The sequence below is a fragment of the Teleopsis dalmanni genome, chromosome 1 (genome assembly GCF_002237135.1).
Source record: "Teleopsis dalmanni isolate 2A chromosome 1, ASM223713v2, whole genome shotgun sequence".
Classification (NCBI taxonomy): Eukaryota; Metazoa; Arthropoda; class Insecta; order Diptera; family Diopsidae; genus Teleopsis; species Teleopsis dalmanni.
In genome coordinates, this window is record NC_051846.1 from 155,741,537 (window position 1) to 155,995,344 (window position 253,808).

The window sequence follows — 253,808 nt, forward strand, 5'->3', positions numbered from 1 at the left end:
TGATTATTGTTTCTAATTTCAGATTAAGATATTTGCAAAGAAAATAACTTATGTATTTTTTATTTGAACATATTAACCTCGATAAAGATTAATACGAAAATGCCTCAAACAAAAAAAGAAAATGTAAATCTTGAATTAATCTAAAGCTGAAGTGTTTAATCTATGACATTATAAACTTAAATATATACAGATTTTTAAAATAGTGTTAAGTTACCCTAGGTTATACCGGCGATCTTAAGGATCCACTTAGGTCTATTGGCACATTGTGTTATAGTATCGTAAGACACTTAGATAATTAAAAATAACCTTAAACCTTTGGCAAAGCTCAAAGGAGTTATACCTAAACCGATTTTTGAGTTCACAAACGTAAATATATTCGAAATTTAAAAGTGAGTTTCTGTGTTATGGCTTTTAAAATTTTTGAAATATTCTCTTAGCTAGCACTCTTTCTAGGAAAATTTGTTTGGAAAATGGAGAGCACTCTTTATTACATCACACTTTATAATTGTATGTTCAAATGTATATATTATACATATATGCAGAATATTTTTATGATAAATATGTGTTGTACAATAGCATATCATTTTCTTAACGTTATTTAGCTTTTGTCAGCATGAGATAGCTTCATTATTTGCAAAAGGGTTTTATCATAATTTTACATAGCTGAAATTTATGATTTAGTGTATATTGTTTTAGTTTAAAATTAAAGACGTTGATAGTCCATTATGAATTTTGTTCCATCGTTGATTGTTATCAACAAACCTTCACCATATCCCAATTTTTCAACACAAATGACATGAAGATAATTATATTTGTAGTTGGATACTGAAGTGTAGTGCTTCGGAGTTTTTTTCTATTCGACAATATAATAAGTGTGATTTTCAAAGAATTATGCATTTCTATTTCATAAATTATGATTATCTTTTTTTTGTTATTTATATGAAAGCAATTTTTGAACCTGTTATAGAATTATCTTCCTATGATAATTAATTACTTACTTACTTAAATGACAAGATCAATCCATTACTGGGTTTCGAAATAACGCAGCACTGCTCTGAAGGCACCTCTGCTGCGTGTGGGCCTTATCCAGTCTTGTATATCAATTGCGATTTGTGTTTCTTCAAATTAATCATTCCACCGAAAACGCGGTCTACCTCTACACCTTTTTCCTCTAGCTACTGCTTAAAATACCTATTTCGTTGGAGCATCGTCATCCATTTTTACGGCATGACCAAACCAGAGAAGCAGCTGCATATTAATTCGCTGAACTATGTATATCAATGTCGTCAGAAAGCATAACATAATAATATCTATTGTGGAGTTAATATGTTAGATAATTTTGTATTTAGTTATTCTTTCATAAATGACTACAGACTATTATTGCTTATTTTATTGGCTTACTAATAGCCATAAATTTATAACAATATTTTAATAAAAGAGAATTTTACGTTTTAAAAATAATTTTTTATTTGTTTCATACTAGTAAATGTTTTTCTTCTGTTTTTGTTAATGTTTGTTTAATGTCTCTGTTGACACTTTGGCACGACGCAAAAATAAAAAAAAAATAAACTAAGTAAATATTTATTTTTTCACAAGCTTGCAAATGTTGCCAATATTTAACACACAAATCATTGATCATACGTGTCTGTCCCTTTTATTTTGGTATTGCACCAAAATATCCCAAATCTTAAGGATTTCTTTTTGTGTATTTGTGCGTATAAAATTTCCTGCTACAAAATTGGCAACCCAGAAAATTATTCTTTACATCAAAATATTTCATATCGTTTACACACAACGCCACAACGTCACAACGCCACTGCTTACAAAACAGCAACAAAGAACGAATTATTTTACTACTTATTCAAGTGTGTTTATGTTGCTCGTGCATTGAGTCATGCTGAGTCATCATAAATGCGACGCCTCTAAACGAGCATAACCGACCCCTGAAAGAACAGCAACGAGAAACGAGAAAATTCGACTACATTTGAAGCACTGAGTAGCATTAAAATATCCACGAAAAAAATAAACAAAAAAAAATATCGAAACTTATTTTTATACTACTGAAAAAAAAAAAAGAAAAAAAATTACCACAACAAATCATACTCATAAGTCAAGTAATGGTGCAGAGCTGCTTGTGCCTCTTTACTGTTCTTGTTGGTGTTGTTGACGCTGTTGTTGTTGTTTTTATTTTCATTGGTGTTGCTCGCTTATTGTATGCCATTTTGTTATGCTTGTCTGCTTTTTACATGAACAGCATATTTTAGCAAAACTTTTTTTTGTTTTTACAACTACCATATTCTTAAATTTCGTTTTTTGTTTTTGTTTTTTTTTCTTCTTTTTTTTTGTATATATATTTTTTTTTTGCTTTTCTATTTATGGTTTTATATGTTGCGGCATGCAACGTAGCATTAAATTTTCGTTTGCATACTTTTGGCGTTACTTATTCGTATTCGCAGTTGTTGTTGTTTGTGTTAGTGTCAGTGTTCGTTGTAGTAGAGGAAGAGAGAGCATTTTACTGCAATTTTAGTAGGAGCCAAGCATTAGTTCGCAATAAATTAAAATGTCATAAATTTTAGTTAATTACGGTCTAACAAACATTATCATAATTATATTATGCCAGCAGTAAATTCTATGAATACGAACTTACATTATGTTTATATGTATGAAAAGATTTTAGTTAAGTGATACCATGAAATGATAACAAAAAACAAGAACAAGAACAAAAAAAAAATACAACAATCATAAATTATTTTATTTAGTGCGCACGAATCATAGATTATATTTAAAGGATTTACCAATTTTCATAAATTAGTGATCTGGAATCGGTGTTCTTTGTTTAAGTGTTTTCTAATAAATAATGGAAAATGGAATTGTAATAAAAAAAAATTTGGACATAAATTTGTTTTTGAGCTTATAAGGATAAAAGAAGATAAACGCAAAAGAAAAGATACTGAATAAGGATTCTTTTTAGTTCATACAACATACAATACAATTTTTTTATTTTTGGCTAGATGGAATAAATATAAATATAAACAAGATAGAACCTTTATCTATCTATCTAGCTGTACGATAGAGGAGTTCATTAGCTATATAACTCAAATTTAAAAGTTTCAAAGCAATCTATGATCTATGATCGAAAAAATCATTTGGTTAAATTAGTTTAAATGCACCATTTTTTTTTTCGATAGATGAAATAAATATAAATATAAACAAGATAGAACCTTTATCTATCTATCTATCTAGCTGTACGATAGAGGAGTTCATTATCTATACCATATAACTCAAATTAAAAAGCTTCAAAGAAATCTATGATCTATGATCGAAAAAATTATTTCATTAAATCAGTTTAAATGTAGAAAACAATATTTCTAATGGCGCTTGATGAATTCTGCAGATAAAAATTCATATATATGACACCTCTGCTTTTTTATTTTTTGTTTATTTTTAAGCTATTTGAGTTAAGAAAGGATGAGTTAAGTATGTGGAATCTTCAAAAGATACTGATAGCCGTGCTACCAGTATGCACGATTCGCAATCAAGTTTTACTCTTTGGTTTGATTTGTGCCTACGTACTAAACCCGATCCATACATCACTCGGGAACCACATTTAAGTATTACATCGGAGGGTGGTTATTTAGAGATTGCTTGCATCTAGTTCTGCTAATCTAGCTCTTTCTACTGCTTTTTGTTTTCTATGATTTCTTTCGTAAATATCAGGTTCCAGTTTTCTGTTGACATCAACATAAGGTGGATACTGTTGTCAGGTCTAACCTGTTCTCTGGCTGCTCTTACCAAAGAGCTGCAATGGTTCTCGTATCTCGGACATTTGAATTAGATACACTGGGCACTCTGGTTGCTTGTGTGAATGTGTATGTGTGTAGAAAAGCAAAAGGGACATTTTAAGAAGTTATTTAATATATATTTTCGTATTCACAAATTACATATAAATTTTTTCTTTTCAACAACATCAAAGCATAAGTAAAATTTCAATTCACTAAATGCAGTAAACTGTACGAAAACTGTTATAAAAACTAGTGTTAATCCTCAATAATTATTATCCATTACTTCTTATTACTATTAATACTATTAGAACCGACTCCTGTTGTATTTATTTGTACTTACAGCAAAATTGCTTCATTATAAAATAATTTCGTGTACCAAAAAAACCTTTTTTATACATATTCCATCACATTTTCATTTGTTTTGTACTTAAAGCCTTAATATACTTGTGTTTAATTAAAATAAAAATTTACGATGATAAACTTGGCATACTACTTCACACTTTTTACGATTCACTTTAAGTTTATCAAAATGCCATTTAACTTTGTCTTACTTTATGAAATGATTGTAGTTATTATGATTTTTCATGATTTTTAAATTCGATTTTATAACTGAAAATGAATTTTCTTTTCCATTTATCTGTCGTAAATGTATGCATCAACTTTTGATTGATCATCCCACTTTTTACGTTTTGAAATCTTTAATTTATGGCATATAACTTTTATGTTATGTGTAAAATATTTGATATATACAAAGCCGTATATTGTATAAATTGTATGAAAATGATATATAAATTCGCGTTGAAAAGCTTGAAGCTTGGCAATAAAATGCGAATGCATGCAGACATCCATAAACGTGAGTAAAATGCAATAAATCCCATAAAATATTGAATAAAAAATTTCACAAAAATACCAAAAAATAAATCTAGAAGTAGAGAACTGCAAAATTTGGGTAACAAGAAGTGAGTCATCTGCTATAACATTTGTTGTATAAAATAACAAAAAAAAAAAAAAATATTACAAAAAAATACAAAATACTATGTTATCACAAAAACTTAAAAAAAATTTAACAAAAATGCATATAAATAAATAAAAATGTTGAAAATAGAAGCCAAAATTGACGCATATGTAACAAAGTTCGTTACAAATTTTTTAAATTTAAACATTTTTAAAAAAATAAAACAAAATACAAAAATAGTAAAAAATCAACAAAAGAAATAATGACAAAAAAGCAAAGCAACTGAAGCAGTGCAATCAATTGTAAAAAAACTTAATCGTACTAAAATCCCTTACACATTTATGTGAACACATCTCCGACTTAATACAATACACATATACAGGGTATATGCGCTTTTAGCAAACTCACAATATTTCAATGAAATTGTTTGCCTTTAACTACGTACACTGCAAATGATAGCAGTGTTGCAAAGTTAAATAAAAAGATGCAATGAATGCGTGTGCCATAAAATCACTATTCATACACTTAAATAATTGCATAATAGCAAACGAGACAGAGAGGGGTGTAAGTGTGGCAAGGTTTTTGAAATTAGAACTTTGCCGCCTTTAGGGGTTTTACTGTGCGGCGAATTGTACACTGTAAAGAGGCAAGAACATAGCAACATTCATGATAATTAAATGACAAAAGCGTGCACACATCATGCAAATGCGTTGACATACAAAATTGCATTAGTGTGGCTGACGGAGTGACGGAGGCATAGGTGTCCAGTGTGGTAGTCGTAATGAAGTACTAGTGGTGCATACAATGCAGTTAAAACTAAAGTCAGTTTAAGATAGTCGGTATTTAATTTTGATCCAAGATCCTTAAAATACTGTTAACTATTTTTGTAATAAGTTTTGTTAAATGACGGGTTTTGACAAATAATTTCTTTACTTGCCTTTAGTGCCTCTGAAGATCAATTAACACGGAATTAGGTAACTTGCTTACTTAATTAGTAAGTTAGTCAGTTTTAGCTGCAACCAGTAGCCTCCTTTAGACTGCCCGATGAGTAACTTGCTGTCTCTAATCGTTAGTTCCACTGCATTTATATCATTAGTCACATGGTTCTTCTACGAAAGAAGCAGACATCTACAGCGGGTACCAATTCAAACACTTATCTAGCCATTGTAGTTTCTTATATTCGCACAACATAATTAAGCCAGTGAAATCGGTAAATTTTTGGGCACCTGGTGCTTGCACCGAAGATGCGGATGTTCTCTACCGCATTTCCACGTTTCTAGTCGAACCACTTCTTCCATTCGTAAGGCATTAATTTTTGTGCTATTAATTATTTTTTTTTTTTGCGTTAGGTAGAAAGTATCGAAAGTCACAGTGTGAGACTTGAAACTAAAACCAAATCTTAGTAAACAACGGAGAAGATTTCCACAGCAATATGGAAACTTTATTTCACTAATCAAGGGAGAGAGATGTGAGCAGATAGTTTTAATAGCTAGCAGACTAGGTTTATCTAACTATCGTCAATGTCGCGAAAAAGCTCGTTTAGCTCATCATTCCTTTTAATTAGATACTCGTTGCCAACGATGGCAAAAGTGATTCTTCATTGAATCTCTAGGCTGATGTCATATTTGATGGTTACACAGATTCGCAAAACAACAAGTATCATGGTTTTCATGAGAGAGTACCAATATAATCTAGTTGAATATATAGGCTCGCATAACAAAGGGAAATTTTAATTAACAGAAGTTATTTATAAACTTTTGCTAGTCTCATAACCTCAGCAATACCATATGTATTATTTTATGCTATACTTTCTGTTAATTTCTGTTCCTGTTAGTTTTCTGTTAGTAAAATGTTCAAAAATTTATTATAAAAACTTAGTTTATTATTCTTAGATGTTATTAAAATTATTATTTTAAAATATTTACTATTTTTTATTAGAGATCATTAAAAACTTGTGAAGTTATATGAAGACAGCAATTTAATTGCCTGCATTAGTATGAATATCATTATTTATTAAGCAATCAAAATACTAAATGAGGCTTCAACCCACTAAAATTACTCCGATGGCCTACGATTAGCCCTCTTGGGATCCAGGATTGAGATTTCATTCTATGTGTTTTCATATGTCATCTTTTCAATTGTGTTAGTAAAATTAGTAATTGATTGGAATCATCATTTCTTTATAGAAAATAGCATCTACCGTTTGCATATAATCTTACTGAATAGTAATGATATTACTTTTTCTGTTTTTTCTGTTATTTATGCAGCAACACTTTTTATACAAATTTGTGTCCTTAAAAAGTTCGTCACGTTGCTCATCATATAGTGGCATTCATACAGAGAGTTCAAGGAAACATCACACGCTCGTGTATTGCATAATTCCATTTATAAATGAAAAAATGAAAGTAATAAATGAAATAATCTCATATAAACAGAAATGATATAACAAAATCTTAACAATTGTTTTTCAATGCATTTTTAATGACTCAACAGACACAACTGGACAGACGGAATATGACAGATTTTTTATCTTACAACAGAAACACATTCACACTTGTTTATTAGTGTATGACTTTTTTCCTATGTATTTGTGCAATCGAGAAAATCACTCGAAAATGTTGAAAATGTGTGGAAATGTCGCATGTCCTTCCTCGATGAGTGCAAATGACTTCAGGCATATTGTTGTGAGGTTTGTGAAGGGTATGAGTCTGTATAATGCACAGCGGAACAAAAGCACGAAATGGGCAAGAGGTAGAAACTACTAGTAACCAGAATGCTAGGTGGAAGAAGATGTGTCATGCTACATGCAGTGGTTGTGTAGAAGTGCATATTTGGTGCTCGACTCACTAGAAGCTTCCAACAATTTCTCATAAGTGCATGAATTGTTCGATTTTTAAGTGTTCAACAGGATATTGACTTTTGTCAACGAGGACAACTACAATGACGACAATGATGTTTGGTGTCACTGCTGTTGATGTTTGTGATATTGTTGATGTTTCTCAGTGTATATGTGTTAGCTCTAAGCGAAAATGACGGCAATGACGACAAAATACATTAGTTGGCGACAGAAAACACATAACGTTTACATTCCCCGTCATACACAATCATTTCCCGGAACAGTTTTCATGCACAAATATGCACAAATATTGGCTTGAGGATATCCTCCCCATTTTTTGTTTTTTGAAATTTTCGTCCTGTTCGTATATCTGCACTTAATACTTACACTTTGCTTACAGTGGTAAGGACATATGTGTAATTATGATTATCACAGTTCCATACTTAATAATCTCAGGGCTGAAAGAATGATTTGAAGTTAGGAAGTTTTTCGAAAGAATTTGAATTTATTTAAATTTTTTTAACAGAAATAGAAAACTTTCAAACAAATAAATTTGATTTAATTAAGATACTTTATTACTATTTTAGTTTTGTATTATATAAAATTGCCCACTGTATGACTTGGTTTGTCTTGTGAAATATTGTCAATGTAAAATCTGAACAAAAATATTCAAAGGAACTTAATTACATTAAAATGACAAGGAACTCTGCAGTAAACAAATTTTAACTTAATTACAGCATAAATTTAAGCAAATACGAGTAACAGAAACTGAAGGGAAGGAAAGCGAAGAGAAGGAACCAGCAGAGTGCAAATTTGTAGTCGATGTTTTGCTTTTGTTTTTATATCTTTGCTCTTTGGAAAATAAATTAAGTGCAATTTACTATGGGCGTGGCAGAAGAGGGTGTTGATTAAAAGTTTATTTAGCGCAACGATTATCGTTTTAACTGAAATTTGCAAGCGCAATGTAAAGTAAAGTAAAGTAAAGAATAATATATATTTTTTAATTATCTTCGAGATAAAAAGTCTTATATTAACTTAAATCAAAAAAAAAAAAAACAATTTTAAACTGCAAGAAAAAGATAAGTTATATTAATGAATGTGAACACTCATAAAAAAACACAATACTAATGCCTTGATAAATTCCTTTCATAAAAATAATTTAGTTGATTCCATATAAGGTTTAAAAAATAATTGGTAAATTACTAAACTTCGATGATGATGATGTGGTTAAATATAAAGCCTTTATTACTAATTAAAATCTCACTTAGTTATAAACGAAAGCTAAGAGAAACACAACAATTTCTTTATATTTTTTAACTTATGTTCAGTTCTGATAATTTCTTTCAATTATTTATCCAGACATGTCATTGATTACATATCGTCCATTTCAACGCATGTTAATCGCATAGAAGTAAGAGATGCAACGCCATTTCCACTTCTCATGATTTTCTTACATATTTGTTACTGGTTATTGCCCAAACTTAGCATACAGCAGTAGGACAAGCAAGAATAGTAGTCAAGAAAGAGCTATATTTGTCAATTGTCTACTTATCCCGAAGTAGAGAAATCGTAACGTCTAATAGCAAGAGTCATTTTCCGTAGAATCTTTAAGCTAACTTCACTTTTGGTGTTAACGCTGGTTTCCAAATAAACAAAATCTTTTACAACTTCGTACTTGTAAATGTACACAGTGACATGGATTCTAAGAGAAATATTAAATTTGTTGTTGTTTTTTTTTACCTCGTTTACCACAAAAGAAAACTATTACACTTACAAGAAACCTTACAGGAGAACCGTTAGTTAAAAATATCAATGGTTGTTGAACCAATTTGTCGATATTACAAATTGTAGTAGCCTACTATAAAAAAAGGCTGGTAACAATCTTCTGAATATATGTAAACTAATATTAATCTAACAAAGTCCTGTTAAGGCATCTTATAGTTTTTGCTGCCGTGGCCCGTATGTATCTATAAAGCAGAAACATGATAGAAATTATAAACACGAATACAGAGAAGGGGATGTATGAGATTGGATTGGGGGATGAATAGGGTTTGAATTAAAGTCAACCGGGATGAAGACGGAAAAATCGAGTCACTTTCAAGCATGTCGTCCAATTAGGCAGTGTTCTATGATGTAATATGTTAAAATAAAAACATATCTTTTTGTAATGTAAGAAAACTCGTAAATTTTAGGTCAAATTTTCACAAAAGCAATGGAATCAAGTAACATATCGGTACTCATTTCTACTTCATTCAACTCAATTCAACTTAGTAATAAAGAAAAAAAACTGTTTTTTTATTTTATATATCATAGAGCATAACTATCCTTAATTATCCTAAACATCAGCTTTTCAACAAGTATCATAATAACTAGAATTCATAATGTAGATATTTAATGTTAAAGATAAAGTTTTTAATCCTCTAGTTCCCTTTTTTTTTTGTTTAAAAAATTACTGAAAATAATTTGAAATTAAATAAGCATTATTGAAGTTTGTAAATAAAGATCATCAAATTCAGCATCATATATTTCAAATTTATGGATTTCGCTAGATATTATCGTGTATTTTTAATCATTATAGACACTATCGCAGTAGTTTAATTGTAGGCCGCCTTAAGACATTCTTAATAACTGGAGACTTAAACTACATTTTTGATAGGTGCTAATCTAATTCTTGAAAATTAATGCAAATCAGTACTCAAGCAGGAAATAGCAGCTTCATTCATATTGATATTAAGAAAATCTCACAAAGCTTAGATAATAACGAATAACGAATCAGTCACTGAGAAGTAATTTACACTTTTTGCAATTGAAATCATACTTTTTCCTTCTGCATGCATTCTCATAAACTCAAATTGTGTTCACTGACAAGATAGTGTCCTCGTTTGTGCAATTGTGTTTGCATTTCAGCGCTGCTGTTTCTTTATTAACAGAAAGTTCTTCAGTTGTTTTTTCCACCCAAAAACTTCGTTCAACTCTAGTCATGCACGCAAAAAGTAACGAAAAATAAAGATGCAAAAAGTAACTGCAAACAAACATTAATAAATCTGTAGCTCATTAGTAGCTAAAGTAACAGAAGCAGGGAGCGCATCAACGCAAATGTAGGCCAAGCCAAAACTCCAACGAATGGAAAACAGTAAACTGAAAACAGCATGTGTTCGGCTTAAAGCTGCCTGACGTGCACGTAATCTCTTATGGATCCGCTGTTATTTGTTAATGCGTATCTGCGTGTGTCCGCCACAAGTGCTCCTGAAATGGATACATTACACGCAGTATCAACTAATCAGTGGCAATTGATAGCTGAAACTGATATTCAAGTGCAAATTAAAAAAATAATGGGAAAAAATGTTTGCACCAATAACGATAAAGCAACAAAATCAGTTGGTTGATTAGTAGCTAATAATCATGATTAAGTGCTTTCTAATGCGCAGCAGGTGGGCGGGCGGTACTTAAAGCGAATATAATGTGTGCATAAATTATGTATAAAGTTTAATGGACGATTTCTGTTACTCATACGCTGCGGTGTACCAACAAAATTAATATGTTAAGTAGAAAATAGTTACAAAAATGTTTACATATATGTGTATATTGTGTATATATCGTGTTTCACATACAATTTTAAATATTTAATTATGCTTATGTTGTGTATTAACTTAGAACACTTTCGAAAAGTGTGTCGACTATGTGAGAATCCTTGAAACTTTCAGCACTTCAACGTTCAAAAACAAAAAAAAAAAACAAAAAACAACTTGAGAAACAATTCGAAGATGATTACAATCAGTTTTATTGTTACCACATAAGAGGCCGCTTAAAAATACTTAAGTATTTTTTGCTTTATTTCATTACGACCGAAGAGCCTTAACTCCCCTTCCTCTGTGCCAATTTCTTGTATTTATGCCAACAATATGCTGCCATTATGGATTTTGTGCTATGTAAAAAATGCTAGAAATTGTGAAAAATGTGAAAATATTTCTTCATCTTCATCATCATCCACATTCACATCCACAACCCCATCAGCTTCTTCTTCTGCTTCTGCTTCTGCTCTTGTTCAAATATTTATTATTAATTTTTTTTTCTTACCCTTTGTTTTTAATTTTTAAAATGTGTGTACAGTAGGATTTGCGCCCGTTTATTGTTATCAAATGAGGCGAAATTCCCAAAGCACTAGAAACTGCTTAAGTTGAAGTGCTTGTAGCTCGTAAGTTGTGTGCAAATAAGAATGTTGTAGATTATTCATATACTCAACTCATACTCATACAAAAACTATATTTATTTACACATACGACTATATAGCTACATATGTACATACGGAGCATTAAAATATTTTATTATTGCGGTATTGGTTTTATTTGCTTTTCTACTTAAGAAAATGCGTTGATATCTGCACTTAAATGCCATTTAAAATATTGTATTGTTCAGATACTTAAATCTGTTTTTTCATTATTAACATATAGTGCTTGTGCTATTATGCAGAAAGTAGCGTTAAAAGTGTAAATTATTATTAACAATGGGTGTACCAAAAAGTGGTATTTCTATTATATACTTTGTTAAGAGAATAACACCTTAAAACTTTTCTACACCAATGCCAAATGTAAAATAACTTTTCAACATATTCGAGGTTAACAGTGTATATTAACTTTAAGTTATTACAGATCATTGTAATGTTATTTCTACAAGGACAGCTGAAATTAACTTTTACTGATTGAAAATGTACAATACATTCGAACACCTTTACTTTTTTCAAATATTAAATAAATAAAAGATTTTTATTGTTATTTTATAGTGAATTGTAGAATGTGAAAAAATAGATAACAATTAGCACCTTTACTTCTTCCTTTTAGTGCGTCTCAGTTGATCTGTACATGAGACAGATTATGCTGGGATAGTAAAGATATTAGCAATTCTTCTTTTATGAGAAATCGCTTAGAAAAATTTCTTTGAATTCTTCGCTTAAATAAAAAGCTAAGAAATTGTTGGTATCAACATTTTTTTCGATAAATAAATTCGATGCTCTAACCCTAATGCACTTGATAATGGTATCAATAGTAAAATCTCTTTGAATATCAAAGTTTCTAACGTGCCACGGAATTTTAAATATATTATTTTGAATGATGATATTAAATTTTTAGTTATAGTAGGTTAAGTTGATGACTTTATTTAAAAAAAGTAATTTTTGTTAAAAAGTACTTTAAAATATATATAGTTTATCGTACACTATTACGGCATGTTATTATGGAATGTAGAAAATAAGTATATTATCACTATAACGACTTTCTCACCATCACATATTCCATCTTAGCAGACAATGTTATAACAGTAAATAGACTATTTGTCTATTTTACACATAATAATAAAGTTCAAACAATAAAAAGCACTGCGTATATATCACTGTGTATATATTTATTTTTGGAATTACAGAATGCATCACTCTATAGTTCCAACAAATTTTATAAAACCTGTAATGAAGACAGATCTGAAAAAGAACTAAAAACAAAACATATATTATTATTTATATTAATAATAAGTTTAATAAGTAATATTTATACACATTATTTTCTTACTTACTTAGTTAGCCATTACAGACATGCATCGTCCTTAGCCGCATTCAATAGCCCCACTAAAGCCAAAGAATCTATAGTACAAAGAAGTGCCACGCTCATACAAACGAAATACCCACTTAATTTTGCTGGTGGATTTATAATAAATCCACCCAACCTCATGCAACAATGTTCGATCGAGTCACAACTGGTATGATGTTCAGTTCAAACTCATTGCAACCCACAATTGTTTTTACACGCCTGTTTCTTTTGCCTTTCTTGTTTTAATTTGTCTATTCAATTAATATACATGGATTAGTAACGAAGTGAATGGTAAAGAAATCCCTCAAACAATTCTTCCATATACTTTGTTGCTTTATTTGCTTATACTAAAAAGGCCCATATCATAGGAGTAAAGAGTAATAGAATATATTTTTTTTATTGCAAAAAATGATGCACTACAAAAACCATTATGTATGTACAAATGTGATATTGGAGACATTAAGTCTGCAGTACATAAATAGGTATGTTTTTATTGCACATTTGTGCATATATTTTACCTCAAAAGGAACTACTTCTTAATAGTTTGAATTTTTGGTGATTTTTTGTGATTATTTTAAAAAATATTTTTAAGATTCATATAAAAGTGTTTGAAAAGTATTTTAAAGAAAATATAAATATTAGAAAAGTAAGAAAAATTATATTGAAAAAATGTATAGAAGTCACTAAAACCACTAATAATGCTTCCTGGTTTGAGGAAACGCATGAATGCTATTTACACCGGATTGAAATGTTAAAATTGGTGTTTACGATATTGCTTCCAAAACATTGCGCATGGACAACATTTAAAAATAAAGCTTCATAAAATGGAAAAAATCAGATTTGAGACATAAATAAATTTGTAATATGTTTTTACACTACAATTCATACCAATAGCAAACAGGGAATTTCGTTTTTGTTTTATACTATTAAATTAAAAAAATTATCAAATGTACACAATTTTGATTTCGTCACTGAAATGCTGTTTGATCGCTTAAACATTTTACAGCGAACAAACATACAAACATGCGTATAATGTAATACAGAGGGTTGTATGTATGATTGAATACGTATGCAGTCGGGCTTTTGTCAGCCTTACTTGACTCACATATTGGTTTGAACTGAACATCATACCAGTTGTGGCTCGATCGAACATTGTTGCATGAGGTTGGGTGGATTTATTATAAATCCACCAGCAAAATAAAGTGGGTATTTCGTTTGTATGAGCGTGGCACTTCTTTGTACTATAGATTCTTTGCTAAAGCTTACCTGATTAGTACTGATTACTGTCGCCAGTTAGTAGTACCAAGTGCATTTATATCTGTAGCCACCTCGTTCTTCCACTGCAAATGCAGACGTCCTCTATCACCTAGCTCCTTGCTAGCTTGAGCATTTTCTTCCATTCGCTCGTTATATACATACAGTAATATGTGTATGTTACATGTATACATACTTATCTTTGCATATTTAAAAGTTATTAAAATGTATTAAAAAGCATACTTTAATTCAACATTATGAATATTTAGGTTTCGTTCATATTTTTTCATTCATTTTTATTTAATTTAACTTTTTCTTTCTTAAGTGGGAAACAATAAAAATGTTGATGAAGAAGTGAATAAGTTAAGTAGAAAAGTGGGTTAGACAGAAAGTACAATGCACTTCGGTATGCGAGTGTGTTTCAGCATTGCATTACGCCTGAAGGAATATTTGTGCACTTAAGTATGTTAAGCATTAGCAGTGGCAACAGCAGCATAACAGCAATCCAGCATCAACATCACATCAGCAGCTGTAGCAATTGCAACAGCTGCAACATTCGTAACTTAAGTAGTGGATGCATTCATTTCAATTGAAGAAAATTCTACAAAACGTTTATGAAAATAAAGTATTAAATTAATTTGTATAAACTTTTGTTCTCAAGATATCTTCATTATTTACTGTGTTCTAAAAATATTTAAAATATAGAATATATTTCTAATTTGCTATTTAAAGTATATTTATTAGCTAAAAAATTGTTAAAATTGTACTCAAATATGTGTAAAAATGTTTTTAAAGTTAACATAGGATAACCTAAACGGCAATCCTAACTAAGATTAAGACTTGTTGGCCCATTGTCTTATCGTATAACAAATTCAGGGGTTGGAAAACCACCTCGTACCTTTGGTAAAGTTTAATATGCCTTTTAGAGGGAGGTCCTGATACTGTAGTTCGTTAAGGTCCTTAAAAATAGAAAATCGTACACAAAAAGCTTATCAATATTTATTAAATATTAATTTTATTTGCTTTATTTAATATATACAAAATTTTAAGTTAAAATTTATATTTTTTTTTGAATTATTTATGAAATGATAATTTACTTTTGTATATTATATATTAAAAGCCGATGTTTTTAATAAGAAGTAAATATAAAAGTTTTTTAATAAAAGCATTGAGGTGAATATATAAATATAAGAGCATTACTCTAGAGAGAAAAACAAAAAATGACTTATTATTCCACTCCTTACAATATGTATGGAATTTATTTAAAACTTCTTATGACAACCTACGGCATTTTGTTAAAAACATTATAAAAATTAAATTCTCTTCAGATTTGTGGAAGCAAATTTAAAATTTAAAGTAATCACACGCACTGCTAACTCGAAACCTTAATTTTTATGATATGAAATTTAGTCATCCTTGTGGAATAAAATTGAAATAAAATAAAGCAAATAAGACATGAAAATATGTCTTCTTTATGTCATTTAAATGTCATACAGTTTGGCGTTTACAGTTTGGTATACTTAAGCCCATTTTCCTTCCTTTTCATAGCTTCATAGCTCCTATGATTTTTTCTTTGTAATTTATTTTCTGTATTTCACATTTTTGTAGTTGAATAGTCAGTCTCAGTCCTGCTGCTGCCAAGCAATGCTTGTGGCACAAATATTAAATTTTTAATCCTTTAACTCAATTTCTTACTTATGCCGTATTAATAATTCGTCGTTTCTGATTTTTTCTTTTTTTAATTCTCCTTAACTTTGCATTTTGCAGGCTGCTTCACCACGCTGGGAACCACAAATTGCTGTACTTTGCGAAGCCGGTCAAGTTTTCCAACCACAATATCTATCTGAAGAGGGACGTTGGGTAACGGATTTGAATAAGAAGACATCGGGCGCAACATGCTTGCGTGATAAAATGGATTTGTTGGATTATTGTAAGAAGGTACGTACACATCCACATACACCCTTATCTCGACACTTAGCTCGACAGTCGAATGTTGAATGCTGAATACTGAATATTAGAAAAGTAAAAGAAATAATCTCAATTTTGCTTAGCTTATGTTACCAATTTAGGATCGGTAAATATTATATGCAATACGTTGCATACAAATACAAAAAAAAAAAAAAATACGAGTATATCAGAAAAGAAAATTTTAAAAAAATGAAGAAATGCTATAAAAGTAAGGATAAAATCGCCAAAGTGATTTTTCTTGTAGTTTAACGGCTTAAATCAAAGTTGATTCAAAATTTGCGGCAATTACTGAAAATGCAACGAGAAGCTGCAATTGAAGTGCTTAACAGGATTAAGTGGCAGCTTTTTAAAGCAAAATGGGAAAGTAGTTTAGTGTTTTCACAGGATTTGTTTTGCGGCTTTACGAATTGATTTTGCAATACACAATAAAAGATTTATAAAAAATAACTAAAAAAAATATATAGCATTTGAATCAACTTGACATATAAGTGATGGTAATTGAGAATGTTATCGGAGCTTTTTTCATGTCACGAGAACAAAGTAAATTTAAAAAAAAAATTAAAGTTCATGTCAAATGCAGAAGTGCTTGCATTACAAATTTTTATTTTACAATATATGATATAAAAAAAAAAAATTGATAACGGAATTATATTGAAAATGGAAAATTAGTTTTGGTTTTTTCACAGTTTAAAGCATGATTTTGCTACTCAATTTAAAATATTAATTACTATTCATATAAACATGAAAAAATGCAAAATTTTATTTATTATTTATTTTACACTTAAATAATTGTATATCTCCTTACTTAAAATATTGATAACTATTGAAATATTGATCCATATAAACGTATAGCAAATTTAAAAAAAAAATTTTAATATAATAATATACTAATATATTAATACATAGATAACAAACACTTAAAATTGTATATGGAATCTCTTCCATCTGTCTACTTGATTTTTTTTTCTTTGATACGATAGTATAATATAAAATTATGTATTACAAACATATATTAACTATATAATACCGATATCAAAAACATGGGAACACATATGTGATTGGTTGTTTGATTACAGTGCAATAGATAACTTTCCGCTCAATTGCTTGCAAGTAACACGAAGATATAAAAAGACAAAAACTAAACCCACACCGTCGAATTTTGATTTTTTAAAAGATCTTTCGTTTGATAACCTGTTCAAAACATATAAAAGCTAAAAGGTAAAAAAATATTTTCTTAAAAAACTTTTTCTTCTGTAGATAATTTCTTTTTCTTGTAAGTTTCGTTCCACAACTTCTACAATAAAAATTAAAAAGAGCACGCAAGTTCTCCGCGTAGTTTCCTGTACACAAGTGACCAGTTTGAACTGCAGTAAGCCTTGTAGTAGTCACACTGTCCCTTTTAATCAGTTCTTTAGATCTGGTCTTGTTATATGAGGGCCTTTTTAACCAAGAAGTCACATATGTTCAAAAACCCATATGAGAGTGTTGTCAACCAACCGGTATTACTTATCATTGCCTGTGTGCTAACTTTAAGTAGCTTCGATTTTATGATGAAGAACTGAAGGCCATTAACTTGGCTGTCAATGAAAATGTCAATTGTACATCTTAGTGAAACTTGTAATTAGCCGTCATGCCTTTCTAATTGCTAAAACTTCAGCTTGAAAAAACCGCGCGTCCTCATTTGATAGCTTAAGGAAGTGGTTTATACTTGTAACTTCACAGGCATAAATCCATCTCGTAATCCATTTTTGAGCCATCTTTTAAAATTGATACATCGCAGTTCGCAGTTTCTATTCCATTCATTTCTTGACGGAAATATTGTCTGCAAATTTGTTTTATAGTATAAGTTACTGCGATTGTTAACTGTCTATATATTTTATTCCTTATATAAATGGATAAGTGAACAACTGGTTATAGTTGTCGCCAACTCGTACAGAACCAAACAACTTACAAAAAATTCTCGTTTTAAAATCTTCTAGTGCTGGTTTATCATTCTATGATAGCGTTCTGCGCTATACAGAAGTGATGAGTGACCTGTGGAACTTAAATTTTGTTTGACGGGAGAAAGCTCTAAATCTCAATTGCTTACTAAGTCCATAGTAGTACCTTTTGGCAATGTTGACTATTCTTCTGGTCTCCAGACTGACATTATTGCTCTTTGTTACGACGGTGCCAAATAAGTGAAGTCCTTGATGAATTCAAAAGTATAGTCTCCAGCCATAGTAGCACCTTTTGGCAATGTTGACTCTTTGTCCGATTTCCAGACAGATATTGTTGCTCTTTATTACGATGGTGCTAAATAGGTGAAGTATTCAAAAGTATAATTGCCAGCCACTAGTTCGGAGTCCGAGTGACGCACATTTCTACCAGTAGCCGACATATACTTCATTTTGCCTTCCGGTACATTATATGTAAAAATGTAAAAGAATGTAAGAATCAAGACTTTAGATAAAATCGATATGAAAGCTTATATTTAATATACAGAAATATATTAATCACATAAATTTTACTTAGTTTTAAACTGATCGTTATTTGCTGTTATTTAATAATATAAAAATTTCGTTTAGGTTAAATAAACTAAGCTACAAAAATTTATATAAACCAACCAACCCTTTTAATAAAAGTCCTTACCTTTGCTTATTTTCTATAAAATTAATTAAAATTTAATGTTAACGTTAATATTTTTTTCATGTTAATGGTTTTCTAAAAAAAAATAAATTGAATGTATCTGTTAAATGTTCGAAACAAATCATTAGTGAAATGGCATATTGTCGGGATACATGCGAACGTGCATTTTGATTTATTTGCAGTACGTGCAACGCTCCATAATGTCACCAACATGCATTTCCGTTTGTGTTGTATGCAAATACTCACGCCTCCAATGACAGGAAGATACGAAGTTTTTATCGCATTAACATATTGAAGTGTTTATTTATAAATCGAAACAAAACTCAATGTAACAAAAACAAAATGAAATCACTAACCTCATATAACACTTTGAAGGTTACAACAGCAATAAAAAAACATACTATATATACAATATATCCCACGTTGTTGCATGCCACACCCTAACTGAATATTGTTCCACTAAAGTGCATTCGATTTCCATAAAAAGGTATTTCATATTATATTAAAAACTGACAACAACTACAAGTAAATTTAAAATAAATTACATAAAGTAAATTTTGTATGCACTAACAAATAGGAAAAAATGCAAAAATTCATTTATGGAAAAATAAAAAATATGAAATCAAAATAATTGAGTTTTTCCGTGTAACCTTTGCGTTGCGTTAATTGTCCTTGTTATTTATAAGTGTTGGTATTTTAAAATAAACATGCACATATAAAGCAGGCCCTTATAAGACTATAAAAAAAAAATAACAAAAATGCTACACTAAAAAAAATAACTTTAAACAAAACAAAAACTGCAACAAAATCAACGACTACAACCACAACAACAACAGCAGCAGCAAGAGGAACAGCAACGACAAGAACAGAGCCATTAAAGCGTGTTAAGTCGCGCATAACTTGAATAAATTTAATTTAAAGTTGTTGCTCATACGCCCGAATGCACTGTAACTTTGTTCATGTGTGCTTATACTTTGTCGTATGTTGCGCATGTGTTTGTGTGTGTGCTGTGCAAACATAACAGCGCTGTTACAGAGGCGGGAATAGCTTTAATTTCTCTCATGCATATTGGTACTTGTTGACATGAAACTATTTTATCATTTTACAGCCGCAGCATGGCTTACTTTACCGCAGCAATGAGCTATTTTTGTACACGGTAAAGCGCTCAAGCGCGGCGACTAAATAAGTTAATAATAATAATAAAATGCAGAAAATGTATGCCATAAGACGACGTGTTTTATATCCTTTAAGACAAACTAAAATGTATGTATGAAAAGATTTATTAAAGTTCACGAAAGTAGGTCGCCTTTTATTGCACTGTTGTGCACACCGTAGTGGACAAATAAAATTTAATTCCTTTATTTCGTTTTTACTGAAAAAAAAAACATACAAAACACTACTACATGAGTATTTTAAAGTAGTATTTTGGTTATATTAAATGCACAAAAGATATAAAAAAGTAATAAGTGTCAAGTATTCTTAAATTATTATATGGAGCATTTTAATACGAAATTTAAAGTATTAATATTTGCCATACGGAATAATAATACGGAATAATTAATTTGTTTTTGCGGTTAGTGGAAAGCATTGAAAGCCACAATGTGAGACTTGAACCCACTAAAACTGCATCTTAAGAATGAGTTGAGAAGATTCCACCCATCAGACAATGAAACAGTTCTCATTGAAATCGCATTCTACATAGTTATCAGGAAGGTGAAACAGAAGAAGCTTAGTATATGAATTTTAAAATTTATCGAAGCTAGAAGTGCAAACACTGTATATGGGGCAGCCACGCTGTTTTTTAATTTCGAATTCTATGACGCGGAGTCCTAAAATCATAGTGTTTAAGAACATATGTATCAAGATAATGAGTCGATAAATGCCCCATTCAAAATTCCAAGGAATTTCCACCAGTACCAAATGAAGTTATGTTTAGGGACGAGGCCTATCCATGAAAGTATTAACCACAGCCATTGCCATCCTCAATTGGTCAGAACAGCCGAAGCTGCTTGCACTGACCTCCGTAATACCAAATTTACCATTCATACTCCAAACAGTGTTGGACTCGCGTCGGGATTTTAGTCGCCTCTTACAACAGACATGTCATACCTAAAGACCCCTTCTAACTCCTTTACCGCAGAGGGAAGGAGTAGGGACAGTGATCTACTTCGTTGAAATAGTGAGCAAGAGATTGTGGATGGCTATGAAAAAATCTTTGGAGAAGCAAATGAATAAATCAGAACCCGTATAAAAATGTATGTTGCCGATGCTAAACACAAGAGCTCTAGTTTTGCTCTTTGCAGCATTAATTTCTGTGGTGAATCATAGTTGAAATTAAGCCGTCATTACGCGACGTTGTAACTAAAGCTAGCATACATTAAATCTTTTGTCGATGTTGTGACTTTGTGAATAAGGATGTAAATGCACATCACCTCACCTGATATAAATGGACATCATATCAGTGTTCATTATTAGCTAGGAGAAAATTTAAAATCTTTGGAACTGATAGTTCTTACAGAATTATGATCCTGCAAAATAAATACCTTGGGCAAGTTTATTGACTTATCAGGTAACTTTACTTTTACTGACATCTTGTCTGCGTATAAACAACGCTAATTCGCTGTAAAATAACGTGTCATTATTTGAGGTCAAGTGGCCTTTGGTCATACGATCGCCACTCCAACCTAACCTAACCTAATTCCTTAAGGCTAATGTATTTCATTATTTTACCACTGCCTTCAATCAAGAATCATTTAGTCGATATTGCAAATTGTATAATTGAAACCTTATTAGAAACATGCTAGCAGCAAATATATATTCGCAGCAATCTGATTATTTCAAACTTTTGCATGGGAAAAACTCTTTAAGAACGTATTTTGACTGTAAGTTGACATTTAATTTTTTTTGCTACGTTAAATGCTTTAAACTTGAAATTTCCGAGTTTTTTATGGAAACAAATGTTTAAGAACATATTTTGACTATAACTTATAAGGAAGATTGGTTCATTGAACTCTTCTTTCTTGTCAAACTAAAATACACTATAAACATTATTCACTATTTATAAAAAGCATTATTGAAGTCGTGAAGACACAAAAATGTTTTATGGACGTACATTGTACATAAATGTTAAAATAATGTTAAAATGTTAAGATAATAAAATAAAAAGTTAAAACATAAATTTTTCTTCAGAGGACTCCACGAAAAACTCACGATGTCATTGAATGCATAAAAATATAATTTTTATTTTACGACATCGCAGACTTGGGAAGCTTGCATCGTTTCTGTTGCATTTTATGCGCAATATAAGCGCACCAGAAATAACACATTTATTAAAGATAAAGTAAATAAGTATATAAAAATATAAAAATATAAAATACAATAAACATTGAACAAAAAATTTAATAAAATTTTTTAATAAAATTGTTTCCTTCTTTTGTTTATTCTGTACTTTGTATTCTGTTCTGAGTCATTTTTATTAAGTGCTTTGGTTTTTATTTCCGTCGCCATTATTATTATTTTTATTTACGAGCAAATTGGTATGTGTACTGTTTATGTATGTTTTGTTTTTACTTAAGCGAAGCTGATTTGATACTGCCACTGCCCCTGCTGCTGCTATTGTTGTTTTTGTTGTTGTTGGTGTTGTTATTGTGCATGTACGCATCGTTATTTCAATTTATTTTGTCGTTTATTAAGAAGTTGAGCTCTCCGCTTCTTTGCGGTTCTACGAATACGTTAGTATGTTTCCACTGCTGCAATGCTCCCAAGGCTAAAGTTACTTGTATACATATTTGTTTTTGTATTTCCTAGTATGCTTCATATATATGAGTGTGTAGTTATTTTGTTGGTACTTGAGCTGTTATTTTTTTGTTGCTTTTGCTTTTCATTTGCGTATGTCAATATGCCAATCAAAATAACATAAGAGTTTATTGCTGCAGCAACAACAACAACACCAACAACACCAACAAATAACAGTTGAATGGAAATTTGGGTTAATCAAGCATTTGATACCGGGAATTTGTTGATTTTAGCTGACTGAATATGGGGAAATGAAAAGGCACTTAAATGAATTTCACTTTTATTGTGTTTATGTTCAAATTTTAACGATTTTCAAACATTTTAATTAAGGGGAAGTACGCATGTTGAGAAATTGGTTTTATTGAACTCCTGGAATTACAATAATTTAAGAGGATTTTTCTATTTTTTAAAAGAAGTACAACATTTTTGAAGAAAATAAGGAATTTAATAAAAATAATAAAAGAATAAAAGGAATAATTCAAGAAACTTTATTGTATTTTTTTATTTCATTCTTCTATGGTTCAATAGTTATATTGATTAAGTATAATTTAATTCTAAAAGTTTAAATAATAATTTTTATTTCCATTTTTATTCTAAAATCAACATTGAACACTTAAAGAAAAATAAAACCTTTTTTTTTGTATATGAAAATAATGTAAATTTGAATGTTTGAACGAATTATTGTGAAGAATTTCAAACAATCGTTCTGACCTTGAGTGCAAAATAGTTTTTAATAATTTGTATTTTATATGCTCCTATAAGTTTAAAGTTTTATAAAGTTTTATAAATCAGTGCGCTTAAAAACTTTAAACATATAGGCTTTTTTATATTAAACACACCAACCTTTTCATCGTTCTACAAGCTAAACGGTTTTTGAACTCATCACTTTCGATTTTAATAAAAACCTTTGTGATTTTTTTTATAAAATTTTATAATGAATCTAAACCAAAAATAAAAAATAAAAATGTTTGAAACTTTCTTTCTTTTGAATTAAATGTTAATATTAGTATTCAAATATAAACAATTTCCATTTATTAAACTATTTATGAAATACTTGGTTATTTACCTTGACAATACAAAAAAATCGCTTTTAGATCCTGAATTATGGTCATCCTCTCTGAGTAGTTCAGGAAGAAGTGATTTCTACAAAGTACTATCTTAATTTAAAGTTAAATTGCATGTTATTTACCATAATTTCAATTACTACAAGATATGAGTATATACATATCTTACGAAAAAATATTTTACATATAGCACATATCAAAATCATCATAGCACGTAGATCTTAAAGTATAATTAGTAAGTTGAATACTTAATTATATTCAGTTTTCTTTAATGGTAAATGTGTTCTTTTCCTGGTTAATAAACACAAGCTTCTATAAAAACCGTTGTAAATTCGTGAGTCCTTTTGCTGAGTCCCACTTGAGTAAAATTCAGGATTAAAATTGATTTTTATAACAGTTTTAGCACAGTTTACTGCATTTACTGAATTTAAATTTTACTTATATTTTGATACTGTTGAAAATTCTGTTGATATTTTTTATTTTAATTTATATGGTAATTTTATTCTAAATTGTAATATGAAACAGTGAACAGCGAAAGTAAAAAATTTATATATAAGTTATGAATACCAAAGAAAATGTTGAATTACTTGACAAAATGTTTCTTAGAATTTATATGTACGAATTTTCTATCTGCAGAATTCATTAGGTGTAGTAAGCATTAAAAATTATTGCACCCAAATTAATTCTCAAAAATTACTCTAATGTGGCACGGAATAATATCATTTGATTTAAATTAAATTATTATCATAATACAAATTTAATTTTAATACCTTAAAAAAATAATTAATTGAATTATTTCAAAAATTATATTCACTTTTTTTGGTTTTTTATATTGTATTATTAAAAACTCTTTATAATTTATTGTAATGGAAACATTTTTTTACTTTTAAATTTAATTCAATAAAATAAAATAATTAAATTATTGTAAACATAATTTTTTTTTTTTTTCATTTTTTTTCTTTATTTTATTTGTTTTTCTTTATTCAAATAAAATAAAAACTAAATTTTAAACAACTATAGGTATGGTTTGATCTTTCATGTTTAAAAAATATATATGTAAATAGTTTTTCTGCTAATTACACATATTCACATCTATACATATATGATTCTACGAATGTAATATTATTTAATATAAAATTTTTAAATTTTGTGTTTTAATGAAACCGTGCAGGTGATTTTAATTTTAATTAATTTTTATGCAAAGCAAATGCTTCCGTTTGTGTGAGGAAAAAAGTTACTCATACGCAAAGCAAATATTTTTCAATTAATTTAAATACGCTATACCGTTTAGATGACTTTTAGTCAAGTACTCATTACACAAACTTTTCAATGTCATATATTTTTATATAAAACATTTTTTATGTAAAGGAGTGTTTACGTATTATATTTATATGACCTTTACAATTCTACAAATTAAAGCTTAACTTGAAATACAGCAAAGAAATGATGCATATTTTTGTAATGCTCCACCAAAAATACAAGATTTTTTTTGGAATTCTTTTTTGCATTTTTTTTTTTGGAATGTTTTTCACATTTTTTGTTTTTAATTTACAGCTGCGGTGAAACTCTAATATATTTTTAAATGAATTTTAAAAATAAATTTAAACACCTTTTAACTAAAGTCAGAGGCAAACTTTGCAGTCTATACTATACATACAAACTATTAAGACAACAGTACTGTACAGTGCAATGCGGTACAGTATGGCAAAAATGAAAGAGCTTACGGCCATTTCTGTTTAACATAAAGTGCATAAAACGTACAAATTGCACTGTACAAGCCGTCAATGCCACATTAAAAAATAATTTTCAATAACGCGGTAAAATAAAAAGGAAAACAAAACAAAACAAAATAAAACAAAACAAAACAAAAAGAAACAAGGAACAGAAATAATAAAAAATAAACAAAATCACGCTTAAAGGCAAGCTGAACTGTTACAAAACATAACAAAAAAAAAAAAACGTAACAAATTATAAGTGAAGCTTTAACAGGCAAAGGAATTTAGCTTTAAAATACGAAAGGATATAACGATTACTAAAGGATGTACTTCATCTAGTTTTTTCTAGTTTGGTTTTTATATTTTTTTCATAAAAACCTTATTTTGTTTTTACTAATAACACGTAAAAACAGTTTTGTCAACGTTGGTTGCTTGTTGATAGTTACTAGTTTGCTAGTTGGTAGTTGCTGTTAGCTGTTGGCAGTTGCAATCACAAACAGTACAACTAGTATAGGTAGTAGTACAGGAAATGCTAATAACGTTGATGTTTCCGCTCATAATTGTAGTACATACAATTCGGCATAATATTGCTGATGATGATTGCTCAGATGACGATGAAGATGACGATAAGAATGATGATGATGAGGATGCTGTAACAGCTGTGTTAAATTTTTTGCGTCAATAGCCTTGAACTAACAACCAACAAATCGCCGCGTATACTGCTTTCATAACAAACTTACACTTGTTTAGTTTTCATGCTTTTGTTTTTACTAGTTTTTACTAGTTTTACGTTTTCTTCTTACACGTACATTTCAGGATGTGTTGCATGGTTGTGTCAACTCAATTTGTGGTCTTTTATTGAAGTTTTCTTTCAAAATAATAATAAAAAAACAGCATAAAAACTAGAAACATTTGTATAGAAATGAAAGAAAATACAAACAAACTTACAATGTAATTGACAAGTAAAAACACATTTACATCACTTACATCGTTACATCCTTAAAGCATTAACACACACACATGCACTTGCTAGAAATTTTCGTGTAAAAATTTGTGTGCGTCAGCAACGTGTGCAGCTTGCATTTTATGCGTCACGTAATTCGAGTGCAATTTTTTACTCGTGGGTGCATGAGCGCACTTAAGCCTTTAGATTCGCAATTAAGTTTGTGCATTGCATACAGGAAATTCATTTGCTGATACTAGAAAGAACTGCATGGAACGATAGTATATACAAAAAATAAAAACAAAAATGTAAAAAATAAAAGATATGTGTTCATAACAGATTTCATCACATTTTTGTTTTGTTTTTTTTTGTTTCTTTTCATTCGTAGAATGTTAGCAGTTTTATTCATTAAATAAATTTTTACAGTAAATTAAAATAAAACTTGTGAAAAATTAATTTCATTCATAATTGACACTTTATATTTTGAAACATAAAAGTCTATTGTGCATGCAAAAATAAACTAACACAACAGAAAATTATTAAATAACGAAAAAAATTTTTTTTTTTTTCTAAGATAATTATATTAGACATTAAAAATCTTGAAATAACTAAATAGACTTTTTTTCTTACTAAATTCACACAAATTGTTATCTTGCAAATCAATAATTAGCTTAAAACGTTTTAAGTTTTTAATATTTGTCGAAATGATGGCTGTTACTTCCCTATATCAGGGCTCTCCAATCTGCAATCTATCCGTCTATCAATCTATCCAATCTATCAGGTCCTTCAATCTGCATAATGCCTTGTATTGGCCCTATTGGAAATAGGATCGAATCCTCATCAATTAGCTAAGAAAGCCGTTTTAATTCTACATTCCTCGTAATAGTGGGTAGAAGAATGAGAATATTAGAAAAGCCGGACGCATTGATTAATGCATGTATTTGTATTTGGCCAATACTAATATTATGAATAACCCCTCTGAATGTATTAATGAATGGAGAACTAAAACGTAGTCCTGTTTTTGGAAAAGTCTAGATATAGACACAGCACATGTTTCGATGTCTTCTCCTCAAACAGTAGCAGACATGTACTACATCAGATTCAACATGGTAGGTTAAACCCGGCTACATGCGATCTTATAATTCAGTGTCCTGTTATTACAGATATTATCGCAGATAATTACGATTTACTGCTATCTACCAAGTCGAAAGTTCTACAATTGGACTATAAGGGCTATGTATCAAACAATCTACATTAGTGAATAAAACTAAACTTTGTATCGAGATCTTCTGTAAGAAATATGTAGACGTCGTTTGTATTGCAAGAAGCGCCGCTTTGTCATAAATCAATGTTAGTTTCATAAGGAAAAGTAAAATTTAGATCGGGATCTTCTAAGATAACAATTGTTTATCTTTGTAATAATTGTTTCAAAGTCTATTGTTTCGAAATATTATTACTATCAGTCACTATAATAAATAATAAAATAATTTATTAGTTTTAACGACGACCGGAGTAATAGAAAATAGAATAGTAATAGAAATTAATAGCGTACTGTCTCCTAACGGAAGAAGTTATGCTACATCACAACACAAAACTATTTGTCCTTCTGATGATAACTAATATCTTAATAGCAGCCGGGAAGAGAAGCTCTCATACTATTATTTTTCACTAGACCTAAGATGATCACAAATAATATGATTAAAGGCCTAAAAGGCTTCCAAACAACGCCAACACTCTGTCTTTTCAGACGGTCCCATAGTCAGGAACCACGCTGCCCCATCAGAAAACGTGTCAACGTCTTTAGTTTTGTTCTGCATTACCGAAATTATACAAATTTCTAAATATAAGCAAATAATTGCTTAAAATTAGTATGTTATTTAGTACAATATTAAAACAAAAATTTTAAATTGTATGTGATACCCCGATGATCTTGCGGTTCTATGCTCTCTCAAGGAGGACAATAATCATCATCACGTTAAATTTTCCTTGATACGTCAAGCATTTAAGACTTATTATATTTTAAAAATTTCTTATATTTTCAGTTCCCAGACATAGAAAGCCTTTATATGAATAAGTATATTTATAATGTGATATCAACCTATGTATGTATTTATGTTCTTACTAACTTTGCGGTCGATACACATGAACTCTGGAAACTCTGGGAACATTGAGAACTCAAACATAATTAAAACTTGAAATAAAAAAATAATTGACTTTGCGTTAACATTTCCGTTTACCTTTACTCTTATGTACACACTGACGTTGACGTTAACGTTAACGTTGCGTGAATATTTGCATATCCTCAATAAATATTCACAAAGTAAAGAAATTGTTCAAATAAAAAAAAGGAAGACATCAGGATTCACAGCTATACTAGGAGCCTGTATAGATATATGCGTATATCGCATGCCAGGCAGGCTTTGTGCAGTTACACATAAGCGGTTACATGAGTGAGTATCTGTTGCTTTAGTTGCTTTAGTCCTCGTACTTCTCCTTTGTATCTCATAATTAATGTTTGCGCTGTGAGCTCATAACTTACTCTGTCTGCTTCAAACGATTTCGTTTGACTTTGGCTAAGTCTTACGTGTTCAATTAAAGCTGCCATCGTTAAGAAGAATAGCTTCATTTGGAGTCAAAAACAAAAACAGGAAATACATATAATAAGAACACAGGAAATTAATACTTCATTTCAACCAGAAATAAATTCCATTTTTTCACTTTGTTTTATATTTTATATTTTATATTTTTCTACATTTTATTTTATTTCATTTATTTAATATTTTTTCCCATTTTTGAAGTTATTCATATTTACTGAAGAAGAAAATGTGGTTGCTAAATTTATGCTTAATATTTTGAACTTTTATATTTCAATTTTATGTAAAGTAAACGCTTGACCTGAAAAGGCAATGTTTTAGAAACATAGTAGCAAATAGGTTTTGAAAAATAGCACAAAGGTATTATGTGCAGATTTCTGCAGGTTTACACAGTTTTCTATAAGTGCATGTGCATGTGCATGTGCATATGCAACTCCTTAAATATATCAACTGCGGTGCTTGTTTTAAAGCAACAAAAATTTAAAAACGGCAGACGGATGTTGTGGCTTTCACTTCAATGACTTCATTAATTTGCTTTACTGCTCCTTCCAGCTCGAATTTTATTATTAATCGAAAAAAATAAATAACAAACTAAGTTTATTATTACTTTTCTAGATTAATAATAAATGAGTTTTAAACTGAATTTATATATATATATATATATATAATATATATATATATATATATATATATTATATATATATATATATATATGGTATTAAATATATATGGTATATATGGCATCAAATGACCAATGACCAGACAAACCCCCGAGTCATTAGCGACGCCAATTACAAACATGGATTTGTTGATTAATTACGTTGAGAAACATTAATGCTTTGTTAATTTGTTAATAATGAAAACGAGTAAGCATTCAGTATAAAGACTAAATAGACTTTTGATTTCAATCAAATTAAAATGGGAATTTCACATTAACTATTCTAATTTTGTAAACCAAAAGAGCGGACACAGACCCAAACAATTTATTGCAATTATCTTCATTTCCAATATGAAGTTTCACTAAAGCGATTTCCAAAATTATTATCTGTTCGATCTTAGAATACTGTTATTCTTAACCTATTACCTGTAGTACTTTCTGGTATTACATTTAGTTCCAACTTAGAATTATGTTTTATTATTTTAATCGAATTAAAACAGAAGCTCCAAATCAGCTATTCTAGTTTCGTTAACTTAAAACACGGACACAGATCCAGAGAATATATTTTTATTAGGTTTAAATGTAATCGTATCACTTTTAACTGTTCTAATTTTTAACAGATATGCCCAACAATATGCTTTAAAACCATTTAATAGTTTTTTTATTGACATTTTTTGTCTTTAAAATTTATTTAAGATTCATTAAAATATATTTATCGGAGAAAATACTTAACATTATCTTGGCGAAATTTTATCTTTTTGACTATAAACTTATTTACCTGTCAAACTCGTAGTCTATTGCATTATCAATTATGATACATTCCATGAACATATAAACAGACTTAACATGGTTCTTCTTTTTTAAATATTTCCTTACGTTAATCTTTATAAAAAAATATCAACTTTAACCCATAGTAACCAAATATAATAAATGAGATCAAAGGAACATATGACAGAAAACAAAGTCCAAAACTCTCGCTCATAAGTGGAAATAGAGATTTTTTCAACTCAAATAGACCAATTTCTAACTTTTTCGACATATATTTAAATGTACAATATATATGTATATATTGTTTTATGAAGTTGAATGCAGTCCAGAATTGAACATATCTTTCACGATGTTTTGACTTCGAATTGATACCGTCAATAAGCAGACATTTTTGACAAAAATACCACAGAAGAAGTCTTTTCTCATACTTTTTTCAAGTTTTGGGAGATTAATAACTTAGTCGATGGTAGAATTGTCAGTTAATACTGAAGAGAGTTGGTTAACTGCTGTAAATAAACTGATTTTAAGATCGTGTTCACATATAGCGTTGTAATCAAGGGTAGTATTACTAACTAATGAAAAAAAATTATAAACTCTAAATGTTTTTTTTTAACAGAATATATTTTAAATGTAATAACATTTTTAAATTCAGAGAATTATACGTCTCAAATTACCTTTATATTCACAAACTACTATTAAGTAGTCAATTTCTTAGAAATAAATTATCAAACTTTAAGACGACAAACTTCTATACACAATTTGCACATTAAACATTAAAATTGAAGTTTGTTTCGAAGGAAATTCAAGGAGTCAAAGTAGGATGTCCATTTTATTGGCTTTTATTCCGTGTTGTTCAAATGTTTATAGCACAGTTCAGTATATTGCATATTTAATACACAATAGAACATTTTTTGTTTGATTCATTAAAAATTTATATACAAAATTATGAGAAGGAAACAGTTGTTAAAGTTAAATATTTTGTCCTTCAAGAAAAACAAATTTTATTTGACAGACAAAATAATGTTCATTAAGAAGGATATATCTAATTGAGGAAGTTAATTAAAAAAAATTGACTTACTGCATAATTTCAAGAAGATATTTTAACTTATTTTAAAAATTAATTTTAAAATAAAAATTATAATTAATTTCCCACGGCTTTTATTATTTGATATTAGTCTTACGAGTGCTATATTGCATTTCTAAATGATGAATTAGTTTAATTAATTTAATATCCTTGAAAATGTACAATGTTTCCGATATTAATTTCTGTTATTGCTTTGGAGTCATTAAACAGCGATCGGCTTCTTGCATGAAAAATGAGTTCTGGAATTGTACTCTTTTCGTAGCCTTAGCATAGGCTACAAATATCGACGTTTAGAACTTTTATTCTTTTTGCCTGCCTGCTTATTATGTAGCACCTGGTTATTTACAGGGAAGATAATGTCCAAGAATTCTTTTCTTTTCTTTGCATAAACCACAAAGATCGATAAAAATAACTGCTAATCTCTTTGTGTGCCTCCTTATTATACCACACCTAGTAACAAGGAAGATAATATCCCCAAAATATTTTCCCTCCTCTTAGCATAGACCACAAAGATCGACAAAGATTTATAAATGTATAAAGAAGGCGTAAACAATGTTTAGACAGCTATGGAATATATGGAAATCGCGACATCTTAACAAAAGAACTAAAATATGTATTTTCAATTCAAATGTAATAACTGCGAAAACATGGAAGTTTTCAAAACAGATAGAAAGGAAGATACAAACATTTTTAAATATATGCCTGTGGAAAATGCAATAAATATGGTGGCCCAATTACATATCAAATGCAGAACTTTTACCCCAAACTTTCGGACGATAGTAGGTTGTGGAACCCACAAGGCAGCAGACGCCCTGGTGCACTGGCTTTAACTTGGAGAAGGACAATTGAAAGAGAAATGACAGAAGCGCACTAGACATGAAACGATATATGCAGTGAAGCAACTACTAACAGAGTGCGGTTTGAGAGAATTATTGCGACCCTATGCTCCATAAGGGGAAACAGACACTAAGAAGTTATTAATAAATCGATAATGTGTATAAGCCTATAGGATATCTCTCGGATAGGGTATCAAATTTTTGAGTTTAGATAACAGTTAATATATCTGAGAAGGACAATTGAAAGAGAAATTACAGAAGCGCACTAGACATGAAACGATATATGCAGTGAAGCAACTACTAACAGAGTGCGGTTTGAGAGAATTATTGCGGCCCTATGCTCCATAAGGGGAAACAGCACTAAGAAGTTATTAATAAATCGATAAAGTGTATAAGCCTGTAGGATATATCTCGGATAGGGTATCATATTTTTGAGTTTTGATAATAGATAATATATATATGAAAATATCTATATTATATATAAAAATATATTAAAACTTCTTTTTTAATATTATAAACTTTTTCTTAAAGTAAACTTAAATTGTAATTCACTTGAAATTAATCCGTTTATGTTCTATATATTACCATAACAATAAGTTCAAATTTTAAACAAATGTTTAAACTAATTAAAACCTAATTCAAACAAAAAATAATTTAATATTTATTATTTAATAATATGTCAAAAATTATACAAATATATTTTGTAAGCAAATTATAATTTATGGATTTATTATCCAAAAGCGGCTTAGTATTTGCAAATATTTACTAAAGTAATTAGATTATTTTTTTTTATATAATTGAAATGCAAATAATAAATATGTTTTTATTTACACTAAAATTAATGCTGATAAATAAACAAATTTTTTATTATGTCCAAATTAAAAATGAACAAAAATTGCAGTGGTCGTGAATTGAAAAAGATAGTTTTATCAAAACAAGATAAATCACAAATCTGTGAATTTAAGTGCAAATATTGCAATTGATTTCAATTATTTCAAAATGAAACATTGCGATGCATAAAATTCACTGAAAATAATGAAATGAAAAATTTATTTAAAATCAGGCGCCATTCAGTGGTTTTAAGCCGCTAGCAAAATAGCTAAATTAAACAAAAAAAAAATGAAAAATAAAGAAAAAAGAAAAAAGTTAGAAAAAATTTCAACCCAATCGGTTGCTGTTGATAGGATTAACCTACTTTACCATAAATCCAACCACCGGGAAAAACATGCAAAAAATTGTGCTTCTTATTTGCCATGTAAAAGCATTTCTGCCCATACAAGCAACTTGAAGTCTACGTTTCGTACTAAGAGTTGAATGAAAAATTATAAAAAAAATCATATTGCAAATTAAAACATGTTGTAGAAGTTTTCACAATCCTTTGTTTTACTATTAACCGAAGAAACCAAGAAATTTATTCTGCAAATATCTACACCAGCAGATCCTTTCAAATATAAAAAATAGATATGCAAGAACAAAAGAAGAGAAAAATTTAATGAATTGTTTAATTAGCAGTGTTTTTCATATTTTATAGAATCTTATATAGGTCAAATAGTTAAACTATTGACAATAACAAAGTGTATAGCATGTCCAAACACAGACTTCAGACCCATATTAATTAACTTACAGTTATAGTTGAAGTGCTCAGTTGTACCGATCCCTGAAACCAAGTTAACTTTTTGTTTGAAAAAATATAAATAAACTTAAGACTCATAGTTATAGTAAATTAATTGGTGTTTTTTTGCTTATAAAACAAAATAATTGTGTTCAGCTATACCAATTCCTGAAAGTAAGTTAATTCTTTGTTTGGAGAGATACAGATAGACTTCAAACCCATATATAGATCTTATACCTATTTTGATATCATTATAGAATTTACTTAACGTCTTCGACTTCTTATAGTGATTCATTTGGTGTTTTTATAATTTTAAACAAAATAAGCAAATTGTGCTTATAAATAAAAGTTGATGGAATTCTATTATATTATCCCTAAAAAATGTGCTTGGCTTATCCAGGTGATTGATAATTCTAACGGCACCTCTTTCTTCACAGCGGTAGATCTCATTTCGCTTAAAAAGAAAAAATTTTCAGAAAAGATTTATGGTCTCTTCTGATAGATACTAACATACGATACAAATATCGAACTGGAATGACCTATACTGTGAAAAAAAAATTTCGGAAAATTTATGGTCTCTTATCATACATACTTATATACGATATTAACAATATTTACTCGATTAACGAATTAAATGGAACGATGAACTGTATAAACTAAACAGCGACATTGAGATTGTTAAGCGCATAAACACTTAGCAAATTCGCTGATTCGGTCATCTCGTCTAAATCGAGAAAAGTGCTCTGGCAAGGTGTGAAAAACGCGTTAGAGGACTTCTGTTTCTTTGGTAGAAGGTCCAGGTAACCAATAATTCAACAATTTTTCTGGTTTGACCATGTGATATGAATGGTACAAACTGTTATGGTTAGAGAGGTGCTTGCTGTGGTACCCGCTAGTGAAGAAAGGACCAGGTGATTTGAAGGCACTCGATACTACCAACTGGCAATAGCAAGCCACTAATCAGTATGGCTGGTGAAAGCTACCGCAAGTGGCCAAGGATGACTTACATCTTTAGTGGCCAACTAAATAATTGCGTTAAACATTTGTTTTTCATTTTTATAATTTTAGTTTTTACAATTTTTTCTATAAATTTTTTTAATAAATTTTTTTTTTACAAATTTGTTTTTTATTATTTTCATTGTTTTTGTTATAGCTTTATACTTTTGTTTTTATATGACCATAAAAACTAATAACGAATTTTAATGCACACTTTCTCCTGCTATCTACACTCATTAGCTGTGATATATCATTTCAATTAAGTGAAGAATCCCCAGCAGAAAATTTTAATTAAAATCCACTGAAATAAAAAACAAAGTTTAAAAATTCACCACAATATTTTACTCTCACTACCAACATAAGTTAATTAATTTAAAATCCTTTCAGAGCTTAAAATTAAAACTACGTTAGTTAATTTATAAGCGAGTGCAAAACCAACTAAATAAAGGGAAAAAAATTAAAAACCCTTTAGCGCACCCAAATTAATCAGCCACAAAATGTGAACTGCAATTTTTTTTTGTTATTTTTTTTGTTGCTTTCTTTAAATTTTATTATTGTTTTTTTTTTGAGCAACACGTCACCCGCACAAAATCCAACAACTTCAACTCGGTAAACTAAGCCATCAATTGTGCTATTTTGAAACCCTGTGAGCGCTTGAAATTAAACCACAAAAGCTGCACGTAATTGTGAATGTGGCTGCGGCGATGGCAGTGGCTGGGGCTGTGGCTTGGGCTGCGGGTGAATGCCGTTAAAAGAGGGTTAACATGGCCACTCAAAATGCTCATACAATACCAATATAAAAACACACACGCACACACACACCTGATTGTTGATAAAAGCAGAAACAAAACGTATGGCACCCCACCTACCTATCAACAACCCTACCTACCCTTTGACTTACTAAATACCACACCCAACTCATGTGACGCTTCTTCTACATGCTTGTGACAGAAACAGTTACGTTATTTTTAAATTCAATTTTTTCTTTTTGCGTTTTGCATTTTTTTCTTTTTATTTTTAAACGAACGTTTCTATTGTTTTTATTGTTGCGAAATCAGTAGCAACGTAGCAGCAGTAGCAGCAGCAGCAGTAGCAGCAGCAGCAGTAATAGCAGCAACAACAGCAAAGCACAAGGTAAAACCACTTGAACTATGTTGTATTTAACCACTTTTATGTCAACTACAAGCGCCTGCCTGCGTGCCTGCTTGTAAGCTTGCATATGCAGAACTGAGCTCAAGTAGGCCTAGAACACATGAATATACTAACACATACATATGTATGAGTGAGTATTAGTAGGCAAACACACATTTTTTGTTCGTTCTTGTTTTTTTTCTTTATTCATTTTATGTGCAAAAATGTATTAACATTTGCTTGGCCGTGTAGGCTGCAGCAGGTGCGGTATGGTCAAATGTGCTTCAGCTGTTACAAAAAGCCGCTTGAAAGCACATTTGGGTCGCAAACAGACAGTCAGTAACAACGGTGGTGCTTCATGTGCAGAGAATGAATTAGAGATAGAGAAAAAGCGGTACCGGTAAGAGTGGCAAGTACGCAAGAAAAAATATTTCACCATGAGGAAGACAAACACTGCATTAAAATTAGCTACAACAGCAACAACAAAAACAATGACAGAAAATGATAGCACCAACAACGGGGCAGTAACTATAACAAAGGCCAATAAAGACAGCATCAGGCAAACCCATATTGACCACAGGAAACGGAAATGATGGAAAAAAGCTTTATAATGCCATGTTGCAAAACAATTATGTTACAGGATGTTAATATAACAATAAAAAGGGACGCAAATGTATGAATATGTTAAATTGCCAGCATATATTTAAACACATACACATACATACATATATATTTATGTATATAAACAAATATAATATTATAAAGTGAAATGCACACATACTTGCACATACATACATCCCATTACAAACATAAACACATAAACATAGTAGAAAAATGCTCCACATTATGACAAAAGCATTAAATGCTATCGTTGCTTTGTGCAGTGCTGGCTTTGTTGTTTACAGTTGCTGCTGATCTGCTGTTGATGCTGCTGTTAATGCTGCTGTTAATGCTGCAGGCGCTGTTATTGATACTTGCTGCGGCTACTGCGTATGGTATTTTCTATTGTTCAGCAGAACAAAAAAAAAATATCAGTTGGGTTATGAAAATAGGTTACATTTCTAGATGGTCTCTATGATAAAGACATTTTTGTATTTCGTATCAATGCCGATAAAAATTTTTGTTCTTGGGTTTAAGCAGTTTCAATTCAACAGTTTAAAAAACTAAGCAAATACAGTTGCTTTTATTTTTTTTACTTTTTAAATTTGTTTTATATATATTAGTAAAGAGTTGCCCTTATCTTAAATCGTATCAACACAAACCCAAGTAGTCATAATTTAAACTTGTGTATGTACGTGTTTGCCTCCGTATTTACTGTAGACATATCATTAAAAATAACAGTGATATAGAAGAAAGTAGCGAAAGTAGTGGAAAAAGTATTGAGAATAAAGTAGTATACTTTCATTTTCTTATACCATGTTTACATTACGAATTTTGGTGCTAGAAGTCAAAACCAAAATTTATAGTCTTTTCTAACAGACATGTTAAATCGGCTTAAAACAAGTTTAAGTGCTTAAACCAATTATTAAACATGTTTAAACTCATACAATTGTTGGTGTGAAAAGATTCATGAACACGTTCAAGAACGTGTTTAACTATAAACTTCACAGGATTGATTTGAGTAAATTTTCAAATGCTGCCTACAAATACTACAGTGTCAGCTATTGAATATATGCAATAATCGATTCAATTTTGACAAGTTCAATATATGTTTATTTAAATTTGAATTTAGAAAATTTGTGCATAATGAAAAATAATTAAAATTATAATTATAATTATTAAAATAATTAAAAGTGAATAAATAATAATAAAAATGTTGGGTTATTTTAATCAAGAATTATGTTTAGCAAAAAGAAATTCAAGAATATACGCAAAAATATTGCAAGTGCTGCGAAATCAATGATATGCTTTCAGTCTTTCAGTGGCGTGATTTTTATAATAAATGGATGTGTTCCACAAGCTACTCGTAATAACTTTGAGTAACTCTGTGACTTAGTCATGTCATAAGAATAGATTATGATGAGCAAAAATAGGAGAAAGACGACTTAAATGTGGACCGTGTCTTCGGTGGCTTGTTCAAGTTGATGATACTGTTACCACACTTGATGTACGAGACTAGAAAAAGCTAGAGAGAGAAAGAAGTGTTGCGTTAGGCCAAATTCTGGTAAAGGATTATTATGATCATTTAAGTAAGCAAATAATTGCCTAACCTAAAGCCTGCTTTAACGCCTACTAAGTGTAAATCGTTCTGTAAAAAAGCATTAAAATGTTAGTGAAGCTTTGGGGTGAATGTATCACATCAAACAACCAGACTATGGTGTGAATTGTGTCTATAATTCTACTACACAAATTCACATCCATTTAAATAAATCTGTATGCATATACAAACAAACTTACATTTTAATAGTCATCTTATAAACTGATTGAATGTTGCCTTATCTAATCGTAAGTTTATAAAATCTTCCAACTTAATTCTTGTTCAAACTTCATTAGCCTTCAAATGCCTTAGACAATATTTAATTTGTTTAATTCTATTAGTTAACTAGCAGTGATTCGCTTCGTCCTGCTGTTAATGATTCTAGAAAACGAGCACTCTTTTCTAACCATAAAGTATAAATGGAATATCTTCTTTACAACAGTGCAAATATTTCAATAATTAAAATTTATCGTTTCTGGTATAATACATTGATATGTTCTCTATTTTCTTATATGTGATATCAAAGGCATATAAGTGTTTCAGCTAAGTATGCATCATTTTGCAAAAAAACACAATAATAAGACAAGCAGTCATGTATAAACCACATAATAGACTTAATCAATGCTAAATCGTAGCAATTCTTTTCAACAACTTTGTAATTAATTAATTTACAACACAATTTATGACCTTACTCCCTTTGGTTTACATCAATCGTAAAATGTTAACAAGCAATCGAAACATTAATGCACATCAAAGGAATGTATCTAAAGCCAGCACAAATAACAGTCAAAGCTTAACGAAATCCTGCAAATTAATTCCTTTATGCGTAAATGATTGTTCTTAATATATGGCACACTTGATTATAAATTGACTAATTTGCCTTAACATACCAAGAGTAGGTATGTAATAATAAATACTTTAATTATCCTACATAGCAATTACAATGAAGACATATAAATTCCTTTGTATCTCACACTTTAAATATATTTTAAATGATTCATGTGTACTTATGTATGTAAATCATTAAATATCAATAGTAAAAATAATAAACACGAGGAATTTTACAATGAATGCCTCGACCAAAATGTATTTCATATGTTAAGTTTTTAAGGACCTGGAATAGAAAATTGCATTCACAATAGATACGACGGGTACAAGCACAATTTATTTGCTGCTGTTGTTGCAATTCTAACAACTTGACATGTAGCATACTTTTAGGCTTTATTTATTATTCCGTCTGAATGAATTTGTAAACATACACAACCGTTCATATATAGACATGTTCATTACAGCGTAATGAGGAATATGTACTCCTCAATGTTTATATATATATATACATATATACGTTTGTAAATATATATATACTTATATATAGCTGCATATATGTTAGTGCACGTTATAATTTTGTGCAAATAATTTTATAACAATTCAGTGAATCTCTTCTTTAATTAATTAAGCTGTACTGCATGATGTTATTAAATAAATTTTAATGCTGCTGCTGCTGCTGCTGTCGATTATATCTCAATGTGTCCCTTTAACTGTGCAAAACTTTATTATTATTGTTATTGTAAACATCAACGCTAGTATAAGCAACGGATATAAGTACAAGCTCAGCAATGACTTAATGCTTTGGGTACGTTTTTATACTCGTATGTATGTTGGTAGTATGTTCAAAGTGTATGTATCCAACCAGTTGATATATTAAAATAGATTAAAGGACACTAACAAGTAAACTCAATTAAATATGCTAAGTTAACTGATGTGATTATATAAAATTTATAAACGGAAGTGTGTGCATTATACTGTACTTCGAAGCTGAACATACACAGTAGCTCGTACAGACACACAAACAATCTATAGATTTCTGTTCTGTTCTGTTCTGTTGTGTTCTGCGAACAAAGGAGACTCGGTAGTTCAAATACGTGTGCGTTATGCAGTAGAAACTTATATTTTTTTCTTCTGGCATACATTTTTCTCATTTATTTTCAACGTTTCAACCATTTTACGCTCAACAACACAATTAGTTTAAAACAACAAAAGCATTCTAATTTCGAAAACTTAGTTTATTCAATAAAACTGCAAATAGTCGTACATGGAATTTATGTACATTCATACTTGAGCCAATGTTTCAGTCTGTATTTGCGTATTTTAAGTTTTGTTATTCCTTAAGTGGCAATTATACGATTAAATGGCACGTGCAACGTCATTTCTGCTCACATACAAAGTTAGAAATTGGCAAAGAGCACGGGAGTAGTAAATGTAGCGAATGAAGGCAAAAGTATTTTCTGCACAAATGTCTTAAAAATTATAATAATTATCCAAGCATATTTTTAGGGTCAAATATAATGTATTCATTAATTTCAATAAATTAATTTTATATGTAGGCGAGTAACGTTTGATGTGAAATTGTTGTCTTAGTTTGGTTAATTATATATCGTGATATAAACAATGTACACAAACTAAAATTACAAATGTTTTTATGAATATTTAAACATTTACAAAATTTTTGTTTAAGTAATAATAAAGGAAGCGGTAATATTTCTTCCGGGTTTGAAGGACTTAACCTTCAAATGGAAAATCGTTTTTTCATGGCCTTAATAGCTCTTTACAGTAGTATGAAGACATTGTCAAACTGCAATGTTATATTTTGTAAATTATTAAGTATATTTCAAAGTATTGTTAACTAACCATATGAAGGTTGATATAACAAACGGTTAGGCGATTTAGATAAGATTTTGTATACTAGATAGAAATACTGAAACCAAAATGAACATGAAAAAATTATGCCTTAGCTTACATATTCTCTAAATATTTTTATATTTAGATAATTGTGTATCTAGTTTATTAAACCACTCTAATACCCTAGCTGTAGCACTCTTAGTAAGGCACTTTCAAAAGAGATTAAAAAGAAAATCAATTACGAATAATTATTCTAACGCCTATGGAACTTATTATTAATGGGAATATTAACATAGTAGGAATTTATATTTCCAGTTGAGCGGAGCACTGCAACCGCTCAACTCTTTGAGGATTTTATAATATTATACGAAGATAAGAAATGCCGCTCCATTATCCTCCCACATAGTCACAAAGACTATGACTATTCTTTACAAGTAAATACAATATAAATCTAAATGTCTGCAGACCGTCTACTTTATAAAAATAATTAATCAAATATAAATTCATCCATATGTTATCAATAATCTATTTTACTATTCCCGACTTTTACATTTCCGTGACACAAGTGTAGAAAATAAACAAGAGTAGTAATACATCTATATACACTTGTAAAAAAAGTTAAAAGCTTTAACAAATAAAAAACAATTAAAATTGTTGATTCTTAACTCCACTACAAAATGGAATCAAAATTCCACTGAGCCAAGTTTATTTAACGAAAACAGTTTTTAATTAAAAGTTCAACGTGGCCAATTCACCACTTCCAATTCACTCTGTCAACAATTAAAACCATTCAAAGCAACTAACTCAATTCAATTAAATTCTATATTATTTTTTCCGTACCATTGCAGGCTTATCCCAATCGTGACATCACCAACATTGTGGAATCCTCCCACTATCAAAAAATCGGTGGCTGGTGTCGTCAGGGTGCATTAAATTCAGCTAAATGTAAAGGTGTACATCGTTGGATTAAACCTTTCCGTTGTCTCGGTGAGTTTAAAAAACAAAAAAAAAAAATTTAAAGAAATAAAGACCAAAACCCTAAAAACATAATATAAAAAAGAGCACATAAATTTGTATGCGTAACCCGTGCATTTAAGTAACATAACCACACCCAAACTAATTCAACAGCCCACGCAAAGGTACCAGGTACTAAACTCCATAGCTATATTACACACACACATTTACACAAACTCACACACGTAGAGCAAACAATTCATATTAAACAAACTGCATTCATTGCAATTTTGCCATGTTGTGCACTTTTTTTTTCAGAAGGACCATTCCAATCCGATGCTCTACTAGTGCCAGAGGGTTGCTTATTTGATCACATTCATAATGCATCACGTTGTTGGCCGTTCATCAGGTGGAACCAAACCGGTGCAGCTGCATGTCAGGAACGTGGCATGCAAATGCGTAGCTTCGCTATGTTATTGCCATGTGGGATTTCATTGTTTTCCGGCGTTGAGTTCGTTTGCTGTCCAAAGCATTTCAAGAGTAAGTACCCCAAAATATATGCACTCTTACTAACAGGACATAGGACATACTCAATGCACACCAAATGGACGGTCTCGTTAAAAAAAGCTTAACATTGCAAATTGATGAATAATTTTCGAAATCCGTTATCCATGGAATATTTTAGTGACGCAGCTGGCATTTATGCTGGCCTTTTATATTTTGAAGAATCTTTTTGCCATTTCGCATGTCTTCGACGATGGGTTATTTATGCGTTATTTGCAAATAAATGCTTACCAAATCAGTTAAATTTGCACATTTCACGTATACCACATATATATATGTAATATGTATGTGATGATAAGATATATTTTTGAGTATAAATCATACAACTATAATTAATTATTCTTTAATATACATTTATCTAGCGCCGCACTGAGTGTATGTTAAAGAGCTATCGATATAGGAAAATATAGTTCTTCACGCAACGTGTTACTCAAATTGATGCATTAAAATCTGTTGTTGTTGTGACAACCCGTGGAGACCTATATTGTACCGGGTAACGTCAAAGGAATTAGAAATGCATATACCTGGGTTAGGGTATAGATTAGGGATGGATTGAACTTAAAACTTGTGTTAATAATTACTATGAGCAATATATTTAGAATATCCATCTGAGTCGTCAGTTTGTAGGCTTTTTAGTCAAATTCCTTATTTTAGTCAAACTCCTTATATTAGTCCAAATTGGGCTTTTGTAAAGAAAGTATCCAGTCTTCTTGTTCCTGAAACTTTCATAATTTTGGTTAAAGAGGATGCTAACATTTTTGTGTTCAAATCGCCACAAGTTTTGTGTCGTCATAAATTTTACCTTACCGATCCCAGCTCCACAAAAGAGTATCTACATCTTTGGTTCATTGCAGCTTGGGCTTAAAACTACTGTAAATGTACTATAGAATTCCCCCCCTTGCAGGATATTACTTCTATGCGAAATCCATGTTTCTTCTGCCAAAGTGCTTATTCTCCACACTATTGATAGATTATAGTTTCGATAATACATAATTTTAATTACTCTGTCAAACTTTATCTCTTAAAGCATCTGATCAACATATCAACCTTCCAAATCCAAATGTTTATAAACAATTTTCAATTATATCATTGATTGAATTTAAAACTATTTCATTAATTCGAATTTCGTTTTCGAGAATTTCTTTCTTCATTTTTAAGATCATAATTATCGACCTATGACAAAACAATAACTAAACTGTCAGCACACCAAATTAATTCTTCTCACAAGACTGAAGTAAAATAATTTGTGTCTCTTAAAAACCAGTTTTGCAATCTATCTTCCAACTTCCTCGAATTTGCTAAAGTGCTACTCTGCGGCCGCGTGCCCTATTAATGCGAAGAGATGATAGTCAGATAGCGCCAGATCAGGGAATAGAGCGGGTGCAGAAGAATGTCTAATTGAGGTATCTTTATACTGGTTTTGCTGGATGAGACTGCGAATTGATGTGTAACAAAATTACTGTGCCATATCTTTTAAGCCGTTCTGGTCGTGGGTCGTCTTTCAATCAACTCGTGATTTTTTTTTTGCGACAAGGATTGTAATGCCCATGCACTGGCCACAATCCAGCGTCCGAAAAGTAAGTTTCCGACACGCACGGATAAAACAACTCGCTCTCATTCCTACAGATGTTGTTCTACATAAGTATTCAAAGTACGGTCCCTGTTAATCATCTAAGACTTCCATCGGTATGACCTGCGTCCAGGCCCCACTATTGCTTCAGATGATCAACCTTGTCCATCATCTTGCTGGTTGCTTCAGTTGTCTTCTGGCGAAATCTCTTTTTTTCAACCTGTGAAAATTTCAGCAAACATTACCATGCGATTCCAGTTTGTTTTGTTTTCAGTCATTTTTTCTGTCACCGTCGACCCTGGGGAGCAGAGTATAGTTGTATGTATTTAAATGCGTGGCTTGTTAGTGTTGATTCTAATTAGGTAATGAACACGGTTGCAACTATAACAGTTCCATTGAAATTATATGCTTTTCGTTAATGTAGAAGATAGGTGATGATAAATTTTTTAATAAAACTTTTCTATATTTACTTCCTATATTCGTAAGCACCGTTGAACTATTTATAATGAACTTTTGGTATTTGTTGTAAGTTTCTTACATGACGTGTCGCTAATAATAATTTTGACAACTACAGACAGATTTGTAGTACTGCGTAATTTAATAGTCTTGTACTGGTTGTTGTTATTATGTTATTATTGTTTATTATTATGTCATAATGATAATTTACATCGAAAGTTTTTTTTGAAGCAATAGCAGATATATCGCCACTTACTACTATAATTAGTATTAAAACTGAATGTCTCTGTAGTTTATTATAATATCTATAATGTTCATAATAATTTAACCTCATTTTGTTATGATCATTTCGCAATTTAAAAATAAATTGTTTGATGTTTTAGCCTTATGGGTAGTTCCAGTTACATCATATGTATATTACAAAACATCTATCGTAGGTATCGGTACAATTAATATTAATATTAATCATTAACAGATGAAACTGGTAACAAAATTGTTTTCAGTATATACGACGGTATTGGTACGTTGGAATTTCTATTATGATGTTATTTATTTTTAATAGAAGATTTTTTTTTGGTAAAAAAAAATGCCCAAAGTTATAATCGCTAGAATCAGTTCCTTGGGAGCTGGCTTAGAGTTAGTTTCTGAAGATTGTTATAAATTTTTTATTAATTTTTTTTACAGAATGATTGTTAATTTAACAAAAAACGCCTGCGTTTAATATTTACGACGAATAGAATTACTCTTTGGTTTATCAGTGTTCGCTCGTTGTTTTTTGCCTTTTTTCTTATTGTCTTTTTTTAGAGCAATTTCTCCAGTTTCGTGTACATTTGCATCCATTTCTAGAATATTTGATTCATTAATATTGCTTCAACATTAAAATTAACAAAATTTTTAATTTTCTTACCTTTTTCAGTCTTATTATTTAGAAGTTTATCTTTGCATATAATATTTTTGTCAAAGTCAATTTCTTTGTCCTTTATATCTCTTTCAATGTTCACTTTTTCTTTTATATCTTTAGCATTACTTTGTTGCTTTTTAACATATTTATTTTTGTTATAATTTTCTTTAGTATCCAGTACATCCTTCTTAACTCCATTTTCTTTCTTATTTAGAGTTTTTTTCTTAGAATTACCTTTATTTTCAACATTTTTTGAATCAGATGGAGTTTCAATATATTTTACCAGAAGATCGATTGGATCCATTCCTCTATACCCATCCAATGACACCACATCAAGGATTTTAGTATTTCGGTTCCGTTTACTGTCTTTAGCGATTGTTAATGATTGATTGTTGTTAGGATTTAAAGGAATTTGACTATTAAAGGAACTTTCTTGAAAAATATCAATTTCATTCTCATCATATTTACACTGAAATGAAAATTAGATTATTCTCAACATTTAAATACTTAATTAAATTTAAGCTTACCGCACTCACTTTTGTTTGGCAATTTATTTTAGACGATTTTAACGCACAATTTTTTGAATCCTTTACTGTTATACAACCTGTTTCTTGGCATTGGTCCGAAATATGACCACTAACATTATAAGACGTATTTTGCCAACGAAAGATACCTCTCTTTAAAATAAAATTTTTTATTTATATAATAAAGAAAAACACAAAACAAAATATTTATATTTACTTTGCGATTCAAATGATCATTGTCATATTTTTTAGAGGGCAATAATTTCCCTTCCTTATCTTCTAAAAGGGATTTTATTAATGCGTCAATACAGAGAGAAAAATTACAGTTTTCATCACAACTGTGATCATCTGCAATAATTGGCGAACCAGCAGCTTCGACATTTTTTTGCTCGGTGCTTGAAGTGCATGGAGCAGCTTCGACATTTTTTTGCTCGGTGCTTGAAGTGCATGCACTTGGAATAGGAATATCAACTACACCACAACGCTCTAAATCTTCATGTTCCTCTTGTTTTTGGTCGGTGTTTGAAATGCATGGACGTGGAATAATACCATCAACACCCCAACACTCATAAATTGCATGTCTCTCTTGTTTTTGTTGCTTTTCTTCAATAGATTGACTAAAATAAATATTTTTTTAATTTTATTTGTTAAATTGTTTTAACAAACAACATCATACTTAAGAGATTTGGTTGTACCAGTGACCAATGGTTTAGATAAGGTATCCTCAATTGGTCTTTTTATACAATCACAATTATTTCCGAACCGTCTGTAACTGTCCTGACGTGCAAATGGACATTCTTTTTCAAACTCTTCCACTGTATCTAACTCCTTCTCTTCTTTACTGATTTGCTTCAGCCATGATTATTTTATGTTTAAAAATAATAATTTAATTTATAATAAAATTTGTGAAAAAAAAATTGTTTTTACATAATTATAAAATATTCTAAATTTCGAGTATGTCAGTACTAAATCTAATATTTTAAAAAAATATATTAAAAGTTATCTCTTTGCTGGGTTCCTGGACATTGCGATATTGGAGGGAATAAATTAGCGATGAGATGAGATGTACCTCTAAGTACAAACATCGACATGCAAACTTTTTAGGATCATAGAGGGAATCACCAATAAGGTGACTAACGATTTATGGACTAACCGCGAAGACTGTAAGTTCGCTAGAAACTTATGGCCTAGTTTGGACAAAAATAAAGCGAAAACCATTCGCTTTTCTTCAGCAAACCTGCAGGTTCTGTACTTACTAAAGTACTAACGAGGCACTGTACTATTGCGCCTATGCTTCTACGGTGGCAAGTTCTAACAAGTAGATTATGCAGGAGTTGTCAAAATGAGGAGGAGGTAGAATCCATTAACCACTTTCTCTGTCTCTGTCCAAGACTGCAAACAAGGCGACTTCAATATCTTGAGGATTGCTTTCTCACAGGCCTGGAAAAGATAACGAAAGTAAACTTATCAGATCTTCTCAACTTTATCTGGAAAACCAAATGATTTAACAAGAATAGCAGATTAAGGGCAATACAATGGGCAATATATGCCTCCGAGTGGAAGTGCCGATAACTGCCAGCACGCGCCTTCTCAACCTAACCTAACCTTAATAACTACACAAATTCACACAACGTAATAATAATTACTTCCACTTACAGGTTCTATTTCTCTTTTTTTATTCATAATGCTCCTTCTTTTAGCAATTTCAAAATCATTTAAACCACGTTTCAGATATCTGCAAATAAAAAACTTACATTCTAATTTACCTATATATAATTGTTTTAATAGCAAAAAATAGCAAAAAAAAAAGTCAATATTTTTCATAAAATTAATGTTTAATTATAATTTAAAATAAACACAACTTTAAGTTACTTATATATAAGATTATAATATTATTTTTAAATATTTGATCTAAAAATCTAATAAGTAATCGATGCGAAAAATCATCATACAAATTATAATGTTTTAGCACACCTCAAACTAAATACATATATATGAATTAGAAATAAAATATATGACAGTTTTCTTTGACATATACCACTGAAACAATGCTGACAAATCAGGGACACATAATGAATAACCATAACTTACAATACTTTTCATTTAGATTGATCTTAAACGAACCTAAAAAATGTGCTTCATTTTAAGAGAAGCTCGAATTAAGTGAAAATCTTAATGAGAGAATTATTAAAATTAAGTATGCATTTTATAATTTCGTACGCTAAAGCCCATGTTATGTAAAGTGTCACGAGCACATCAAAATCAAAACCGTTGTTGTTTTCGATGTAAATTAAAAAACTGAGAGTGAGAGAAAAAAAACAAATGTCGGCTTAAATTCGGTCATGAAAACCGATGCTATCTGTGCCTCGTTACTTACCATAGTCAAAGCCATGTTATATGTATATGTTTTCTTTAAAATTCAGGCACAATCAAAAAGTACAAAAGTAATAGTAAAAATACGAAATTAACAAACTGATATGACAGTCTACATAACATGATTTTTCGTCATAGCCCGAAAGAGCCAATTTTGACGTGCCCGTAACACTTTATATAACACAGGCCTTAAGGATATTAGAGAGTCAATGGTCACGAATAATTTGATTTTGTAGTTATTTTTAATGTAACGTAAAAAATTGAAAATAAGAAAAAAGATAAATTTCGATTTAAAATTGATCAAAAGGAAAGTCATAAACATCGGAATTTCCTCCCATTAGAAGTAAATATATAACACATCAGTCAATAAGACGTGTGACTAACTAAGAAAAACAAATTTTTTCGATTTTACTCATCAAAAATCGATTTTACTCATCAATATAATCTCCTTCAAGGGCAATACAATTATTCTAATGCTTCTCTAACTTCTAGATGCCGTGCTTATAAAATCATTTGTCTTTTACCTCAAAATAGGCTTCAGTTGCAGCAATTACTTCTTCATTTGAGATGAATTTCTCACCGGCGAGTATATTTTTGAGATCAGCTAATAGCCAGTAGTCGCTCGGCCCAGATCTGGACTATACGGTGTATGAGGAAGCAATTCAAAGTGTAATTCGTGCAATTTTGCCATTGTTTTTATTGACTTGTGATATGGTGCATTGTCTTGGTGAAACAAAATTTTTTTCTTCGCCATATGCGGTCGTTTTTTCACAATTTCTGCTTTCAAACGATCCAGTAATGCCGTGTAGTACTTACTATTGATTGTTTTTCCATTTTCGAGATAGTCAATGAAGATTATACCATGTGCATCCCAAAATACTGAAGCCATAACATTCCCAGCTGACTGTTGTGTCTTTTGACGCTTCGGACTTGGTTCACCGGCTGCAGTCCACTAAGATGAGAATCGTTTTGATTCCGGAGTGAAGTGATGGATCCATGGCCAAACACTGGTCTTGAATCATCAACACGTTGTTGTTTTTTATCGACTGTGAGTAAATGCAGCACCCACTTTGAAAAGAGCTTTCTCATCGTCAAATGTTCATGCATAATTGTAAACACACTGCCTTTTGATATCTTTACGGTCTCAGCTATCTCATGCAATTTAAATTTACAATTAGATATAACCAATTTCTGAACTTTTTTGATGTTTCCTGGAGTAACCACCTCAATTGGACGACCAAAACGTTCACCAACATCGGTGTCTGTACGACCACGTTTAAATTCAACAATAACAATAACAAATGGTTCTTTTCGATGGAGCAGAGTTCGGATAACACTTTTGAAACCATTCCTGAGCTTGTACAGTATTTTTTTTCATCAAGAAGTAATGATAAATTAACACACGAAATTGTTTTGAATCTCTTGTTTTGAGAATAACAAAAGTAGCTTCACTTAAATGGCTGTCACTTTTTTCTAACTAATCGAAATGTCATGAAATTTTACACATAGTCTTTTGAAGGTTGGTACTTTATAAAAATTAATGTTTTAAATTTAAACACAAACGTATCGAAATAGTATTAAAGATAGGAAGAAAACGACAATTATAATTATTTATATTATTTGTTATTATTTTATTATTTAATTATATTATTATGACTCTCTGTTCGACATGGCTCTTAGTCCAAAATTCATATTTTAAAAAATCTTCTTATTTTATATTTTCTATTTATACAAAAATTAAAATTTAATTTAATTAAATTTCAGAAGCCAAACACAAACAATCATCGTCAATTTATGTTTGCGGTTTGTGGTTATGTGGTTGATCTTAGAAAAATTTTAAATCCAGCCAAAAAATTTTAAATTTTAATTTAAATACAAATCTGCCAACAAAATCGATGACTGCAGACAACTATATATATATATATATATACGCACATATATCACTATTTTCTATTACTAAAACATTTTGTGTGATAACATTGATTGATTTAAAAACTTTACAAACTTAACTAAAGTTGCTAAACTTTTGTTTGCATAAAAAATTACACATTTAAATGTTTCATGACTTTAATTTCGATTAAAGTTTAAAATGAAATAAAATTTCAAAAAAAAAAATATAAAAAAAAATATAAAAAAAATCCAAAAAAAGTCAATCTGAGTAGATTTTTCTGTAATAAAATACAAAATGCAAAACAATTGCTTCGAACATGAAATTCATTTATTTTGTTAAAGTATGCAAAACACTTTGCACAACAACAGCAACAACAAAAATAACAACAATAAACCAACAATTTGAAATGGAAAACGGATAATGGAAAATGAAAACTTAAAACAATGAAATTCAAAAGTAAAAAAAAAAATACAAAAAACTATAAAAAACAATTTTGAATTGTCGATTTCCTGTGCAATTCGATAATTGAATTTCGTGAAAACGTAAAAATTCCAATTTGGTCAGTGCCTTTCAAACTGCAGTCAATACGGCATTCACTCTCGCTGCCATTGTTGCCCATTAGCATCTTTTGTGCCAATTAAAAATTAATTTCACACTTACTATGTATTTCACCACTCTTCTTCCTTTTCCCTTTTTCGTTTTTCGTTTTTCCAACACTTGTGCAGCCGACGAGATACGTGTCAAGAAAACCGATTTACCTGTCGTGATGCCCGCTGAAATAAGCAATTTGCCTGAGGAGGAGACCGAACCTGCTGATGATGACATCGACGATGATGACGACCTCTTGAGTGATGATGAAGAGGATGAAATGATTGATGGTTAGTTGCATGCATTACAATTGTTTGTTGCATATACATATTCTCACACCAAAACACATATAACCATAAATTTAAATTGTCCACAAATACAGAGGATAGTAATTAAAATGTGTTTTTTTTCATTTTTGTTTTTATTTGATTGTTATTTTCGTTTATTAGCAGCTGGCGAAACTAGTAGCGATGCCACAGCTGATGATGTTAACGCTGAGTACGATTCGGGCGAAGATGTGGAAAACTATGAAGAGAATGATGATGAACAGACTGGTGATAATTGGGATCAGAATGGTAGCTCAAGTGGTGCAAAACCAGTAGCAACAACAGCAGATAAAATTAATAATAATGGCGATGATGGAAAATTGAAATCGGGCAATATTGAGACGACACAAGGCAAAGGTTCGGTTGCAGCAAGTGATTTATCTATGTCTGCTGCACCAGCTATGCCACCGTCAACCAATCAGCCCACTGTCGATCCATACTTTACACATTTCGATCCGCACTATGAGCATCAGAGCTACAAAGTAAGTCAAAAAGTAAGTGTTCAACTTTCTCATACATATTTACAAAGCAAACATATTCTAAAAAAAGGAAGCCCAACAGCGCCTCGAGGAGTCACATCGCGAGAAGGTCACCCGTGTCATGAAGGACTGGTCTGATTTGGAAGAGAAATACCAGGATATGCGTATGGCCGATCCAAAAGCAGCACAAAGTTTCAAGCAACGTATGACAGCACGATTCCAGGTTCGTATCATCGCTATGCACATTTTCGCTTGGTGCAGGTGCAGCATAGCATTGTTTGTTGTTATTGCTCCTGTTACTCTTATTTACTGTTACTATTGCTGTTATTGTTCATGTAGTTGTTGTTGCTTGTTTTCATTATATTACCATAACTGTTATTGTTATGTTAACATAAAAGCTTTTAAACTCGTAATGTAATTTTTATTTTCAATATTTGGCTTTATTCCTTTTTTCATTCTTCCTTTTCCCTCCTGTTTTTTTTGTTGTGCTCCTCCTGTTCTCACTTTTTAAGTATTAACAATTCCATTGCACACTTTCACAGCTTAATTTCCTTTTCCCTTATTTACTTTGTAAAATGCTTGCTGCTATTATAATTTTTTACAGTGTTTTTTCTTTTTTCTTTTCCTGTAATTAAATTTTTAATGTTTTTTTTTGCTTTTTTGCCTTTTTCTGTTCCATATCATTTTCATACTCTATGTATGTATGTATGTATGTACTTTTGTAGTGCAAATGGGAGCGAAAGAGGGATCAGATACGAAGCTTGTAGTTAAATTAATTGGCTTAATGTACTTTTAGCTTTTTGTCATTACTAGGCTAACAATAAGTAGCATGAATTTAGTATATCTATTGCCTTAACAGATATCAAGGAACACGTTCCTCATGTTCCTCTCCAAAGTTCAAGAATAATGTGCAAATAGCGGAAGTACGAGTGTAGTTGCAATTTAATATGCCTGCAAAATAATTTGCTTGCAGATATTTTTTTCAGTTCTTTTTGAAATTTAATAAGAGTTAAAGTATCTTTTGAAGAACCGTTGAAGTAAAGAGAAAAACTGTAGGGTATAATTAGTGTCATTAGATATTAGCGTCCAGTATAGAACTTAGAAGGAGTTAGAGAACGCAATAAATAATGTAAAAATTTAAAAAAAAGCAGGCTGCTATAAACAGAATAAAATATACATATGTTGGATATAGGATGTACATAACATCCTATATATACAGATCCTATACATACTGATCTTATATATACAGATCGTATATATACAGATCTTACATATACAGATCATATATATACAGATCATATATAAAGAGGTCCTGTATACAGCATCCTGTATATACAGACGTATGTAGTTGTACCTTCTGCTCAAAAAGTACCCGGATCAGGCGCCGTGCGATTTTTTCCTGTTCCCGAAACTCAAATTGCCCCTTCGTGGTAAGCGTTTTGAGTCGATTGAATCGGTAAAAGAGAATTCGCCGAAGGAACTAAAAGCCATACCAGCACGGGCCTACGAAAAGTGTATGGAAAATTGGGTTAGCCGTTGACATATGTGTATCGCTTCAGAAGGAGCATATTTTGAAGGAGATAAAATAAATTTGGAATAAAATTTAAATTTTTGTGTTTAATTTACAAAATCTGGGTACTTTTTGAGCTGGAGGTGTCTCGAAAAAAATTTAAAAATGTTCGTTAGAGCACACGAGAATATAAAGCTAAAAAGATATAAAGAATACAGATTTCAGTTCAGAAGAATCATATTAAGCATTATAAATTTCAAACTTAAGTAGAAATCGTATGTGTATTTAATAATTTTAAAACTGTGATGTATAAGTTTTCTAAAAGAGGTCTGATCTCTTTTAGAATTAGTGTTTACTCCATAAACTCTTTAGCGGCTTAAAAGGAGATATAAACAAAAACTTTTTAATCCATTCAGTAGCCAGAAATTAACTCAGTTGTGTATTCATAGTAAATCTTAACTTCATTTCAGAGAAGCTTTAGGTGGTAATCCCTCTTCCCCTAGCTATGTGCTGGTCCTTAATAATTTTACCCAATTATTAATAATGGGAAAATATTTAAAAAAAATGTGTTTTAATAAAAGACAAATTTCATAAAATTAACTAGATTTATTTATTCTTTATTAAATGATTTCGTCGTAGTAGTGTTGTCGATATACTATGCTAATCTAATTATGTTTAACAAGGCCAAACCAAGATCACAGAAACCTAAGCAATATTACAGGGTAACCCAATTAAACTACAACTTAGCAGATCGCTGCAGTTTTATTTGAATTTAAAACTCATTAACTATGACTATGTTTAACAGGAACTATAGTTTAAGATCCGTTCACAGAATATAAACCTTAAAAATATTTATCCGTTTACAATAAAGCACTTTTCTGAGCACATTAACACTCCAATAGTTTTTAGTGCCGCAGGTCAGACCTAAAAATGCCAAGAATACCAAGAGGTCGAGCGGATTGGCATCTGATGACCGAAAAGATCACCGAAATATGCACCATTGTTGATTACGTGTTATGTGCGATTTTTTAGAATCTTGTTGAAAAAATTTTTTATGGTGGATATTCCATTTAACCTTGATGCTAATGTTTGAAAACAGAATGCGCCCAATATTCGCCCAAACTATCACAAACGATGTTTTATCAAAATTTTGTTTTTTTTTTTATGAATTATTCAATCGGAAAATTCTTCTCATCAAAGAAGATGACATTCGGCAATTCACTGTATTCGTACAAGCGTAACAATTCTACCGTCTTATATAGTCTCACATATATTTTTTTGTTAATATCTGTGAAACCATGTGCCTTTTGGAACATGTAAACAAATTGTCCTACTAAAAGATTGTAATAACGTAACTACCATAAACGTAAATAGAATCTTATCATCTTCATTTCAGATGTTTTAGCAACCCCAATATCATAGCTACGTGTTCTATATATTTTACGTTCTCATTCTGCTGGTCAAGTTTATTAGTTGACCAATGAGTTACCATACAGTCCTCCCACGCAATATCACACAGATATTATACTACTGTTAACTAAGAAATCTTACAGATTTTATTTATTTGTTTAAGACTATGATTTGACCCTGGGAGATAAAAATGTTGTGTTAGCGATGCAAATACATGAATTCATGTGATCTAAAATTATTATAGCACAATAAGAGATATACTGTCAAAACTTAAAATAGCAAAGTAGTACAGAGAACATTAGTAAGAGAATGCAAAATCGAATAAATTAATTATTAATGAGGTTTATAAACTCAGATCAGGTCCTAGGTGATAGGTAAACCTTAAACCATATTTTTAATAACAAATTTTGTCTTGCAATTATAATATTTATTATATTTCTTGATTAGAAATTTTGGAGTTTAGATTTAGTAGTTCGATGTATTGAATCTTAATATTTTAATAATCAGGTAAGGTTTATTTCAAAATGAGTTGCAAAATTTACTGGACAATAAGAAATAAAAAATGTTTTTAACTGAACATTTGCAGTTTCATTTCAAAATTCTATAGTTAAAATAAAAAAAACTTATATTATATAGGATTAATCGTTTTGTGGTTCTCAAAATAAATGAATAGCCCTACATATTATACATATACTTTAAATACTTAAAAACAATAAATTCAAAAAGAAAGCAACTTTCTTACATATTTTTATAAAGCTTTCACTAATTTCTTTTAGTATTTTAAAATTTTTTATTAAATTTATCAAACTATAAGAAATTGCACAATTTCCTCTGAAAATCATTAGTCATTATGTTCATAATGCACAACTTTAACTCATAGAACTTCATAACCCCCGATTTTAAGAAGTTTTATGAAAAAAATTGTAAAAAAGTTAAATCTAGAGTGCACACTTCATACTCAAAGCACACCACTCACCAATTCCAACTTCTATAATGCAATTTTTAAATAAACTTCCCCAACTTCAAGTTCGGATATATATATTCACAACTGTAAAAGGCAAACGAATTAAACTAGTAAACAAACAAAAAAGTAGTTACTTCTTTCTGATATTCTTTCTCTCTTGATGTGCAATGCGTCTTTATATGGGAATATAATTTTAGACTTCTGTTCAGGCACTCGAAGAAGAAGGCAACGCTGAGAAACATCAACTGGCTGCTATGCATCAGCAACGTGTCTTGGCACACATTAACCAACGCAAACGTGAAGCAATGACCTGCTACACTCAAGCTCTAACTGAACAACCACCAAATGTAAGTCGTTTTCCCCCTACCCCCTACGCCCTATACTCTTATGATTCCTTCATAATGTATGCATTTCTTCATAGGCTCATCATGTTGAAAAATGTTTGCAAAAGTTATTGCGCGCACTACACAAAGATCGTGCACATGCCTTGGCACATTACCGTCACCTCTTAAACTCTGGTGGTCCAGGCGGTTTAGAAGCAGCTGCCTCCGAACGACCACGTACCTTGGAACGCTTAATTGATATTGATCGTGCTGTTAATCAATCCATGACAATGCTTAAACGTTATCCTGATTTGTCAGCGAAAATTTCACAACTAATGAATGATTACATTTTGGCTCTACGCAGCAAGGATGATATACCCGGTTCATCTTTGGGCATGAGTGAAGAGGCTGAAGCAGCAATTTTGGATAAATATCGTGTGGAAATTGAACGCAAAGTAGCTGAAAAGGAACGTATACGTTTAGCCGAAAAGCAACGCAAGGAACAACGGGCCGCTGAGCGTGAAAAGTTACGTGAGGAGAAATTACGCATGGAGGCAAAGAAAGTTGATGAAATGCTAAAGACACAGAGCGCACAAGAAGGTTCAGCTGATGCTATGCCTAGTAAGGAAATTAGTAGCACTTTTATAACAGCAGCAAATGATGCCACAAAATTGGCACAAAGCGAAAAGGATAACACTGGTGGCGAGGAGTATGCTGAGGCTACTGTCAGGTTTGGGTTTTAAACTATTTATTTTCATAAATATTCCAACCGATTTTCATATAAAATTTGTTTTTAATATTATTTTATTTTTTATCTCTTCTTTTAGCACTAAAACCCAAACCGTCCTACCAACAGTTGATGATGATGCTGTGCAACGTGCCGTAGAGGAGGTTGCCGCTGCTGTTGCACACCAAGAGACCGAACCACAAGTGCAACATTTCATGACACACGATTTGGGACATCGTGAATCGGTATTTCAGATTAGGTCGCTGATGCCGTATTTACCTAAAGTCTATCCTTTTTCCTTTCAGAGTTTTTCTTTACGTAGAGAATTCACACATACGCACGCGACCAAAGAGGGACGTAATGTGTACTTCACATTGTCCTTTGCTGGTATTGCTTTAATGGCAGCCATCTTTGTTGGTGTCGCTGTTGCCAAATGGAGAACATCACGTTCGCCACATGCGCAAGGATTCATTGAAGTTGATCAGGTTAGTCGAAAATATCAAATATTACATGATAATATTTTATAAACTGATATGATAACATAATTGCTTAATATATAAACTGAAAATTTAGCATTATTTGGTATGTTCTTACTCAAAGTTTTCGTATAGTAAGCAAGCATTTGGTCATATCCTATCTGTATCTTAAGTTCATAATGAAAATCATCTTCTTTGAATCACTAAATACTTAGTTTCTCAAAATTTATGTCAGGAAAATTTAGTTATATGACAAATAACTTATACAAATAAGAAGATATCCTATAGTTAAAATCGCAGTATGAGTAGTCCTGACTCTCATACCAGTACTACTCTACTACGCACATAGATAGTTTTTTTTTGAAACCATCTTTTTCTGTGTGTTTTCATTTAGTACCTAGATTTGTATTAGCGATCTTTTAATGACTTTTTCTTAAATAGTTTAAAACATAGGACGTTTAAGTTTTAATAATGCAGTTTGAAACCTAGTACGATTAAACTGCAATTGCAAGAAAATGTAATTAATGTTTCTGGAGATCAATTTGTCTCAACTTAATGAGCTTCTTGATATTTACGAATATATTTAGTGATGTATTCTTTGCAACCATCGATAAGTATTTTATATTGATTGTAAACGGGGTTGCATAGTCTCTAGGTCAGGAGAAATATATGTATATAATTTTCAGACACTAAACAAAGAAGTTTGTACTTTACACAAAATAAGAAAAAAGAAATGTTTCGTGGAATGAGTTTAATATCGTAAAGTTAGAATTAAGTGAATCAATAGCCTTAATGAATCTGAGTTATATTAGCAGACACTCTGTACTACAAAATATCTCATTGCCCTTACTAATACTAATAATTCGTCTATAAGAGTCGAGATTAATAATTTGAATGAGACTATATTAACTTATAAATTATAATAAACTAACTTATAAATAATAATAAGCTAACTAATTACAGTTTGGTCAAATGAAATAAAAGTAGCCAACTATTTCATAATATACATTTCCAAGCTAGGACGAAAGCAATTTTTTGGAATTAATGTTACCGTTTATTGCCCATTGTGTTACTGTTTATAAAAATTCAAGAGATTTAGAATCTCTTTGAACCTTTGGCAAAACTTATAACGCTATTTAAGGGAAGATCTTGTAGTTGACCAAATTCCCCAAAAAAAAAAGATTCCCTAAAGTGGTAAGGCGGCGCCGCGCATTTGTCGGATAGATAGAAATACTTCCATCGTTCACAACACTACTGCAGCAGGTATAAAAGGAAGATTCAATCTTCTAGCAACCTTCTTACCTGCCACTAAACCTACCACAAAACTGACATATCTACGGGGCATCTCAATGAGAATTGGAATTTCTTTTAGTGGAACATGTTCAAATTGTATACAGATGCTTGCATATCGTTGAGTCTTCCCATCTTTTCCCAGATGAGTCTTCTCATCAGGTCAGGAAAAACTTAGTGAAAGTTTGCACGATGTCAACGATGTGCCCAGATTGTTTCTGAAGCACCACTCGTGTGCTTTGCGATTGCCAAAAATATCCTTATGACCGGAAACCCAAATTGAAGAAATATTAAGCTTCGTCGATATGTTAATTAAGTATTCCTTATACAAAATCATCTACAGTACTAAAATGGTGTCAAATTGATTATCTAGAGTTTTAATAAATAGTTTTAGAAGTATGTTAGTACATTTTAATTGTAAACATTTTGCATAATTCTTTTTATTAATAAATTTTTTTTATATTTCTGTTTAGAATGCAACAACACATCATCCTGTTGTACCAGAGGAAAAAATTGTAGCGAATATGCAAATCAATGGATACGAGAATCCAACCTACAAATATTTTGAAGTAAAGGAGTAAAGAACAAATATAAGTAAAATATTTCAAAACAAAAAAACTCTAATCTAAACTTCAAATCAATCTTAACAAAACCAAATATATATGCAACACAAAGATCCTTTTTACAGGAGCGGAGTTCCAAAAGTAAAAGATATAAACCAAAATAAACCAAAAAATATTTAACAAATAATTTAATATATAAAAATGCTAAGCAATTAAAAAACATATATATATAAATATTTATATATATATATTAACAACAATAAGAAAACTTAAAATGAAAACAGCAAGAAAATTTGATTTAGAAAAGAGCAAAAAATATAAATTGCATTAAAATTAAGAAGAAAAGAAACAGAAATCAGCAAGAAAAATTAAGAAAATTGAAAATATTTAGAGCGGTAAAATTTAAGATTTCAAAATATTAAAACAAAAATAAAATAAAAACAAAAATTTTTCTTTCATACTTTGTTGTTCTTGTTTAGAAAGTATTAAATTTATGTGTAATAATGATATTAAAAATAAAAAAATTAAAATTAAATTTAATAAAAAAAAAACAAAAAATATATAAACTTAATTTTAAGCTAAACGTGGAAAAAAAATTTTACATTAAAAATGCAAGAAAAATAACAAATAAATAAAATTAATTTAAAAGTCAAACGGAAATAAAATTAAATTTAAATAAAAGTTTCATAAAAATGCAACATTTTCCTATAAATAAATAAATAACATGAAATGAAACAGTTGCTTGCTGTTAAAATATATATTTATATATGTATATATATATGTATAAATATATATGTTATTTGTATAATTCAACACATTTATAAATATAAATATTTATACATATATATATATATATATATATGTATATATATACACAGTATATAAGGACGACTTTAAGCAAAGTAATTGAAAATAAATTCTCACTCAGTAAATAAAAGAAGAAATATTCTCATTTGCTAATTTAAGCTAAAAAGTATTTATTTATAAAGCTAAAAATGAATGGTATATATACACAACATTTATATATATATACAAAAACACTTATATATGATTAAACGAAAATATATATAAAGAAAAAATTTACTATACATTAAATAAAAAAATATGAATAAATAGAAAATTATACGCATAAATAAATGAGCTCTCGTCTTTGAAATTCTGTCTGTAATTGCTACAAATTAATTACAAATTAAATACAAATTAAATTATTATAAGCCCGAAAATGTAATTCAAAACTGATTATATAAATATTATAGTAAAATCTGCTGCTTTAGTATGACATATATATATAATATATATAAGTAAAATGATATATACATACATTATACAGATGCTAAATGGTACACTTATTTATATATTTATATATATACAAATACAGTTAATAAAAACTTTATATAGAAGCACTTTACAATAATTTTTTTTTAGTTAAAATTGTTTTTATATTTAAATTATTTTTTAAAGTGTAACTAATATTCTAATATAGCTCCCCACCAAACTCCCTGCTCCTTACGCTGTGTATATTTACATAAGTTTGTTAATAATGAATTCTTTTATAATTTAAATCATATCATTTTCGAATTTATTTTATTAATTAATAAATTTAAGTAAATATTATATATATATATATAAATAATTTAATTAATTTATGTCCAATTTGCTTTGATACTCAATTGTTTTATAAATATTTAATTTAAAGTTAATTGAATTTTATTATCAGTGTGTATTGTAGTTGATATAAATTGTATATTTTATGCCATTATTATATTTAATTAGCAAAATAAAAATAAATTAAATTAAATAAATGAAAACACTTTTGAGAATCTTTTTTTTAAACTATTTTCATAAAATTATCTAATTTTTTTTTCATTTGATAAGCTTTCATTCGATTGCTTTATCAACTTTCTCCCCGCTATTCTACGCTATACTCCCAACTACAAATTGCTGTGACAACGTCTATGTTTAATTTATTTAAATACATAATAGCAACTAATTAAAAAAATATAATATTGAAAAACTTATATTCTATTTGCTTTTTAAGCTAAAAATAAATAAAACAATTGAACAATTAAAAAATTAAATGTAACTTTAAGTAATCAAAAAAAAAAAAATTCTGCTAGTCATTGTTTATTAAATAATTTATTGTTTAAAACTTTTTATTATATCTACCAAGAAAAAGAAAGATATATATAAACATTTTCAAAATTAAATAATTTTAAGACACTCAGAAAAAAGTTCATGTAAACATTAAAAAAATATATATACATATATGTAGGTATCTTAATTATTTGTGTTAAGATCTGTATTAAGTGTCATGCCCCGATAAATATTGGTAGCAATTTTTAAGAAAACATATTTCTCAAATTTGTGTATGTAAAAATTTGATTAAATTTGCGATTAACCTAACTTTCATACATTTTATAGATTAGCAAAGCTTTGAAAGTCATTTAAAAGATAACTCTCTTTTTTTTCTCTTTTTTTTTAAATATTTAAATAATAAATAAAATTATGTATATTAATTTATTTTATTTATTATAATTTATATGGTATTTATTTCAATTAATTAAAACTTGGACATGTGTCCATTTAATTCCATTGAAGTCATAAAAATATTATTGAAACATCTACTCTAATAATTTGTACATAAATTTGTGAAAACTTAAATTATGAAGTAAATAAATTGACTTTCAAAATGGCAAGCGTTTATATAAACATAAGTATTATTTAATAGAACTACTATATAAAATAAAAATTTAAATTATTACATATTGTAAAATTATTTCTCTTCAAAGAAACATTCGAAAAAGAAAACATTTTATTATATTGTATACATAATAGATCTGGAACTCAATTTAATCGGCGCTGCCCTTTACACTAAATTCGCTCAACAGTTTGCTTTCAAAACCTAACAGAAATTAACAAATAAAATTTAAAATATTTTAAATATATTAATTAAGAAATAAAAATTTATATATTTTTTTTTCTGATTACCCCAATCTCTACCACATTCTCGCTCAATCTACTCATTCTCTATTTAAGTTTTTCTATCTTACTCTCTATTTCACTTTTTCCCATCTCAATGTGTCTTTCATTGCTTCCATCTTACGCTCTTTGTATTTTCTATCTCGAAAATTATTCTTTCGCTCTGACATTATTCTTTCTCTCTGACTATGTTTTCTCTCTCAAATTATTGTTTCTTTCTCATACTATTCTCTCTCTTATACTATAATTTCCCTCTCATAATATTCTTTCTTTCTCGTAATACTCTCTTCTTCTTAAACTATTTTTTTTCTATCACCCTTTTGACTGCAAAAGTAGCCATATTGTTGTCCTTATAAAGATATAAGTTTAAGTTGGCTGTCAATAAATTGTGGAATAACAGAGTCCGTACATTGACTTATTTAGTAGCATTTTCTATAACACTACTGTACTTACGTTTTATTACGTATACAATATAGAAAGTGTAGTACTAAAATCGACAGTGCAGTAGTTACTTATTATATTCGTTAAGCCTGTTAACTGTTACAGAACACAACATATCATATAGTATAGTACAGTAGTATATATGATGCATTGGTAATGTCATAGATCACTAAGGTTGAAATTGGGATTTCAGTATGTTGCACTTACTATGAACCTGGAAACATTGACTAACGTTTCTTTATCAAATTGATTTCATAATGCATTCAAAGCTTATGAATTTTCGCACAATCTATATGGTTAAGTAACTGCTAATGCAATGTCCTGGTTTCACTTTACCACGAGAATATTATATAGCTTATGTGTAACTAGATACTATGCAAGAATTGATTTTGAAATCAAATGTAATATGTATTAGATTCAATAACATGTCATAAAGTTCAAAACATATATTGATTAACAATCCTTGAAGAGATACAAAATATTTTCATATATTCGTGTCTATTTAAAACTTTTGGATCTAACGAAAATCTTTTATTACTATTGAAATGACACACTACTACGACCTATGAGATATATTCTGCTATATCTATGAAAATGTTATTGAGGCTTGATTTGAAATAAATTTTTATTCAACTTTTGAAGAAAAATTATATATTATATGTAATAATTTATTTTTTATGTTTATATTTTTAAAAACAATCTTTGAAAAAAAAATTCTTCTGAGTGTAATCACAGCAATTAATTAAATAAAATTTAAGTAATAATGCAAATTTTGAACAATTTTAAAAATTTAAAACAAAAACACAAAAAAGATCAAGAAACCTAGCGTAATAAATGTATTTGCAAACAAAACTTTTCACAAAAGATTATAAGCAAAAAAATAAATATTAAATAATAAAACATATATATAAATATATAAACAATTAAGTCAGAATAATAATTATAAGCAGAACATAAAGAAAAAATTTAAAAAAAAAATACCAAAATAAAAATTGTACTAGTAAAAGCTTAAATATATTTTCATTTATTCATTTTAATAAAAAAAAAATATAAAAACAATAACAACAATTGATATTTACACTTTTAAATTAGTAAAACAACAAAATGAAAAAAAAAACATAATGGATATGAAAATGAAAATATAAGAGAGAAAACCCCGTCCTGCGTAAAAAATATCATTAAAAAGAAAAATTTTTACAAAACTCGCATTTCTTTTTGTTTCAAATATGTTTTCATTTAACTTAAGTAAAAATAAATTTAAAAAAAAAACGCAAAAAAATTAATTATGTTTAGCATTTAAAAGTAAAAAAAAAAAATATTATTATATATATATATAAATGTACTCAAGACAATTGTAATTGCAACAATAATTGTAAAACGCTAAAATGTATTTCAACATAATAAATATGTAATAAAAAAATCATATTTTTTTTTGCAAAAATATTATTAAAAATTGTAAAATGTTTCAAAATTCATTCAATGTAAACCAAACAAAATATGTAAATTTTTTTATTTAATTTTTTGAATTTTTTGTGTTCTCTTTTCGAAATATTTTGCATAAATAAAATAACAGAACAAAACAAAATGTCGTTTTAATTTGAATTTTAAAACTAAAATATTTATTAAGCTAAGAATAAAACAGGGTTCGTATTTGCTCACTCATGAGCAGCTCAGGCTCATGAGCAAGAGCCAATTCATATGTGAGCCCATAATTGGCTCATATTGAAGAGCTGCTCACCAGCGTGAGCCTTCAAGTTTCTCATATTGAAGAGCTGCTCATGAGGTCTCACAAGCCGAGAGCTCGCGAGCTCAACTGTTTAATAAAAAGCGATTTATTAGTTTATTTGCTTTATTTATTTTTATAAACGTTATATGTGAAAATATATAATTTCATATTAAAACAATATAATGAAACAATAATTTGAATTTGAAAAACAAATTTATAAAATATTATTATTTTCCACAAATAAACAATACAAATATATTTATTGTTTATTTTAAGAACTTTAATTATTTCCATATTATAGTTAGTTCAAGGTTATTAATATTTTAAATCTTTTTTAATGACATGTTTTCACAAAAAAATAATAATAATAAAATCTTAAATTGGGTGCATGAGATCTCATGAGCCGCAGCTCATTCTTTTGCTCACGAGCGTGAGCCCATTTATAGCTTAATGGCGTGAGCGTGAACCATCGTATGAAAAGAGTTTTTTGCCGGCTCATGAGCCGTGAGCATGGGTACGCAAATACGAACTCTGGAATAAAATACAAGGTACACACGTTCTAACCTATTGCACAACAAATCTCGAGTGAAAATTGGCTTTAGACTAGTCCAGTGACAACTAAACTCAGACTTACTAAACTCATATTTACAAATGGTTTAGATGTTCAGAAGACGATATAAATCCCCCAAATATCATCACAATGATTCTGAGTCTATGTGAGTCCCAAAACTTTGTGCTAAGATTCATAGTTCAAAATACTAAACTTGTTAATATGTATTTAAAAAAAATTGTTAAAATATTTACAAAATCATATAAAGCTCAATATTTAATACAAAGGCCGTCTGCGAGTTCGAGTAAATTGAGCTAAAGCAAATTGAAATTTTCTAGGGTTTTTTGCACTGTACTTATGTAAATAGTTATTTATTGCACTTATTTATTATTTTTGGTTTAAAGTTTTCTAATTTATTTATTTATTTATTAAACATCTTATAAAATTTTCAGAATGATACCTAATTTACCTAATTTTTATTTAATTTAATAACAATCGCTGTCATACCAGCATAATTCACTATTTCCCTCAATTTACCATCAATTTACTACTAATTGCCAGCTAAAAGGTAATAGAAATAGAAAACAGAGCACAGTCGCTCAACTAATTATTGTGTTTCGCGCATAATTCTTAACCGATTTTACTCACCAGTATCTTATTAACAAGATATTTTAATTATCTATCAAATGACTATATATTAATAACTGTTGAAATAAGATAAAAGATAAAAAAATGACCTTGAAATGAAAAATTTCTGTTTTTTGTACTGAAAACCCAACTTTGCTCGAGTGACGCAACGTCATTTTTAATCCTATTGGTCCAAAACTTTGGAAATATCATTTTTTTTGGTCAACGGCATATTACTAGGCGGTGCGCTCATTCAAAACTTCATTTTTAATTTTCCTCCTTATAACGTGAGCCACCCTAATAAAGCATCTATACCACTCCGTCTTGCTTTTGAACTCCTGTCAAAATTTGGATCATTTTCAACAAATTGGTTCATAATTTCAGTTGTAGCTTTCACCATCAAAAGCTCTTTTCGATAAAGGAGTAGAGATCAAACTCCACCATCGAAAGTTCTTTTTACTTTTCTTCTTACTCAGTTAATTCTTTGAGCTCATTATTAGAAAGGCTAGTTGCTGTTTCTTGAACTATTTCTTCGACGTCTTTCACAGTTACCTCATCTAAACCGGTTTGTTTCGCTAATTCCTCTATTTCTTCTACTATTTCATCCATATCAGCAGAGCGTCCAATTTCTTCGCTCTTACTTAAATCTGGCCAAATGCTCTTACATACTCCTTTCAAAGATCTTTCTGTTATCTCATTCCAAGAAAGCTTTATGTTTTCTGCAGCATTCATGATGTTGCAGTTTTTCCAAAATTCTCTTATTGATTGCTTTTCTTCTCAGTCTGTTTCTTCAAATATCTGCTTAAATGTCAGGTTGAAATACAGCGCTAAACCGAATCAGCGCTAAACGAAACAGCGTTAAGCGGGGGGTCTTACTGTACTTGACCGCAGTCTAAACACAGTTTAGAGTTTCTCCATCGATATGACTATGGCTATTATAAAAAAAGGAAACTTCTACAAACAAAATAAATGTTCAGATGACAGTTATGATCAGTATTGCGAACAGCATCATATTTTTTTTCGGACACAAAGATCATAATAACACTCAGTGAAGAAAACAACACATAGGTAAGATTTTTCATATACTTAAAAAAAAATACACGATTTAAACGAAATCTATATGATTTTATTTATATCATATACAAATTTAACAAAAAATTTGATACCAGCATTATTGTAAAATGTTAAAATATGGATTAAAAAAAACTAAAATTTAGACAAAATGAATAGTAAGATTTTTTGGCCACGTTACTGGTCAATGCATTTCTGTAGAACATTGAATTTTAGAGAACGTTAATACCTCACAGAAATTTAAAAACTTAAAAATAATTAATATGTCATTAAATTTTTACAGTAAAAATAATTTCCATTAAAATATACTCTCAACTTGTAAATGTTTGTTTTTTAGGATCATTAAATCAGCGTTATATCCGTATGATCTTAGTGTCAGACTGCAGTAATAAGATTTATGAAATGAAGGAATGGGTAAATCGTTAGCTTTACTAAGACTGCAAAAAATTCCAACACATTTGTAAAATCATTATATTATTTTGGCTAAAACGAAAAAATTGAAGGTAAACTATATTATACGAGGGTCATTATTTATATTTTGAGCCTTGGCAACACTGATTGTTGTCAGATGTCATCTGACGTTTCCATACGAAAGTTTGACATTATTAAATATAACCTTGTAACAACACGGATTTCGTCGTTTAATTTTGTTGTGTTCCGGGTCGTTGCAATAAATTTCTTTATTAACCTGTTTGCTAAAATAATGTGCGACCTTCTAGTGTGTGGAACAAAAGTCGTTTCGATTTTTTTTAAAAATAATTTTATTAAATCAAAACTTACTCTAATTATAACATATTTATTATGCTACAGAAAATCCTAGTTACAATGGTTCTACCCGATGACATCAAAATGTTGAAGACGTTATATATTATAAAAAATCCTAGTTACAATGGTTCTAGCCGATGACATCAAAATGTCGAAGGCGTTATATATTATTTAAAACATCCTAGTTACAATGATTCTAGCCGATGACATCACAATGTCGGAGGCGTTATATATTATTTAAAAAATCCTAGTTACAATGGTTCTAGCCGATGACTTTAAAATATCAAAGGCGTTATATATGATAATAGGAAAAAAAAATATTAAAAGAGTATAAATGTGAACCCAATGACATCAAAGTGTCGATGACGTTATCTTTTTATATTAGCCTTAACCTATTTATTTGTCTTGGCGATTGTAGGGGTCTACTTATTTCGGTGTGCTGGCATTAAGTGATCTTTCATATGAATTCGACGTCTATTTATATGAAAAATCATCCTTTTTTCGTTCGTTGCACGCACATCCCCAAAAGTGTAATTTTTTGCACTTGCATTGACTTGCGAAGTAATGGCTATGCTGCGAGCATCAACCTTTTCTTGAAGCTTGACTTTTCTTGTGCTAGCTATGCGTGTTAAAACTGGTTCAATCAATTCAGGAATGACAGGATGCATGGTGGTGGGTTTTTTAAATATTCAAATATTTACTGTTAATAAATATAAATACTACCTCGTAAATAAAGGAAATATATAAATAGTGAATAAATAATGTAATTATTATTCATATATTATTATTATTAAAATATATTTCTTTATTTATGGTAAATATATTTCTAAGTTATAAGTTTATGTAGGGCGGGAATTTATACAAAATTTCGACCTTACAACCTACCTTAGACTTTTTGTCAAAAGAGTGACCGCAGTTCGCTCAGTGACTAAATTCGTAAAATTCGTCCAGTTTGTTCAGTTGTTGTGCTAGAAAACATTGATGCTGTGTAAAAACTGATACAAGTAATGCAAGATCGTTATGCGACCTACTGTGAGATTGAGGGAACCACTAATGCTGATGGCATTAATTGCACAAGCATATATAAAATATTGCACGATCATTTAGTGGTGAGAATAATTTGTTCTCGTTGTGTCGTTGGATCCCCTATCAGAAATCTCAAAAAGATGCTCGGGTCGATTGGTGCACACAAATACTCAAGAAATGGCGGTATTTTAAAAGACGTATCCAAAATTGTAACGAATCATAGGTCGCAGTCGACTGTACGACTGTCCATTAAATATGGAACAAACAAGTGTCGTCGGATCATTCTCCATCACTCCATCAAAACAATGCGAGTGCTTACACATTTCGTCCAACAATCGACTATTTGAACATTCAAAAAATCAAATAGATGGTTCCTACGTCGTACAGTCTTGATTTGGCACCCAATAACTTCTTCTCGTTTCCGAACGTGAAGAATAAATTACGTGTAAAACGTTTTTTGTCGACGAAAGAAGCTGTTGTTGCATTTAAAAACTATATATTGGAGGTATCTGAAGAAAATTGGAAAAAAGGCGAATACAATAAAGCAAATTTCAACAACAATTTAGTATTTTTCCATTATTCTCCATCATAAACGTAATGCATTTGGTTCGCTGTTTTGTACTATAAATACTGAATTTAGAGAACAATTATATTAACTAAAAAAGAAGTTCATAAAACAACACATATTAATGTATTTCATATGTTAAGCGGGTTAATATTTTATAAAATTTATTAATAGTATTTAAATTATATACTTTCTGACTTTATAGTGTATTTTTGCGATCACAGTGGCGTGTTAATAATTATTTTGAAACGTTCACTGTCTTAAATGAAATAATATTGTTTGTTGACATATCCATCAAGCGAAAAATTAACCTCATCAGTAAAAAAATCCATCCGCAACTATCCACTTCAACCCAATTCGAAGAAAAACCGTTTTGTTGACTACACAATAGTGAAATCCACTATGAACAATTTTGAGGAAACTTAGTGTACCAAATCAGCGCAATCTGTTACCAGATAATAATTAAGCAACAATTAAATCGAACTGAAATCAAGTATACTCAAAGCTGAAACTGGCATTAAGTTAAAGTTTTTCGCCCATATTGTTTAACATACTAATAATGATACGTAAAAAGAAAAGCTTACTCTACTGATGCCAAATGTGATCACGAATGCAGGATACGACGCAATCGATATATTATTATACACTCTTATAGCAAATACTGACGAAAGATTAGAAAAATAAAATTGTTATACGGATTCGAATAGCAAAGAAAAGACAAAGACAAAAATTTATTTAATTTATTGAAATTTGATTGACCATACAACGCTGTTTAGCTTTGTAATTCCCAGCATTGTAAAATTTTTTGCAGAAGGAAAAAAAAACGATAGTCTGACTACATTTTCTTTTATAGACGTTTATTTAAAATGTATCTCAATTCTACAAAATTGATAGAAAAAAAGGCTACTGACAGTTTTATCTTGCATTTGTGAGACTTACATATTTTTAGATTTTGTCATGCAATATAGCAGTTTAATACGTTAATTTATTTTCTTGCCGACATTGACGAGTCTTTATGTCGACAAGATACTATTTAAAAGTTACACAGATTTGAATAGAAAAGAAAAGGACAAAAATTTATTTAATTTATTGAAATTTGTCTGACCATTTATTTTTTTCTATTTTCGTAAAAATTCACGAGGTTGTCTGCTTTAAACGGCTTTCAAACACCAACTGAACGACGTAGCTTGCTCAAAATTAAAAAGTTGCCCACTGGTGAATTACAGCTGACGACAGCGAGGGAAATTCAAAAAGTTTTTGACTTATCAAACCGCCCTCGTATGACGCAAAAAAATATTTTTCAAATAAACAAGTGAGGGAAAATTGTTGTAACTTCCATATAGCAGAATCTTTCGGGTCCTCATTATAAGGTCATCTGATATTTCAACTAGGAATTATTATTCCTACACTATAAGCTCTGATAATCCACATTAGTAAAGAAAATTTCTATTCATAAAAATAGAAATATGCTACAAACGCATACTCAGATAATATATCTGTAATATACCCAGCGAACATTTTCAATCGCGGAAGAGTCTTCCGCGAATCGTAATGGCGAGCAATTTAATCGCAGAAGAGTTTGTCTGAGAGTCGCAGACGATGCTTTCGTTGTGAGAACTTGTCGGCTCATCCGCGATTCGCTTAGAAGCGTAAAAAATAAGTCTTCTACATGCATCGCTTATGCGTCGCTTAGAAGCGTAATAAATTACTCTTCTGTATGCATCGCTTAGAAGCGTATTAAATTACTCCTTTATGTATCACGGAGTAGCGTTACTCCGCTACTCGGAAGAGATAGAAAAGAAACAGCGAATATAAAATTTAAAAGAAGTTGAAATAAAAATTTTTGATTTATTAAAATGACTCGTTTCTTATTGGTTTATTTGTAAAATTATATACAAAAAAAAAAAAGCAAATAATATAATAAAATAAGTATTAAAAGTAGTTTACCATATATTTCTTATTGCTAACTTAATGCTAATATTAATTAATATTTTTAAAATACTAGATATTAAATAGATTTTAAATTAGATATTAGTTATTTTATTAAAGACACATTTTATTGTATTTAGGACGTGTGCGAGTTAGGCTAAGTTGATGCTAAACCAAATGGGAGATTTTTTGGGATTTTTTGCACTGCATACATTTAGCTATTTATCAACACGTATCGACACATCACTACATTATCGGTACAACTTAGAATTTCCCTCATTTAGAACGCAACTTAGCCTAACTCGCACACGTCTTTAGTACATTACATATTTTAAGTTATTAACTTTGAATAATAAGATATCAAAATATTACTTACCTATATATATTTAATAAAATTTTGTTATTAAAATTATTTTATTTAAATATATTTATTAAAATTTCACAACACAAATGTAACACTTCAATTGCACTTTAAGAATAGAGAATCCAAAGTCGCATATGTAAATATTATGTTACAGAAAAAAGTGCGTAATAAAGGAGTAACTTAAAGACACATTCGCCAAACAATCGTCGAGGCGAGTAATAATTGCACTTCAAAAATAGAGAAACAAAAGCGACATACGTAAATATTATATTACAGAAAAAACAAAGAAAGCAACTTAGTAATTTTTAGAGAACAATCGCTTAACCATCGTCAAGGCGAGTCATAAGCGACGCATTTTGACGATTGGCGATAAATGAATCGTCTAAATGCTGGCTGGGCAGAAACAAATGCAGGAAATTTCAATGGAGAAGATACGGGGGAATAGAGAAATTAATGCATATATAAAAATAAATCAATCTCAAAAATCACATATATCTTGAACTTTCCGATAATACAATTCAATAATTCGCAGAATATGTTTTGTATACATTTTATAGAAAAATAGTGGTGAAAAAATTTAAAAATTGCAAGAGAATATAACTTTCTATTGACAAAAAGATCGTTTTAAAACATAGCAACATAGCGTAACAAAGAGATTTCACAACCACTTGTACATTGTCTTTGACTACTTAGCAAAATAATTTACTGTTATATATTGTAGATATATATTAAAATATTATTTATATTTTATATAAATTAAATATTACACAATATACAAGTATGATAAAAGGACCATTTTGTTCGAACACATATGCATTATTTATTTATGTACTTTTTTTTTTTTGTAAATGATGCATTTATTAAACAATGTGTATGAAAATATAATTACAAAGCAAAATAATTATATAAATTATAAATAAAATTGTTACTTTCCACAAGCAGTAAAACATAAATCAAACCTTTGTTTTATTGTTTTCACTCCTTATTGTTAACTCTTTTCTTGTGAAATTAAAAAACACAAATACAAGCGTAAAAATAATTTTACCGTTCATACCCACCCCCCTGTTTTATTGTTACAATAAAGACCGGTTGAATAATTAATAATTAAATAAATGAAATAATTTGTTTATTCTTATAATATTAATAAATGTTAATATATTTAATCAATACATGTTTATAAACTGTTTTTGAAATACCTTGATTAATATGTGTGTGTGTGTTTTTCCCAGCTATTTATTTACTCACTTTCGTTATAACTTATGTCTATTATGGCTTATTTTTATATCGAAAATAATTTCACTTTAATATATAAATACCACACTCTGTTAATAATATTAATATGTCATATTGTATGCCAAAAAATGATTACAACTTACATTAAATACTTCTAAAATTTCCGAAACTTTCGCAAACCACACCGATTTACACTCGCGCAGCTTACTTTTAACGACCGAGTGACGCCATTACTTAAAAAGAAACTGAAAAAGAAACGTTATTTTCGCTTAATCCCTATGCACCAGTTTGGATGTCACAAACGTAAAAGTACTGCCAACTCAAATTAATTGCTAAATTAATTTTATCTATTTTATATGCTAAAATAATTTTAAAAAATATTAGCATAAATAATTTTTTTTGTATCATATAAATATATGTAAAATTATATAAATTTTTATAAGAAATATGTTGCTTAAAGTCATTTATATTTATATTGTATGAACACCTCTTAGTTTAAATAAATAAGTTTTAAAATTGTTAAACATAAAATGATTATTATAAAAAGCTATATTTTGTATATAAATAAATACGGATATATATTATATAAGATATAATTGAAATGTCTATAAGCATATACATATATATGTATACTCACAATAACTTTTCGCGTTTTTATTTTATTTTAAATGTACTTATAGAGTAAATTAAATTGCATGAATTGCTCCAGGATGACAACTAACAACAAAAACTAAAAACTCTGTTAATATGTGTCAGTCATTCTGTTATGTCAGATGTAAATAAAACAATTTTTCAGTTGAGATAATTTTTGTATATGCACTCCTCATAGGCAAAAAAAATTGTCTTTTTACAATAACATTTTGCAAGTTTTAATACTTAACATGGTTTAAAAAATATACTTAAAACTAATTTATGTGCGCTCAAAAATATTTATTGCATTTAATACATTTTCAGGGCTTGGATTATATTATACCAATAACATATTTTATAATACAAAGATAATAAGGATAATAAGTTGCTTGTACCATACATATCAGTTAGTTGTTAAAATTATATCAGTTAATTTCGTAGAACATAAATATTGCGTATAAAAATATGTTCACATCATGTGGAAGTTGATTATGTTTAGCCATATTTTTTACTTTGCCATTGTATTTAAAGGGAATTTTTTGAAGTTGAAATTTAAAAATACGCAATACGTAGTACGTATTAGTACGATTACGTACTCAACGAAATAATTTTTTTTGGACGCACCATTATTGAGATTCAATCAATTTTCCAGTGTCAAATCATATGTTACAATTAAATTTTAACTCTTGTATACAACATAATATAAAAATGGTTAATGGAGTTATAACCCAATTCAAGCGAAATCGTGGAAGTTTGGTTGTTGCTTGAAATTAATTAAACAATTGTTTTTAAAACCAAATAAAGTGATATTGTTTTTCAACACCTTAACATATTAAGTATGTATGTGTGCAAATATTGTCCATAATATTATTTAATGATATATATTTTTATATAGCTTATGTCATGCATGAATTGCAGCAGCAAAATTGTTATTTTAAAGGTAAAGGTAATTTTAAAGGTGAAAAAACAAAAAAATTAATTTATAAATAATTGATTATAAAAAAGTAAAGTCAAAGAAAGAAATACAAAAAACCATAAAAAGGTAAAGAAATTAATAATCTTTATCTGTGGAGATTAAAAATCACCACAAACAATCAAAAAAAAAAATTTATAAATGATTAATATACTTATCAAATATGTCCTAAACTTATACCCAGAATTAATTACAAAAAGCAGAACAGTTCTTGCCTCTGAAGAATTTTTAATAAAAAATATAAGACATATCGTAGTATTCAAAAGCAAAATAGGATAAAAAACAATAAATGGGAGTTTGTAAATATAAAATCCTTACTATCTTACAAAATTCTTATTAATGGATTAGGACGATTAAAAGTTGAAATCAGCAATAATGCCATCAAAAACTTTTTTTTTGAGTTATATACACCCAAGTTATATCTTAGTATATAGACACAACTATCATTTTACTAGATTATTTGTATATTATCACAGCAAGCAATTTATTGTTTAAAATTTCTTTATTCTTTGAAAAATTTTATAATTTACTTGTAGTTCAGTTTATTTAAAAAAGTTCATTTGCTTTACTGTAACTGAATAATACTACACATTGTGCCTTGCTGCGTTAAAACTATTTGCAGATATGAAGGGTTTTACAATTGGTGGTATCAGAAAAAATCCAAGTGTAAGCAATATTTAAAATAATTATATATTAAAAGAATTGCATTTTTATAACATATGATCTTTTGTATCAGTTGATTCCTTTATATCTTTGTGTGACTGCGGGTTTTGGTTTAGCTATTTCCTATGCTGTTCGTGTCGCAATAAAAAATCCGGATATCAGTTGGAATCGTAAGGATAATCCTGAACCATGGCAGGAGTATAAGAATAGGCAATACAAGGTAATATCAGAGGTAATTGTTAATAAAACAGATTTTTTAAATAAAAGATTTATTTTTCAATAGTTCTATTCACCTATTCGGGACTATAGCGAATCCAAAACTACTACACCACGTTATGAGTATAATCGCAAATCGCACTATGAATAGCTACTAATAAGAATGAAACTTTTAAATTATTTAAGTATATTACAAAACTTTTGAATTATATTTATATAAACACTGTACGTCATCTGTTGAAATTTGCAAATAATAAAGAAGTATTAAAATTTATCGTTTAAGTAAATTGTTTATTACTAAACACATAATATATTAGTGCAACACATAAAATTACTTTATTATACTTTATATGATATTGAGAATCTAAAATCTTAGAAAAATTTATGCCGTTTTCGATTGTTAAATCTGGATTCAATCTAGATTTGCTCTCAACCTGTTAAGCTTAGTTGCACAATCCAACATTTTTAGGGTAATGTAACATTCTTGTAGTGATATTAATACACATTTATATTTTCATCAAATTGAATCAAATCACACTTTATATATCAAGTCATATAAAATAGCTGTTAATTTCTGGGCAATCTTGCAACTCTAGCAAAATATGTAGACTCTTATAAATTAATCTCGGGTGTTATACATTTCGCAAGAGATTTACCAATCGAAAATAAAAATTGCATTAGATTTACTAATCGAAAGCGGGATAAATATGACCTTAGACTCAAACACATTTTAATTAAAAATTTGAACTTAAAACATTAAATTTTTATAAGTAGTAATATTGGATAATATCGAAAAATGACAAGAATAGGCCAACAGAAAAGAAGTTGTGTTTTATAATGACCATACCAGGCCATATACATCTTTAATGGGTCGAAACAATTTCATGGATCTTGTTTGGGAAAAAAGATAGACCCCAGAAGCTCTGCAGTGAATGAATTATGAAACTATCCTAAAAATGACAAAAAGTCAAATAAATAATGATTAAAATGTAATTGATTTAAATTGACTTTTAAGAAAGAATAATTTTCTTTAAAGAATATACCAAAGAATCACAAATACTTTTTAATATTATCTATTATTGAATATTGTTTAAACCCTTATTATGTTGATAAGTTGCATTTCATGCACTTCTTTCATATATGTATTTATTATACAAATTTAACTTTTATTATTATAATACGATATATCAAATGTGTACGAAGAATTTTGATTTGTAATCATGGATACTGATCATAAACGATTTCATTATTAAATACAAATATTAAAGATTTTAAGACAATTCAATTTACAACTAACATAATAATTTTTTAGGTTATTACTTTTATTTAACTTGTTTTTTGGTCTCTCACTTATGCACAAATTTACACTTCTATGGTGAAGGACCTAGTAGTCCAGTTCATTATTCTTAATTAACTTTAAAATTGATTTTAGTGCTAACTCATAAATAAATAAATAAAATAAACTCACACTTCTAGCCTCCAGTGTTCAATCATTCGAAATCTATTCTTTTGTATAGTCAGAAAATTATGTGTACATGTTACAAAAACAATTGCTTGTGCCTGGTAGAATAGGTAATATAATGGCAAGGAAAGGAACAAAATCGCAAACCCAAACAAAAACTGGCTGTCACTGGCTATATTAGATTTTATTTCAAACTCAAACACTCACTCTAAATACTTTCGTTTGTTTTTTTTTTTGCTATTCACATTCTATTCACTGTAGTTTTTACAAACAACAAACAACAATTGCCATTGGGTTAAAAAAATAAATTATCTTATAGTATGTTTCCACTGGTTTTGTTAGACCAGTTAATTTACTTGAGATTGTTTAGACCAGTTAACTCACTTGAGATACAAGCAAGTAAGTTAACTAGTATAACAAAGACAGTGGAAACATACTACAATTAGTTCCCTATATATACATTAAGACTGAAAAGTTTTCGGAAATTCTCATTTAAAATTCGCGCGCTGTATATTTTTCGCTATTTTAAGTTTATGTAGTTTGGCAGCACTGTCCTTAATTACTATGCCAAAAATGAGCGCGATCTGTCAGACAGTTCGTTTACGGCAGCTGTTGAAACCAGTTCACCTCAGTAGTGCGTTGCGAAATGTCTTCGACGGTCGTACGACCGTCCTGAAAGGCTTTGTACCACTCATAAACTTGAGTTTTCGATAAAACTGATTCCCCATAAGCCTTTTGTAGCATTCGCAACGATTCTGCACACGAAATTTCGTTCGAAACACAAAATTTGATGCAAACTCTTTGTTCAATATTTTTTTCCATTGTTTTTTTCGCAACGCACTACTGAGGTGAACTGGTTTCAACAGCTGCCGTAAACGAACTGTCTGACAGATCGCGCTCATTTTTGGCATAGTAATTAAGGACAGTGCTGCCAAACTACATAAACTTAAAATATCGAAAAATATACAGCGCGCGAATTTTAAATGAGAATTTCCGAAAACTTTTCGGTCTTAATGTATATATAGTTTTTTATTGAAATTTGTGGATGTCTTTAAGAATGTGTACATTTTAAATGATATTCTTCAAAGGGGATCGAGCGCCTCAATTTTACGTGCTTTCATAGACATAAAGATCGTATGTGTTTAATTTAATTTAATCGTATATATTTTAATTTATTCTCATACTAACATATGCTGTAATTTGTGTTACAGCATAATTTAAATAATTAAATTATGTTTTTATTTATAATTTAGTTCAATTATTTTCAGATGTAAAACACTTAAAAATAATTCTAAAATAAATATATTATTAGAACGTTACCGACGTAACGACTCCGTGGCGCAACGGTAGCGCGTCTGACTCCAGATCAGAAGGTTGCGTGTTCAAATCACGTCGGGGTCAATCTTCATCTTTTGTTTTTTTTTTTAAATTATTATTTAAAATATTGTTTGTTTACTTAAACTTAACACTTTTAAGCACACTCTTAAATTATTTTCTTAATAAAGATAACTTTTTTTATTACTTTATTAAATAGATTCATATTATTTATGTAAAAGTATATACATATATTTTTCTAAATTAAATTAAAAATCTTAAAATTAAAATATATTGATTTATAATTTACGTACATTTTAGAAGAAAAAATTTAAATAAAAATTCTATTAAAGTAAACAATTTTACTTTTATATTTCTTATTGTTTGTGTTTAGGTTTATATTTATTTTAATATAATTTAATAATTTTTTGTTACTACATAAATATTTGGTTACATGTGTTTACATTTTACTGCGACCAACACTGCGACCAGTCATTGACCAACGAAAAGTGCAATTCTGCATTATCAGCTTTTCTTGTTGGTCAGTGTACTGAAGAAAGTGGGTCATATTTTGGCTTATAATTATGTCAGCACAGTTTAGGCAAATTTATTGTTTTGTGAATTATGCACTAATATTTATTGTTAATTAATGCATACTTCAATATTTTTTATATGAAATAATTTTGTATAAATAGAGTAAATAATTTAAATAAAGTTCAGAAATACAGAAAAATCAATACCAATCAATTCTTGATATTATTTCTCGAATCGATTAGTTTGGGTTACAAGTGCTCAAATTAATCATCACATAAAATACAAGTAGTTTGGGTTACAAGTGCTCAAGCTACTTCACAAACAAAATAGGCTACCAAGCTAATACAGATTAAGGATCTGGGTTAGCACCAAGTAGCGTACATTTTTGGTGACCCCGAGTGATTGTTGATATAATATCAGCTTTCATTATCCTCACGAAACACACTTCGAAGGAGTCAACTGCCTACAAAAAAGGACATACAAAAAGGGCTACTTCACTCAACAAGCAGCTCATTGGAATTTTCGAACCGAAAAACCAAAACATCGCCATCAACATGGATGCGGTATTACGGAAACAATCAGAGCTCAGTGCAGTTATAGAGCGGCTGATAACTAATTTTAAAAAGGACTCTAGTATCCGGAAGCAGGATTCCATATACTACGAAGACCGTCTAAAGAAGCTAAATTCCCTATGGAATAATTTTGAAATGAATGATGTTGAAATCAAAGCATTGCCACAACCTGAACTCGAACACGAGTATTTCAGTGCAGGTTATTTTAAAAAAATCTCCAATCTAGTAGTCAAATATGATGAACGATTTAAGTTGGAGAAATCAAGGCTAATCCCAAAACCACAGGACGAGAAGCCAGTAGTAAGCCAGGCTTATGCAAATATTTATCTTAAAATGTAATTCTAGCTTCTTTTAAAAATAAAAAAAATAAAAAAATTCTCTAACTCCATAAATCGAACCTTTTCTTTCTATAATTGGACTCCGAGTTATGGAAGTTTGACTGTATATTATTAAATTGTTTTGATATAAAGAAAAAATATTTTAAAATTTTTGTCACTTCTAACAAAAATTGAATAAAAAAAATTAGAAATCAAGAATATATACAGCAGTTGACAGACTGAAATAAAACTTACTATTTAGCTTTTTAAAAAAGCTTTTTATTTTTTTCGCAATGTTAATAACATAGCGTTGTGAAAGCGCTGTTATTTACAGTTACCATTAAGTTTTGTTTAATGTATTATTAAAAATATTGTGGTTTTATATTAAGTTTAAGAAAATTAAAATGTAGTGGTTTTTGGATTTATCTGTCTTATAATTACTATAATAACTTTTTTAACCTAATTTTTTGTTATGTAATCATTATACTGTAAAGTATTTTCTGCTTAGTAATTGATAAAACACATTTTAAACTTTTGCTGATGTTAGAATAAAAAAAAACCAATATACGGAGAAAACCAATACAATGACCTTGACCTGTTTTTGTTTTAATTTTCCTTATATAAAAGTGTTTTTGAAACCATACTGATGTAAATATTTATATAAAAATTTAAATAAAAAGAGTTTAAATTTATTCTTTACAATATATAAATAAATACATAAAATATATTCATATTTTTTAAATAATTATAATGAATGAAAATGTTTATTTTAACTTAAATACGAATTTGGTCATCGGACCGAATATGGACTCCGTGGCGCAACGGTAGCGCGTCTGACTCCAGATCAGAAGGTTGCGTGTTCAAATCACGTCGGGGTCAATCCTCAATTTTTGTTTTTTTTTTTATTGAATACATAATGGAATATATTTTGCAACAAATTTATCCTGCTTTTATAAATTTTCATAAAACGAGTGGTTTTAAATTTTTTGTTATAAAAATAAACATTTACATTTAATAAAAAATATAAACTCTAACAAGAATAATACAATAATAGGCTATGACTGATAACTCTTGATATAATTTCTGTTCACTGATTTATTATGATTCCAAACAAATTCAAGATCTTATTAAAAAAAAATCGAAATCTCTTATAATTCAATATTTTCAAACTTTTAAACTTATATATTTATGTGAATTAGTCCAGATTTTTAGAAAAATATTCAAAATTGGGATTATCGTCTGTAGCGAATATAAAATCTGTTAAAAGAAGCACGCGTTGAATGTTCATATACCAAACACCTTGTCCATCTTCATATAATTTCCAGCTGCACTATGCATGGGCTATGGTATATAAAATTAATGTCTACGCAACCCACGTGCCAGAGTTAGTTAATTTTGCTTTAATATCTGCTTCTTTTTAATATATTATAAGGTTTATATTCATTTTGTTTAAGGATGATAATCGTCATATTGTTTTAGAACCTCTTTATTTGTTATCTTGAGATTTGTATTATATATGTATTATTATATAGCGGCGTTATGCGCTGGCTACTGATCGATTCTCCATAGGTTTTCATTACATATTTAATTTAGGTAAGATATTTAAAAAAGTTTTCGAATGCTTCGGCTTACAAAACCACATAGCTTTTGATTTACTCGTTATGTACTGGACAAAATTTTGCATTCAAACGAAGACCGGACCTTATTACATATTTCTCTGTACTGTCGGTTGATATTAGAAAAGTTTTATAAAAATTAGAAAAGAAAATGATAAGATACTTTCACATTTGGCTTTTGTAGTGCAAGTATTAATTAGGAACGTGGCCTTGGCGGAATTCTATGCAATATACATCCTACACTTTTCATATACATCGTCGAGCATTTCTAGTGGTTATCTATGGTTAAAAAATTAACACTGGTTTCTCGAAGTTCGTTTCTAACCGAAGAAAAAAAGGGGATACTTTTAATAACTCTACTTTTTTATATACCTCTAATTAATGTTCTCATTCCTTGTTTAGATAAATTTGAAAATTCTGATTACTGGAATGCGATTTTAGCCAGAACACGTTTACAATTTGATGGCTGCGACCTTTTTATTCATTCCTAAGTTGAGGTGGTATTAGTGGGTTCAAATCTTACACTGTGACCTTCGATGCTTTCTACGTATCGCCAAAAAACAAAATGTTCTGAGAGATTAGAATTCCAAATAACTAATCAATATTATTATCTTATGTCTATTTAAAAAAAAAAAATTAAATAAAGCTGAAGTTAACGCTTAAGTTATTTTATTATTAATTAATTCCATTTAAAAAAATGTAGATGGGTTCTTAACCTGTAAGTCCACTCTGAAGTGCAACTATAAATGGAAATATAAAATGGTCTCAAACATTTAACTATGGACCAAAAAAAAATATATGTATAATTAAATCAACTATTACTTTACTAACTGTTGCAAGTCTATGACTATTTCCGCAAATATTTTTCCATATAATTATATAATTCCAGATCCGTTTTGTCGATTTTGTTATTTCCAAATATGAAGTTAAAACAATACATGTTCTCATCATATGGACAAAATTTATAACTCCAAGAAACATATAGGAACAATACATGCAGGAGAAGACTAAAACAATGGGACTAATTAATCACATGGTAAGCTCCAGATTGTGAAGCATAAGAAGATGGTTTTAGTCATATTTGAAGATATGAGTACTCTCTCTGTAATATACTTTCCTCCTATTAAAAATTTTTTCCTAACAACTAACTAAACACCGCAGTTATGGTATACTATAAGTATCTATATAATAGAAGTATAATATCTACAATAATGCTCTTTCTACCAAATGCAATGCTACGTATTGTCATCAGAACTGATTTTCGAGAATAAAATAAAAATGAATAAGACATCTTCTATGCTTACATATAAAGTTGTCGAAAATCAAGAAAAAGTATTGTAGTTATAATATGTTATATTACTTATATTCTATTATTTATAAATTATAAATAAATTTTAAATTTAGAGCTTTATCAATTAAAACAAAATTATAAATATTTTTAAAAACTGCAAATATTTGTATAGATCAAGATTTTTAATTGATTTTGTATTATTTTTAAAATATTTATTATCATTAAAATACTAAAAATAAAATAAAAATATAATATTTATACATATTTTTTTAATTAAATATATATACATTGTTGTGCAAGAAATCGGACAACGACTCCGTGGCGCAACGGTAGCGCGTCTGACTCCAGATCAGAAGGTTGCGTGTTCAAATCACGTCGGGGTCAAATGTCGGACTGTTTTTTTATTAATAGTTTATTTATTTATATAATTCCAAAATTACCTTTTTCACCTTTTGCAATTAATTAAAAGTTTTTTAATAACTTATTGTAGTGTGGAAAATATTTTTTTCTTTTATTTTAATTTATTTATTTAGTCTTTTTATTCAGAAAAAATTTTGTATTGTTTTTTTTTGGTTCAAAAATACTATATAAAGAGCAACAAATTATATTAGATGAAGCATTGTTAGATTATACATACTATATATACTATGAAAACTTGATTATTAAAAAGTTTGCTAGACCTCATATGCAGCCTATGTGTTCGTCAAAAGATAAAACAGCTATCGCATCTTTGAGGGAAAACGTTTCGTTTCTTTGAAAAATAATTCTTTTACTTAAAATTATTTAATATATAATATTTAATATTAAATATATGTAATATTAAAATATATAATTGAAATTAATTTATTATTTGATGAAGGCAAATAAAATTATATTTGTAGATCAAAATATAATATTATGTTTCTAAAATTGTTTGTTTCTTCCACAGAAATACCCTGTGGCGTGATAGAAGAAAGGCCTCTAGCGTCTTGAGTGTACATAACTATCTCAGGAGCCAACATCGTCACGAATCTCACTATTTTGTTGCAACCAAAATTCGTTTATGTGTGAAAAAAAGGTACGTCAACAAATACAGCGAAAGCTAGACTTTTGTCTACCACTCAATGACAATCAATGACTTTGTCAGTCGACTTCCCCAATATCTCCGAACTGAACTTGAAGGAACCGATACATGCGCGTAGTGGAATCATACATCCTGTTCTTTGCGTACTGCTGCAAAGATAAACTGGTATGATTAAGAGTGTCGTGCCTTTATCACAGAAAAAGACGCAGCATATCAAGCCTGCTAGAGAACAACATCGTTAAAAAAGAAAGGAAGAGAAACGTCTTTTTAAGCGAAAAATAAAACAGAAGTAGAAAGTGAGTACAAGAAGTTTGAGAAGCTGGGCGACAATGGATTGTCGGATTTTATCAAATAAGGAAAAACGTGTTAAATAGTTATAAGTTCGGAGTTAATTCCTGCAATAGATGTTCAAGGCGTGCTTAATATTTGGAGCTGTAAGTTCATAAAAATTCATCGGGTGCGCTGGTTTGGTTATGTCGTACAAATAAAAAAAATGCTCTGCCTAAAAGTGTATTGGATTCGGTACTTGTTGCTGTAAAAACAAGCTGATCAACTATACGAAAGCACTCAGTCTACCAACTGGCAACGATCGGGCTGTCTTGAGAAGACGACTGCATGTTTAAATATTTATATATGTATATATATTTTTTTGATCAAGAAAAATCACAAAATATATAATATTTCATGAACTACAGAAAGGTGGAAAACCAACAATTTTTAGTGAATTTGAAAACAATACAAATGGAATTAGTAAGTGTTATAAATAATTAAAACAATTAAAAAATGATAAAACTATGAAAGTGATGGTCAATAGAAATATTTTTCAGCTTGGAGTCGACTTTACTAATCAATCACAACAGTTTAAATAAAATTTAATAGTTACAATTCGAGAATTAAATATTTTATTCTCAACATGCCCATCAGAATTTTCTTTCTTATTAAAATAGTAAGAAGTAATAGTAAGAATATATGTTAAAAAAATTCCCTATTCCATAAAGAGGTAGCGTGGACTTTATTAAACAATCAACAAACTTTAAAAAAACACTATTTAATAAACAGGGTAATCAATTTAACTCTCCAGCCTATGAATTAGATTGTTCATTCCTAATAAAATTTAAATAGAAAAACAGAATCGCCGAGTTTGCTCTCAGATCTTTGTAGTAAGTTGTTCTTTTCTGCTAAAATGTAATGCTGTAACCAATCAATATTGTTTAAAAGAAATTTGCAGCATTAAGTTGATTTTATATTTAATTCTCTGCCCTGGATTGTTCTTTCTTATAGACTATAATTCCAAAATTTATAACAATTTGTTAAAGGTATTCTTTCCTTTATTTTATATAAATATTATAAAACTAACTTTTATATAAAATACACATATTTTAAAATATCTTTTACATAAAAAAATTTTATTTCTAAATGTTGCACAAAAAACAATTCTATTTATTAATTAATAGAATTTAATAATATTTCCTTGGCTCGTGGAAACTCCGAGTGTAGATTTTTTATGTAGACTCCGTGGCGCAACGGTAGCGCGTCTGACTCCAGATCAGAAGGTTGCGTGTTCAAATCACGTCGGGGTCAAATACACACATATTTTTTAAAATCGCACTTTTTTAATATTCTTCGAATAAGACATAAAGCACACTACATATATATATATTACATATGTGTATATTTACGTATATTTCGTTAATATATATTCAATAGTTCAACTTACTATTCAAACAACAAAAATATTCTTAACTTATGTTAATCTTACTTTCGGGTATTGTACAAGTATATATTAAAAAAGTATATTATAATATATATATATATATAAATAAAATATATATAATAAAATATATATATATAAATAAAATACTAAATTAATTTTCAACGTCCGCTTTGACGCAAGAATGCTTCATATAAACTATTGTTTTCAATAGATATGTATTTCGAACAGTAGCATATAACAACAATTAAATTTTATTATTTATTAATTAATTGAATTTTTAGTTGTCCATATAGATGTTTCGCGTATTGCCAAATACCTATCATCAGTGGTTTTGAAAATTATTTCTTATATTTAATTATCCGTAAGTTTTTTTTAAGACTACAAGTACTAAGGCTTGAACACGTGCCCTGCCAAATTTAAAGCTCAAAGTCAGTGTTCATTACTCAAAAAATAAATAAAATATTATATATATACAAACTTAAAGTATGAAAAAATACGTTTAAACAAAATATTTTATTTTGTCTATTGGAAAACTAATTCAAAGTTCATATGAAAATATTTAGTTAGTTAGTTAGTTGAAGTGGAGGGAGAAACGAATTCTCTTCAATTACCTAATAAAGCCGTTCTGAATCCACAAATAGGTATTAATAGATAGAAGAAGATCAAGCTAGGATCAGCCAGAAGAATTTATAAAGGCAAGAGTCTGGCCAATGCGCATGCTGAGTAAGTTAAAAAAGGTAGTCCGCAAAAAGTTAAGCCTAGTTCTGGTCAAGCCTGTATATAAACAGAGCAGGTGTTCTGGTGGCCTTTCTTCGAGAGCCGGTAGAAAAGCTTTGCAAGAGATACTAGAGAGTAGGCCGAGCTTAGCTTCATGCTGAGCTATGTTCCAGTGTCCTATAAAGACATGAAATAATTTAACTGAAATCTATAATATAGATTACATTATAATCAAAAAACATATATCGAAGTTTGTCACGAAGAAGAGGAAACAGCAGAACACATTATGTGTCACTGTGATAGTCTTGCCAGACTCAGACTTCGGTACTTATCAACTGCTTATCCACTTATAACGGAAATAGGCAATATCTCTCCAAGGAACATAGTGGCATTTTTATCTGCTACGCACCTATGGAACTAAAGTGGGTTTATCGCAATAATACTTAATAGATGTAGTGACGTTGTGACATAGTTCCCAACCTTTTCGAAATCTATCCATTTATAGATTATCTAGTGTACAACGGTTTCAAATATTTTGGGGGTTTAAACCCTCAAGAAGCAATACATTTTTAACACTCTTTGTATTTTTTTTAATTGAATTAAAATGATTAAAAAACTACTTTTTAAAAAATCGAATTAATTTTAATAATTTTTAAGTTAGTTTTTCATACGAGTATACAGATGTCGAGTTACTATATAACGACTGCATTGTGATGTGCACTATTTTTATCTATTATTTATTTTCAATATATTTATATAAATAAATAAGCAAAATAAGATAATAAATTAGAGTGCATTTTGAAGTTCTGGCACTGATGTTTTTTCTTTGAATTTAATTTACTGGAAAATTTTTTGTCGTCATATCTTATTTTGCAATATACAAACAAAAAATGCATTAAGTAAAAATAATTGAATTAATTAATATAAAAAAAATATTTTTTATTTGTTTATATGCACTGATTTATAAATATGACGTGGTTAATAACATTTATTTCTAGTTTTTGAAATCTAATCATTTCATATGATTTTTTATTTATTATTTATTATCTTTTATTTTCGTTTGTGAAGTGCTCGATGCATCGCAGATATTTAAAATATTTGCACTGCACTGATTTCGTAAACCTCATTTTCAAGTGATTTATTGCATAAAAGCTTAAATGGCTTAAACTTTTCAAACGGCAATCAGTGCAACTTTTGCATTTTCAAATGATATACAAACAATAATTCTTTAGGTATTCTTATCTGATATTTTTAAGATTGTCATCAACAACGCAGATATTTATACGAGTATATAAAAGCTATATCAAATTTAAAGGTCAGATATGTAAAAGATAGAAAATAAATAGAAAGTTATTAGTTTAATTATAAGTGGAATATAATTTCGAATTAATTTCTGTGAACAATATTATCTTAGTTATTAGTATTGAGATAACTTCAGACATTATCCTCAGATTTAAAGTAAGATAGCTTGTTATATTTATAACACAAAAATTAAATAAATTTAATATATTGTACATATAAGAAAAATGTTCATATCAGTTATGAATTATATATGGAAAATGCTACAGTATTGAATAAAATGAAATAAATTGAGCAATATCTGCATTGATTCAGTCATAAATATTATTATTCATACTTAGAAAACTAACAGAAACCCTCATTTGGGTTCTAATTGTCTAATTTAGACAAGAAATGAACAGCTACTTTAACTAAACCTGCTCAACACCACGGTATCTGTACTGACGGCAATTGCAAAATAGAAGGCTATGAGACTTTCGTTAGAAGAATATCTAAAATCTTCGGATTCCCATTTCTCACCGACCTGACTGAGCTGTTATCCTGTAAGTTTATAGAATTAATATTATGGACAAGTTTATAGAACTGTCAGGTTGGTTTTCCTTTACCTAATAAGGGAGACGTTACCTTTTCGACGTTGGCTGTATACTGATTTAAATCTATATACGTACCAGTGCTATTCTCGTGGTACCACAATAGAAACAAGGCCGCCAATCCAATCTGCCTACCTACTTAGAAAAATATGACACTACAAAGTATTTCAATATTTTTTATTTATAAATATATAGAACTCTGACACATATATATTATTGTCAATTTAGATTTTATTTAGTTTCACATTTAGTTTTACAAAAACGTAGATTAAGGCGTGAATGGCAAAAATCTAGGTCCCCTTTAGCGCAAAACTTATTTAAGGAAGCCCAAAGGAGACTTAGATCTGTATTAAGCAAGGAAGTCAAAGTCAGACAATATAATTATATTCAAAACCTATGTCCAAATGGCAAAAACCATTCATCTTTGTGGAATGCTAGCAAAGGTATAAATTCTCCCATAGACTCCGATTCTCCAATAAGAAACTCTCTTGGAAACTGGGCGCGAAGTGATGAAGAAAAATCTAATGTTTTTGCTGATTACCTAAAAGAGGTGTTCCAACCAAATCCTGCAACAGGACAATATGACTTTCCCACTCAAGATCCACCAGCACAATCTATTGACATGAATATCACGGCCAATGATCTTGTTCAAATAATCACAAACAAGTTAGATTGCAAAAAAGCACCGGGATATGATAATATCTCACCCATCATGATAAAAAACTTACCCCTTTTGGCCATACATTTTATCACAAGACTTTTTAATGCCATAATTAAATTTGGCTTTTATCTAACAGAGTGGAAAACATTCATGATTATTATGATTTATAAATCAAGTAAACACCCCACGCTTGCCTCTTCATACAGGCAAATAAGCTTACTGCCATGCCTTTCTAAACTCTATGAAAGGGCACTGCTTTTAAAGCTAAAACCGTTCCTTGACGTTCAAAACTTAATACCGTCCCACCAGTTTGGTTTTAGGGAAAAACATGGAACTATTGAGCAAGTGAATCGTATAAGGAATGAAATAAGACACGCATTTGAGCTCAGAGAATATTGTTCCGCGGTATTCCTCAATGTTAAACAAGCATTTGATAAAGTATGGCATAATGGACTCATATATATGATACGCTGTTCATTACCTGCAAATGTCCACTCAGTTTTAGAATCGTATCTGCATAATAGAAGCTTTAAAGTGAAATGCAAATCATATACTTCTAATAATTTCCCAATAGAAGCTGGCGTTCCACAAGGAAGTGTTCTTGGCCCTATATTGTATGTACTTTACACATCTGATATCCCGATAAGTAGTTCAGTTATCACTACAACGTTTGCCGACGATACGGCAATTTTATGCCGAAACAAAAACGCTGTGCTAGCTTCAAACCAACTTCAATCTCACTTATATCGGGTGGAGAAATGGTTGTCAAAATGGCGAATTAAAATTAACGAAGTAAAATGTAGACACGTCATTTTTACCTTAAATCGGAGTACATCTCCAAAAATTTTACTAAACAACATTCCCATACCACAAGCAGATAATATAACGTACTTAGGTATCCACCTAGACAGACGACTGACTTAGCGCAAACATATTGAAGCTAAAAAAATTCAGATGAAGCTCCAAGCCTCTAAGTTGCATTGGCTTATTAATAGCAGATCTTCCCTGTGCCTAGAGTATAAAGTACTCTTGTATAACAGCATCATAAAACCAGTATGGACTTATGGTATCCAGCTATTTGGCAATGCTAGTGCTTCAAATATTGAAATTATACAAAGAGCTCAGTCAAAAATACTAAGAATTATCACTGGTGCCCCATGGTATATTAGGAATGAAAGTATACACCGAGATCTACAAATTCTCCTAGTTATAGCTGAATTTGACAATATAAGAAAAAAATACAATAAAAGGCTGACAGAGCATGTTAATCCCTTAGCAAGAAATCTCGCACTTCTATCCATTACTTCCCGCCTAAAAAGAGCTGACCGTCCAGCCGTTAATTAATATTCAACAGCTCGAAGTAAAAACCGCACCTTTCTTTTTAGTAATCTGTTAAAGTTTAACCACTTTCTTAAGAAACCACCTAACATTCACTCCAATGAAATTTAATCCATTAATCTAAATGAGGTTCGTGATATAAGGTTTACTTATTTTTTTTTTTTTTATAAAATGTATAGTTAAAATAAAAATTTGTAACATTATGTAATTAGTTATAAGATTTTACAACTTATTGTTAGTCTCATTTTAAGAGAAGATGCAATAAATAAATGTATGTTTTAAAAAAAAAAAAAAAAAAAATTTAGATTTTAAGTAAAATTGTAAGTACTATACGAATTTCTTTAAATCAATAATAAATAAATAAATAATAATAAAAGGTGAATTTGTTATAACTTTTTTAATATTTTTCTGATATTATTTCTTATAACATTTCACTGCTTCGAAAATATTTCTTTGGGGACATAATTTTCTAATTTTTAAGATAATTGTTGCAGTCAGTTATCGGATTGCCTTCAAAAATTAGCTATTTCGTTTTTTTTTTCAATCATGTTGAAAAAGTATCTCCACTGGGATCTCTTAAACTTAGTGAATAGCAAGAAGTGTGAGATGCATAATATCGTTGTGCTAAAAGCAAGAATAGTCTACTCACAATTCTGATCACTTTAGGCTAATAATTTCAAGGAAACTCTGCAATGTCACAACACTCCTTCCTTGCTAACAACACGAAAAACAAAGAAAACTGTTCACATGACATTTTTTTTTAACGACTTTGGTGTGATCTTTTTGGTTTTAGATCACCTTTTATATGTTATTTAATTGGTTCATTGGTTGTTTCTGCATCATATGCATATATCCAAGTTTTATCTTTAGTTATTATGTTAACTGTCCGTGAAAGACTTTTCACGGACATACGAGATTTCATTCGAACGTAAAAAACCTGTTTGTCTGGACTAATCCAAATAAAATGTTAACAGTTTTAGCGTGGTATCGAATTGTCAATCTACGATTTTTGAGCAGCAAATCTTTAATTACGCTAAAGCGTTTTTCATCAGTTGATGTTGCAATTTTCTTCAATGTCTTCTTATCTTCTTATGACACTTGTAAACATTTTTGATTCCATAACCTGCTCACCTTAAGCATTCTAAAGCACATCCAGCATTAATTTCACTACGCAAACAAAATATAATATAACTTCTTTTCTTAATAAAACCAGGCATTGTAAAAATTCTTAAATTAAGTTTTTGTTGTTCAAATTAAATTCTAAAATTTGATATACCGACACCGATGAAGCTAAATGCGGGAGTCAGAATACGTGGATTGCTTTGTGGTGAACATTTAAAAAAAGTTTACAAAATCATTTCAATGAGCGTACAGGAAAGTAGATTGAGATAGCTAACGTTAATAATCGCAATTCTAAATCATCGATTTTTATTCTGCTTACGTGTACCACAAACAATAACGTCTCAAAGATTCTGGTAATGAGAACAGCATAGATCCATCACTGCACTCTAGGGTCAAATGGGTTGTCAGTTAAAAAGGGAGCAGGTAATGAAAGATACCAAAAGCGAATAAAAATGCATAATATTAGCCAGGAAGGTTTTAGATTCCGGTCTTTGAGTTGCACATGGTATTTTAATTATTAATTAATTTAAAAAATAGTAAATATTATATAGTCTTTTTGATATACTTGAAATAAGAATTTGCTATATAACATCTCAAATAAAAAAATATTCATCTCAATAAGACACAAGTCGACCACAACAATTTGGATAGATTACACTTGGAATTGCGTCTAATCACCCGGTGGATGATTTTTCTCTGATTTTGAATCTCATCGAGTGTTAAGTACTATGAGTACCAATATTTTCATACTTAAAAAGTAAGCTCCTTTTGCTCAAATAATATGCAATTTCCTTAGTATATCAGTGAAGGCTAGATGCTCTCAAATACTTTTTTTTTATATATGTTCGATGTTTATATTCGACACCAATTATATGGTTCTAATATCTTCATATTTAATCCGTTAAGTGGACCCTTAAAGTTTTGAACCCAACTTATTTTGTATATTTGCGAAAATATATTGCTATAGGTATCCAATTCATATCCTTCTTTATTTGTCATTGTATTAGATCTCTATATTTTGAATATGCTGTTTAGACATCGGTTAAAGACTGAATTGGTAACGTAACAATTAAAGGGACATTAAACACATCGGTAAAGACGACAGAGTGTATTATGTTGAATTAATAGTTTCAACATAAGACAGACTTTTAGCCAACAAGATTTTTAGGCTTATTGTACTACTAACAAATCATTTGATATAAATATTCATACATTCGTTTTTTTTCCTAGCTGGATTATGCTCGAATATATGCTTATGTGCTGCCGTCTGTACAGGATATTCTTTTGTAATTAATTTTTTAATACATCTGCACTTACGCAGATGTTAATTAATATGTCATCAAACTTATTAAGTTATAATTGGAAGATAAACATGCAAAAAGCTTATAAAATATAATATAATATAATATACATCAAAAGAAAGTGTTCAGTATTGACCGCTATGGCATGAGGATATAATACTTATTTTTGTCTAACTATTACTGTTAACTAAAAAAAGTTCTATTGAAACCACTTAGCGTACTATCGGTGCCTGCTAAAAAATGTATTATATCAGAATATATTTTATGTATTATATATAAAATAGAGAATATCAGAATATTTCTGTCAATTTCGCTATATGTGGGTGACCACTAACTAGATGGTTTTTGATTTTAACAAACTATGCTACATGTTACAAATATATTGTCGGCGAAATCAGTAAGTTTTAACTGGTGTTCAATAAGTATGTCTAAAATAAATTTATTCACTTTAACACTAATATCTCCAGAGTAGAAGCTATGGTGCATCCCCCTATATCGTGTGTTTTACCGCCGGTGGAGTATTATTTGTGAAAGTATTTAAAACCATTGGTTTATGTGGACAAGTTAATAATAATATCAGCTTTGGTTTATAATCGTTAGGAATAGCCCTATACATTTGAAAATCAGTTGGATATTTTGAGTTCATTACACTATCTGAGATTTCGTCATACTAACTGATAGACACAATTTTTCGTCATTAATTAAACTAATAAATGAATTAGTAAAATATTTATAATTTTATTTGCTATGAATATTTTTATATAAAAATATATGTGCTAAAATTTTATTTGAGATCTTTTAATTTGAATTCTGCAGCTTTTAAAAAACACTATATACATATATGATATACATTTTATATAGACTTGTATTTTTAATTGTCTTTGTAAACGTTTTTGTATTTAATGTGGTTATCTTTAAGTTTTTGTTTTTTAGGGATTTATTTTTAATCTAGCATAGTTCCCTTTACTGGTGGACTCATGAAAAATTACAAATCACGCTCAAACTTAAAATTTAAATATTATTTAAATATTTTCAACAAATTATCAGAAAAATAAAATTACACAATCCTAAATCCTGAAGGAATTCAAAAATGTATATCATTGATGAAAATTTAAATAAATTATTATTTCTAATGTCCCAGTAGATATTAAAATGGTTTCCAATGAATCAGTATTTTGTAGAATTGTTATTAAGTAAAGCAAGATCTTTGTAAAAATTTTATATATGCTTTCGTAATAAATGTATTATAAACATAAATCTCTTCTTTAGTTTTAGAAAGTATTATTTCTTTCTGAAGTTTAATAAAAGTTGCTTTGTTGGAAATCATCAATGGTCAAGATTCTTTTATAAATACATAAAATACAGATTCCTATAGTATTATCCTTTACTTTTTTATATTTTAGTTTTTGCAATTTAAATTTGAAATCTATATCAACATATAACTTAATATATTTTATTTAATAATAATTTTAATCTACTCACTCACTCATTTATTAAATTGAATTTAAACGACGTGAAGTCAATTGATAAAAATGTCGTAAATTCGTTTCACATTTGAAATTGGGCCGTCAACCACATTGTGTTAACAACATAAAATTACAGTCCGTCCCACATTTAATTACTTTAGTATTTATTATATATGAAACCTCACAATCACACTTAACAATTAACGGTTTCATTTGTTAATGATTACTGATAAAATAAAGGGAGGCATTTTTATTCTTATGTAGAGAGGGAGACTCAATATCAGTAATAACGGAGGTAAAATGACTGCAAATAGTAAAAAACTCATAGCTATTAAATGTTACTGTTTCTCCTATTTCGCAAATATACGCCCATAAAATTGAAGAGATACTCAGAAAACCCCATTTAATAAAATTGAGAAATTGATAACAGTTTTTAGGTGAAATATTCGTAATACTTCATTTTCTGGTATTAGTGTCCAAGTAAACTGTTTGGCTGATATCAATTATTATGTCTTACTACAGCGTCTCCGAAACTTTTGTACCATATAAGGCAGAGCTAAAATATAGTAAATATATTCCTTGTTACATTATTTTATTAAATATTAAATTAATGAGATGTTAAAAATAAATAATTGTCATAATTATAAAAAGTTGTGTTATACATAACTAAATACTTTACAGAAGTATAAAAAAGTTATATATGGCAGAATAGAAGTAGTACTATCAATTTATGAGTAATCAACTGTTAATAAGGACATTTATATAAAAAGACTTACTCATATATATTCTTATAGAAAAATCGTTTTATATTACATATATAACTATTATATTCCATATTGCGGAAATCAAAGCAGAGTATTAATAAATTCGTAAGTTTTTTATACAAACTACTTTTTCATTTAGTTGGCTAAAAGAAAGATACAATTGTTACTGTTATTTATTCCATGATCATCTAAATGTATTTAATAGGCAATTTTAATATTTTGCAGAAGTATCCAGAAATTTATGCCGACTACATAAATTTTAATTGGAATTTAATTTACAGCAGTGCAATAGGCAAAATGGCATGTGTGAGTGTGGACAGTCTTGAAGGCAGATTCCAGGTTTGATGGCCTTTCCAGATTTGAGGTAGTAGTAAATAATAGAACAATAGTAAAAAGAAATTCTTTACTCGTTATGTTGTTTGATTATATTATGCTCGCCAATTTTTATAAAGGAAAATGTATAATGAGTCCCCTCATCACTCTTGGTTACGTCCATAAACTTCATATGTGAAATACAAATATATTCAATCATAACTTTACTTCATTTTTATTGAAGTGGGTTGATGATAAAAAATAATATTAAAGGTAACTTCGACAATAAAACCCGTTGATAAGTATTAGATTTGCATTAAAACATTGATCCTAAAAACAAAAAAATATATTTTCGGAAAGTATTTGCTACACGTTCTGAAGCAACATTTTTAGCACACCATGCTGTTTTTTTATATATTAAATAAAAAATATATTATATCTTTCTCAACATAAATTTTATATATTGATTGTAAAGTTCGACAAAGCAGCAGCTAATCCTTTAGCTTCTTTGCTAAAGCTGCCAATGAATGTTAGAATTCTACCCGTAACATTTCCAAGTGATATAACTATTCTAACGAAAGAGATCTGGCAGAGACACTTTTAAAACTAAAGTCGGTTTCGACCAAATTTCTATTTGATTAAAACACTTTCCCACAGAAACAATTGAAACTAAATTCCCTGACCTCAAGTTTACTTTGAGGGAAAACACAAATTAGGCAATATGACCGTACCACGCACAAAACGGAAATTTTTAAGAACTTAATTTCGTATCATGTTTCGTTTGTAGAAACCCTGTTCTTAAAAAATAAGTACCTTACATACAGAAGTACACCTAAGTCAGTGTGGATCTAACATATTAAACTATGAACACAGCTTCAAACAAGTAAAACTTAGTTTGTGGGCATATATCTTTATAAAAAAAATGAATATATAGTAAAGCATACATACAGTTTAAGTTACATTGTAGGCATTAGTTATTTATCTCTGGACCTTAGTATTTTCGATTTACCAACATTATTAATAATCATGCAAATATCAATTCGATATTGTACACTTACATCCGAGTACGTTGCGTAGTTGGCTCATCACTTATCTCACAATTTGCTATGGTTCTTTGGCGAAGAACACAATACACATAGAATATCCTTTTAGAGTTTGCTGAATCTACTAAATCGAGTGATTGCTTGCATTAAATATTTAGAAGAAATACTCGAAAGTACTATTGCTTGTATGACTAGATAACAGTCGATCTATAAATATATTTTAATTCTGGTAATAGTAACTTCGATGACAGAATTCTATTCGACGTTCAAATTTTATATAAATTGAGAAAAGATGCAAATGGGCTTAAATAAAATGTATTTATTCACCAAAACTATATACCCAAAACAAAAAAATGGTGGCATGATCTAGATGTGGTTACGTACTCGTAATTTGTATTTTCATTCGGACTTGGGCTTAAATGAATTAATTTAATTAGAAAAACTGGGTTTGAATTTTGGTTTGGTGACTTAAACATATACCAAAAAAACAATAGCTGAACTTAGATTTAATTCGTGTGACATTCTTATTTTTATTTCTTTGGCGAATATTGAACTTTTATAAGTTTAGAATTTACATTTTTATAAGATTCTATTCTTAAATTTCCATGTAAATTTTTATTATTTAATTTATAATTGATGACGTGACATTGGATATATTGTTTATTTGCAACAATAGTCTATCTGAAAAGTTTTGTTACATATTTTAAAGAAAAATCGACCCACTCCAATACACATTTTTTTATATATTAATGAAATTGTTCTTTTTCATACATGTTAGATTTAAGAATGTTGAATTTGAAGTGGTGGTTTTGTGGACCAAAGCCCACTTGAACTTAATAAATGGTCTGTTATAATAACATGGATCAGAAAAGTCTATAAATTTGGTCGAGTCCCTAATTCTGCAGGATGGCAGCTCTGTCACATCAGTAAGAAAGGCACAAGTCCCTTATTTAAGTGAAAGTAGACTAAACAAGTCTATCATTTTTGACAAATCTCTAATTTTGCAGGATGATAGCTCTGTTAGTTCACCAAGAAAAGGCGACATAATACCAACAATAATCATTAGGGGGTAGTTACATAAATTTGTTCAGTAAGTCGCTGAACCTCTTTTTAGCGCCTTGATTGGATATATTTCGGATTACAGGAAAGGATTTCATTGGACGACATTGCTTTCTCGCGAATGTTGGGCAGTGCAAAAGTATATTAGTACTAAGTTCTTTTTACAATTTATTTTTGTAATACTGTTATATATATTATATATATAAATAAAATTTAATATATTCACATACATTATGTTAAACCTTTTCCGAGTTAGTGCATCTAGGCACTTTTACTCTATTATAGCTGGAGAAGATCTGTAGAGTCTCGCCCATCTCACTGACTAATTTGAGTATTCCTGATAATCTTCGTGATTATTTAACGATTGACCTAAGATCTGCGTACTGCCCCGTACGGTTAGTGATTACTCTGAGATTAGATAGTGCTAAGTAGGGCAGCCTGTCGGTTTTCGCATAAGTATAGCTTCAGAGCTCTGTTTCTTATGTATTTTTTGACCGGATCCATTCTAAGGTCTCTTAGCATGTCATTCGTGCAGATGTACCATGGCACTTTGAAGAGCTTTCGGAGAGCCTGACCTTGAGCAACTTGTAGCTTTTGGATTGTAAAATCGGCAGCTTTGCTATACGCGACACACCCATAAAGTAGTGCTGGTCTAATTATCTGGCCGTAGATCAGCTTTCTGTTCTTCACGCTAAGGTTGTTGTGTTTGAAAAGTGGTTGTAAGCAGTGCAGTGTTTTTGCGCAACTACTTCTTTTAACTTGTATGTGCTTGTGCCAAGTGAACTGCTTATTAAATGTGATGCCTAAGTATTTAATGCTGTCCTCCCACTTAAACGCAATGTCACGGACTCTCACTCTCGCTGGATGTTGCCTGTGTTTACGAGTAATAAATAGGGTTTTAGTTTTCTCATTGTTAATTCTTATTTTCCACTTCTGAAAGAACTCCAGAATGAGATTAACATGCTCCTACAGCGTGTTGGTCACATTTCTGGCAAGTTTAGCGGACTATAACAAGCAAGTGTCATCCGCGTATAAGGATAGCACCGAGGGACTTAGCATTGGGATGTCAGACGTGAAGATGTTGTACAACATGGGGAAAAGTAGAGATCCTTGTGGAACACCGGCTTCTATTCTGCACACTGACGATATGGTACTGTTGATTCTTACAAAGAACAACCTCTCACGCAGGAGGCTGCCGAGGATTTTGATTAGCTCTACTGGGATACTAAAACGAGACATTTTAACTATCAGGCCGTCGTGCCAGACCTTGTCAAATACCTTGGCGATGTCAAATGTAATCATACTCGTTGATATCATGTTCCACATTATTAAAATGTAAAATAAGTTATATTTACTATTATGCTATTATGCCTTGTACTAACATATAAGTCGACGGACGGCATTGTGTCACAGTTGCTATTTAGATTTTATTTATTTATATATTAATTTTCACTAAACATATTGTAAAAATGAAATTTTAAAATGAAAATAAATATACATACATACATATATTATATTAACTATATTTATAATAATTGACATAAAATTATTTCTTTCACACGAATCTTTGTTACAAATAATGTCATCTAATGGAGGGCTTATTATATATCCAAATAATGCAATCAAAACCAAATATTTAATACTTTGCTGTTATTTTCATATTAATCTATGTACTTCCTAGTTTGTTAACAGATCTATAAGCACCTTTATGATCTTTACCTAAATGTCATAAATCAATCATAAATGCATAGTTAAAATGTTTCAAGTATTTTATTAGCTTAAACATATTGTATCAGAAAATAAAATCGAGTTTCCTTTTCACTACGACACTACGAAAGCTTTTCATAGATACGAGTACGAAGTGCATATACTTTCATTTATAAAAATATCAGTTGCGATACATTGTGTTTATTATGATAATGTATTTGTAAACATTGTGATTGTGATAATCATATAACCAACTCGCTACCGATTAATAATGCCAAACAATATTTTGGTGTATATTTAAATAAAAATCAAAATGCACCCAAACAGGGACGACAGTAGGTGTTAAAAATAATATTGAAAAATCAGTAGAAATACAAAAATATTAATAATAAAAAAACAAAGAGTAAATAATAACTAAAAAAGCACATTATTATATATATATATATATATATAGATATGTATATATATATATATATATATATAAATATATATATATATATATATATATGTATACAAGTTAAGTACACAAAAAATAACTGATATCTTTGTGCCATACTTGGTATCTCTGAAAAAATCAACACACAATCGGTTTGTGTACATATGAGAACTGATATTTGTACAGAACAATATTGATAGAGACTCGTATAGATACGATACGAACCACACTATATTATGGATCCCAGTTGGGACGTGTGTACATTAGTACGAGTCTGTCCCCATTTGCGTATGTGTATTGATTTGTATATTATCGATAATATTTTCTTTGCATTTAGTTGAATTGAGTTAATACCTTTTTGACTTTAATAAGTTATTGTAGAGCATTTAAAGTGAATCCGATTGAGCCACTTCACGCGTTCAACCTTTTCGATTGTAGGATCAAAATTTAGTGTACGAATTTTTGTAACGCAACGCAGTACTAAAACGCGGACTTTTAGTTCAAAATAGTTTTAAAATTGCAATAAATTCTTTAAAAAACTGACAGACGCGTTATTTTTTAATTATAATAAATTACACATATAGTACTTATAACATTTTTCTGATTAGCACAATTCAATAAATTAATTGAATTAATTTAAAAGCAGTCAGTACACAATTTTAACAAACGATAGTGGCATAAACTAAAAATTAATAAAATCAATAATTTAATTAATTAGTAAATAAAAATTGTTTTGCAAATCGCCGTCGGTAATTAGACAAATAAAGAATTTTCCGTTTCACGGTCGACCAATTAAAAGTTTTTAATCAAATCATTAAAAAGTGATCAAATTCCAGTCAAAGTATTAAAAATCGATTAAAGCATATTTTGCCAATACTAAAAGTTAATTTAAGTGATTTTTGCATAATTTACTTATATACTAACAATAAATATATTAAATTGTAATTTAACAAATAATTATTATTGAATAATATTGATCGTAATATAAATATTTGAAAAATATTTAAAAAAATTACTCTGTGTTGATTGAGATATCAAATTTATAGTCTGAAATTATGACAAATTATAATCCAAATTGTGGTTATTATGAGGATTACAGTAATTACTACACAAACAACATTTACCAACAGGATTATTGCATGCAACAGGATTACGAATATAACAAACATTATGAGTAAGTAAATTATTTATTTATTCAATTGAAAATTTTATATAGTTTATTTCTTTATACTTTGAAATTATTTATTCAATATTTATATCTTAGAAACTAACACGACAGCATTAAAATTAAATTGGGTTTAAACAATACTGAATTGCAACAACAACAATTTTTATATATTTTAAATTAATTGAATTTTTGGTTGACACTACAGCTATTTCGAGTATTGCCAAAAACTCATCATCAGTGGTCTTGGAATTATTTCTTCTATTTAATTATTTGTAAATATTTTTTATCATAAACAGCTAAAAGTTCAATTTAAAAAATAAAAAAAAATTTTTGTTGTTGCAATTTAGTACTGTTTGAAACATCTCTATTATATACAATAGTTTCTATTGAATAAAATAGCAACTGCAGTCATATCTAATATATAAATATTTAATCCAAATAACAGGAAAAAATTAAGACATAATATAGAGACAAAATGATAAATATAAATTATGAAGCATAGAAATGATTTTTCAGTTAGTAAAGTTATCTTCTTTCTTAGCATAACAGTTGTGATGAACTACCTATCTTCATCACACCCCACTGCCAGTGGTGAATACTGATCAATCATCTTTCTCTGAAAGTTACTCTAACTAATGCATGTTTCGCTACTCTATAGATATATATTATTACAAAATGAATGAGTTAAATTTATGGTTTATTGAAGAATAAATAAAAATGGGTAAAATCTAGAGTTTATATATCAAGAAATAATACTACACGTTTCTGGAATGCTATCGAGTATTTAAATTCTTTCAATCATAACATTAACTTGTATTTATTTATTAAATATAATATTCTAACTTAAAGTTGAAATTCATATAAATTTAAATATATTATTACATATTAAACATATTTAAATTTTATTTTAAATAAATATTTAAGAGTTAAGGTACACCTACTTAGATGTACACAATTTTTGTAATAGCATTATTCATTTTATTTTATATAATATTTTTATCAAATGTTGATTTAAAAAAAATATAAACTCTGGCATGACATCAGTCTAATGTCGGTAATTGAATTATATTGAAAAATTTTGTAAATTAAATGAAGACATAAATAAAATGAATGAAATAAATTAAAAATTAAATCGATCTATTAAAAATTTTTTATATGTTGACTTAAATTTCCATTTTAAATCTATTAATAAAATTATTAATTTTTTTTTTAAAAAAAATTTTATTTTTTTTTTAATAACAATAATTTTAATAACTGTATAAGTATTTTCTAAATCTCCATTAACACTCAATTTTCATTAAGATTATATTGAATTATTAAATTTCGAATTTGTTTCTCAACCTGGTCATGTTAATAATGGTTTTTTACATATTTTATTTTCGACTATATGTCACAAATAATAGATATTAAAAAATATTAATAAAATATAATACATATATTATCAATTCGTCATGTTATTGCATTGCAATATAGACAACAGAACTAATCACATTACAAATTGATATATATTATAATTTATTTATATTTATTAATATCTATTAATTGTGACCTGTAGCCGAAAATAAAATATGTAAAAAATAAAAATATTATTTTAAATAAAATCGTATTAAAATTGATTTGAGCATATAGTACAAAACTTCAAGGAATGTCTGCGCTCTAGTATTGGAATCCACACCCTTGCTACGCAACAGTCTTGTAATAGCTTTCATATTATATACATATATTATATATAGTAAAAAGATTCTTGTAAGACAAACCACTTTAAATAAATCCCATACATTATGTATATAATTAATCATTTTTGTGTAAAATTTCAAAAACAAAATATTTCTGAGAAGTATTAATAAACAAAAGTTTTGAATACTATTTTTAGAATTCAAAATATATAAATTTTAAAATTAATTTTAGTAAATATAAATAATTAAATAATAATTTTAGTGTTTATACAGTGTCACCTAACAATACTCCCTTATCGTATTTAAAATCTATGAGAAATAAATGAGCGATTAAACAAATTTAATAAATCAAGTGCTAGTTGATGTCACGTGAATATGACTCAAAATAATCATATCAACAACCGAATGAGTTGTACATTATATTTAGCAATTGGTCGCTATATATAATTTAATTTATAATATATTTTAAATGCAAAATTATTAATATTAAGTAAATAATTTGTAATTAACTTGTCAACTGTAAGTCAGGTGAATATCTAATGAAGTCTGCTAAAACCGAAAAGAAACGTGACCGTACTCCCCCATCAGCGCGTGATTTCAGTTAAATTATATTAAATCTAATTAATTATGTAGAGACATGTTTGTAAATATTTGAATATATAATTAATTCTTTATAATATTTTTAATTTTTAATAAAATTAATTTAAACAAAAATGTCATAGGATATCTCTATTTATTATACTTTACTAACTAGTAATACGAGTCTTCTTTAGGGAATGCCCAATAATGTGATAGTTTCCTCCACGTATGTTTAAAAATAAGTTATTCAGAATATATTCAAATTTTATTGCAATGTAATGTTAAAAATTTGTAAAATTTGCGAAATAATCGAAATCCGAGACCATTATTTAATATAAAAGTTAAGTGTGACATATTTTTTTATCGTCTTAATAACCATACTAAGTATACTTTTGTTTGCGATATTCTATGCAAATAGTAATAAATAGAAAAATGGGGTTGATCTATACTTCAGTGCTTCCAATGGACAGATTCACTTATGAGGTGACTGATTCTAATGTGAGGAAAAAGCGACTTTTGTTACAAATCGTTACTAAAAAAATTTGCCTGGAGCTTCATATCTTGGACAGTTGATTAAAACGTATCTTTGCTTTAAAAGTGCTTAGTCAGTTAGTCAGCTCCGTTTTTGTCCGTAATAATGCTATAAGTAGTACATTGAACGCATTCTACGTGACCATTAGGAACCGGTATAGATGTTGGAGAAGAGATCTTTTTGCTATACCCACTTTGCACATAAGATACAGATTTTTACATCTTACAATGCTGTTAAGGTTCATCTTACATTCTCTGATCATCTTTGAAGAACTTATGGGGTTAACAAGAGCTTTACGTGCAACTCAACTATCACTGCAAATACCCATGCATTAATCAGTATTTTCTATATTTGATATACGAGACATACGACCTTAAATTCATCTTAAATTGAAATTTTATCTTAAAATAAATAAATTTTAATTATTATTTCGTATATTTTTTTATTAAGATTATACAGCATATTCAAATCTGTCATATTAACCTAACAACTTAATATTATTAAAATATCAGTTCATTATTTTAGTACTATATATCTCAGACTTGTGAATATATCTTTGGAAGATAATAATATTGTTATTGAATTTCTAATTAAAATTCAAATGCAATTTCATATATATATTACAAATGTTTTAAAATGTTTGCAGTATTATAAAAAATTAAAATTGCATTAATGTAAATGTTAAACTGACCTGATTTATTTTATAGATCTCACAAATTAAAAATATTGTTGCGAATAGGACCATCGCCTCTAAAGATCTAAGAATAAATCAATCAACTTATTACAAAGCTTAATTGCATTCTTTATTTAATATAGACAGGTAGATGTTTTTTTGAAATAATATCATTTCAGTGTTAATCCCAACAGAGATATTCGGGGTTACCTAAGGGAACATCTTCTTAGGGCTAAAAGGAGTTGAAAACTCATTTCATTTTTTAAGAAACTGAAATATAATTTGTTAAATGGATTAGAGCCAGAAAGAAAAGAAGAAAAATATAAAGCCGTCGTCACACGGGCATCAAAATACAAAGTGAAATTTATCTATAACATATGTAATGTTATGAAAACTTTATTGAGTAAGGCAATTTTTTTTTTTGTAAGCTTGAGTTGTTGATATGTTAGAATTATTACGGGGTTATTGACTGGTCACTGTAGATTAAATAATCTTCTAACGAAGTTAGGAGTTTAATCCAACACAGAATGTAGATATTGTAGAGAAGAGAGAGAAACTGCATACCATGTGCTTGAGGAGTGCTCGACACTGATGCACAAGAGAAAGAAACATAAGGATTCAAGACTAGAAAAGATAAGCTCAATACTGTCTTTCATTAAAGAAATCGGACTTGGAGAAACAAACTAATCCGACTAAGGGGCACAATAGATCTTTGAGGTCGCAGTGCACTATCCCTTTTTACAATAATATATATTATAATGATCTGTTACTAAAACACCAAATGAATATGACTAAACACTAAACTATAGCTTTTAACACTTCTTCCACACATGTCTGATTATATTTTAATATATGATATGGAATTAATTATTTCAAGTTTATGTACTTCCTATAAACACAAGTTGACATAACCTCAACTTGTTCGATTTAACATACCCGCACGCACTTCCTTTCATTTTCCAAACCAAGTGCGAAGTACAAAGGAGAGAAAAAATCTGCAACAAATAAACGCTAGAATAAAGGAATGCGGAATTAAATTTCATTAGGACAAACAGCATTAGCTGAGATTATCCGTAGGTATATACAATGATTATTACCAAACCCAATTACCAATTTATCGTCATAAAACCGTAAAGGCACATATATGAGTAGCATATTCGGTTTCATATATTTTCCTTCTTTGCAATTGATTACCCATGAGCTGGTGCTGTTTGTATGCATTCTTGTCAATACATCAAATCGTAAAAACCCAAACATCAAGCAAACAATTGTAGCAATTGCATTTGCAGATACTCCGTCAAATATACAAACAAATGCATACGCATATGTCAGATACTCGTATACTCGGCATATATGTTTGTATCTAAAGGAATATGTGCAATTCTTATCGTCAACTTTGATGAATTTTGGTTAGCTGTTTGCCAAAAAGGTGACAGAGTAGAAATAATTTCTTTTGTATCAAATTTTACTTTTTTTTTGTATTTGAGTATTTATATTTTTAAATTTGTGTTTTGTATATGGATTTGTTGGGTGATGACTGTAACATTGGATTTAACAGTGGATCAATAAAAATTACAAAAACCAATTTTAAATACATTCACACAATTTCATTAATGAAATAAAATTAAATCTTTTACATATTTTGGGTACTTTGTCTTCGACGCCCTTGCTCCGTGCTTGCCTAATGCCTCTGAGAATAAAAGATACAAGCAACTTAAGTTGTTTTTACAGCAGTTTTCTTACGTTTTATTATTCAATTATATTCATTTTCCTTTAGTTACTAATATCATTTGCTATTCATTTTGAGATTTTTCAATATTTTGTAATTTTCTTCTTTTTTATTTATAAGAAGTTACTTAAAAGTTATTATAAAATGTTTAGGAATGTTACTTTAAAATGATTTTCCTGGAAATTATTTTGACAGGTTCTTTTATTTGTTGAGAATGCTTGGTAATTACTTTTAAATATTGTGGGAGTTTATCACTGCGAAAATTTGAATAGATTTGGCGTATAATGCAAAACATTGGTTCTGGTTTATACACATAACTACAGTCCTTTTCTGTAATACGAAATATTAATATCGACATATAATATTCAATAAGAGATATTACTTTTATGCAATGAGGTACCTTAATAAATGTTTGTATCTGTACTTATACAACTACTTCAACTTAACAATCTATTGCAACTAACTTTACGACTAAGATTGTGTCTACTTAAGAAATTGTACGTAAGCTACGTATGTAGCTTATATGTATCTTATATACAAACATCTTTGAAGTTTTCGATTGATCTTATGTTCCACACAGCTGATTTTGAACTATGGCAATAGTTGTTACAAAATCGCTGCCTTTTTGCTGCCACTAATAAAAATATTTTACTTACATATATATAAGTCAATGTGGGAGGAACGCATATATTGCTCAAATCAAAGAAGCATAGTCTAACATTGGAGTAAATTATACTTGCGAAAGATAATTTTAATTTCGATATAGGTACAGTACAAAATTGGTGAACGAGATTGATATCTTACTCATTTTAGCTGCTATTGACCTCAATTTATCTTGATTATATTAAAATTAGAATGTTGAATTTTATAAATTTTAGGGGTCTGTACAGAGCTGTATTATAAGGCCTAAACTTTCATTTTATTTTTTAAACTTTACAAGAATTTTCTATAGAAATTTTTATATATACATATGATTTGAATTCTAGTACAAATATTAGTGGTATTTATCTTTCATTGTGAAACCAAATCGACTTCCTTAGCTAATTGATGAGATTCGATACTTCTTTCTTTTCATCACTCATTTAACTATCACTCATTGATATCAAGTTTCATATTAACAGTGCACATAGCTAACAACAACACCTAATTCTAATAAATGTATTTTGCCTTACCACTTTGCACAATTATAGCGTCCGGTTACCGAGCTCCTTACTCGAATAGTGAATAGCACTAGTGTTGTACAGCAGGGCTGTTCAAAGCACGGCCCACAGACATCATGCGGCCCGTGGCTAATATGTGTGCAATTTGTGACAAGTTTCTAATCTACCAAAATTAGGCAAATTTATTTTGATATATTTTAGAAACATTACATTATTTTACTTTTATGGTATCTCAAATAAATGAATTAAAATATTTTAAATAATTAATTACACTAGAAGTTAATTTACTTAATTGACGAGACTTTAGTACATATTTCTAAAATAAAATAAAATATTTTTCGATATTTTCCAATATTATTAATAATGTTGATATTGATAGAATTGTAAAAGATAAATTAATTTTTCTTCAACAAAATTATGAACGTATGTATTTATTTCTGCGACCCTCCATTCTATTCAGTGTTTGAATTTGAATTCACCCGCGGTATCTAGTCTTAACAGCCCTGTTGTAGAGCGTAAACGTAGGTAAAAATGCAGGTGGAAAAATATTTCCAAAACAAAAACAATAAATTTGCAACATTAATGTTGTCGTCTTATGTTTTATAGTGGCTCATTTATATGTAAAAATTTATTTGATCACACAATATGAAATAATAAATTATCTGTTGCAAGTGAAATCAATTTATTATTATAATTGTTGATTTATTATGCTAATTGTTGAAATCCAATATCCAATATTGTTTCCACCAAGTCCACTAAAAGATATAAATTATTAAGCAACAGAAAATTTTTTTCAACTAATAAAACTAGGTTACAATATTTTTTTTAATTATTTAATAGCCATATAAAGAGTTATAATGTATTTAAAATTATATTTTTACTAATATTTCATACAGTTATGTTTAGTTATAAATAAAATATTCTAAAGAAAGTTTAATCAAAACGTTCACTTTCCCTGCCAGAGTATACGTATTTTAGTGTGACCTCATATTCATTATTTTCACAACAACTTTTGTATAACAATTTGTTTCCATAGAATATTTTTTGTTAATTGTTTTTTTTTCTTTTGTAATCAATCCGAATTAATGACATAAAAATTATACTATATCTAAATATAATGTATCCAAATACGACATATACGAACTCCTTAACTGCTAGCAATAAAGAAGCACTGTCGCCCTTAGTAATACAAGTAAAAAGGTAGGAAATACAAAGGATTCAAGAAATAAAAAATCCTTAACTAGAAAGTTTCGTAAATCAAACTTCACAAAAAAAAAAATATCTATAGCAATAGCAAAGAAAAAACCCAAATGCCAAAATGACATGTCAACTTCTGGTACGATTTCTAGACTTCCAACTGCATCGCACTTGTCACAAGAGTGTCCTCAATTATGTTTAAGAGTGTTACCAACTTTTATAATGTGAGTTCTCAGACGATTCGAATGAAATATGAAGTTCGAAAAAATAATTTCTTTCGTGCTTGTCAAGTGATGAACATACGAGCAACTTGAATTAATATTCATATTATTTTCAATTTTTTTTCGTTTGGCTTATTTGCCGGAAAAGTTATAAAAATTGAAGTTTACTCACGTTAACGAAACATAAACTAGCGCCACATTTCATATGCAAACCAAATGGAAATAAAGTTGAACGCACCGAAATACAAATCCTGAGAACTTCAACAAATGTTTCAAAACCCCAAAAAAATGCAATTCATATAAAAAATGTGAAATATTGCATGTTTGACTGCGTTTAATTTGCGCTGAACTTTTTTTATTTTTTTGATTTTCTCGAAACTTCTCAACTTTTTTCAAACAAATTTCACATACCAAAGTTTTTTCTTTGGTTTCCCTTTTTAAACCACACTAAAAAAATGGGGCGAAAAAATGTTACAATATTTTGAGAATGATTGACTGAAGACAATTAAAATAATCTTATTTCTTTTAATATAATGGATTGATTTACAACACCGTTTAAGGTCCACAAACGAATATATTCTATTATTAACTATTCAATAATAAATTTAAACATATTTTTTCAGTTTAAAAATTTCCTAAAATAATACGTTCAGTATATGTTACGAGTATATATAGGGTTAGGCGATTGAAATGTTACCTATTCAAGAGACCATATCTTTTTTGTGTAAAATCATATTTGTTGATTTAAGTTACAAAATTTGTGGAAACAATCAAAATTTCACAATTCAGTCACTTTTGCCTTGACTATGGCCCTTAAACGATTAAACAATTAGTTGCATGCTTCACGAATGTGATCTTCCGGTATTTTGGCCCATTCCTGAGCAATGCCATTCTTCAGCGCATCCATATTGACACATTTTTTAGTCCTCACCTTGTTCTCCAAAATATTCCAGATGAAATAGGCCATCGGACTTGCATCTGGCGAATTCGAAATCCATTGTGTGGATAAAAAGAAATGTGGTTTTGTGTGATGATTTTTCAATCATTCCTGGTTAACACGAGCTTTATGAGACGGTGTCTAGTCTTGTTGGAACATCCATGATCTACAATCGAAATGTTTGCGTGCCCATGGTTCTAAAGAAACTTGCAAAACGTTTTCCCGATAATAAGTCGCATCGACTTTGACACCAGTCTCGATGAAAACGATTGGAGAGCGTCCATCGACAATCATACCATAACTTGAGATGGAAAATTACTGCGGGTGACCATTCATAGTCTCAAATTTTTGGCAATACGTTAAGTTAAGTAAACATGATCATTTTAAGTGTTTATGAATTGCTCTGCTTCATGGGGAAATTTTTCTCATCAGAGAAGAACAAAATGTTTGAAAATTCGCCTTTCTCTCGAGTCTTTTGTGTAAGATCTTGTACCGTTTGGAACTTGTAATAAAGCCTTGAGCTCATTTTGAAATATGCTTTGGATGTTTCGCTGGGATATTTTCAGTTGTTTAATTACCACTATGAGGCATTTTATTTAAATCGACCTTTCACTTTCCGAACCCATTTTAAGTAATGTTGTTTTTTTTTTCGTCTACCAACTTAGCGTTGTAGGAGCTTGTAAAATATATAAACAGCTACCATTTGTATGAATTTTACGTAGTTCGCAATATCGATTTAACAAATATACCTGTGTGCAGTTGGTAACATTTCAATCGCCTCTAACTCTGTAGATGCCCGGATCTAAAATATAGGATTAAATGAATTATTTCAACCGTTTGTGAATAATTACCAATCTCTTTATAGTTTCATTATTCCTTGAACGATTGATGGACCATAAGTCGGTTTTAGATATTGTGTTTAGATAGAATCTTACAGATATGATATCAGTATTAGGGTATAAATTCTTAAGTTAATAGGAACACACCAAAATGGGAGATGAGTCCTTTCTTACATGTTAATTACACCTTATGCGACTTCACAATATTGAAATAAAGTACATATTAAGAAATTTTATATAACAGTAATTTTTTAAATAAAAAATACATACAAAGCCCTATGTGAAAAGATACTAATTTTATTATTACTAATATATGTGACAATAAAATAATAGAGATAATCATTTTTTTTATTTGTTTAAAGGTAAAGAAACATACTCAATTTTTTCTATTAATATTAATACAAATTAGAGAAATGTGGAAAAACTTCTTCAAATATTTCATTTAAAAAGTTATATAATCTTTAATTTTAGGTGTAGCTGAAAATAAGGTGGTAGACTGACAGAAATTTTTTTAACTTTTCTAAAAATACGAAATTATTTATAATACGAATTATTTATAAGTTCAAATGTGCCAATTTAAATCACATGTGACTGTCAATCATTTTTAATAATAAAAAGTTAATAAATGCTTCTTATTTTTTGACTATACTGATTCCAAAATCTTAAAAGTATATATAGAAATACCTATTGATATGTTCGTCAGATATTATCAAATTCGTATTTGATTTAAAATACTTTAACATCTTCTCCATAACTCCTTAATGAATAATTGCTCCTGCAACAATATTTATCCGAAAATCTCTATAGAACATCGGATATATTCTGTGTATTACGAAAATTTCTTTAATGTCGTTTTCCTAATTTTTCAAGATCTTCCCCTTCTTCTTCTGCTTTGAAAAAAATTTAAATATACACTGCTATTAGTTTTTCTGATAACACGTATTAAATTATAAAGACATTTCTGGATTGTTTATAATATTTATCTCCTTCGTAAAATATATCTTACAAAGCTTGAATTATTGTGCATATATTCGCTAATGACTAATTTATCGAATACATGTATTTTTGGTTGATTTCGTTTATAAAAAATCTCTCATATTTTTTTGGAAGTGTGTTGAAGATCTTAAAAAATCGCTGGCGGGGTATATTGGTAAAAAAAATATAAGTACCTAAGTAATAACTGATTTGTTATATATATCAATTAAGACCAAATGCTATTGAAAATTAACATTAGACGCTCTACTGTTAAATGTTGTCATATAATTTACTATTATATGACAAGTTCTATTAAGAACTTCAATCAAAACAAAAATGGTATGGAAAAATGAGTCTCTAACGTGTTAAATATACTACATAATATGAAGGAAATGTGAATTGATTTTTTTATGTTAACCACAGCTACAGAAAGTTATTGAAATGAATATTCGATCTTCTAATATGTCTTCTTGACCACAACAGCGACCCGTCAAAAAGCGCACTATAAGACTAATATATCTAAGGGACATCTTAGTAAAATGTATGTTTTTTTTTCTGCATATCATTTAAATATTCCATACAGAAGGATTTCATTAATTGTCACATAACTCTGTGACGTTCCAGTAAGCAAAAATCTAAAGACTATATTTATAGCTTCTATTAATTAATATATTTAAAATTATATTAAAAAAATTAAAATGTAGGTAAATGAGATACAAGATACAATACTCCTCTTACAATCATTTAATGATTAACTATTTTGATTATAAGTCAGAAGTATCTAATTTATATTTAATTGCTTTCTCAAATTAATATTTTTATAAAAATATTAAATATTTTATTCTTTTATATAACTAAAGCTAAAAGTGAGAGTATTGATTAAATATCAGTAGTTTTATTACCTCTTTAGAATTTATATAATATAATTTTATAAAAGCTATTACCGTTAACTTTACATATTGAGAGTATTGATTAAGTATTAGTAGTTTTTATTACCTCTTTAGAAGTAATACAGTATATTTTAATAAAAGCTATTACCGTCAACTTTACACATTGAATAATAAATCATTCAAGTAAAAATAAAAATCGTTAACTTAAATACATCTATTATAATGCTTTGCTTATTATTAATAATTTTAAGGTACATATTAAATATTTTTTCCACAATATTCCTATAATATTTCAACTTTTATGTAAAATTGTTGGAAGCAGACATATAAATGTTAGAAGTATGTTATTAGATGATTCGTTAGTCACACCAACAAAGAAACCTTTATCAAATTTGTTCACTGTACGAAATCAAAAATTACATAAAACTAAACATATATCATTTGTAAGTAGGTAACGTATTAATATAAAAAACACATATAAATGTACATAAAAAACAACTAGTCTGAAATATATACTGTAAAAATTGCATGGTCATTATCAATATTATCAGCTCTTAAGCGTGAAGTTAAGTATGGCAGATACTCAGAACGGGTGTATCTATGAGTTACTTATGTCGTGTACTATAAATGCATTTGAGTTATAAACACATTTATACACGTACCAAAATACCCACACCACCATTTTCAAGAATTTTCTTTTTTTTCTCACTTTTTTTTTATGATTTGTGTAACAACATCATCCATTTTAATTTTATTCCGGTTTAGACATTATCTCAGTTAAAAAATACATACTCGTAGTCATACTCGTATACGTAACCAATCTCAACGGAAGTGATGTTAAATAATTTGAGGGAAGAGTTTGGACCTTTTATGTTGTAGCAACTGCGAGTAATAAAAATCGTATGACTTTAATTCCATTCCAGAACAATACACTCATCTGCTCCAAGTGCAAATACAAATCAGTAATTGTACATAAATTACAGCATCAATTATTGACTAATTTTTTCACCTTTTATCTCAGCGGTGATTTTTTATAAATTTTCGAATGGAACAGCACATAATATGCGTTCATAAACAGCATATGGTCAATGATGTCTTTTGTATTTCTGCGGATAGTTGTGTTATGTCAATTGGTGAATAAGTCACACAAAAATTGTTACAGCTGTTCCAAGATGTGCTACCAGTGGCGTGAGCTATGATACATCCTTCAATTGAAGAAGATTTCTTGTTATTTTTGTGCTTCAGAAACACATTTTTATGATATTTTCTTTCGGAAGTTGTTTGTCCTTTTGATTATTGTTTATTTATGATATTTTGAAGACAAATTTGCTTTTAATTGTTTCATTGATTAATTAGCAATTTGTACGAATATTTAAAAGAGATAAATTTTCTAAGAAAATTGAAATAGGAAAAAAGCATTAAAGAATGGACAGTTGTTGACTTATGGAACTATTTCCCTACAGTATTGCAATATACTGTCATCAATAGCAAATATTAAAAAAACATAAGTAAATATCGTTTACTGGTTATAGGTAAATTCTTTTTGAATATGAAAAAATGATTTTTACAACTAATAAAAGTTCACAGTCAATATATAGGCAACCTAAAAAATTATAATATGACTAATGTGTCCATCAATTACCTTAAAGAAAAGACGAAAAAAAGGAAAATCTCTCTATGCCAGTAGTATAATTATCGTAGTATAATACTTGTATTGCAGAGTAGGATGAGTCTCGCGAAATCTATTTCATACTTTCCATTTCTCTTATATTATCAAAAAGTTAATCCTTAAATATTAGACTTGGAGGCTCAACAGGAGTCTTCGCTTCAGGCTTACTTTGCATATCATGTTGCTATAGTTCGTTTCTTATATGATCATTTCATACAGTTATCATTTTTTTAAGTTTTTGTCCTTGTGGAACTAGTTCTTCCTGACTATACAGTAAAGTTGGTTTCATGACTGTTTTGTGGATTTGAAGCTCAGTGTTCTGGTCTAATCTAATATCTAATGTTTCAGCAAATGTGTCATTTAATTATCGGTGCACGTGCATTACTTTTGCGTATCGGTTGCATAGAGTGGTATCAATATAATTGTATGTTTTAATTTGCTATGGTTTAACCAATATGTAAAAGATTTGAAGAATATGATAAAAGATTTGATTTGATGCCCAGATTTTACCACGTATATTAACTTTTTTCCTTCAGCCGTAATCGTCATTTAACCTTAAGCATCCAACCTCATGCATCCATATATAAGAACTTAACAATATACATGTTGCAGGTTTCAATATCATATTTTAGTTTCGACTGTTATGTTATTAACTTGTTTTTTTTCTTATAGTGTCCATTATAGTGACGAAAAATAAAGGATTTAATAAGTCCGCTATTTGTCTTCTATTTGAAGCTGAATATTTTTTGATATCTTTTTACCTGTATACTCCTTTTACTTTCTGTTATGTCGTCCAAATTACTATTATCATCTTAATAATTTTTATGGATCTAAAAGATTTTCCTATACTGGCATTATTCTGTTGAATAGTATCCCATAATTGATTGCATTGCATCTCGTAGATGGTCGCTTTCAATTCATCCTTTAGATATACAAATATTTCTTGGATACTAAGATTCATTCTGTATTTGTCGTTGAGGACTAAAACCCGATTGCTCTTCTTTGAGTGTACCTTAACTTGTAGATTCACGTTGGACGCTGAAATATAAAAATAACTGGTTATGGGCAGATAACTCAGTAGTTTTTGCATAACGATGGGTTTCCTATTTTTAGAATAACTCTTTACTCATTACAACTAAGTACAATATTGTTACATCTTGAAACTTTACCGCACTTTATTTTTTTATTACTACTCTAATATCATCTTCTGTTGTAACTTTTTGTAACATTTATGCCATCCCTCAAGGATTTTCATTTCATCTGCTTCGAGTTAGATTTCACAGTCATATACTAAACTTTCCTCTGTTTTATTGTACAGTTTTCCGAAGTTGAGCATTGAAAGTTTGTGTAACCTTGGCTAATTGTGGCATAACATGAGTTCTAAGCCTGACACTTGCAGTCCAACAAATTATATATGGACTATAAATTAATTTCCTAAAATCACTGATGATAAGTACTTGGCAATACTCGAAACAGCGTTGTATGGTCAGCTAAATTTCAATAAATTAATTAAAGTTTGTGGTTGTTGTTGCTTTATAACTGTTTGATCCCTTCTAATTACATGTTTGAACTTTTTTAAGATTAATATATATATTACAAATGTATTACTTCAAAAATGTAATAATACATATAATATTCAAATGAAATATGCATTAAATTTCTAACATTTATAAAAATTATTAATTATAATATAAAAAAAATTGAAAAGATTACCAATAAAAATAAATAAATTGAAAGTTATGTATGAAATGCGGTACTTTAATGTGTCATAAGATATGTAAAAAAATCGCCCACAAATTATTTGACAAAAGAATACAAAAGTCATTTAAAAACTCCGAAAAATGCTTACATTTACATACAAAAACTCAGCAAGAACAAGAATAAAACAAACCAAAAGGTGTACAATCTATCAGATACAAAATTACTACAACAATTTTATTTCATTCAGAAAAAACTATTTGCAGCAAAAAAAAAATTGAAAACAAATTCTGCAGTGGTACTCACTGCATACTCAGGGCAACACTAAATACATAAGGATATACTTTAAAATACGATTGATGTCGTATTTGAAATAAATTACCAACTTATTTTATTTGAAACAAATTACATATTCTACTGTATCTAACAGATACATTTGAAAATGTATGGAAGCGGAAGCAAACGAACAAACACAGCCGCCAGGAGGGAATTAAACAATTGATATTGTATTATGTCCTTCTCTACTCTTCATGCATTTCATCTAATACAATGTGCTGAGTGTGAAAAAAGTATGGTAGCAGGAAGGAAGCGAAGAGGGTAAGAAAAACCCATTTGTCAAGTTTCAATTATTATTGGCCTTTTAGAGGTATTTATTGGCCTCATGTTAAATGGTTGACGTTTGGCACTGATTCTCTTTTTCAATTACAGTCACACCATCTTTTTTATACCTTCCACTACCTTTATTAAATAAATCTACATATGTGTCTGTCTCCCTGTTAGTCTATGGGTCTGTCTGAGCTCTTGTATTCCAACAATTATTTGTTACTTTTTTATTTATCAATGGGATTTTCATTTTCACTCTTTTTTATATTTATTTTTTTTTTTATTAGTTACAAGCCGATCTGAATTACCAATTGTTAAATGAATTGCATTTCAGGAAGTTGCATCCGGTTTTTGGGTTTATGCCCGACTAAAGTAGGAAGCCATTTATCTCGTTTACGTATATTCTTTGAAATTGTTTTATTAATCGTGTTTTTAGTGTTTCATTTATTGATTTTATTGAAATTTTTATACAAATTATAATTAATGATTTTTGAAATACGCAATCTGATTTATAAAGACTTAAGGCACATTTGGTGTTATTCATAAAATAACGAATAAATGTCGCACTTCAATTGACACTCCATTTAGTACTCAAAGCCCTTTTGAAAGAGAATGGAAATTTAGAATATCTGCAGCACATAATATAATTTATGTAAATTACTACCATTTGAAATTTTTATTTTTCATATTACTAAACTTAAAATATATAATTTATTAGAATTAGATTTAAGTACTTAAATTTTGATTGTATGAGTACATTAATCATATACATTAATCATTAAACCTAGGATATAATCCTTGAACCAGTACTAATTTTTCAGATTAGTTATAGTATCTATAGTAATAATTTCATTTAAAAAATATTCATTTATTTCTTACACACTATTTTTAATATGAAGTTTACGATAGTCTATGTTTACCTGGGTAAAACCTGGGTTATAAACCTCAAACTAATAGTTAAGTCATAAGAAGCTGTTATAAAACATTTGATTTCTAAAAGGGTTATATCATAGTGACTTAAAATCAAGACTAAACAAGTAAAGCAAGCTCTTTTAAATATCTGCTTAGTACTAAGAAGTATCGAATATAGTTTGGCTTATTAATTCGGTTAATACGTTTCTTAACATTTATAAATCAAAACTCAGATTATTCACTGATTTCTTAACTGGACCTTATCTTTTTCATTACCATTTTTCAGATATGGAACTAAAAGTTATTGGCACCTGTCGATTTTCAGAAATTTCCGCGCGTGTTAGTTACTCATGCTATAAGAATTCCAGGAAATGAGTTCAATATCTCTTTCATTGAATAGAATAACTTGGATCTTGTATCACGATCTATTATAAGAACTGTTTATAGCCTATAAATGTCAGAATTACCTTAATTGAGGACACTCTCCTCAAGGATCACACAATTGCGAACATTATTAATTTTTTTATAAAAATAATTTTTATTTTGCTAGTCAGTTTTAAGTGTTGCCATACTGACTGACTTTCTAGTTAAATTAAATCTTTTTATTATATTTAGACAAATAATAAGTAATAATTATAATATAAATAGAAAAATCCGCAGCAGACGACTTCATTGCCAGTCTTCAGTTATTGCCGTAATTTCATAGTCAAATAATTATAAAAAAAGAAACCTAAATATTATATATGTAGTATACTAAAAATAAAAGAAAAATATTTGAAAAATTCAAGGTACATTAAATTGCAACAACAAAATTTATTATATAATTAATTGAATTTGTGGCTATTTCGAGTATTGACGAATACCCATCATTAGTGGTTTTTAGTAATAACTTATTAGTTTATTAATTCGCATATAATTTTGCATTCTCTTAGTACGAAGCTTAGAACTTTAAACATATTAAAATTTTAACAAGTATTATTTATTGTAAAATCATTATTTTATGCTTATTTTTACTTTCTTTGAAGATAGCTTCTTATTTGAGTACTTATGATTTGCAGTTTAAAAAGAAAATTCCGAACTCAATTATATTAGATTTAATACATTAATACTAAGTAATATTAAGTATTATAAATAATTATTATTATAAATAAGACATTAAAAAATATAAATCAATCATTTAAAAAAAAATTAAGCTACGTTTACGAATAGATTACTTTGCAAAAAATCTCGCCAAAGCATTGGATACTATTTTTCTACCTTTGGTGTTTAAAGTCAATGGAGCCCTAGGTGTTTATAGTAATAGGATATGCTCATATTTAAATTTTTTTTGTTTGGCCAGCACATTTGATCAACAAATTTTTTTCATACATAGACTTCTTCTATCTCAATTGAAAAACCCTCTGTGTGAATGAGTTGCAGAAATATTTAGTCAACCTATAATCAGTGCTGTAATTGCTATTTCCAAAAAAACAGCAATTATTCATATCGAGAATAAATAAAAAATAAGCCTTTAAAAACCATCTATAAATTTTTATTATTATAATATATATATAATTGTAGTTTATATTGTCTTCTAAAGGAACTATTCAAAAAAATTACTCAATAAATAAAATGCAAATGAAATCCGAATTGGTTGAATTTTCAAATCTGTAAACGCTACCAAAGAAAACATATATCTGTGACATCATTATAATTTTCAATAGATAATCGAAGATGAACTTATAAATGTTAAACTTATTTTTTAAATATTCCTGAAGAAGGTCAAGGAAGTTAAGGGAGTTGACGATCATTAAATTTTAATTTTAAAATTTCAATAAATTTGTTAATTGTATGTTATAACTTTTAAAGTATTGATTTCGATAAAACACTTCTTTTATAGCACCATATGTGATTAAAATTTCATATCATTCAATATTACAAATGGCATATATAAATAAATATAATAATTGAAAATTATTGATTAAAATTTTAAAGGAGCTTTATGAAAAGCTCAGTCTCGTCTGGTATCATAACGTTTGGAGAGACTCGATTTTTCTTTAAAGCATTTCCGCAGCAGAGTCATATTAACTTTGCAGAGATACTGAGCTTAAATATTGCGCCCTTAACGCGATCCCTCATGGGACTATTGAAAGTACAATCGACAGAAAGATGGTGTGTGTCAATGTTATATATATAGGCTGTTTCTAGGATTTGTCACAGTGTGAATATCAATGGTGGAACAATCAGGTCGAAAGCCTTACTAATAATGTTCAATAAGTGAGTTGACAAGTGACTTCAACCTTTCCACAGTACAGTTGAAAGAACCTTGTACGTAACAAGTATTAGGCTGATCCTGTAATAGTTGGGTCTTTACTGAATGACTTCGCAGAATCTTTTTTTAAGATAAGATACTGACAGAAGGTACTGATAATGGGCATAAGTAAGGAAGGTTGAGCATACTTTCGTCTAACATTATTCTGTAGATGAGCTAATTCGTGCTTCCTAAGACAGAATTGATGTTATTATCGCCAGCTAATAGTTTGGAAAATAGTTTTCTCTATGTCATTTCAATTAAATAAAAAAAATATACTGGTCGATAGTTCCGAAGGCAAAAATTTGAAGGATTACTATAAAGAAATCCCATTTTCTACCTACAAAAAGCAGACATTGAAAACTTCCGAGTATATTTCTTATATAAAGTGAAATTGCCTTAATGGGTCTTCATAATTAATCAGAATTTTAAACACTTAATAATGAACTTAATAATGAAATCCTCTTTAAATTCCTCTACCTCAATAGGTTCTCACTGTACAAAAGAAATGTTGATAAAAAATAATCTCACACAATCCAATTGTTAAGCAAATATTTTTACTAATACACAAAGAATAATTAAGCCACTTTAGTTAAACTAACAAACTTTTCAAGTCCAAACGCATCCTTAACCCTTGTGCAGACGAAAGCAAATAAATAAATAAACAAATAACCAGAAATATATAAATTCCGACACTTAAAATTGTAAAAATAAAAATATACAAATTGAAAGAAACGAAAACGAAACCGGAGAATGAAAACAAGTTTTATGCAATTTTTAATATTTTAATCCCTAAAAAAAATATATATGAAATTATTTAAAAATGGTTAAAAATCCAAAATATACGAACTGCAAATATAAATAACCGTGCTGTGTAGTATGCTTAAATACAAAATATTAAAGCGCAACGAAAAGTACAGTATGTAAAAAAATGTATGCACTAATGAAACATAAAAAAAACTACACCAACAACAGCAATAATAATAATGAGAGAAAATTTGATGGTTCTGCTTCAACAAAAGTTACTAATGACTGTTGTTATATTTTCATTTTGAATAGTTTCAGAAAAAGCACTACTTAAAGTCATCGATCCATTTTTATAACATTTGAACTTCCGCACGCAACAATGCATACCGTTTCCTTAAAACAACCCACTCCAGAGTAAAATTGGGATATTCTTTTTCATTTTTATAACAAAAAGAAACTTGATTATCATCAAAAATAAAAACATCAGCGATAGTAGAGAGAACAACAACAATAAACAAAAGAAAAATAAAACAAAATGGGCGTGCTTAATATAAATACCATTTAAGGACACTTTTCATATAGCACACACAATCAACTGGGACATTTTGTCATCATAACCTTTTTCTAATGATACTATAGTTTGGGAAAATTTCCCTGTTTGTAATGCGCAAGTGTAAAACCAGCAATATTAGTTCAACACATAGTGTCTATCTGTTTTTGCTTACAGTTTGGGTATTTCCAGGCAAACGAAACAAACGACAACAAGTTCGGTTATTTTTGATTGGTTAATTTTATTTGTTAAGTGCTTCTTCAGACCCTTGTATGTCGTACGTATGCCTATGCACACATTTTCCCTTCATTCATTAAATAAGAAATTTTTTTGAAGGATTTTTCTTTGATTTTTGTTTTGTTGGTGAGGTTGTAATCCTTGTTAAGTTGAAAATGCTAAGTATGTGAGTGTATGTGCTTTGTATTCAGGCATGTTGAGTGCCTCTTATGTGTACAAGAGCGAAAAATACTGTTTACGAGTATTGTGAGGCGTTTATACGGGGCTCATGCAAATAACGTAATAACGGGGTAAGGATTGTAGGTTGCACACGCAATATTCATGCCAGCGTAAGGTTAGTTTTTCCTTTCCTTTATAATAATAAAACTTTCATTATTTTTATTATTTAACTGATTTTAATAATGTCTTTTCCTTTATATATATCTACTTCTATATAAATGTAGTCGTAGCAGTTTTATGATTTCTGTTTATGTGTTTATAGAGAACGTACTTAGCACATTTCCTCACAAAAAAATAATGCAAAATTGAAAAAATAATTATTTATTTTAGTTATACATATATAAAATTACTATAGATAATGTTCACTGATTTTTAATTTAATATCTTTTTTATAAAGAAAACATTTTTTATTTTATATTTTCATTGAATTTATGTTAGATTAACCTCGTGTCGTTAACGAGTTATAGACAAAATTGACAGAGTTCGAATATTATAAAAGACACTTATCAACATTGTGGACTTATTTACTAGTTGTTAAAAAGAATCAATTGCCTAAAGTCAGGTTAGCTTGGAGAGGCGTCCATATACCCAAAGCCCTACAGATTAGCGCTGTATATACGAAGACTTGAGTAAAAGGCCCGATCCATCATTTGGGTAAAATTGCGTCAACTAGTCTGACAAGTCTATAAACTTGATCAAGCCCCTAACTTTGCTCAGGATGACAGCTCTGTCAGGTCGTTAAGAAAAGGGTTCCAAAAATTTTGAATCGTTTCCTAGCTAATAATGGACACATGAAGTGGAGTAAAGATTCCTTCTCATCCACAGAGTTACAAACCCCGAAAAAAGTCATTATAGCGTGAACTCAATCTCATGGCGTGTACGCAGTGATCCATCAGCGTCGAGTGCGGGACAGGTGACGCCTTGTGTAAAGCAGTTGACTAGTACGATTCTTTTTCATTGCCTTAGTTTGCACACACATATTTGACGAAGATATTAATGTCAAATATCTGTTTTTTTAGTTTTATTTGCATGCCAAAATGATCCAGTTTATAAATTACTTCGTTACTTTCCTTCCTCTATTTCATCGAATTAAAAACACATTGAACACAGTTTCAAGCTTTAGTGAGTTAATGGTTTTCTTACATTTGGGCATGTATTTGGAAGAAGATATAAGATGTTCAAAATATTGCCCTATAAAGTAAAAAAAAATGTAATAAATTGAATATATAAATGTCAAATAAATAGTAAATAATTATATTGAAGAGCGTGTTTCCCATAGACGCCCTACAATAAAAAGTTTACCGAGACACCTACACTTAAATATTTATGTTTAAAAAATTTCAAAACGTAAGCTCATAAACGTAGTGAATTTAGTGAAAGAACAAATTTTTTAAATAAAAACACTACTTAACTAACTCAATGAATCAGTGAATGTTGAATAAATCTGTCAATTAATACTTAGCTGAAAAATCGTAAATATCTGTTAATAAAGTAATTCAGACATGTACTTCAAATGCTCATAATTTTTTATATGTTTGACTTTTTACTTTTGAAAATATTATTCTGAAATAAAAAATATACTTTCAACTATACTGTATATGTGTTTATACATCATAACAACAATAACAACAGAATATTCTCATCATCGAACAAAGGTGTGCTTATAGCAATAACACCAAAGCCCATTATAAATAACACTAGAAATAACTTCAAAAGGAAGAAGGTATTTGATTTAGGACCAAATATAAACTGAGATAATACTGTTAACGAGAAAGTGTAGATACAGTTAATCCTCGCAAAAAATGAACGTTTTCAGAATATTGTATATTCTAGTAACTATATATGGTTTTTGGAAATGCCGATAAAACGACCACTTAAGATGCTTGTATAACAAATCGGATATTGAAACTGCAATATAAAATCAAAGACTTATGTTCACCGAGCACATAAGTAAAGCAATAATTACGTACCAAATAATCCATTGCTTGTATCTAGCTATTTAGTTCATGACAAAGAAAGATCCTAGCTGTGGATCTAATAATAATAATAATAATATAGTTTTCCAGTCATGATGATAATGATTATTGTTGGCTGTAGATGATCGTCATAATGAATTTCTTAGTTGATATTAACTAACTGAGTGCTCATTAATTAAGATACAGGCTGTCAAAGAATTATGTGGTCAAAAAAAATTAAACACTTTTAGGAGGTGTAAATATACGGTGGTATACTTACTACTTTTTTCGATAAAAACACACCTATTTGTTCATAATTGTTCATACATATGTTACTGAAGAACTTGTGCTGCGTTCGTGAAAGAATAAACTTATAGTTCTCAAATATTGTATTAGTATGAAAATATTGTTTTAAAACTTATACTAAAAGGACTATTATTGTTATTATATTATTTCCTTGGTGTATTTACACTGGATTTATTATTATTATTATGTACTTTTTGTATTTATGTACTATACTTTGAGTAAGGGCATCGCTCTTAGCAAGAGCATAGGGCAGAAAAAAAGAACTATAGTATGTCAGAAATGAAAATATACACAATTACTTGAAAATTGAGAGTGTGTAAAAGTGCATCAAAGACAGAATGTTAAAAATTGTTTGATTTTATGGATGTTCATACTATAATTCAGAATAGCTCTCTCTTAAAACAAATTCAATATATATTCCACCAGACTGATAGGCTGGTCTTTAAATTATACATCCCTAAAAAACCCGAGTAACTTGTTACAATAGATCACCAAAGTGATTAAAGATACTGTTAAGTAAAAACGTTTAAAACATTAACTCGCATTTCATAAAGCAAAGAGAAAGGTGAAAACTTGTAATAATATATTATAATAATAATCTTTTCAACATTATTTGCTATCTTATAAGTGGGTATATGAAAAATACTTAAGTATTTTTGACTTTTTTATTTAAATTTGTTTTATAATTTACTATTAATTAAACCTTAATAATTGACTGACTAGCTACCTAAATATGAAACTAAATCCACTAAACTATTAAAAAATATATAATGCGAGTTCATGTGTTCAAATTTATTTTTGACGTCACAAGTAAGATTGTGATTATTTCAAGATACTTAGTGCTAATTTTTAACAGCTCTGAACAAAAATTTCGCAAATATACACATTAGTGCACGTTTATGCTCCGAAAATCTTTGAAATTTTCATTTCGTATTTGAACGTTGATACATTTAGTATTGATAATTTTGAGATTAAAATCTTTTTAGAACTGTTTGCAAATTTTAAATTGAAATTATTGTATTACTAAAATAAATTTAGTTACGTTTTTATAATAAAGATAAGATAATACTTATCGCACATGATTAAACAATTTTCAAAAACAATATTAAATCTTACATATTTAAGTTTAAAATTAAGGAGATATTTTTAAAATAAGAAACATTTATAGAAAATCTAAATATAATTAAGCTCAACAACATAAATATATATTTAATTTGCGATAAATAATTTTAAACATATCACTTTTCTGTTTAGCATCAAAGCAAGATTTATTATGCGAATCATACAGTCGTAAGCTTCTATTAAAATATTTATTTCTCTTCTTTAGAATTTTAAATAAATAAATAGTATAAGTGATTTATTTTAATATTAAAAAACTATATATTTTTTAGTTCTAACTTTGAATTTTGTCTTTTAATTGCAAAAGCTTGCTACTCGCATAAGAAGTCTTCAATCTACTTCAATTAGTTTTGATGAAATAATATTTAATGATATAAAAATGTTCAATTCGTGAATCTCTCTAATTTATTGTATTATTAGTTTCATAAAAATAGTTTAAATAATTTTTTTTTTTTCATTTTAATAAATAATATTCGTATACCATGTAATAAAACAGACTAAAGTTACTACATACGCTAGTACTTACAATTACTTAAATATGAAACAATTGTCATAACGATTCGCAGAAATTCGTATGTAATCTAAAAATTACATACTAAACGTAACTTATATGCCATTGTATAAAATGGTTTTTCGAATGAATTAGTTTGTATTTTAGATGTTTTTTGACAACTCTTAACTTGTTTCAATATATTCAAAAGCACACTTGATATTGATAGGTTAGTTTATATCGGCTAATCTTAAGAATCCACTTAGACTTATTGCAAACCTTAAAAACCTTATTGAACCGTTGGTGGATCTTAATATGCTCTTTGGTCCTGGAGTTGATCAAGAGCCTCAAAAAAGAAAGTCTCTAAAATAGTAAATCGGCGCCGCACAATAGCTTGACAAAAACAAAAACAAAGACAAAAACTTTTATTACCCTTTCCACAACTGATTGAAAGGGACATTCAATGTTCTAGCATGGTTTTCTAATCGATTGCAACTTGTTAGATATTGATAAGTAAATTCGGCCATTTAAAACTTGTAAACTACGTGTTTTGCTTGTATAAATTCAATTTTAATCCTTTTTTTTATTAGATAACGAATTTAATTGTTTATTTATAAGATATATTAATTAAAAAATTACTTAATTCTTTACAAACCAGAATGGTTCCACATTTAAGTACATTATTTAAACTTTTTATCTCTTTGAGAAGAATACTAGAGATTCTCTCAGTTGAATATTTTTTTTGTAAAATAGTTTTTATACTTTAATCTGTATCTCATGGATCCTAATTTGAGCAATACAATTTTTCAACCACATTTGAAGTGGAGAAAGTTAAATCAATGCGAATGATGCTAATGTATACATATAAAACCGTAGAATTATACAATAGGATATTCCAGAAATTTTAGAAGTTGTACATTATTGCGAAGAGGAAAACGAAGACCTGTTTCTGAAACCGACTAGGTACGACTAATTTGTAATTTGTAACTGATAAAGAATAACAAGTACAAACTTATTGACAGATTATTAAGCCTATTATAAGTGAAATACAAATATTGTTTATTAAGATCAATGAAATCAATGAAGATCAAAAGAATACTATTCTGAATGAATGGAGCGGGAAAGCTGAAGAACTTGCTAAAAAAAGGCAGACGGAATAATCTGAATGACATCATTGATATTAAAATATCAATAAAAATAGGAAATACAGATCTTTGAATAATTAACGACGAAATAAGACTCTATTGCATTTGTTTGTTATTTGAAATAAAACTTCAAATGTTGTGCTCTTGTCCCTCTTGCGATGGCACTATTGTATAATTGGTGTTCTGAAAGAACATTGTACACAGAAGTCTGATAGTTGTAGCAAATGTAGTATTCTTGGAACAAATAGGAAATCTTGGAATACGTACATAATCTGTGCTTATCCCGGTATTTTTTAAATCCAAGTCACACATTTTGGAGCAGTATACGCTACTAGCCGGAACACATGGCCAAATAAAAGATCATTACAATAATCACTAACTCGTATATAGCGGAACTATCAACTTAAATGGACACAAAACTAGAATTTGCCAGTACCAAGAACAAAAAATCAATAGCAATAGTTAGTAGACCATATCTTTAAAATTTAGTTTTTAGCAAACTTACTCCAAACTCACCACAGCTCCAGAACTGGTGAAGATCCACCGACGTGTATGCGATTTAGTCAATGTCAATTAATTTAATAAATATATATAAATCACAAATTATTATTATAATGAAAAAATAAAGACATATATATAAATTATAAAAAATATTTTTTTCTTCACTGTTCTTATATAGTGAATTCAGCTTTATTTAGCAAATAAACGAAATACTGATTTAATAAAAATAATATGAACATGGAATAAAAGAAGTAAATAATGAATAAACAAACTTTTCAATAAAAATAGCAGTAATGAACATAATGATCATAATGATAATAATGATGACGCAGCATTTGATGACAGCACAAAGTGCGTGGATATTATGTGAGACAACATAAAAAACTCGAATAACAAAAACTATAAAAAAAGTAGACGAACACACTTTTGAATTTAGGAACTTTGAGCGCGTGAACTCTGCACTTAAGTAAAGTTCTTCAAAGCAGAAAAACAACAACAACAACAAAAACAAAAACAATTACAACAAGAAATACACTCCAACACTGCAGCCTCAATGATGGTTGGCTGTAAGAATATAGAAGAAATAAATAATTGTGGCACTGAATTAGCCTTATACATAGAGTATGACTGGCTGCGGCATTAATTCCAGCAACAGCAGCAGCAGCAGCAGCAACAGCAGCAGAAAATGCTCCGACAAAAACAACAACACATCAACAATGGCAGCATACCTACTTGGGCACAATAGAACTCAAATTCAAGTGCCCTCTTCTGTGAAAATTCGTATGCGCTGATATGAGACAAAAAATATGCTGTATTGCACTCGCTTTAGCCAATGCTTAAAAGGATATACATAAGTATGATGAAGGCTGAATTGGTTTAGTGGTTGATAGTGCTTTTACTGTTGTTTTTGTAGGTTTTGTAGGTTTTGTTGCTTTTGTTGTTGCCCGTTTTTGAAAAGGACATAAGAAGCCACTTATCAAAATCGATTGAAATTTTTTTGAATGGGTTGGTATTGCTGAAATGGTTGTCGGTCTGTGTTCTGCGTTCTATGTTCTGTGGTGGTTGTTTGCTGCTCTTGCTGGGTTGGCTGCATTGGTTCGAATCGTGTTGAGTTCTTAATATCTAGTTAGTTGTTGATGACACTTCAGTTTGTAATGTGAAAGCGGAAAAATTATTACCCAATTTTCTTAAGTGACAAGTGCGATAAATTGAAGTAGGCTATAGCTACGAATAAATACTTATGTTTAATGAAATTTATTAAATGCAATATTTTGTAAAATAAGTAAACATATAGAAATATATATTAACAAAATGTGTTTATAGTGTTAAAAACAAATATATTAAGCATACACAATTTATATGTTTTTCTATAATTAAATATTATAGTTTTTGCAAGCATAAAAATTTAAATTATTTAATTACAAAAAAAAAAAAAACAAATATTGATTTTTAAATATCTGTGAAAAAATATTTGCTTGTAATTTGCTGTTTTCAAACTTCATCCAAAATTACTTTTCAAAACTTAAAACAAAACAATTTCAAAGTGGCTGAAAAACGCAAACGTACACCGTCACCTACACGGTCGCCGACACGTCGAAAATCTGTAGATTCTACTTCGACGTTGTCAAAATCTCCACAAGTGAAAAAAGAAACGCCTATTAAAGCAAGATCACCAACACCGCCACCGCCGTTACGTACATCGACACCTACGCCGGTACCTACACGCGTGGACGAAATACCAAAAACCGCTACAACTACTGTTCCCACTACTACGCCTAGCGCTACACTGGCTACGGAACATTTGCGTATACCAACGGGTGCGGCTGCTTTTAGCGGCTTTTCGCACCTACACAACATGAGCAGTTTAATGGTGCCATCTGCAGCGGCGGCAGCAGCGGCTGCAGCACCATTTCTACCTTGGTCACCAATTTTGTTACCTCCATGGGGACATGCATTACTACCGGCTGCATTTTATCCGGCGGCATTACGCAATGCGTTACCAGGGTAAGCCCTAAGCTTTTCTAATAATAAAAAAAATATTTAATATAAGTTATTAAAACAATTATTAAATTATTTAAACAAAAATACAAATGATAACTGCAAATTTAATTAATGTGAATCAAGTGCAATGTTAACTTAGTAGTCTATGACGTTTCAATTTGATAGTTTAATTCCTAATACTGAAAATCTAAAATAACAAAAGAGAAATTAAAACTATTAACTACTAACAGATAAAAACAGATAATGGGTTCTTGATAATATAGAAACTTGAAAATTAATACTTTCAAACACTTTTAAAAAGTGCAGCGGAAGAATTTATGAAAAATATTTGTCCTTAAGTAAAAACTCTAAACGTAGTACAAAATTCTCTTAATAATCATTTAACAAACGATTTATTGAATTCATACTTGTATTTAAGTTACGTATACGTTCTTTGTAAGATATTACGTTCTATGTTAATGTATAAGGAATTAATTACTATGATCTTAACGTTAACTGAACTGAAAATATCATTAGCAAACTACTAACTAACTTAGTTGGCTATTACAGACGTACATCCTCAATGGCTGCCTCCAATAGCCTTCGCCAGCCAATCAGTAGCTTACTTCGCTTGTTTTCCCAAGTTGGAAAGATTCGCACTGATGGCACGGGTATTCAGGTTAACAATATCAATATTATCACATCACACTTTTGCGAAATATTGTGCCAGTACGGTTCAAATCTGCTGTTCAGATTATCGTTTCTAACACTAGATTCAAAAAATCAAACGAGTCTGAAATCTCGTTTGGTATTAAACGCCTCGGACAGGTTCTTCCTAATTCTAACGGAGCTGATGTTGTTTAATGGGATTTTACATCGCCGTATAGTTTGCTTACTTAAACTGTAATTAAATTTAGTTTAATTAAACAAATGGTTATTTTCTTTTAGGAAATTATTAATTTGCTGCTTGAGTTAAATATTATACATAGAATAGTGACTACTGTGTATATAAATAACTGTATTTCATAAAATTTTATATATATATATTTATATCATATATATATAACATATAAATAATATAAAAAAAAAATTACATACTATTGCAAAAAAACAAAAGAATTAAGTCTCCAATAGAATTTAATTCTTTTTATGCAAACATAATTTACAACTAGAGAATCATTTCGGATTTCAAAGCTTAGATACAAAAAGGGCTTTCACATCAAATAATAAATTATTTCTATATCATTAAATTTATATAAAAAACTATTATTTGTATACTAAAATAATTAATTCAAATAATGAATTAAAAAAGAGAAAATTATAATTAAAGGATAATCAAGAGATGTATTAAGTTGTTATTTTAATATAATATAACAATTCAGTCCTAAGCTTATGTATTATTTTCCTTACACAAATATTAGATACATACAACATACAAATAAAAAACTATAATATAAATAAAATAAAATATTTTTTTATCTATAATTTTACAAAAGGATACATACAATAAAAAGTGGTAAAAAAATAATTTTCTGTTGAGCTTCGATCCTTCGAGATCTTCCGTTACTCCTTTTTGGTAGCGCATTTTGTATAATTTTAATTTAACGATTGCTAAATTATCAATTTATCTGGATCTATTAACACAAATCACATATGTTTCAGCTGTAATATAGTCGTTGCCTATATGATCTCTGTGTGGTAGGAAAAATAATTTTCCGTTGAGGTTGGTGTCTAGCTTTATTTAGCGCCATCTTCTATAAGATGGATATTTCCGTGATTTACTTCTAGATCTTATAAATTGTACATTTATAACATATATCTTATGTTTTAGCTTTAATAGAGTCGTTGCTTATATGATCTATCTGTACTTGCAATTGCTGTAACCATAATAGTTATATTGCTAAATTTTTGCTCATTAATAGAATCCTTGAAGTAACGATTGTAGTATTGTCATATATCAAATATTTATAAGACGAGTATAAACTCAATGTGTTTCCAAATAATATCTTGAAATTCCAATTCTAATTATTCGCAATCACAACAAAATCTGTATTATATTGGAGAATTTTAAATAAATTTACAAAATATTACAAAAACATATAATTGTTTTGGTTTGTGACAAACTTTTATAGAACTTTATAATAAATCTTTTTACATATCTTCCAAGAATTCCTCTGTTCTGAAATTTTACTATTTTTTTAAATTCACCGCTTGAGTTCGATTAATTACCAATAACTTGAACAAAAAAATAATTTAAATTACATATAGTTTTCATATTATATCCATTCCATTAAACAATTACTAATGAAAACAAACAAAAATTCAAATAAAAAAAACCAATTTAATTAAAAAATAATTTTTAAAAAATCTATGAAAATGACGAAAGCAAAATTTTTTTTCTACAGAGTTTCGGAATCTGCATATACTTAATATTTTCTAGACACACACAATATATAACGTAATTAAACCCAATAAATTTTTTGTTTTAATAAAAATTTAAACTGCCGCTTATTATTACATAAACATCATAACATAGAAGATTAAAATGAATTCATTTTTTGCAATAAATTTAAAATAATTTGTAATTTAAAGAAAAATTTTTACTGAAGAAAACAGTAAACATATCAGACTTTTTCTGGTATGTGTATATTTGAAGGCCATCCGTATGTCAAATATATTTAAGAATATTTATAGATGTTTAAAGTTTACTATATCTTTATGGGGGCAAAGTATACCATCAGATAGATTATAGTCTGTAGGGTTAAATATATACCTTTATGTTGTGGCATTTCTTTGGTGACTAGCTTTCACCGTTTCAGGATATTATATTTAGTCAATACACCGAGGGCATGGGTCGATAACCATGTATGTGGTTATGGAACCATGACAGTGACGTAGCTCCAGCTAACAGATAATTGGACGTTTGGAGACACAAATAGACAAATTCAGATTTATTGAAATAAATTCTAAAATTAAAGTTAATCATTGAAAGTTAATTTATTTAACTTTTTTTTTTAATTTTCTAAAATTTACTATATCTGATGATTTATTATATTAAGCCCTATTATTAAGTATAAATAAAAATGAAGAATGATTCTTTAAGTTTCCTGATCTACTGTCATGTGTTTTCAAATGAAAATTTAGAAAAATATAAAAGATAAACAATTTTCCGCACCTTCCTAACTATAATAGAATAGTTTTGTTTTTCCTAAACAACAACTATAACAGTGCAAGAACCCTACTCAGGATCTATTGAAATTGGTGTAGGGCGCGTACAAGTGCAATACATTTGCAATATCACAATCAAATAAAATTTACTTAGGACTTAAAATTCAAATCTAACAAATAAAATTTATTTATACACATTTTACAAATCGCAAACAATTTAATCGTATTCACTGTACTTCAAAACAATATACGGATAATTGCAAACAAGTACACAAAAACGCGGATGAAGGAAATTTCCCAACGATACCGCAGGAAAAGCCCAACAAAATTTAACATATGTGCAACTAAGTTGCACATCTAGATACGCACGCGTACATTACTTCCACTTAACACTGCTCATAACCGAACCAAAACAAAGCGGTATGCAACAGCGACACACTGTCTGGACGATTGCGGAAGGGAATTCCCTTCCTGCACCTTAAGAAAATCTGGAGAATGACCTTTGTAGAGGTGCAACAAAACGATAGAAATACACAAAGCCAGAAAAATAGAAATAAATGTTCTTGTAAATGAAAATTTTTAAAATTTAATTACCTGTCCAGTGTGGGAATTTGTGAGACCAAAGACAACAGCAGAATTGCAGCAAATGCAGTATTGCACTACAGGAATACTGCAATATGTGCAAGTGAGATTTGGGAAAATTTGTTTTGGAAAATCCAGTATAACTTTTTAACATATATCAACATATCTCACTGGTAATAGACGAAGCGTACTAAATTAAAAACATGTGTTTTGGATTTTTAACGCTGTGGTTTGGGAATTTTTATTTTTTTGTACTCGATACTTGCTTAGGCAAGTACAGATTCAGGTATTAGTCAAGGCATTATTATCTAAATATACATTTAAGCGGATTTCTGTTAATTGTTGATGGTATTAAATTAAAATCAAATTTGGTTAACAGATTTAGTGCTACTTTTGCAATAGCATTGCGCCGGAAAAAATATATATAGTTTAAGAAGATTTCTAACCAGTTAGGATCGCAGGCTTCAACTTTGACACATTGCACTAAATTAAGTTGGTTCAAATGTGCGAATAATCCAGTGATTTACTTAAAATCAAAGTTAATTTTTTATGTAAGCATATGTCCGACACAATTTGTAAAACATACATATGATTTTAACATCTTTGAAAACACAAAATATATATGCACTTTGTGTATATATACAATGCACAGGAAATACTAGAGCTCAAACAATTAGTGTGAAATTGTGTTGAAAAGTCTGTAATAATTTTGAAAGTGCAACTCGTACATGACAGGTAGAAAACATATCCACAAGGTGCGATATACACTTGTACTTTGGAAATTAGATTATTGTACAAATTTCCTGTCAATTGTTAAGTGATTAATTTGTATAATAGAATGTTTATAAATATCATTTCCCTTTTTAACTTTAGTTTTATTTTTTTAATTGTCATTACAGCCTCTTTGATGCAAAACTACCGCCATCACAACGTTCATCCGGTTTCCACATATCCGATATATTAAATTTGGATGGTGCTGATTTAAAGCATGGAGTCGTGCCACATCCGACGGCAGCTACAACTGATATTAGTCATAATAGTAACAATAACAATAATAATAGCAGTAATAATAACAACAACAATAATAGTAATAGTAATACGGATGCCAATAGCAATCATTTAACGCCAGCAACCGTGTTAGCTGGAGCGTCTGCAACTATTTCACCCACAGATAATCACTCTACATTAAATACCAGTGCAACAATTGATGTTGGTAGTGCTCCATTGAATAGTGTCGATCACGTCAGTATACATGGACCACCATCCGCTAGTTCAGCCCAAGCGGCTGCCCACCTACTTGCTAGTCATAATGCTGCTGCTGCCGCTGCTGTGGCGGCTGGTCAATATTTACCAAAAAATTTTCCCAATTTCGGTGATGAAATGTCTTCATATCATCATATGGCACACACAATGCTAACACATCCCGCAGGCCGTGGAGCGTGGATTAAAGAAAATGATTTATATGGTAAGTACGATCACATTTTTTTTAAATGTTAAATTTAAATTTATTACAATAAAGTAATATATTAATTTGTAAATATGTGTATAATAAATTAATATTCTCCTTTCTTTCAATAAAATTTAATTTAACCGACCTTGAGCTTCGTTAAAAAGAATTTTATTGTAAAGATATACATATCTTATAGAATAATATTTAGATCTCATAGGTCGCAATTAACCATTCTCACAACAAAATAAAAAATAACTATTTTCTTGTAAAATAAAAATATATATTAGTTATTTATAAAAAATAAAGAGAAGTATGTGAAATCTGCCAAAGGTTCAAACAGCTACGAGACGATTCAAAACTTCAGTTTCGGGGCATTGAAAACAGTCAGTTTTCAATGACCCTATATCCTCATTCTCATTCCAGTTAAAGTCTATTACTTATTAATTGAAATTAATTTTTGATGAATAAACTATAACTGACACGGCAATATTGACCAAAATAACCAATAGTAAATCCTACATATTTATTTTTACTTTTTCTTCGCTTTTAGAACCACATATTTTCACCTTCAGTAAGAACTATATCTTAAAGTATGGTTATATAACATATAAATATAACTTAAGAGATAACAAAAAGATATATAAAATTAATTAAAATAAATTAAAATTTAAATATATTTTTTATATTTTTTATGTTTGGTAAATTTTTAAAGTTTAGCTTATTATCACAACATTAATAACAACTTTACAACTTTCCCAGTCTTTGATACCTAATTACGGTAAGATATTGTTCACTCCATTTTACAGTCTTCTATGTGATTGTCCTCTTCTTATGTTGTATCTTTTGACATTTTTACCTCTTGGTATCTTTACGTATTACCTATAGATCAGTTGTAATTGTTATAACTGACTCTGCAAACCTTAACATTCTCGTACAGAGCCAAAAGTCTTTCGCATGATTTTCCTAGTTTATGGAGTTATGTCCTTAAACTTGGGATTGTGTGCACTTTAAATAATTTTTTTATTATTTTTTCATTCATATGTTCATATTTTCCGCATATTAATATATTAATATATTAGTTTAAGTAGACTAGGTGTAATTTTAATTAAAAAAAAATTCATATGTTCATATGAAGTGAAAACATGAATTTGGTTTAAGCGGATAGTACTGTATTTTAAATAATAAAAATGAAGTAAATTTAACTATTCATACTTAGGATAAATAGGTTTTTTGTGATATTAGTTGATACCTCTAGAATTTCTAACCAAAACCACAATCTTTGTTTAAATGATTTGAACTATCTAAACTTAGGATAAATGGGTTTGTTGTGATATCAGTTGATGACTTTAGATCCTTAATCAAACTCTCTATCCATGTTGATTCTTTTTATTGACGTCACAAATTCTAATAAATTTTGTTGACAACATATTGGTTTTAAATCAAATTAACATCCAATAGATTGTATTCTAATATAGTTATTATTTTTTCGTTGCACACTGGACACGTATATAGACGGTTTCTTCTTTTCCTATCATCTTCTTTAGTAGTCATCTTATCTAATGGAAAGAAATCTTATCGAATTTTTACGTCTCATTTTAGTCATATGAGACTTGTGCTCAAAAAGTCATTCCTTAACTGCAACATTCTTACTACTTTACGAGTAGTAGTATTTTTAAAAACTTATAAAAATAAAGTTTTTGGTTACTTATACGTTTTATTTAAATAAAAAAAAAATTGTTTCTTCCCAATACTTAATCAACGATTATTAGTTAGTTGATTAAGTGAATTCTTAGAAGGAAACAGTAGCCAACGATATATAATCAGTAGTAGAAAATAAAACATAAAAACAATTTTTAATCGCATTTACTTAAATTGGAGATAAAACTTTATAACGTTCACTAAAACAATAAAAAAATCATAACTCAAACATCTGTCATAGCAGACTTTGAACTTGAAAAATTTGAATTTATTGATAATCGAACCGACTTGGCAATAACCCTTCCCACTTTACACTTTTTTATACATAATATCTTTCCTTTTTCACATAAAGTAAATTACGAAGTTCGTTTTTAATAAAAAAATATTAAGATATAAGGCAAATAAAGTGCTTTGCCATAACAACGTTTACTAATAAATTAATTACTTAATAAAACAAGGCATAAAGCAATTTCAGCTGCAAATTTTCCCAAAACACTAAGAAGTGCGTGCCAAGTCATGAACTCAAATTCAGACTACAAATTTCCTCGACTTTCCTACTCTGCAAACAAAACAGAATAAAATTTCTTTTTGCCGTAATCCTTAAGTGTGAAACATATCGAAGAATGAAATTAGTCAAGATTATGTTTAGTCAAAAAAACAAAAAAACAAAAAATATCTATAATAACAGCAGTAAATAAAAAAGTAAAAATTTTTTTATTAGAGGGTTGCCACGATTGCATGTGTGAATAGTGGTAACGCTTGAAGTCGCAGAAGAGGAAGTCCTTACAGCGTTTAACCATATAAAAATACGTTACAAAAGTGCGCATATCTGCTCAAACGCTGTAAAAACATCTGCTTTATTAAGATCGCAATAAATCGATATAGTGTTAGGTTAAAATAACTTTTTAACTTACAAATTAATGACAACTAGCATACGCGTACTGAAACACCAGTAGAGGGTAACACTCCAGATCACAAAAAAAAAAGTTGGATTCTAAAGTACACAGTAAAGTGCCAAGCTTGTTAGTAATAGCGACGGCGTTTGTGGAAAGCCCAAGTAAACAAAAGACTAATATTGTAATATAAAAAAAAATCGAAATACTGTACTAATAATATTAAAGTCCACTGTTACTCAGCTCTACTGATACTCTCTCCCCCTTTCCATTTTACCATGTGCAAACAAATTTTTATACACAACCACGAATCATCATAGTACACACACCCGGTGACCTAGCAAAATTTTTTTCGTTATATGTGAATCTATCTATATACTATACAATAATATGTGCACATACAAAATAAACGATTTAACAGGAGAATAAGAACAATACCCCTACAAATATGTACGCACAGTAATTTATTAAAAACAATTGGATTATAAGTAAACCTCATATGCTTGTAGATGTGGTTACAATCTCACTCTCAAATTTGAAATAAAATTTAACTCAAAAAACAAATCATACAGAAATTATATTAATATCACAAACATTAGATAGGGTTGTTAGCGTGTTCCTATTCTGTATTCTGCTTCCTATTCCAATACCCATCTTCCTTACTCTTCACTGTCGAGAAATGTTGACTTATATGCACAGCATAAATTAATAACGATAATTAAACTTATTTTTCAGTTCCTATTTTGCAGTTCCTCTTCACTCTTGTATCTCCTAAAACTACCTGGGTTCTATATTTTGTATTGAAAAACAAAAATTCATTCATAGTTTCACAAAATAGCAAAATCCTTTTTGAATAACTCTGCAGGCGTACTTTGACTTCAGTTTAACAAAGCGAACCCCCTATTACTTTCAAAAAAGAAATAAAAATGCATTGTATATTAGAATGACAATCCTATTAAAAAGTATCTTTTGTTCCAAAGAACGACCTTCATGCGAGTAATTTTTTCTTCTATTATAGTTTCCGAACATTTTTCCTTAAATTAGTTTATTATAGAAGTTGGTTTGTCACTACATATAATATACTGCTATATACAGACAATTATTTGTAAAGCTATCAAAATAAAAACCTCAAATAGAGGTGTGATCTAATATGCCATCCTTCCGGTTTCTTCTTTTTTGAATAACAAGGCATATATATATATAAAAATTTATGTTAGCAATTTATTTCCGCCCATTTTATAATAGATGAATTGATAACTGCAGTACTGGCTTTTTTGTACGAATAGTATGTATCATTATAAAATTATATTTCTATACATATATAAATACACTTATTGTAATGTTATAGAATTTATCAATAGTTCTAACCCGACAGAACCTAAACAAAACCAGAATTTTTTACTGATATACTAAAAACCATGACTTCTCTAATAAATTACGAATTATATCCATTAATTACTCCTTAAATTTAAATATTTATCGTCTAGTTTTTAATTAATTTAACTCAATAATGTTTCGTGTACTTAATTGACTTATTTATTTTACTTCTTTTAGGCATACAACAACCTGCAAGTCCTGATAGTACGTCGCCAGTTACTTCCGAAGTTTCGTACACTTACATTGGTTCAAATTGTCAAACATCACCAGCCTTATCTGCTGATTATAAAACCTATAGCCGTTCAGCTGATAGCGATGCATTATCCGTCGGCGATGCAACAATGCACATGCATCCTCACACTGTGACGCATCAAATGCACAAGAGCAGTACCGGCGGTAATAACAGTTGTACAGATAACGCCAGTGGTAGTTCCTCAAATCCTCATGATGATAGTCTTATTGAAGATGGTATCGAAGAAGATATATTAGACGATGAAAACGATGGAGATGGCAGTGGCAATGGGTCTGGCAATTGTGGTGAGACTATGCCTAATAAAAAACGTAAACGTCGAGTACTATTTACTAAAGCGCAAACATATGAACTGGAACGACGTTTTCGGCAACAGCGTTACCTTTCAGCTCCAGAACGAGAACATTTAGCCAGTATAATTCGTCTAACACCTACACAGGTTAAGATTTGGTTCCAGAATCATCGTTACAAGACAAAGCGCGCACAAAATGAAAAAGGCGTTTATGATCATCCCGCCATGCATGGTCATCCGCATCATCCATCTGCATTGCCATCGCCGCGCCGCGTTGCCGTTCCTGTTCTAGTGCGAAACGGTAAACCATGTCTAAGTGATGGGACAAAACTACCACAGGACTGTGTTACAGCTTCCATGCAAAATGCCGCAGCACATCACTTAGTCTTGAATGGTGCATATCAACATGCGGCAGCTGCTGCGGCGGCTGGATTGCACGCACATCCGCATCAGCGTGGTTGGTGGGCCTAATGTTGCTGCAACAATATTTCCTAAAGCCTTAAGGCGTGTGTTATAAATAACAGAGCCAGAGCCGACACTTTCGGCTTAAACAAACAAAAATGCTGCTGGTTGGTCATTTTTAAAGTTACTCACTGTAGTGTTTATAAAGCCAAATACATGAAAAATGGTTAAAGTATTTAAAATTTTGAGTAAAAAAGTATTTATGTGCAAAAATGGTTAAGTCGTGCGACTTTTGATATAAAAGCGCTGTTCCAAAGCGACTCGAATATTGGACAATAATTAAAAAAAAAAATTTATATCGGTGCAATATTTAAAATGTATTTAAATAATAAATAAAAATTTATTCTAAAATATTTTATTTAATTAATAACTAAAAATTAAAAATTTTTAGCTGTTAGCAATAATGAAACTGGAGCACCATTGAATTGTACATAGAGAAATGCATTTGTCTAATAAAGTATATAAAACATTCATTAAAAACTATTATTAAAATTAAATAAATTATTTGTAAATTATTTGTAATTATTTGTATTTGTTTTGTATTTTTTTTTTAATTTGTATATAATAACTACTCAAATTTTAATATATTAAAACAGATATAAATGAAATTTATTATAAATAAAATTAAATTGTATATTATTTCTATTAAAATTGCGTGAAAGGATTTTATTTTTATTTTATAAAATAGAAAATTAGTCGTAAGTTTTCATTTACATAATAAAAGTTTTAAATATTTAGAGCATATATTCAATTTTGAATTTATAGTTGTTAGCACGGTTTTATTATGTATACAAAATATATATCATACTTGTGTAAAATTAATCAATTTACAACTTTTAGTAAATAAAAAATTTTGAAAATTAAAAAACTAAAAAATTTCAATTTCTTGACTATTTTTATTTAATGATTTATTGTCCTCTAATTATTATTATTATTAAATAATAGGCTATGAATGCACCCCCAACCCAACTAAAACAATTCTAAACTATTTATAAATCTCGTGATTGCTGATGACTTCATTTTAATTATTGGATTTTGGACTAATAGTTATTATACTACATGTATTGATAAATACTCGGCCTAAGTAATAAAAACGCATTTTTCTTAGAAAATTATAATTTATGCTTTAGCTTTACACACCGAATCCAACTATCTTACAACATTTGGATACCGTTTAAAAAGTACGATTTATCAAGTCCTACAAAAATATACCTTAGTTTCCCATTCTACTTTATCATTTCATGCAAATCTCATTTCCTGGTGCCATCTTTTCAAGTTTGGAGACAAGTAATAATCACTGGGAGCCAAAATACCGTGGGTGAGACAGGAATTCGTACCGCAAAAACTAAATTTTTTCTTGTATGGTCGTTTTTTTTTGACTCTCGTTTAATTGATCCAATAATATGCAAAAGCAGTCTGGTGTTATTGTTTTTACTTTTTTCAAATAGTCTATGTAATTATTCCAATTGAGCCAAAACATTTCCCGCCGCTTGTTAAGTTCGTGATCGTTTGGGAGTTCTACATCCGCGCTTTACACATTCTCTGGTTTGTTGTTTTCACTCAGGTGTGAAATAATAGATCAGTTCTCACTAGACGCTCACAGTCAGTTAGATTGTGCTATCGTTTTTTGTCTATTGTGAGCAAACGCAGCATTCATCTTGCCAAAAGTGTTTTCATACCCAAACATTCATGAAAAATATTCGATAAATATTTATATATGTTTGTCATCTATGCTATATGGTATCATCTCTGCTATTTTAAATCATTCAACACAATATCGTGAATTTTTTTTTTGGCGACCTGGATCAAAAACACTCGTACGACACGTTTAAATTCAGTTTACCAATATTTTATTGTTTTTAACGATGGTGCAATGTTCCCGTTAACAAAACGGTAATTTTTAATTTGATTGAGTATAAATGAAAATTACAAAATATTTGACTTTAAAAATGATAACTTAAATAAACGATCCCCAATATTAAATAACTTAAATGAGTTTCTCGATATCACGTTTTACAATAATAGTATTTTGGTAGAAAGTTATGAAATTCTGAAAGTTTCTGAATGCAAAAATGTTCACATAAGTTACATCATTGAAACATATGTAATATTATTATACATAATATATAATAATATAAATACAAGAATAATTAAATACAAGAATTATTTCCAAGACCACTGATGAAGGGTATTTGGCAATACTCGAAACAGCTGTATGGTCAGCCAAAAATTCAATTAATTAAAATAATTTAAAAAATAAATTTTTGTTGTTGTTTCACTTCTGTTCGAAAACCTCTTTATATAATAATATAGAAATTAGAAATTTTAGATTTACCGTTAGTTTACCATTGCATTGCCTACAATATGTTTTTGAGACCGAAAAATCGCGAAAGACCACCAAAAACAAATACAACAGACCGTCGTATAATTGAAGGGATATATAATAAATAATCTAATAGTTCACAATTTTTTACAGTTAACAAAAAATGTTGTCAGATATTTTACCTTCCTGATGTTCTATTTCTAACCTCTGGTGTAAATATTTTAAGTGAATCATTCTAACCAATCTGTTTGTCATTCGGTAGCCCTTGCTTTCTGCAAACAATGCCAAGCTATCGGAACGAAACCAATTTCCGAGTTATTATTATTAATCTGAGTCCGAATAAATTTAGATAGAATATCCGAAATAATATGAGTTTTTAAAACATGTACGCAAATCTCCTTAAAAATAATGTTGTCTGACATTATCCGTTGCTCGTCAGATATTTATTTTTTCTTTATTGAACTATAAATAAATAAATAATTGAAGTTTGAAACATTATTTTACAGTGAAACAAACTTGACCTGAGATATGTAGCAAATTGCACTGAGAGTTTAAAAAGCACCTTCAATTATCTTCACGTAGTATATTTGTCAATTACTGGCATCTTAAAAATACTCTAGTATTGTAATTTTTTTATTGAATGTAGTATTGTAGACATTACATTATTGAAATAAAGAAAATTTGCAAATAACAATTTTCCGTCGGTATTATAATTTTATATTATTAGTATGATTTTTTTATAACTAAATATTTTTATATGAAACTTTGGAGTTATTATTACTACATTAAGGAATTTTGCACTACAGTCCATCTTAATGATTTGTAAATTCAATTTTAATACAAAATTTAATACGATTAATGTTAATAATCCCTATCAGATTTTTATTTAATCTGATAGAAAAATTTAACTATCACAATTCGTCAATTTAAAATCACTATAAATAATTAAATGAAAAGTATATTAATTATATACTCTAACATCGAGAAACTATCTTACTTTTATATGTGTACCGGCATATAAAGGCCATGGCAGTGAAATAGCAGACTCTCTAGCAAAGAAGGGGGCTGTGGAGTAACAAATAGCATCAGAAATGAATTTTGTGAACGGAAGAAACAAAATCTATTTGAACACTGGTCAAGAAGATTCATAACTCCTGTACACATCAAAGTTGAAGCTATCCTTAACTTTAGTAGAAACGATCTACTCTGAACTTCTTACAGGACACTGTAGACTCAATTACCACTTGAAGAATAAAGTCCTAAATTAACTAGATAAAAATAAAGCCCACAGCAAATACGAGATTTATAAATAGTCTAGAATTGTTTTCATTGGGCACAACAGATCTTTTACGTCGGGGTGTTTTTCTATCCTATTATTTAATAATAAAAATAAATTAATTACAACTTAAAATAAACAATACTTTTATACAATTACAATTAAAAGGTTATTCAAAATTAAAGTAAAAAATAAATAAATAAAAATTTTGTGACAGATAGTAGCTGTATATTTAAAGCGACTCCATAATAATAATTCGCTTCTTGTTTTATCCATTGCTCTAGAAAAACTCAAAGTATAGGTTCTGTCCCGAAAATAAAAAAATTAAATATTAAAAATACTACAATAAATCGACTGCAGTTTAACAAAACTTGTTATGAGTGTTTAGAATATTACGATATACTGTACTATTCTTGAAACTCAATTTATTTTTTCAATAACTTTTTTCCGTTGGGCTATTAAACAATAGTACAACTGTAGTACTATATAGTTTCATATTCGAGTATTTTTCAAGTACCTACGGCGCTAATAGCAAATAATAAGAGACAATTTCCGAAATAATGAAAATCAATCTCAAGTTGATTTTTCGAGTATCCCATAAAAAACAAGTGCTATTCTAATAAACAGCAAATTAAATTACTCATCATTTCAAACACTTCAATTTCAATACAGAATCAAATAAAAAAATACACGGGACCATAAATGCTTTAACTACTGAAGCACCATAAACTGTTAACGATTTCTATAGCTTTAAAAAAAAAATAAATAAATTTGTTTTTGTTTTATTATTTTATTACAAATACGTAGATAGCTAATATCTATAACAAAAAATTGAATTAAGGAAAAAAATTTGTACTAAATACGCTGAGCATGCATAATCGAGTAATACACACTCTAAAAGAGTCCACTTGAGTGGCTTTCCATTAAAACACGCTGTAACGACAAGTGTATCGGAACGATCGAAAGAACTAAAGAACGATCGAACAAACGAATGATCAAAGAAACGAACGAACGAACGAACGCATAAACAATTGAACTCGTTACGTATGAATTTTACTCAATGTTTAGACAACATCACCGGGTTTCAATATTAGAACAATTTTATCGCGAAAATACATCGCAGCTAAAGAAAAACTATGGTTTAATGTTATTGAAGGGAAGGTAAGCAAATCAATTGTGATAAGTTATATGCAACACATACGTATTTTACCATATATTTGATCAGTCAGCAAACTTATCGGATAAGAAAAATATAAATAATACAAAAACATATATAGCATTGTATTTTGTTAATGTGTGTATGGATGTAAGTCTATAGAGTTTTACTGTTACCAGTAACTACTTGTATTCGTTAGAATTTTACGTTTATTTAACGTTATCTTGTATTTTGATTCAAATGCAGATAATATAAAAAATATGTCGTATTTGCTTATCTTCTACACGCTATACACAAAGATTTCTTGGTATTTATTTTAAATAATACTGTATTAAAATCATTACATTAATTTATATAATACCTAACATATAATACCTATTAATATATACCTATAAAATATCTATATGTAAAAAGCAAATTTTTTTTAAAAACTATAGAGGAAGAATTCAAGTAAAATATATAGAGGAGCAACATAAAAAAAATTTAAAAACCTTTATGATTTCTTTAAGAATGAACACATATCCCCATTAGTGCAGTGTGTTCCAACATTTATCCCGATATGCTTCACCTAGCAAAACAGAATTTTGAAACTTTTTAACCTATTACTTTAACCCATAACTTTTTTCTTTTTTATTTTGACTCCTTTGATGTATTTAGGAAGCGATGAACATAAATAATCGTTACTAATATTATTACAAAAGAAACCTCGAAGTAATTACGATTCTTCCGACTTCTAAATATGTATACATATTTCTATATTTGTATATTTAAAATAGCCACTAAATTGAAATTTCCCTCAAACACCGTAAGGATCTGTGGATCACACGTTTCATGGTGTGAATTACTGCATTAAAAGAAAGCAGACTTTTTCTTTAGTATTAAATAGAATAGAGAGACTAGAAGTGAGAGTATTGCAAAGCGAGACCGTTTTTTGTTGGTCTAACATACAAGTATAGTAAATTATATTGAAAAAAAGATTAAAATTGTCATATTAAAACTCTTATACGTTGAAAAATATATATAAGAAATCTGAAAAAATATTTTGATAAATTCTTTCATTTATTGTTTAGATCAAAATGCTAAGAGCCTAGGGATGCTGAATTAAACAATATCGGGTCACATTCGAGATCGCAAATGACGAATATGCTGACATTATCAATTTTTAATCAATTCTGTAGCCGCTAAAAATATCTTATTACCACATAGACTTAAAATTAACATAAAAGTTTAACTAAATTACGGAAAAAAAATTATACATATACATATCTTTTGATTATAAATTCTTGTAACTTCTTGAGCAGAATATATTCTATATTGCTACATTGATTTTATATATTATAACGAAAAATATTGTTTTCAAATAATTCAAATAAATTTAACATAAGTTGTATGAATATTAATATAAAAAGTATAAAAAAGTCTAAAAACATAAATTTATATTTAATAAAAAAAATTATTTTTTTCCAAAAAAATGAAAGATTTATTTATGATATTTAATTTCTTTTTACATTTTTGCAAAATGAGAGAGTATAGAAACTAATGTGTAATTTTTATTAACTAAAAGTAATACAAGGTCTGATAAGTCGGTGATATAAGATAAAAAATAGACAGGGTACCGGCTCCGGAAGGAGCGGAGTACCGCGACATAGTTGATCTTTTGTGCTGCCGGTAATATAGTAAGTATATAAGTTATAAAGTTAAAGTTGAAGGAAATTTCCAATAGCATAGTAATATTTTTTTTTTAATTAGAGTTCCTTTTGTTTTAACGAAGCTCTGAGGTGTTTGCAAAAATTGAAGAGAAACGAATTTTGTTTGTTAATCACGCACAACTTTAAAAATAACTTTTTTGAAACTTGCTTAAAAGCTTGTAAGCAACTTGTACCATCATATGGACTGCTTCAAATGTAATAGCGACCAGAACCTTTAAAGCAGATAATAAGTTTGGATTTGAAGAATAAAATCCTGGATCTCAGGACGGTACTTTTAGACTTTCTTAATGTTATTTTCAATAGAAAACTTTTTTCATCAGAATACTTCAAATGTGGCATAATGAATTTCTTATGAAATCCGAAACATAATAGCGATCAGAACATTGAAACCACATAATAAGTTTGGACATAAGCATATACAAGTCAAAAGAAGCAGTTTTCCAACCACTTTTCAAACACAACAACCTTAGCGCGAAGAACAGAAAACTGATCTATAGCCAGATAATTAGACCAGCATCACTTTATGGGTGCGTCGCGTATAACAAAGCTGCCGACTCTACTATACAGAAGCTACAAGTTGCTCAAAGCCAGGCTCCCCGAAGGATCTTTAAAGTGCCTTGGTGCATCCGCACAAACGAAGAGTAAAGAGTAAAAGTGCCCAGTTGCGCTGACTCGAAAAAAGGATCAACATACAATAGAAAACATTTTTGTCATCAGAATACTTTAACTTGACGAGAATTGCAACGAAAATATTGATCATATGACATTTAATATTTTTATTAAATTTTGAAAGAAAGCTTACTGAACTCCTTTCATTCATGAATAACTTATCAAAAAGCTCCCAATTTTTACAATTGTAAAGTGCTGAGAAATATATACGATAGAAGGATGCTTACTTAAATGAACAATTTTGTTCAGATTAGACTGTATGTCACTTACACTAACCAACGAATTGTTTTATGAGCAACGGATATACACATCAGAATAGTAACATATCCATCCGAGTGGTTTTGATAACATCCAATGATTTTTTAGTATTTTTTTTTTTGCAATAGCTTTTATACATCTTAATGTACTTAAATTAAAAATTGATCATTTAATTGACATTTAAAAATAATTTTTTTACTGTTGAACAATTAATAATATTTTTTATTTACATATAAATATAAAAATAAATCGAACATATTGATATCAGATAAAGTATTTATTTAATGTAAATATATGAATATATGTGTAATGTATGTCGTGTAAATAATATACCTTAAGTAAACATTAATATTTTTATAGAAAACTCAAACAACATTCTTTTGATGACCTAAAATGTAATTCGATAAATATTAATAAAAAAAAAAATTATATTATTTAAAAAAAACTTGTAAAAATAATAATAAACAACGTTTTCGATAAGCAATTGTAGGGCAATTTTAATTGCGTTCTTGGATTTTACACTCAAAACTGAGCAATTAATTCCGATTGACATTTTATTACATTTTTATGGGAAAATTATTAAAAAAAGAATCAATAATAAATTAACTTATCAATTCTAATTAAAGCTTTTCAAAAAATTTTAAGCCAAAAATTAATTGTGATTAATGTAAAGAATAACGTTGCGATTGTTATAACTATTTATAGATATTACATATTCATAATAATAGAAATAATGGGATTGGGATATCACAGACAAATTGGAAAACTGATATAAGTAACATAATAATATACATTTAATACAATTAAATAGATTTGTAACGAAATTCATGATCACCTTCTGCTTAAAGTACTGAGGCTTTATGTTTGAAATAATCAGATTATTTGCAAAACTTATTTGTGTCAGTATTTTTGAATCATGTTTTAGATGCAACTTCATAAAATATCAAACAAAATTATCCGTTATTAAAATTAACCTTGCCTTAAAAAAATCCTAATTGTTTTTATATAGGCAATACCAAACACCAAACTGAATTTTCTATAAATTTAAGCACTTTGTTTTGGATAAAGTAACCCATAATTTGAGACAATAACTGTAAGCTTAAGAATGCAAGTCAAATCTATTCTCACCAATACACATATTAAACGGATAATCCTCTCGGTTGGACAATTTTTCTGGAGCCAAATTTGTTCGTATCACTATTTGGGACAACTCTATTATTTTCAATGAAGAGAAATTGCTTTGGCAATGAATACCTGCTATAGAATTTTGATTCTAGTTTATAATACGAAGACAATTAAAGTTATTAATATAGAAGATAGTATAATACATATACTAAAAAAGGTTTACAAGAAAGAGCATAGACTATAACTTTTGATAATTGAAAATTATATCCTACTTTAACTAGTTTAGAGAATATAGGTGTTAATTAGCGTACAACGTTTCTTGGTAAGAGCTTCAAACTATGGATAATATTAAATTAACCCTGGCTAAAGTTGTCAGTGCTTGAAAAGTGTTCAGTTATATTGATAAGTATTTATTTGTTACTAATTAAACTTCTTCTTAGAAAAAATATATTTATAACTTAACAAGAAAGTAAAGTCATCGGAAGTTATTGATATTTGTAGTGTATTTACAAATTTTATATCATATTTCACAAATTCAACAAATCGCTTTATATATTGGGGGGCCTTAGCAAAAGCCCCCCATTATCAATTATATTGATAATTCTTTTTTAGTACAAAAAAGATATTATTGTTTTAATACTAGTTCAAATAAATAGTCAGATAAACTTTAATAAAATTTATTATTTAGAAACTTAACATTTCCTATAATTTTATTAAAATTATTAAATTATTTTTGATGCCATATAAACTCAATTTCTTTACTTTCTTTGCATTTTTATATAATCACAAATGTCCTCCAAACTTTCAATTGTTACGCATTTACCATTTACACAGTGTATCCCCTTGAAAGGGCAACAAAGCGTACGACGCATGTAATTAGCCAAGATCGTTAAATGGCAAACATAAACCATTTCTTAATAGGCTTTAAAATGTTTTACATTTTAATAATGTTATTTAACGCCAAAGGGCGTTTATTATTAACTTTTCGCCGCTGTCTACCATACCACAAACGCGGTTTTCTAAAACAACCTCTCCGATATTAGCGCAATGTAATGTTCTTTTCGTTATTCTTTCTATTATTCACAGTAACTTCTCATTTTCATAGTCAATTAAGTCAATCACACGCCCTTTTAGCCACTACAGCGGAGGTAACACACGAGTCGGTGCGTACGCCACACGGTGGTTGTGCATTTCCGTTTCCGTGTCTTCGAAAGCAACTCAACAACCGAATTCAAATTGCCGCCAACACAATAACACAATTGAAATGTTCCTGTATCTTCCCCCTGATTTGTATTTCTCTACGAGTTTATTGCTTAATTTACAGCATTTTTATTCATACGAAAGAATATGGAAAATTCATATCAATATTGAAAAACATTTTATATGAAACAAAAGGCCAGCAATTTTAAATGTTGTTGAGGGAGAAGACTTAACTTATTAAGAACACACTTCATATAGTTCGTTGAATGTACGATGACATCAAAAAGTTATTCAGCAACCCACGAACAAACAACAAATTTAAGAATCAACACCACCAACACAAGTAATACTAGAAAAACATATTGGAAATGTAACAATTTTGAGCACTATAAGGACACGTGCCAGCTGCTTTTAAAATTGAATTTCTTCCTAGTAATCTGTTAGCGTCAATCGTTTCAGTGGATTGCACATACATATCCTCTATCTATATGACTACAGGCTTAATGTCCATATATCCAATGTGTGTAGCAGTGATTTTATGTGCAACACGTTGCACTCCTAATACATGTAGTTGTTAATATATTGCCTATGGCGCTTATCATTTATTGGTTTTGGTTTGTCTTATCTAAAATCACAACAAATTGAAATGAGCTGCGTCATATAAAATATATACATAATTTTCATTTATAAAGTGAACTAAAGACTAATAGGAATTTACTACAAAACCCTTCTAAAAACTCTGTGACAAAAGTTTTATCTTCTCAATTGGAATGTAGAGCATACGTATATACCACTTCTACAGACACAACTCTTCACTTAACTGTGTTATACGTTTTTTCTGACCTTATATCATACCAAATACCGAGCTGTTTAAAAAATTTTTCCATCCTTTCTCTATCCTTTCCAACAGATAGAGTGTAGTGTTCGCAGACCACGTTTCATCTAGTGCCGTCCAACACAAGGTAAGACGACTTATTGCAATTAATCTTAATGAAGCTGATAATTAACAAGAGTTTTTAGTCATTAATTAAAATAGGATCTTCTTAACCAGAAACTGACTATTTACCATATATTTAAATCTTAATATAATGCATAAGGTAAAAACAGCAGGTTGAAAAGAAAAGGCAAAAGTTATAATAAAGCTAAAAGAAATTTAAATTCTAAGTTTAATTTCTAAAATTTTAGAAATTTCTGAAGTCATTAAATCAGCTGCTGTGAATCTGCAGCTGAATCTGAATCTTTTTCGAATCTGAAAACCATGGGACCCGGAACTTGTATTTTAGAAAGATTAAGGGTATCTTTCTATATTTTTAAATCTATATTTTTTTGGCTGACCATACAGATGTTTCGAGTATTGCCAAATACCCATCATCAGTGATGTTGGAATTGGAATTCTTGGAACTTTTGAAATAGTTAAAATTACACTAACATCAGTGGTAAGACGAATCTTGATGATAATGATAAAACCATATCGTAGGCATGAGATTATTCGATTTACATTCTTCATAGTGTTCTATGATGTCTTAAATTATATATAGTTTTTTGAAAAACTCTGTTGATGCAACAACCTTATATGCAAAGGACAGTATAATGGCTTTCCATTTTATTCTTGTTCATTTACTGCTGTGAGTCGAATGTTAGAGATTCGTGTTCAAGATAAGAAGAGATTTACATCCATTCAATATTTGTTCAATTTTAAGTTTTTTATATTTCTCTTCGCATGTTATTAATAAATAAAAATTCAAGATAGCATTATTGGATTTTAAAAACATACAAAGTACAACAAATTATATACGGACTATAAAGTAATTTAATAAGATTTCGAATATTTCCTAAGATCACTTACAATGAGTACTTGGCAATACTCGATACTGCGATGCGTAAATTTCAATAAATTAATTAAAATTTTTGTTGTTCGAATCCTTCTTACATACAAAAGAATTTGTACTAGAATTTATATTTTATTTCATTTTATACCTTTCCAGATTTTTCCAAAATCATACTTACCTCAAAACAGATCCATGACGTAAAGCTAAACTTATTATCAATACAAAAATTAATTTTGTGAATTGATTTTTGGCTAATTATTGAAAAAATATATTAATTTGACTTTATACTTCAGTAATTTCTAAGTAATCTAAGTAATTTTATTTATTTATAAGATATGTTTAATATTAATAATTAACTTTCTTATTTAATTTTTCGAAACATTTCAACAAACAATAAGAAGGTTTCTATTGTTTATCTTTTGTTTAACCCTCAACAACAATCGGTAAATATTTATATTTCTCACTCAAAAATTATACAGAAACTAATTGATAGCAAATACAATACAGAAATACAACCCTTTACTTCACAAGGATATCCCACGCAATTATCCTTTCCAGCCACACAAAGGTTGTAATCAAATGCATCAGCAGTCGCGCAATATTATCGACGATAACGACAATTACACAACAACAGCGCCTAAATATTAAACGGAAGTCATTATATTGGAATAACAATACGGCGCACAATGAAAGGGGTAAGCTGAAGGATATATCAAGAAGATCTCAAATATATGAGGAATTGCTGAAATGTGAGACAATGCGAGTTTATAAACGCGTATTTTTACTTATAATTTGTTATTGATGATTTTATTTATTTGAGTTTATTTACACACACACCTCCACCGCCACCTTTGCCCAAGCATTCTCTAACACCGAGTCTATATGTGAACTGAGTCTATATGAATAGATTACACGTTGATGACTATCATGCCGAGGGCAATAAAGCATTCGGTTACCCACGTGTGTTCCGTAAAGTAGACAATTAGTTGGTTGCATGCTTCACACCAGCTACAATTTTGGCTCACTTGTGTGCCATTGATGTGCTTTTAACTTGAGACCCTAATGGATTTTTGAAAGGATATTTAAAGTAATGTGTGTAATATGGTACTTTAAGGGCTCGGGGGTGCATATCCAAATTTATGAACTATTTTATTATTGACTTTTTTAAAAAGCATTTTTTATTTGTGTTTCTTTTAATATGTAAATTTATGCAGAATTTTTGTTATTCACTAATGGAAAATATATTTTTTACTTAACTTTCACAAGTTGTGATTTTGTATTTACATTATTTTATTGATTCATTAAACATGAACTCATAACCTATGTGGCCCGTGTTGGGGGCAGATTCTCGCAGCTCACAAGCGTGAGAATATTTCTAGGCGGCTAAAGTGTACTTTGTTATTCATACGTAAATTAGCTAGAAAGGTCATGTGAAAGTGTACATTTTTACAACGTTAATAGTTTCGATTTACGTATCCCTAATTTTATGAAACTTTGTCATGTCACAAAAGGATTACTTTTTAGAAAACTTACCATTGTGTTACTATATTAATAGTTTTAATCGTAATGAAATATACATTGATTTAATGTCGCAAGGATGACTTGTAGATGACACCTCTATTGAAAACCTTATATTTCTAAGCAAGTGTTTATCATCAAACCAATACAGTTTAATATTAGTTCAGAAGTTGTAGTGCTATTGGTGATGCTACTTTTATTGTTTTTAAAACAATGAATTTTAACCAATTTTGTATGATAAGTGATCATTTCTTTTTAATGGGAAAAAATATCGTACTTTATCTCGAGCTCTAACATATTGTATCGAAATTAAACGTTGAACGTTAGCTTTCAGACTTTAAATTGTTTAGGAAAACAGGATATAGCTAACATAAATATAATATAGATAAATATGTAATGGCTGTTTAAATCAGCTTGAACAAAGTATAACGATAAAAAAAAAGATCAGTTTATTTATCCAGCAATGTTTCATAGAATTATTGTGCGGTCCATAATAATTAAAGTTATTAACTAACAACATTTCATTGCAATCTAAAAACTATTAACCATAATTCTTTTATTCTTGTGGTATATTGGTGTGTCAAGAAAAAAGTTTACCTTATTTTGCTTTAACCATTTCAAGAGACCTTTAACCTTATAAATTGATTAGCAAATGCTTTTTTAGTAATAGGTCAACAAACACATGTCAATATTTATGCAATATTTCCCTAAAAAATCACAGTCTCAGCAAGCTCACTGTTTTGGGAACTATTATATAGTACCATATACTTTTTTGAAAACTGATACTGTCGTCAGTGGCGACAGTATTTGCTGGTCCATAATGGTCTTAAGCAACTAAATTAGTATAAACACGTTATAAGCCAATCACTTACTTTTGGACTGACACTGTCCATAAGTTTCATCATTAGATCCATGAAATTTAATTTATAAATAATATGCAATAACCTTTTATTTTTTAAAAACAACTATTTCACAGCAATGCAATATTTGTTTCTTGTATTTATCACAAGCACTGGACAAGGATCGACGAAAAAAGTTACTAGAAATCATCGTAGTATTTATTTGCACTTCAGAACATTGTTCATAAAAACAAAAGAGAATTTTTGAGATGAAGCAACAAGTACAAAACTTGTTAGTACACGCTACCTATTCAGAATATTATAAATCTAAGAAATAACTTTCTATTTTTAATAAAAAGTGAGCAAATTTAATTAAATTTTGCCCTATAGCAGTAATTCCCTTATAACGCGGTAGATTGGTTCCACGTTATAAGAAAACGCGTTTTAGGGGTATTCCCGTATACCCCGTATACATAAGTGCAAACGTACGCGAAGCTAGGAGGGATTGCTGTAATAATAAATTTGCTAATAATCATAAATTAAACCTCATATACAAAAATGATTTATATTTAATTTATATTTTAAGCGCCAAAACAATTATTTCTATCCAGCCGAAATACGTTCAAATGGCTGGAAAATAAATAATAATTGATTAAAGGAATGAGCTACTGCTTACCCCAAAAATGCATAATCCAGTAGGTAATCAAACTAAAATATAAATTAACTGTAAGTTTATCCCAAAAAGGATTCAGACCATTAAGTTCCGGAAGTATGACAATAAGAGCAGAAGATACATTTTTACAAAAATTAATAAAACAAAGAATATGCAAAATTATTTTTATAACTGAATGAAGAACGAAAGAGAATTGAAAAAAGAGAAAGAAAGGAGTGACTGCCATTGAACAATACCAAAAAGTCGTTAAACTCCAAAAGTTAAACAAATTTAAAAGCAAACATATTATAAAGAATTAAACAACCCTTCCGGCATATAAATCAACAAATAAAGTTAGCCTACAGCTGAACCAGTGGAAATAAATGGAAATACAGCAATAAGGATTTAAGGTTACGGATGTACTCAAATCAGCAAAAAATATTTTCAAATGAAATCGTTAGCGTTAAAAAAGACGTCAATGCTGCCCACAAATATACATTTTCAAGTGTTTTTAAATTGTTTAAAACGATTTATTTTTCAAACTCCAATTTATTCTGAATAGATACAGTAGCAAAGCCGATTTTAATTTGGCAGCTCTAACGCACTTGCGGATTATCGAAACCTTTTTACCCACACCCAAGAAATAATTTAAATTCCAATAAAACATTTTATGAGACTTTTCAAATTTTATGAGCTTGATTTTTAAACTGTAATTTTAAAGTTAGCTATTTCCGTTTCCGCTTTAACCAATTGCTCTACACACTTCTTTCCCCTTTCGCTAATTCTATTTACACAGTGTAATGACTTTTGGCTTTTACATTTCATTTAACAAACAATTTCATTAGTTTAAGTGCGTTACTATCACAACAACAGCAGCAAGAACTTTTGTATCTCAATAGTTCTGATTTTTCTTATAGTTAACATGCAAAGTTTTTCAGTTGCTAGATGTAATACTTTTAATCGGCAGTGGTGACTTCAGTTCACCTACTACGAATTTTACTGAATTCTTATATTCTTTCGTTATATTAATTAAATTAGTTATATTTCAGTGCAGATATTATGTCTTAATTTAAAACGCGATGATATCGAATATTATCACAGTACTGATTGATAGAATTTTCCACATAAATCTAGAATAGTTTATATATTAAATATGATTTCGAATATAAGCAACCTAAATTCAGAAATGCAACATATTTTGAAAAATTAACTAAGCATCACAAAATCTTTGTATAACGAAATTTCTTACAATGAAACACGAAGTTACATAGTAAGCCGTCACAAACCATTCCTATTCTCTTCTCTCCAAGTACATTTTCTTCTTCTGCACCTTGTTCAGTCTTTTGAAAAGATTTTTTTTTGCAAAATTATACCTAATCCTATTCTACCCTATCATCCTGATTTAGCGCCTATAGTTCTAATCAATATAAAAAAGTAAATACGATAAGTGACTTACAGAATGTAAGTTTTGCTGTTCTCAAATTTGTTGCGAGAGATTCACACAGTTTCATCTTTAATAATGAAACGATACACTAAACCCTTTTTATCCTTTTAAAACAGTTGAACTTATTCAAACTTAATTAACTTGGATTTATGAAATTTAAGCTTATTTTAAATTCGCACAAACTGTTATCATAATATTTATATAGCAATGATGCAATTATTAAAATCACCCTTGTATATCCCCTGTACTTCAATGCCCTTATTGTTATTTGTAAATCTTTTTTATTATACAATTGTTGTCAATATTGCTCTCGATATTTCCTACATATTTATTTTGCAAATTTGTTGCTTTTTAACAAAATTGTTATGAGCATTAAACGTATTATTGAGAGTATCTGTTAGATACATAGTAGCGATTTATCTCAACCCCACACAGTGTTTTACACTATGTCCTTGGTTCTTTACGGTGCTTTCATATATTTTTTATCACATCATTGAAGTTTGTTTTTCCGCTTAAAGTATTTTTATTTTTCATTCATTTTTTATGACTGTAAGCTATGCTAATCTAAACAAATTTTGCCATTAAATGTCTTTATCGAGGGTCAACTTCTTTCCGTTCGACCAGGAATGGAGTAAGCATAAAAAACTATATAAATAAAATATTGTCAATCAATTCAATTACAAGTTGACATCATTGTATGAGCTGCTGTTCGTTGTTAAGCTTCTGATTTATGTGTTTATGCTAGTAATTTATAACTTTGCAGGGGGCTCTACGTCTTCAAGACTTTCCTACTTATTCCAGTGATTATTGCTCATGATAAATTTTGTTACTAATAAACCAAGAGCAATTAATTTCGTAAAGGTTAAAGTCGATTGTCGAACAACAACAAATTGAATTGAACATTATGAGCTGCTAACGAAATAAATTTTATGTATAAAATATATTTTTTATTAGAAAAATTAAAAAATGATTTTTTATCTTACTCTTACAAGATAGAAATACAATGATATATTAATATTTTATATGCAATCATTTACATTAATTTTGGTATTAATTTTATTACTTTTATGAGAGAAAATTTCACTATAGAATTTTAATTATGTTATGTAAATATATTTAGATATGTATATAGTACATTAATATAGTATTAATACTTTCAATATATAAAAAGATATACAAATATTGGCCTTACAAAATTGCATTGGATGAAAGTTAGAGTATATTCTATAAATGATAATAGATAAAAGTAATAGTCTACTATACTGTCTAGTGTAGAAAAATAAAAATTTATTTAGAGAAAACCTAAAATATCAAAAGTTTGGATTATCCAAATTTTAAAATATCGTAGCACTAAAAAAATAAGAAAGGAAATATCGTCATCAGATAAAAACTCAATAATAAAAATTTATTCTAACTACAAAAATTCATGTATGAGGAATGAGGATTACATTTCCATCAGAAAGCAAACATATACTTAATTGTCTGCCTGAAGATCATAAAGTATTACAACAGATCATCAATTATTTAAATGATCAAATGCTCTTAATCCCTCGTAGCTCGAAGGTTTTTATTCATTTTACTATTTTAATGTTGAGATACAATTTATGCAACTCATTCTTCGATCGATATAGAGAATCACCTTTAATGCAAATAATACCATGATCTTGCAAATGGTGCGTAATACTAACTTTGTATACAGAACAAGTCTTTCACAACTTTAAATTTGTGCTTATTGATAGCGCAATTCCAAGATATTGGAAAGATGAGTGTCAAAATCAGGTATTTCTAATCCACAGATAAATTCTGACATTTTTATTTAGTTTAGAAAATACAGTGTGTACGGGCATATTTATTACGTCTAATGTTACAACTATTATCTAGGAGCTGATTAAAAATGGTTCGTGAATAAAATTTAATAAGTATGGATATATAGCTTGTAGCTTGTCCACAAAGATCTCACTTATTACAAAATAAGTACAAAAATTTTCCTGTAATAATAGACCTATTTTATAGCCTATATAATGAACCTATGTACTTATACATATATTCAGTTCACATTATACTACAGATGCATAAAGCTTTTTAAAATAATCTTACAGCTTATTAAAATAATCTTACAGCTTATTATTCTTAAACTTTGTGGTATCTACTAAAAACAAAATTATCATAGTGGTCCTTGCTCCAAAAAATGTTGAGAACCAATGCATTAAACAAAAAATTGGAAATCAATAAAATTATAAACCTTAATTCACTCGAAAGAATTCCTACGATTATGAAATTCACGAGAATTTTAAGAATTTACGATTAGAAAAAGTAAAATCACATTCTAAAAACGTTATTACCACCATAAATATAGGAAATAATAAAACTTGAACGAATTTTATTCAATTTATTTACGAAATTTTAATTTTATTTAACAGAAAAACTGGAGGAAATTGATTTTTTTAAGCGGAACGCAACGATCAGAGTAATTGTTCTATAAAAAAAACTGTCCATAATCCAACAAAAATAAATATATTTTTTATGAATAAAGATCAGAATACATCGCTTTGAGGTTTTCACAATATAAGCTTTCGATGTATCAGACATCTCAATGCCGGACAGTCACAAAGAATTCGGCTTATATAGAACCTTCTTGTTGAGATGATAGCTCAACTTAAAATTTCCAAAAAGGAAAATTGACGAAAACTTCAGCTCTGCTCAGTAGGGTCGTATCTTTGTAGTTTTTGGAAGATTTAGTTTTTTTCTTGGTGGTTATTTCGAAAGTCGCGCCAGTGGTGTCTCATTTTTTAGTCTATGTCCAATTTTCGACGTTGAGTACTTTAATGCAGTACTATATAAAAAGGTCACAGAATTTTCATCTATACTATATGAACCAACGCCTAATATTTATTTAACCAACCACCTACTAAATATATACAGTGTTAGGCGGTAACACTTAGAAGGTAAGAATTGACTAAATCTTTCACTTTTTTCTCAATATGATTTTATATTTTAGTTTTCATACCGTCATCTCTTAAATATTATTAAGTTACTAACAAATTATGTAAAATACTTTAATATAAAATGTACTACAAAATGAATAACAAAATAAATAAACAAACATTTCACTTGGATAAAAGATATATTTTGATTAAAGAGTTACTTTTAATATCTAACATCATTTTTATACCACTTAAATGTAGTTTTAATACGTTTTATTCCATTTAATAGAGACACCCTCTCAATGAACCTGCCTAGATGCAATGTTCTACAAATCGCCCAACAAATTCGCTCTTTGAACTGCCGATAAACAAGACAAAGCATATGGAAGACATAATCCGTTTATAAGGACATTAAGCATTAATATTTTGGTTATGATTTATATACACCGTAAAACGTGCTACCGATTTATTTGGCACTACTTCGGGGTGGGTAAATCATATTGAATATCATGGAAATATTATAGGTTTTTTTTTTATACAATATAACTTTTTTGTTATTCTGTGCAAAGTGGCTATTTTTGGCCACCAAAAGGCATAAGTGTGTTGTGCATTTAAGTGGAAACTGAAGATAATAATTTTATGGTTTCACGTATGAGAGTTCCTCTAAAAAATAGTAGAATGGGTTCTGCCACCCATTAAATGCGTCACAAATATGAGGTGTTTTTTGGTTTGACTTTTAATGAAATTTAGTTTATTGATTCCATATGCTAGCATCATATGAATTATTTTGATTTATGATGTTGACTGTTATGGTCAAGGATTGGAATTATATCAGGAGAAACGTATATGATGTATTTAGATTGGCAAAAAGATTAAAGAAATTTAACATTAATAGTGCTGTAAAGTGATTTTGACCTATGACTCAGTTAATTTCTGAATTAGACAAATTTTAAACAAACAACATGCAGTTCACAAATTGAAAAAGAAAATTTACCCCAAATATGTTATGTACAGTAACTTATTCTACTTTGTCCAGTCGTCTTTTGTGGTAAACTAAATAGGAAAGTCCATACTTCCGTTTCCGTTAATACTAAAGAATGATATGCTAATCAAACTATAATTCAATTTTATATAAAAAAAAATAGAAAACAATTTTTTATCAAAAGAACAGAAAAGAAACTAATTTTTCTTGCAGAGATTTAATTCAAGTTAATACTTTTGGAGGAAAATCCTGTTTACTGCTTGTCGACTTATAAACAATTATTTTCTTCTATTCTAAGCAATACACAAAATAGAGTAACTTTATATGTATATGACATTGAGCACATAAAAAAGGATTATTACACATTCAAAAGATGTCATACTCATGCAACATTTCCGGCAACGAATGACCCGAAAAAAATGAGCTAAAAAATACTTGAGAAAACTCTGTGGAAATAAAAGAATCATTTCCTTGACCAACAATCAAAGACAGCAATAGAAACAGTTTCATGATTTTCCGGTCAAAAACAATTTTCTATACAAATACTCTAGAGTTGTGAAAAATGTACATAAATTCAACGTCATTTAGATTAGATTAGATTAGATTCTTTATTATTCAATTTCAAAAAAAATTTTTTAACATAAATAAGTAATAAGCCTTAAGTCTAAAAACATTATAGTTACTTAAAAATATTGAATTGAACAAACAAAGAATACGACAATGACTTATAGTCGTCTGTCGGAGATGTTGGTTTAAAATAAATTTACTTTCTTGCATAACGTTTAGAAAATTAAAATTTAAAATTTACAAAATTAAAATTAAGAATTTACAAAATTTAAATTTACAAACTTAATTTATATTTACAATACAAAAAGGAATTATACAGAATTTAAATTAATTGTATATGCTTTTAAATATTAATTAAAAAGTATTAAATTCATTTATAATTAGTTTTCTGTATTTTAAAGCACTAGTAATATAGTTAATCAATTTTTTCCAGTTAGGATCATTTTCCCCATTAAGCACATTGATTACTTCCTCTTCCACTAACGTTTCTCTCTCAAAACAAATTCGTCTAAACGGCCTTAATATAGGACAGCGGCCTAAGAAGTGCTGTATGCTTTCCGTTTCATTGAGATTGCACAGTGTACAGTTTCTATTGTATTTGCCATCTAAATGAATTAAGTCGCATCTCGCCTTAAAAATCCACATTATGTGCGCACGACTGAAGCTTTCTGTAAAATATTGAGCCCCCAAGTTATGGTCTAGGTACTTATAAATTCGGCTTTCACTTCTCAATGCTTTTCGCCACATTTTTACTCTGTTTTCCACTTTTAAGTGATTTAATAATACGAAATTATTGTTCTTCCATTCTTGGCTTGTTGTTTCATCATTCCAAACTAGGCTTGACTCATTTCCCAAAACGTTTAGTCTCTCTGCCCAAAATACATTTTTTTGCAGAACTTTTTGTGACAATATTCTTGGCAATCTCCTTTCATTATATTCAAACAAAGTCTTGTAGACGTATCTTAAATGCAAGTCCATTGTGTACAAATGCCCGCTTTCCATATTTGATTCCAGCATTATGGCGTAGGTTGGAGTGAAATTGGGAAGTCTGTAAATTCTTTTGAAGAAGTAGCATTGTAATTTGTCTATTTCGCTAAACATGTCACTCCCCCAAATTTGCGCCGCATAGCCTTGTATGGCTCTACAAATAGCATTGAACATTTGCCACTTTGCCCTGATTGAAATTTTATCGTTATTTAAATACGTACTCCAAGTGGCATTTATGCTTGATTTTGCAGATATATTCCTGTTTTCCAGGTGTTTTTTAAATATCATTTTTGGCGTGAGCGTTACCCCTAAATATGTATATTCAGCGACTATTTTAAGCACTTCCCCTTTGTATGTCCACCTTTCTCTACTAGACAGCCTACCGCCTTTTCTAAACACCATGACTGCCGATTTGGCTAAATTTACCTCTAAATTCCAACTGTCGCAGTATGTTTCAAGATTCCATATCATTTTCTGTAGCGTTTCTGCATCATCGGACAAGATGACTATATCATCTGCATATAACAACAGCCTTATATTCAGTTCTTCCACCTGCAAACCACCGTCCAAATAATCGTGTAAGTCGTTGAGATATAACGCAAACAGAAGGGGGGAAAGCAAACAACCTTGTTTGACACCAGAAATTGTGCTAAAACTGTTAGATACTTCGCTTCCGTTCCAAACTACCGAATTTGTCGTCTCGTAAATCTGCTCAATAAAATCTACAAATTTGCTTGAAACGCCTATGCTCCTCAGTTTGTACATAAGTACAAACGTCATCATATATAGTATAATAATAATAGTACAATAATAAAAATAGTACAATAAAAAATTATACATTCCATTATATATAAAAAGTAGGAGGTATGCAATATGCTTAAGATAGAATATAAATATCTACATTTTATTTCACATCTTATAGAAAATAGAGTTTAACAATACTTACAGTTGTGAAAGGCCTATGAACAAATATATGATATTTTATTACTTCATTTAATTCGTAATTAGTGGAGTTATTCAACAACAATTATTCAACGAAATTTTGGAATTAAAATTAATAAGAATTTTTATCGGCTATTTTATCAAGCTATCTTGTGAACATAACGCACAGATATATAAAAGTATATTCCAAAGATTTATTAGATTCAATTTATTCATTTAATAAATCATCGGTTACTTTTTATATCTTAAAAAGGAGTAAGATTAGTACTAATTGTATTTGTTTTAAATACGAAAAAGAATGAAAATTAATACAAATATTTACAAAACAAATATTTAAACTAGGTTAGATTAGGTTATGCTGACAGACCTAACGCGTACCAGATCAGAGTCTTATTTTAGCGATTGTGTGCATCGCTTAGGATGCGCGTTTTATTACCGAATTTTATCAGGAATGCAACAGAAACCTGAGGTATGTGCTCCAGTCCGATAAAACTGGCAGACCCCAAATATTTTTGTCGAATTCTCGAAAGAGCCGGACAGTTACACAATATGTTAGATGCTCCAGAGTTTCCTTTGCATCCAACTCGTTGCATTTCCTACAAGCATCGCTGTGATATTTTTCCAAGTAGAATTTATTTGGCCACAAATTGATTTATTTATAGCCATAATACAAAAAATTTTAAAACGGTTGTTGACATGATACAATCAATAATATTTGTTTAATAACTTGAAAACCTTGTATATATTTTTTGTATTACCCGATATTATGTGAAATTTATTAATTTTATTAATAATAGTTGATATGCCGGTACGTTTTCATTTTAGGGTCCTTATATAAATATAAATACATATATTTAACTATTCTTGACAACGACATTAACTACCGACTTAGGATAACAAAACAATGAAAGTGTCTCCCACCTGCTTTCCTTATGTCCCGCACATGAGAGGCGCCGCCTTAATATTTTAGGGACTTTCTTTTTTGAGGATCTTGGCGAACTTCAGGACCTCTCTCTGAATAGAATCGTAGGCCTTGCCAAAAGTTTAAATGGTTCTAACCCTTGAGTTTTTAAGGATCTACAGTCCTAAGTAGATCCCCTGGGATCGCCGGTATATCCTAACCTGTTAATCAAATCTTAATATAATTATTGGCTATGCTACATACCATTCATATGTAAATATAATATGTTAAATAAATAATTTATGTATTACTAACTTTAAGGATGTATAAGGATGTATAAAAAGTACAATCATTGTAGCATGGGTTTTGCTCTAAAATAAAAAGTTTTTACTAAATTATTTTAATTTTGAATGCTCAAAAAATAACATTTGTAAGAATTTATGTATGTATAAATGTAAAAATAGCTTCTTTTAATGCGTACAATAGATAATTAATTTGTCAATAATGCAAAATATATGTGTAATAAGAAACATACAATGAGTACCAGGGTATGGTACTCACTTTTGTCTTAACAATTTTTTCATAAAAAATTTTTTTATTTTTAAAATAACCAGATCCTAAGATGATCTTTCAGTTACCGATGCAAGTATTTATTTTGTAATTTTCCTTTAAATTTGAAAATAGTATATAAGCACGTATCTAATTCTCTACGAATTTAAAATAAGTAGATTTAGGCTCCTATTTGCAGCGAAGCACTGCCTTTCATTAAATTTCTTGTAATATCCATTACCGCATAGAAACCATTCCAACTTAAAGTCAGAATGATCTGTTTAGACGTCTTTTCCTCTTCCCATCTAAAGAGACATTCTGTCAAGTAAGATCGTAAGATAGAAATATCTTGTTGAGGAGGAAGTTCAGTTTATAATGTTCTGTCAGTTAATCAACCAATTATCCCACCTATGCTTTCAACAAAGCTTATGCAATGAATTTAAAATCCATAGAACTTAAATATAGTGTAATTTTTATTAACTTTTGAGTATAAAAACATATAATGGCTATATGATATAGCCAAGCTAATGTCTCATATTTTTTTCTTAGCCATGTTTTCCAAATGTTAAATACTAAGTACGAGTATGTGTGCAAATTACACAAACTTCTAGATTTTTAATAGGATTTTGATGAATCCATCATGTCACATTATAACAAAATTACAGCAAGAATAATCAACAAAAGTCAACAAATTCAAAATGTAAAGAACAACATTTACAAATGAAGTTGTAAAAATTTTCCCATAGGGGAGTCCTTTGCTACACAAACTAACGCAATGCAATAGTTAACACAATTCTAATAAAGTATGCACACCCACAAGGGGGTGGCTATGTGGTTAGGGTAAGCCGAATTGTTACAAAAAGTCATAAATACTTTGCGCACAAATTGAAATCTCTGTAAAAACAAACGGATGAACAGATGAACGGATGGATGGATAGACGGACGGACGGACGTGCACAAATAAATAAATGTGCAAACATTGATTTTACAGCAACATTTAACATTCATGAGAGCGCATGCCACTAACACCCCCGCCCAAATACGTTTAGTGCTTTGTTTAAAGCGCTTGCTTCTACTGAAACTTGTCATCGCTTTCGGTTTGAAATGAATCTTACGAGATTAGTACAATTTTTTGCTGAGGGTTCTTTTGGTGTTCAGGTTTGTTCTTGTGCCTGTTTGTGTAATATCCTTTGAACAATTCACAAGTTTTTTTCTATCTTCATTTATTGTTACAATTTCTTAGGCTTGTTCAGCAAATCTTAATGCTTGTTAGATAGACACTTTTCTCTTTGTCATGACACAAGCTCTTTAGGGTTTTTAATTTAATTGACCTTTCACAGTCAATATGTTCCGAGCAAGGCGCACTGAGACAAGCACGTCCTTTAATGTGGGTGGATGGTTTTTATTATGTAACAAGCTAAATAAATTAAATGATTTTAATAAAATGAAATCATTTTCTTGCTTAAACAGATTTAACGTAAAAGATTTTTTAAACCCTTTTTCTACAATACATAATCATTTTTGTCCAATATATGTATATTATAAAATTAAAATAGGAAATTTTTTATATTTAATAAAGAATTTAATACTTTTTTCATTAAAATTTATGGTAGTTTAAAACAAATCTGTAGTAATGCAGATGATTTAACGGGTCACCATGGACTGCGTTATCACCTTAAGAAAATGGGTCTGTTCGAAGAGAAAGACCTTGATCTGGGACAGGATGAGATCACTGAATCGAGAACTACTCTTCCCTTCTGACATTAGGAGGCCCTCAACGGCCGATATTCTAGCCTTCATTTTAAAGGCGGAATGTCTTCTGTTCGGTTAAGGTCTGTTGCAGCACAAAAGATTAACGGGATTCCGCTTCGTTGGGAGCTAGAACCCCGTCGATTCCTATTCCTAATGCAGATGATTTGAACTAAAGCTTCTCCTATTATACTCAACGGACCACTTAAAACTTCTGAATATAGTTTTCAGTGCTTTCCGAAAAGGTACTATTATTATAGAATGTATACAGTAGCATATAATATTATTATATATATAAGGAACTTAAATTTCTAATTTGAATGAAAAAATTTGGGAACACTGATTTAAGCAATAAATTAAAACTAATAATATGAATATTAGGAATTCTCCTGATAAAAGAAGTTAATAAATAAAAGTTAATATTCTCAAAAAAAAACAAAAACTTTAGAATAATATGGAATTAACATTTTTGCACAGTTTAAGTAATATATATAAATATAAATATATATAAATAAGAGAAACGATTTTTGTCAGTTATGCTATATAGTAAGCAATAGAAATTCCACAAGACAGTCAGCTATTCTAACATATTGTAATGCCCATATTATGCTAAGTGTCACAGGCACGTCAAAATTGGTTCAATCGGGCTATGACTAAAATACAAAACTTTTGTACTTTTTCGTTCTGCGTAAATTTTTAAAGAAATATATACATATGTATGTATGGCTTTGACTGAGTAACGAGGCACAGATAGCCTCGGTTCTCATGACTGAATTTAAACCGACATTTATTTTTTATTCTCACTCTGTTTTATAGTTTGCATTGAAAGCAACAAAAACTTTGATTTTGAGATGCTCGTGACGCTCTATATAACATGGACCTAAGAATACCTTAATAAGTGTTAAACTTTTTAGTGATCAACTTTACATAGTCATTTTAAAACTTATATTTTAGTGTGAATAAATTTCGTTCTTTGTGAACTGCAAGAGAAGTGGAAAATGGTATTACTAATAAAAAATGGTATGGTATAATAATAAAATACATAAATATAGATGTAAATGATAATTTTATAAAAACATTAAGTTTTAGTTCAAGCTTATATAAATATTTAGTAATATAAAAAGGTTTTCGAATTTGAAAAACATATCGAAATGCTAAAAAAATTTTAAAATTCTCAATTTGGGCTCAAGGTTCATATTGATGAGGCTTATCGGCTTGTAAGTTTAAACTGTTATAGATCAGTTAATTTAATTATCACAAAATATAGTTCGATATGGCGATTCATTTTATGTGATTATACACTTAATTGTCCATTTATAGGCGTTGTATTTCACACATTTTTTCACACTCAATTAAATAATATTATAATCTTTATAATAATAAAGAATGTTGACCAGAGAATGTTTAGTTGACCAGAGTATTCGGATATTATCTTTTCTATTTTAACAAATTCTTAACTACACAGGAGACATTTATCAATTCAAATGAAAACAAAAGCTTCTGCTCTAGTAGTTCGCAGTCCTAGGCAATAATATACACTCTACCTATCTGAAAGTCCCATCTTGATTCAGTCAGAATAAGTATATTAACTATGAAGAGAGTATAAAGGATGGACTAAAGGAAGTGCTTTGGCAATCCTAAATCGAATGAATAAAGATTTGATACCTAACCTTGCAGTTTGATATAGAAATGTAGAAATATTCATGACGTGATCTGATCAGTAAAAAAATATGGAGCATAAAACTCCTCGATGGTACATCCCATTAAAAGCTTAACAATATTTTTTACTTTCAAAAGCTTTCGTAAAACTTATATATGTTTTTTGCTAAAATTTTAGAAATTAGTTTTAATGCAATTATTATTTTATCATAGTTATTGATTGCTTTCCTATGAAAAGTGAGGTCTCATTTTCCGATGCAGCTTTCTGTGGCTTACTAAAACAGAGTAAAACGCACAAATGCTATATAACTATATTATGCAAGTATTTACTTTATTATGTTCTGACAATTTATTGAGCCGAAAACTGGAAACTACTTACTTTTTTCTAACTAAATTTTCTAATTTTTCTAATGTTAACACATTTAAATTAAATTTATGATTGCTGTGATGTATGATGCTAACGCTACATTACTCCCACTTTCGAAAAACGGAAAAGCACCTTATGACCATTACGAGAAGTGTATACCTTATGATCGTGATTATCAGTGGATTCGGTGATAACGGGACACTTAACTCCTTGCATCTTATCAAATTATTTTATTGAATGGAGTAGTTAGTTCCTCAATTAATATGTTAGATAAATTTTGTATTTCACTATTTTTTTTATCTCAACCAAACACTGAATTTTTTTAGACTACTAATGACTAAATGCTAAATATAAAGAAATTAAATATTATAATATAATTTTGTATATGATTCAGATATATACATTATGAAAGGAAAACAAATATTACACATCAATTCAGTCAAACTATAATAAGATAAGAAGATATTATAATATTTGAAAATTAAATCATCACATTCACTTATTAAATATTTAATAAAATTCCCATAAACATAAAAAACATAAAAAATGAACTCTGAAAAGCCACAACTGCGGCGGTAATAATTTGTTTTCATTAAAAAAGATTTTTTGCAAATAAAACCTAATGAAGGAGAAAGAAAATTTAAAAAAGGTGATGACAGGTAACAAGCTTATTATGAAAAACAACGTATAAGAAATAAGGATGTTGTAGCTAGGATTATGTACAATTTTTAATAAAAGAATAAAGTTTTACGTTCTACTGCGGAACGCCCATTTCAATGCAGCATTGAAGGCAGGTGGCATATAGAAGAAGGGAGCTGAACTATATTCAACCGCAAACCCCGTAACTCATTCATCATTTTTTCTGTCACATCACGCACTTTAATTGTCCTTTTTTCTGCATTTTGCTGTTAAACACTTTTTTCAGAAATGGCTAATAAACAAAATGAAACCCTTTGCTGAACCACAAAATCAGATTAGTTTCATTTTGAAAGCAACAACTTAATCCTGACAATGGCAGCTTATAGAGTATATGTGTATTATTAAATTAAAAGGAAGTAGCGCCAATTTCATTTTAAATTATAAATCGTCCATCATATTAAAAACTGCTCTACCCTAAGACTGCAGTAAGCACAAAATATTAAATTTCCTACTTATTCCAAAGCACAGTTTCATAGCAGGTGGTAGTATCATATAGACTGTATTGCTAGAATTTATGCGGAAAACATTTTTGTGAATGTTTCCTTTAAAACGCCAAAATGTGATACTTACATTTATTAGCTTAAAAAATTTTAAAATTGAATTCTTAAATGATTGATTGGCATTAAATTTTTCTCGACAAGAAAAACAAACAGTAATAAAAAGTTCAGTCAAGAAAAAAAAACAACAAAAATCATTTAATCGTAATCTTACACAAATCTTCATTCTGTATTATGAATATAATATAATAGAATTTTGTCTGGATAAATATATGTGAATATAGTAGAGATGTGAAGTAGTTTGATACACTGATCTAAATATAGTTTCAATTCAACACCTGATTTACCTAGTCTTCTCAACAAGAGTGCGGTTCAGAACCACAGTGGTTCGGTTCAATTAGATTAAAATATCTGAGCTTCCGATACAAAACTGATTTGGTTCAAAATTTGCTTTACATTGTCTTATTACCAGCAGTTCGGTATATAATATAATTAAATTTATGCCCTACAAAAATATGCAATTTCAACGAAACGACGTATTATTTTAAACAAATAAAATAATTAAATAAATATATATTTACTCAAAGTTAGCTATATATTAAATTATCGTATCTCGATTAGTAACAAAAATGTTTAACACATATAAGATATAAATATTTTACGATAATTTTCAAGCTAAAACAGTTTTCTAAACTGTAACTATCTTAAGGTCGATTATACGACAATTGTTCCGTTTACCCGACCACAGCATACCAGAAATCCTATTGACAAATTTAGACCCTATGACTACCGCATTTTAAATTCAATCTCAATAGGGGCAATACTGTGAATAAGAATGACAGATGACATTTCTTATAATGTCAGCTGAATTTGATTTTAAATGGAGAATACAAGATGATATATGATAAGGTAAAAAAAATGTTGTTTTTTATGTTAGATGTAAAATATTCGGTTGACGTTTTGATCACGATTTTCCTAATTTTAATAAAAAGCTTGTTTTGTTGCCTTTCAAACGTTTGCGCGTGCAGTTCCATCAAATTCTTCGTTGTTTTTTAATAATTTTTCAAGCAAAAGAAGTCAGTTTTTTTAAACCATTATTATTTAATTAAGTTCATCATTGGTAGAGTAAGTACATCATTAAACAAATTTTTTCAATAATTCTGAACCAATTGGACTAATTATATAAGAATCAAAATGGCCAATGCAAATATAAATCTACTTACAATTCCATCAAAAATTGATGCCAAGTCATATCCAGCTGCGACGTTCTTTCCACCGATAAATGCAAAACGCTCTCAATTAGAATAGTACCAACCATGTTTAGTTGCTCATATTAAGATGTATATATATGAGAATGAATAACCCCAACCATGAGCCCACACAAGCTAATGTTAAACGGGAAATGGAGAGGATGCTGTTCTGACGACATTGCTGCGGAATTTGCCAGACAACCAGACTTTTCAATTGAAAAGAAAAATGACAATTGGATCATACGTGCTCCTACTACCGGCCAGAAGTTAGATATTGAAGTAGTTCTGGATAAGAGGTATCAATCATATTTTGTTAGTCCATTAACTGCTGCGATTTTGAAATCGACTCACAAGTTCGAATATAAGGACATATACGGTGGAGGACGTATGCAGGGAGTCAAGTCATCAAAGAAATACACTCCTATGATGTCATCAAACACCTTGCACACCAAATCGTAATCAGGAGATTACCGTTTCGTGTTCATATTTCTTCCACAACAAACCAAGTAGTTAAAATCTTTGATATCAACATGCTATATGCTTGATTTGATTTACTTTTAAGCCCACTTCGTACCCAATTAAATAAAGTTTTTATACCAAATCCATTAACATTGGAACCTGTTAATGAAAATAATATGGATATGGATTTCATGACAATAAAAGCCTTAAAATCAAAGCTTGATAGTGAAGATTTAGATCAGAGGCAATATAAATGGTGTCACAGCTCATTCACTTTTAAAAAAAGTATATAGACAGGATCTCTCAACACATTACCCAATAAGAATCGAGGATCACCTTCAATGGTCCCGAAATGAGCTAACCATTATTCACCACCTATTGTTATTATCCACTCACAAGAACTTCCTGAATATTGCTCAATGGAATAAGTTTGTCTCTTGGAGGTCGAATGCTATGGCAGCGGTTGCAAAAATAAAGGACTTGTCTCCTGAAAGATGTGCAACGCTCATCAGTTTTGACGATATTAAAGACTTAACTCGTAGTGTTCAATGTTACCCACGCTTTGGGTCGCTGCTCTTTCCTAACATCATGACTATCAGTTCTGACACTATGATAGATCAAACTCGCATCTTGTTAGCCAATACCTGCTGTACAAATTTCAATTTTATTTATCAATTCTGGAAATCACCAATCAAATATCAAAGTCATATTTTCCCGAAAATCTTAAATGAGTGGATTGCTTTTTTTGAGCAGTACAACCGATTAGTCGAGACATACGGTGCAACAAACTGGCCCTACTTTATGCTTATCAATCGTAACGATCCCGCATGTAAGAATGCAAATTGGCCGACACTAGCTTTGGCTGGATATATGTATGTAAGAATAACGTATGGAGGGGAAAATATGCTCAATTATCCTTTTAAGCACTTACAAGTACATTCCGAAAGTGACACAGTCACTCTCATAAATGGATTTAAATGGACAGTTAAAAAAGAGTTTCTCACGGAGCCTGTACCCACATCATCCATTGATGAGGCAAATTGCCGCTTTTTAGAATGGATGATATTAGTGGTTTTAAATAAAAAGGTTCGATACCATAAAAAAGACTCTGGAGGCCTTACGTAAATTCAGTTTTCTTATCGAACACAATATCCAGTAAAATTGCTAGGTTTTTTTTTGTTTTTATTATTTTCTTTGTTATTTAAGAATATAAGAGACAAAAGTGTCTCTTATTTAGAATAATCAATAACAAAATTTTGTAATTTATTAAATTCAACATTATTTAAATTATTCTGATATTGGATATGCGTTATATTAGACTTCAAATATTTTAATAAAAATAATGAATATTTTCAGTACCTGAAAGTAATAAACTTCACTTGGTTTTTTGTTAGTTTGTTTTTTCCGTTTTGGTTTATATATGATAAACCCGTTTACTTTTTTGACTTGATATATATCTCAATAGTAGGAATTTTAGTTTTAATTCTTCATTTATTTTTTGAGCATCCTGAAATTAAAAGAAATTGCCAATTAAAATTATATGTTTCATAAATCTTGTTTTTTTTTGTCATAGGCAATTATCTACGAAGAAGATTTGCTTGATCAATTTTCTTTGATACCTTAATATTTTTTTTTCTTTTTTAAAATAGAACCCAATTAATACAGTACAGTAATAGTACATTCACACTGTCGCATTTTAGCACTTACACATGTAAATTAATGAAGAAACATTCACATTATGATGAGCTCATTTAGGCAGCTTTTATAACCTAACCAATAATTAAAACTATTCAAGCTTATCATCCAGTTTTGAGTATTCTATTTTTTTAAATGTCTATCCCACCTTTTTAAAGTTAAAAATAAAAAAATATCCTTTTATACTAAAGCAAGAACTTGTTTTTCTATTTTACAAACATCACTAAAAAGTTAACTAACTATAGAAATAAATAAGTGAATTTGGGTAATGTGTAATAACAAAGTGTCAAACGTCTGAACGCCCCCTCATATTTTTTTATGTAAAGTTATACACAGGGATTTTTCTGTTCCGGTTCAAAAGAAGAAAAATATACCGGTTTAGTTGCGGTATTTTGAATAATTTAAGCTTGTTTTAAACCTATTCACATATTCATACAAGTTGGCTATGTTATGTTGTTTACCGTGCATTTTTAAATTTAATTCACTTAAGAGTTAAAAATGCAAGGACAGCCAGAAAATGAGGATCTTACATTTTATTTTCTAGTTCAGACGTATCAGATTTGATTTCATTTCTCAGAAATAAAGCAAAACATTGCAGTAAGCACTATCCAAAATTTTCTCTGCGTCAAAATTTGGTTTTCCCGTTTCGTTTGTAGCAAAGAATTTCCGCATAAGGCCTCTTGGTGTATGATGAATTAACGGGTATTCAGTACCATTTTGCCTGCCAATCCTATCACTGCCCGTCATAGCTTTTGCTCCATCAGTCATATGCAAGTACATTTTTCATTACCTTTAGTTGTTCCATGCAATGTCACTAAATTAAGCATTTTCTCGGTAATTGTAAAATCCTTTGTCACACAACAGATGAAAATAAATAACTAACTCATATTAGAGTGGTCAGTACTTTTGTTCATAGCTATGGAATAGTATGCGCAATCAATAACAGAACCATAAAAAATTCATTTTAAAATTAAAGTGTGTAATTATGTTATAAAATTGCAGTCCAGTAAGATTTTACAAATATGTTCAGATACAGAAACTGTTCCTAAGAAAAAAACTGCTTTATCTAATATAATATTTAGTACATATGATAGTGTATAAAAACGCCTTTTTATTAATCCTGACATCTATCAAATCTAAGGTGATGTAAAGAAGTAACAATTTTAAACAATTTGTTCGTTTGTTTATATTAGTTACTAAACACCTTTACCTGGGTAGAAAAAGCAGCGTTTAATTGAAGAATAGCGTTCCTATTTCTGTGGACATAATGAAAGGCAATGCGTGGCGCAGAACTATGAAAGGAAGAGAACCATTGCTGGCATTAAAGCAATTTTTGAGTCAAATTCATTCAAACTAGTCTATCAATATGACTTAGAAATTTTTAGGCATATCCAGTAGAAAACTAAAATGTTTGATAAGTATTTCTAGTGCGGTTCCATTTATAAATTATTCATAAATTTTTCGTAATATTTAAATTATAAAAAGACAAGTTTTACTCTTAAGAATCCAATAGATTTCCTTCAATAGTCAAGAAATTAAAATAGAAACGGATTAAAACACAATCAGTTTAAACAATTCAATACTACTAAGTATAAAACTAAACAAAGATCTCGTTAACAAACATATATGATTATGAAAGGAGTATCAATCTTTTTGCATTGATCCCAAAAAGTAAGAGACATCATTACTACATGTTTAAAACCTCAACTTACGGTGTGGTGAATAACGTAGTTTAGTCCAAACTTAAAACTATCTCTTTAAGTTTAGCAATCCGAAAACTGTATTGATCAAAAAGAATGAAAATTTTAAATCAACTGTTGGTATGCAATAATAGAAATTTTACCATAAAATGGACTAAGCTCAGTCTAGAAATAAAATTTTTGTCGCGAAAAGTTTAAAAATCTGTTGATCTGTTTCTATGATGATATTTTCTACAAAAAATTCGTTTCACTAAATCTCATGTTTACGTGAGATCTTGATATAATTTAGTATCCATAACGAGAGTGTGTCTGCTCGATAAGTATGAGATGTGGGTTACGTTACGTTTATTAAATATATCTCAACACTCATTTCTAACTTTTTACCTGGAAAAATCAGATTTTGATTTGGTAGTACTGTCTCAGTGACAAAGAGACAAAGATAGCTGTCATCCAAGTTCGCTTCCATCGCTCCAAAGTGCAACAAAAAACCGCAAGTCTCTTGCTAGTCTCTAATTTCTACAAAAAATGACAACTCTACTCTCTTGTTCTCACAAAATAATTATTAAGCGTATAAGCATCGAAGAGACTATAGAAGCAAATAATTCCATAGCGATAAACATTGCATTGTGAACCTTTATTAGAAATTTCAACGAATATACCAGTCATCTGTCAGAAGTTGTTTGTGAACAAAAATTTAAATAAAATCTCTGTGATATTTGATTTGAAACTGTACTTTTTTGAAAAATAAGGTATGACATGAACACTCGATTCTGACCAATACAGTCTCATAATTACCATAATTTTTGACGTAAAATTAAGGTTATAGGTGAAGATGGTGTTATAAGCCACATAACAATGTCCTGTTCTGACTTTGCTGGGCGAGAATTTTCCCGGAACAGTAATTTAATACATTGGTGGTGTTGCATTACGCAAAGGATCGAATTTTTATATTCTTGAAATTTCGAAAAAGAACAGGGTTAAATAAATTGTTATTTGTTTCATGAAGAACATATGAATATAGTAAATTAAAATTTTATTTATGTTTATTTTCAGAAACACGCATAATAGTAATTAAATTGAATTGCAAATAACATTTATTTAATTAAATTTAAATTAATTCAATTTAAATTAATTAAATTTAAAAAAACTTAAATTTATAAATTATTTTATTGAAGTCACTTAATTTATTTTACCGCTTCAAATTAGCTTCTGTATTGAAGCAAATTTAGAGTTAGTTTAGACTAAATTAGAACTAAGTGAAAATTTTTAGAACAAAGCAGCTGTGACTGAATTATAAAAAAAAATTCAGTTATATCACAAACAGTTCTATGGTTGACGTAAAACTCCAGGAATACTCGAATCTACATCCAGTAGACACTTGTGTGCCACCAAGCAAAATACTGGTAGATTCACTCGAATTTTGACAACAATAACAATTTAAACATTTTATTTAATCTATAATTATCTGTTTTTATATAATGTCATAAAACATTCACATTTAGTGCACGCCTTTCATTAATTAAACTCCATTTAATAAAATTTTATTTTTATTATTGTTGAAATAATACAACAATAAATTAAATACAATTAATTAATTCTGTATTTTTGTTTTGAATTATTTTAAAATTAAAAACATGTTGACTGTTCTTATTTTAATTATGTGTTATAATTATTGCTATAAAGTTTGTATTAAATTTTAGATTAGATTTAAATTTACGCAAATATTTATAAATTTTACTTAAAATTAGTTTATTTTATTTATATTAATCTTTTGTATATATTCTCTTTTATAAATATTTTTTAGTATATCAGAAATAATTGTAAATAAAATTTTTATTTTAAAATTGTAAAAATTGAAGGATTCAAGTTGAATGAAAATATATAAAAAAAGAAAAAATAATTTATTTAAATATGGATTTCATATGTAAAGGAAGACTTAAAAATTAAAAATTTTCATTTTTTTAAATTATATTTAATTTATATTGTTATCTTAACACTGTGTATATAAAGCATTATTGATGTCTATACAATTTTAGTAACTTCAAAAAATTTTGAATCAAACTGGGTATTTAAAAATAAAAACTGTTTTTCTATTATTTAAAGCAATTATAATGTTAGGTATGTAATGTAGATAAAATTCAATAGTAAAGATGTACTAAATTGTTAAACGTAAACCACATAAAGTCAAACTTTGAATTCGATGAAGATTTTGACCAATCATTTCTAACTGTAACATTTTTTATAAAATTGTACTTATAATCGAGTTTAAGGTTTTTAATAATAAATATTCTTTAAACAATTAAAAAATGCAATCAATTATTTCATATTTTTTTTTATAAAACTACCACTTTTGGGTATTATAAATTGTCAGATTTGATAAAATAATAAATAAAAATTTTTATACTTTAAAATTTAAAAACATTTTACTCTCTAACACCTGAAATAATTCGACTCAAATAATTCGGTTCAAAATTTCAATAAATCAATAATATTTGAGGTAATGAAAAAATTTTTACATTTTTTATAAAATAGCGCCAACCACAATAATTTGTAATAAAATAATCTTTTATAAAATAAATTTTTAAAAAAATTTAAATTTTTAGTGATTGCATTTTTCATTTTTTTTTCTTTTTATTAATTTTTTGTTTTATATATATTTTAAATATTAAATATATATTTTATATTATTTTAACAGCATTTTTTAAGATTTCAAGAATATGCTTTTTTATCTATTCAATATTTTTAAATATTAAAATTTAATAGAAAATTTAAAAGCAAAATATAATTGCATTTTACTATAAAGTTAAAATGTATGTATTTACAATTTTTTTATATAATTTTTAATGTTTCAGTAAGTAAATATTTTTCTTTAATTTCTTTCCTTAGATATGTTACGAACTAGCTTATTACTAAACATATTTTGATCGTTTACATACGTTTTATATATAGAATTTATAAGAAATTTCGAAGATCAACAAAATTTTATGAAAATCTTAAGTTTCCTTTTTTAAATTCATGGAATTAATATATATTTTCTGTATAATAAAAAAATTTTATACTTTTAATTTATTTTTTAGTTTATCAACATAGTTTTTGGATAAAATAATTATATACACAACTAACGTTTCGAAAACAATTAACAAGCTCACTTTATATTAAAATTAATCGAAGGAAATTAAGCAATATTCAATAGACTTTAGAATTGATTCTATATATTTTTGTACATAAGTAATGTATTCTTTCGTTTATTAAGGATATATGTGTATTCCAAATAGAACAGCATTTCTAATTATTAAATTTATTGGTAATTTTTCAAACTGCAGACACGTAATTCACTCGATTTAAAATTATTTCAAAAATTAATACTACATTATCTCACTTTCCCGATTACCGAGTTAATGATTTACCGAGTCAGATAATGTCTAAATATTCTTTATATAATAATGAAATATAATAATTAAGGTTAGTTCATTTTTATACAGTTATGTTACAAATTCATTAAGAAGTCTAGTCAGAGTTTTTAATGAAGTAAAAATGAATTCGGCACACACCACGTAACCTGGATTCTAGCATTGCTCGGAGTGCATAATATAAAAATCTCCAGAACAGCAGGCAACATCGTTCAAGAAAAACTGAGAAAAAAAACTATGTAATATGACTTTCGTAACACCAGAAAGAAATAAAACACTGACCAAAAATTGTATTGGTTTTAGTAAAGTACAAGAGAACATAGATAATGGAAACTTGATTCCTCGACTCGGCGAAAATTATTTTTAGGAAGTGCAGTTTAGCACATTGATTATTTGCAATAGACGAACTTTACGCTTGCATTTTTGCATTATTTAAATATGTGTTTTTTTTTCAGTTATGTATACGTATCAAGAACGAAACGTTATTGTATATTGAACTGCAATCGAACGGTTATATTCCGTATTTTAGTGGATATATATTTTATATGACATTGGACATCTACATGTTGCATTATAAGTTGTCTATGCTGAAAGGTAAATGAAACCAGTTTTACTGTTTTTTTTTTTTGTTGTTGTGTCACTGTACTCTTCTAATAATCCTCTCAAAATGTGAAAACTTCAACAAAGTTTCTAGAGACACATTTTTAATACAAAGATATTTGGTATTGCTGAATTGACATTTTATCTTCAGTAAAAGATATTAAAGAATTTATACATGTACATCAATGCATAATTTTTGTAAATGACAGAACTTAAAATTAGTTAAGAAACTATATATATAATTATACTTAATTATATGAATTAATAATTTTACTATAAAAAATTATGCTCTGTAATTACAAATGATTTTTGCACATTAATTATATCATATAATAGTCTTCAATTAATGAATTAATAACATTAGTAGTTTCACATTAGTAATTGTTAATTATTTAACTTTATATCAATTTCATAGTTTTGTTTTTAAGCAATATAATAATTAAGTTACTATTTTTTATAGAAACTAGAAACTGCGAACTTAGTTCCTCAACTTCCGTTATATTCCTATGTATGATCTCTTCTAGAGTATATTAAAAGCACATACATATTGTTATATATGAAGAATTACATATAAATATAACATTTGTCCTTCTTCATGAAATCCCAACATTTAAAATTAGTATTTAATTTTCTTTTTTGATTGGAATCAAATTAAAATAAAAATGACATGACATTACATGACGGCATTATGACGATAAAATAAAAATAACCCGGAAGGTTTTTTTTTATAATAGAAAGACAATAATAAACTGAATTACTTATTGATATTACTAGATATATACGGTTTTTCTTCTAAGCAGTCAGTAATTCCTTACACAAATAACAATATATGGTATAATTAAAACAATTTATTTAATTTAAATAAATTTGCTTAGTTACATGTATATACTGTAATATATATCTGACAGGACTAAAAACTATTTAAGTATTAATAGTATGGTTACTAGTATGGTCACTAAAACCTACTGTGATATGCTACCAAAAAGCTGAAACACATTTTTAAAAATGAATAGTTTTTAATAATTTTTAATTTCTGTTCTTAAAAAAAATTTATAAATATTTTAAGTGTGTAGTTTTCATATTTCAGAATACCGCGAGGTATTTATATAGTTTCTCCATAACATCATAATATAAGAGTGAGCTCAAAGAATACGATTTTTTTACTTCTATATAATCTATATTAAAAACGTATGTTTAAACTATCAATTATTTAAAAATAATTCATTTTTTTCATAATTTTTTGCGGTTGCACTCTCAGTTTATCTTACTTTCAAATTTTTTTTTTATAATTTACTTTATCCTTTTTATTTTATTTGTTGTTTTTAATATTAATTGTGTGTTTATGTACTTACCCTGCTCTGAGGATATTCATTATAATATATACTAATTTATTAACGTTTACTCTTACTTGGTTGGTATGAAACGTACTTTAACTGGATTACCAAGTCCTAAATGATGTTGTTGTTGCTGATGCTGTTGTTGCAATTGTTGTTGTTGCTGCATATGCTGATTTATTTGTTGTTGTATAGATAGGCCACTGGCGTTACTGATCACGTGTTGATTATGCAAAGGTGCGTTAATTTCAATTTTTATTGCAGATGATGTGGTCGCATTTTGTGTCTTGTTCTTATTTTTTGGCGGACGACCACCTGGAATTTCCAAAAAAAAATTTTAAATGAAATTATTATTTCGACAATATTATTATATTTTCACAATAAATGAAGTCTTTAAATATTTTTAATGAATAAATACATATTAATATATTTTTTGTTAGCAAAAATATAAATAAATACGAAACATAACACCGAAAAAATACTTTTAAAATGAATATAAATATAAAAATATTAAATAATAATATAAAATAAAAATAATAATACAAAATAAAAATGTTAAATAAAGACCAGAAACAAATTTAAAAAAAAAGAAACTTAATACAAATTAAAATAAGAAAACTATAAAGATATGTATATTAGGTTTTAATATAAATAAGATTAATTTATATATCAATTTATTGACTATCCTATACACAAAAAAATCAAAGAATTTATAGTCATATAAATAAGCAACATAAAACTTTAGAGAGATTATTTTAAAAAATGCTTATTTTTTAAAATATTAATCACATCAAAGAACTTGAATAAAAAAAAATTTTTAATTTTAAAAAATAGAAAATGAATAAATATATAATAATAGGATATAAAACTAAATAAAAAAATATTTGTAAAAATAAACAAGAATATTTCTAACTGATTCAGAATGAACACCAATTTTTTACTGAACATAAATAACAAATATTATTATAAGAAAAAAATAAATAAAATACAATAATAAACAAAAAACAATATAAAAGTATAACAAAATTATAATAGTATAATAAAATTATAGAAGTAAATAAGAAAAATTAAAGAACAATGTTTATAACATAAGAAGAAATAAACATGAAGAAACTGAATCATAAATAAAACATAAACAAAAACAAATAATAAAGCACAAAAAAAATCACAAAAAAAATAAAACACTGAAAAAGCAAAGAATGAAAAACCTAAAAAATGTCAAAAAAAACAATAATCAATTAGCAAACTGTTAAAAAAATATCGAATTAACATTTTTCTTATATTTCATATAATTGTACAAATAAAATAATACATAATTGCATAAATAACTTAAGTGAAAATTAGTATAAATAGAAAATCAGTATAAATAAAAAATTGTTATTGTTATTTATTTAACAATAAAATTATAAAGAAAAAAAATAAAAAAAAATAGAAATATATAACATAAGATTTAATTTATTAACTTAATAAATAATTAAATTTCTATAATATATAAAAAAAAGGCTCAAATCCTCATTATATTTATCTGTAATGACGTATTAAAATATATCAGGTTTAGTTTGTATAACTTTAATAAATATAAATTATATAATACATACAAATAACTTTTTAATTTTGAATAATATTTTGGTATTAATTTATTTGCTTAACCAAAATTGAATCAGATTTAATTAACAAACTGAAGAGTTTAAATATATCCATATGTAAGTTTTATTTGAATCAATTAAATCAAACACAAAAAAGAGTTGTGCAAAGCTAAAAGAGTGAAAAGTTAGTTTTTATAAAATAATCTATTTAACTATAAAGTAACCATATCCAATTACAAATAGCATTGAATTTTGCATAAAAATGCAAATTATATAAAATTTAAAAACAAATTATTTTAAATTTAAAATTAATTTTAAACAAAATCAACAGCATTTAAAAAATAAAAAAGACATGGATATTATTAGATATTAAAGATAAATTTATAAAATTACTAAATCTTAAAAATTAATTAAAATATATATATGTAAATTATATTAAAAAATATAATATTGTGTACGTTTTACTTAAAAACAATATTAGGATAATTATAGTAATTCATATACTAAATAACATACGTTGACCCGTCGAATGTTGTATTGATAGAGGTTGTCCAATCATTGTTACCGGTTGTTGAGGTGGTTGTAATGTAATTGACTTCTTTGAACGCTTTGGCGGTGGTAGCTCATTGTGCGAATGACTTGTTAATAAATGTTTTGATAAATGTTGACGCACTGCAAAAGCTTCATTACAATTAGCCACAGGACATGTTAAGTATCTGAAAAAGAAACAAAATTCAATTTAATTTTTAAGTATGCTGCTATAATTCGAACTTAGATGGCCAGCACCTTCCCTCTACATGTCGTTGCACATGCTTCTTAAGCAACGACTCCTGATTAAAAGAGCTTGGACAAATATCACATTTGAATTTAAATTCATCGTGCATTTTCAAATGTTGATCCAAATGTGCCTGCTGCAGGAATTTCTCGTCGCATTTTGAACATTCAAATGGAAAAGCCAATCCGTGCGATTTCATATGTGTATGCAATTGCGACTGCTGTTTGAATGTCTTCTCTGGGCAGCGCGGACAATAATAACCCGTTATTCCGGCATGAGCCTGCAAATGTTGGTTTAGTGAGGTAACCTGCGTGAACTTTTTCGGACATTGATTACAACAATATTGCTGAACTTTATGATGTGTTTTCATATGGTTATTCAAATTGGTAACCTAAAAAATATCATATTATTAACTAAATGATTGAAAACATATATGTGTAGAATTATTTACCTGTGCAAACGAACGTCCACATTCTGGCTCAATGCATACAAAAGGACGTTCTCCAGTATGCAAGCGACGATGATTATTAAGGTTGGTTATCTAAAAAAAAAAACAAATATGTTTTGTTAGCGTATTGCACAATTTCTAGTTTCCTTAAAATAGTTTGGAGCAAATTAAAAACTATTAAATATTTTTGTTTAAAAATAAATTTAATATTATTGTATTATTATATTTTAGTTTATTATAATTTAAATTATAATAATAATAGCTATCATAAATATAATAATAGCAATCTTATATAATTTGTAAACAATAACAGTAAACTGCATCTATTCACTTTTCAGTTAAAGACAACGAAGATTTAAATAATTATGTATTTTTTTAAACAAAGTTAATGCGATTATTTTGTTCGATTGTGGAAGCTAGAACAGCTAGTATGAAGGAGGATTTTGTATAAAAAGTAAAATGTATTTAAGAAGTATCCTACCATCCTACCAATCTACCACCTCGTAGTATACAGCTATATACCAATTAGGTATTTATTTGTGCCATTCACAGATATGCAACCTGATTAGTCATTCCGTTGGAATAAACAGATTATTTCGCGACATAAATTAGTTCAGAATACTTTTTACTGCACAAGCGAAAACTTCAACTTCAAGCGAAAATATAAAAACTAAAGTATATAAAGAAAATATTGAAAGAACTCAAACTCTGTAGTCAAAGTAAAGTTATTATATACTCCATTTCGATCACTTTGCATAACTGTTTCACATATTGTTATCATACAAACGCATCCAATATAATGTTTATTGCTTATGTTTAAACTAATTTGTACAATCAATTACATATTCATATTTTCTGCGGACATCATAAACTTATTAAACTTGAATATTATATTTATATAATTAAAAAAAATTACATTACGGTAACTTGCCGTATGATGAGTTACAAATTAGAATATTAAAAACTAGGTGTATAATTGTAACCTGTTGATTTAAGAACAATTTTATTTGACGCTAAAAAGTTAATGGAAAGAGTTTTTGAGAGATGTTATTTATTCTTACCCCTCTGAAGTATTTTCTAGGTTTATCTATATTAACTGCTAATGTGTGAAGTTGTTGGTTTACTCTGATTAACTAGAAACATTAGAGGTTTAGAAACCAACATTTAAATAAGTGCCAATATTTGAAGCAGTCTCAGCTGCTCGAAAATTGAAATTTAAAAATGCATTTCATTCGAGACAGCCGAATGTATTCAAGCATACATATCATAAAATTATATTTTTAATAAAGCTATGTTGTATATATATAATATACTATATTATATATAACATACTATATTATATATAACATACTATATTATATATATACTATATTATATGTAATATACTATATTATATATAATATACTATATTATACATAATTTATGTATAATATATATAATATACATTTTTATAATAATTTCATTAGAATCTTTTCTAACTGTAATAAATAACAGATATATAATATTTTCTTGCAACTATTCCTAAATAATAAATAAATTGAAATCGCATCTGATTGTGGTATATGATTTTTACTTTTAATTTTTTTGCAAGTGTTTGCTACAAATGAATTATTTAAAACTTATTTAAAAATCAGTTATATGAATGTAATTATCAGAAAACAGATGTAATTTATTTACTTAAATAAATAGTTCAACATATTCTAAAAAATTTATTATTTCTAAAACTCATTATAATGCAAATTTATATAATATTATCGAAAAAATGTAAATTCATATAATATTTTATTACTATTAACAGATACATTCTAATAAATGAAGAGATCGGGACATAGATAGCCACATGCCAAACAGTAGCTTATCCTTATTCCCAATGTGTGCTCAAATCTAGAAATAAATCTAGATAAATCTACTAATGAGCAATTTAAGTGTGCCAGCTAATTTGTATTTGTTTATTTAATTATTTTATTAATCAAATAAGACTAAAAGTGATTTATTACAAACCTGAGTAAAAGTTTTGCCACAATCGACGCAAGTATAAGGTCGATCATTTGTATGAATGCGCTCATGATTTCTTAAATTGGCAGCTTGAGTAAATCCTATAATAAATGAAAATATATATTAGAACTTTTGTTATTATATGCATTAATTCTGCATTATTATAGTTCACGGGTTTACCTTTATGACAGTATGTACAAACATATTTCCGTTCGGCTGCATGATTCCGAATATGTGTCAAAAGCGAGGATTTACGTGAAAATGTTTTGTTGCAGAGAGGACAGGAGCCCTCTTCGTTGAAAATTAAATCAACCTGTGGAATAATCGAAAATAAATTAACATTTTCTTCAGAAAATAAAAAAAATTTTAAATTAAATAAGCAAATTTTGAGTAAACAACAAATGATATACAACGAATAATTTTTAAACAAAACATTTCAAATGTTGAAATTATTTTGCAAATGTTTTTTTATGTTTTAAATTTTTTTTTTTTTTTTTTGAATAAATTTAAAGAACTTATGGAACTTAGTTTTGTTAGATGTGCTAAGACCAATTTCGAAAAGCCAACATTTGAAATGTGATTCACAATAAATTTTGAAAAAACAATATTATAAAATCTATATATTAACATATATTTTTTATATAGAAAGTGATTTTGGAACTGTGATAAATACGTCTAAATGTTGTATGGTCTTCTCCAATTCAAAGGAGGACATGGTAACGTTTTTTTTCGAACCGTTTTGTTGATTTTGGCGGCGGTTTTGCTGCTGCGGGAATAAAATGCAAAAGAAAAAAATTTGTTTGGTTGGCACAAAAAATTTTTGGTAATAAAAATTAGAGAAGAAAAAAGAGAGAAAAAGAATAAAGAATTGCTTAATTAAGCCATTTTTAAACAAATTTCAAAAAACAAAATTTAACTTTTTTTGAAAATTTAAATAATATACATAATTTAATTCAATTTCATAAATTTAAATAACCGAGTGCAAAATTTTCTAAGACAAAATTGTTAATAAAAGTTACTAAAAATTATGTTAAAAATTTAAAAACTTTGCTAAATTGACAACTTACATCCTTAGAATCGTCCTGTAAATTTTCGGAAGAACTTGTTGATTGGAGTTGCTGTTGTGGTTGCTGCTGTTGTTGGTTTTGTTGAGTTTGGATTTGTTGCTGCTGTTGAGTTACAGAGTTATTGCCGTTACTCAATTGTGTTGCACCAGCTGTAGCTGTAGTTGCAACAGTTGTACCGTCTCCACGAACCGAGGGATAAAAACCGTTTGCAGTTAAATGTTCAGAGCACTTAACACAGGTAGGTATATTATAACCGGGTACTTGAAACAACTGCAATGAAATATTTTGTTTAGAATTATTAGTCCAAACTTCTTGAATCAAGAAATGCGTTTAAAGTTGATCATAGAATATTTTCTCACTTTTAGTCAAACACTTCAAACAACATAAAAATCATTTAAATTTATTACGGCTACTGAAGAATGACTCTGAGCTTCAAATTTGGCAGGGCACAACTTTAACCCTTGGTACTTACAGTCTCAAAAAATTATTTACGAATAATTGAACATAAGAAATAATTCCAAGACCACTATTGATGGGTATTTGGTAATACTCGAAACCGCTGTGTTTCGGCCAAAAATTCAATTAATTAAAAAAATAATAAAATTTAATTGTTGTAAAATAATAATGTTCGAAATACCTCTCTATTGAAAAGAATAGTTTATATTAAGAATTTAGTTTCTATCGTCAATATAGATGTTAAAAATTAATTTAATATAAATTTATTAACCAAAAAAGTGTACTTATAATCGTCTGTGATTATTACATGGTATATATATAATAAAATATTACTGAGACAATGTAAACAAAATTAAACAAGAAAACTACTTCTAATATATATCTTCTTAGTTTCCATAATCCTTAGTAGAACCCAGGACTGCATCTAATGCATATATATTTTTTTCATTTTCACATAATCCTTTCGCAAAGTAAAATAGGAAGCATATTCAGCATATACGTACACATTTATGGTACATATATTGTCATGACATTTAATATTAAATGTCGATGAAAGAAATGGTTTCATGAGCGGGAAATAGTTTTATACATCGTTCGTTAGAGATTTTCCCAAAGACCGATCGAAACTTAAATAGTGCTATAAACAACATGTCAGTAATAACTTTTATTAAATAGGATCTTATAATAACTCCAACTTATTACCTATACATACGATAAAAATACATATTTTATATTGCTGCTTTTATAAAAAAAAGGATACCACTAATACTTGGGAAATCTAACAGAAAAGCCTAGAAGCTCTTCGAGCAAAATAGTTTGAAACTCATCAAAATTCTGTTTGTGTAACCCCTAGGTATATAAGACAATGCTGTAAAAAAACAGTTTAAGAATATGAAGAGAATGTGTAAAAGTCAACATTCAACAATATCACTAATATTTGCAAAATCTAACAAATAGGAAGAAGTAGGAATATCTAAAATTATCACCACAGCAAAACAAAAGACCGTATTATAGGAAGTATCTTCTTCTTCTTTTTAGTGTCCGTTTTTTAATCAAATGGAAAGAAATTATAAAAGTTATCTCAAAAGGTTCCATTTCCAAAAAATATAAATGGTAGACTAGAGAAAACGGTTTAATAAAGTAGAGAGCGAGCATACGAAACTTATTTTTTCGATTAATCTTAATCTTAGTCTACTCTAAAAATATACGGAATAATGTAAATAAAACTCAAATGAGTTATTATATCTGAATAGTTGCTATATATTATGTCCATTAAAGCATTAAATATATAATCTGTATCAGTGTATTCCATTTCAGTCTCTATTAGAAATCAAAATATTGATTCATATGCACTTTATTAAGCCAGATAAATTAAGGTCGAAAATAAATATAGAATAACAACCTTCCACATAGATGCAGTATCATTTTTGAGACCATAGTTATATTACTACAAAATTTTTAATAGGCCCTCGTTCAATATCTCCTGAGATGAACGACACGTTTCACCTGCAGCAAGAACTGTCATAGCTCAATTTTAAAAGTTATAACCATGTGCTAAACAGTTACATGTGACGCATGAATACGTCAATTTACAATTTGTGCTATCGCTGCACCTCGATCCTGTTTCAAAACACACACTAACTTGAGTCCAATCGGATTTGTACCCGTTTCAAAGTGGAGTGGCTAGGTATCTCCTCCTTGATTCTACCATCACCTGTCAACATCGTAAACTATATGGATGACCAGTACGTCTTTGTAATACCTTTCATGCTATCTGATTAATAGATCTCTATGTGCTACAACAGCAATATCTATCATCAAATATACTAAAGTACAAATAACAGTTGATTTAGTGGATTTCACTACTTGTTTGAAACATAATATGTTGCCTAACTTGTTGTAGCTAGTAAGAACACATGTACTAGACAATTATATGTAAAATACAATTTTTTAAAATCTACAATCCTAGTGCACTTATGGAATGTGTCAAATGTGGTAAAGGCTTTGTTATTTTTATTTACACCTTTTAGAACAATAAAATCTCTGTTGAACGGACATATGGGTATTTTTCTCAACCATTCAGTTTCTAGTCCTTAACTCTATTTTTTATTTATTTTCTTTTATTTCTTTAATTCTCATAACAAGTAATCTCTTGGACTCCTTAGTTTCAGATCATTCTTATCAAGATTCTAAGACTTGCAAGTAAATGATCAACCTTTCCAATATGATTTCATTACTAGTCAAAGTCTTGCGCAATATTAATTAATATATCGCCGCTCTTTATCGTTATCACTTATATCCCAAAGCATTATTTCAATAGATTCCCAATTATATTTTAAATGGAACAATGACTAGTAAATTCACTGCTGGACTCCTGCGCCAAAGTATTGCTTTAATTCATTATACTAAATATTCTGAAAACATTGCTTTTTAGCGTGGCTTTCCAGATATAACTATAAAGTGTACTCAGATTTAAGGGATTCTTTATTTCTGGATTTAGAAAAAAAACACATTATATATTTCAACTACAGATAATACAATTGGCAACTCTACTAGCTTGCAATTTTTTATATAAATTAAAAGAAAACAAAATCTATGGTTCGAAAAAAAAACATAAAAGTAATGAAAAAAAAATGGAAAAAAAAAAGAAATATAATAAAATAATATAAAAGACGCTTGCTTGTTTTCGTTGTTATTGCTTCAATACACTTGTGTATGCTTGTGTATTGTATGGTGCCTGTGTTGCTGTTTTGTGTACCCACAACAACAACACTAACGTAGCTGTGCGTTTCTTTTCTTTTTTTTAATTTGTAGCGTTTGGCGCGAGTTTTGTCATTTTTGTTTTTATAAGTGAGATTTTTTTATTTTTCATTTTACATTTTGCTTTGCTTATGATTTTCTTATTGTATTTTTTATGCCAGCAATTTTTTACTGAAGTTAAAAAAAGAAAAAAATTAACTAAGTTATTGCTGAAGAAACATTTATAAGCACAAACGTACATACATTTTGTTATATAGAAAAAAATATTAAAAAGTATTTTAAAATTACAAAAACTCATAAACATCATTAATTCAATTTATTTTTTTTTATAAAAAAAGTCCGATGCTAGTGAATAATAAAAAATTTTGTCTTTGTTATTATATCACAAATAAATGCAAACACACATTTAAAAAAACACAATAAGTAAACGTACAGGAATCGCTTGTAATCTGTACTACCTCACAAACTAAATTGGCTCCCACTTTTTTAATTCCAATAACACATTCACTACTGTGCTTAGAATTTTTCCCCGGCACCTTTAATTTGATGCTCTAAAATGAAAACCCCACAACTGCTGTTGCTGCTGTTTGCTGTCACTATAAAATTCACCCACTTACTCTCCCCCTTTACAAACCTATCATAAGCCAGAAAAATCAATAAGAATAACAAAATACACATTTTTTCAACAGTAAAGAGAGCTGGCGCCCAAATATAAAAGTTTCTGATTATGTTAAATATTTTTTTTTTAATTAATATATATTGTTTTTATTTTTTTGCTTGGAATACTTACCGCTGCTGGTTGAAAGCAGAGTCTACAAATGCTTTCCATGTCGTTCCTTGGCGGCAGTTACAATAATTTTAGCAGCGGCAGAGGCGGCGACGATGCCTCCAAAGAAGCTCAACATCGAGGGGGTCTTTATCCTATCAATAGTTTACTCTAAAAATATATTAACTTCACAATTTTTTAATCTTTTAAGTTTTTTGTTTTCCCTTAATTTTCTATTTTTTTTATTTATTTTTTTTTTATTTAGTTTTTGTTAAATTTATTTCTGAAGTAGAATTTCTTATTTCTGACCAGCAGTAGTACACCTTTTTCTTTTTCACTTTACACTATGTATTCAATATATTCAATCGAATATTCTTTTGTCCTTTTAATTAACTTAATAATTATAGCGGCACTGTTATTTTGTATTGTTTATGTTTGTCAACTTTTTTTGATTCTGCTGTTTGTGCTTTCCTTGACTTTACAATATTAATTTTTTTTTTAATAAAATGAAAAAAATTGCTCCGAAGTTTTCTCGACGCGCTGCTACAAAGTTAAAGTGAAAAAAAATTTCATTTTGATGTTGCTTTTGATTAGACACTATGCTTGTACTACTCGTACAACAACCGAATACGCAAGTTGAAGAAAGACAACATATAATAAGTACAAACGCCACAAATACTTTTCAACAGGGTTGTTATAATTTTGTTATACACACACTATTAAAGAATCTAGATAAGAATAAATTACTTAGCAGCATGTGGCGTATACATTTTTTGATTTAAATTTTTCGTTTCTAATGCAATACATAGATTCATATATTGTGAGTTTTTTAGTTTCATATTCTCTTCTTGTAGTTAATATGATTTAAACTGCTTTTATTTTTTGTATATATATTGTATCTGAATCAAGCATTTATTCTATATTTTGAAATAAATTATAGACTCTTTTAAAATTTTAAAAGGAGTTCGTTATTCATTAAAATGATACACTATGAACTATAAAAGTGTAAAAATTTAAATAAGTTAATATTATTTTGATTGCATTAAGTTAAATTAAAGTCATAGTTATTCTGAATTCACTTCACAATAAATGAAATTAATTAAACAAAATACCTTATATTTTACTTATTTATATATATTATAATTGTGGCAACTCCAGAAATATATACCCGATATTTGGTAAATAAATAATTCCACATAAGCTAACTATGCGTACCGATTTCATTTTGAAAACTGGTTTAATTTATTTACAGTTAAGTACAATATAAACATTTTATTTAGACTAAAAAATAACAAGGTTTAGCTAATTGGTTTAAGTCTTTCAATTTTATTTAGAACTATAGTTTCTTGCACAAAATTTTATAAAATATTTGCATCAAGTTTTTATTAAATTATTAAATCACTGATTTCAAACGTTTATTTGAATTGTTTAATAAAACATAACAGCAACAGTAATATAAAATTCAAAAAAAAAATTTTAGAATTCTCTACACATTTTTAATAAATAAAACTAAAATTTGTTTATCAGTATATTTAGTATGAACATCAATTTTAATATTTCTTGATTTAAAGATATGGTAATACGATAAATATATGGCAAATACATTTAACACGCATAAACTCAAAATATATCTTTGTGTAACTAATTTATACTACACCTGAAGTAAGTCATTGTTGCTGCAAAAACTTTATTTCTGTTTTTAATATTACTATTTCAGAATAAAACGTTTTTGGCTTCACATAAAGCTAGATAGTTTTAATAGCAGAATTAAATTTGTAATTTTATGTATATATTATACTATATATTATGGATAAATAAATAAATAGATAAGATTACATCTTATGATAAATGCATTTTCTTTTTTTGCTTCTCTAATCTTATTTCGGTTCTGGTCTCCTTGTTCATTATGTCCTAGTCACACCAATTCTGTGTTGTTCATTGTTCTGCATTGCATACTGTTTGTAATGAAAATTTTCCAGATGTTCTATAGCTTACATGAATATGTTACATCACCAGCACTTGCTTCACCATAATATCCTCTAGTCTACTCGCTACTTAGCTATTCCATCGGCCACGATTTCATACAGCTTGGTGTCGATTGGAGGAACAATATACATTGTCCTAAGTATCTACTATAAATAATAAATAAATCATAATAAATAATGCAAATATTTGTAAGATTCTACATAAGTTGTTGTGACGTTCGATTACTTATTTCGGAATGCAAGGACTACAAAAAATTTGATCTCATTCCATAATTGTTTGAGCAAATCAAAAAAAAACTGTTTCGCAGAGCAGACATTTTAGAAATATAGATGACGCACAGCGTAACATTGTGCACAAAAACCAATAACATCCGAAACATTTTCTTAAATTTTAAAAGAATCCTCACATTATTCTTTGTTACCAATAACATATATATTACTGTACAAATATAAAATATTTATATATCAAAAATTTATCCTGTACTGATGATAAAACAATCTTACTATCTGACAATATAAAATATTTAAATACTTTATTATATTCTACACTTTGTATAACAAGTTAAAAAAAAAAATTCATATAATATTTAATTCTAGTTTAAAAATATTTTAACTAAACTTTTTAATATTTTAAATACTATATATTATATAAAATAAAACTTAGTTATAAATTTTAAATAAATCTACAATAAATAATAAATCTATAAATAAATAAATACAATTATTTTCAACAAAGAATTATACATATCAGTTCAAAAATTGTAGCGCGTAATTTAATAGTACCTTTTATCATTTTCTACTACTTCATTTCAAATTCAAAAAAATAAAAAAAAACATTTATACGGCAGCACTGAAATGAATGCTCTTCTGCGACATTTGAAATGTTTTCTGCAGCAGCAGTTGTTTTTTGTCTGGCAAAGTGCGTTGAGTTTGTTTTTGTGTCGGGTTAAAAATTTCATAATATTTTATGTTATCCTTTTCACAAATTAAAAATATATATTAACAATATACAATTTAAAGGAATAGATTTGTTAAAAATTGTTATCAATAATAAGTAAATGTGTTAATTTGAATAATAAAGAAAAAGTGCAGTTGCAGCTGGAAAAGTCAATAGGAAAATCGTAAACCGTGTCGTTTTTCCGTTGCTTTTTTCTTGAATTTCCACATATTTTCTTATATGATCTTTGCAATTCCGTTATTGTTACCAAAAAAAATATATATGTAACAAAAGAAAATACAATTACGGAAATAATACTTCAAGCGAATTTTACAGTAAAATTTAAAATAATGTTACAATAACGTTAGTTTATTATGACAACAAACAGAGTTTTAATATACATCTTAACAAAAAATTCAAAAAATATATATATTAAGCGAATAAATTAAATAATATTAAATAGCTTGAAATTTTTACAACGGCAGCTTTAAATAAGCCTTCAACTGAAATTTTAATTAATAACGCAGATTTGATCTGTTTCAACTTTCTTTTCCGCCGCCACCTCCAAATTTGCGGCTTTTTTTTAACATTGGTAAGTTTATTCATCTAATTTTACTTTTGATTTCTTTTCTATTCCAATTTAAAATACATTAATTAAGTAATTTTTAGAAACTCTTAATGGCGTGTGTATCTTTACTTTTTGTTATTTATATTTTTTTTTTTCGCATTATAATCGATTCCCATAGAAAAAGCATTGTAAAAAAAGTAAACAGTCACATAAAAAAATTTGCCTGAAAGCGGCGGCAGCATGCATCAAATTGAAACAGTTTCTTTTTGTTTTTGTTTTTGTTATTGGGTTAATAAAAAATAGAAATAAGACCAAAACAACAACAAACGGCAAGCAAAAATACGAATTTGTGTGCGAAAGAAGTGGGAAAAAATTATGGGAGTAAAGTGTTCACTGTAGTAAGGAACAAAAAAGGATTTTATGTGTGCGTACGAAACACCGCAAAATAAAGCGACAAAAACAAAGTAAACAAACTCATAGGTCAAGCTTTGTTTTGGTTGACCTAAACGATTATTATTATCCACATGTTTTATGCACAGCACACTTAATTTTTGTCTTAAACTGCTGAAAAATGTTAAAATATAAAGTGAATACAGAGCAAATATTTAATTACCTTTGTGAATATTGATGGGATCAAATCCTTAAATGTTTAAAAGTTTAATTAGAAAAAATTATAAATAAAAAACGAAATTTTCAAAATAATTTAGAATTATAATCAAAACTAAATATCTCAACATTTGTTGAATTAGGGATTAAAAAATTGCATTATTATAAAAAATATTAAAATTTTTGTAAATATTGGTATCAACCTTAATTGTTTTATATGTTTGTGTTTTTAACTGGCAAAATTATAATAAATTATAATATAATATATAACATTATATAATATGTATGAATTAAAATAGATTAAAGAAAAGTAATAAAATTTCTGGCTCCCAGTGTAACGGATCACTTCAAGTGTATCTTTTGCGCTGAGGCACTTAACCCCTCAAATGGAGACAGGATCTCTCATTAATGATTTCTCAATATTTTATCTTTATTTTGCTTTCAGTTTAGTATTATCTTACTGTTTCAAATCGAAAGTAGATGTGACTAGAAATTCTATATCTTTCTAGACAAAACTCGACTTTTGATTTTACTAACTTAGGTTAGGTTAAACCGGCTGTCCTAAGGATCCAGTTAGACCTCTGCTGCCGTACCTATAAAAAATTGCTTTTTAAAGCATTTGTTGTTAAAGCACCTTTGTTGAAGTTATTCAAAAAGGAAGTGCCTAAAGTAGCAGAACGACGTCGTCTATGCGCTAGGTAGTAACAAAGCAGATGCGGGGTATTTTCATCAACCTCTGTACAACTGTAACAAAAATGATTAAACGGGAGATTCAGTCTCATAGCATGGTTCAGTCTTCTAGCATGATTGTAACCTTAAATATATCTAAATTTTTTAGGTGATCAGAATGATTACCTGAACCATTTCGTATGGCCAGATCGTCTGTCTTGCAGTTACTAAAAATATCCCTATGCCTGGGAACCCAGAGTAGAGAAATGTTAAACTACGCTGACATCTTGTTTAGAGATGTGTAGCAATGAAAAATCGTTTTGAATGTAAAATACTGCAATGATAAAAAAGTCTTATTAAAGTAGATTTATTCAGTCCTTACGAAAAAACACCTTACTACATTTTTCAATTATTTATATTTTTTTTTCATGCAACAATGCAATTAAATATTTAAATAAAATTTTTTTAAAAGAATTCTTTTTTCAATAACCGTAACTTTCACTACAAGCAATACTACCGTAGAGACAAACAATTTGATTTACATTAAACTTTATCTATTTGAATTAACTGGACAATTCCTGTATAAAGTTTTTTTCAACTATCTATGCTAGTTAAAGGTTAAAAGGTTCACTATTATTATTACTTGAAATTGCTACATAAATCTGTTTTATTAAGCAGATAAACGGTATATATCTCTGTGTTACTAACATTTTGTTAAACCTACTGTACTTCTTATTTGTGATAATATGAAGTGAAGAAGAAAAGATCACAATTTTTGAAATACATGAATCAAAAAAGTATCTAGCTCAAAAGTATGTGTTAATATACTCGTACTTAGAGATGCGAGCGAGATATCGAGGTGTGTGGAAATAGGAATGGTGCCCGTACGTTTTATTAAAAAGTCAACCGTCTGACTCAAAACTTTAAGCCTGGAGCATCAACCTGTTAAGATGAAAATGGTTATCTAGTTACGGATACACAGAGTGTATGATAACATCAATTCTGTCTTTGAAAACATGCTCACCGAATCCCCAATCGAAAATGATGATGTTGAAATTCCACTACCTAACCATCTATGTTTATATATAAAATATAATATTTAACTTCCTTAATAAAAGAAATTTTTTAACTTAACTACATTTAGTACATTTTCTAGCAGGTGTTTTCGAACTTCCTTAATACTTATTAAGCAATTTAAATAACTCTCTACTTTTGGAAAGTAACAGTGAGTGTGTGTTAAGTGTATTTATTAGATAATTATAATCTCATTATTTTATGCGCTAACCGTTTTTGTAAGAAAACGGTGTTTCCTAATATTAAAAATTATATAACGTACCTCAACACAACAAACATTCTACAAACATCTTTTCGTAATTCCTAAATAGCCAGAAACACCAATAAAGGTGTTCGCCGCAGTTGTAGCACCAAAAGCAGCACGCAACCAACCAAAGAAAGCCAGAAGTCATCGAAGCGATACAAGTGAATAAAAACTTAAACCCAACCAACTCAACTAACTCAACTCAACTCAACTATAAATTCTATAATTGTACCGTACTGTAGTAGTGCCATCGCAGTGTAGTATAACACCAATTCTCCGCTTGGTGTTCTTGCTCTTCTATTTTTATCATATTATATGATATTATTTGATATATTTGTGAGGTTTCCCGTTGCTAGAAACCACAAAAATTTTGTTCCATGGCAAGAAGCAAATTGGTGTGGTATTAGATTTTATAATTCAGTTGTTTTTTCTTTTTTTTTCTTCTATTTTTTTCAAATTAGTTTATTTTTTCTTATTATTTTCATTTTTTTTCATTTATTGTGTAGTATTTGTATAGGCAACCAGACAGATGTAAGTATGGTCAGGCATTTTAATTGCTACATGTTGTTGATACTCTAAGCTTCGAACAGCAAGAATGACAACAACAACTGCGACAACGACAACAGCACCAGCAACAGCAACAACAAGAAAAGTACAAACAAGTTAGAAAAGTTTGCAGATAAATTGAGGCACAAAATTGGATTCAAGTATGCGTATTTACAGCAATAAAACAAACAAGTATATAAATGACACTATCGAATCAAACATGTTCTCGTACTACAATTCCTTAACTTCTTTCCATCTAACCTTTCTCTAAATGCTTAGAATTACTCTAGCAGATTGCCAAGTTATGCCAAGGAATTGCAAAAAGTCAAGAAAATAAACAAACGAATGGCAACTGAAGTGACTACACTTGAGATGGATATTTCAAGTAAAATATACCATACATTGGAGAAAGAATGTAAAAGAAAGGGAACTTGTCTCACAGCCCAGAGTAGTAATTAACATTTTTTTTATTATATTTGAGAAAGTTACACTTTAACCTAAGAAAATCTATTACTTTTATTACTGTTTACTAATGATCCCATGCAATTTTCTTAAAAAATACAATACTAAAAAAATTCAAATGAATTTTACGTATTTAAAATAGCATTTTAAGTTTTAAAACTTAATTTCCATATTAGCAAAACCATAACATTGATTTCATTCTTTAATATTACAGTTTAGTGTAAAGTTTGGCATCAATATTATTATACACAAAATTAAAGAAAGTATCTATTGTATATGAGAGAGTACTCGTAAGTGATGTCAAAGAACTCTAAACATTTATAGTATTTCTAGTACGTTCTTCACGACTACAGTCCAATGCAATCATTGACACAAGCAATACATGTGTATGAACACTAGTTTAGCCATATATAGCTCAGGAAATGAATTGCATCAACATGCAAAGACTAATATTTTTAATAATTTATGCTTTTTCAGATGTTGATCTCAGAACAATTTTAGACATTCAATAAATCAAATGAAAAACGTAGACTTTTTGCTTGTGATACTATATTTTCATTCATTACTTACTTTTTATTCATACTTTTATATTTAATATTAAAGTTTCAATATCACCAACATTTTTATTAATAATTTTCATTTTTATTATACATATACTTTTCACTGAACTGAAGTATCAACCATATCGACTACCTATTCCCCGCCTTATTATTGTTTCCTGTATTTATAAATCAGATCATGACTGGCAGTAGTTGAAAAAAAACCACAGACCATACAGCTCTTTCAAGTATTGCAAAATACCTATCATCAGGGACTTTTTGGAATTATTTCTTATATGCAAGTACCAAAAGTTGAAGTCGTACCCTGCCAAATTTGAAGCTCAGAGTACTAACTTTTGAATTAGTGCAAAATTGTTGTAGTTAATAACAATAAGCTTATATGACTCACATCTGTATGTAAGTCGACATTACCAAGTGTACACTATCTAAAATTTAATAATAATTGAAATAATAATTTTAATTTCTCAACAAGATAAGTGGCTAGTGTGAGAGAATATCGGAATATCGTCTCTGTCTAAAATCGCATCCACCTGTAGTGATTTCTTGGTTTCGCTCTAGGCCGTGAGAAGAATATTGTGTTTATTTTTTTTCTGAAAAAATAAGAAAAGATATCAAATTTCATTAAATATCTTTAAACTAAATTATTCCACCTTCATGAATTTGTTTAATGTGAAAGCACTCTTCCTTTATTCGGAAGAAGGAGAATCATCTAGTAAACTTCTGTTTGAGTTTGCTCTTGGTCACGTGGAGAAAACTAAAGTCGTAAATTTTTACTCCATTAACAGTCAAGTATACGTTAGCTAAAAATAATTTGGCACTTGCAACATAAATCTGTTTTTACTAAATATTAGAAGTGATAAAAGGTAAGATGTAAACTTCTATTAAAAAAATTTAAAAAAAAAAAGAGGCCAAAAATTTTGAAACTCTTGAAAAGTCTTAATTTTACCATCTTAATAAGTTGGAAATATGGTCTGTATCTGTGTTATACTAAGGATTAGTTTTTAGACCGGAGAGAAGAAAAATACTGAAGTGATATTAATCCAGTTGGTAGTCAATAGTTGGCCAAATGAAGGCATTCTAATATTCATTAATTATGCCTTATTTGTTCTATTGTGTAGAGAATTGTTGCAGTAAAAAATGTCTAGTAAGGTTGCTGTAATATAGTCGACTGTGAGCTTAAATTTCTATTCTGTTTTAATTCTCATAATGTAAATTTTCAATTTATTAATTCTTTAAAAAAAATGTTCTTCCAAACTGCTGATAACTGGCTTTGGGAATTTATTGCAATTCTTCTCTATTCCGTTAAGAAAACTGCTATTATCAATATTGAATTAATAAGTATGCCAAATATGTAATAAATACGAATGCCAAAGTAAGTATCTTTGGTGTAAATTCAATTTTGACGATCCCGTTTGAAAAAATCCGGTATTAGATGTTATAACCAAAAATATCTTTTTTTGTGTGCATGCTTTGTAATTGCATAGTCTGAGGAACGGCAAATAGAACCAAAAATTACATCGAAAAAAACGACATTAATAAACATATATGATAAAAAAAGCATTTTATATTAAATATGAAAAAAATAAACAAAAAATATAAGAAACAAGAAATTTAGCTTGTTAAACTAGACTCGCTTAACAACAAGAACAACAGCAACAACATCTCTGGCAGCAATTTTTTTAATTGCATTCAATTGCAGCAATAAAGATGCACAACATCGTCGTATATTCTCTCGAAAAATGATTCTTGCACTAGAAAATTTACGTCGCATACAATTTTCAGTAATTTTGCAATGTTGACTATACTTGCGGAACAGGAGCATCTTTATGTTCTTATAAAAAAATATATGTATATATAATATGATGCATGAAAAAAAAAACAAAACTAAATTGAAAATGCTAAAAAATTAAGTAAAAGCATTAATTTTATAGAGCTCGTGCCGTGCGAGCAACTTTTATGACTTCTCTAACGTAACACGAGACAGATTTACGTTTTTCTGTCCAATTCAACTCGGTTACTTAATATTGTATAATTTACTAAACATATACTCGTATTAACGTTTACATACATACGTACATATATGGTTATAAATAATGTTTTGCGTTTAAAGAACTTAGGATCGTAAGAATTGCATTTGTTAGATATATGAGATAGATACTCGTTTATATATTGTATTATCATAGAAGTGTAAAAAATTGTACTAAAGTGGTTTGTATTTCTTACAAGAGATTGATACTTTTTTAAAAACAAATTATGTAAAAATAGTCGTTGATTTATTATATATAATATAAATCAAGCCAACAATTCAAGTTTTAAACAAAGTTTAACCTAACTGGTGCATACTTAAATGTCAAATTTTCTTTAATAAGAAAAAGAATTTAATTCTATTATTACGGAAGATGTTAAAAAAGTTTTTCACCCACTATAAAAAGGACCGTTTTTTATTATTGTGTATTTTTACTTTTATATACTCTTAACTTATTATTCTTAACTTTTACTCTTACTCCTAACACGAGTATATACCGTGTATATATTTTTAACTCGATACATTTTCCTAATAACGATACTACGATTTATTCAACCCTTTTATATTAAGGATAGCGTCCAGATCTTAATAATATCTTTCGCGGTAGATATTACCTTACCTCATACCACAATTTTTGCAATCTCAGTGATACTTCCAGCTTTCGAAACCAAAAATTGTAACGGGAATTAGTTCTAGATTTTAAAAGGTATGTATTGTCAATAAACCTACTTGAAAGATACTTTGTAAATTTTAAAATTAGTGACTACTAAAGTGTGTGTCTTGATGAAGTGAATTATTTGAATCCGTTGGAAATGAGAACAGTATGCCACAATTATTGTGAAATTCCCTGAGTAGTTGTGGTAATCAATCCACGTACTTACTAGCTCAAAAAACGATAGCCATGACCGTCACTTTCCTGGCTTATAACGGCAATCTTTTTCATGGAGGTTTTTAACATTTTTCAATCCATTGCTTTGAATTTCCTTCAATTACTGAAATATTTTGATGTGATCATGTTTCATTATCTTATTTCAACTAGTTTTGTTAAACAGAGTTTTAATTAAATATTATATGTTATCGGTACTATTGTGAAAATATGACTTCTAACCCTTTGGCCACTTCAATTTGCAATGGAGTGTTATTTTCTCAAATCCGTTGTTTAAAAAAAAAATTCAAACATGGTGCGATATTCGGTTGTTTTTATTCATTTTCACAATATTTGTAGTCGGCCAATGAAAAAATTATTAGAAATAATTTACCCTTAATAAAATTATTAGAAATTTAATTAAATATTTAACACAAATTAAAAAATATAAATTTTTCTTTAAAATAACATTTTTTACAATTTTATGTGTTAAATAAACAACAACCTAAGCCCGGTATTAAATAAAAAAGACTTGAATTATGTTATATATATAATATATAACATAATATAAGTTGTATATATATTGTATATACAATATATATTTATATAAATCAAATCTTTTTGTTTTATTTTTCTTATATAAATATGTCTATAGTCAGAAAAAGTTTTCTTTAATGTTATATTTTTGCACTGTTCAATTTACAAGATTTTCACTTTCCTAGCCCATTTTTCGTTTTCTAAATTTAGGTTTTACTTTATTAATAATTAATCATTTTCATGTTCTCCACCTGATATTTTTATCTTTGTTTTCCCAAAGTGTTCAGTTTTGCTTTACATAATGAGTTTTTTAAAGTAATTTGTTTTGGATATGTAAAATTAAACTAATCCGTTGTTAAACTTAAATAGATATGCTCTTTAATGATCTTTCTTTTAAAAAATTAACATCGAGTAATTAATCTCATTTTATTTTTATTGCTTTTAGTTTTTAGGTTTTGTATTGAATTGTACACAATAATTTTAAAATAGTTTTAAATTATTTTAAATAAACTGAAAAAGATATAAAAATTAGTTTAAAAACAAAATAATTGCAAAATCTTTGTTAAAACTGGAAATAAATTTTATATAGTTTATGTGTGTAGACTAAACACTACATTAAATAGTAATTCGCTAGTAAAAGTAACTTTAATTATGTTCTAAAAAAGTATTTTTAACATATATGTATATAGTTACATATATTTTATTTATAACTAAATTTTATTAGTTCTCCATTTTTAGTGGTTTCATAAAACGTACTTATGTGAGAGATACTATCATGTTTGTACCAGTTTATTTTTTAAACAGAAAGTGAATTAAAATTTTTTTTTTAAATAGTAGTGATAATGAAAAACATAAATTAAAATATATATATATAGAGTTCTATAATAACTTAAAAAAATTCTTAATTTTTGACGATTAAATTATAAATTTTATAATAGTTTCTTTTATTAAATGCGTAAAACTATCTTATAATAAAATATATCTTTTGTATTATAGAATTCATCATAAAAAAAATTTTAATTACATAAAATTATTTATTTTAATATTACAAGAATATACAATCAGAAGTAATCTTTGTTTTATCAAAACTTCAAGAACCTTAACACACATAGTCGTATTATCAAATAATTAATAGTTACAAAATTTTCAAAACTTATTTAAATTATTTTTAAAAGTTTGCTTTTGCCGTAAAATCAATAGTCAATACTTGTAATATTTTCTTACTATGGGTGCTACTTGCTATGTTATAATAGCCTGACTTTATCCATTCATCAACCAAATCTGCTTAGATTTGATACCTTTATAAAAGTTAATTCGAATTATTTAAAAATTAAGAGACAAGTTTCCTAACAGTCATTCATTTTCCAGTTATCGACTTCATATATTGAGTGAGATATATCGGTTCAATCTGTCATAATAATTAAGAATATTTATTATTTATAGGGTATCCGGAGTCTCTTTTGCTGTCTTGTAAAAAGCAAACTTAATATATCCATAAAATAATGGTTGTGTGAAGGGTATAAATATTATATTGCAAGTTCATAATATGAAAACAAATCAAATCAAATCAGTTATTAGAAAAACATAGTAAACAATAAGCTCTACGTAGTAATGGCCATTAATCCTGTGCTTTAACAGATGATAATGAATATGAACTATGCTTGAGCAACTCAAAAAACTGTTGCTCACAGTTTTAATTTTCTTCGAATCTAGTTCACTTGGTATAGATCATTATTTCGACTGCTCCTTTATATCGGTATTGTAACAATAGATTTATATTGTTTTCATAGAAGTAAATCAACAGAAAAATGAAATTACTCTATGCTAAAATATCTCTAAACTGTGCTTCAAAATTGCCAAGGTCCAAAAGGTTTCCAATTTTGATGCTTCAAAAACGTTATATACTTAATTGTATACAGTCGCAAACGTTAGTGCAGATGTGTTATAAACATTATCCGATTTAATTTTTTTCGACGAAACTCTTATTTTTTTATTTTGCAAAAAACGTATAGATTGTTTGATTTAATTATCAATAAAAATATTATTCAACGGGAAGTATATTCTATTCAAATTTGTGCGTAAAAAGATGGAGTAAATTACTTGACTAAAAGTAATTTATATCAAATTACAAGCGCAGATATTGCAACAACTTATGGATATGACTCGTAAATATATATTCGAGTTTTATCTTTTATTAAAGTTAAAAATATAATTTGGAACATACATTGTGACCGAAAAGCTTTCGGAAATTCTCATTTAAAATTCGCGCGCTGTATATTTTTCGATATTTTAAGTTTATGTAGTTTGGCAGCACTGTCCTTAATTACTATGCCAAAAATGAGCGCGATCTGTCAGACAGTTCGTTTACGGCAGCTGTTGAAACCAGTTCACCTCAGTAGTGCGTTGCGAAAAAAACAATGGAAAAAAATATTGAACAAAGAGTTTGCATCAAATTTTGTTTTTCGAACGAAATTTCGTGTGCAGAATCGTTGCGAATGCTACAAAAGGCTTATGGGGAATCAGTTTTATCGAAAACTCAAGTTTATGAGTGGTACAAAGCCTTTCAGGACTGTCGTACGACCGTCGAAGACATGCCGCGTTCTGGACGACCTTCGACCTCTACCACCGACGAAAACATTGAAAAGGCAAAGGAAATCGTGTTCAAAAATCCTCATGTGAGTGTTAGAGAGATAGCACGAGAGCTAGGCATCGGTCGTGAGATGGCTCGTTTGATTTTGGTGGACAATTTGTGTATGCGACGTGTCAACGCCCGGCTTGTTCCGATTCACCTCAATTTGTTCAACATTATCAACGATTTTAAGGCCAAACATTCAATAAATACCATCGAACAGCCACCGTATTCACCTGATCTTGCACCGTGTGACTTTTTCCTGTTTCCCAACCTCAAATTACCACTCAGAGGAACGCGTTTTGAATCCATAGAAGACGTAAAACAGAATTCGCAGAGGGAACTCAAAGCCATACCGGAAAGCGCCTATAAAAAATGTTTTGATGATTGGAAGAAACGTTGGCATTTGTGTATCGCTTCTAATGGAGCATATTTTGAAGGAGATAAAATAAATATTGATGAAGATTAAGAATTTTGCGTTTTATTTAAAATTTTCCGGAAACTTTTCGGTCACAATGTACTGCATCATTAATTATATAACATTTTGTTCAAGCCCATTTACTGAGAAATGTTGTTTAATATAATGTATATTAAATTATATTAAATAAAATGTTTATTAATGTAGATAAATATAATTATAACATCATTGATCTTTATTAAAATATTTTACAAATCGTATAGTAATTTGTAATATTACTAAAATTTATCTGGAGGCATTATACGAGTAGTTTCCCAATTTGTTATGGCATTAGAACTAGTAATTTAACGAGTAATTTCCCAATTTGTTATCGCATTAGAACTAGTAATTTAAACTTCATTTATTAAATCTGTATTATAATTAATATATTATTTTATTTTATTTCTTTACACATGAATATTAATGAAAAAATTGTTGGCAACATTATTTAACCTAACAAAAACTAATGTAACTTTACATCATTAATCATATAAAATCTTAATTATTTAATTTTATATAGCGAATTATTGTGATAAAATGTATATCTAATATTTTTATTTATTTATTTGTAATTTAACACTAAAATTAATTTTAAAGTTATCTACGAATATATATATGTAATATAGATTTTTATATATACATATATATATATAATTTAGTGATTTTATAATATAAAAATCACTATTGATTCATAATATTGATTCATAATAATAGGAATAACAAAAATAAATAAAAAAAAGTTATTAGGAGTAGTACAAAATAATTGCTTTATTTTTTTTTATCTATATGTATGTATATGTATAATTTATTGATTTTATAACATAATTATAATGTTAAACTTTTGAATAATTATAGGAATTACAAAAATAAACTAAGAAAAAGTTGTTAAGAATATAACAATATAATTGCTTTAATGTTTTCAACTATAAATATAATTTATGTACAACAGTGTCTATTCTTGGTCATAAATTCATTACATACTCAATCGTTATTGCTATTTCTATGAAATTATAACTATAAAAATGTACTAAGTTTGTTCTGTAAACAATTTACAATTAAATAAGAAAATAAGAAGCCCAGTTTTTATTGTGGTTCAGTGCCTCTCTGAAGACAATAATAATTTTTCCGTTAGCACTGCTGTAGTCTATTTTACGTGCACAAAAGTGAACAGATAAGCCTATAACGTATTCGTTTTTTTACCTTGTAGATATTTTAGGGTTGCATATCAAAATTCTTTACATTTTTAAAAGTGTGATTATTTAAGATATGAAATTCCTAAGCGACTCTCTAACACTATGTCTGTTGCCTTTTTCTTTGAAGAAATTAGCTCCAAAATTGTTCAGATTACCATTTTTATTTCGGCTACTATATTTCAATTACTACTATATTTCAATTAATTGTTGGTTAAAACATCATAATACAAAAATAATGATTGAAACATATCGTAAACATGCTTTTTATTGTAATTATTATTTATAAGGATAAGCAAGAGAGTATTCAAAATTAAAATAAAAAATATGTTACAAAAATCAATAATAATAGATCATTTGCATTATTTGAAATAGTTATCAATTCAAAAATTTTAATTAATTAAATAAATTACTGACGTCAATTATTCTATTTGATATCTTTTTTAAAGAAGTAAGAACTAATTAAAAAATAATTCAATTTAAACTTGTGGTATGCCTTTATAACAAACGATACTTGGTGTTATAACTTTTCGAAAACATACCAAACATGAATGCTTTTTGTAACCCAGTTAATCTTTTATATTTTGATCAGTAATAACTCTTAGTACTATTGTATTCCTTGTCTAGGTCCTATGGCATTTGTCTGACAGCTATAAATATATCATAAACTAGCTTTTTCACAAGTAAATATGTGTTATCTTTATATAGACTCTTAAAGAATTTGATCTATAGCAAAATCAATATTGCTATTATATTGATTATATCAAAAGTCGGAAGTAATAAGTTTAACTTAAAATAGTTATAATTTCAACTCAACGTACACAATACTCCATAAGTTTTTGGGGTTTTATATATTTCATACTATAAATAAATTAGTGAGTTTTTGTAGAATATGTGCTAATTTAATGTATTTAAAACTATCTGACAGCTAAAAGGTTTTTCATTAAGCGTGATTACTCATTTACCATATCATTTACTTACTAAATAAAAACCCCACATAAATGTGTGTTTGCTACGCGCTAAACTTCTTTGATGCTTAAATTTTGTATTTGTATTTTGTTGAATTCTTCCAAACAAGCATAAATGTAGCTGGAACTGTAATTATATTAGCAGCAATTGTCGATCGAAGATAATATTATTATTTTCATTTTGCTGCTGTTGATGCTATTTATACTTAATCATTATAGAATTTACAGTAAGAAAAATAATTAATAAACACAACAACAAAGCTTAGTGTCAGACTCAGACGTTTGAAAAATTACATTGGCTTATAAAATAACTGACAATTTTTATTGATAATGTGAAATATTGTAGTTTAGAAAAAATGTTTAATTAATAAAAAATGTTGAACAAAAGTAATAAAAAATTTTTTTTTATTTAAAGAATTTTATTAATAAATTAACTTATATATAACTTATATATATATCAACTTATGTATATAATAAATCAATTTATATATACACATTTTCAGGAATTGTTAATTTCCTTCACAAATGCTATTAATATTTTATTATATCCCTAGTCTAGTTTACTGATATCACTGTTCTAAGTAAGGGCATAGAAGGGAAAACATAATTTTTCCAAACTCTCATTTCAAGAATTTATAGTTGTTCTTTCTATTAACGATTGAAAGTGCCAATATTTTGCATGAATAAATCCTATTCAAGTGATGCGAAATGAGTCAAATCTTTTATGTCATTGAAGTATGTAGCCACCGTCATTTTTTTTCTCCTGAACTCGATGTAAGGTCCACATATAGTAATACTAAGAATATCATTTTTTAAAACTTTAATAGTTTTTAACAACCGATTAATATTTTGAGTTTATGGCAAAACAACTTTTATTAATTAGTTCGGAAATATCCAAAGTTTTAATGGGTTGTGTCTCTAAATGTCATCATGATTACCTTATGAATGTAGGTACTTGAAATCTGTTGTATATGATGTTTTTGTACATATGAACTTATCTTTATATTAAGGATATTTAAATGTGCTTTGTAACTTGATCATATGAAAAAAATATTCTATATTTTTGTGTTTGTAAGATTACGTTACCAAGTTACCGAACTACCGAGGCATAAAATCTGATTGTTTTCGGCATTCGATATCAACATTAGCTGCTTTTTTTTATTGTGATATGTTGCAAAAAATTTGAACTGCAATTGGTATTTAAAATGTTAAAATGATATATAAAAAAATATAAACAAAAAAAAATTAAAAATTTTAGTTTAATTAATTTAATTAATTAGTTTAATTTTATACTATATATATATAAGAATATATATATATATATATAAGAAAAAACAAAATAAGCTGCTTTTAAAGTTGAAATTTATAAATTAACCGAGAAAGATTAAAAAAATGTTTGTTTTTTTTAATGTCTCTATATTTGTGATTACATCAGATTAAGGTGCGATTATATAGATTCTTCTCGATTTTTATTTACAAGTTTTTTGTAAAATTTTTAATATTTTAAAAATATTTGAATAATTTCTTCTCCTATTTTTTTATTTTTTAATAGTTTTTTTGTAATATTTTAAATATTTTAAGAATACTTGAGACTTATTACAGCAGCTTAATACTAATTTCAATCTTTCTAATAGTATATCTATTTTTCTTTCTTTTATTTAATTCTCTTATTACAACATTATTTAAACTTCTAAAGTAAGATTAAATGAGTTTGCTGCGTAATTGATTTTAAATTATTGGGGAATTCATATGCAATGTTTGCTGTTTACAAATGTATCCCTAGAAAAGATAAGACATATATCGAGATAAGATTCTCACTTAAGACTTTAAATGTTAGCACTAAACCATACGGCATTTGAATCTCGCTGTCGAGTTCTTATATGTAGAGCAACCGAATAATATTAGGAGGGTATTTTTTAAATAAATTGAAACACAAAAGTATATTTGTAGTAAGTAGGACAATTTGTCCGGTTTGGTTACTATAATAAAAAATGTTGAGAATTTTTTTTACTATTTAAAATATCATTTTTTGTTCAACAGTTTTTGTAAAATTATCTTTTTAAGTATTCAAGATAATATTAGCAATAGGACCTTATACTATTAAAAGAAATAATTTTTTATATTATTTGTGCTTTATTTGATTATTAATTTACTAATGATTATAACAACTTTTATAAACAAACATTTATCATGTTAGATAAAATGCACACATATGAGTAGATGTTTTTATATATACGATTAATTGAAATTTAATATTGTACATTTATATGTAAATTGATTTAAAAAATATATAGTTTTATGAACTCATTCTTAAATAATACATATATCTAATTTGAAATATTTTCCTATTATTTTATCTCAATTTAGTATTTAAATAAAAAATACTTTCGCTTTTATTGAAATTTAAATTTCTTTTAAAAACACTAATATTTTTTTGCGCTGATGACAATACAAATATTTATTGTATTCAATAGAAAATTTGCATATATTCAAATATTAGTTTCGTTTTTTTTATTGACTTTATAATCCTAAATAGATATTTTATTTCAACCGTTATATATTTTAAATCGCAATGTATCTTTTACTTTCTATTACGGTATAACAATAGCAACAATAACAACAAGCACTAAGTCAACTTCTGAAGCAATGTCGCAATCATAATCTATTTTTATAAACGCTTTGTATAAATTTTACATAAAAATATAAACAAAAATAAATAAATTCAATATAAAAATAAAAAAATTTATTTAACAAGAATAAAAGTACCATAACAAAGCGTAATCATAACAATGCAGCTACAGTGATTTAATCGATTGTAAATTCATGCACCAGCATTGTAGACTATTGATATCAGCTAAAATGTACCGACCACATCAAATATAAAGGTACTGCCCACAACTTTCGAAATACTAAGATTAAAAAATTTGCTTAACATAGCAGGATTCCCCACGAATAGAGATATTATCTGGGCTATAAAAACAATTTAAATCTTTTATTGTTTGCGACAGCAAGTAATTTTTTTTTGTGTAATCTAGAAACACTTTGTTCAAGAATAATAAATAAAAATTTTCACAAAACCCCCTGGAAGTTTGATTTATGTATGAATATAATTCTAAACTATAACTCTAATGCGTTAAAATTATTATATTTAGTAATTATATTCAATATTATGATGTTTTATACTTTGAAATGTACTTGTATTAATTCTTAAAATATTATTTTAAGAATATTAAATAATGACAAATTGTAAGAATATATGTCAAAAAGTTGGGTGATTGATTCAGTATTTTACGTAAATATTCACAATATTTTATTTTGAGATTTATTATTTATTTCCTAATTTAAATTGATTATTTATTAATTTTATTTTTATTTATTATTTTATTTTTATTTATTTATTTTATTTTTATTTATTTATATTATTTTTATTTATTTTAATTTTATTTATTTATTTTATTTATTAATTTCTTTTCAATTTATTTAAAAATTATTTTTATGCGTCTTTAGAATAACTACAGTCCTTATTAATAATTTTTAAAATAAATTTTGTTTATTTTTGTAAATCATAGCAAATAAATATTCTTCCTTCAGACCATGGCAAAAATGTAGATTTTCTTCTCATAAAGAGGGTGAGAAAGATATACTTTTTATGATATATGTAGGAGTACCAGGCACTCTAAAATGCAAAAAAAAATTTTTTAAGTTAGTACTTGAATGACTCTATTATTTATTTATTATTTATATAACTTAAGTTATAAATATTCTAATTTTATTTTATTCTTTTTTTATTTATTTACTTTAATAATTAATTACTATGTCATTTCTCCAATTCGCAGATCATGACTGTAATAATTCGTCAATCTTCAAATAATATTAATATTATAAAGATATAATATTTGTAATTAATAACTGATGCTTTAAATGTATGAAGTTGATAAAAATAATACATTTAAAAAAAAGTAGTATGTATTTGTTATTACAACTTCAACTTCATTTGAATATAAAATAAATTATATTATATAAATCTATTATTAACTATAGAGACGTTATACGTATTAAATTAAATCTGATGAGGTCTTATCATTAGTCTAAATCTCACTACTCATTGTCTTTTTTATGATTAACTGCTCACTAACACGATGGTCTAAGTCAGAGTTTTTTAATATTGGGCTTTTATTAACAAATTAAGTGCTTCCCAACTGGAAGCATGATTTTTATAAGTAAATTGACATTGTCAGGTGTTTAGGAAGTCTCTTGAAGCGCTGAAAAATTTCCAAATCCTTAAGTGAGATATATAGCTCAAATAAGGTTGAGATATACTGCGCTGTTTTGTGTGATTGCTGAGCACACTAAAACTGGCTGTGCCTTAAAAAAAAAAAAAAAAAAAAAAAAAAAAAAAAAAAAAAAAAAAAAAAAAAATTTATTAACAAATTTGTTTGCTGTGTTGTATTAATATATTAAATAAAATTAAATGATAAAAATATTTATATTTTACAATTGTTATATTTTTGACAACTTATTCCAGTTACATTAAATTTTAAAATATCCACTATATATGTGTATATTCTTATATATATATTTATCTAATATACATATATATATTTACATATATAGAGTTTACTTTTTTTATATATCTATATATATATAATAATATTTAATGTGTTTAAAATTTATTAATTGGATAAGACTCTTAAATTAAAATAACTCAAATTAAAATGGTTTAAATTAAAGTATGTTGACTTAAATATTTTAATAGATTTTATAAATGAAATTTACCAATAAGACCATAAACAGAATATACCAACCATCCAAATGTAGCTAGTTAAAAAAGTGAAAAAAAACCGTGGAATGTTCATACAACAACGTTACAGCGATTTAATTTGTAATTAATATGCATCTAACTTGCAATAGCAACTTGTTTTACGTTAAAAAATTTATGTTAAAGATTAAATGAATTAACAATTAACAAAAAACAACAATGTTCGATTCAAGAATCAAAAAGAAACTTTGCAATATGTGTACAAACATATGTTTACTTCTTGTACGTATCAAATAGGTTAAAACGTAATATCTACATGAGTACGTAGATATTTACTGTATCTATTCAATAGTTGATTGCATCACGAACATCATGTGCATTTCTTAAATTAAGGTTGCCATGAAATATAATATATACATTTTTATAGAGTTTCATAAGGTGGATCATAAAAACGATTGTTTCATAAAAAGAATTATTATTATTTCTGACTTTTATAGTGAAATGAAAACTTTTGAAGTTTTAAGATATGCTATGCAATCGTCATTAAATTTTGTAGTCATTAAATATGACACTATTTCTTTACTAGGACAATGACTAATTAAAAAATCTTTGTTTAATTTTAAAATTTAGAATTCTTATCACGAATGGTGTTTATTAGAATAAATCATAGCACTTATTTCTTTACGAAAAAAAATTGGTCTAACCATTAATTACATGCACTTAAGTCTATTAAAGACAATTTTATTTCACAAGAATTTTTGAAATCGGTATTGACCTGAGATAAAATTTAAAAAATATTTAGCAACTGTAGGATTAAAAAGTTCTGTATACGAAAAATTAACATTTTAATTCTATATGATCTAACAAGTTACTAGTTATAACGTCGTATTTTTCTAAATAGATATTCTATGTTATAGTTAAGAAAAATAACTTTTTATAATGTATTGTATTGTATTATTTGCATTAAAATTTTTAATAACAAATTTGGACTATTCGCATCATTATTAAAAAAAAATTAACTACAATAAAACATGCACTATGTAGGTATATGAGTTCTTATATGTATCATATATAAAAGAATTTAGAAAAGAATAAAAAACCTTATTTAATGTGAAATAGGTAGAAAGATAGAAAGTAGAACAAGGAATAGAAGAAAAACTTAAACAAAAGAACAGCACAGTCTGCATATAGAGATAGGTCATGGTTAAAGAATCAATTCTTTAAAAAATAATTTTTGGGATAAAGTAAACTTAAATGACTAAACTTTTATTTATAACATATTATTTAGATATGTTTTACATGTATTTTATAAATACACTACTCTTCTTGGTGTTTTTCTCCGAAACAGTTTAATAACACTGTGCAACTAAACTGAAGTCTTTCCTTTTTTTTGGTTTTTTAAATTCCAAAATTTACATAAACTCTTTATAAACTCTTTAAGTTAAAAAAAAATTGTTTTTAAGTGATCGAATTTCATGTTTTCAGTAAATTTATTACAAATAAATAGATAATCATTTTTAACATAGTTTTTCTTCCCCAAAATTTCCCTTTCCTCTCTAAAAGGGGAGTTTTCTAAAAACCAACGCTTAAAAAAACTCGTTTTGAGAAATATTAGAAAAATATTTTTTTAACAAGAAATCCCCTCGTTTGAGAGAAGATATCTTAGACAAAAATGTTTATTTGTATATAGCAAGTTGACTAAACATACGAAAATTGTAACTAATAAAAAAAAATGTTTATTAATCCTTTAAATGCTCAATTTTTGCAATTTAACCCGCTATTGCTATATGTCAAGCAGATTTGACATCTGAAACATAAAAAACGGATTGCAGATTTAAAATCAGCAGTCCCAAATTAACCTAACATTCAATAAAAATGTCAATCAACAATGATTTTGATATTTGATAATTATATGGTTTTAATTATAAAAATTTTAATGGAGATTCCGATTTATCGGGCAATTTTTCGTATTTAACAACATATTTTTTAATTTTTGTTAAATTTCAAGCCGATATTATAGCTTAATGCTCAAGATATCGATAACTACAGCTGAGTATTTTCCATTGATTTCATTGATATATTAAAATTTTACATAAGATTATATTACACGACAATCACAAACAACTGGACATAACATATTGCGAAATTAAGGTTTTATATATATCACTATATATTTTATCGACATACTATATAGTGTAGCGCATAAACTTGCTCAGAGTAATATAATTTATTAAAATCCCGAATTTGAGAAATCACGGCACCTGGAAAGTCGGAGTTGTATATATTTTGTTAGAATACTACGATTACTACTTTATATTTAATAATAATATAATTATTAATATTCATAAAAAGTATTGTTCAGTAATCATTTAACACGATAACAAAATGGTAACACTATCATGAGTACAAAACTAAGCCAGTATGATATCGAATCTTTAAGTTAGTCATAAGTTGTTATATGCTTTATAAGCATTTCATCTTAAGTAGATAATATTCAACCAGCTAATATAGCTGACGAATTAAAAGCCGCAATTATTAAATATTCAAACATCTATACACACTGAAGTAGTTAGCTTTAAGATACTGAAATAATGTATTGATAGCACTTTAATAAAATATTAAAAAATGCCTAAGATGATCTAAGACATTATTTACTTGTGATATTTAGGAATATCACAAGTACTTTTGAATTAAAACTAAACTTTTTTGCTGCGATCTGGCAACCATTAAGTAGACACACGCCAACTGCGACTTGTTTATGTTAGATAGTTTCTCGCCTGCATGTCTATGCAGTTAACAAAAATAACAACTTCAACATTGACACTGCCCATTCATTATTCATTTTCAATATTTATGAATATGAAATTGCAAAAAAAAAAAAAAATTAAATGAAGGTTGGCCAAGAAACTTAAACACCTGTAAATTGTTTAAAATATCTTTCTCCTTAACTGCCTAAAAAAATAGTATTTTATTTAGGTTAAAAAAAAAATTAGGTTAAAATACTTATAAGGTGATTTCAAACAAAATAACAGTAAAAAGAAATATTAACCCAATATTTTTAAAATATTAATAAAATTAAAAAATTTAAAAAGTACAAAAATTATTTTAATTTAACAATGTTTAACTGTTTATAGCAATTCTTTAAAAAATTCGTGAGTTTAAATAGAAAACGATAACAAATAACTTATAATATTAGTACAATGAAAGTGGATAAGACATAAACTAGGGGCATTACTTAACTTTAGTAAAAGACTAGAGCATAATCTATAAATCCTTTCCACGAAATCACAATAAAGATAGAAACAACATACGTGTTAAAGTCTATTGAAAGTTAACAAATATTTAAATAAATGATTTTAAACTAATAAATACAAACCCAATATATCTGAGTTAGTCCCTGATTAGATATTAGTTGAAAATATCTAACTATCTGCTGTAAGGAGTATATCTACATTATTTATTACTAACATATAGAACTAAAATAGAATTAAAAAACTAAAATATATTCTTTAATTATTATTAAAGAATATATTTTAGTTCTACTTTCACTGTGGCAGCGGTAGCGCATCTATGACAAACGTAACGTCTATGACAGACGTCTAAAAATTTGTATGGGATACACGGCACAAGCGGTTATCTGACAGGATTGAAAAAAAATACAGAATCTTTTTTTTGCTTTTTAAAACAATTTTTATTATAACCAAGATAAGGACACTCCAAAAGTTCCTTTCGCACCTCTACCATCGCACTATGGCTGTTACCTATTTGCTAACACAGAATTTTATTTTTTCGAGTTAGAAATTGTGAACATTATAGTTTCTAATAAATGTCTTACACTAAAATAAATAAATAATCAATAAGTAAGACATTTTAGATATATGTATATAGTAATACTCTTCTGAGCCTCTGTGTATATAATAACTTCACTGTAAGAAGTTGTGTCAATTTCTTAAATTAGCCTATGAACAAAAAAATTTTTTTTATTAATTTTAGCTGTCATGTTTGTGATTTTAGCTGTTCATTGTTGCTGCTTTCAATGCAAAATGAAAATATACGAGTTATATGATCTAGTCGATCTCGATTATTTTTAACAGGACCACTTCTGGAAATAAAGTTGTTACTAAATTGATTGTTGTTTCGTAATAAATCGATTGTTAAGCGCGCTATATGACAAGTTGTGCTGTCTTGTTAGAACCAAATGTAGTCGATGTTTAACTGATTCATTTTTGGAACAGTTCTTATGCAGCAAGAATAACACCCGATATATACGAAGACAAAAACTTCTGCCTCAGTATCCTTTTGATAACCCAAAACAAAACCAAATAATCGCAAAAAATTTAATTAAAAATCTTATCCCGTTTCTGACTGAGTTGATATTCTGTTGTATCAGATAGACCCTAAACCCATCTCGTTTAAATGGTCACCCAGTTTAATGCCAGTAAATGTTTATAAAGATGGTAACGTAGACATTTTTTGTGAAAATATTCTAATGTATGTTTGATGTTATTTACTGGTACTTTACTATTGTCTTTTAAAATAAAATTTTATTGAAGCAACTAAAATATGTATTTGTAATAAGGGAATTTTCAATGTCTCATTAGTATCAGACATCTTTAAATTTCCAATCAGTGCTTTCAATTTGTAGATGAAAAATGCCTGGCAGAACTGTCTACTTCCACCACCGGTGCACGGTCCGCAGCATTAGCACCAGTAATTCTAAAATATTGAATTTCTGTCCTTAACGATATTATTTTCTGTCCTTAACGGAGATATTGATACTTTGATAATTTTTTCGATCCGTAGTACGTTTTGGGTTAAGCAGTACTTGGTTTTAAAATATAAGAAAGAAAAAAAAGAAATGTGGAATAAATAATATTTAGTGGTTTTGCAGTATAATTATTAAATGTAAGAAGATAACTTTAGACCTAATTAAACGTAAAATAACACACTTTATTTTAAAATAATGCTTACACATATATAATTATCCCATGCGTGGCTTTTGCGCCCCTCGTAATATTAAAAGTACGTGCATGCAACCCTATCAAATATCGGTGGTTATATTTGCGGTTTCAAAATTGATATGAAGGCGACATCCTGTCGATTGAAAACTGTTAGTTTCTTATATTATAAATAAACATAAATTTGTTAATGCATGCATTGTTATAATGTAATTTAATGCACTTAAGGGAATTTTTATAAATGTAACGGCTTTTATATATTTTTACATTTTTAATATTAATGTTAAACACGCAAATAATCGTGTAATAAATTTAGTAGCAATGTTGGTTTATGCATGTACAACACATTTGTAAATTTTTGTATTATAGCTCATTAAAATAAAATACAAATGAATTTTATTTTAAATAAAATATAATGGAATTTTATTTTAAATAATATATAAATGAATTTTATTTTAAATAAAATATAAATGAATTTTGTTTTAAATAAAATTTACATAAATTTCATTTTAATACGATCATAACGATATTGAATACGATCTCAGTTACATTTGTGGCGTTATTATTACTTAACATAGTGTTAGATTGCCTATGCAAAAGCTAACATTTTGTTTTTATGAGAACAGAAAAAGGTAAATGTTAATTTAAAAGCTATGCTGTTAACGAAATATACGTCAAATGTAGAGTATGCGAGTATAATCCAAAGTGATTCATGTTTATTATTTATATCTACATTATTGTATATGTAGCAAATATTAAACTCATAAACCATTTAATGATCTGTGTTAATACTAGTTATATATGTAGTTATATATTTAAAATTTTTTTCTATTTAGCTAATAAATATTCTTTAACATATTAATTCAATTTGCATTTACTTTCGATTTATTGTGATGTAAAAGATTTAGTAACATTTATAAATTTGTGTAATATTTTTTAAAATAACCGCTCTAATAAAATCTCTAATATTCATACGCTCGTGTATTATTCAAAATCTTTACACATATTTTACACAAGAGTTTGTATACGTATTTCTTTTCTGTGTTAACACCCTGTTCTGTTTATTTTTTGTCTTGACATATGCAGTAGCTTACCTTTGCATTTTTTTTCTCCTTCTGTTAGTTACAGCGTCGTACAACAAAACTCGAATTAACATCAGACTGTACATTTACATAACATGCCGTTGTGATTCATTTCTCCATTTTCTCTGTGTTTTCCCCTACTTAACATCTGCTTTTCTTTGCTTCTTTTTGCACTCACAGCATTCCGAAAGAGAATTTCTTTACTAATCAGACGGGAGAATGGTAAATCTTTGTTTATGGAGTACGTAAAAGAATTAAACCAAATAAAATTGAAGATCTTTTTGCCGCTTATGGCATAGATTAATAGTATAGACAGACGTGGAATACAATAAAATGTGTGAAGTTTAAGTTTTAGTTGTATTAAAAGAAATTATATTATTTTTTATTTTTATTATATTACTTCTAATTACTTCTTTTTATTCTATATATTTACTATTGGCGCAGTGAATGCTGGTTCAAAAAAATTCATCATAAAATTTTTTCATTTAAAATTTTAACAAATAAACATAAGAAGAAAATAAATGGAGTCAAAATAAATTATAAAAAACAAAAACAAATTCTAAGTAAAAGTGTAGAAATACCTAAATTTTTTTTATCACCTAAAATCGATTTGATTTAATAAATTTAAAATAAAAACTAAAAAATTTTATAAATATTTTATATTATTTACAAAAAGAAGTTTAACTTCACTGAGAAAATATAAATGAAATTGCTTTCCTTTTTTCGTTTCACTGTTTGAATAATTTGAAAGTTGAAGTGTAAATACTTTATGAATATGAACTCTTTAAACTGGAATAATTATTTTAAATTTTACGCATGTATCGATGCATTTTCACCCGTTCACGAAGTACGATTCTGTTGCAAATCATTAAATCGACTTCTTAACTATTGTCCCCTCTCCTTCAACTCCTGGATGTTGTGGTCCGTTTGATCAACCCTTCTTGACAGCTCTTCCTGAGTCTCTATTGTCTTTCCGGCAAGTTGCTGCAACTCCTTTTTCACTTCAGCCGTATCTCAAGCTAGTTCATTAAGCTTTAGCTTCAGTTCACTATAATTCTGCTCCAATTTCTGTATCATCGTCTTTATAAATGTAATGATTTCACCATTTTCCTTCCCTTTAGCTACCCCCGCTACAGATACCTATTCAACGAACTTTTATTTTTATTATTTATCTATATTCACATCCCTCACCTTCATAACCTCAAGCAGACTTTCCTGCAACTTCGCTTTGTCACAACCAGATCCAACTTTTTACACCACTGTTGCGTAAATTTTATTTATGTTATCCAAATATTAGTACATTTTCCTATAATAATAAGCTTTTCAAATAATATTTACCTTGTTGTTTATTTATTGTTAATAAATTATTATATTTATTGTTAATAAATTATTATATTTATTCAATAAAACTCATAAACTTGACACACAGAAGAAGGTGTGTCAAAAAAAAATCGAACAACATAAAACAAATAAATGTAAAATTAAATTTTCCTTTCTTTTTTGTTTAATTCCTTTTTAATTTATCTGTTTTTTGATTTTTATTTTTATGTATTTAAATTTAAAATGATCACATATTGAAAGAGATTGTATTTAATTGTATTTAATAGTTTGTTTTTATGTGTTTATTTACATGAAAAGTTTATAATTTTTTTTTTGCAATATGTACACTTTAGATCAGGACTGTCCAAACCAGATGTGATCGCGGACCAATACAAATCACTGTGTAGATTGGGGGGCCGCAGAAACAAATACATACATTCATAGTTGTTATTATAAATGCATTATAACATTATAAATACGGTTATAATGTTAAATTTAGTTTTATTAATTTATCATTTTTAATTCATTTTAGTATACCATAAATATAAAACAATGTAAGTTCAGTAGTGCCCAAAAGAAAATTTACGTAATTGTAGTAGATTAAAATAATGTCGCGGGCCGAATGTGGACTGCGGGTAGTCCTGCTGTAGATGATAGTGTATGAAATAGTCTGAAATAATAGTATTAAAATTATTTTTAAAATATGAACTACAATTTTAACAATAATTTAGTAACTTAGTGTTACTTACTAATAATAAGAATTGTTAAATAAGTAAAAACTATTTAATTAGTAACTTATTGTTACGTATTATTATTTTGAGTTTTTAAATAACTGACCTTAAACATGGTTAAATTATATTTTATTAAATTTATTATAGTTAAAATGAATTCTGATATATTTGGTATAAAATAAACATTAATGTACACATTTTCATTAATTAAGCATTATTAAAACAATGATGCATTTCTGCAATTATTTATAAAAATTTTCATATCTTAATATATTTTTATCTGCGTACATTTTTCCCTTCGTCACTTTATTCTATGGCGCCCGTATACCAAACAAACATGTTTTCCGCTGTTATTTCCGTTTGCAGCTGTTACAATTTTCTGTTAAGTCTTCTTAACACATTGAGAGTTGAGGAGAGAAATGCCGCTTGACTCCATTCAGTCATATTCGATTCGTTAATAGTTGGAAGTTGTTTTTTGCGTTTCACCGGTTTCGTGTGTTTAATTGTGTGCTGTGTTGTGTTTTCATTTAAAAAGAAACAAAATAAATCTGAAATGTAATGAAAAAGTGTATGAATATCTTAAATAAATATATATTAAATTCAACCTTTAATAAATAATATAATATCTAAATAGTTTAATATACCACTAATTAAAATTTATCATTATACGTGTTGCTCATATAATTTTTTTTTTTTTTTTCAACGAAATGTATTTTCTTGTCCAAATGTCAGTCATCATTTTCTCTCTTTTTGTCATTTGTTTGATATGTGTGACGCGACAATTACAAATAAAAAAGTGAACAGCAACGACTACAACAACAACAACTGCAACATTAAAAATAAACAAGATTTGTCTTGACTATTTTTCTTCTTCTTCTTCTTCATAAATGATCTATAGTAAATGATCATTACAAAAATAATTAAATATCGATTGCAAAGTGTATAATTAAAGTATTAAATTTGTTTAATAGTGTGATGCTTTTTTTTTGCATTTTTATTTATTTCATATAAAATTTACATAAAATCGTTAACGAAATTTAATTTAAAAATTCAACCTACACAAAATCATCAAAAAACGAAACGGAAAAAAAAAACAATATTTTATTGCCGAAATGTTATTTATTTTATTATTAATTTATTTGTCATTGGCGTTTCGAAATGTTACAATTAACATAAAATTTGTTACACTAACATAAATTTTTGCTTTTATGAATCTTAATAAGTCTAAATTGTTTAAATAAGGAAAAAATGAAAATAAAAAAAGAATTATTTAACGCCGTCTTTATATAAAAGTTACGAAATTTCATATTTTTTTTATGAAATTTTTGTTTTTTTTTTGTATTTTTTTATCATTGAATTTGTTGGGATTGTTATCTTTAGTAAACACGATTTTTGTTGATAAAGAAAAAACGTATGCATGTGTTTGTGTATGCTAAGAAAATAGATAAAGATTTTCCTGGTAAATCCCCTCCCTGTATATAATACAAATGTATTATTGTGGTGAGTTTTTTATTTGAACTTTATTGGAATTTAAATGTCAGAAGCGCTAGGGTCAAGAATTTTAAATGAATCTCTCTCATATAAATACTTGGAAAGGCCGCTCATATGGACAGTAACAAATAGGTTTCAAGCTGGGTTGGTTTATGTTCCGGAGCCCCTCCTCGAGTTCAATAACCAAATGCCGTTCTGCACTTCCAAAAAGAACAACCCAGACAGGTATGTGTTTCGTTTGACATTTGTTTTCTAAAAAGTAAGTCGCAGGATTGCACATAATTACGGTCCTGACCAACCACTACTTTTTCTTTGCACTGTTCTGTCTGCAGAAATCAAATCTCAGTAAGGTATAACAGTTTCAATAACTGGTACCAGCTACGACGCTGTTCAGATTTGGATAGACACATCGATTTAAGGTCTGTCTTGGAAGGAATTTGTTGTCTAACAACTTCCCTAAATAGAGATTCTCCGTAATCGCATACCTCTGACAATCCATTTCCGATCAAACGCAGTAAAAAATACGATAGATAGAACTTATGTAAATTTCATTTATTATATATGGATTGGCATGATTGAACCACAACTAACATTAACTGTTAAGACTTTGATGGCAGCATCTAATGAATGATTCTATTGTTTACATGTATGTGGAATTATTTTTATATAAAATGACTTTCCATAAAATGAAAACTTATTTGATTCTAATATATTCTTCATACACACACTTTTGAAAATGTATATATTAGGTTAGGTTTGAGTGGCGGCCTTGTGCCAAAAGCCTATTTGAGCTTAAATAATGACCAGTTGTGATACAACGGTTTAGTGTTGTTCATAGGCAAACTAGAACGTCAAAATGCGAACAACACGAAAAGGTACGACTTCTTCATTTAAGTGAAACCAGTTTGACAAGTCTATAACTAACCTTGACCAAATTCCAAATTTTGCGAAATGACTGCTCAGTCAGGTCGGTAAGTAAAGGGGTCCCAAAGAGTTTAAATCTTTTTCTAGTCAATGTTGAACACTGACATGAGATGGAGTATAGTTTTCTTATCTTATATTCTATTTCTATACGTGGAAACTGTTTCTTGTGCAATCTGAGAGTTTTTCATGCAACTTTGTATTGTCAACGACGGTATTATAAAAATTTTCGTTTTTGGTTTATTTTTTCTTGATTGTAAAAACTAGAAACCACTTAGAAACAACTGTTAATAAAGTCTGTTTTTCTACCAAAAATCAGGTGTGTTTTAATTATTTTCCTTTAGAAACTTCGACTTAGAAACTTGTTATGATTGTGTCCTAAACAGGTGATCTGCTTTTGGGATCACAGTCGAAAAGGATGAGCAGTATTTAGTCATCTATCATCTATCTTTTTATAATATATGAATAACTGTTGACTCCCAGTGAATATATTGAATGACCATGCAATTGGGTGAATGTGATTTCTCCTTGTTTATATTGCGAGGAATATATATTTTTATTATGCATTAAAAATAGCTGCATTACAAGAAAATCTCTTAGGTTACATGAGGTTGTAGTGCCGACCTTCTGTCCAAAGCTTACTTGAGCTCCAAAAATAAAATTTATTTTATTATTAATAATTTAACATGCATTTTCATCATATCCCGAAAGTGTCAATTTTGACGTGCCCGTGATACTTTACATAACATGGGTCTTGGGTCGTTCAGATATTCTTACATTAATAGTCATGTTAAACGGAAAATATAGTAATTTTCAAAAAAAGAAAAACTTTGTTCTTTTGAAATATAGACAATCATGATCCGCTAGTACTTCCCAAATACTCACTACAGTTCTTTTATTTCTGGGCTATATTTAGTTTTTTTGCATAGCAAGTTTTCAATCAAATAGATTGATTGCTTCGAAGAATTCATTCCTTTGAGTCAAATTTTGCACTGCAACATAAGCAAAAATAATTTAAACACTGCAAAAATAAATAAAAATATTACTCTTAACGGATGGATATTCCTCTTCAGTCAATTTAAGCAAACAATGATCATCTTTAGTATTCCATTTACTTAGTAGACGAATATATATGTGTATACCTCTGAACCCGCGTTTCCTTCGTTATATGCAGAAAATATGAACGAAAAACGAAAAAAAACCACACAATATTTGTGGAAAAAAGTTTTAATATCAGCGTTGCAATCTCAGTCAGTGTAAGGCAAATAAAGAAGAAAATTTCTTTGCCAATTTATCTTTTTGTACATAAAAGCACAGCACATACAAAAAAATGTATTTCGAGATTATTTATTTTATTTCAAATAAACTTGGGGGAAAATAACATAATTAACAAACAACAACAACAGTAATAACAACAACAACTGAACACGGCAGAAGATAATTTAGGTTAGTAATCAGCAGCGGCGTAGAAAAATTCAATGTGTACATGAGTAATAACAAACTCAACACAACAACAACAACAACAACAACGACAATAACACGAACAACAGCAACAACGCAACAAATAAGCGCAGCCACAAGAACTACAATAAGAAATGTTAACTAAAAAACACAACAACAAAAATTACATGTAAATAAACTTGAAATTAAAGGAGTTTTTTTTTTGTTCGTTATGCGCCGACAAGAAAATAACAAAAGCAGATTCAAAATAAACGATCACGAAGAAAAATCGTTTAAGCCAAAACACACAAATAAGATTAAACAAAAACAAAAAAAAAAAGAAAGAGTCAAGCAATGTAAACAAAAACGATTTTAACGTACGGAGAGAGAGAATGAATGAGAAATAAATCATTTAACATAGCCGTACTGTATAAAATGATTGCATTTAACAGAAATTGCTTAACAATTGTATTGCTGTAAAGCTGTAAACTCATTTAATGTAGAGAATTTAACAGAATAAATTATAACTTATGGTAGCCTTGCTGCGCTACTGTTAAATAAACGGTGTTAAGCATTGTTAAAGATTTTCTCAGTAAAATCTTTAAATTTGCGTGATTTAAATTAAATTAAGTTTACAAATCACGTTTTCTCAAAAGAAAAAGTGAATAAGTGAATAAGATTTGTATTTTTTTAAACTATTTTTAAAACTTATTTGGCTTGGTCACATACAACAGAGTTTCCATATTCGAATTCACTGAAATCATTTTTGTAATGCATTTTCATTCGTTGAATGTATAAATAAAATGAGTAACATATCATATAGCAATACAAAAAAGATGTTATATACAAATATATATATATATATATATATGCATGTATATAGATACTACTATTTCTACTAACTTAGTTGATAGTTATTTATATTTTAATATTTACATATATTTGTTTTCGCACTTTTATTGTCTGAGTAGTTTTACACTTTACCAGCCAAGCCTCTCTCCTCCATAGTTCATTATTTCTGTAAAACTGATGCACTCTGGTCATGCAACAAGTTCACTTCACTTCACTTCACTTTACTTTACTTGGATTGTAAGTTTATGGTGTTTGCAAAAGAAAAACTGTAAAAGTTTCACCTAAAAATTCAAAACATTTGTCTTATGGCTTATGGCGGCTGGCCAGTAGCTTTGTCCAGCTGTCGTCGTCCATTGATGCCAGCAGTAATTCATGTGAGTGGTGAAGGCGAAATTACTTTCTCAAGCAAATCTCAAAATGAAATAACCAGTTTAGGAAACTTTAAACAATAACTTAAATAAAAAAAAAATGAATAATTTTATTACTTTACAAGCACAAGTAAATGATAATTAAATTCTAGAAAGTACTGAAATGCACTTCAAATTAAATTTAATATTTTTATACAATAACTGCCAAATGGAATTTTGAAAAGTAATTAATCAACCGTCTTTACGATTTTGATATAAAAAGTAACTGTAAAATTAGTTAATAGTATTTGGGGGGAATGTTCACGTGATACTGCAATTATTGATGAACCATTATATCATGCTCTATCCATATTACCTTAGAATTTCTTTCAACTTAGCTGTATTCAGGAAATTCTTATTTTTTTTCAAATCGCTGCTTGAACGAACATTCTAATTCATCGATTTCTGCTCTATCCATTTTAGTGTAGGATTTCTTTCACTTTAGCTGCTTCCAAAAAAGTTTTAAACTTTTCTAGATCTATGTTTGACCGTTCTGAATTTTAAAGTCATTTTTTGTGGAAAATTCTTCTCATAAATTACATAATAGTAGAACATTGTTTAAGAATGTCTTTCTATGTTTTTCATAAATAATCTAAATGAATCGGTTTTCGAAAATCTTAAACGCACCTTATGCTTATTTAGAAACCAATCATTTGAACCATACAAATAACGCAGATGTTTTAACTAGAAATAATTTGTATTGGTTGTACTGCTAGTCGCAGTTGTGTTACTTTTAATTTTTGATTACACTTCTTACATTAACCACTTCAAACTTTTTATTCAAATTCAATTAATTTAATCTCTTCAATGGACAACTGGGCTCAAAAAGTTTTCGCAATTGTTTACATGCTAGAAATTTCGCACATATGCTAGAAATACTAGAATTTTTTTGATTTCTTTAAATGTCATTCAAGTTGGGATCTCTCTTGTTCAAATTTATTGTAGTGAGCGAACTTGAACATGCTTATATTCAAGAGATGTCATTCAAGCGAAATTTTTGAAAAATAATGGTGTTTACGCATGCTTACTACTACTAAGTAGTAAGTATTTTAGTAGTAAATATATTAAGATCGTAACAGAGAGATCTTTGAAATTTTTATTGAAACTAATAATTGTTTTTAATGATGAAAACAGTTTCTTTACTAATCAATCCGATGAAATTAATAGCACAAAACTATAAAGTCAAATTATGTATATTAATTAATTAATTGAAACTAATAATTGTTTTTAATGATGAAATCAGTTTCTATCCCTCGAAGATTTCCTAAAAATCTTATTTACAACAGTTAATAGTACGTTTCAACTGGCTTTGTTAGACCAGTTAACTTACTTAAGATTCAAAAGTTTCACCTACAAATTCAAAACATTTGTCTTTTGGCGATTCAAGCAATCTCAAGTTAGCTGGCCTAACAAAGTCAATGGAAACATACTATAAGATTTATGTTTCCGAGTCCTTCATTATCGATAGTTTACCACCCTAACCAGATTTCCAACGTTCACAAGAATAATGATCTATTTTCCCAGGAACGAAGAAACTTATTCAGCTATAACAACTAACAAAATTTCTGTTATCACTATATACCTTTTGCTCAAAAACTATCCGGATTTTGTTGTTTGTTAACTCCTCCTTAAGTAATAGACTTTTTTCAAAAAATTTTTTTTGTTGTGTTGGTACACCCTTTCTTGACATATGGTACAAATTTGAGCGCCATCCTACCTCAAGTGCATTTAGCGATTTTTACTATCGAAATTTCTTGTTTTACAAACGCGGCACCATATTCGCCAGATCTGGCGCTGTGCGACTTCTTCCTGTTCCCGAAACTCAAATTGCCCCTTCGTGGTAATCGTTTTGAGTCAATTAAATCGGTAAAAGAGAATTCGCCGAAGGAACTAAAAGCCATACCTGCACGGGCCTACGAAAAGTGTGTCGACGATTGGGTTCAGCGTTGGCATATGTGTATATCTTCAGAAGGAGCATATTTTGAAGAAGATAAAATAAATTTGGAATAAAATTTAAAAGTGTGTGTTATTTACAAAATCCGGGTACTTTTTGAGCTGGAGCATATATCTTCCGTTTTAAATTGGTCTAATTTTTTCTCCAAAACAAATCTTAATTCATAATTAATATGAATGTAATTAATGAATATTTGAGTATCATTTCTTACAACCAGAATAAATTTTATTTATAGATGAAATAAAATTTAACTTACAAATGAACTGGTGATTAATGTTTTTTTATTTTATAAAAAAGTTATTCATGGAATTTAGTTAATGTTGGATCGGATCGGATTTCGATTCATTTACTTCTTACACTTCAAAACACTATTTCGCATTTGATTTCATTGACACCTACCGAACATTTTGTGTGAGATAAAATTTTTGGTTTTGATTTGTGGTTTCAAGTGTGATATCAATATGTTAGTAAGTATGAAATATAAATTCATATACACTTATATGTAGGTAATCATTAGGTTTATTCCTACTACGAGTAAGTGATAAAAAAAGTATATAATACAAAGTATACAACAACCAATAATTAAAAGAATTTTGCGGTTAAAGTAACTCGCTTTGCTTAGATTTTTGAATGCGTTTTATACTATAATTTGTGTTAATTCTGTTTCAATATTTAATATTTTATATCGTATTCTGTATCGTTATTAATGTAAATATATACTTTATTTACTTTACATAATTTAATGACTGATTTAATAGAATTTTTCTAAGAAATGATATTAAATACAAACAAAAATGTGTCTGAAAATGTAAAGTACATTTTTAGGGTAAAAAGTTTTTCTTTAAAATAAATTAAAGATTTTATTTCTTTAAGAAACAATGTTAAGCTAAATTTTGTAATAACTGCAACTAAGTACAATAAATTGAATAAAAGAAGTCTTTGTTCTAAATTAATATAGTTTAGTGACTGCCCACTTCTGTACTTAAAATATTAAACAAATTATATAAATTATATAAATAAATATAAATATATTTATGTGAACGAAATTGACGTAATCGTTTCTGGATATAATGCGTCATTCGATTCTCTTTTGACGTTCAATTCCGTCGTTTAATTCAGATCATTAAATTCTTGAAAGAATCCTATTGTTACCTTAGAGTTATATTAGAAAAAATGGTCCAGTAACTAAATTAACACTGAATGTATTTTGCACATCCATTTACGTAGAATGATAACGATTTTGTTTTTCCCCCCCTCCAGTTATTCAATAAACAAAAAAATATGTTAAAGCACTACAACTATAGACTAAATTTGTAAAAGTTTATAGATCAGTGTTTCCTCAACTTTATCTATATGACATCACAGACAAGACTATCAAAAAATCCTATATTCCCTATAAGTAGCTTACTTTTTTTTTAAGTTTTACAGGTATTTATTTATGTGCGACAAATTTTACTAAAACCACTTATTTTTTGATCTGACTTCGTTTCGCGATTTTCTCCTTCAAACACACCATTTGAAGAATTAAGTGATTGGTATTGTTGACCTGAGCCGTTTTTAAGAAAGTTGATGAACAGAATTCCACACAAATCTATCTATTGCGTTTTTGACCGCTTTGGGTTACGTTCGCCGACTGCCGTCCACTTAGTTGACTTCCGATTTGACTCTGGAGTGAAGTGGTGGATCCCAGTTTCATTCATTGTTAAATACCGACGCAAAATGTCTTTCTTATTTCACTTCAACAGTTCCAAACAGTTTTCAGAATTATCGACACGTTGTTTAGGTAAACTGTCAGTAAACATTGCACCCACTTCGAAACGAGTAATCTTAAATACAAATGTTCATTCAAATGCCGGCACACCTTCCTTTGAAATCTTTAAATTTTTAACTAAAAAATTTAAGTTTTCCTGCAACTTCACTTTTCGGTTTACCAAAACGATTTTGGACTTTTTTGATGTTATCCGGTAGCACCACCTCTTTCGGACAACAACTGTGTTCGGCATGATCAGTGTTTACACGTCCGCGTTTGAAGTCAGAGAACCACTTCTCTATAATTTTTTTTCAATGGAGCAGAGTTGTGGTAGCACATAACAAGCCAAATTTTTGCTGGTACAGTATTTTTTCGCCTCAGAAAATAATGATGAATCAAGACACATTCAAGAAAATATAAAAAATAGCGTCACTAAATCAGATATAACTAAATGAGTAATCGTTCAAATGTCATAAAATATATGTTTGTTCCGTTATAATTTAGTTATAATTCTTCCCAAGTCGCTTCGTTTTATAAATGGTGATTATTTCTCTCGTTTCTGACACCCTTTTTATGATAAGAAGCGAAACAAATCCAATCTTTTCATTTAATATTAATCTTATTATATAGATAGACTATTTCCACTTTATCTTTGTACTATACTGTGTGTGTTTATTCCATAACATTTCGGAAGTTTAAGATATGATCTTATACTGAAATATCCCACTCTATGTTCGTACAAGTGGTGCAAACAAAATTATATGATCGTACTATCAACAATCGTATTGCTGATAAACAATAACTAGAGTTCTCAGTAATATTTCTGGAAAAAAAGTTTTGTTTCACTATTGAATTTTTACTGAAAATATGATTTATATTGTGTAATATTATTCAATATATAGTCACCCATATTTTAAAATATTCTAGGAAGTGAATTTCTCTCAAAATGTATTTATCTCTAAAATTGAATTCCTCTATTCTGAATTGTTTGGATGGGGACAACTGTTTCCTTAAATGAAAAAATTTGAATTTTTTAATTGCAGTTTATAATGAATACTTTAAGTAATAAACTTATTTATTTTATTTTTTAAATATTTACACAATTTGTTTTTTTCTTAAATACAATAAATAAAGTAATTTTTTTTATTTATTAATGTAACGATATTGAAATTATTTATATATTTATTGAAGTTTGAGTTCTTCGATTTCCAAAAGTCGACGATTTATTCTAATTTCGTCCTCAATTTCGATTAACGATAGAACTGTTTTAGTTCTATCATGTTCTGGAAGCTTTTTCCGCAAAGCTTTTTAATAGAATGGTATATACCGATGCTTTCTTTATGATTATTTTTCAGCATTTGGATTAACTGCAGCAGTATTTGTAATTCCATTTTATTTGCATTTTTTTGCTATATGTAAATAACCTAATTAAATATATTCGAATAACTAATAAATATTGGTTACTTACATATTAAATTTAACTCTTTTTATTTAATTAATCTCCCACACAACTTGCTTGGAAATAGTTTTGTACGAAATAGCGAAAAATCTCCCAATTTATTTCATAAGGGTCCATTATATTCATTAAATTTTAATTTAGCAATAAAATATACTAGTACTCGTAATATAGTTAATAGATCGAATCTGTTGATCATATACAAATCATAAAATAGTTAGGAAATTTCGATAGTCATAACAGTTGAAAAGCTGAAATGCTCCATCTAGTTTTTTTTATTATAAACATATTAAATTCAATCTTTCTAGAATTATTTTATTAGAAAAGCCTTAAAATATCTGAAGCACATTTATGTCAGTTGCTGATTTTATATCACTATCATTTCCATTCCGTTAAGATTTCGTTATTTCAAAATAATCTGCACGAAACTAATCATGTCAACGAAGAATTATGTAAATAACAAGAACTGCATGATTTAATGATAGTTCTTCAATACCGAATAGATATCTCAATCAATCAATGGATTGTATACCCAAAATTCAAAGATTCATCGGATGAATGAACTTTCGCAAATATTCTAGTTCTAACATTAAAAGAACTTACACTAAAAACGTATGTTATATACATTAAAAAATATAAGATTAGATTATTTAATTGAATTGAAACAGAAAATAGCAACGAACAGAAAAATATATAGCAAAATTGGAAGACTTGCAAACAGCAATAGAATGTAATCAACCGGCAATTAACAGAATCTTGCTAAATAACAGAAAATTGATAGCAATTGCTATTTTTTATTCAAAAATAACGAAATATATTTTATGCTAATTACTAGTGTTTTGACTTTCGGTTTTTGGATAGTGTAAGATATATTAAATATACTAAATCTACTTTGCTTATATGTGTGTATGAAAAGCATATTCAAAAATACATATACAGGGTTGGCTATACTAGGTTAACCCATTTATTTCATAAAGAAAAACTCAACTTTTTGCTGTTCGAGTTTAAAATCATTTAACTTGGTGTTAGTAGATTTTATTACATCAGTTTTTGAATCATCCTTAGCTTGCATCACGTTAGATGCCCAGTTTTTTTTGACATATTGAATCATATTTCAATGTTTCGGTCGATAAACGGCTATTTCCTAGCGCATGTTGGCCTTAAGTTCTTATAGCGACCTATGTTTGTTGATAAAAATTATTTGACTTAATGTAACTCCAGAGGAAAGTCTTGCTGTGTCAAATCGGGCGAACACGGAGGCCAGTCTAAATCACTAATATTTTGATATAAAGCGAATGAGGAACAATCATAATCACCTAAAAAAATCGATTGTGGGCCGAGCTGGATCAGGTGAATGCATCATCTTCTTGAAAATAGTGGTGCGGCAGACCATTTTCACAATTACTGATTGACGATTGTTGCTTTAAAAAGTACGCACCGGTGATCATATCTCCACAAAGTTCGCACCACACTGTAACTTTGTAAAGTGAAAGGGTTTTATGGCGTAACATCGTAAATTTTGTTTATTTACGTTTCCATTTAACATGATATATGCCTCATCACTCATAATCAGTGTTTGTTAAAAATCTTTCTGGGCTTTAGAGCGTTCGACAACCATTTTTGTAAGACTGACTTTTAAAGACGAAGTATCTTTAATCATTTTTCACCCCTTTGTTTTTTTGTCAAATTTATAGAGGGTCAACCTAATATAGACAGTGCTTTATATATTATTTATATATTTTGCATTCTAGTACTATCTTTGGATATATCTGAAAAATATGGAATACTGCAGTTCTTATTAGTTCTTACTGCTGTTCAGTAAATTATAAAGCAGAATCTAAGTTAAATATTTAATCTGCTGGCTAAGCCTGCTATTTATTTTCCATATTTAATATAATAAATTACTTATTCTCTTATTAAAATTACTATTTTTATGTAAATTTAGAACATAATATATGAATTTCTTTGGTTTAATTTATAAACAGCTGTTGATAAGCTAAAACATCGGAAAGATTCGTTTTTTGGGATAATTCTTTACTGTACGAAAAGATGGGTTCTCCCCTTATTAATATTCAAAAAAATGTATGCAGTTGTTTTAATATAAATATTTCTTTGTTTGTATATATGTAATTCACATAAGTAAATAATGCAAATATTATAAAGCTGTATTTTTCAACTCAAAATATATTTTGGATCAGTGAAATATTTAAAGTCTTTTACAAGAACCGGTAGCAACACTTTTCCGATAAAACATTGTTAAAGATGTAAATACAATATTTTACCGGTAATACTAGTTATGGTGTCGCTCGTTCCACAGCGCAGGGGTTAAGAAACTCTGGTGTAAACTATCCATTAAAAGTAAATTATTGGCAATTAAAAATTTGTAAGATAATCTTTCATTTACAATTGTAACTTTTTGCGTGAGGGGATCCTTACTATAATCACTTAGTAATGAGAAATACATATTATTGCCTGAATTTATTCCTTTAGTAAATAATTTTTAGGTTTTAGGTCTTCCATGATGTATTTTATTATTATAGAATAAACTGAACTGTGTTTAACAAATTTCCAAAAATTATCGAGTAATTTTCAACTTTTTAAACATAATTTTTTATTTAGAAGAAGTTGTGAAATCTTGATATACTCTATATAATATACTGTAATAACTCTATATAGCTGTATTATCTTAACAAACTACTTTCTTTTATTATTATAAAAATATTGGTAAAATTGCTATCAAGCTTGGAGAAACACTTATTAGACCAAAACTGTCAAGTGTCTCATTAACAACATGAATATATATATTTTTTTTATCTTCTAACATTTACAAAACACATTCTTGCATATCAAACAATTCTAATTAAGTTTTAATTTTCTTCATAAAAAAATTTTTACAAACTATAGATAAAGACTTCATTATTTATTCTAAATTTTTAGTTTGATTAGGGAGGGAGCAACAACAGTGAACACAAATTTTTATCTCGCGAACTTGATTATCTATTAAAACAATTTATTCTACTAAGATTCATTCTCTTATTTCCCATTTATTTAGTCGAAAATGTTTAACGAAATCTTTAAATATTAACTATTAAGCGACTACGAAATATCGAAAAAACGACCAAAAAATAAAAATTGTGAAAGTAAAAATAAAATTTAAAAACTAAATAAAATTCAAATTTAAAACTTTTTTAACAATAAATGACTAAAAATTCAATACCAAGCACAAAATATAAAAACTGTTTCAATTTGATGCCAAAAACGATCTAAAAATTACTTAATAATTTATTTTAACGAATTTGCACTTAACTTGCACTTGCACCAAATATGATAAAATTAAAGTCATTGTTCCGTAGAGGACAAGGACCATCTGGTTCATCCAAACATTCCAATAATAATAGCAGCAATAATCGTAACAAATCACAATCGACAACATCACTAAATACGATAACTGATAACGAACAGCGTCAGCAGCAGCAGCAGCAGCAACAACAACAACACCAACTGCAACAACAGCAACAACGACAACAATCACAAACACCCACAGTAACAACGAAATTTTATCAAAAAGTTGATCCAGCCTCTGAGCGTGGCATTGATATAGGTGATGCTGAACTGAATAACGCAGCAATAACACGGAGCGGTACACCGGATTCAATACAGAGTTCACACTCTAATACCTTGCCACACAAGAAAACCAAATTGGCCGCTAAAAAAGGTCAAAAACAGCCAAAACAAGTACCAGTACTGCCATCACAAACAATACCAACGACAACAACAGCAACAGCAACTGAAGTAGCAACATTTGTTGGTGGTGCATATCAGCCAGCAACTGCATTTATAGCACCAACATCAATAGCTGTGCAGCAAGTCAGCAATGCTGATGTAATGACGACAATCGCTTTATCACCCGGAAATCAAAATTCCGCGGTTCCCACACTAACAGCACCAACGGCAGCTGCTCTCAATAATAACTATTCAGGAAATGTTGCTGCAACAACTACTGCACAGGCAGCAGCAGCAGCAGTAGCTCCTATACCAAATGACCGCAGCAATGATTTGTACCAGTTAAACTCAGTAATTGCCGCTGCTAATTACGAATATCAATTAATCAATAACGAGCAACAGCACCTTCAGTTAATAGAGGTAATAAAAAGCATAATATAACTAATTGTTTACTTTAAAATATATTGGCTAATAACATTTTTTGTTTCTGTTAATTCTCATCAAGGCTAACAGCAAAATGCAAGAATTGCAGACACAATTAGAGCAATTGGGACGTGAGAAACTTAGTTTGGAAGCACGTGTTTCGGAACTAATGCCGTACCAAAGCGAAGTGGGAAAATTGAAATCGGAATTGCTCAAAATGCAGGTAACATATATTAATTGATTATATATATATATATATATTTTTTTTTTTTTTGAAACAACTATCCCACACATTTTTATATTATCTCATTCAAAATCAATTCATATTATTTTTATATAAGATGAATTCAAAATAATGGTTACATGATATAGGAGTATTACATGTCGAAAGTCAAAAAAAAAAATAAAAAAGATCCTTTATTTTATTTAAAGCTTCGAACTGGAACCGAAAAAATCGATATTTTTCGTCGGAGCGAAAATTGGAACCGAACGGATATTTTTTTTTTTGTTTTTTTTTTTTCTAAAACTTCTGGTTTGAAGCCTAGATTGCATTGGGAGTCGTGTGGGAGTGTTTGTTCTTTTTGGATTTTGCCAAAAAAAAAAATGGTTTGGAGTTTAGTTTCAGTTTTATTTTAAATCTTATTTCTGTATATAAAAAATAACCTGATTGGCTCGGAAATTACAGAAGCTAGTGAAGTTCCAGAAGTGAATTCTATACCGGTTAATGATGGTGCCGCAAAAAGACTTCCGCTCTAAATACGCTGCTAATTAGAGGTGCTTCAATAGAGGCTACCATTTGGACTATACTGTCTATTTTGTGTTGTTTCGATACAAACTCACACGCTAAACTGGTTGATTAATAGTGGCCCAATAGTGACTTCCACATTGACTGAGGTTGCTAATTAGTAGTGCTTTACTAGAGCCTTCCACCTTGATTAAGGTTAGCAACCTTCACTACTTGCTTCAATAAAGACTTCCGATTTAAGTAAATTGGTTTAATTAGTGTTTTCCCAATAAAATATCTCCAATTGATTCTTCTTCTCTTCTTAGTATCCGTATCCCCTAGTGGGGCATAGGGTCGCAACGATTCTCTTAAACCGCACTCTGTTAAGTGTTTCTCTGCATATATCGTTCCATATGTAGTCCGCTTCTGTCATTTCTCTTTCTACTGTTCCTCTCCAAGTTAAAGCTGAAACACCGGGGCGTTTGCTACCTTGTGGATTCCATGTCAAAACTTGTCGTGCAATGTATTTATTTGCTTATTTGGTTGTCATTTTTATTTCGGTTACAGCAGCTTTCTGATTTGTTTGGAGCAAAAGTTCTGCATTTGATATGTGGCTAGGCCACCATATTTCTAGGATTTTCTGCAGGCATTTATTTAAAAATGTTTGTATCTTTCTTTCTATCTGTTTTGAATGTTTTCATGTTTCGCAGTCATAATAAAGGACTGCTTTTACTATATTATTACTTGATATATTGATTACTTGATATTAACTACCTAATCGCTGCTACTTTATACATACATTTTTTTTATACAATACATCTTATTTTACCGTGGCACAATAGTTTTCTTATTTTGAAATATATTTGTCCAGTCATGTCGATTTTTAAATTTGGAAAATAGAGAAAAGTCGTATAGTACTATGTCTGAAGAATAGGATGATTGCGGCATTACAAAAATTCTATGTTTCGGTAACGACTATACAAAGTTTGCAAAGCAAATTTTGCTACCATTCATATAATATCCGAATAATATCTTCACCAACCTCTCTGATAATAACAGTTTTATTGAAAAACACAATTTGTTTAATTTAACAATTTTTTCATCATTGGTGACGTGTTAAGTTATTTAAACCATGTACCATCTTTAATATTTTCTTGAAATGCTCGAAAGTGTTTGTGCATTCATAAGCCCATAGTTTTATATCACATTCCGTTTATATATCTGATCCAATATTATGAAACATATGATATCGTCAAATATACCAATATATCTTTCTTATTCCGTTGGATAAATATTAGCTAACATTATTAAAAGTAACGTTCTCGCATTACAACCAATATTATAAGAAGTGCAGACTAGCTAAACAATATGGTTGGTTGGTTAGTTGATCGCAGTGACAGGCCATCATATAACTTTCAATGTACCTCAATTAGTGATTTTTCGCCGTTTTGCTACCACATTTCTCGGAAGAACCCCTAAGATAGAAGAATACAGACTAAATACGATAAACAAGATACCGTTGCAGAATACTATCTATGAGTGGTTCCTTTACCTTGTAAGAGAACTTTCGAATAGAATACAGTTCTTAGTGTTAGATGACTAATTGTTGCGAATTATCGCGTCGGATATCCTTTATTCGCAAAGTATACTCGATTTTTTATTTGTCAATGTTATGAAAAGCTTTCGGGAAAATAGTAACTTAAATCACATTTTCATTGAATCTCTGAAGTAGAATGATGGTGAATATTTTATATTCCTATTTAATAGATTAGTACGATTATATTTGAATTTCATTTGTTTGTGGTTAATCCCGCTTCCCATATTAACCAAAGTACAGCGTCTAGTAGTTCTACTGCTTCATTTTTAAAGAGCTTAATTGTAATTATTCCATTTACTTTCCGTTCATTTTACTTATCTTTAATCAAGTCGTAGGAAGTGTATAGCTTTTAAATATTACTATATTCTTCTATTCTATATAGTGTTTAGAGAATATGTTATATGAGGTATATGCTTAACACGGTTCGTTTTATTTATGTTATTTATGCAAAAAAGCTATATAAAGCAATTTTAATTAAATGGAATAATGTTTTTAAGATTCCGTCTCTTGTACACAGATACAGTGGGCGTAAATTAAAAAAAAAAAAACAAATTGATAATCTACAATTAAATTTATTAATCTATCATTTTATTTATTTAATTGATATATGGTATTTTCAAAACGAATACCGTAGAGAGTTAATTTATCGTTGCTTAACATTCACTGAAGTGTAATGCCTAAAGATTAAATTCCTATGAAAAAATCTAAGTCTTAACATATTATTTTCTCCACTTTATTATTATCTATATAACCAGTAGATTTAATTGATTTCTGTAACAAATGCGCTTTGATTCTATTAAACAATTAACTTAATCGTCTCATTTGTTTTTCTATTAATTTAGTATTAAATCTCATCTCGTTTTGTTTATTATTGATTGTTTCTTCTATAAATAGCAATAAGATTATCTTAAATGACAAATACGAATATTTAATTAAAGTTAAGATGAACTTATTTGTTATATTAACTCAAACGAAAAACCGCAGTTGCACACAATAGCAATAACAATAAATATTATTAATCAAATCAAACTTTAGATACAAGCAATCTCAAATCTCTAGTTTAAGAAATATAATAAAACGGGTGATTCAATAATTTTTTGTTGATTTAAGCTTTTAATAACAATTTAAAAATATATAAACATAGATAAAATGTATGGAATGAGCAAACAACGAATTAATTTGCAGGTGACAGTATGGAAGTCAACAACAAAAAGTTTGATCACAACGTATGAACTATATAAAAATGTTGTGGATGATTGATCAGTGAAAATTATAAATAAATAAAAACTTCTTATATGCAACCGACATGAACTGATAAATATCCACCTATACCTTTAGGTACTTTGAGAAGCATTTGTTCTCAATCAGTCCAAAAATTCTATATAGACTACTAAACCAACAAATACACAGTGTCCCATATTCGATTGAATTAGTTCTACAAACATTTTTTATGGAATAATATTAAGTGAAATCATTTTTGACTTATGATAATTAGACAATAATGAATGGATGACCCGTTGCGAGGGGTTTTTAGCGGAGCACCGCCGTTAAAAACCTCTCGCAATAAAAACACGTGGGTGGAATTTAAAAAGCTTATTCTAAACCACCACTTGGTGTTTGCGAGACATTATTGAATTTTGGCAGACGTAATAGTACGTTTCTACTGGTTTCGTTAGACCAGTTAACTTTCATGGGATTCAAGCAATCTCAAGTAAGTGGTGTAACGAACCCAGTGGAAACATACTATAAGAAAACATTTGCATGCTTCGTAACAAATGTGCTAAATTGTAACAATTAAATAATATATTAAACTAATTATTTTTTATTTTTATTTATTGAGCTGTTCATAAAATATTGTGATATTGTGTTTTTGTTTTTTGTATGATTTTCGCATAAAATTCACACTTCAGCCGCAGTGTTGTTTATATATGCTTTGATATCTGAAAAAGTCATTTTCCAAAAATGAAGAGTCGTAATCGAAAGTAATATGGTTCTACAAACCATATTCAAACGCCTGACGTCTAAGAACGTCAAGCAATTTATTTATTGAAGAGTCGAATCAAAAACTGTGATCGAAAGATGGCTTGTCTACAATGAATTAAAATACGTGAAACGGATCGAAACACTTCGAAACTGATATTCATAAAAATATGATGTCTATTTGGCGAGATTTTGAATAATATATCACAATCAATTTTGAAGTATACTGCTATCACAGTTGTAAAAATTATTCATTTGAATAAATATATCAGTTCGGATTATAACTTGTTCCTGGCTTTTACAAAAATTTTTATGTGACAAATCTCTACTTTTAAAGATTAAAACAGAGGAGCCGGTTTTTTTTTTCCAGAAAATATAAGAAGCTTTATAAACGTGGAATCAAGCTACTACCAGAGAGATGGTAGAAGGTATTGGATCATATTGAAGGCTATATAATATAATAAATTATTTATGCTGTGTAAAGCTTTTTTTATTTTCAACCAAACAACTATCTCTCCTGAATATTCGATATTTTACATAATACTACTTAGTCACAAACTTTTATCTTGAAATTTTTTGGTTAACAATTTGAAGATATTTCTTATGTGATAATCATATAGAGTTGTGTACGATTTCTCTTAAACAGTTTTAATATATCATTTAGAAGAGTAATGATTGTAAGTTTTTGTAAAATTTTAAGCTACTTGGGTGTAGCCTTTGTGTACTAAATCTTGCTGAAACGATGAATGGTTCGTTGCACATTTGTCGAGCTTTTCCAATCTTTATATTGGTAAATTAATATATTATATATATTAATTAATATAAATTAATGTATGCTCTTACAGTTTTCATTGGTTTTAATCTATTTTAGCATGAACTTATGTTTTTTAAGATATATTAAATTATTAATTATTTTATCATTGTTTATAATATCTAATACTTGCCTACGTTTCAATAATATGAAGAAGCCTTCATATTATTGGAACGTAAGCAAGTTTAGAAATTATAAACGTTTGATAAGTATTATAAGTTTGATGGATACAGTATTATAATTATGAGTTTACTACAAATGAACTCAATTATAAAATAACATTTGGTAATATTTTTTTGTACTCACCCAGTATGCAAAATAAATTATTTGCAGTGATTATTACATTACTCGCCTACTTGCCAGCGGATTGTAAGAAGATATGGGGAATTTCGATATTGATTAATGCAACGATTGTAAAGTTATTGATTTTGTTTTTCGATATTATTTCATTATTGGTTTTTGTACTGTTAACTGCATTTATGTTTTAATTTATTTTTCTTTACTTTCTGTATTTTTCTAGGCCTTACAAGAGAAAAGCCAAATGGAAATTGTGAATTTGAAATACGAAAATGAGTCGTTGCGCAATCGTTTGCGCGACGTTGTCAATTCGCCGCTGTCAGATGCGGAAAAACATCAAATCATACAAGACTCTCAAAGATTGCATAGTTCAGCACCAGCATCAATTGCATTACCAAGTGTAAATATCAGATTTAAATAAATTTTTATAATTTCAATTATTATAGTACATTACGGTTTTACAGGCAACTGAAATTGATAGCGGTACCCCATGTCTGACACCGGATTGGGATAAGCATTCCTCCTCAAGCGAAATATCAGTAGCATGTCTACAGGATAAAATTATACAAATGGAAGAAACGCACTACTCAACCAATGAAGAGTTACAAGCTACTCTACAAGAACTTGCAGACTTACAATCACAGCTTAGTGATGCACAAACAGAAAACGAACGTCTTGCTGAGGAGAAAGATGTGCTCTTTCAATCACTTTGTCGCCAGACTGAGAAACTTAACGAATCTCGTACACAGATTACAACATTACAAGAATTGCTACTGAGAGATGCAAAGCAAGCAGAAATTAGTACTTCCGAGCGTGAAAAGAAATTACTTGATCTGATAAAAACGTCTCAGGAAGAACGAGAGACAATTTTAGTAAAACAAGAAGAATTGAACTCTGAACTACAAGAACTACGCCTCTCTGTGGAGGCTTCTAATCAAGATAATAATCGTTTTCGTGAACGCATTGCACTATTGGACTCAACTGTTGATGCCGCCAATGCAGAACGTAAACAAATGGAAGCGCAACTATTGCAAGCCAAAGAAGAAATATCACAGCGTACCATAGAAATAAATCGTCTCACAACGCTTTTGGATAATGCACGCTCAAAAATCGATGAACTCGAACAAGATTTAGCGCGTGGTGAAAAAACCGATCTTTCGGATCTGTTAGATGCAGCACGTAAAGAAAAGGACACACTTGAAGAACGTGTTGCAGAAATACAAGATCAATACTCACGTAGTCAAGCAGAGATACGACGCTTGAAAGAACAATTGTCTGTATTGAATGAGGAGTGTAAAGTTGCTAAGAATAATGCCAAATGCGCTGTTTCACATTTGGAATATCGCTTGGAACAACTACAGCAAGAGAAAGATAAATTGAGCAGTGAGTTTCAGCAGTTAACGGAGAGCACAGCTGAACTACAGGTAAATATATTAAGATTAACATTTATTTTCTATTTCTAATGAATGCTATATATTTTATAATTTGCTTTTAGGTGCAATGCAAATGTCATCTGGAGGACAAAACCCAATTGCAAAATTTATTAAGTGAAACACAAAAACATTTAGGTGATGCTGAAAGGAAACTTAATGAAAGCGAAGAACTGCTAGAGAAGGAAGTTAGTTTACGGAAACAAGAGGTATTTTTTTTATCTTTTAACAATTAAACAAAAAAACAAATATATAAAAATATTTTCTTTTTACTTTTAGGCTGAGGAATGGCAACAGTTCCAATCGGATCTACTGATGACTGTACGTGTTGCAAACGATTTTAAGACTGAAGCTTTAAGTGCACGCGAGCAATTAGTGCTCGATAATAAAACACAGAAGGAGAAAATACGACTGCTTGAACAGCAAATTGATAAATTAACAAAACAACGTTAGTAAATTTTTTTTCTTGGTTATTTTACATATTTTGCATTAATAAAATAAATTATAATTTTTACTCTACAGAACTGCAACAAAACGAAACGCAACAATCCGTTTTGTCTACTGTACAACAGGAAATGGCATCACGACGTAATAAAGTCGGAATTCTAAATAGGCAAGATTCTCGTCTATCTGTGAAGACTTTAATCGAGAGCATCGAAAACAATAAACAGGTTTGTTGCTTATATTATACATATTTAAATTTATATACTGGGTGTGTGACACTGCCTTGGGGGTTTTAAAAGAAACGGAAAAAAGTTACATCCATTCAAATATGCTTTACCTTCTTTATATTCCGATGAACGGGAAGAGTTCAGTGATTGTATATTTTTTAACTTCACTTAAGTTAGAAGTCTTTAAGTGTTATTTCTGTTTAACCGCATTTACTAGTTTAGTTATTATATTCATGAAATAATATTTATTTATTTAGTTTGTATTCTATTATTATGAAATAAGAATATTAAGAATTTTAAAACAATTTACAATTAAAACAATTTAAAGTAACAATAAAAACAAAACATTTACGTCTTCCACTGTTTTCACTTAGAATTTTAACCGTTATACGCATATCTCAAGATTAAGAGTTAACAATTTAAGCAACTATCTACATCTTGCATGGTTCTTCCTTTTTTTTTTATAGAATATTACCCGTTAATTCACATTTGTAAATAAAACAAGAGTTTTCAAAGTTTAAGAGTTAACGATTATTATTTTCTTGCACTGATTTAACTTATGGTTTTTAAACAATATCTCTACTCCCGACAAAAGACGACTTCCAAAAACTCCACAAAATTATTCAAGACTGATTTCTATAGTTTTGTTCTCCTCCCATGTTACACCCTCGAGAAAAGGTAAAAATTGATCATGTGATAAATGCATGATCGGAAATTGCCACAAACTATCCTGCTATTCAGCAGAATAATCAAAAATATTAAAAGAAATTTAAAATTTTTTTGTTGTTACCTGATATATATAATAGTATTGCAGAGATTACAATAATGGTGTTAAGGGTGCTTGCTAGAAGGAAAAAAACTCTAAGCTATTTTCATGAAATGTTTTTATGATATTAACATTTTTTTTTTTTTTTATATTAAACTACTTTTTTAAATTCGTGTATCTCGGTAAATATTAAAGATATAAATATTGATTAAAGGAATTATTTTCCACACGTATGACCTTAAGATAAAAACATTCGGTATATGTATTTGTCTTTACGTTTATCTTATGTATTTAATATCTATTTATCCAAATATTTACTACTATTATATAAGGCTAATAGCTAATTTAGTCTTACATCAACTCTCAACTCCTTATAAAATAATTGCGTAGATAGGCTCATAAAAATTGTATATAAATATGAAAAATTTTTGATCTAAACAAATTTTAACTGTACAGTAATCCCATACTGGTAACTCTAAATTTTTAAAATTATATACAAAAAAAAAATTTACAGACAGAACATGAATCTTCGCTGAGTATAAAAAAGAAACTAGCTTTAAAAAATGAAAAAGGACGTTTATTAAACAAAGTTTTGTCGTATCATCCTATTAAATAGAAACATAACCAAATCAAATGTCATGAACAGCCTCAAGTATAAGTGTTATCTAGATTAACTATAAAGTATATAGTCAGCACGTAAGGCAAACTAATACTTTTGCTTTCTATACGAAAGGAATAGAAATGTATCTCAAATATATATATCTGAAAAATACTTCATAATTACAAATTAAACAAAAAAGGTTTTGCATTCTTTTTTTGAAATAAAGATGCTTTCAAATTGTTGATACGATATTAATGTGCTCTAAAATTTTAATAGGCTTTTTTAATTTTTTTTGTGTATAATTTAATAAATTTTTTAAAGCCTATAATAACTATAATGTATTTTTTGATAATATTTATATTTCGCTAATTTATTTTTTCTTTTGTTTATAGTCTAAAACTGAAGAAACCGATCCACATTTAAATTCTTCATCACCTATTATAAATAATACCACACCTGAAACTACACCAAATATTTTACCAGTAACAAATAACATTTCTAATGATTGGTCAGAAAATGTAAGTACTGAAATAAAAATGTAGTAAATAAATATTATATAAAAATTACTAATTATATTTTATATATTTTTAAAGGTCCGTTTACCTGTTGTAAGTAATGTATCGACTTTGACCTCTAAAGTACCACTAAGAGAGCAGCAAAATCAAAGTTTAGTAACAAATCTACACATCAGTGGTCTAAATAATGTCTCAAAATCACTACTCAATGGTAACTTAAATAGATCATTTTCATAAGTATTACTTTGAATAAATATATATATATCTATATAATTATAATATAAATATATATATATCTATATAATTATAACATAAATATATATATATCTATATAATTATAATATAAATATATATATATATCTATATAATTATAATATAAATATATATATATCTATATAATTATAATTACAACTCAAAAAAACTGAAAGATTTATTTCGAATCAATTCACACCAGGTATAATGGATTTTTTAATCTAAAGTTTTTATATGAACCTTAAATTAGTTTTTAAAATCTTTTCCTTTAATAAATCTCCGTATACGTCACGGGTATACGGAATGTGGAATGAATTCAGGTTAAAAACAAAAACTATCAATTCATGTGATTATTTAATACTAATAATGTACTGATTTAATTATTAAACATAATAGAATTTTTTTAAAATGTGTTGTAATTTAATCGATTATAATTCATCATATATTTTAAACTTTTTAGGCGAGCGTAAAGATCCTTTAAATATGCTGGCAAAAAATGGTGGATCAAAGCGCAATGCATTGCTTAAATGGTGTCAGAACAAAACAGTGGGTTATAGAAATATTGACATAACAAATTTTAGCTCATCCTGGAATGATGGTTTAGCACTTTGTGCGATATTACATTCCTATTTACCTGATCGCATTCCATATGATACTCTCAGTCAAACGAACAAACGTAGAAACTTTTCATTAGCTTTTGCGGCAGCTGAATCAGTTGGTATATCAACAACTTTGGTACGTATATAAAGGACTTGTTCTCCTCAATACATTTCAATCAATATTTATTTTTTCTACTTCTACAGAATATAAATGACATGTGTCAAATTGAACGGCCTGATTGGACGCAAGTGATGACGTATGTGACCGCAATTTATAAACATTTCGAAACGTAGTCATTATTTTATTATTCTTTCTTAAGCTTTTTTGAATTAATATATGTTTTTTATTATTTAAAAGTATTTTATTTAATGTGGCAATTTTATTCTATAAACAAATAATGCTTTCAAAATATATGTGACGATTTAAAGTATATACAATTAAATTACTTGCATAATATTTACACACTGACTTATCCTTGTGCTTGTCATTTAGTAACAATAGTAACTAACAAGTGTTAATAATCATTAAATACAAGAATAGAAGAACGAATATCATAAATTAGAAATTGATTTATGTTTTGTTCTTGTATTTGATAGCACTTAACTAACAATCTTTTCACATAATTAAAAACTTCTTAAGAAACATATATGTTAAATAATTAAATGAACAATATCTCTCCATAAAATAATATATCGCAAAAATTATTGTTCTAATTATCTAAAATTTAGTCTTGTAATGTATATATATATTAATAAATTAATTTAAGTACACATACTGCTAAGCATACCTACATATTTCAATAAAATATATTACTTTATTTATTTACAAAATTTTGAATTTTTATAGTATTTTTAAGTAGAGCATAATAAAATTCAGAAAAACAATTCTTTAAAATGCGATCTTAAATAGTTTCACCAACAATAAAGAACGAAATTATTGATATTGTTAGAGCATGGTTAAAACATATTAACCGCAAGGCTTGCACTTCTCCACTAGTAATTTTACAGTTAAACAAGTTTCTAATAAAAACATACAGAGATGATAAATTAGCTTTTGTAAATAAATTGTTGCTACAACTGTGTTTAGAGATAAACGATTTCCTTTCCACATAATGGCAAAGAGTATTGAGGATATTCACGATCTCGGGTAACGGACTCAGTAACAGTATAGTAATTGTGCACAGTGGTAAAGGCAAAATACATTGCGAGTTGCATTTTGTTGTTACAATATTACCTGATCACCGAGATTGTGAATTCCTCTATTAATTAAAATTGTTATAGTCATTTATTTAAAAAGTCGAATAAATTACGTCCTAAAATATGACGGATTAACAACTTATTTTATAACTGTATAACTGTTTTCTTTTTTACTAAAATTCACAAGAACCATTGCCTCAATTGGTGAGTCACTTAATTATTGTAGTAAGAAATTTTATTAATTTTATTATTTGAAAAGTATCGTCTAGATGCAATCCAATGTTATTCCTAACCGCTTGATAGCATTGCGGTCACAAACCTACATCCTACTACTCAACATGTGCATAAAGTAATAACCAAAGTCTCTAAGGACATATTATATTATTTAAGTAATAGGCTATTAAAGTACCCCGACCTAAAAGATCTATTGTGCGCCTTAAGGCCCAACTAGGGGCCTTTATTTATAAATCTTGTAATTGCTTGGGCTTAATTTTACCTATTTGATTTGGAACTAAGATCCCGCTTCCAAGGTAATCGAGTCTACGTCTTGCCACCGCTGGGCAGTTGCATAGAACATGTTCTGATGTTTTCTTCTCCTCATGACAGAATCGACAGGAGTCACTTTCTACCACACCTATAATCTTCATGTGGTAATTAAGTCTACAGTGTCTTGTAAGAAGTTCAGTTTAGTTTTTAATATCGTTTCTGCTAAGGCCAAGGATAGCATCAACTTTGATGTGATCAGGATCAATGAATCTTTTTGACTGTCGCATGCCTGTTTGGGCTCTCCAGTGTTCAAGTAGATGTTGTTTCTCCCGTTCTCATAATAAGCTATTTGTGAAGCTATTTGTTACCCCGCAGAAGGGCTCTGAACCAATGAAAGGAGTACATGCACCCTTCTTTGCTAGGGAGTCTGCTATTTCATTGCCCTCATGTCCTTCGTGTCCCGGTACCCACATAAAAGTAACATAGTTTCTCGATGCTAGGGTGTTGAGAAGTTGAAAGCATTCCCAGACCAACTTTGATTGGAATAAGGATTTTGTTAAAGATTTTAGAGCTGCTTGACTATCTGACAGGATGCATATTTTGGTGCCTCAGGTGACGCTTCGTATGCATTCCCTTGCACATAGCTCTTAGCTCTAAGGCATGGACCTCTGCCTAAAAAATGGAAGCAGTTTTCCCCAATGCGATTGCTTTGCAAAATTTCGGTCCTATAACTCCTGCTCCCGTACAAAAATCTCTAAGGACATAATTACAAAAGAGTTTACACTAGCGGTCTGTTTAATGTTGCTAAAGCCTTCGATATCGTGTGGTATAAAGGACTTAACCAAAACTAGCAAATACACTAATGAAGAATGACTATTATTTATAAAAAACTACATATAAACAAATACTTTTATGTGAAATATAAAAAAGACTTGTAAGTAATCATCATTATCATCATCTGTGACTATACAGTTCATGTAGGACCTAAGCCTGTTTAACAACATCTTTCCATTCTTCGATGTTTTTTGCTTTTGTTTTCCAATTTCTTATGTTCATTTCTTCTAAATCCTGTTGCACTGCACGCTGTCTTTCCATCATTTTATGATCGCTCTCCTCTTCTTATGCTTCCTACTTCGTTCTCATAATTCTTAAGCGGTACTCTCATAACCGGCATTCTTATCACATGTGCAATCCATCTTAACCGCTGGTTTTTTGATTTTTCATATATTTGTTGATTGTATCACCTTTAGCTAGCCATTCTAGCTCGTGTTTGTATCTTATGCGATACATCCCATTTTCTTTCACGGAGCCAAAAGTTATTCTATGGTAAGTATTTTCTTTCAAACACTGCTATATTGTTTGCTTTAGTTTCAGTTAATCTCCATATCTCGCAGCCATATGTTACTACTGGGCGAATCAATGTTTTGTACATTTTTAGTTTTGTTTTCTGTGAAATGTTATTAATTTAATATTATTAATATTATTACATGTAATAATAATAGGCTTTATTCCCAGCTTGTACATTGATATATTGTTCTCGCTAAACACAATACCTAGATATTTATAGCTACTGACACCTTCGATTAAATGGTTGTCAATGTTTAGGACATTTGGAGTAGATTTTATATATATATATATATATATATATATATATATATAACATATATTTGTTAACATGTTTTTTCATAGTTTATTTTTATACCTATTTTTTGAACTTTCGTTTTAATTTTTTTTTAAATATTTTTTAGATATATTGCGATATGTTGTATGTGACTAGATCATCAGCGTATCCACATAGTTGTGTTGTTCTGCTTACAATTGTACCATTATGGTTAATTTATTCAATTTTCAGTAACGCGTTGTTAATAACTAAGTTAAAAACCATTGCCGACAAGGCTTCACCTAGTCCCACGCCAGTGTTGAGTTTGAATTGTTCGGAATAAGAGTTTTGTACTGCTACTTTTGCTGTTGTGCTTTCTAGAGTCATACTGACAAGATTTGCTGTTTTTTAGATACACCTTGCATCATGAGGATATTTTTTATATAACTTCTATTAACACTATCAAAAGCTTGTTTGGAGTCAATAAAACAACAGTGCATATTAACTCCATATTCGATACATTGTCCCGCTGCCTGTGATAGTACAAATAGTTTATCGGTTGTGTCAGTAATGAAAAGAATTAATGTTACAGAACCACAAAGTAGTGTACTTAATCCCATCCTGTATTCACGTTATACAGTAGATATAAAACCATGACAGGGATGCCACAAATGTTCGATATCGGAAACACTAAGCTATATTGATATACAACGTAGTGAAAAAGGTCGTTCAGAATAGATAACTTTACCGAAATCCGCTTTCAAATGGACGTGCTCGAAAAATTGGATTCATGTCCAAAGTGAGATCATCTTCTACTAAAACTACATAATATTAAAAAAAAAATATGCAGTTTTAAAACTGTACAATTACATTTGTAATTTTTTCGATGACTAAAATATGCTGCGGGCCTTTCACACTTTGATTATTACAGGTAACTTTCTTTATTTAAATGTTTTGAGTTCTTTGTTGAATAGCATTTGATCTTATTTGTGCATATATGGAGTTTGAACGTTACTACAGTATTTTGCAAAGATTTTTGATTTTTATACAATGTTTTAACCCAAACAAATGAAAAGCCTAGGTCCGTAAGCACTTTGTGCATCAAACTCCGACGGATCAAAAAGATTGGATAATTTACGAGAAGTATTACAAAGGCCCATTTATTGATAGTCACCCAATTAAACTTGCGATGAAAATAGAGTTTCCAACAGAGACCGAAAATAAAACAGAGTGCGATGTGGACACCACATAGAGAAAATTACGCTTAAATTGAGAAAAATCAAAACAGCTGAGCATCTTCCCAGACGATCAAAGCGTGCATACAGAATATTAACCAGAACTGCTACAAGAACTATGGGTCAGAACTCGGTGAGTTCGACTGGAATATCGAGGCTGTTGATTTTCCTATAAAATAATGCACAATTGGCCGAAGGCTTCAGAGTAAATCAATTCTTAACAAATCTTGATTTTAAGTCAATTTTTGATTTCATTTCTTACGATTTTTGATATTCTTCTACTAAAATTGACAAAAAATGGATTTTATTTACGGAACTCCATTCGATGAATATTAAAAATAATTTTAAATATCGATAAGCATTGCTCGAAATAAACTATTAAAGTAATTTTAAACAGGATCTGGGTTCCAAGCCCGTTAAGATCTGGTCTAAAACACACTTTGAAAAATGCTTTGCACCACTGTCTCAAAAATAGAGTTTCACTCTTTAAATTCGGAAAACTGCCTACTACACAATACACGTAGAAGTTTAATTTTATCTGGCATTGTTAGGGTCTTATTGATCTATGCGTGCATTACAATCAGCCAGATTAACATAACCTAAGTATTGACCTATTATTGTGGTCAAATAAAGTAGATTTTTTTAATATTTGCACTGTTGCATTAAATGGGAAAAATAATTTGCAAAAATTTGGTTTCATCAGAAGTATTATACAGAAAAAATAAATTTTTTTTACAATCACATTTTGTTTTTGAAAAATACCAAACTAAAAAATGTAAAAAAATTTAAAAACAATTTAAGAGGCATTTTCTGCATCAATTAATTTAAAATAATGATAAACGTTTTATTAACTATGCGCGGTTCTTGAAATATAAAGCATTTCATTTAAAAACATATTACTAAAAAACAAAAATATTTCTATGTTATTTTCTTATCATATTGATTAATTTAACTGAAAACGATATGCGCCATCTAGCAGTAACTAGTATATGCAATTAAATACACCAACGACGATTAATTACAAGTAAACGCGCCATCTGTTATCTCAAGAACTAAGCTATTTCGATATGTAGCGCTAAGCAAAAAACTGCTCAAAACATTGACTTTTCTTATAATCCGTTGTCATATTGTGGCGCTCGAAAAATCGGAAACATACATTTTATCAAGTAAAAATGCAGTTGTCACAGCTCATTTAATTAACCAGCTTGATGAGTTTCTAATGAGAGTAATAAGCGGAATTTTGTCATCTATGTTAATGGGAAACTCAAAAAAGATTTGTTTGAATATATATATAAGAAGAGAATTCACATATTTTCTAAAATTTATAAACACTTATATAAAACTTTAATCTTAAGATATTTTTAAAGCTGATTAATTGTTTTAAATAAAATAATTTTTTAAATAAAAATTTTTTTCTTCTTAACAATTATTTTGTGACGCAAGTAAGAATTGATTATTATTGAATGATTTCCTTCTATAATGCACCTTGTGGTCTCATAATCGGGTGATAGTAACTTTTTAGATACATCAGAAATAAAAATTAAATATTTATTAGAAATTAAATAATAAATTAGATAGGAGCACTGGGGGTTAAATTAGAATATCACCTCTCATTTCCAAATGTTAATCAGGAAATGAAAAACATGCCAATTTAAAAATAATTAAGCTTAAATTTATGTTTCTTAAACTGAATTCACTCGAGAGTTTTGTTTGTAATTTTATTACAAAAAACACTCACATTAATATATATTTAAATATCACGTTTTTTTATATTGGATAACTAGATATGATATGGAAGACGAGATGCAAATGGTACGAATGATAAATGCACGTTTCTTTTATGAAAGATAAAAAATCGGTATACGCTAAAGTAAAAGCCGATAATACAGTATATTTATATGTACACTATGAATTTCGAGTGATAAATACCAGCCGAAAAAAAATAATAGCCGAAAATAATCTGTACAGTTTTCGTAATAAGCGGAGGTTCGCACAATATTCGTGTATCCAAAAAAACAATATACATACGATAATCAATAAGTTAGTCTATAAAATAAGTTATACCGTTTATCCATGTGACAGCAGTGCGATACGATATTCAATAAAATGGTATATACCGTTTACACAAGTAAGCAGTGCTTACTACACCTATACAATAATCAAAACGAAGTCGATAAAACGGTATTTACCGTTAGTCCGAGACGTGCTGCACACTTTACCTACGCAATAACCAATATGATAGTAGACGAAACATATAGAACGGTATATCCAGTTTATTCAAAAGGCAGCAATGGGTAGATCTGTACAATAACCGATATATTGGTCGATAAGACAGTTTATACCATTTATTCAAGAATCAGCACTACGCACTAATCTTATACAATAACCAATTGTGGACAAAACTGTTTATTCGATATAAACTGCAGTACGCAGTTTACTTATACAATAACCAATTGTCGATAAGACGGTGTATACCGTTCATTTAAGAATCAGCAGCACGCATAAACTTATACAATAACCAATTATCGATAAGACTGTTTATACCGTTTATTCAAAGATAAGCAGTACGCACTAACTTATATGATAGTCGGTAAAGCGGAAAAAGCTGTTTATGTAAATGAGAAGAGATGCTTACAATAGTGGATAAAATGGTATATACCGTTTACCCAAGAGGCAGGGCTACAACTATACCTACGCGACAACCAATACAATAGTCGATAAAACGGTATATACCGTTTACGCAAGAGCATTGCATATTAGACCTATACGATAACCAGTATTATCCTCAATAAAACAGATGATATTGTTCATACGACGAAAGCAGATATACTTTGCGATGGTCGATAAAACAGTAAATACTGTTTTTTAAATTGGCAGCGACACAAACTAGACTTACACACGATTGTCGATAAAACAATGAATACCGTTTACTTCATTTATATAAGTAACATACATTAAACTGATAATAAGTACCGATATTTTTTAATTTTAATTCGGAGTTCCTCTGAAAACTTTTATGACATAGTGGTATTTATGCAAACAGATAAGAAAATACTGTATACACAGTATAATATTCAAAGTATCGAAAACAGTTCAGTAGTTGTCTTACATTGACTTTTACAACATGATAAAGACTTTAAAAATTGAACCCAGACAGTTTTGTATATTTGCTGTCACTAGTATTAACTGATTTGGATAAAATATTCAGACTAAGTTCAAACCTGAGAAACGTATTGAGCAGTCTAAAAATGAGAGTATAGAAAATGGAAATAATTTATTATAAAAAAAACTTTGCACTAAAAAAGTATTAATAAAATTTAAAATTAAAAATAAAGTTTTGTAACTTTTTAGTACCTGGTGTAGGTACTCTTTTTTAGTCGTTCTTGAATCAAATGTTCTTCCATCATTTAAGATAGATAGAAAACATTTTGTAAAAGTGTGAATATTAATATAACAAATGATGTCCATTTAATTTGTATAACTGCTCATTAATTAATTATGTAAATTAACATTCTAAATTTTTTTATAGATTTTTTTAACGTTTATTCTGTTAAATGAAAACGGAGAACAGCGATTTACTGTTCTCTTCTTAATTTCGTTTTGTTTTTAAATGCAATCCATTTGTAAATAGTCTATCCATAATTCTGAAAATTAGTTTCGTTTCCTTATTCTTTCATCTAGCTTTAATATATTTCCGCCTAGTTTATTAGAAATATATCTTTAGCTAGCCGCACGCAAGATCTTTATTTACATTTATTTTTCAAACTTTTCATATTTTTCAATTTCAACTACTGACAAGATTTTACCAATATTTTTCTTAAATTATTTATACGACAATTCAATTTTTATGTTTTAAAACCGTCCAAATATATATTCTTCACCACACATCGGAGAAAAAAGCGACACACTGCGCTGTCGCTTGAACTGATGCAAAGTGGATAAGAAACACATAATCGAATACTGTCTTATCGACTATAGTAGTATTAGTGTGCACCTGAATTTGTTGCTTTCATTTTCTTTTTGCGTTATCATTTTTTTCGCTTTGAAGAACTTCTATATATCAAAATTAATAGAAAAACTGCAATAAAAATATTTTATAGCAAAATACATTTAATTTTTTTATGAGTAAATTAATTATTTTGCGGTAGATGGCAGTTTGTTTGATTAAAATTTCAAGTTAACCAATTTTTTAACTTTTCTAAAGATTGTATCAATATATTCAAATTATAATAAATAATTCATATATAATGCTTTATTTGGTTTTAATGATTAGACAGAGACTTGAAGAAAACGTGAAAAAACAGCGAAAAATAACTATGTAAATAATATATTTTTTTAACATAATTAAAGAGCTGTCAGTCAATAGAAAAAATAAATATAAAACACAAACAATTACATACGCCATCTAGCGGCTACTAGTGTATGATAATGTCTTGGGTATTGCTTACCCAAACGGCAATTGACAACTCTATGCGCCATCTGCTTAATTAAATAAATATCTGAACATAAAGAACATCGACAACTGCCTTATTAACAAATGCAGTCGATTTTTAACGGATATCTAACATTTATTGGGACAGCTTTACCAACAAAAATTGGGATGAACAGTTTTATCAATATTGTATAGAAAAAAGTTTGTTAAGTGCTAAATACTGAATCTATCACACAAACCTATTTATCTTTTAAAACCAATCAAATAACAAAAACAAAACTCAAGATGTGCTCTATCTGCTCACCTAAAATTATATATTGGATTTTTATGCTTAACAAATTTTGCACAGTGTTGAAGTGAAAGTAACAATCAAAATTGCAATCATACATTTACATTGAAATTAAAATTATTTTTTATTATAAATAATGTGGAATTATAATATTTTTAATGGTTGAAATAAAATTACATACAAATTACAAGTGTAATAATGATATAACCCATGCCATGTCAGAAGTATTGAATTTTTTATTGATCAGATATTTACATTTATACACAAATTCCTAATAAAACAAACCGACTTGTATATAGGTCAATTATATTAAGCAAATAGATTTATTTGCTTGAGTTATATATGCACAACATTACTTCGACTTCTCTATAAATCCATAAAGAAATTTATGCATATTAACTTAACAAATGTGTTTTTCAAATATTAAGAAACTTTGTTGGACAATTCAGCTCTAGTACGGTACTTCTTCTGCTTTAAATAACACGAAGTCGCATGATTCCGAATTCACGTGTACGCACTTTTGACGAAGGATTTTAGTAAGGACAGATACTTTAAACAAATATGACTCAATTTTTAAGTAATCCGGCGTTGGTATTTTCAAATAAAAATCACCAACATAAGTGGACACACTAGATGACGTGCCTACTTTTTGCCCGTTATTAGCAATGTAACACTTGCTAGTTGACGCTAGATGGCGTGTGTATAACATTGCCAGAAGATTTTTCAAGGTAACATTCTACATTAGGGCGAACGACATCCTCAGAGACCTCAAGATTGATCCGATTAAAAAATACATAAAGAATAGAGCCCTGAAATTATTTACGAAAACTGACAGACTTACTAACAGCGCGTTATCGAATCTCAGAATGGTTACAGGCTCCTCGGGGAGGTACCCAGATCTGAGATCAATTTTTGCTTAGTCTGATGAAGTGATAAACAATAATCCAATCAAGGCGTAAAGAGGGGATTTGAAGATACCTCGAGTTAATAAAAAGTAAAAGTACTCAAGTGCACTGGCTCAAATAGCTTCAACATAATAATAACATTAAAAATGGTTATTATATTTGCTATTTCATAAAAATATATGAGAATCCATGTTTGTATATTATATCACAAATTTTATTTGGAATAATGCAACAAAAAAATATGATTGCTTTATAAAAAAATAATAATCAGCAATTTTCTTTAGCAAATGAACACAACCCACACTTCCTTGATGACATATATTTTTTGCATATTCCAAAAATATATTTTAAATGTAAACTCCATACTTTTAACCTTCCACTCAAAATTCACTTTCTTCGATTTCATTCTATATATATATATTCTTTTTACAACCAAAGCAATGCATTTCAATTCCCCAAACTTGCAAACGATAGAAATTTTTGAAATTTTTGTAACTCACTTCTGTTCTTTCAGCGTTCGGTCCTGCAACAATTATATTGAACTGTGATGAGATATATTTGCAGTAAATCACACTATTTTTGAGTGTTTTTTATTTAACATATCAGCTTTAAAGTGCCTTAAACTTATGTATATATAGTTTCCGGACAATACATCGATACCTAACATTTTGTCCTAATCGGTTTTTTTATGAAAAAAAGCACCAACAAAAAGTTGTCTAAACTAATATTTAAGTATATAGTTATCATTCTAACAACTTTTATACTTAATAACATATTATGCATGCTTTTTATATATGAACATTTTGTATGAAATTACTAAAACAACTAACTTGTATGAAAAATACATTTTATATTTTCGTTTTAAATATATTCGGCAGTCCAGTGCCAGTTATTCATGATTTTAATATTTATAACGCAAAGTAACAGTGCGTTTAAAAAAAAAACAGAATTTTAAGAGTTATTTCTGCGCGAAAAAATAAAAGGCACATAAAATAATTATTTTTGAGGAATTGAATATAAAGCAAATCTAATTATTATTTTTTGAGTTTTATTTTAAAATGCAAATGATAATAGTTAAAAGGTGATTTTTATTTTTTTTATGATAACTGTTACGGTCCCAATATATACATTGCATATCTTTTAGGATTTTCTTACTAATTCATAGATAATTTGTTCAGAAGTCATCAAAAATACATTCAAAACTACATACAGACTTCATTTTTTCACACAAAATATTTTTCACACATTTTCATTATACAACTGCATAACTTTTAAACATAAAACAACTTGACTCCTAAAGAAACCTACATATTTTTTAGAAATTGCTTGACTTACCTAGTCAAAGCATGCATATGGGGCATGAATATTCCCTCAGATTTCAATCTCATAGCCTAAAACAAGCGACAAATGGCGCTACCCATTCGATTGCTGCTGTGAAGAAACACCATTTCCATTTTGCATTGTGTCACCACACTTTAAGTAAACTGGGACCTCCAGTCTGGAAAACGAAATAGTTTGATTTTACTACTACCTTGGCTCACATAGTTTAATATAGAGCACTATCAAATGCTTATAAGATTGGGAATTGTAAACTATATTTTTTTATAAATTTGTTTATAGAGAAAAGTAAGATTTAGAACACGAACGCGGTCGCAATACTAATAACTCCAACACAGCTTTTATATGTTTTAATTGTGTATTAATTTTTTGAAAAACTTCCTATTACATATGGTTTTATGGAATATACATTCTATAAAATCTTTTAAAATTGAATCAAAGATTTATGCAACTACAAAATAAAGTTGTAAAAAATTATATTATAAAATTGCTGGTGTTATTTCCATTTTTAAATCTAATATGTGTACAATTGAAAACCGAAAAGTAAAAATAGTTTCAAACAAAGAATTAATAACATAACATTTTGCTTTGCCTTGTTCCTAATTACTTTAAAAAAAAAAGCATAAATTGGATTGTGTTGGCTTACTTCAACAAATTTTTGTTGTTACCTCTTGATAGAAAATTCAAGAGTTATTTGCCACATCTTATATATATATATATTTTCTTTGCCTCAGGTTATTGAGATCATCATTAGAAACAAATTAGGAAATTCGTAACTCTAAACAAATGACACTGGCGAATAGAACGCTAGAACGAATTTTTAAATAATTTGGAAACTGGTGACAGAACGTTCTTGAGACCAAACAATTTTTTTTTGGCTGACTTCCTCAATGATGAACTCATGCAGATACGAATATAATACGAATAGATATAATACGAATAGATATAATACGAATAGAGCAAAATGACCACAAATACATTTCAAGTTTAGATGATCTTCACATAGCCCTAACAAATTAAGCTAAAATCATAACGTTAAGTCAGGAATCAGGAATCACAAAAGACAAAAATAAAATTTGCAACTAATATTTGAAAAATCTACCAAACAATGCCACGAAAAATATTATTTAGTCACAAGACTAGAAACTAATAAGTCTTCTAACTAAATTAAAAAAGTCGCCAATCCAAAAGGCTTAATTTCACTACAATAACTGAACTTCAATTTGCAAGATGTCACAAAAGATACAAAAAGCTACAAGACAGAAAAAGTCACACAAAAAGGAACGGTAATGTTAGAGAAGCCTTTGAGAAAAGGTGGCTTGCAATATAGACAATACAATGAAGAGGATGACGTATATATAGTGGCTCCACGATCGATCGGGTCTACGTCCCGGAGTCACTCGTCATCAACGACGACCAAGAATCGATCAACACCCCCCAATGGGACTTCACAAGCAGGTCCCAGCGGGTTACTACAACAACAACAACGTATATATAGTTTTATTAATATTAATCTATGTTAGATGGTAATCCTGATGATGACTCTCCAGGTGAGTCGAAATATAAAATATATTAAAAAAAAATATTAAACAAACGTTAATTATTTAACCAAAAGTGACCTATAGACGGAAACACAGAAAAAAAAAAAAAAAGATATATATATATATATATATAGCGCTTCGAGATGGTGAATATCCACCATAAGAGAGTAAAAGGGGATTAAACAATTACTCTAGGTTAAAAACAAAAGACAAACAACGGATTAGTAAAAATTGCAGGATGATGT

The 253,808-nt window shown here is 28.5% G+C and overlaps 7 protein-coding genes and 4 non-coding genes across 16 annotated transcripts in view; 8 read left to right on the forward strand and 3 right to left on the reverse strand.

Annotated features, from left to right (window-relative positions):
• The window catches only part of LOC119666521 (homeobox protein vnd-like), a 10,432-nt gene extending 6,841 nt beyond the window's left edge, over positions 1–3,591 (reverse strand). The window contains exons 1-2 of the mRNA XM_038075803.1: positions 3,574–3,591; positions 3,274–3,280 (exon numbers count right to left, since the gene is read on the reverse strand). Coding sequence (XP_037931731.1) covers positions 3,274–3,280; positions 3,574–3,591 — 25 coding nt within the window. The remainder of the gene's footprint in view (positions 1–3,273; positions 3,281–3,573) is intronic.
• A 12,639-nt stretch (positions 3,592–16,230) lies between these two features.
• On the forward strand, positions 16,231–59,158 carry LOC119669496 (amyloid-beta-like protein). Its single transcript, XM_038079400.1, has 11 exons — positions 16,231–16,341; positions 41,920–42,058; positions 42,344–42,565; positions 51,030–51,182; positions 51,345–51,712; positions 51,768–51,920; positions 55,779–55,928; positions 56,003–56,634; positions 56,732–56,876; positions 56,937–57,116; positions 58,871–59,158. The coding sequence occupies exons 1-11, from the start codon at positions 16,315–16,317 to the stop codon at positions 58,976–58,978; spliced, it is 2,277 nt and encodes a 758-aa protein (XP_037935328.1). The 5' UTR covers positions 16,231–16,314; the 3' UTR covers positions 58,979–59,158.
• On the reverse strand, positions 44,809–47,725 carry LOC119669498. Of its 2 annotated transcripts, none has more exons than XM_038079402.1 (6): positions 47,697–47,725; positions 46,717–46,889; positions 46,258–46,657; positions 46,053–46,193; positions 45,523–45,985; positions 44,809–45,457 (listed from the first exon to the last, which is right to left on the reverse strand). In XM_038079402.1, exons 1-6 carry the CDS (start codon positions 47,721–47,723, stop codon positions 45,333–45,335), a joined length of 1,329 nt encoding a protein of 442 aa, XP_037935330.1. In that variant the 5' UTR covers positions 47,724–47,725; the 3' UTR covers positions 44,809–45,332. The 2 variants fall into 2 exon arrangements, with proteins under 2 accessions (XP_037935330.1, XP_037935329.1); XM_038079401.1 differs by having other exon boundaries at positions 44,810–45,457; positions 46,044–46,193.
• A 14,629-nt stretch (positions 59,159–73,787) lies between the features above and the next one.
• On the forward strand, positions 73,788–74,942 carry LOC119668558 (cytochrome c oxidase subunit NDUFA4-like). Its single transcript, XM_038078113.1, has 4 exons — positions 73,788–73,806; positions 74,376–74,505; positions 74,576–74,722; positions 74,786–74,942. Exons 2-4 carry the CDS (start codon positions 74,464–74,466, stop codon positions 74,867–74,869), a joined length of 273 nt encoding a protein of 90 aa, XP_037934041.1. The 5' UTR covers positions 73,788–73,806; positions 74,376–74,463; the 3' UTR covers positions 74,870–74,942.
• A 2,567-nt stretch (positions 74,943–77,509) lies between these two features.
• Trnaw-cca lies at positions 77,510–77,581 on the forward strand. Its single transcript has one exon. It is a non-coding gene; the product is annotated as a tRNA-Trp (tRNA).
• Positions 77,582–79,724: 2,143 nt separating this feature from the next.
• Positions 79,725–79,796, forward strand: Trnaw-cca. The gene has a single exon. It is a non-coding gene; the product is annotated as a tRNA-Trp (tRNA).
• A 2,340-nt stretch (positions 79,797–82,136) lies between these two features.
• On the forward strand, positions 82,137–82,208 carry Trnaw-cca. The gene has a single exon. It is a non-coding gene; the product is annotated as a tRNA-Trp (tRNA).
• A 2,188-nt stretch (positions 82,209–84,396) lies between these two features.
• On the forward strand, positions 84,397–84,468 carry Trnaw-cca. Its single transcript has one exon. It is a non-coding gene; the product is annotated as a tRNA-Trp (tRNA).
• A 14,978-nt stretch (positions 84,469–99,446) lies between these two features.
• On the forward strand, positions 99,447–138,022 carry LOC119669499 (homeobox protein vnd). The gene is made up of 3 exons (XM_038079403.1): positions 99,447–99,590; positions 132,063–132,628; positions 136,759–138,022. Exons 1-3 carry the CDS (start codon positions 99,472–99,474, stop codon positions 137,592–137,594), a joined length of 1,521 nt encoding a protein of 506 aa, XP_037935331.1. The 5' UTR covers positions 99,447–99,471; the 3' UTR covers positions 137,595–138,022.
• Positions 138,023–169,481: 31,459 nt separating this feature from the next.
• Positions 169,482–187,266, reverse strand: LOC119669501 (zinc finger protein 391). 5 transcript variants are annotated; one of them, XM_038079406.1, is made up of 10 exons: positions 186,732–187,266; positions 182,726–182,995; positions 182,332–182,424; positions 181,839–181,971; positions 181,665–181,759; positions 179,667–179,756; positions 179,212–179,606; positions 178,957–179,156; positions 176,949–177,169; positions 169,482–169,622 (listed from the first exon to the last, which is right to left on the reverse strand). In XM_038079406.1, the coding sequence occupies exons 1-10, from the start codon at positions 186,768–186,770 to the stop codon at positions 169,530–169,532; spliced, it is 1,629 nt and encodes a 542-aa protein (XP_037935334.1). In that variant the 5' UTR covers positions 186,771–187,266; the 3' UTR covers positions 169,482–169,529. The 5 variants fall into 5 exon arrangements, with proteins under 5 accessions (XP_037935334.1, XP_037935335.1, XP_037935337.1 ...); XM_038079407.1 differs by having other exon boundaries at positions 169,483–169,622; positions 179,227–179,606; XM_038079409.1 differs by lacking the exon at positions 182,332–182,424 and having other exon boundaries at positions 169,483–169,622.
• A 42,077-nt stretch (positions 187,267–229,343) lies between these two features.
• On the forward strand, positions 229,344–240,884 carry LOC119669503 (cytospin-A). The gene is made up of 11 exons (XM_038079411.1): positions 229,344–230,294; positions 230,380–230,520; positions 235,930–236,106; positions 236,171–237,130; positions 237,202–237,345; positions 237,416–237,584; positions 237,659–237,807; positions 239,567–239,692; positions 239,768–239,900; positions 240,402–240,676; positions 240,745–240,884. Exons 1-11 carry the CDS (start codon positions 229,476–229,478, stop codon positions 240,832–240,834), a joined length of 3,183 nt encoding a protein of 1,060 aa, XP_037935339.1. The 5' UTR covers positions 229,344–229,475; the 3' UTR covers positions 240,835–240,884.
• Positions 240,885–253,808: the final 12,924 nt, after the last annotated feature.

Excerpts from the sequence above, each read along its gene's own strand:
- LOC119669496 (XM_038079400.1), top strand. The coding sequence starts at position 16,315 with ATGGATTTGTTGGATTATTGTAAGAAG. Across the intron at positions 51,183-51,344 it reads AGAGGATGAAATGATTGATG|CTGGCGAAACTAGTAGCGAT; the intron begins GTTAGTTGCATG and ends GTTTATTAGCAG. Across the intron at positions 55,929-56,002 it reads TAACTGAACAACCACCAAAT|GCTCATCATGTTGAAAAATG; the intron begins GTAAGTCGTTTT and ends ATTTCTTCATAG.
- LOC119669498 (XM_038079401.1), bottom strand. The coding sequence starts at position 47,723 with ATGAATAAAAAAAGAGAAATAGAACCT. Across the intron at positions 46,194-46,257 it reads ATGATCATTTGAATCGCAAA|AGAGGTATCTTTCGTTGGCA; the intron begins GTAAATATAAAT and ends TTTATTTTAAAG. Across the intron at positions 45,986-46,043 it reads GCCAAACAAAAGTGAGTGCG|TGTAAATATGATGAGAATGA; the intron begins GTAAGCTTAAAT and ends TTTTCATTTCAG.
- LOC119668558 (XM_038078113.1), top strand. The coding sequence starts at position 74,464 with ATGAAGGGTTTTACAATTGGTGGTATCAGAAAAAATCCAAGT. Across the intron at positions 74,506-74,575 it reads GTATCAGAAAAAATCCAAGT|TTGATTCCTTTATATCTTTG; the intron begins GTAAGCAATATT and ends CTTTTGTATCAG. Across the intron at positions 74,723-74,785 it reads ATAAGAATAGGCAATACAAG|TTCTATTCACCTATTCGGGA; the intron begins GTAATATCAGAG and ends ATTTTTCAATAG.
- LOC119669499 (XM_038079403.1), top strand. The coding sequence starts at position 99,472 with ATGACAAATTATAATCCAAATTGTGGTTATTATGAGGATTACAGTAAT. Across the intron at positions 99,591-132,062 it reads GAATATAACAAACATTATGA|CCTCTTTGATGCAAAACTAC; the intron begins GTAAGTAAATTA and ends TTGTCATTACAG. Across the intron at positions 132,629-136,758 it reads TAAAGAAAATGATTTATATG|GCATACAACAACCTGCAAGT; the intron begins GTAAGTACGATC and ends TACTTCTTTTAG.
- LOC119669501 (XM_038079406.1), bottom strand. The coding sequence starts at position 186,770 with ATGGAAAGCATTTGTAGACTCTGCTTTCAACCAGCAGCG. Across the intron at positions 182,425-182,725 it reads TACAGGACGATTCTAAGGAT|CAGCAAAACCGCCGCCAAAA; the intron begins GTAAGTTGTCAA and ends TTATTCCCGCAG. Across the intron at positions 169,623-176,948 it reads GACTTGGTAATCCAGTTAAA|GATGCTCAAAAAATAAATGA; the intron begins GTACGTTTCATA and ends TTTTAATTTCAG.
- LOC119669503 (XM_038079411.1), top strand. The coding sequence starts at position 229,476 with ATGATAAAATTAAAGTCATTGTTCCGTAGAGGACAAGGACCATCTGGT. Across the intron at positions 230,295-230,379 it reads AGCACCTTCAGTTAATAGAG|GCTAACAGCAAAATGCAAGA; the intron begins GTAATAAAAAGC and ends ATTCTCATCAAG. Across the intron at positions 239,693-239,767 it reads CTAATGATTGGTCAGAAAAT|GTCCGTTTACCTGTTGTAAG; the intron begins GTAAGTACTGAA and ends ATATTTTTAAAG.